The sequence below is a fragment of a genome, unplaced genomic scaffold (assembly GCF_019419815.1).
Source record: "Pyrus x bretschneideri cultivar Hongxiangsu unplaced genomic scaffold, Pyrus_bretschneideri_v1 Contig33, whole genome shotgun sequence".
Taxonomy (NCBI): domain Eukaryota; kingdom Viridiplantae; phylum Streptophyta; class Magnoliopsida; order Rosales; family Rosaceae; genus Pyrus; species Pyrus x bretschneideri.
This window is the reverse complement of record NW_025999646.1, coordinates 4,674,600-4,935,872: the sequence shown is the minus strand read 5'-3', so window position 1 is coordinate 4,935,872 and position 261,273 is coordinate 4,674,600. Positions and strand designations below refer to the sequence as shown.

The 261,273-nt window shown below is 36.6% G+C and overlaps 32 protein-coding genes and 5 long non-coding RNA genes across 90 annotated transcripts; 18 read left to right on the top strand and 19 right to left on the bottom strand.

Moving 5' to 3' along the window:
- Window positions 1–6,107: 6,107 nt before the first annotated feature.
- On the top strand, window positions 6,108–8,366 carry LOC103963757 (cytochrome b561 and DOMON domain-containing protein At4g17280-like). Its single transcript, XM_009376608.3, has 3 exons — window positions 6,108–6,923; window positions 7,445–7,699; window positions 7,795–8,366. Exons 1-3 carry the CDS (start codon window positions 6,288–6,290, stop codon window positions 8,086–8,088), a joined length of 1,185 nt encoding a protein of 394 aa, XP_009374883.2. The 5' UTR covers window positions 6,108–6,287; the 3' UTR covers window positions 8,089–8,366.
- Window positions 8,367–8,594: 228 nt separating this feature from the next.
- LOC103963758 (inositol-phosphate phosphatase) lies at window positions 8,595–11,715 on the bottom strand. Its single transcript, XM_009376609.3, has 12 exons — window positions 11,546–11,715; window positions 11,375–11,430; window positions 11,220–11,270; window positions 10,793–10,873; window positions 10,567–10,670; window positions 10,409–10,493; window positions 10,163–10,217; window positions 10,026–10,069; window positions 9,474–9,542; window positions 9,294–9,394; window positions 9,157–9,213; window positions 8,595–8,956 (listed from the first exon to the last, which is right to left on the bottom strand). The coding sequence occupies exons 1-12, from the start codon at window positions 11,556–11,558 to the stop codon at window positions 8,860–8,862; spliced, it is 813 nt and encodes a 270-aa protein (XP_009374884.1). The 5' UTR covers window positions 11,559–11,715; the 3' UTR covers window positions 8,595–8,859.
- A 4,221-nt stretch (window positions 11,716–15,936) lies between these two features.
- Window positions 15,937–20,057, bottom strand: LOC103936819 (putative MO25-like protein At5g47540). 2 transcript variants are annotated; one of them, XM_009346693.3, is made up of 11 exons: window positions 19,749–20,057; window positions 19,216–19,377; window positions 19,013–19,131; window positions 18,237–18,311; window positions 17,939–18,032; window positions 17,452–17,511; window positions 17,090–17,158; window positions 16,826–16,924; window positions 16,605–16,649; window positions 16,425–16,527; window positions 15,937–16,315 (listed from the first exon to the last, which is right to left on the bottom strand). In XM_009346693.3, the coding sequence occupies exons 1-11, from the start codon at window positions 19,866–19,868 to the stop codon at window positions 16,242–16,244; spliced, it is 1,020 nt and encodes a 339-aa protein (XP_009344968.1). In that variant the 5' UTR covers window positions 19,869–20,057; the 3' UTR covers window positions 15,937–16,241. The 2 variants fall into 2 exon arrangements, with proteins under 2 accessions (XP_009344968.1, XP_048447393.1); XM_048591436.1 differs by having other exon boundaries at window positions 16,871–16,924.
- A 9,287-nt stretch (window positions 20,058–29,344) lies between these two features.
- Window positions 29,345–36,249, bottom strand: LOC103936823 (probable LRR receptor-like serine/threonine-protein kinase At1g07650). Of its 3 annotated transcripts, none has more exons than XM_048591386.1 (26): window positions 36,061–36,249; window positions 35,761–35,911; window positions 35,570–35,641; window positions 35,295–35,366; window positions 35,077–35,148; window positions 34,895–34,966; window positions 34,714–34,785; window positions 34,484–34,555; window positions 34,268–34,342; window positions 34,098–34,172; window positions 33,925–34,020; window positions 33,545–33,622; window positions 33,385–33,459; window positions 32,806–32,871; window positions 32,634–32,702; window positions 32,457–32,516; window positions 32,220–32,267; window positions 32,089–32,141; window positions 31,640–32,007; window positions 31,350–31,548; window positions 31,124–31,258; window positions 30,844–30,974; window positions 30,509–30,713; window positions 30,151–30,391; window positions 29,922–30,072; window positions 29,345–29,807 (listed from the first exon to the last, which is right to left on the bottom strand). In XM_048591386.1, the coding sequence occupies exons 1-26, from the start codon at window positions 36,191–36,193 to the stop codon at window positions 29,505–29,507; spliced, it is 3,144 nt and encodes a 1,047-aa protein (XP_048447343.1). In that variant the 5' UTR covers window positions 36,194–36,249; the 3' UTR covers window positions 29,345–29,504. The 3 variants fall into 3 exon arrangements, with proteins under 3 accessions (XP_048447343.1, XP_048447344.1, XP_048447345.1); XM_048591387.1 differs by having other exon boundaries at window positions 35,845–35,911; XM_048591388.1 differs by lacking the exon at window positions 35,570–35,641 and having other exon boundaries at window positions 35,845–35,911.
- Window positions 36,250–62,947: 26,698 nt separating this feature from the next.
- Window positions 62,948–70,082, top strand: LOC103963765 (disease resistance RPP13-like protein 4). Of its 2 annotated transcripts, none has more exons than XM_009376620.3 (5): window positions 62,948–63,106; window positions 63,314–63,375; window positions 64,105–64,188; window positions 66,950–68,754; window positions 69,040–70,082. In XM_009376620.3, the coding sequence occupies exons 4-5, from the start codon at window positions 66,954–66,956 to the stop codon at window positions 69,849–69,851; spliced, it is 2,613 nt and encodes an 870-aa protein (XP_009374895.2). In that variant the 5' UTR covers window positions 62,948–63,106; window positions 63,314–63,375; window positions 64,105–64,188; window positions 66,950–66,953; the 3' UTR covers window positions 69,852–70,082. The 2 variants fall into 2 exon arrangements, with proteins under 2 accessions (XP_009374895.2, XP_009374896.2); XM_009376621.3 differs by having other exon boundaries at window positions 62,972–63,106; window positions 63,311–63,375.
- A 76-nt stretch (window positions 70,083–70,158) lies between these two features.
- Window positions 70,159–74,560, bottom strand: LOC103963762 (tonoplast dicarboxylate transporter-like). 3 transcript variants are annotated; one of them, XM_048591399.1, is made up of 6 exons: window positions 74,028–74,560; window positions 71,884–72,316; window positions 71,284–71,327; window positions 71,107–71,202; window positions 70,484–70,997; window positions 70,159–70,366 (listed from the first exon to the last, which is right to left on the bottom strand). In XM_048591399.1, the coding sequence occupies exons 1-6, from the start codon at window positions 74,448–74,450 to the stop codon at window positions 70,329–70,331; spliced, it is 1,548 nt and encodes a 515-aa protein (XP_048447356.1). In that variant the 5' UTR covers window positions 74,451–74,560; the 3' UTR covers window positions 70,159–70,328. The 3 variants fall into 3 exon arrangements, with proteins under 3 accessions (XP_048447356.1, XP_009374893.2, XP_009374894.2); XM_009376618.3 differs by having other exon boundaries at window positions 71,824–72,316; window positions 74,028–74,557; XM_009376619.3 differs by having other exon boundaries at window positions 71,824–72,301; window positions 74,028–74,555.
- Window positions 74,561–77,078: 2,518 nt separating this feature from the next.
- Window positions 77,079–80,552, bottom strand: LOC103936820. Of its 20 annotated transcripts, none has more exons than XR_007260844.1 (7): window positions 80,067–80,531; window positions 79,737–79,829; window positions 79,572–79,630; window positions 78,959–79,030; window positions 78,158–78,189; window positions 77,776–77,851; window positions 77,079–77,529 (listed from the first exon to the last, which is right to left on the bottom strand). XR_007260844.1 is itself a non-coding variant. In XM_048591401.1 (7 exons), the coding sequence occupies exons 3-7, from the start codon at window positions 78,962–78,964 to the stop codon at window positions 77,444–77,446; spliced, it is 375 nt and encodes a 124-aa protein (XP_048447358.1). In that variant the 5' UTR covers window positions 78,965–79,630; window positions 79,737–79,829; window positions 80,067–80,536; the 3' UTR covers window positions 77,079–77,443. The 20 variants fall into 20 exon arrangements, 1 of the variants encoding a protein (XP_048447358.1); XR_007260837.1 differs by having other exon boundaries at window positions 78,625–79,030; window positions 80,067–80,530; XR_007260829.1 differs by having other exon boundaries at window positions 78,158–78,213; window positions 78,625–79,030; window positions 80,067–80,528.
- A 3,216-nt stretch (window positions 80,553–83,768) lies between these two features.
- LOC103936827 (tonoplast dicarboxylate transporter-like) lies at window positions 83,769–84,636 on the bottom strand. The gene is made up of 4 exons (XM_048591363.1): window positions 84,616–84,636; window positions 84,421–84,516; window positions 84,263–84,311; window positions 83,769–84,199 (listed from the first exon to the last, which is right to left on the bottom strand). The coding sequence occupies exons 1-4, from the start codon at window positions 84,634–84,636 to the stop codon at window positions 83,769–83,771; spliced, it is 597 nt and encodes a 198-aa protein (XP_048447320.1).
- Window positions 84,637–84,938: 302 nt separating this feature from the next.
- Window positions 84,939–90,871, bottom strand: LOC103963784 (tonoplast dicarboxylate transporter-like; the record flags this gene model as incomplete). The annotated part of the gene is made up of 3 exons (XM_048591362.1): window positions 84,939–85,727; window positions 88,845–88,954; window positions 90,718–90,871. Coding segments are annotated over 3 exons (762 nt in total), but the record flags the coding sequence as incomplete, so codon positions are not given.
- A 2,300-nt stretch (window positions 90,872–93,171) lies between these two features.
- On the bottom strand, window positions 93,172–100,260 carry LOC103963785 (probable LRR receptor-like serine/threonine-protein kinase At1g53420). Of its 2 annotated transcripts, XM_048591384.1 has the most exons (26): window positions 100,089–100,260; window positions 99,802–99,943; window positions 99,598–99,669; window positions 99,317–99,388; window positions 99,082–99,153; window positions 98,900–98,971; window positions 98,720–98,791; window positions 98,500–98,571; window positions 98,297–98,368; window positions 98,127–98,201; window positions 97,954–98,049; window positions 97,583–97,660; window positions 97,422–97,496; window positions 96,647–96,712; window positions 96,453–96,521; window positions 96,276–96,335; window positions 96,019–96,066; window positions 95,888–95,940; window positions 95,434–95,801; window positions 95,144–95,342; window positions 94,924–95,052; window positions 94,647–94,777; window positions 94,359–94,569; window positions 94,006–94,237; window positions 93,770–93,920; window positions 93,172–93,652 (listed from the first exon to the last, which is right to left on the bottom strand). In XM_048591384.1, the coding sequence occupies exons 1-26, from the start codon at window positions 100,210–100,212 to the stop codon at window positions 93,365–93,367; spliced, it is 3,099 nt and encodes a 1,032-aa protein (XP_048447341.1). In that variant the 5' UTR covers window positions 100,213–100,260; the 3' UTR covers window positions 93,172–93,364. The 2 variants fall into 2 exon arrangements, with proteins under 2 accessions (XP_048447341.1, XP_048447342.1); XM_048591385.1 differs by lacking the exons at window positions 96,276–96,335; window positions 96,453–96,521 and having other exon boundaries at window positions 100,089–100,259.
- Window positions 100,261–100,390: 130 nt separating this feature from the next.
- LOC125480486 lies at window positions 100,391–102,386 on the top strand. Its single transcript, XR_007260846.1, has 2 exons — window positions 100,391–101,749; window positions 102,153–102,386. It is a non-coding gene; the product is annotated as an uncharacterized LOC125480486 (long non-coding RNA).
- Window positions 102,387–105,206: 2,820 nt separating this feature from the next.
- Window positions 105,207–106,811, bottom strand: LOC125480485 (probable LRR receptor-like serine/threonine-protein kinase At1g29720). Its single transcript, XM_048591400.1, has 5 exons — window positions 106,681–106,811; window positions 106,393–106,599; window positions 106,041–106,272; window positions 105,805–105,955; window positions 105,207–105,687 (listed from the first exon to the last, which is right to left on the bottom strand). The coding sequence occupies exons 2-5, from the start codon at window positions 106,424–106,426 to the stop codon at window positions 105,400–105,402; spliced, it is 705 nt and encodes a 234-aa protein (XP_048447357.1). The 5' UTR covers window positions 106,427–106,599; window positions 106,681–106,811; the 3' UTR covers window positions 105,207–105,399.
- A 144-nt stretch (window positions 106,812–106,955) lies between these two features.
- LOC125480483 (probable LRR receptor-like serine/threonine-protein kinase At1g53420) lies at window positions 106,956–112,294 on the bottom strand. Of its 9 annotated transcripts, none has more exons than XM_048591390.1 (21): window positions 112,084–112,289; window positions 111,797–111,938; window positions 111,598–111,669; window positions 111,317–111,388; window positions 111,082–111,153; window positions 110,900–110,971; window positions 110,721–110,792; window positions 110,520–110,591; window positions 110,318–110,389; window positions 110,148–110,222; window positions 109,975–110,070; window positions 109,610–109,687; window positions 109,449–109,520; window positions 108,668–108,733; window positions 108,470–108,538; window positions 108,293–108,352; window positions 108,051–108,098; window positions 107,920–107,972; window positions 107,466–107,833; window positions 107,176–107,373; window positions 106,956–107,084 (listed from the first exon to the last, which is right to left on the bottom strand). In XM_048591390.1, the coding sequence occupies exons 1-20, from the start codon at window positions 112,214–112,216 to the stop codon at window positions 107,200–107,202; spliced, it is 1,938 nt and encodes a 645-aa protein (XP_048447347.1). In that variant the 5' UTR covers window positions 112,217–112,289; the 3' UTR covers window positions 106,956–107,084; window positions 107,176–107,199. The 9 variants fall into 9 exon arrangements, with proteins under 9 accessions (XP_048447347.1, XP_048447346.1, XP_048447348.1 ...); XM_048591389.1 differs by having other exon boundaries at window positions 109,449–109,523; window positions 112,084–112,281; XM_048591391.1 differs by having other exon boundaries at window positions 109,449–109,523; window positions 109,975–110,046; window positions 112,084–112,276.
- A 562-nt stretch (window positions 112,295–112,856) lies between these two features.
- Window positions 112,857–114,523, top strand: LOC125480355. The gene is made up of 2 exons (XR_007260781.1): window positions 112,857–113,748; window positions 114,152–114,523. It is a non-coding gene; the product is annotated as an uncharacterized LOC125480355 (long non-coding RNA).
- Window positions 114,524–124,757: 10,234 nt separating this feature from the next.
- LOC125480356 lies at window positions 124,758–126,301 on the top strand. Its single transcript, XR_007260782.1, has 2 exons — window positions 124,758–125,664; window positions 126,068–126,301. It is a non-coding gene; the product is annotated as an uncharacterized LOC125480356 (long non-coding RNA).
- Window positions 126,302–141,488: 15,187 nt separating this feature from the next.
- On the top strand, window positions 141,489–159,968 carry LOC103936824 (disease resistance RPP13-like protein 4). Of its 2 annotated transcripts, XM_048591284.1 has the most exons (6): window positions 141,489–141,657; window positions 141,841–141,893; window positions 142,651–142,733; window positions 145,887–147,682; window positions 147,969–148,699; window positions 159,619–159,968. In XM_048591284.1, exons 4-6 carry the CDS (start codon window positions 145,891–145,893, stop codon window positions 159,697–159,699), a joined length of 2,604 nt encoding a protein of 867 aa, XP_048447241.1. In that variant the 5' UTR covers window positions 141,489–141,657; window positions 141,841–141,893; window positions 142,651–142,733; window positions 145,887–145,890; the 3' UTR covers window positions 159,700–159,968. The 2 variants fall into 2 exon arrangements, with proteins under 2 accessions (XP_048447241.1, XP_048447242.1); XM_048591285.1 differs by lacking the exon at window positions 159,619–159,968 and having other exon boundaries at window positions 141,491–141,657; window positions 141,838–141,893; window positions 147,969–149,011.
- Window positions 149,092–153,543, bottom strand: LOC108866937 (tonoplast dicarboxylate transporter-like). 5 transcript variants are annotated; one of them, XM_048591290.1, is made up of 7 exons: window positions 152,976–153,114; window positions 151,856–152,103; window positions 150,743–151,220; window positions 150,213–150,256; window positions 150,036–150,131; window positions 149,413–149,926; window positions 149,092–149,295 (listed from the first exon to the last, which is right to left on the bottom strand). In XM_048591290.1, exons 2-7 carry the CDS (start codon window positions 152,078–152,080, stop codon window positions 149,258–149,260), a joined length of 1,395 nt encoding a protein of 464 aa, XP_048447247.1. In that variant the 5' UTR covers window positions 152,081–152,103; window positions 152,976–153,114; the 3' UTR covers window positions 149,092–149,257. The 5 variants fall into 5 exon arrangements, with proteins under 5 accessions (XP_048447247.1, XP_048447246.1, XP_048447243.1 ...); XM_048591289.1 differs by lacking the exon at window positions 151,856–152,103 and having other exon boundaries at window positions 150,803–151,235; window positions 152,976–153,543; XM_048591286.1 differs by lacking the exon at window positions 151,856–152,103 and having other exon boundaries at window positions 150,743–151,235; window positions 152,976–153,539.
- LOC103942768 lies at window positions 156,581–159,153 on the bottom strand. Its single transcript, XR_007260822.1, has 2 exons — window positions 159,086–159,153; window positions 156,581–158,005 (listed from the first exon to the last, which is right to left on the bottom strand). It is a non-coding gene; the product is annotated as an uncharacterized LOC103942768 (long non-coding RNA).
- Window positions 159,969–160,007: 39 nt separating the features above from the next.
- LOC103942769 (tonoplast dicarboxylate transporter-like) lies at window positions 160,008–165,723 on the bottom strand. Of its 2 annotated transcripts, none has more exons than XM_048591292.1 (6): window positions 165,149–165,723; window positions 161,631–162,108; window positions 161,131–161,174; window positions 160,954–161,049; window positions 160,331–160,844; window positions 160,008–160,213 (listed from the first exon to the last, which is right to left on the bottom strand). In XM_048591292.1, exons 1-6 carry the CDS (start codon window positions 165,569–165,571, stop codon window positions 160,176–160,178), a joined length of 1,593 nt encoding a protein of 530 aa, XP_048447249.1. In that variant the 5' UTR covers window positions 165,572–165,723; the 3' UTR covers window positions 160,008–160,175. The 2 variants fall into 2 exon arrangements, with proteins under 2 accessions (XP_048447249.1, XP_048447248.1); XM_048591291.1 differs by having other exon boundaries at window positions 161,631–162,115; window positions 165,149–165,266.
- Window positions 165,724–171,124: 5,401 nt separating this feature from the next.
- Window positions 171,125–175,297, top strand: LOC125480366 (F-box protein CPR1-like). Of its 5 annotated transcripts, none has more exons than XM_048591120.1 (3): window positions 171,125–172,557; window positions 172,745–172,821; window positions 174,677–175,297. In XM_048591120.1, the coding sequence occupies exons 1-2, from the start codon at window positions 171,368–171,370 to the stop codon at window positions 172,782–172,784; spliced, it is 1,230 nt and encodes a 409-aa protein (XP_048447077.1). In that variant the 5' UTR covers window positions 171,125–171,367; the 3' UTR covers window positions 172,785–172,821; window positions 174,677–175,297. The 5 variants fall into 5 exon arrangements, with proteins under 5 accessions (XP_048447077.1, XP_048447078.1, XP_048447079.1 ...); XM_048591121.1 differs by having other exon boundaries at window positions 174,627–175,297; XM_048591122.1 differs by lacking the exon at window positions 174,677–175,297 and adding an exon at window positions 173,451–173,881.
- Window positions 175,298–176,355: 1,058 nt separating this feature from the next.
- LOC103944247 (E3 ubiquitin-protein ligase UPL5) lies at window positions 176,356–181,542 on the top strand. The gene is made up of 3 exons (XM_048591117.1): window positions 176,356–178,366; window positions 179,107–179,693; window positions 180,905–181,542. Exons 1-3 carry the CDS (start codon window positions 176,485–176,487, stop codon window positions 181,166–181,168), a joined length of 2,733 nt encoding a protein of 910 aa, XP_048447074.1. The 5' UTR covers window positions 176,356–176,484; the 3' UTR covers window positions 181,169–181,542.
- A 1,004-nt stretch (window positions 181,543–182,546) lies between these two features.
- Window positions 182,547–183,882, bottom strand: LOC125480367 (major latex allergen Hev b 5-like). The gene is made up of 2 exons (XM_048591123.1): window positions 183,722–183,882; window positions 182,547–183,343 (listed from the first exon to the last, which is right to left on the bottom strand). The coding sequence occupies exons 1-2, from the start codon at window positions 183,734–183,736 to the stop codon at window positions 182,858–182,860; spliced, it is 501 nt and encodes a 166-aa protein (XP_048447080.1). The 5' UTR covers window positions 183,737–183,882; the 3' UTR covers window positions 182,547–182,857.
- Window positions 183,883–189,612: 5,730 nt separating this feature from the next.
- On the bottom strand, window positions 189,613–192,613 carry LOC125480296 (ER membrane protein complex subunit 3-like). Its single transcript, XM_048590921.1, has 8 exons — window positions 192,447–192,613; window positions 192,227–192,320; window positions 191,445–191,564; window positions 191,297–191,345; window positions 190,992–191,091; window positions 190,817–190,878; window positions 190,620–190,678; window positions 189,613–190,023 (listed from the first exon to the last, which is right to left on the bottom strand). Exons 1-8 carry the CDS (start codon window positions 192,596–192,598, stop codon window positions 189,919–189,921), a joined length of 741 nt encoding a protein of 246 aa, XP_048446878.1. The 5' UTR covers window positions 192,599–192,613; the 3' UTR covers window positions 189,613–189,918.
- Window positions 192,614–195,428: 2,815 nt separating this feature from the next.
- Window positions 195,429–197,137, top strand: LOC108867386. Its single transcript, XR_001953343.2, has 4 exons — window positions 195,429–195,465; window positions 195,776–195,845; window positions 195,947–196,038; window positions 196,977–197,137. It is a non-coding gene; the product is annotated as an uncharacterized LOC108867386 (long non-coding RNA).
- Window positions 197,138–205,419: 8,282 nt separating this feature from the next.
- LOC103948267 lies at window positions 205,420–210,729 on the top strand. 9 transcript variants are annotated; one of them, XM_048591044.1, is made up of 8 exons: window positions 205,420–205,765; window positions 207,556–207,655; window positions 207,729–207,880; window positions 208,075–209,559; window positions 209,680–209,791; window positions 209,917–209,998; window positions 210,319–210,370; window positions 210,456–210,729. In XM_048591044.1, exons 4-8 carry the CDS (start codon window positions 209,188–209,190, stop codon window positions 210,600–210,602), a joined length of 765 nt encoding a protein of 254 aa, XP_048447001.1. In that variant the 5' UTR covers window positions 205,420–205,765; window positions 207,556–207,655; window positions 207,729–207,880; window positions 208,075–209,187; the 3' UTR covers window positions 210,603–210,729. The 9 variants fall into 9 exon arrangements, with proteins under 9 accessions (XP_048447001.1, XP_048447002.1, XP_048447000.1 ...); XM_048591043.1 differs by having other exon boundaries at window positions 205,423–205,743; XM_018647728.2 differs by lacking the exon at window positions 207,729–207,880 and adding an exon at window positions 207,907–207,963 and having other exon boundaries at window positions 205,426–205,765.
- A 322-nt stretch (window positions 210,730–211,051) lies between these two features.
- Window positions 211,052–214,119, bottom strand: LOC103948320 (alpha/beta-gliadin A-V). Its single transcript, XM_048591041.1, has 6 exons — window positions 213,486–214,119; window positions 212,563–212,677; window positions 212,254–212,425; window positions 211,956–212,173; window positions 211,582–211,726; window positions 211,052–211,436 (listed from the first exon to the last, which is right to left on the bottom strand). The coding sequence occupies exons 1-5, from the start codon at window positions 213,995–213,997 to the stop codon at window positions 211,601–211,603; spliced, it is 1,143 nt and encodes a 380-aa protein (XP_048446998.1). The 5' UTR covers window positions 213,998–214,119; the 3' UTR covers window positions 211,052–211,436; window positions 211,582–211,600.
- Window positions 214,120–218,222: 4,103 nt separating this feature from the next.
- Window positions 218,223–220,201, top strand: LOC103948266. The gene is made up of 3 exons (XM_009359279.3): window positions 218,223–218,459; window positions 219,418–219,639; window positions 219,740–220,201. Exons 1-3 carry the CDS (start codon window positions 218,274–218,276, stop codon window positions 219,947–219,949), a joined length of 618 nt encoding a protein of 205 aa, XP_009357554.2. The 5' UTR covers window positions 218,223–218,273; the 3' UTR covers window positions 219,950–220,201.
- Window positions 220,202–220,355: 154 nt separating this feature from the next.
- LOC103948264 (rho GDP-dissociation inhibitor 1) lies at window positions 220,356–223,175 on the top strand. Its single transcript, XM_009359278.3, has 5 exons — window positions 220,356–221,703; window positions 221,813–221,879; window positions 222,254–222,472; window positions 222,591–222,715; window positions 222,950–223,175. Exons 1-5 carry the CDS (start codon window positions 221,455–221,457, stop codon window positions 223,025–223,027), a joined length of 738 nt encoding a protein of 245 aa, XP_009357553.1. The 5' UTR covers window positions 220,356–221,454; the 3' UTR covers window positions 223,028–223,175.
- A 1,151-nt stretch (window positions 223,176–224,326) lies between these two features.
- Window positions 224,327–228,589, top strand: LOC103948263 (U4/U6.U5 tri-snRNP-associated protein 2). 2 transcript variants are annotated; one of them, XM_009359277.3, is made up of 11 exons: window positions 224,358–224,446; window positions 224,624–224,713; window positions 224,834–225,220; window positions 225,332–225,576; window positions 225,719–225,803; window positions 226,280–226,465; window positions 226,557–226,724; window positions 226,828–227,028; window positions 227,698–227,869; window positions 227,957–228,128; window positions 228,210–228,589. In XM_009359277.3, the coding sequence occupies exons 3-11, from the start codon at window positions 224,858–224,860 to the stop codon at window positions 228,301–228,303; spliced, it is 1,686 nt and encodes a 561-aa protein (XP_009357552.1). In that variant the 5' UTR covers window positions 224,358–224,446; window positions 224,624–224,713; window positions 224,834–224,857; the 3' UTR covers window positions 228,304–228,589. The 2 variants fall into 2 exon arrangements, with proteins under 2 accessions (XP_009357551.1, XP_009357552.1); XM_009359276.3 differs by lacking the exon at window positions 224,624–224,713 and having other exon boundaries at window positions 224,327–224,446.
- A 1,265-nt stretch (window positions 228,590–229,854) lies between these two features.
- LOC103948262 (acyl-CoA--sterol O-acyltransferase 1) lies at window positions 229,855–231,528 on the top strand. Its single transcript, XM_009359275.3, has one exon. The coding sequence runs from the start codon at window positions 230,210–230,212 to the stop codon at window positions 231,314–231,316; it is 1,107 nt and encodes a 368-aa protein (XP_009357550.1). The 5' UTR covers window positions 229,855–230,209; the 3' UTR covers window positions 231,317–231,528.
- Window positions 231,529–236,272: 4,744 nt separating this feature from the next.
- LOC103948261 (long-chain-alcohol O-fatty-acyltransferase-like) lies at window positions 236,273–236,839 on the top strand. Its single transcript, XM_018647682.2, has one exon. It carries the CDS (start codon window positions 236,273–236,275, stop codon window positions 236,837–236,839), a length of 567 nt encoding a protein of 188 aa, XP_018503198.2.
- Window positions 236,840–244,742: 7,903 nt separating this feature from the next.
- On the top strand, window positions 244,743–246,557 carry LOC103948260 (V-type proton ATPase subunit e1). The gene is made up of 4 exons (XM_009359274.3): window positions 244,743–244,905; window positions 245,060–245,215; window positions 246,073–246,120; window positions 246,248–246,557. Exons 2-4 carry the CDS (start codon window positions 245,118–245,120, stop codon window positions 246,312–246,314), a joined length of 213 nt encoding a protein of 70 aa, XP_009357549.1. The 5' UTR covers window positions 244,743–244,905; window positions 245,060–245,117; the 3' UTR covers window positions 246,315–246,557.
- Window positions 246,558–247,096: 539 nt separating this feature from the next.
- LOC103948259 lies at window positions 247,097–247,988 on the top strand. The gene has a single exon (XM_009359273.3). The coding sequence runs from the start codon at window positions 247,273–247,275 to the stop codon at window positions 247,609–247,611; it is 339 nt and encodes a 112-aa protein (XP_009357548.2). The 5' UTR covers window positions 247,097–247,272; the 3' UTR covers window positions 247,612–247,988.
- LOC108867310 (BAG family molecular chaperone regulator 5, mitochondrial) lies at window positions 247,908–248,755 on the bottom strand. Its single transcript, XM_018647725.2, has one exon. The coding sequence runs from the start codon at window positions 248,738–248,740 to the stop codon at window positions 248,105–248,107; it is 636 nt and encodes a 211-aa protein (XP_018503241.2). The 5' UTR covers window positions 248,741–248,755; the 3' UTR covers window positions 247,908–248,104.
- Window positions 248,756–249,711: 956 nt separating this feature from the next.
- LOC103948258 (fumarylacetoacetase) lies at window positions 249,712–253,337 on the bottom strand. The gene is made up of 14 exons (XM_018647724.2): window positions 253,012–253,337; window positions 252,840–252,918; window positions 252,673–252,731; window positions 252,466–252,590; window positions 252,297–252,371; window positions 251,907–251,982; window positions 251,693–251,792; window positions 251,548–251,607; window positions 251,366–251,436; window positions 251,203–251,265; window positions 250,973–251,037; window positions 250,513–250,609; window positions 250,267–250,392; window positions 249,712–249,994 (listed from the first exon to the last, which is right to left on the bottom strand). Exons 1-14 carry the CDS (start codon window positions 253,216–253,218, stop codon window positions 249,932–249,934), a joined length of 1,266 nt encoding a protein of 421 aa, XP_018503240.2. The 5' UTR covers window positions 253,219–253,337; the 3' UTR covers window positions 249,712–249,931.
- A 992-nt stretch (window positions 253,338–254,329) lies between these two features.
- On the top strand, window positions 254,330–258,425 carry LOC103948257 (transcription initiation factor IIF subunit alpha). Its single transcript, XM_048591316.1, has 10 exons — window positions 254,330–254,490; window positions 254,630–254,811; window positions 254,895–255,053; window positions 255,346–255,497; window positions 255,661–256,043; window positions 256,505–256,620; window positions 256,978–257,112; window positions 257,399–257,617; window positions 257,721–257,930; window positions 258,078–258,425. The coding sequence occupies exons 2-10, from the start codon at window positions 254,638–254,640 to the stop codon at window positions 258,168–258,170; spliced, it is 1,641 nt and encodes a 546-aa protein (XP_048447273.1). The 5' UTR covers window positions 254,330–254,490; window positions 254,630–254,637; the 3' UTR covers window positions 258,171–258,425.
- A 617-nt stretch (window positions 258,426–259,042) lies between these two features.
- LOC103948255 (uclacyanin 1) lies at window positions 259,043–260,301 on the bottom strand. The gene is made up of 2 exons (XM_048591269.1): window positions 259,954–260,301; window positions 259,043–259,511 (listed from the first exon to the last, which is right to left on the bottom strand). The coding sequence occupies exons 1-2, from the start codon at window positions 260,141–260,143 to the stop codon at window positions 259,126–259,128; spliced, it is 576 nt and encodes a 191-aa protein (XP_048447226.1). The 5' UTR covers window positions 260,144–260,301; the 3' UTR covers window positions 259,043–259,125.
- Between the last annotated feature and the right edge of the window lie 972 nt (window positions 260,302–261,273).

Genomic DNA, 261,273 nt, shown 5'->3' with positions numbered 1-261,273 from the left:
AATAATGCATGTCCAACTTCATCGATCAACTGTGTTTGATGTTAAATATAAACTTTTGAATATTACAGAATTGAAAGTTTAATGTACTATATACACACACACACACACACACACACATATATATACATATATATACATATATATATACATACACACACATATATATATACATACACGTATATATATATATACACATATATATATAGGATAATAGTAGGAAGACCAAAATTTTTAAACTAAATGATGTGGTGATTAATTATTGATTATTACTTAAGTATTGATTAACGAACTTATTTTTATTAGTAACACGTCATTTAGTTTAAAATTTTGATCTCTTTAACCTTATCCATTTAAAAATTCATATTTGATTGATGTTATTGAATGAAAACATTACCTAGCGGGGGATATCGCAGTTTTTAACTGCATTTATTGGTGTTATATTTATATATGTGTGTGTGTGTGTGTTCACTTACTGCTTTCCATTGCCAAAGTAATCGATGAGGTTGTAACATTTTGTTATCTTTAATGGCCTGCATGGCCCATGAGTCCTCACTTTTCTGCTTCAAATCTTTCTTCATATCTTTTGAAGATCACCTGAATCTGTAAAACCCTGTGGCTATATTTGTGTGATGTACTGGATGGCTGTATTTGGACTATCCAAGTTGCAAGGAATTGAGAATAATTAAGTTAGTAAGAAAAGAATTATAAAATGCCTTCATTGAAACGAGAGAAATTTGCAAAAATGACCACTGGCAAATATTAGATTTGCATTTATAGCCCCTCTATCTAACGTTTTGTGGTTTGTGTTTTTTCCTAATTTGGCCTTAACCGTTCGTATGAAGACTCGAAAGTCCCTCGCCCAAACATAGCTTAAATATTCTAGGTTACTCCCGTCAGCCCCTTCCTACTGAGTAAATTACTTTGGGTAAAGACATTGTATTAAAGCAACTCTCATACTAAATAAAAACGTCGAGTAAACCTCATATTTTTATAAAACGTGTGTCATGAATAAAGTAGTCGTTACCAAAGTTTTCCTCTTTTTCTACTCAAGAATATTTACCCAAGAATACTAAATAAATGGGTGTGTCCAACCATGTTTAGCCTGCAGCAGACAGCTCCTGAAAATTAACCCTACTACTACACATGACATGACTCACACAAAGGGATGTTTACCATATGCAATTCAAATCTTAGGTACACAGAGTGATATCATTGTGAAAGACTGTTAGAGACCTCAAATTTAATTAAGACAATCGTATCACTGTATAAAATGATCTTAATTTCTACTTAAATGATAATTAAGCTTACTGTTGTTGGCGTTAATTGAACGTACAGCGAATCGCACCAAACCTACAAACATGCTTTTATATAGGGTTTGGTTTTTCATACGTTTAAAAGTGCTTTTGGTAATTAGGTTTTGGTCATTTAATGGTGCATCATATTTCATGAGAATGGCAAAGCTGAAACTTGAAGGAAACTGAAAGATAAGTAGGCACGCACGTTTGTCTTTCATCATAATATGCCAATTAAGCTAGCTTAGTGGGCACAGTGACTACGACCATGACCAAAGCCCTATTCCTTGTTTTCAAAGATGTGTATATCATGGCTGTATGGGATGGGATATGGGACAACGACCTTCGATTCTAGGATAGGAGAAAAACTTGCCTACATTTTCGATGCCAAATTAGTGGCGAATATCACAAGTCATGAACTGTCAATTTATATGTTGTAATCTTTTTACGTGTTAATTTATGATTCACACGTTGTTGTATCGATAGAAAAAACACGCTGTTGATTTTCAAGTGCAAGAAAGTTCTTGGCAACGCATGATTCTTGGAATCTACGATCCCTGGTTGGCACCAAACCTTTTTGGCTTAGCAATTAGCATGCGCAATCACAAACATCATTCACCAAAAACAAACAGCTGTAGACACAGTCTCTTCTCTTGTGGCCTAAATCGAATCCCATTTTCTCAGACATTGGATTGATTGTTGGATTAAGACGTAAGAGATAACTAATTAACATCAAACATGAAAATGCACATCCTTTTCTTCTTTCTTTGGTCTAAATAATATGTATCCACACTTTTATTTATTGTGGTTGTGAATTTTATTTGATTTATTCAATTCAATCATAAAAAAATAAATAAAAATGTAAAAAAAAAAAAAAAAAAAAAAAAAAGAAAGTAATGCGTAGAAATTACCTCGTTTTCGGTTTGATTAATCTGTTCGTTGCAAATTCCAATCGTATTTATTAGGTTTCTTTGGCGATGGTTGCGTTGCCATAACTTTTGGCAGAAGCCACAATGATTCTCAATGCTGGCAAATGGTCCACCTTGTCTAATCAATCACCTTTTGGGTTTTACAGCACAGATCTGGAGCGTTCTTTGTTCACTTCGGATTCTGAATTTATATGGTCCAGGACTGGCCCGACTGGGTGCACTCGGGAGTGGTCGAGCTGGGGCCTATCTATGAACTGGGTTATAATTTCGGGAGGCCTGAAATTTGGCCCATCATGACATATCGTAATTCGATCAAGCCCAAGCTGAAGACTGCATTGCGTAACCCTAGGGCAGCACATGATGGGTCTTGGCGTAAGTTACAGTTCAACGGCTTTGTGTTCAAGCATTTTGCCACAAGTGTTGTTAGTACAAGCACATTGAAAGCTTCATGAAGAAGCAAAGTGTTCTATGAAATAATAGCACTTTCATAATTTTATGTCAAAAATGCAGTCAAAAGCGTTTTATGTTGTCAAAAAACGCTTGCAGCCACCTCAAAGCAAGCTTAAATATTCTTACTAGAACAACTTTTCGAAAAGACACTTGGAAGTGCTTCGGGAATAAAAACATGTATGGTTGCCTTATGATATATAAACGCTTTAAATTTTTTATGTCAAACACGGTTCAAAAACATTTTTGATTGTCTAAAAACACTTTGAACCACAAGTTCATGTTCTAAACCCTAATTTCACGGGATGGATGTGATATAGAGGCTTCCATATTCTGACGTGATGATGGCTTACAGGCTTCCAAAGAAAAGGCAGACCAATGTGGAAGCCATTCTTACCGACGTGTTGATGGCTTCAACTAGTTAGTAGGCTTGAGATAATTGAGAAAGAATGGTAACAGTGGGTGAGGGGTGTAAATCAGCTTTTAATTGGATGGATTAACATAATGGACAATTAATTAATTATTAATTATATATGCAAAAGAGTAACCCCTGTACGAAAACCCACGAAGATCTATAGTTTTGGGTCAAAATTGAGCGCTTACCAATACGCTCAAGTCATCCTCCTCACCGGCCAAGTCTTCTTACTATAGGAGAGAGTTGTTAATTTCAGCTTTAACTAAGATTAGGTCGTCTATTCACTAGTCTTAATCCCACCTACTCCACCAAGGAATAAAAGACTGATAGCTAGGATTATGCATGCATCACTAATATCTTCAGTCTTTCTTTTCAGAGTTCTTTAAAAAAATGTAATTCACCAAAATGGGTAAGATTCCACTTAAGAGAATAACAATTACATTCTCGTATTAAACTTACATAATTCAACTATCGTCTTTTTTCATTCTACAAACTCTTATTTACTTATAACATGTAGATTGAAAAAATCAAAAGAAAATCCATAAACAAAAATGAACAAAACTTGAATAAAGAGAAAATGAGTGCTGAAAACATATTCTCGTGTAAGTATTACATCTTGTTGTATATAAAATTTTGAAGGAAAAGCAACATCAAAGACTCTGGGTGACGCTGATAAATAGAATTTGATTAGTACATATGTATATTGGCCCGTTAAACTTAGGCTTAAAGTTCAACAAAGATTTGAAAACCACATTCCTGTTTAATTAATAGACAACAGAAAACGACAGGTGAGTCTTCCAAGAAATGAATCGTACATTTGTGATGGAAAAACATTCTTTTTGTTGGGCCATGCATTTTGTATAGTATGAAACTGTGATGTTTTTGTGATTCAATTCCTAATTGCTGTGTGTTTTGTAATTGAAATTTAGAACACGCACCAGACCAGGGTACATATGTACTTTCAATTTGTCAGCTTGAGAGAGGTCTGCAGGCCTTCAACTTTGTTATTAACTACCTGCAGGGGCTGTGACCGGATGAACTGGATCCTCTCCGAGACAAATCTTCGGGATCCTGCTGAGCGATAAACACATATCGTTAGATTTCGATTTAACGGTTACAATTATTATAATTTTAAAAGGAATTCTATGTTTGTAGTCGTTGGATCAAAATCCAACGACATGTGTTTGTCGCTCAACAGAATCTCGATGGTTTATCTCGGAGAAAATCCAGGTCCGTGACCGCACATAGATGCCGATTTCTTTCTTTTTAATATATCTTTTTTAAGACAATATTGTCGACGCAAATTTACAAATATCTACGCTTTGTGTTGTGATATTCCTCACTGTTTGAATGTTCACCGCCTTCGCCGTGTTCGAAAGACGACGAAGAAGAAACGACAAAAGACCAAAGCAATGCATGAGGACCTGGAACGGTGTGAACGGCGGCTGTTGTGGGCCGCTCTCCGGGCTTTTGTGGGTCCCAACGGGACGTTGTTTCATATCCTGTACGTCGTTGGGGTTGGTTTGGTTTGACCAGCTACAGCAGCCTGGCTTCAATTTGTGGAGACTTTCTGTTGACCTGCTCAGCTGTACGCCTAACCCCAACCTATCCCTTTGTTTCCTCCATATATGCCTCCGTGGTCCGTGGAAGTGGTAAACGAAACGTTCTGGGCGAGGCCGAGGCGGAGGAAGCTAGTACAAATGTACATATGTGATTTCATTCAACGTAATGTTAAAGAGATTAAATTTATAGATAAAATTTTAAAAATTAAAGAACAAGAAAGTTAATAATTGATTTATTACTTAAATATTTATAAATATAGTTATTCTTATTGGTGACACATCATTTAGTTTGTAAATTTAGTCTTCCTAATATTACCCTTTGATCAATTGACCTGGTTTTTTACATCAATTCGAACTAATCCACAAAATCAGAGAATACGTGCCGTTGAAATTTGATCCAACGGCTACAAACAGGGGCTCACTTTAAAAGTTACAATAACTTTAGCCGTTGGATTAAATTTCAACTGTACAGATTCCTTGATTTGATGGATTAAGACGAAAGGATCCGAAAAAATCCATTTCCCACCCATTCAACACGCACGTACTGTAGCTTCAGTGGTACTTTAACCCTGCATGTCGCTTTATTTTGACTTTGGTTAGTCTAAGTCTGTAGTGCACCACCCTATGAAATTGCTCCAATGAGGACAACTCGGATGGTGTTAATGGTCAAGTTTAGCTTACTTTGAACTAGTTCACACTTTGTAACATGGGTAGATGTTGAGTTTAAATTTAGGGTTAATATTAACATATTTAATTTTAGAGATTTGTTGTTGACACTTCAAAAATCTTATTTTACACTTCAAATTTTCTATAATTAGAAGAAGAAAAAAATACACTTGTGAGAAATGTAAAATGAAAATTTTGAAGTGCTAATAACAGTTTTCAAATTTTATTGTAACATATAAGTTGGTTATATCACTCGTCAATTTCAATTTATGTAAATTATTATTACCTTATCAGACTATTGCATTTCTGTCCTAAAATGGTGAAATGAAAATCCTATGAAAGAAATTATGAACTTAATAGTGATATCTTGATCAATTGATCAGTTTATGACTTAACAGGATTAATTAGAGATGAAGAGAACTTTCTGTTGAGTTACTTGCGGCTCAATTAAAAGTAAGAAAAAGGAAAATCATCAAATGCTTTGGTTTTCGATGTTTTAAACATACAAATGTACTGTTATTTTACAAGGCATGTGGGACGAAGAGTTTGAGAGACCTTGTTCTCAAAGCCGACCGACTATCTTGTTGAAACGTTGATTAAAATCGAAGAACAAAGTTGGGCAAGCAAGCAAAAAGGCAGGTGTGAAAAGATAGAAGAAAAATAAAGTATAATTTTTCTAAAGAAAGAAGTTTCAAACTACTAGTGGAAAAATGGAACCTTCCCCAACAGACTAGCCAACGACTTCAAAGACTCCACACGCCACCAACAACTCTTATATTTACACCCCATTTTTCCTTGCAACGCCCCAAACTTCCTCACACCCCCTTCGCTTATTTTAGCAAAAAGGTCCGATCTTGTTATAAAAGCTCTCAACTTTTTCCACATTCTCAATTCCCCTTCTCCAATTAAATAGAACCCAGTTGAGATTTTCCTTCAAAAGCACTTTTTTCAGAAGCATTTTTCAGATCTCACAGCCATGGCTTCCACGCTGAGGCTTGCAGTGGCCTTCTCTGTTCTGCTCTCTCTCTTCTCACAATCTTCCTACGCCCAAACGACAGCCTGCGGGAACTACAAATTCACCAGCAACAAGATCTTTACCTCCTGCAACGACTTGCCGCATCTCAACTCCTTCCTCCATTGGACCTTTGACCAGTCAACGGGAAAGCTCCAGATGGCCTACAGGCACACCGGCGTCTCCGCCTCCAGCTGGGTCGCGTGGGCCATCAATCCGGACCTCACCAGCACGTCGTCGGCCATGCCCGGCGCCCAATCTCTCGTCGCTTGGCCGCAGTCCAGTGGGACTCCGAAGGTGTACACGTCGCCGATCCAGGGCTACTCGACCAAGCTGGCGGAGGGCAAGCTGAAGTACGAGGTCACGGACTTGACGGCGCAGTATCTGAACAACGATGAGATGATCATATTTGCAACCTGGGCGCTCCCTACCAATTCCACCACCATTCTTCAGGTCTGGCAGGAGGGACCTGTTTCGAGTGGCGCTCCTGGCATTCACAGCACTGTCGCCGCCAATCTTAACGCCAAGGGGACTTTGAATTTGCTTTCCGGCGAGACAGCATCCACCGGCAGTGGCAGCTCAACCACTAGAAAGAAAAACGTAAGTGAATTGTGAATTGACTCAATTTTTCTGTGCTTTAATCTGATCCTTATACTGCTTGTTCTGAAATTTGTTTCCCTTAGCAATCTTTTCTTGTTTTCAATTAATTCACAATTTTTCGATGCTTTGTTCGGTTTTCTTGATAAAAGTCTTTGATATTTCAATGTTATCATATTCAAGAAATATAAATTAATTTTTTTTTTATATAAAAAGTATTTATTTTTTAATTGCATCTATGACATAGTCCTTTCAGCTATTGGAAAATATCAGTGTAAACTAATTTAAACTATGAGGAGATATTAGAACTCAAGTAGCGAAATCCGCTCTAGATAATGTGTTATGCACGCTTCTGGAAAATGTAAATTAATCTTTAATTATATTAGTTGATGAGGACCTGTTTGATTGTGTTAAGATTTCTTCGAATTGGTGGTCACTTGTTTGGTGTTTGTAATTTAGAGTTTTAATTAAGGTCTTGAGAAATAGTCAAACCCCCTAAATTTTTTTGGTCATACAAATTACAGATTCACGGAGTGCTGAATGTAGTGAGCTGGGGAATCTTGATGCCTCTTGGTGCCATGGTAGCAAGGTACTTGAGGGTTTTCAAGTCCGCAGACCCTGCATGGTTTTATCTTCATGCCGCTTGCCAGACCTCGGCATACGCCGTTGGGGTCGCAGGATGGGCCACTGGTCTTAAACTTGGTAGCGATTCTGCCGGCGTCCAATATGACACACACAGAAACATTGGGATCACCCTCTTCGCCCTCGGAACGCTTCAGGTAATTCAACCTTCTTCTCTAACTAACAGTGTTGTAATGTGTCTTTGATCTTTGCCCTAGCATGTACTAAGTGAAAGCTCTGAATCTCGACGCAGGTGTTCGCTTTGCTTCTGAGACCCAACAAGGATCACAAGTTCAGATTCTACTGGAACATGTACCACCATGCAACCGGGTACGCTGTTATCATCCTTAGCATCGTCAACATCTTCGAAGGATTGGACATCTTGAAGCCTAACAAGAACTGGAAGAATGCATACATCGGCTTGATCATTGCTTTCGCTGTCCAAGCTGCATTGTTGGAAGCTTACACATGGTATGTTGTATTGAAGAGGAAGAAGTCTGAAAAGCCAACGCATGCTGCGAACGGTGTCAACGGCTATGGTGCTTAGAGGTCGGAGAGACGAAAAGCAGAGTGGACGGAATGGTTTGTTAGACGGAGGAAATGGCTCCTTCGAGTTCTTCCTCCTCTTTCGCGGCCCTTCTGAATACATTTGTTGTTGCACCCTTTTGTATATTTATGGCATGAGTGTTTGTGTACGCGTGTGTGCGTTCGGGATTAGAGGTTATTCTTTGGTAAAAATTCGTTCTTGGGCAGTCCCTGCCTGAACTTTGTATTAGTCATGCTTTCCGAGATAGAGATTTAATATATTTGTTACTTACTCATTTATACCTGTATTTTCTCCTTTTATAATTGATTTAATTATTGAGAAATGATTTCGGTACTCTTTTTTTCACGCCTGCACTTCTCTATTTTCTAAGCCTTGGATTGAATGAATCGGAGAATCAAGGGTCAAAAACCAGAGAGAGGAGTGCAGAAGGAGAAAAACAGACGGAATTCATATCGCTTGGTTTTTCCATCTCATTATAAATTTGTTTCTATATCAACTTCCTGATGTGAGCTAAGCATGACTTTAATTTCACATACTCGAACCATCAAATTCATTTGTGAACCTATAAACATACAACAAATACAAACATTGCCAATGATATGTCATCAAAATAGGTTCGACAATTAATATGCCATTGCACATGCCCTAAATTACCATTTCAATGTTCCAATGGGTATTAACTTACACCCATGTAATCAAAAGAGGAATCCAATTTATTGCTCATGGAGAGGATGTGTAACTTGAAAGATTTGATAGAGTGAAGAAGCTGACTCATTCCGAATCTCGCAAAACCTCAACAAATGCATCCTTAAGCAGAGGGTTTGATGCTGCTACTCTTTGAGATGTGATGCCAAACTCCTTACCAGATCTGATGCAGAAAATTACATCCAATTCTCGACGTAAGTAGAAGTGTATATACACATGATGTTACATGCAAGTTTCAAGTTTTGTTAGCAAAAAGATAGACGTTATCGATCTGCCAGTAGTGTACGCTTCAAAGAGAAGTATTTCTATTGCCGACTCAAATTAATTCTTGAATGATCTTAAGCTGAAGATAAAGTTACTTACGGATCATACACACACCCTCCGGCTTCTGTAACAATCACAGCACCACCTGCAACATCCCTGAGGCACAAGAAAAACCAATGTCAATCACTTACCGGCTGACACTGATATTAACAAGCATAGTAGAAAGAAGATCATACCAAGGACCCCCAAAGCCGAGCTCATAAAATAGATCAATCCTCCCACATGCAATTCCACAGAGGTTCAGTGCACAGGAGCCGCTCATGCGAATAGATCTCACCTGCTCAAAAGAGAGATTAATATACAATTGGGATGCCAACACAACTCTGAAGATTAGCATTTGAAAGTTCTGGTTCTACCTTAAATAGTAACCGATTAATTCTCCCTGTGGTTGCATCCACTGTTAGGTTATCACGTTTTACTCCAACCTGCTCTTCCAGTACAACAACATACGAGGGCTTTTAATATAAAAAAGTTTTTAACATTTATCATGTTTGCCACTGTATAACTCTTCATTGAACTAACATATTTATGAAAAAAAAATATAATGCATATAAAGAGTCCAGCTTATCTATTTTCGTACAAATTCAGGTGCAATTATGCAGGAGCATATAATATACCAAAGCATCATCTACAGTGACATTAACTAGTCCTTGAAACAAGAAATTGTTAATCTATACCTAATTTCTACCTTTATCCCACCACAGAGTATTCAACACAACATGCATGGTTACGTGACTTACATTCTCATCCTATAACATCTTATCATTACCAATTTCTAGTCCCATTTTTTAACTAAAACGTTCGCGGTGGGCTTTATTTTACATGGGGATTGGCTAGAGAAACAACAAATCACCCCATTCATGTAAAACAATGACAAACCACCATCCATCAATCAGTCAACTCTATACCTCAGTTGCAAGGAGAGACTTCACAAGTTCGTTCTTAGATGATACTGCAGTCATTCAAAACATTATTAAGCACTAAATAGGAAATCTTTTAATCATTTAGAAACAACGAAGTTGATGCTTAAAAACAGAACAATCACCTTTTATGGGATTTCCATTGAGAAATGCACCTCCTCCGCGTATGCCAGTAAAGAGCTACGTATAATGAACCCCAAGTTAGCACACTTTCCTCAGCTAGTCTACTTAGAGAACAAGTTTTCATATTTAAGAAGAAGCTATTCACTGTAAAACTTATAATTCTGACCATTCATAATTGTATCATCTATTAGAACAAGAGTCATGGCTAACCACTGGAGTTTAACATTAGTGGAGATAAGAATCCTAACCTCGTCAATTATTGGATTGTAAACAACACCAACTGTAGGTATCTTTCCAATTGTAAGGCCGATTGACACACAGACAAAGGGGAACCTATAACAGCAATAAGAATCAATCAGCATAGCGAAAATAAACAAAAATCTACAACACAAGAATTGATTTTTACCCATGTACAAAGTTAGTGGTTCCGTCCAGGGGATCAACTATCCATGTGGGGTCATCAGTCAGCTCTGTTACACCATTAGCAGCAGTAGTCTCTTCCCCAATGAACTAAAATTAACACCGACTAAGAAAATTCAGAGCATGTAGAGAACAAACTAGTCTTAGGAGATACAATGCTATTCTAAGCACCAATGGTGAACTTTGCTGATACATTGGGATGAAGAGTTAACCTTATGAGTGGGGTAAAGCTGCTTGAGATGATTAAATATTAGATCTTCGCATGCCTTATCAGTTTCCGTGACCAAATCCACCTGCACTGCCCAACAGATTGGAAGATTAACAGAAAAGTAATGTTTTGATCATGAAATTTCTTTTTGCTATATCTTGCACCCAACAGTGAGCTATCTCAAACCACATAATATAACCTTCTCCATTCATATTCTAATTCAACGCAGCATTTGGCTGCCACAGGCGAAAACTTATTCGAAACTCTTTAACCAATATATCTTCGATGCTTGTTAAGTAATCAAATTTTAAATCTTTCACTTAAAACTATTACGCTAACATTGAATCAGCAATGATACTTCTAAAATCCAATTACCCAAACACCCATTTGATTAAACAACCAAAAAAAAGAAGAAAAACAAGTAAAAAGACCTGGCCTTTGTGCTCCACATGCTTGGTCTCGTAGAACCCTTTTCGAATTATCTGCAATGAAATCATACAGCACACAGATTGCACACTTTTTTTCAATTACTGCTGAGTAAAATTAGATGAAACAAAAATTGGTTAAAGGAGCGGAGGGGACTGACCTGGCCGGCTTTCTTGGCTGCATCAACGGCGGAGGAGAGGAACTGAGCAAGCGAATCTACAACCCACCACCAGAATTTGCAAAACAAATTGCAGATTAATTTATATAAAAAAGATGAAGGACAGAAATTGGAGAATTTTATTAGAGATTGAACGATATGAAGAGAATCTACCGTTTTCCGCCATTTTTACGGTCTGATGAGAGAAGGAAATGCAGATTGAGTGATCCTAGGAGTCTAGGAGATGTTAACGAGTGATGGAGGCGATGTGTTCCAGTGTTCGAGCTTTTCACGTAGCTCCTGAACGAAGCTACCAGGTGACTGAAACTGATTAAATAATTAAATTAAATATATGGGCTATTTGTTGATGGCATAAGGTATATGCCATGTTGCTTGCTGTAGCTATCCCAATGTTTTATTTCTTCATCATAAAATTAAATTAAATGCTATTTTTCTAGTTATTATTATTCTTAAAATAATCTCTAATAATATTTGAATATTTTTTAATTTTTTCAGAAAAATAAATATTAAAGTGTTGATAAGCCCAATCGAGTCTCTACTCACTGTCAAAGTCTCTCTTCCTGATTTTTATTCTAGTTAGAATTCCAGGATTCAATTAGTTTCCACATCTCGAGCCAATTGCAACTCTTATTCCTTCCTTCTCTCACTCCAGACCACAATGCAACCACTTCTCCCCTCCCAAATCCCACAACCAAACATCGCATTCCTAAATTTTCATCCTCATGCTTCCATTTCCAACATTTACGACAACCAATCCCACCCCTCCAGTCCAATTCTTTCTTCTGGTCTCCCATTTTATGTATGACTGTTTTACCTATAATTTGCCCTACATTAGTCACTAATAATATTTTTTTAGTATAATGATATATTTTATATTAGAAGGGGGAGTTCAGAAGTCACACAATAGACAACCTAATTTGGTATTAAATTTGTCATCCACATGATTTGAAACTAAGATCTTTCACTTACAAGTGAAGATGAATGTCACTAGACCTTAGTACTGAGTGAGCCAATTCTAAATGCGTAGTTTCATTTTGAGAAATATTAAATAGATTATCTGAAAAATGGGACTCTCCAAGGACCCTCACCCTCTGCCATCTTTTTTCTTTCTTTTTGGTATAACATTTCATAATATTAGTACAAATTAACGTTAAATTATGAGATAACAAAAAGTTCCACTTTTGAGAGCCTACTTAGCATTTATCTTTTCCCTTTGAATGAGGGTCTGGGAAGACCGTCCCTAAAGCTTGGGAAATTTCCGTTAATTTGTATATATAATGATCAAATGGGTCCAGATTCGAAAAGGAAGAAAACGGAAAAGTACATGAAACCAAAGAGACATCCTGCACCGCATAAAATACGGAGAAAGAATAGGAAACGGGTTGTGATTTCACACCTTTAACTACTTTTTCTACACCCTTTCATATTTTTTAATACTTAATTTGTATCATACTATTTAATCTTCCATATATGCCCCTCCCTATTTTATCTTTCATTAATTACCATAAAAAAGTAGGAAGGGTATATATGGAAGATTAAATAGTGGGATACCAATTAAGTATTAAAAAATAGGGATAGATATGGGAAGAGTAGTTAAGGGTGTGTGAAAATCACAACCCATAGGAAGCTACTACTTGGATTGTAGTACCAGATTCGCTTCAATTGTATATACTAGCCTTCGTGCAAGCACGTGCTCAAATGTAGATGGTATTTTTTAAATTACAGTGTACTACATGCAATTTATACATTTTAAATGTATTTATATGCGTAAATTGACAAAAGGGAAGTCAAATATTTGAAGTAAATGAATAATCTTAGATCATGTTAGAAGAAACCCCTCATAAACCAATTAAAGTAGCTGAATCTACATAAAAAAATCGATCTCTATAGAATTTACATTAATATTTAATAAACAACTGATTGAATCACATTATTGCTAGTCCATTGTGAGGCTTAGCCCACCTCCTCACTTTTAGTGTAGATAATATCATTTGTTAAAAAAAAAATAAAAAATCATTTGACAACTAATTTAATCATATTATTATCTGCGTGCGAAAGAACTTATTCGTGCTACATGCGATTTAAACGTTTTAAGTGTATTTATATGCGTAAATTGATAAAAAGAAAGTCAAATATTTGAAGTAAATGAATAATCTTAGGTCATGCTAAAAGAAACCTCTCATAAACCAATTAAAGCAGTTGAATCAACATAATAAAATCGGTCTCTATAGAATTTACATTAAGCATAGAGAAAATAATATTTAATAAACAATTAATTGAATCACATTATTATTAGCTCATTATGAGACTAAGCCCACTCCTCCCCTTTTATGTAGATAATATCGTTTGTTTAAAAAAATTCATTTGACAACTAATTTAATCACATTATTATCCACGTACGAATGACCCCTTTTATAACCGACATTACACGCATCTTAAAATATTTTGAACGTGGTTAAAAATAGAGAAAATAATATTGAATGAACAACTGATTGAATTACATTATTGCTAACCTATTGTACTAATTAAAAAAGTACAAAATAATTAATTATTAAAAATAAGTTGTCACATCCCAGGCTCGACTCTACCGTAGCACAATATTGTCTGCTTTGGGCCTCGACCATGCCCTCACAGTTTTGTTTTTGGGAACTCACACGAGAACTTCCTAGTGGGTCACCCATCTTGAGATTGCTCTCGCGCGAACTCGCTTAAGTTCAGAGTTCCGATGGAACCCGAAGCCAGTGAGCTCCCAAAAGGTCTTGTGCTAGGTAGAGATGAGAATATACATATAAGGCTTACAGAATCCACTCCCCTGGGAGATTGGGATGTTACAATCCACCCCCTTTAGGGGCCCGACGTCCTCATCGGCACACATCCAGCTAGGGATTTGCTTTGATACCAAATTGTCACATCCCGATCCAGGGTCCACCACATCTTGGGCCCACTCCACCACCGTAGCACGATATTATCCGCTTTGGGCCCCGATCATGCCCTCATGGCTTTGTTTCTGGGAACTCACACGAGAATTTCTCAGTAGGTCACCCATTCTGGGATTGATCTAGTGCAAACTCGCTTAAGTTCGGAGTTTCGATGGAACCCGAAGCCTGTGAGCTCCCAAAAGGCCTCGTGCTAGGTAGAGATGAGAATATACATATAAGGCTTGCAGAATCCACTTCCCTAGACCATGTGGGATGTTACATAAGTACTGTTAAAATGACGAAAATACCTCTGCATTATTTTGGGATGGCTTTGAATTTTTTTGTCTTGGGGGCCTTTTTACCTTTTTTTTTTTTTGGTTGAAACTTGGTGACACAAAAAATACTATTCACCCTTTGTGTTGGCTTTATATATAGATGTCATGTTGCTGTAGCTATTCCAATGTTTTATTTCGTCATCATAAAATAAAATAAAATGCTATTTTCCTAGTTACTATTATTCTTAAAGTAATCTCTAATAACAAATATTTTTTAGTTTTTGAGAAAAATAAATATTAAAATGCTGATAAGCCTAGCCGGGTCTCTGCTAACCACCAAGGCCTCTCTTCCCGATTTTTATTCTAGTTAGATTTCCAGATCTCGAGCCAATTGCAACTCTTATTCCTTACTTCCCTCCCTCCAGACCCCCAATACAACCACTTCTCCCTCCCAAATCCCACAATCAAACCTCGCATTCTTAAATTTTCATCCTCATGCCCCATTTCCAAAAGTTACGACAACCAATCCCACCCATCCAGTCCAATTCTTTCTTCTGGTCTCCCATTTTATTTTTCAGTTTTTTAAATAACTATTTCATTAGTAAAATGTTTGAACAACTATTATGAATGATTAAACTAGGTGAATAGGAAATGATCAAAATATTTATTTAAAGGAATTGAGATAGTTGCAGGGAGATGGTAAACAGAGAAGAATTTTTTTATTGAGTTGGTCCTTAGATATCATTTTATAAGAGTTAAATTAGTGTCAAAATTTTAGTGAAAAGTGTATGGAAAGATAAGACAGCGCGAGTAACTTTATTAGTAGATAAAAATATTAGGTTTAATTATACTAGTGCACACGAGATGCTCGTATGACATCAATTTAAGAAGACAAAGGCTCTCTCACGCATGCCACTTCAAAACGCGTTTGACAGATTTTTGAGAAACTTGAAGATTGAAGGCATCAAGGAGACAAGTAGATGAGACCCACTCGTCGGAATGAGTGAGACCAAATATAGGGTGTCGTATTCTTGTGAGTATACATATTAATTATGCCGAATATTATGATATCTAGTCATTTGATGGTAAATGCCATTGTGATGGGGGAGATAGATTCATAGAATATGCCAATATACTGCGTTCGTTATTCCTTGTTCGCCCGTGATTCATAATTTCACGTCTTGTAATAACAGCATATGATTGGAATCTGGATGAAGTGCCAGAAGATGATCGCTGTATTCTCAACGTGACAAAAAGATATGCTGCTTTGATCATGAGAAACTTCAACACATTCCTACGAATTTTAGATTAACTACGGAATCCGGACGCAATGTTTTATAAAAACTGCAAATACGAGTATCTTCTTCAAGTGTATTATACGCAAATAATACGACACTAGTCCCACAGTTGAGTGAATTTGAACACATTAAACGAACGCGTGCTCAACCGTATTAAACATTGGCATAACCTAGGTACAACATCGGACATTTTACCAATTTATTTATCTACCTTTTGCAAAAAACAAGTAGTAACTTGGCAACTGCACAGGAAGAAGCAAGGGGGATAGAAGATGAGGCTCATTCGAACGTTGAATAGACTCTAAAATTCACAAATAGAACAAGAAACTCAAGAATCCACATACATGACAAAGTTCCCTCATGAGTCTTTAGGTTCCATGGCAGCTATTTCTCTCACTACTTGAGCTTTGTCTGCCTCAAATTGTTCATCCTCTGCAACAAAACATTTGAAAAAATTGTAAACAAAGTGCCAAAATGACAAATGAAAGTCAGAATAAAAAAAAAAAAAAAAAAAAAAAAAAAAAAACACACTCCCATCTACCTTTATCTATCTTAAAATCGGCGAACAGTCGTAGAAGTTTGCTTCTATTGGCGACAAGTATGCTCACAATGTCGGCGGGTTTATTTTGATTAGCAGCAAATAGCTGTGAACACTAAAACATGTTAATGAAAAGAACTAAAGTAACCTCAACATTAACAAATCAAAATGTATGAACCAAACCTTGAAAACATGAAATGCTTCAATCTGAATGCTCTTGCTTGACTCCTGCAGATGAAACCCCCAAATTATGCATGTAAGAAATAGGTATACCAAATGCAACACGAATGGTATGTTCAAGGGCTTGCGTAACTTAAATTTTAATTCTATTCAATGGCCTGGAAGAGGGAGAGGGGAAAGTTCATGAAAATTAGCAAAAACCAATACAGTAGAGTATATCCTACTCTGAGAAGGTTCATAAGGATCCTCAAGTTGTCCCTTGAACTCACATATCGAGTCATCACAGCTGAGTTTGACCGATCCAACAAAATATCTCCTAACAACTGTAATTAATAGAGAAGCATCTTCAGCAACACCATAAGAAGCATGCAGCTTATTTCGAAAAAACATGATAAAACAAGAGAGTACAAGGTACTTCAATCAGGACCTCAAGGTCATGCATCATATTATGTAAGAGACAGCTATTTGTGGTCAAATATTTATCATACCTTAACAGCTTGTCGTCTGGTAATGTAATTGGGTGATTCCAGTAGCTTTGAGTTATACTCCGCAAAAAACTGTCATAAAGATTGAAATATCAAGTTTTGGTTAATTGGCAACCACGATAATATAAAAACCGAAGAAACAACAAAAAGTGTAAACGAATGTTTCACATTGACCATTAGCATGTAATAATTGTATGTTGTTTCCCAGTTTTTATTTGCTTTTCACTTGAAGTAATTCTAATGTAATTAATCAATAATTGTTGATGCACGTTTCTTATTACCCACATGCATGTGTTCTATGCAGATGAAAGGACATACATGAAAACAAGCATTTGTACACTCCAAAAAAATAAAAGCAGCCCTACCCAATCATAGTTCTTGGAAAGAAAATCCGCTACAGTAGATTTGTGCCTCGTCAAGAGCTCCTGCATTTAGATGTTACAAAAATCAGAATAATTCTAGTGCAACTGCAACAAGTACATGAGTTGAATAAATAGCTTTTAAAAAATGAAATATATCCTCAACTATTGAACAATGAAAAAGTAATAATAAAAAGTTGTTCTTCTATTTAGATCAGCAAACAGCACTAGACCTGCATCAGGCTCTCGTAAAAGTGCAGATAGGAATACTATGGACCAATAAATGTACTATTGGAAAATCTACCTATTGGACAGGGAAACAGATAGCATATTCAACATTCCCCACATGACAAAGCATTATTGGCTAAAACATAACTGAATCATTTTGAGCGTTCAGTTTATACCAAGGGGTGCAACAATGTTGAGTAAACTTTAAAAGTGTTACAACTTTTACGAAAATAAACACATGACAATATTGTGAGACTAACTTAACCTTAAAAGTTGCAGCAGCATCTGCCGCAATATCAAAATTGGGGAGTTGTATATAATCAAAGAACTTCTTCATGTGCTCTGATTCTAAAACATATCTGCAAACAAAAGAAAAAAAATTCAATAGACAATTACGCAAGAAAAAAGTTAAATGAGATACACTTGAGGTGGATAAAAGCTATGGGTCTTAGGTGCTAAACGATCCAAATGATAAACAATTTCATATCCCACCTCCTAAGTCCTAACAACATCTTTCATAGTCAAATTGAAAGTTAACCAATGAGCCAGTTCAATTTGCTCACCTTGCAACACTTTGGTGACGTATGCACTCCCTCAACATTGCACCATAATGCAGAGCCATGTCGGTGTTTCCATACCTACAAAATGTGGACTTTAACAATAAGATGCCAAATAATATAAATCAACTTAAGATGATATACGCAAGTGGGCCTTTACCACAAGTGGTGGAACGGTGTTGTGCTATTGCACAACGGCGTGGGTTCGACTTCGAAACCCTCCGGTGGCTAATCTAACATCTAATCTAACAAAATCTATCGTTTGACCAAAAAAAATAGAAAAACAGATGATATACTTTTTAAAACCCCATCTCCTACCCACCCTTTTTAATATAACACAAGAATACATACTTTTGAAAAGAAAAAAAAAAGAATAGGGATCATGCCCATTTTTCTAACTTGAAGAGCCATACACAAAGAACATAATAATTGCCGTGTTTTCAATCTAGTGAGCTGCAAAAAAATTATGAAAAAAAAAAATACCTGAAAACCCCAAAGCATTAAAAAATCTAATTAATCAGCATGTTTTTCAAAACATATTTTGTCAACCACTTAATCCCCAAACTAGATCTTTGACTGAGAAAAAATTGGAAAGGAACTCATAAATGCACTCGTTACATAAGAAGAGGATACTATGAGCACACTCGTGTATCTCTAAATTAAATTTTGAGAGTCCATGATTGAAATAGTTGGAAATGCTCAAAGCATCATTGCAAATAGAGTGTAATAACCAAAAAGAAACACTGCAACCAAGTATGCAAGTACATGGCATAGTGGCTTACCCTTGGATCAAAATATCCATCAAATCAATGTTCGCTTCCAAGTAATCAGATGCAATCAACTTGGACTGAACTTGTTGCCTTTGCAAATTTGCCACAACTTGAGTGGCATCTTTTCGAGCCTGTACAACGTAAACCCATAATGGATAATGGAGAATGTAGGCAAAACAATTTAAGTTAAAAGAACAAAAGCATTGAATGTTTACCTCCAAGTTCAATTTCGGAAGACATGTAATAAGAAGTCGAAGTGTGTTCTCTTTAAAAAACTCATGGGTCAACTGGGCACAAGCTTCTGAAACGGGTTCAGACTCACTATTGCCGTAGAGAATCGACTTCAGCTCCCTTATGTTTTTACATAGCTCTGACATCTGCTCATTCACAAAACCCATACACAAATAAGCTTCAATGCTCAACACATACACAAACAATATCGAAGAAGTAACTAGGATGAACAAAAAAATTTTGCATTTGAACAAATTAATTCAAACAGAAGAAATTCACAAACTAATTTTAACTATTTCGGAATTCAAAATCATCAATTTTCAATGAAATCCGAATGAATAAATTCCTTAACCTGGTTGCTGAAAAACAGAACCTTGATCATAAAAAAAATCATAAACAATCCCAAATTCCCAAGTTTTCTCAGAATAGAATATAGAAACAAGGGAGAACCGGATCAACATTTCAATTAGATCGTATTGAATTGGATCGATTTTTTGAATAGATGGAAAATAGATACCTTTTCCTCGCGTTTGCTTTCGCGAGAATCGGGAGCGCGCTGAGCATAGACGAGTAAATCCCGGGTCTGACGAACGATGTCGGCGGGGGTTCGGGGCTTGGACTTGAATAATCCCTTCATCTTGTTGCTGTTGGCGCTTTGGCTGCGATGGGGTCGTTTATCCTGATGCTGCTGCGGCTGTTGCGGCGGTGGCTGAGAGAAAGCCTCGGCGCCGTCAGAAGAAGGCTGGAGGAGGCTCTCCGCTGCTCTCCACCTTGGTTGGACGTACAGATTCCAATTGTTGTTTGTCTGTAGTGGACTCTTAATTGTGGATCCATGAATTCTATATATATATATATATATATATATATATATATGTGTGTATTTTGGAAACATCCATGAATTCTATTTATTACTGGAAATACATAGTTAAAATTATATAATAATTATTTTTAATACATAAAATAATTAAAATTATCTTATTTAATGAATTGTAAGAAAACTAATGAAAATGATTTAAAAACTTTGAGTTTGAAGGATAAAGATAAAATAAAAGGTAAAGTGAATAGTACCAAGATTGACTTTTTAGTGTAAAAATGTGATTTTTTGTTAAAATGAATAGTACCGTGAGCTTTTCGTTAAAATTCTCATGAATTATTGGTATTAAACAAGTTTTTTTGCATTTTTTTTCTTTTTAATTTTCAATATTTTTTTTAGTTATTTTGTTTTCAGAAAATATCTTGGAAGTTGAGCAATCCTTATCCCACTGACGGTTGATAGTTGCTCTCCGAAATCTGGATAAATAGATTGGTGGAGAGGCGTTGGGATATATTTTTATGTACGAGTATGGTCGTGTTTTTGAAACACTAACAAATTTTTTGACTAGGAGCATGTGCACAAAAAAGGAGAAATATATAATTAATCAAGGGTGCATTTTGCTCAGGAAGTGATGGTAATGTTTACCAGCCTACTTATTACTAATAAATGCATTTAAATTTTATGATTTGTATCTATTTATTATATAAATTTCGAAATTTAAACTCATACAATGGTAATAGATAAGATAATAAATAATATCATCATCACTTGAGAGTGATGAACAAAAATATTCTCATTTATCAAAGGGCACATCAGCAATTAAGTAGGCATCACTCATGCCAGTTAGACTATTAATAGATTTCTTAACGGATTTGATGGAAAATACAAAAGTGAAGCTAAAATCAAATTTCAAGTGCAAAGTTTCAAATTTTGAACTTTAAAAGATCAGGTGAAATTCCAATAGGCCTAGTAAAAATAAATATGCATCAAACACTTAATTGTTTTATTTTGCATATGATTATGATACAAGGATACGCTATCATAATAAAATATTTATCTACTTTTCATAATCAATATACAATTTAGAATTTATATATAAAACGGAGATAGCGTATGAAAGAATGATAAGTAAACCTTGGGTGTTAGGATTCTTCTCCTTACTTAGCCAAATTAGCAAGGTTTTCTATCTATATCCTGTAAGTACGATATGATGCTTAGGAATGTGAAGGTGGATGTGAGAGCGACGATGGACGATGTACTTTGGTTGGATATGGTTGTGTCGAACACCAAGCCAAGTTCCAACTATAAGTTTAATTTGGAAGTTGACTTGTTGAGGCTGATGAACAATATAGCATGGCTTACTATATGTAAAGTGTTACTGCAGCTTGGCAACGGCATTCACATGTCGTGCCTTCTCTCCCGCTCCAAGCTCCAACTTAACTCGTTCATGCTTTGCTACCTAAAGCCCGAACAACACCGCCTTTCACACCCATGTGCATGCATCAAGTTCAACTTCAGCCATAAATATATTCCTTATGTTTCACCTTAGTCACATAATAATTTAATGGGAATTTTGACGAAAAGCTCTCAGTACTGTTTACTTTAATAAAACACCATATGAAAATTTTGACGAAAAGCTCCCGGTATTGTTTACTTTAACAAAACACCATATTTTTACACTAAAAAGTCAATCTTGGTACTATTCACCTTACCCTTTAATTTGTCCTTATCGTTAAAACTCAAAATTTTCTAACCATTTTCATTAGTTTTCTTTAATTTAATTCAAATTCGTCAGCAATAAAAATATACTTTAAGATCATCACTCAATTGCAATGCATAATATCAAATAACAACTCCGGTCCTTCCTAATTTTAATATGGGCTAATATTGTGACAGCCCGTCCTGGACTTTTCGTACCGTAGGGGTGAAATGACGGTTTTGCCCCTAGTATGTTTGTTTCGTTGTGTGGTTGTTTTTGGGTTTTGATTGGTGGATTTTGGACCATACACACACCACACTCATTTCCCCTCTCTCTATACCCTATCCCGAGGCTCTCTCTCCCCTTTCCTATCATTTTCGTACGGACGACACCCAAAACCCTTGAAATCTTCACAGATCGAGGAAACAAATTACACAGTTGTGCTCGTGAGGTCCTTAGGAGTTTAACCATACCGATTTCAAGTAAGGATACCTTCGTTTTCACATCGAACTCGAGATCCCCGATTTTGGTCACTGTTCATGCACACGTTAATTCTTGTGTTTTTGAAACTTTCAAGCTTGTAGGAAGCTTGGTGAGGTTCTTAGGAGGTTCGGGGTGGTTCGTTTGAAGGTTTTGGACGTCGGGATCGTGAGTTACAGGTTTAGCCGGAGTTGGTGGTGTTTTCCCGGCGAGATTCCGTGGGTTTCAGTGCTTGAAAGTGGTATGGATTTGTTCCTCTTGTTGTAAGCTTCATTTGGGTACCAATTTTGTGAAATTTGGATGAAAAACGAGTGAGATACGAAGTTTTGAAATTTTCCCGATTTTTCGGCGGCGGAGGTTGATCGGAGAAGACGATGGAATATTCTGTCAATTTGAAGGGAATGTTCCTAACGGGGTTAATGGATTCCGTCAGAGTTAACGGAATATTCCTGACGGCATTAACTGACCCCGTCAGTGTGCCAGGCACGCGCCTGCGTGTGGGCGGCGCGTGTGGCCGTGCCTTGGTCGGCGCATGGGGGCGCCTGCGGCGTCGAAAAATTATTTTAAAAATATGAGAATGTTCGTGAGGTTGAGTAGATCACGTTGGTGTATTCATACACCCCATTTGAGCATTGTATGAAAAGTTAATTCGTAATGTTGGTTATGTGCTTTAAAATTAACGTATTTATAGTTGTTTCGCATATAGGTGAGACCTATCCCGAGGACGAGCACAGTCACTCGAGGCAAGGGGGTTACGACCCTTTTACATACCAGTGAGTGGGCTTTTGGTTTTCCGTATATACCTATATACTTATGTTTTCCCCAGAAAGTGAAATGAAACGTTTATACGTTTATATGCCATGCATTATGTTTGCCCATTTAATTATGCATTATTAGTTGCATATGTATATATATGTTTGGTGCTGCGGATGAACAGGTAAGTGCCAGATGAGTTATGGTTTATGTTTATGTTCAGTGGTGATTTGAGATGCATAGAGAGCTCATAACCTACACCCCCGGTGTTAGTGCTCCCGCCCAAAGTTGGGCACAGTCATTCACGTGATGTTCACCTCCCGCACCACATGCTCATCTTGGATCCAAGTTAGGTGCACAGTCCTGTCGTACAGACCGCTTTAGGTGGTTCCGACTCGTAGGTGACCCACGATTATTCGCCCAGTCTTCACGTGATCGTAGCACTTGAGCGTACTTATTATACACCCAATCTTGTCGTACAGACCACTTTAGGTGGTTCCGACTCACGTGCAGGTATAGTTAGTGAGTTGGAGATTGAGCTCTAGTTTCAGCCATACAGGTCACGTTAGGTGACTCCGACTGATAGATTACATAGCATTGATTTGACACTACCTGAGCACTTGCATTCTATTTAGAGGCATTTGACATGGCATATTTCTGAGCATGACTTATATATGTCTATATTCTATTTAGAACCTTGTTTATGAAATGGTTTTTGAAAAGTTTTTTTTTTTGCCCACTCACGCTTTCTGTTTTGCGCCCCTCCATGTTCTAGTTTGGCTAGCGCTTTTGGTGGCTCCCCAGAGGATGTTCCCCGCTTATCTGACAGATTATCACCCGTGTAGGACCACCTTTAGGTGTGTTTATTTAGTGTTGTTTCTCCCGGACTGCACTAGGTCTTTCGTGCTCTGAACTTTGCTTCTCACACTTTCGCTTGCACATGTATGTTAGTACCTTGTGTATAGCTAGTTTTTATTTATTCGTACTTCTATTATTATTATTTTATTAGTTTCCGCACTGTGCACATGGTTACGTCACTTCCACGTGACGACCAGCATGCCCTGATCTCGGTCGGGATGTATCAAATATATATATATTATTTATACATTAATCTTCCTCAATCTTGAAGAATTATCATAGTTAAATATACCAAAATCTTTCATTAATTTGGCATATATATATATATATATATATATATCCTATGTCTACAACTACAATTCTTAGAAAGATGATATTAATTATAATAACCAAACCCACAAAAGAAAATGAACAACTAAGAATTAGACATAAACTATTTCTTCGTTTTCTTTATTATATGGTGAAAGATGAAAAACTTCAAGCAATCCAGAGTTCACTAGTGCATAAAACAACGCATTAAAATACGAAATGATCATTGTCCTGAAAATTAGTTAAATTCTGCCAATTGATGCAAAAAAGAGCAATTGAATAAAATGCTCCCAAAACTTCTCCGACACAAAGGCCTGATAGTAACCGACGGCAGAGGTGGCGGCAGGATCAGCCACCGTCTCATTCTTGGCAGAAATGACAAGCAGATATTTGATGCCGTCCAACACTACGAACTCGCCCCCTTCGACGTTCACAAACACCAACTGTTCTGGTCTTTGGTTTCCAATTGCTTGTTATAGTCCGTCACTGCAAAGTCCCCGATCTCTTTCAAATGGGGTCGCTGATGTTTACGGCTCCCAATGGCACCAGAAGACCCCGTCGGTCCAAGGCAGCGACTACTAAAGGAAGGAGGACGAGGACGAAAAGGAGGAGGTGTTGAGGGCTCATCATGCCGTTGTTTTCTTTATTTTGTTGAAGATTTGTTACTGCACACTCCACAAAATGACAAGTGATGACCTTCACTGAAGCATGGCTGGATTATACATGTGACGCAGATGCATGTATGATGAAGGGCTCTTTATTTTTTCGGTACAAATTTAATAGATTTTAATTATATTTGTTGAACTCACCATATGCTTTGAACCTGCACTCCTTCGCATTAAGTTTCTATTAATTTTGTGATGTGATTTCTTCCCATATTTGTTTGCTACATTATTTGGTTTGTGATTCTCACATACGTCCCCAAGAAGAGAATACGAACTTTATGAAAGTTCAGTAATATCCTTAAGGAACGTTTCACATTCTCAATGACAAGGTCCTCATAACTTGTTGAAATCCAATCATTCATTTAAAGGTCAAATATGTTTTAGTGATATTTAACGATTATCTCTGACCATCAATGAATGGTTGTACTTACAGCGTTTAAGTATCATAGCTATTCTCCACTTTTGGGTAGCTAAAGTCATTTTGTGTTATAATAAGCATGTATATTATGATGGCTAACGATTTTGTTTTAAGTCTTTTAAGTGGACCGTCTCATGTAATTGAGAATACAGTTTTGGGAAGAAACTTGTAACTCAATGAAATCTAAAGTTTATTTATTTTTTTCTACTCTTTATTAAAGTTATTTGTGAGTTTTATCAATTGCAACGGAAAAGAACAAGTATTGTTTTATTCATGTTAAGATTCATGTTTTGTATGTCTTTGAGGGGAGTTGGGAGAGATGACTGTCTAGCTAGCTCCACCAACCAATGGAAGGTTCTTTAAGAGTTGTATTGTGCACCTCAAAGGAGTTCAGAATGGTAACTGTCTAGACTTCAACTCTTATGTGAAGGTAGTTACGCTTCTAACGGATGATGAATTAAGCCTTATATTGATGCTTATGATGGTCAACTGTGATTTTATTCAAGTTTTTCATTCGTTTAAGAATGAGTTTGTTTTTTTATTTTTTGGTAACGGTATTAGGGAGTTTAATTTAGTTTTCTTTTAATAAATCATTTCTAAATCTAGGTAAGTATAGCAATTCCAAATCCCTATTGAATTATTTGTTAAAAATAGCTATTTCCTACATTTGGTTTGTGATTCTCACATACATTCAGTAAGCAATTTGGCCACACTCGATAAAAAATAATAATTGAACCCACAAAAGATCAAGAAAATTAAGAATTCAACATCAATTATGCACTCAATTTTTTTTTATTATAATGAAAGTTGATGACAGCTTCAAGCAATCCAGAGTACATTAGAGCATATTTAAAGACAACGATTAAAATACGAAATTATCATAATCTCCATAAGATTAGTTTGTTTTTGACAATTGATGAAATGAGATCAATTGCCTGAAATGCCCTCAAGCCTTCTCCCACACAATGCCCTCATAATTGTCAGCAGCGGTGGCAGCAACGGGATCAACCACCAACTCGTTTTTTGCGGAAATGACAAGCCAGTAGATGATTCCCGCCACCACCTGGCTGTCACCCCGGACGACTCTCTCAAACACCAACTTGTTCTGGCCTTGGGCTTGCTTGTTGTACTCTGACACCGCAAACTCTGCGATCTCTTTCACATGGGGGTCGCTCATGTTCTTTATGGGCTGCCAACCGCCGGTTATAAGGCCCCGTCGGTCCAGCGGCGGCCACCAGAGGAAGGAGAACGAGGACGCATCGTGACCGTTGATTTCTTCAATTTGTTGAAGTTTCTTTTACTGGCTCCACTCCACAAATGACAAGCGATGACCGATGATCTGCATTGGGGGATGGCAAGATATATAGGCGGCGGTTGGACGTGCATAACGGGCAGGAAAGTAAAGGGTTTGGTGTACATGGAAGGTTAGATATTGACTTGTGTATTCTGGATATTACTGTCCATTATTGGGTCATTCGGTGATTTCCTTCATGATTAGGGGTGGGCACGGTGCGGTTCGGTGCGGTTCCACCCTTAAATTGGAAACGAAACCGAAATATATTAACGGTTCGATTCGGTGTGGTTCCACTTAAATTTATTACTAAAACATTACGGTTCGGTCTACACCGGTTCCGATTCGGTTCTTGCCGGTTTACGGTTCCTAATAATAAATTATTTGAACACCAAATCATTATGCATTCAAATACATCTTCTAAAATTGATTACATAAAGTTGCATACAACACATCTTTTTTAATGCAAATGTCTTTGTTAGTGGCACCAAGTCAACAAAAAGAGACAACTAAAATACATATGCACTGGTCAATCAGTCAACAAACAAAAAAATGATGAAGCAAATTGCAGGTTTTCAGACTTCAGAGAGTAAGCAAGAAGCAGCAGCTCCTATACACAATTTTTCAACGTATTTTTCAACCTATTATACCATGACATGTGTGTGTATATATAATTTATTTATTTATTATTAATAAAACGGTTCGGTTCGGTTCGGCCGGTTCTTGGTCATTCGAAATCGGAACCTGAACCGGTTTGAATGGTTCGGTTCGGTTTTTCACTCAAAGTTGACTTTTCCGGTCAACACGGTTTTTTTCGGTTTTTTTTCTTACGGTTCGATGCGGTTTTGCGGTTTTTATGCCCACCTCTATTCACGATTGCTTTCTTGATATATTTAGGGTATGGTGTTATCCTTAAGTAGACTACAGTTATCCGTATTTATAAAATGAGAGGGCAAAAATGGTGAAATATTCAGTATCCTACAATCCCCGCACTTTTATAGAAAAGTATAGTGAACAACTACCCCAAACAGAATGAGGATAAAATAATAATTTTCTACATAAATCTTCAAACCCAGGAGACCAATATAAAAGAAAATTAGATAAACTCAAGGGACAGACATGGTCAAAGGACAAACAAGGATGGATCATCGATCATGCATGTGAGACAGAGAGTAGTGAGATTCTCTCCCCTACAATTTTTCTCGTCTTTTCTTTTTTTCCTATTTGAAAGCATGTTGGCAATCGAGTTTTTACATTAAAATAAATTGATAACATAAGTAATCGGATTCTTTTTAAACTCATGCAAAGTTCCACGCATTCCTTAGAAATTCACTCTCTCAAATGATTGTCTCGAACTATTTATTTATTTCATCTCACTTTTAGATCAACAAAAACTATACATAGTTATGGATGACCAACCTGATAGATAAAATACAAATGCTTGTTATGTGGGTATGGTCATGGTTTGGAATTTTAATTTGCATCATGTCAATATTTTTTGGCAATTTACTAAAATGATCATTTTTTTTTTTGTCAAGCGATAGATTTGTTAAATTAGAGAATCAATGGAATTCAAACATACGCTGTGGTGCAAAGACATCACTCCTTTCCACCAATGCACTAGTGTGTCATTTGTTAAAATGGTCAAAAATCAAATTTTGATTGTCAAACTGATGGGACACTCTTATAAATCCATCATTTAAGGATTTAATATTGAAATGATAGCCCATTTTCTAAATTGGGAGATTACAATTAGGGGTGGGCATTAGAAATTGAAAACTAAAATCAAAACACGAACCAAATTGAATCGGACCGAACAATTTAGTTTTTTAATCTTCAAACGATTTCGGTTTAAAATCGAACCTATAGTATAAGAAAATGATTGGATTTTGATTTTAATTTTAAAAATTTTCAACCATGAGGCTGCAGTACATTTCAAAATTTTTTTTTTCCATCTCTCTCCTTTTCCTCACATTGCCAAACTTATGAATAAGTCAAGCAACATTGTACCTCGGTCACTGCATGAGTCAAATCAAGCAACCAAAACATTAAAAAAAAAAATATTGTCAACAGTCAAGTGTGTTCTGTGGGACTTCAAAAAAAGAAAAAAAAGAAAAAAAAAAAAAAAGGTGTGTTCTGAGGAGAAAAAGGGAAAGGCGGGTGGGCAGCCTTGAATCCGAGTCAAAAGGGCCAGAAGAGTGTTTAATTTTTATTATGACACTAGTCCTCCTCTAAAACATACAATTAATAAGGAAGAATAACAAAAAAATTATATTAATCATACTGAAGAGCTGAAACAGTGAAGTCACATTAACCTAGTTCATCACCTCTTCATCGGTCCATAATAAGATCAAATCGGAGGGTCCAATTTCCTTTAGGAACGGATCGTCCAAAGGCTCCACTTAAAAAGGAAATTTTTGGGCTGTGCCCAATAAAGTGAAACAACTGCTGTTTCTAATCTGACCCATTAAATATGGTGAAAAAGCAAAAACAAAATGAGATTGACCAGAAAACCAGTCGCCTACTGTGTAACAAGTTAGATCTTTAATGGTTTGTGCTCAGAATACGGAATGATACATTACATATTACATTACGTGTACCAAATAGCATGGTATTTAATGATTGAATGATTATCTAAGTATTGATTAATATGTATATTCTCTATTTGCTACACGTTATTTGGTTTGCAAATTTAGTTTAAAATTTTGATCTTCCTAGCATTGTACTTTGTATAATAATATGCAATGTACCACTCGATGTTCCGAACATAATAAAAAATATCTCACAATTAACATGATATACAATGACTACCAAAAAGGGCAAGAATTTCAAATCAAAACCAGAACCTCAATGTTGTGATATAACATTTTGCCGGAAGAAAGGGTTCAAAAGTTCATAAGGATGCGAAGAAACCACAAAAAAGATTAAACCACACCAGTAACGGTAGCAATTCAAGAACGCCTAATGCTAATCATATGAAACTTGTTCAATCTAGAAGTACTTTCCCGTGATCATTAGACGAAGTTGATGCTGCTGAAGTCTTCTCCGAAGAGGTGGAACCAGCAACATTGCCATCGCCAGTGAGCTTGGCGGGTGGAAAAACCTCGTCAAGGGTTTTTTCGCGAACAAGAACACTCACAACTTCAGACATTGTAGGTCTGACACTAGGACCTAGAGTGGTGCAATACACTGCTAATTTCATAATGACCAGGGCTTCTTTTTCATCATATTTAGACAAACTTTTATCAACCAAGCTCATCAAATTTCGTCCGGCAAGTGCTTGATAAGCCTGCACTTATGCAGGATGGGTTGTTAGCATCAAGCTCGAATGCGTACACCTAAAAGTGCATAATCAAATATGGAGAAGAAAACACTAAAGCACAACCCTGTCACTCTTGCTTACCCTATCTAAAAGAACCTGAGTTTCCTCGCTTGGTTTGCTCAATATGTTTCTCTTCCCACTAACAATTTCAAGTATGACCACCCCAAAGCTGTAAACATCCGCTTTGCTCGTTAAAACATTTGTTTGGAAATACTCTGGCGCCATGTAGCCTCTGTAGTTAGCATAAGCATTTAGTTTTATATAGACTTAAATTTGCCTCATAAAACTGATGAGTTACTAGTTTACTTACTGCGAAACTTCTCTTGTGATGACCTTAACTTTCTCTTCGTTGGTATAAAAACTTGCAAATCCAAAGTCTGATAACTTAGCCTCAAAATTTTCATTAAGAAGAATATTAGCGGATTTGATGTTCGTATGAAGGATCTTTACTCTCGGATGCTCATGTAGATGATCCAAACCCTTTGCTATTCCCAAGCAAATTTTAACCCTTGTATTCCAATCAAGCTTGACTGTGCTAGAACTACTCGAGTCTGCAGTTGCGTACACTTCAATACGTTATATGTTGTATTCGTCTTTCATGATAGTTTTTAAACCATTATATGCATCAAAACATCACAGTACAAGTAAACAAGAAGTAGATGCATTACCAAATAAGATGTCGGCAAGGGATTCCATATACTCGTAAACAAGAAGTTGGAGGTCTTTATCAATATAAACATCCAACAGTTCAAGGATATTGTTGTGTTGTAATGACCTTATGGTGCCAATTTCCTTGTTCAGGCCTTTGATATTTTCGTTAAATTGAGCGGGATCTAGTTTCTTCACGGCCACAGTGTGACCTTGCAGTTCTGCCTTCATCCACACAAAAATTATAGAATTGAACAAAATTACAAAAATTATAGAATTGAACAAAATTACAAAAATTATAGAATGTATACAAAATTACAAAAATTATAGAATGTATACAAGTACAGAAATTTACCTTATAAACTGTCCCAATACGCCCAATTTTTTTATTGTCGCTAAAATTTTCAGTAGCATTTATTAATTCTTTGACTGTAACAAGTTTGTCTTTAAGCTCGTCATCTTTTTTTTCTTGACCTATTTTGATTTCTGTACAGAGGAAAAAATGCAACAAGAACATATATCAATCAGACAACTTTAATTCTTTTTGTTTTGGTGTATCAAAGAGTTCATATTTTCGTATTGCCGTGCAGAGTGCAGTATATAATTGTAACTTAGCATGCAGCTTATTGACTTACTGGGCTCCTCTTTGAATGACAGCCAGCCCATCCTCCAAGCGAAAGCCAATAAGAGCAGCAGAGCAGCAATGAAGGATGCAATCGTAATCAATGCAATGCGTAGACGTTTATATTTATCGGGACTAATATCGAACTCTGAAATTAGTGGGAAGAGAGCAATAATACATGAGTGTTCATTTGAACAAAATAAATTAAAAAGGAATTAATTCACGAAATAAAATATTACCAGGATTCACAGAAATAGCTGATATTAGAGGTCCATTAAAATTAGGCTGGTAAGCAATAGATCCCTTTCCAGGCCAGTACAAGTGGATCTCTAACAGATCACTATCATGTACAACCTCAGTTGAATGACTTACACTTATTGGTTTTTCTCCAATTCCCTCCTTATCTCTAATGTCGAAATAATTTAGTGTCCTGTTACCCTGCCACAAAATTTACCTAAAATGAGATGATGCAATAAATAAAAGTAGAATGATGTGATTGTTAACATGACCAAAAAAAAAAAACTCTTACCTGAATATATACATCAAATGCGCGTTTCCTTAGACTAGTATAGTCTGCAACATCGGTGTATATAATTTCATGGAAATGAAGCGTCACATTATATGTGCCTTTACGTAGACAAAAAGCATAATACTTGAGGGATACCGGGGACAGACGAGCTTTTTCATACAACGGTGCTTCAGTAATGGAAACTCCACGTGTTGTGCTCTTGATGAAATCACTAGTATTACTTTTTGGTACACCAATGTCTCCGGAAAGGCTGTAAGCCCAGTTTTTCTTTGGGCTTGTGTAAGAGAGGGATGTGTCATTATCTTGATCATATACATTCCCAAGAACAGTTGTCTCTTCACCACCGCAATTAATAAACAAGGAATGGTCTGCAGGAAAAATTAACACATAATATATCCTGCAGCATTTAGTTTGTTTTCAGGATGCCGATTTCTGAAGAATAAACTTACACTTTGGTTTGTTTCGAGGACAGTATGTGTTTTTCATTCCAAATGTATCCATCCTAAAAGTAGTTACCAATATGTTATACAAGGTTCTGATGATCGAGTCTCTTACTAATACAAAAGGGAAAAAAACATACATATCTGGTAAAGAGGTTGAGGAGTTGGGGCAGCAGGCAAACAAGTTCCTGAAAAGAAAAAAAAAGTTAAGGCCATGAAACAAAAAATTTCATAATTGATATTGTCTCCAACTTAAGCGACGTGCTACAATAGTTGTGGTGTGGTTTAAACAAAAGGCCTTGATGAAATTAGTAGTGGAAGTGGAACCATTCAATTTCGTCAACAGAAACATTAAAGAAGAAAGAACATATCCTCACAGTTGTAGGTTGCTTGGAACTGCAGAGTCTATTGCTGAAAAATTGTTGAACGAAAGATCCCTAAAAAATAACATAGCATGCATCAATCTCATTAATTAATTTGTACATATGAGCAAAAAATTAAAGCTGTTGCAAATGAAAGTCCTTCCAATTTCAGTTCAGAATATGAAGACATACATCCTAGTTTGGGAGGCCCGAAATATCCAACGTGGGATTGGCCCGTTAAGCATATTTCCAGAAAAAGACCTGAATATAATTAAGCGTATATATTATATTAACGCATGTAATTAACAAGACTTAGATCTGTAGTTGATCTAAATTCTTCCAGTTAAGAATGTTATTCCTTTACATGTAAATCATATCTGATTTCATATATTTAGGGAGGCCACCGGTTAAATAATTGAAGCTCAAGTCTCTGCAAGACAAAACACAGAGGATTAACAGTTAAAGGAGTTTTGATCTACAATGATATTAAGAACATACTCAATTATGGTTCCATGTAATTGGCTATATATTGTGAAATAAAAAATACAACATAGAAAGATATATCAAACGATGCTTAATTAATTATCTAATGACGCAGTTGAAAATTTGTTGGAGAGCGCTTTGAGAATAGCTAAAAGTACTTTTTAATAATTAAATGCAATTACGATTGACACAAAAAGTAATAAATGATTTTGGATCCTAAAAGTGTGTTTTGGAAAAACCAGTGCACATCATATACTTTTTCAAAAAACACTTGTAAGTGCTTTTGCAAGAAATCACTTGAATTTTTAATAACAAAAAAATTGAAACGTTTCTAATGAAAACACTTCTAGCATAAGCGCTTATGATTATAAAATAAGCCCTAAAACTGAATCAATTTTCTTTCCAGCCAAATTAACAGGACAACTCCAAAAGCAAAATTACAGAAGTGAAGTGAAATTACAGGTATCTTAGAGATGTCATTTCTTCACCAATGTATTTGGGGATTGGGCCGGTGATTGAGCAGTTCCTCAGTGTTCTGTAGAAAACGAACGTGAAGAATGAAAAATGAAGCCTTTGGGCACAAACTGGGCTAGAAGCAATTATTACAACAAGGCACTCACAGAGAAAATAAATTAGTACTGTTGGCGATCTTTTGTGGTAATGGGAAACTGTGATTCGTTGCCAGGTCGCTTATCAACCTGTAGAGGAATAAATATATACACATTTTCAACCTCTAATAATATATATATATATATATATATATGTGTGTGTGTAATGCTAGAAAAATTAAATTTGTAAACAAAATTTTGTAAATAAAATGACATGGAAGCTCATTATTGGATATTACTTAAACATTGATAAACGTGCTCATAGCTACTGGTAACATATTATTTAGTTTGCAAATTTTGCCTACAAATGTAACCTCCCTAGCATTAACCTACACACACACACACATATTATAGAACCAGCAAAGTGAAAGAAAGAGGAAGATGTCTTATACAGATACTGAAGGTTTTGCAAACTGAATATTTCTTCAGTCACCCGTCCTTCGAAATTGTTTCCCATGAGCACCCTGCACGCCGTGTAAAAAAATTGTCTTTTTAAGAAACCTTAATGGTAAGGGGTAGAGGATAATATTGCTCCCTGCTGAGTGTAAAGATGAAAATTACTTACAGGGAATAGATATTAGTCCACTTGGCTATGGTTTCAACTGGTAAGGGACCAGAAATGTAATTCCCAGCTATTGAACTGTATGCATTCACCAGTCACCATCATATTCTCTTAATTATTTAATTAATGTGTGGCAAACCTCAAATTAATCATTGACAGGAGTGAACACTTACAACTTTTTCAGGCTTGTGAGGTTGCCATAAGAAGTATTTGGAAATTTCTCACTCAAATAATTGGCCGACACAAGGCTGCGACAATGAAAGAGACACTCCTATGTTAATTACTTTTGCATATTAACTCTTGATTGTTATCTATTTTATTTAGTTTATAAGCGACGAGTTTGGTTTTTTTTTTTTTTTTTTTTTTATTTATTTGTCATTTAAACTTACAAGGTTGTGAGTGATTTCAACTTTCCGAGGCTTTCTGGAAGAGGACCAGAGAGCTGATTCTCAGACAGATCCCTGTGGGAAAAAAAAATGACAAAAGACTTCTTAGAATTAATGTTTTAGAAGATTAATTTATATATATATATATATATATATTTATTATCTAAACATGCATACAAATAAAATCACAAGTCTATAAGTATAATTAAATGTGGTGTAAGCAAAGAACAAACATAGTTGTAAGAAGCGAAAGATCTCCAAAACCCTCAGGAATTGTGCCTGATAGCATATTAAACTGCAGATATCTGCAAAAGCCGGTGAAAGTAAAGCATGCATGAAATGAATTAATCCATCACAAATTAAAATCTGAGGTGGAGGAGATTAAGAAAAGAAATAATTAATTAATGTACTCACAATTCAGTAAGCTTCGTCAGTGAACCAAAATTTCGCGGTATACCTCCGCTAAGCAAGTTGTATTGCAGATATCTATATATATAGAGCGTGAAAATGACTTGATTAGAATTTTAACAAAAGAAATTAATGGAAATTAATCAAGATGACTCTCCACAATTAAATTGGCGACATCAAGCCCTTACAAATATCGAAGAGAAACCAAGTCCCCTAAGCTTGCTGGTATTGGACCACTGAGTTGATTTTGCGATAGATCCCTTGATACAGAGAACCCCAATTCAGGATTCTAATTTTCACAAGTACATATTGATTAACAATGAATTTTCATGTAAAACTATCCATATATTCATAATCATGCAAATTCTAGTGTGTGCGTGTAACCATCTAGGATATATTTACTTACAAGGTTCCGAGATACTTCAAATTCCCCAATGTATCAGGTATGCTGCCATGAAGTTTGTTGCTGGATAGAATGCTTTTGATATGATATTTGAAAGAAAGAAAAAAAAAATTAATTAGGTTGAACTTATGATTTCTTTACACTCTTGCTTGGTGAATATTTTTGTGAAGGTTAGTTCTTTTTACACCCCCAAGGTTGTCACTGGAGTCTGCAACATAACATAAACAACTGAAATTACATTAAAGATTGGTGGGCAGAGAAAGAGTCGGATTACGTACAGTCTCCGTAGATTACTAAGATAACCCACACCTTCATGAATAGTTCCAGTTAAATCTAAATTGCTTATTTCACTGCCACACAAAATGAGTGCACAAAAAAAGGGTTAATACCGTTCTATACATAATTTAAACAAGATTTTGATGATTTATTTGACCTAATGCGTATTTGTGAAATACTGTTTCATACATACATTTCAGAGATGCGGCATAGATTAGTTGCATTATTGCAATCACAATTGAATGTAAAACCATAAGCTGAGATTCCATCGACGCACATTGTGTTTGTAATGACTGGTTGTTGCTTGAACTCTAAGTCTCTCATAATGGCTCGGAGAGCAGACACTGCCAATATTTCGGTAAGTAATTAATAAATACGATGATCAGGCCTCTTAGCTGAAATTAATTAATTAGTTAAACATGTGTTTGAAGGCGATTTAATCAGAAAGTTAGCTGATGATTAAAAAAGATGGAGTGATATTGGTAATGAATACCTTCATCAACCGGCAGTCGAGGCACGGCGGCTCTACAGTGGAATTTGGATTGAGGCCAGCGTCCAAGTTGCCAAAGTAGAATATGGTAAAAAACAAGCTTTGTAAGCTGCAGTCTAAGAGAAGGCTTACTCATTTCTATTGCTAGGTCGTGACTCGTTGTAGAAGATAATTTGCTCCATCAATGTCGATTACCTATATATATTACGAAATCACCCGTGGAAATGAGACCCATTTATATTATAAAGGTGGTCAACATCGCAATCGGTAATGTGGTCATCAATATAAAATATGTACTTGCGAACAATTTCATTACAAAAATGATACTCTTATCATATTTTTTATACCGTAATTGTATCACCTCTATAATATAGATAAGACTCACGTATGCTTATGGACCTTACCTTTATTAGAAAAATGATAAAAATGTGGTAAGTATAGCCACACTCATTTCATTATTTGAGAGCTCTTTAATAAAGACGATACTCATTTCATTATTTTTCAGAAACATTTTTGCCCACCACCGCTAGTTTTGATGGATGCTCACCTCTCCCCCACGGATTAAATTTAATATTAAAATACTTTTGAAAAGAGTTAAAAATAAATAAATTAAACATAATAAAAATTTCCCACAGGACTCCTCCTCTTCCTCTCTTTTCGACCCAATAACCACCACCCCGGCAACGGCTACAAACACCCCCGCCCCGAGGCCACCACCCTCCATTCCTCCATATTTTACTTCAAATCGTCCGGGCCATGGACGCCAAGTCCACCTCCGAACCCTCCATTCCTTAATTACAGTGATACTGATGTCGTTTTGTGGTGTTCCCAATTGGGTTTCTCCAATATTTCTTCTCTTTTGATGATATTAAGCACTTGAAGAAATGGGTTTACTTGTGATGATTTTATCCATGTTTTCAGTACTTGACTTATTTACTTATAATTTATAAATTAAAGGGCTGGGTTTGTGATTGTCTTGTATTATATAATTTGTATTTTGTCTGTTGGCTAATTAGTTATGTATGGAACGCAGTAATCGCACAATTTTTGGCACGGCATCGTTTCGTCTTCCCGGAGTCTCTCACACTTTTTTATTATTTTCTGCAAATTCGCAATTGGAATCAATATTGTAATTTGGATCTTCTGTATGGACATAAGTTTCTGGATGAAATAACACTTCACCACTTTTTCAACCAAAAAAAAAAAAAAAAAAAGAATAGAAAAACACTTCACCACTTTGGGATTTTTGATTTGTGATGTTTGCCCAATAACAGAGAAGGGGAAAAAAACGAGAGAGGAAAGAGATGGGGATGAGACGCTTGAGAATCTGAGATACAAATGTTAAGATTGCGTTGTTGAGTTAACATTTATCTTTAAGGTGTTTACAATGGCAGCACTAGTGTATTAAAATTCATCATTTAACATTTAACATTAAGGTGTGTGATGAACATTTATCCTTAATGGAATGCAGTAAAAAAAGATAAATGATTTCCAACGGAAATTCAAAAGAGATGTTAACAAGTCTATATCAGCAATAACGTTAAAAAAAGGCAGTACTAGTGTTTCTCAACTGAAATTCCAATTCATATGTGGCATGACATAAAATGATAACAAAGAGAGTTGCTGACAGCTGCTTCAAATCTATTTTTAGTGGGTAATAAATGTTTTTTACAATTTTTGTTAGGGAATTGTTCTTAACACTCCAAAATTCTCAATCTACACTCCAAACTTTCTATATTTAGAAAGAAAAATACACTTGTGAGGAGTGTAGAATGAGATTTTTGGAGTGTCAATAACACTTCCCTTTTTGTTATTACCTTTTGTTTTAGAAATACTAATTACAACTAATATGTAATTAATAATAGTTTAAATCTGACGTATCAAGTGAAGAACAAAATTTACAAAAAGATTAATGTGCCACATAAGTGATGAATGGTTTAAGTGTATGATGAATCAAGAGGAAGGTTCTATTAAAAAATGGTGAGCATACGCTATAGTTATGATGATGAGCAAAAATGCTCCAAAAAAGTGATTAAATTACATAGACGCTGATGTGGATTTTATAAAATAGAACTAAAAAAGGGAAAGAAAAAAAAAACTGAAGAAAAAACCTGTAAAGGTGCAAACAAGAGGTCAAAACCTGCATGGGAGAGATACCTCCATTTGTTTCCTGCTTATCGACCTTCAATCTTGTCAAGTCTTTGCTCTATCATCCTTGAATAGAACCTTCCTCTTGATTTAGTTTCAAATCCCTGCTATGGTTTATTTGTCCATATTTAATTTGTTCTGTGGTTCTGCTGCTAATAAGTTTTGAATAAGATAACCCCCAACTATTACACCAAAATTTCATGGCTCTTGTAGCATGGCAATTGTGTTTAAATCAAAATAGATAGATTTTGTTACTGCAATTAATGACAGATTTTTCAATGAGCTGGGAATATAGGGTAGTACATCACATATCACTATACAAGTGGAGGAACACTTGAAAACTAAATTTTTCTCCATTCATACAATGGCATGGTGTACATACCACTCCAGCCACACTAATTTCAAACAAAAACCAAAACCTCAATAACATAAACCCCAAGTTTTCTTCTTCACGAATAAGGAAGATTGTTTATAACATGAATACCTCCCATCGTCTCATCCAATCGATTCTCTCATATCTATCTATGTTCGTCGGGATTGCCTATATCATCTCCCGCCCTAGCTAGGATTCGATTGATTATCACCATTTTTCACAGACTAGATCCAGGGTTCCCCTGCCAGTCAGCATCCACGTTCGTGCTATATATGTTGAACCGACCAAAACTAGAATTAGAGCGACGCCCCACCAAGCCTTCCGAGGCCGTCGCGGTTTAAGCATCATTATTTTTAATCAACTACGCTTGTTTTAGATTTATGACGTGGAAAAGGTGTTATTGAACTTGAACAATGGCGCATTTTATGCATCATAAAGCATATTTTGTATGGCACCCTCATTTATGTTATTAATGACGGAATATGTAGTAGTGTCTCCATTTCTTCTCTTCAAACTTTTCTCTAGTTTTATTCATACACGTTACTGTAGTTATCAGGCTACTTAGAAATATTGGTTAAGTACTTTATGTTCTTGCTCTCAAATTTTCAATATTTTATTTTCATTGCTTGTTATGTTTTTCTCATTCCCCTCCCTCATACACTAAATAACTCACGTCATCATCACTGCCCTTGTCGATGTGCTCTGCTAAATCCAGCTCGTTTCACACCTTCTGTGAGGCTGTGAGAAACAAATGAATCGTTGTCTAGAATGAGGATTTGGATTATTTTGGTGGTCCGTGTATATGGCCGATTATGATTTTCCATCTGAGGCTACTTCTAATTAAAAAGGGTATATATATTCGTTTTGATTTAGATTTGATGAATATACACACACACACACATATATATACATATATGATGAACTATACAGTAGATTGTTATATATAAAACATAGAAGCCAAATTATGGAATATGAAATTATTGCCTGATTAGTTTGACAGAACAAAAGAAAAAAAAATCTAGTACATTACTATCACAGATTCACAATGTAAAGTGATTGTGGGGTTGTTTGTAGAGATTAAGATGGTTGTTTAGAAGTCCAAAATAGCCACCAAATTTTGTGAAGAGATCCAAACACAAAACATTAGGTATTCGAGAAAAATAATACCCAAGATAGTTTATTGGATATGCAACGAGATGTACAAGAAACTCATCAAAAGAAAATAGAGCGGATTGACAAGAAAAAAAAGGGGGGTTTTGAACTTTGATCTTTGAAGAAGATTAAAATTTAATAAAAATCTAGTGTTAGATTGGATATTGATTTTAGTCCTACTTAATTCAAATTCATATTATATTTTTGTTTTTATATTTAATAGATATCTTATTTAATGTCATTACATTAAATTTAAATTTATTATTATACACATTTTAATTCATTAATTTTATTTAACTTCTTCTAATTAGTGTACCTAAACGTCTGTATCATAATATATTTTACTAAATTAGTGTACCGAAATGTCCGTACCTAAATATATTGTAATACCTAAATACATTGTAGTGAATTAGTGGCACATAAGAAAATATGCAAAAATATAAGTGTACCAAAAATTCCGTACCTAAATATATGATACTAAACTAGTGTACCGAAACGTATGTACTTAAATATGTTATACTAAACTTGTCATATCCCAATCCGGCTCCTCCGTAGCACAATATTGTCTGCTTTGAGCTTACCATTCCCTCACGGATTTGTTTCTGGGAACTCAGACGAGAACTTCCCAATGGGTCACCCATCATAGGATTGCTCTCACCCGAACTCGCTTAACTTTAGAGTTCCGATGGAATCCGAATCCAGTGAGTTCCCAAAAGGCCTCGTGCTATAGGGAGGGGAGCATATACATATAAGGTACATCACCCCCTATCCATTGGTCGATGTGGGATCTTACAAAGCTAGTGTACCGAAATGTCCGTACCTAAATATATTATACTAAACTAGTGTACTGAAATATTCGTACCTAAATATATTACAATGAATTAGTGGCGCATAAGACATATGCAAAAATATAAGCGTATCGAAAAATCTCTACGAAAATATTTTCTTATATAAGATACTTACCATAATGAGAAATAAAATTTATAATATAATCTTAAAATTTTATATATGAACACCATAAAATTATAAATAAAAAAAAGACATTAAATACATATACCGGCATTAAATAGAGTATAGGGACTAAAATCAATTTTTAATTTTGTATAAAACATTTTTCTAAACTTCATCTTATTTAATAATTAAAAGCTAGTTTTCTTTAAAAAATGAGGAGGAGAAAATTAGAAGCATGAGTGTTTGGGGAAGGGAGAAATAAATCACAGTTAATGATAGAGGAGAGTGAATCAAATTCATAAATAAAAGAGAGTTAATTGTGAATTAATTAAAACACAATCTCTTATTCCTCAAATTCTTTGATAGATGGTTAAGTGGAGATAATATTAGTGGCATTGGTAGTGGACTATGCTGGCCTGAAAGTTTATCACAACCGTAAATTGTGGATTAATTAAGAATAGAGGAGACCCTAAACCAAGAAGTTAAGGATTACATTTATGTAACCAACATCTTATTCAATTTTAAACATATTGCCTTTATCCCTCTTGCACCAACTAGACCTTTATTCCTCTTATCATCATCTATTTGCCCTGTTGCAGTTCATCAATTATTTATAAATTTGTCCTGAATGTTTTAGTCTGAGCCAGCAGGCACGTATAACTATTGGGTCCTGTATTTCTGTAAGAGAAGTGACGAGAAAAGTATCCCTGATTATTTGATTGGAAATCTTGTTTCATGCATTATCTGGCATTTTGCTTTTGCACCACATATTGTCTATAAAAGTTAAAGCTCCAAACAATCGGCTTTGTTTAAAGTTGTCGTCCTTTACACATGTCTATGAACAATTGGAATTTTTTTGAGTGGCGTACATGCAAATTTGATTGGAATCTTCATTCAAATAATTAGGCCATATCTATGAACAATTATTAGATCATATCTAAACCCTAAACAATTATTTTCCTATCTACCACTTTTTGATTCATTGCACAAAACTCGTGTTTCATGCATAATCTGTCATTTTGCTTTTAGCATCAATGTTTTCCACAAGATAGGCTTTGTTTAAAGCCTAATCGTACGAACGAAAACCATGATTACTAAAAGACAATAACAATAATAGATTAGTGCCAGCATTAAGGAGGAGTACCTTGTGCAATTGCACAGAGCCTCCACATTTAAAGGTCCCCATTAGTCAACTATAAGATTTGATTATTTTGTTTCTTGTTTGCCGAGGGAGTGGAGAGATATGTAGAGAGATCAAGGCTTTAATATCACTTGTTGCAGAAAATTAAAGACTACTTTTATTTATGTCTTACTATAACTGCTGTTTTGCAATTTGGATTAGTGTTTATCGTTTCTACTTTAATTTATTCATCATTTTGTTTTGTTTCTTGATTTCTTTTATACCCAAATGATTTTTTTTTATTTATCACATAATTTTAAATTTTTTAAGATTAGGCTCTAGAAAGACGCCTTTTTGTTGTTGATTGTTCTTCATTTTGTTTTGTTTCATGGTTTTTTTTTTTTTTATATGTTCACTAATGATTTTGTTGATTGATCACATGATATATTAAGGCTTTAATTTCATTTGTTGCGGGAAATTAAACTATCCTTAATTTAGGTCTTACTATAATTTTTGTTTTGCAATTTGAATAAGTGTTTCTAGTTTCTACTTAATTTATTCATTATTATTTTTGGTTTCATGGTTTCTTTTACATGTGTGCTAATGGTTTTGTTATCACATAATTTATTTTATTTTTGTATAAGGGTTGAGATTCGGGACACACATTTAGACATTTATTTTGTAGAGTCTACTTCGTAATGTATTTCAAAAATATAAATCGTCTATATTTTAGTACTTGATTCATTGATCATTCTTGCAAAAAATTAGACAAATCTAAAACTATTAAGATATTCATTTATAGGGAAGATAATGGTTGAATACAATTATACAAAGAAACATTAAATTTAATTCAACGGACATATAGTTTTGGATTGAGTGATTTTTGGTTGATATGATCTTAAGATAAACGATTTTGATCATTAAAATACATTATGAAGTGAGACCCTACAAAAGTGTGTGTTACAATGTGTATTAAAAGTGCGTGTCTCCGGATCCCTTAGAATACTAATAGATGATAATTTTTTTACTATTTTAATATACTTTGGTGAGATTATGTAAATAGGACTCATTCATTTTACCTGAATAAAAAGGCGTTTATCATTTTTGTACAATGCTTCTGAAATCTTATAGACGGAGATGAAGATCAACAACAAATTCGAGTCCTGTCTGCCACTTTTTGATTCATTGTACAAAACTCGTGTTTCATGCATAATCTGCCCTTTTTCTTTTGGCATCAACAGTAAAGCTTTTCAAAAAATGCTCCACTTGCTGTCAAAAAAGTTAAGCTTTAATCATGACAAAAAGAAAATGCCCCGAACGGTCAAAAAGCAACTTTCCAAGCAAATAATCCAAAAAGAAAATGCCCCGAACGGTCAAAAAGCAACTTTCCAAGCAAATAATCCAGAAAACAGAGGATAAGGAAGAGTTTGGGTTTAGTTTATCTGTTGGTGTTTGAAATTATGTGTGGATGGTTGGAAATTAATCAATTATTGGTGTACAAGTTTCCTGAAGAATTAAAGAAAATTATGAATAAGAAATATAGTTTTTCTATTTACACTCCTCATCCCATTTAAGTTCACCCCATAAATAATGTTCAGCCTCAAAATATCAATATCACCCTTCAATAAACAATTTAAAAACTGAAAAGAAAAAAGAAAAAAAAAATCAATATCACCCTTCAATAAACAATTTCAAAACTGAAAAGAAAAAAAATTAAAAAAAATTAAAAATTAAAAATAAAAACTTAAAAGCACCCGGCGAACACCATTCTCCACAGTGGCCGCATCCGCCACCACTTATCTTCTTCTCTTCTACCACCACATCCCAAACCAGTTTCGTTTTGTTTTCTCCCTCGCAATCCCAATATGCTAGACGAACGTATGGGTGCAGATATAAACCCTGATTGTCCTACTGCCACTCACCAATTTATTTTTGTGTCATTGAGCAATTTGATATTATGATCTGGAAAGTTTGGATTTGCTTAGAAAAGATAATGGATCTGTTTTGGGCAAAGATTTCTTTGGAGAATTCTCCTTGGACCTCAGCACAGCTCCCCAAGGGATTGGCATTTTGGATGTGTATATTTGCTAGTCGGGCTCTTGTTTGCCTTGTGTGCTGCAGTAAGAGCTTGAAGTTAGTTCTGAAATGTGCCTTTGTGGGGCCTTAAGTATAGGCATTGAGGCTCGCAATCGAAACTAACTAAGTGCTTAGGTGTGCCACTACTATATCAGTATAGTAGATGTAAAACAAGTGTGTTTTAAGTCGAGTACTTGCGCCCCAAGTTACTCAAACTTCTTGTTATCAAAAGATTGTCGTGGATGGGTTAAGTCCACCTTAGGTTCTTTTCTTGCCTTGTGACCAAGGACTTTTACTTGTAGTCCTATATGTCCATCTGAAGGGAGTCCAGAGCCCTTTTATTCATTTGATTAGTTCCAGTTTAATGTTTACAATAATAAAGTTAACCCTATTAACCAGATCTGAACATGAATGGGTCTTAACGTGAGAGACAATTGCAAAGAGAGTTAAAAACATAGTAGAATATGTATTAAACGACATATCTACAGGCTATAAATACAAACACAATGAAGTCAGGCAAGATTTCACCTTGTCGGCAAGGTTCAAACCTTTTGCAACTACTTCTCTTTGAGTTTGTCGAACTATTGTAAGTACTGGGGAAATAAGTGTAAGTAGGAAATACAAAGAGGGTTTCCTAAAGTGAATCGATACTACAAATCTGGGATCAGGTAGCAGAGCTTCTAATATTGCCAAAGAATGGCTATCTGCGGGGGATCTAAGTCTAAAAAGGGTAGAGTCTAGATGATGTATAGGCTTCTGGGTGTTTGCTTGTCTGAGGGGCAAGTTTGTATGTCTTTGAGTTTGATTGGTTGAGTGTCCTTGTCTCTAGGGCTTGTCTTCCCTTTTATAGGCAATTTGGCCTGGCCGCTGTAACTCTTGCTCTTGCCCGAAAGTACTGGGAGGGTAGTGAGTCATCATCTTTTTACTTGTAATGCCACTAGAAAGTGTTCTTTGGCTGATAATAGGTTAGTCTTCATCACTTGTTACTTCAGTTATAGACACGTGGCTTGTGTCTTGGTTGAGAAGGTTTCAGTTTGCTTCTGAGCTCGATGCTGGGCTTCGGGCAAGTCTTCCTTTAAATTGGCATCCTTGGGTTTTCCTTCATTTAAGCCCAATATTCAAATATTAACCCAAACAGAATCTAATTAGTTTTAATTTATTTGATATATTATTTATTTATTTTTGTTTAAATCACAATTTCATTTTGGGAGTAATATTTTGTCTTCATTTTTACTAGGTACTGGGTGTTACAGAGAGAAGAAGAGTGGTGATGGTGGAGTCTTGGAGAGGCAACGTAGGTATACCAAAGATGGAGTAAACAAGGTGCTGCTGGTTTATGACTCAAAGTTGCAGAGTAGAGAAGATGACTGGAAAAAAAAGGGAAACGTTTAATGAATTCGTCGCTATGATTAAACAAAGTCGGTTGAATATTTTTGGTTAAAAACATAGTTTGAGAGACTATTTTCATTAAAGGCTTATTATATTAACACTCCACATATTGATGAATATACATCACATACTTAATATACTCCATATTTACTTTTTTAATTAAAATTTATCTTATTACACCTCACGTTATTTCTCTTAATACTCTCACACGACACACTCTCAAAATGAACTTCACATTTTTTACGTGCACTTCACATTTTTGACATAAACTCAACACAATTTACATCGTAAGTGCAAATACATAAAGTCATCCAAAGCACCTTCAATGTGAAGTTGAAGGCCAATATGATGCCGGAATTTTTCTAACTTCTCCCAAGCACACATGAAGGACAACTCCACTTTGAACATGGGGGGATTTAGTTCAACAAATCCTAAACGACGTATTGGTGCGGGTGGAAAAGGAGGGAGAGTCGGTCCACTTTATTTGCATGTGTTTCTGTTCATATCTCAGTAAAGAGCTAGTTGCACTATTTGGACAGTTTTCTGTTGAGTATACATGATTCAAGAAAGCAAAAAGGATTACCGGGAAAAAAAAAATTAAACTCAAGGAATTATGCCTGGAAATATTTTATGGCGAATCATTGTATGCTATAAATAATCACATTCTTTTGCTTCCTCTGTAGAAAAAGGTATGTAGGCTAAAAATTATATTTGTTATTGATACATGAATGTGGAAAAATGGAAGAGAATGCTTATGGAAGAGAATGCTTATTTTTTCATTGTCTTTCTCTACAAGATTACAAGGATATATATACATGATACAAATGTGTAGGTAGGACAAGGTAGCCGTCCTAGTGTGTAGGTAGGACAAGGTAGGACGGCTATAGGACGGCTTGACGGCTGTAGGACGGCTAGTGTGTAGGTAGGACAAGGTAGGACGGCTGTAGGACGGCTTGACGGCTGTAGGACGGCTTGACGGCTGTAGGACGGCTTATTCTTCCAATAATAATATTATATACAATTACACAAGGACTCCAACCATATTCCTTATTTGTCTAACACTCCCCCTCAAGTTGGAGAGTGGATGTCAAGAACTCCCAACTTGCGTAACATACCCGAAAACTTTTCTTTCCCAAGAGGTTTGGTAAACAAGTCTGCCAACTGTTGTGCCGTACCCACATGCTTGGTCTCTATTGTGCCATCTACAATCTTATCTCGTATAAAGTGACAATCCATCTCAATGTGACGAGTTCGTTCATGAAAAACAGGATTGGCAGCTATATGTAACGCTGCTTGATTATCACAAAATAAAATGGAAGGACCATCCAAAGGAATGTTCAAATCCTTCAACAAAAAACGAAGCCAAACTATCTCGCAACAAGCACCTGCCATGGCCCTATATTCCGCCTCTGTTGAAGAGAGCGAAACGGTTTTCTGTCGTTTCATCCGCCAAGAAATCAAAGAACCGCCCAAGAATACACAATACCCAATAGTCGAACGGCGAGTGATAGGGCAACCTGCCCAATCAGAATCACAAAACGCAGTTAACTTGGTCTGGTTGTCAGAACGAAATAATAAACCTAGACCTGGAGTAGCCTTCAAATAACGAACAATACGAAGCGCAGCATCCATATGAGATATCCTTGGCTCGTGCATAAAACGGCTTAGAACATGCACAGAATAGGTGATATCCGGCCGAGTGATAGTGAGATATATTAACCGACCTACTAATCGTCGATACTTTTCAGGATCCTTGAGAAGTTCTCCTTTATCAGATAATTTTGTGTCATCCATAGGAAAAGCAATGGGTCGTGCTCCCAAAAAACCATAGTCCTTGAGAATCTCTAATGCATACTTGCGTTGAGAAATATAAATCCCTTGTTTGGAACGAGAAACCTCAATACCCAAAAAATATTTTAAATCACCAAGGTCTTTTATCCGAAAATGATCACGGAGAAAAGACTTCAGAGAATTAATGGCACTAGCATCATTGTCTGTAATCACAATATCATCCACATAAATGAGCAAAGCTGTGAAAGAAATACCAGACTTTTTAGTGAACAATGAATAGTCAGCTTTGGATTGTTGAAAACCGGCAGAAATGATGGCACTAGTGAATTTGGCAAACCATTGGTGAGAAGCCTACTTAAGACCATAAAGTGACTTGTGAAGGCGACACACAAGATTCTCCCCCTGTCGTCGAAGACCAGGAGGAGGAGACATATAGATTTCTTCATGTAAGTCACCATGTAAGAAAGCATTATTAACATCAAGCTGATGAAGAGACCAAGACTGACTAGCAGCAAGAGCAAGAAGACAACGCACCGTAATCATCTTAGCAGTAGGAGAAAAAGTGTCATGATAATCAATACCTTCAGCCTGAGTGAAGCCTTTAGCAACCAAACGAGCTTTGTAGCTGTCAATAGAGCCGTCAGAATTGTGCTTGAGTTTGTACACCCACTTACAACCAATGGGAATTTTGCCAGGGGGCAAGGAAGTTAAAGTCCAAGTACCATTAGCATGTAAAGCTTGAAGCTCCTCAGTCATAGCACGTTGCCAATTGGGGTCAGTGGCAGCCTCGGCAAAGGAGGAAGGCTCCACAGTCCGACTGACAGAGTTAATGTAAGAAAAATGCCTGGGAGAGTAACGGTGATAAGAGAGAAAATTACAAAGTGGATATCGCGTACCTTGTATAGAACCGGGTTGCGAAGTCGAAGATGGGTGGGATGGCAGAATCACCTGCGAGCAAACGTAGTCTTTTAAATAGGATGGAGATTTATGGGCACGGGAAGAGGTGCGGGGAAGGGGAGGATTGGTAGGTAGTGGGGGGGTAGGGATGTCCGTGGGTAAAAGCGTGAAAGGTAAGGAAGTAGCGGGGGGGGGGGGGGGGGGAAGGAGGGGATGCTGAGAGGGCAGGGGCATGGGGAGGAATGGGTAATGGGGCAGCAAGGGAATCTGTGGGAGGCGTGGAAGGGGAGGAAGGTGGAGGAGGGTGAGGCGTCGGGGCAGGAAGGGTGGGTTATATGTAAAGTCCAGAGGGGGTGGGATGGGTAGGGTAGGCGAAGAGGATGGGATAGGAGGGTGAGAAACGGCATAAGGGAAAGTACTTTCGTAAAGATGACGTCTCGACTAGTGAAAATGCGGTGATTGTCGAGATCGTAAAGGGTATAGGTCTTTTGTCCATGAGGATAACCGAGAAAAATGCAACGATGAGCCCGAGGGGAAAATTTGGTGGTGGGAGTGACAGAGGTGGCATATGCCAGACAACCAAAGACGCGGAAGTGGTCATAAGATGGGGTTTTCGAAAAGAGAACCTCAAATGGGGATTTATGATGGAGAAGACGGGTAGAGAGACGATTGATGAGATAAGCAGCGGTAAGAACACATTCCCCCCAAAACTTGATAGGAAGATGGGATTGAAAACGAAGGGCGCGAGCGGTTTCAAGAAGATGACGTTGTTTTCTTTCAACAACACCATTTTGTTGGGGGGTATAAACACAAGAAGTTTGTAAAAGCACCCCATGATCAGAGAAAAAACTACGAAGAGATAAAAATTCACCACCATTGTCAGTACAAATGCATTGGATGGTAGTGCGGAATTGGGTAGTGACATAAACAAAAAAATCCTTAATTAATTGTTGAGTGTCGGATTTATGTTTCATGAGGAAGACCCACGTAAAGCGAGAAAAATCATCCACAATGGTTAAGAAATAATTAGCACCAGAAAGAGAAGATTGACGATTCGGGCCCCAAATATCACAATGAATTAAAGCAAAAGGGAAAGTTGATGAAATTGAACTCAAAGGAAAAGGTTGACGAGTTTGTTTTGCCAACGGACAAACATCACAAATATGACTAGAATCAAAAGTGCAATTAAGAGAGCTAGATGCTAAAGCTTGCAAACGAGTGGAGGAGGGGTGACCAAGACGCCTATGCCAGAGGGAGGAGGGGATGGTAATGATGTTGCAGAGAGGTTGACGGGTGGGGAGAGAAGAGGTAAGGGCCACAAGGTAATACAGATCGCCACGTCGCTTACCCACACCAATCATCGCCTTCGAAACCAAGTCCTGCAAAACACACCAAGAAGGAAAGAAGGTTATGGAACACGATAATCCATCTGTAAGTTTACCAACCGATAAAAGGTCCACTCGGAAATTAGGGACACATAAAACATCCTTCAAAGTAACTGAGGAATTTAAAGGAAGAGTGCCGGTAAAAGTAATGGGAGCGGAAGCACCACTAGGCAAAGAAACAGGCGGCAAATGTGAAGGAGAACGATTAACCAAACCTGAAGCGGAAGAAGTAATATGATCCGTAGCACCACTGTCAAGAATCCATTGACCATGACGAGAGGTGACAGGTAACAAACCTTGGGCAAAATCAGTAGTGAGCACGGCATTGGCCTGAGGAGGGGTGGTGGTGTCACGTAGAGCAGCTAGAACACGGGAGTGCTGCTCGGCAGAGAGGTCATGCATGGCAAGCTGCAAGTCATGCAAAGTGGGCTGGGTCCCGTGCACTTAGTGGGTCGCTGGAGTAGAAGAGGAGGCTGGGGCCTGGGTGAAATTATGGGGCCGGGAAGCAGAAAACCGTGGCTGCTGGGGAGGACTGGAAGGTGCATGGCTGCGGGAAGACAGTGGCACGGTGCGGTGGTCGCCACGGTTGGCCATGGAGGGGATGGCCAACGGGATAGCCATGAAGTTTATGGCAGGTGTCTCGGGTATGATAATCAAAATTGCAGTAGGTGCAGTGGAGGGGAGGACGAGCAGAGGAGGGACGGGACGGGCCACGAACAGCCATGGGAACGGCAGAGAAAGCTGCCGAAAAAAAAAATTAGGGCTAGGGTTATAAACCTGCTCTGTATACCATGTAGAAAAAGGTATGTAGGCTAAAAATTATATTTGTTATTGATACATAATGTGGAAAAATGGAAGAGAATGCAAATGGAAGAGAATGCTTATGGAAGAGAATGCAAATGGAAGAGAATGCTTATTTTTTCATTGTCTTTCTCTACAAGATTACAAGGATATATATACATGATACAAATGTGTAGGTAGGACAAGGTAGCCGTCCTAGTGTGTAGGTAGGACAAGGTAGGACGGCTGTAGAGAACAAGGTAGCCGTCCTAGTGTGTAGGTAGGACAAGGTAGGACGGCTGTTGGACGGCTAGTGTGTAGGTAGGACAAAGTAGGACGGCTTGACGGCTGTAGGACGGCTTATTCTTCCAATAATAATATTATATACAATTACACAAGGACTCCAACCATATTCCTTATTTGTCTAACACTCCCCCTCAAGTTGGAGAGTGGATGTCAAGAACTCCCAACTTGCGTAACATACCCGAAAACTTTTCTTTCCCAAGAGGTTTAGTAAACAAGTCTGCCAACTGTTGTGCCGTACCCACATGCTTGGTCTCTATTGTGCCATCTACAATCTTATCTCGTATTTTAAATAAAAAGATTTTAAATCTTATCTTGTATATTATATGATCAATTTTTATCAAGTATTGTTTATATTCAATTTTAAATAAAAAGATTTACAATGATTTTTGACTGCACGATGTACGATAAACGAATGTGATTAGAGAATTTTCAAGATCCTCACATAAAGGATCTGGCGAGGATACTCCTGGATAATTGTGCTTCTCGTTCGTGCGATTACTCATAACATGTAATTAAAAAAAAAAAAGAGTTTTAACGAAACACTCCCGGTACTACTCACTTTTAACGAAAAATCATATTTTTACATTTCTCTGGTATTATTCACTACGCCTTTATTTGTCATTTTTCATTAAAACTAAAGTTTTTTTAGATTTTTCATTAGTCTTCCTTCAAAAAAGCAAATTATAGTTCTGTGAAACTCTTTTTATTAAAAGATGTATGATATCTACACATCTATTTGTATTTCTCACACTCTTCTTGTGACATCCCACATCGCCCAGGGGAATGATCCTTATATGTATATTCTCATCCCTACCTAGCACGAAGCCTTTTGAGAGCTCACTGGCTTCGGGTTCCATTGGAACTCCGAAGTTAAGCGAGAAGGGGGCTAGAGCAATCCCATGATGGGTGACCTACTAGGAAGTTGCTCGTGAGTTCCCCAAAACAAAACCGTGAGGAAATAGTAAGCCCAAAGCGGACAATATCGTGCTACGGTAGTGTAGCGGGCCGGGGAAGTGATCCGCCCCAGGTCGGGATGTGACACTTCTAATTTTCGACCGTCGGAGCAAATGAATCGAAGAATATCAAAGAACAAAAATTAATAAAGAAGGTGTGAGAAGTTTTTTTTTTTTTTTTTTTTTTTAATGTATCTTTCTTTTTTGTGTCCTATTTTGAATGCTCCTGCCATGGGGCACCTGCAACACATCTAAACAAAATAGTTACCTATCAAAACTAAAATAAGCAATATAAAATACCTTACCAAATCTACTTAGTATAAAGTTAACATGATACTCAAATTTATTTAGTAGGAGGTAAACACGATACTCAAATGTATCTACAATATAAAATACCTTACCAAATCTATTTAGTATAGAGTTAACACGATGCTCATCATACCTCCAATATAGGCAATGGAACTTCGAAAACTCAAACCTTATACAAACATGAATCTTACAATTGATTTCCTTATATTTATTGGCACTGTAGAATAAACATAGGAGTGTGATATCTACACACCTCTTTTTACTTCTCACATATTATTCTAATTTTTGGCCTTCAGATTTGATAAATAGAAAAATATCAAAATGCAGAAATTAACAAGAGGGGTATGAATAGTACACCCTTAAACATAAGAGGCAAAAGAAAAAAGAAAGTTGAAGAAGATTCATGGAGGTGGCAAGTGCCAAAATTCCAAATAAAATGTAGTTCAAATAATAACAAGGGGAATTTGTTAAGCAACTTTTAATCTTTCTTGGAATCGGGGCTGGATTTTGTAAAGCTCCTTCTATAGTTCCTATTTTTTGGCCTCTCCTACAGATGGCCTTGCTAAAGGTAAATTGGGTCTTGTGGCTTGTGGTGGGGTTTTTCGAGATTCTGCAGGGTTTTTTTCTTGGTGGTTTCTCACTGAGCTTGGGGTATTGCACTTCTTTCTATGCAGAGCTTTATGCTGTCATTCTTGTTGTGGAATTGGCTCATGTGCGGGGTTGGCAAAGTTTATGACTTGAAAGTGACTCTTCTAGCGTGGTATCTTGTTTTGCTTCTGGTTTTTTTTCTCCTCCTTCGTCACTCTAGACTCATTGGAAGAACAATATTTTCCGATTGCAGCACATGGTAGTTTGTTGATCTCATACATTTCGAGAAGGGAATGCAGCTACTGATAAATTGGTCAATTTAAGCTTCTCTCGTCTTCCCTTGTTTGACATGACATTCCTCTTATAGAGATTTTTCCTTTTTTGCAATTAGATTTCTTGGGTATGCCGATCTACATGTTTAAATTAGATTTCTTGGGTATGCCGATCTACATGTTTATCTCCCCTTCTTGATGTGTGGTTTTCTTTTTACCTAATTTTTTTGGATTTTCCTTTTTTGGTTTGCAGCTTGTTTCTTACCTTTTAGGTTTTATTTTAGAGAGTTTTGGTCCTATGTCCACCCTTTCCTTTTCTTGTATTTTCTATTTTCAAGAGGGTTAAGGTCTAGTCTCCCTTTTCTCTTGTATTTTATTTTTCAAGAGGAGTAATGTGTATGTCTCCCCTCTTTTCTTGTATTTTGTTTTTCTTTCTTTATGAGGGGTAATGTAGTATCCCACATCGCCCGTGAGGGCGTGGTCTTTGGGCCTTATATATCCATTGCCAGCATGTACCTTTCAGTGAGGCCTTTTGGAGCTGCGGCTTGCAAGGACAAAACCGTGCGGTAACCCTCTGCTGTGACCTAGTCCAGAGGGGAATGCCAAAGCGGACAATATCACTGCGAGGGAGGGCTGGGATGTGACAATTTGGTATCAGAGCCAGACTCACGATCGTGGTGTGCCGACGAGGACGTCGGGCTCCCTAAGGGGGGTGGATTGTAGTATCCCACATCGCCCGTGAGGTCGTGGTCTTTGGGCCTTATATATCCATTGCCAGCATGTACCTTTCAGTGAGGCCTTTTGGAGCTGCGGCTTGCAAGGACAAAACCGTGCGGTAGCCCTCTGCTGTGACCTAGTCCAGAGGGGGAATGCCAAAGCGGACAATATCACTGCGAGGGAGGGCTGGGATGTGACAGGTAAGGTTTTTGTCCTTTCTGATTAGGTATAACTTTTTTTTAATCAATAAATTTCTTTCGTATTATCAAGGTTTTCTAACAAAAAAAAAAAAAAACAATTTTGAATCATAACAATTAAAACCATGATCTGGGGAGTTTTAACAAAAAATTCGTGGTACTGTTCACTTTAACGAAAAACCACATTTTTACATTAAAAAGTCAATCATGTAACTATTCACTTTACCCTTTATTTTATTCTTATCGTTAAAACTTAAAGTTTTCTATTTCATTAGTTTTCCTTTAAATCTAAGTGTGGTCATAAAAATCATGTTTCTATTCATTTTTTTTAAGTTAACGGCATTTGTGACTGAAAGATAACAATTTATTAAGTCTGCACTGAAAAAAGAAGGTTATCCAACGGGTTTAAATAAGAAATTTAATTGTCTAATTATTAAAAGCCAATAACAATAATAGAGTTTGTCCTGACTTAAAGTTCAAAAAGATTGACTTCGTGTTGTCATCGATATAGTTATATACACGCCATGGCTATCATCCGTCACTCACAAGAACAACGAACGATGACATTTGAATACAAGATTTATTATTTGTATAGAATCATTAATTAAATATAAATGAAAGATAATAGTTATGAAATGTGGTTGTTAGTAGTGGTGGTGGTGTCAATAGTGATGATGGTTGGTGGTGATGGCGGCAGTGATGGTAGTGGGTGGAGGCGATGGCAGCAGCGGCGGCCACAACGGCATGTGGTGATGGTGGTAGCCGTGGTGGTGGTGGCAACATGTGGTGCGGGTAGGTGGTGGCCACTCATGGTCAAGTTTGTTTTTTTTTTTTTTTTTGAACTCTCACTTATAGAAATTTGAAAATGATACACATTTACATAGAATTTAAATTTGGGAATTGGAGGTCCCAAATTTCAAGGTTTTTTTTTTCATGCGGAAATTCTAAATTTCTATGTTTATGAATCCAAATAAGGAAATTGATACATGTCAAATTATAAATTCTTATTTTTGTCCAAAATTCAAGTTTATTTCACTCCTCCAAATATAATGTTAAAGTTGACTAAAGATACAACGTTTAATTTTCCAAGTTACCCTTCAAGTCAAGTAAATATACACATTAGGACTTTTAAGCTAGAGAATTGCTAAAAGAACTCTCATAAATTGGGACTCTTCATGAACTCTTTGTTACATTATAGTTTAACATCAATTTTTATGTCAATATTATAAAATATTATGCTAAAAATATGAGATGATAAAAAATTTATAAAGAATTCTACTTTTAAAAATATCTAACATTTAAGCTATAATTTGATTGGAAATCTTGTCTCATGCATTATGTGGCATTTTTCTTTTGGCATCAATGTTCAAGAGTTGAGCTTGTCTTTTCAAAAAGCTCCACGTATTGTCTAAGAGTTAAAGCTCCAAACATCGGCTTTGTTTAAAGTTGTCGTCCTTTACACATGTCTATGAACAATTGGATTTTTCTTGAGTGGCGTACATGCAAATTTGATTGGAATCTTGCTTGAAATAATTAGGTCATATCTATGGACAATTATTTTCGTATCTACCACTTTTTGAAACTCGTGTTTCATGCATAATTTGTCAGTTTGCTTTAGGAATTGTTATTGACCTTTCAAATTTTTCATTTTACACTTTAAATTTTTTATATTTAAAAAAAAAAATACATTTATAAAGAATATAGAATGAAATATTTAAAATGCCAATAACACTTCCCTTTACTTTTGGTATCAAAGGTTTCCTCAAGATAAGCTTTGTTTAAAGCTTAATCGTACGAACGAAAACCATGATTACTAAAAGACAATAACAATAATAGAGTACTTAGTGCCAGCAGTCAGGGGGAGTATCTTGTGCAATTGCACAGAGCCTCCACATCTAAAGGTCCCCATTAATCAACTATGAGATTTGATTATTTTGTTTCTTGTTTGAGGAGGGAGAGTGGAGATAAGTAGAGAGATCAAGGCTTTAATAACATTTGTTGCAGAAAATTAAAGACTACTTTTTGTCTTTCTATAACTGTTGTTTTGCAATTTGGACAAGTGTTTATAGTTTCTACTTTAATTTATTCATCATTTTGTTTTGTTTCTTCGTTTCTTTTATACCTTAATGATTTGTTGATTTATCACATAATTTTAAATTTTTTAAGAATAAGATCTAGCAAACGAGTTTTTGTTGTTGATTATTCATCATTTTGTTTTGTTTCATGGTTTTTTTTATTTTTTATTTTATATGTTCACTAATAATTTTGTTGATTGATCAGATGATATAAGGCTTTAGTTCAGCAAATCCTAAACGAGGTATTGATGCGGGTGGAATAGGAGAGTGAGTCGGTCCACTTTATTTGCATGTGTTTCTCTGCATAATCAGTAAAGAGCTAGTTGGACTATTTGGACAGGTTTCTGTTGAATTTACATGATTCAAGAAAGCCAAAAGGATTATAGGGATAAAATTAAACTCAAGGAATTATGCCTGGACATATATTTTATGGCGACTCATTCTATGCGATAGATAATCACATTCTTTTGCTTCCTCGGATCCCCATCATCGCATACTAAGAGATAATAATAACGAAATACTTCTAGGTACTATTTATTTGAAAAAAAAATATCATATTTTTACACTAAAAAGTCAATCATGGTACTATTCACTTATAACACATTTTTATCATTTTCGTTAAAACTCAAAGTTTTTAAGCTCTTTTCATTAGTTTTCCTTAATAATTATATGTTCAATCATTCATATTTTAAATAATAATTAGAAACAAAGTTGGATATCTGTCGAAAGCGGTAACCTCCTACTTTATTTGAGAGATATCATTCATAATGCAATTATAGGCATGCCCATTTAGTCTTACCTCATGTGAAGCTCTTTAAACATTGATCTCATATTCCATTTTTTTTCCTTAATGAACATATTTGTAGTTTTATAGGTTAGGATTGTGTTCCATAAAAGAGGGCAATAGTGGTTTTAAGAGGTGAAAAAGATAAATAATTTTGTGATACACGTTAAAAGTGATTGGGGTGTCTTTAAAAATATTTTTTTTGGGGTATTTGAACTTTAATCCTTGAAGAAGATTAAAATTCAATAAAAACCAGGTATTAGATTGAATATTGATTTTAGTCTTCTAATGTGTACTTAATTCAAATTTATATTATATTTTTGTTTTAATATTTAATAGATATCTTATTTAATGTAATTACATTAAAATTAAAATTATTTACTATTATACACATTTTAATTCTTTTATATTTATTTTACTCCTTTTAATTAGTGTACCTAAATGTCCATATCATAATATATTTTACTAAATTAGTGTACCAAAATGTCCATACCTAAATATATTGTAGTGAAATAGTGGCACATAAGAAAATATGCATAAACATAAGTGTACCGAAAAATTCCGTACCTAAATATATGATACTAAATTAGTGTACCGAAATGTCGGTGCATATATATTATAATAAACTAGTGTACCGAAATGTCCGTACCTAAACATATTATACTGACCTAGTGTACCGAAATATTCATATCTAAATATATTGTAATGAATTAGTGGCACATAAGAAAATATGCAAAAACATGTGTACCAAAAAATCTTTACGAAAATATTTTTCTATATAAGATACTTACCATAATGAGAATTAAAATTTATAATATTTTCATAAAATTTAATTTGTGAACACTGTGACATCCCACATCGCCCAGGGAAGTGATCCTTATATGTATATTCCCATCCCTACCTAGCACGATGCCTTTTGGGAGCTCACTGACTTTGAGTTCCGTAGGAACTCCGAAGTTAAGCGAGTAGTGCGTGAGAGCAATCCCATGATGGGTGACCCACTGTGAAGTTGCTCGTGAGTTCCAAAAAATAAAACCGTGAGGGCGTGGTCGGAGCCCAAAGCGGACAATATCGTGCTATGGTGGTGGAGCGGGCCCGGGAAGTGATCCGCCCCGGGCCGGGATGTGACAATTTGGTATCAGAGCCTAACCCTAGCCGTGTGTGTGCCGACGAGGACGTCGGGCCCCTAAGGGGGGTGGATTGTGACATCCCACATTGCCCAGGGGAGTGATCCTTATATGTATATTCCCATCCCTACCTAGCACAAGGCCTTTTGGGAGCTCACTGGCTTTGAGTTCCGTAGGAACTCCGAAGTTAAGCGAGTAGCGCGCGAGAGCATTCCCAGGATGGGTGACCCATCGGGAAGTTCTCGTGTGAGTTCCCAGAAACAAAACCGTGAGGGCGTGGTCGGGGCCCAAAGCAGACAATATCGTGCTACGGTGGTGGAGCGGGCCCGGGTTGTGGTGGGGGCCCGGGCCGGGATGTGACAAACACCATACAATTATAAATAAAAAAGAGAGACATTTAATTTGTTGGCATTAAATAGAGTCTAGGGACTAAAATCAATTTTTAATCTTGTATAAGACATTTTTCTAAACTTCATCTTATTTAAGGATTAAAATCTAATTTTCTATTTATTTTTTGGGGGGCTTTTATGTAACATCCCACATCGCCCAGGGGACTGATCCTTAAATGTATATTCCCATCCTACCTAGCACGAGGCCTTTTGGGAGCTCACTGGCTTTGGGTTCCGTAGGAACTCCAAAGTTAAGCGAGTAGCGCGCGAGAGCACTCCCAGGATGGGTGACCCATTGAGAAGTTCTCGTGTGAGTTCCCAGAAACAAAACCGTGAGGGCGTGGTCGGGGCCCAAAGCGGACAATATCGTGTTACGGTGGTGGATCGGGCCCGGGTTGTGGTGGGGGCCCGGGTCGGGATGCGACAAATTTGGTATCAGAGCCTATCCTTAGCCGGAAATGTGCCGACGAGGACGTCGGACCCCTAAGGGGGGTGGATTGTAACATCCCACATCACCCAGGGGACTGATCCTTAAATGTATATTCCCATCCTATCTAGCACGAGGCCTTTTGGGAGCTCACTGGCTTTGGGTTCCATAGGAACTCCAAAGTTAAGCGAGTAGCGCGCGAGAGCACTCCCAGGATGGGTGACCCATCGGGAAGTTCTCGTGTGAGTTCCCAGAAACAAAACCGTGAGGGCGTGGTCGGGGCCCAAAGGGGACAATATCGTGTTACGGTGGTGGATCGGGCCCGGGTTGTGGTGGGGGCCCGGGCCGGGATGTGACATTTTAGATCCAGGTCAAAAAACATAGTGTGTTTTTAGGAATGAGTCCAGTTATCTAATTATATGTTTTTACTTCTTTTATACTCATTTAATATTTTCTAAAAATATTAAAAATCAATTAAAATCTTTTAATATTATGCATTTTCCAACTCCAAAATATCTAATTAATATCTCATAACAAAAAAACTAGTATGCTAACATAGATATATCTGCAAAACATTATACCCTAACTCAAGTAGCAAATATATGAATATATATTATACCTATAAGTGAGATATAAAAACCTAACTAAAAGGTATAAAAGACATAATATACCTACAAGCAAGACACATCAATTTGTGACAGGTTAACTATGAAAAAAAATCTGTCATATAGGTAGATAAATACAATTAATCTGTGATATAGGTTGATTATGAAGAAATAATCAAAAAGATAATTATGAAGAAATTTGATTTTTACAATAAATTTTTTCATTGAAGAGATAATTATTGATAATAAAATATTTAAATTTAAGAAATTGTACTATTTCTATTATTGACTAAAAAAAATTGGACTTATATCAATTTTTTAAGACCTTATAAGGTCAAAATTATTATTGCATATTAGAGTATATAAATATTAATATGAATGTATTCAATATTATGTAGAGTGCTAATAAGAAATATTTCTTCAATTTTCAATAAAAAATAAAAATATTAAAAAAACTCTAAAAAAATGAGACTCTCTCTAAATTTTTTTTTTTTAAAACAAATATGAAATAAAACATGTTACCAAAAGAAAATTGCTTGCGAGACTCGCTTTGAGTGACTCCAACCATCCCCTCTAAGATTCCACGTGTTTTAGGTTTCAAAAGACGCAATGGGCTACTTTTATTTCCTGCTTATGCCCTCCATTAAGCCTTGGAAGCATTTGAGATCCTAACCTCCTCTAATTTTTAAAGATAAAATATAAATAAAAAACTTCTCTCCCTAATCCACTTCTTTTTTTCTCTCTTTCTCCTTCCCATTTTAAAATAAAAATAAAAATTATTCTCACACAGTAGGGCATATGCTAGTTATTAATAATGCAATGCATATAGTTACTAGTACGGACTTAATGCATGATTATTGATAACTATTCTCTATATAATAAATATTTATATTTTTTTATTAAAATGAAAATATTTCAGTTTGGGGCATGAGTTCGGGACGGATACCCCAATAACCTAACCAAACTCAAAATTGAAAAATTTATCCGATGATTATCCATAACCATAAAGTACCCGAAATCTAATTCAAAACCGAACCATTCAGATCGGTTATTTATGAGGATTGAGTTGGACATGTTAAATTGCCATCCTTAGAAAGCATTAACCCATGTTCTCCCAACGTGGGAAACAAAAATTTATCTAATGTCTGGTTTGTTTATAGTTTTGTTAAACTCTTTTTATTAAAACTCTCTATTTTTATTTCCATTCCGCCACTATGTTAAATTATGAGAATTAATTAAAATCCCTAATCTATGCATCTTTCTTTTTTGTTTCCTATTTTGAATGTTCTTGACATGGGGCCCCTGCAACACAACTATTTTTATTAATCCTCTCACTGAGCTTGGAGTATCGTACTTCTTTCTATGCAGAGTTTCATGCTGCCATTCTTGCTGTGAAATTGGCTCACACGCGAGGTTGGCAAAAATTATGACTTGAAAATGACTCTTCTAGCGTAATATCTTGTTTTGCTTTTGGTTCTTTTTCTCCTCCTTGGTCACTCTAGACTCATTGGAAGAATGGTATTTTTTGATTGCAGCACATGATATTCCGTTGATCTCATACATTTCGAGAAGGGAATGTAGTTGCTGATAAATTGACCAATTTAGGGCTTCTCTTGTAACATCCCACATCGCCCAGGGGAGTAATCCTTATATGTATATTCCCATCCCTACCTAGCACGAGGCCTTTTGGGAGCTCACTGGCTTCGGGTTCTATGGGAACTCTGAAGTTAAGCGAGTAGCACTCGAGAGCACTCCCATGATGGGTGACCCACTGGGAAGTTGCTCGTGAGTTCCCAAAAACAAAACCGTGAGGGAATAGTAAGCCTAAAGCGGACAATATCGTGCTACGGTAGTGGAGCAGGCCCGGGAAATGGTCCCCCCCCCAGCGGGATGTGACAAATTGGTATCATACCCAATCCCTGGCCGGAAGTGTGCCGACGAGGACATCAGGCCCTTAAGGGGGGTGGATTGTAACATCCCACATCGGCCAGGGGAGTGATCCTTATATGTATATTCCTATCCCTACCTAGCACGAGGCCTTTTGGGAGCTCACTGGCTTCGGGTTGAAATGGTAAGCCCAAAGCGGACAATATCGTGTTACGGTGGTGGAGCGGGCCCGGGAAGTGATTCATCCCGGGCCGGGATGTGACAATTTGGTATCAGAGCCAATCCCTGGTCGGAAGTGTGTCGACGAGGACGTTGGGCCCCTAAGGAGGGTGGATTGTAACATCTCACATCGCTCAGGGGAGTGATCCTTATATGTATATTCTCATCCCTACCTAGCAAGGGGCCTTTTGGGAGCTCATTGGCTTCGGGTTATATGGGAACTCCGAAGTTAAGAGAGTAGCGCTCGAGAGCACTCTCATGATGGGTGACCCACTGGGAAGTTGCTCGTGAGTTCCCAAAAACAAAATCGTGAGGGAGTGGTAAGCCCAAAGCAGACAATATTGTACTACGGTGGTGGAGCGGGTCAGGGAAGTGATCCGCCCCGGGCGGGGATGTGACATCTCTCGTCTTCACTTGTTTGGCATGCTACTCCTCCTATAGAGATTCTTCATTTTTTGCAATCATATTTCTTGTGTATGCCGGCCTATAGGTTTATCTCTCCTTCTTGATGCGTGGTTTTCTTGTTACCTAATTTTTTTGGATTTTCCTTTTTTTGTTTGCAGCTTGTCTTACAGGTTCTTACCTTGTAGGTTTTATTTTAGAGAGGTTTGGTCCTATATCCACCCACCCTCTCTTTTTCTTGTATTTTTTTTTTCAAGAGGGTTAAGGTCTTGTCCCTCTTTTTTTTTCTCGCATATTGTTTTTCAAGGGGGTAAGATGTATGTCATGTCACCTCTCTTTTCTTGTATTTTGTTTTTCTTGCTTTATGAGAAGTAAAGTTTTTGTCCATTCTGACTAGATATAACATTTTTTTTTCATATCATTAAATTTCTTTCGTATTGTCGAGATTTTCTTAAAAAAAAAAAATCAAATCATAACAATTAAAAACCATTAAATGTATTAAGTGTGGGCATAAAATCATGTTTTTATTCACTTTTTAAGTTAACGGCATATTGTGACTGAAACATAACAATTTATTAAGTTTGCACTGAAAAAAGAAGGTTACCCTACGGGTATAAATAAGAAATCTAATTGTCTAATTATTATGAGAGATTATATTCATTAAATTTCTTTCGTATTAGCGAGATTTTCTTAAAAAAAAAAATCAAATCATAACAATTAAAAACCATTAAATCTATTATGTGTGGGCATAAAATCATGTTTTTATTCACTTTTTAAGTTAACGGCATATTGTGACTGAAAGATAACAATTTATTAAGTTTGCACTGAAAAAACAAGGTTACCCTACAGGTATAAATAAGAAATCTAATTGTCTAATTATTATAAGAGATTATATTCACACATTTCAAATTACTTCTCTTACATTTTTTTAATTTTTTAATATTTTTTACACACCACTAATAAAAAAAATTAAAAATTAAAAAAATATGAAAAAAATAATTTAAAATGTGTGAATATAATCTTCTATTATTAAAAACCGATAACAATAGTAGAGTCTGTCCTGACTTAAAGTTCAAAAAGATTGACTTCGTGTTGTCATCCATTACATGTTACATACACGTCATGGCTATCATCCGTCACCCGCAAGAACCAATGATTACTAAAGTTCGACAACAATAATAGAGTATTGTGGACCGTCAAAAGATGAAAAAAAATTATTGTGTTCTCTGATATTTCAAATATTTTAATCTTTAGATTATAATTTTTTGTATTTTCTAACGATTAAAATGTTTGTATTTTCTAAATAAAAATCTATACTTTCAAAACCTCAAAATATGTCACTTAATACTACGGCCTAATAATATTTTTTTTTACTTGTAAGTGAGAGGTTTTAGATTCGATTCTCATCAAAGGTGAATTCGAACTACATTATTGCTAAATCCATTCCTTCATTTTTAGTATAAATAATATTATTTGTTAAAAAAAAAAATTAAAAAAAAACCTCAAAATATGAAACCGGGCTATTTTAGAAAGTCCCAAAAGATAATCACCGCCCCCTACTTGTGTGCTTATACCTCTATATATATATATTTGAACGAAATATCAAGCCCAAGGGTACAAGTTATAAGGTGTTTTTTTTTTTAATGTAGTCTTGCGGCATCAATCTCACTGATTACATAGTCAGATGCAGATGAAGTAGCTAGCTAGCTGTCACCAGAAAACAAAACAAGGTAGCATTCACCTTCTTCCCCATCTTTCCCAGCTAATTATACTATAGATTACAGAGTAAAAGCCATCAATTAATAATTTCTGGTTTCATATACTATACATATATACACACACACACACATATACATGCATATATCTCTCTCTCTCTCTCTCTCTCTCTCTCTCTCTCTCTCTCTCAAATGGATTAATTCTTTGTATCTGATCAGCAGGATTTGAAGTCCTCCGATAGTCAAGTCCAACTCGATCGATCTGCGCGCATACGTTAATTTGAGTATGTGCTTCTGAATGATGATAGATTAATTATTGTCAAAGTATTTGGTTGTGCCCTCGATCTATATGTTTCGAATGTCAAGAAAGGATGATGTTTTACGCCAAAAAATACTTTAAATGTTCTTAAAAACTTGATTTTTGTGAAACTAGATACACCAAAACCAGATCATACATGTGATGAATAGAGCAAAATATTAAGAATACAAATCGAGTCTGTTATGGATAGTATTTTATTAAATAAAGGCACAAGTTCTATAGGATCTAGAAGATTATTTCTCTGTCTGACTGTTTTTCTTGAGGTTAAGTGAAGGGCACTATGAATTAGTATGAATAAAGGAACAAGTTCAAGGTTAAAACACATATATCTCTTTCATGTTCCTTTTACTTTATAATTTATTTCTCAACACATTTATCAGTAAGACAAACATGCTTTTGACGTTGCATTATATAGTAAGAAATAATTCATCGTAAAAAGCGATCAATAGGTCCTTGCCTTAGACCATCTCCGAAGGATTTACCTCAATGAAAATCCTTTATGCGACTCATTTCCTGCTTTTATAGAGGAATTATCTTCTCGCTAAGGGGGTATTTTATATAGCATATGGAGTTTGCTGAATCAAATAGTCTTTGAAGGATTATCTCCCTATATTTCTTTATGAAAATTTTATAGTGATGATTATCATTTATTCACAATTATGTTTGTTCTAATTATATATGGCTTTCTTTGTAGATTCACCATTAGCAAGGGCAGCAGTGCTCTGTACTCGATTGGGGAGAGGTCACTTCAACTTCAAAGTTTGGCCACGTCAACCGGGTAATTCTAAACTCGAATTCATGTTTCAAAGCCTTGATTATATAAACAATGACTATGAAGCATGAACTCAATTTAATAATTTATAAAATTATATATCATATCGTGAATTTCTTGAATTATGGTGTTTGTGAGTTAAGTGAATGTGGAAATCAAATAAACAAACCCTAAACTCGAATTCTGCAAGAATTAAATCTCGAGTTGGGTATTGGACAAAGCCCAAACTATCAGCCTAACTTTTGGGCTGAGCCAACTTCTTTCTACACTCCAATTTATTTCCTAACCAAGAATTGGAGTAAGAAAGAATTAGAGTAAGCATGAAATGCATTACCCATAAATCGGAGTCAAGCATTTGTATTAGGAAAATTTGATTTGAACTCACAACTTCTTTCTATTGAGAATTTATGATTTATAGCGAAATTTTGACACCTAAATTCGTAATGTCAGTTTTTATTATAACTTTCAAATATAACAAAAATTCACATTAATCTATTTGAAAATCTTATCTATATATGATGCTCATTAAGTGATTTTCAGAAAATTTTCATGCTTTGATTTTGACCAATGTACCCTCAAAGTTAAAATCCAAAGACCATAATGCAGATGAGATTTTTTATGTTCTTTCTTTCTTTCACGTTCTTTTTCATTTTTGGGTTTTGATTATTCCCACATCCTAATCCAATAAGTTGAAAGAAAGAAAAGACATTCAGCCAAACAAATTGTCAATTCATTTATTGATTGACAAACACCTACAACTGAATTGCATATTCTTGCATAATAATTGATTGATATTCTGGAAATTTCATAACATACAACTTCTGCATACTTTCAAAATAGAAATTTTCCAGTCTTCATTTGGATGGAAATCTCCAGTACACGGTTTCATAGGATTTTGTGTGTGTGTGTGTGTGTGTGTGCGCGCGTATCATCTTAATTTGGGGCACACACTTATGGATCGATCTAATGGTTTTTCCATAGCTCCTATCAATTCTAATAATTTATACTTCAATTTTGATACTTAAAATGCATTTTCACTTTAACAATATTGCAGCCGACATATATTCATGGTGTTAGTCTTGTTTAACGCCTACAATTATGCCACTCCTCTCCTAATGAACAACGATGAATAAGATTATTGAGAGTTTTAACAAAAAAATCCATGGTACTGTTCACTTTAACGAAAAACCACATTTTTACATTAAAAAGTTAATCCTGGTACTATTCAGTTTACTCTTTATTTTGTCCTTATCGTTAAAATTCAAAGTTCTCAAGTCTTTTTCATTAGTTTTCCTAAGATTAAAAGGCTATTGGCTTTTTAGTTGTAATTAGGTTTTAATTTTGAGGCCAATGGAGACATTTAATTAAGTGAAATTTTGGATACATTTGAAATTTTCTATAAAAACTAATAATTATGAATTCAAGGCTTAAATTTTGGCTATTAATGATAAAAACTTCTTTCTACACTCAACTTATTCTCTATACTCTATTATTTTAATTAAACTATCAATATCTTTTTAAACCCAAATTTACTATCTAAATTATTCTTACAAACCTAATTTAATATGTAAATTTATCTCTACATCCATTTAAAAAATAAACAATCAAAATCAAATGTTCTCCAACTCATTCAAATAATAACCAAGGAATAAAAAGAAAATCGTAGGACACAATGAAATCCTTCCTACAAGAATGAAGAACCATGAAATTGCAAATAAAATGCTAAATGGACACAAGAAAATTATAGCATTAGTAGCATAGTACAAGCTGTGGCAAACAGAACCCCACGACCATTGTTCTATATACTAGCACTGATTGTATTCACGATTGACCCCCTCCGCCTAATTCCATATGAGACATGCCACTTTGGCTGAGGAAGGAACACGTCTTGGCTTTCAGGTTCTAAAGCCTGAAGACAAGGTTGCTAGTTATGCAAAGTTCAATATCAAATTCGGCTTTCAGTGTGCCGAATGTAGTAACCTTGTAACACCTCACTTCACCAAGAAGGCTGATGAGATGACCTCTACCAACAAGGACTCGGAAATCCTTATTGACTGAGACTTGGATAAATAATTAGTTGGTCTCAAAACAGTGCTGTTTATCCAAACTGAAGGTGTTCCTCGGTCGGCTGATTCTACAACTCTAGTACTGTTTATCCAAATTTAAGATGTCGCCAGTTACCTCTACAATGTTGTTTATCCAAATTGAAAATATGTTGGTGGGAAAAAAGAAAATAAAAAATCTCAACATGATTAAAAAGTTTGTACAAGGTAGTTGTGTGTTGAATTGGCCAGGCTTCTCGTTGCGCTACGTCTTGAATTAGCCACCATGAATTAGCTTTATAATAAAGGCGCAAGACTAGAGAGAAAGCACACATCACAAACCTTTGATCCCATCTTCTCTCTCTTTGCCATTCCCTCTCACTCACTCTATATTTTCTTTCGCAATTGGGTCTAACATTTTTATTTTTAAAAATTACTATTATTGAGGAGAGGGAAGAGTTTGTCATCTTATTTATGTATTTATTATTATTATTACAAGCTATGTTCTACACTTATATACATTAAGGAGAGAATAATAGTTTGAACTCGAGATGTATTGTGTTGGAGAGAAAGATTCCAACCACAATAACAATTCACCACTTGCAATTTTCCGACTTATTTTATGCTAAAATGTTCTAATATGGATTTTATCTATTTTTAATTGTCTTAAATAATAGTATCATAAATATAATATAACTAAGGCGAAATGTGTAAAAATGTAACAGATCGATGACGATGCTAGCAGAAGCTCTGGTTCAGGCCGTAACAGCACAAGTACTCAGTGCTGCAGTGCACGAAGCTCAGTTCTGTTTTAATTTCAAAAGTGAGCTTGAGAAGATGAAGATCTGGCTTGAAAAAATGAATTGCTTAGTGGTCGACGCAGACAAGAAACTGAAACTGTCGTCTGAACAGGAAACGGTCAAGAAATATTTGGGTGAGCTAAGGGAAGTGATTTATGAAGCCGACAACGCATTGACGGATTGCCTGATCAGAGAGGAAGAAAAGAAGAAAAAGACGTTCTTCTCATGCTTGTTGCCTCTGGAGCCGGTTTTCCCGTATCAGATGGGCAGGAGGTTGACGAACATTAATTCTGATATGAAGAAGGTGCACGACGAGTTGGTCAAGTATTTGAGTGCATCAGCTGCTGCACCAGATGGTATGAGCCAACATATCATCAGCAGCAGGCCATTTGTTGGTTCACTAAACCCACAAAAGACATATGGATTGGATGGGGACATAGAAGAGTTGAAAGGGTGGATACTTAAAGACGACGAGAAGGAACCAGCAATGAACTACATTGGCATTGTGGGGATGGGGGGCCTGGGCAAAACCACCCTTGCTCAACAACTCTTTAACGATTCACAAATCTTGGATCACTTTGAAAAGACAATGTGGGTGTGTGTTTCCGGAAATTTCTGCGAGCAGTGGATCCTGAAAAGGTTACTCAGCAAAGTTAATGAAGAAACGTCTTCCTTGGATAATGATGAAATTTTGCGCAGACTCATCACTGTCCTTAATGGTAAATCCTATCTCATTGTCCTGGATGATGTGTGGCCTTACAAAAACAAATCAGATTGGTTGAAAGACCTGTGCTCCAAGCTACCAACATCAGTTGGTAAATCCAGCTGCATCATTATTACCACCAGGAATGAACACGTTGCGCAAAAAATGGTTCTTAGAAACACACAAATTCATTACCATCAACCTCTGAAGAGCAAAGACAGCTGGGATTTATTCAGTGAATATGCATTTCGAAAAAGCAATGGACAATGCCCTGGTGATCATTATAAAGATGTCTCAGTGCATATCTTGAAGAAATGTGGTGGCCTTCCTTTGGCAATAAAGACTTTAGGAAGCTTATTGTCTGAGAAGGTTGATTCTCCTTTAGAATGGACAGACATTTCGAACAAATTCCATGCACTCACAACCGAAGGAAAAACTGTAGATGTCATCGACTCTCTGCAGTTAAGCTATGATGAACTTCCACATACCAGTCTCAAGCAATGCCTATTGTGTGTCTCCATTTATCCTGAAGACTTTGAGATAGATGCCAGACAGTTGATTCACTGGTGGGTTGGGGAGGGCCTCGTCCAGCAAAAGGATTCAAAAACAGCTATAGAATTGGGATATGAATATCTCGCAGAACTAGTGAACAGATGCCTGCTGGAAGTAGTGGATCGTCGATGGTATGATGGGAAAGTTTATAAGTGCAAGATACATGATATGGTGCGGGAGGTAATTATCAAGATTGCGGGAGAGGAGGCATTTTGCATCTTCAATGAGCAGGGAAAGCTAATGCAGAAACATGAGCAAAATGAGCAAAATGAGCAAAAGCCACGATGGTTCCGTATCAGCGAAGACATGGATGAAGACAAGAAGGAACTAGAAGATAATCCAAAGTTGAGGACATTTTTTCTCATGTCAAGCCCTCCGAGTAACTTTGGCAAGAATTTTGGGATCCTGGAGTCCCTCAGGGTGTTGGACTTGTCTTACTCTAAAGTTGTCGAATATAGCATCACCCAGTCTCCAGGTAGAACGTACTTTAAATTCTTCATCATGCTTTCTAATTTTGATCCATTGAGTGTGTGCACTTGTATATGTGATGTTTGTGCATAAAAAAATGAATATCACACGCCTCTTTTCTTCCTTTATGCACACCTACTTTATTTATGACCTTTGGATAGAATAAATCAAAGGAAAAAAATAAACATGAGTGTGTGTAAGAAGAAGAGACATGTAGAAATCATTTTCCACAAACAAAAACACAAAAATGAAACAAAACAAAATATTCCATCTCACATGTTTTATTTAACAGTGACAAGTGTTGAGGATCTCTTCAGCCATATCAGTTCTCTCAAACGCTTAGCATGTCTAAACTTGAGTGGAACTCAGATACGGGAAGTCCCATCTTCGATTCAGAAACTGCTTAACCTCCAGCTTTTGGTGTTGAACGGATGCAAAAAATTAGTCAAAATACACCCATCCATCAAATGTTTGAAGAGGCTCATTGTCTTGGACGTTGGAGATTGTCCCCTTGATTGCCTACCCAAGGGTCTAGGGAACCTCTGTCTTCTACAAGAACTTACCGGATTCAAGGTGGTGAATCCGGCCAAAACACAGGGTTGCGCCCTTCGTGAGCTCAGAGGACTAAAGAAGCTAAGAGTTCTTCGAATTGTGCTAAGTGCTGACACTGAAATCTCTCCAGATGAAATAGGCGTCCTATCAAGTCTCAGCAATCTCAAGGTCGTTACCATTGATGCTGATGAATGTAAAGAACAGGAAACTTTGGGAAAGTTAGACGGGCTTAAGATGCCTCCAAATCTCAGGGAGCTGTATGTAAGGAATTATCATTCCAAGACAATGCCCAACTGGTTTCATCCGAATGTGCTTTCTGGATTGCAGTATCTCTGTGTTGAGAATTGTGACATTGCGAAACTGACCAGTGATCAGTCCACTTGGAAACATGTTGAGGGTTTGTGTTTGAAGTTGCTGAACTATGAGGAAGATGGGGATAACTTGAGGAAAATTATGCCTGCACTCCGCTACATGGAGATTCGCCATTGTTCAAAGTTCAAAAATCTTCCCCGCGAGGTTGAAGAGCAAGGGGTTTGGAGAAAGAAAAATTGATCAGTGTATAGTGATCAATAACAGCCCAGAAAATCACCATCTCCATGGAAGCCTCCGATCATTGATTTATCTTGGTTACTCTAGCCTTAAACTTTGTGTGCGATATGTATTGTGGTGTGCTGTTAAAACTTAAATTTGCTTGGGATGTAATGTTATTTTATTAGAGATGATGTAATGGTGTGATCTTGTATAATAAGCAAAAATATATATGCATTAGTTGTACTTTATTTATTTGTTTGGTTTAAAGTTAATTTGATTTGATGTACATAATCACACATGTTTATAAGGTTGATCATCTCTAACATCATATATGAAATGTAAATTTAAAATCATGCTTCAAATTCATACAGGTATCTCACAATCACAGATAGACTCACAAATGAATGGAATCATAGGACTATCGCTAACAAAACATGTTCTGCTTTTTGTTATGCCTTGAGATTTTGTGAGACATCGTAACATTATTGAACTTTCAAGTCATTGAACTGGTTCACTTGTCCTAAATACATAAACTCCTGCAATAGCCAAAACTCAATAGTTACTTATGAACTACAACATCAAGTAGAACTAGTGAAGATGAAAATTGATCAAAATTTAAGTGAGCTAAATAATGAAGAGAAAAGGAATGTTACCAAGAGTGGGCATCAAAAGGGACAACACAGCAATCCCAACAATCTTCAATGGCAAGCCAATCTTGATCATATCTTGGATCTCAATTTGGCCAGTGGCGAATCCTACGGTATTTGAAGGAGTTGCCGTAGGAAGCAAGAAAGCAAATTGTGCCCCAATGCCACCCGGAATCATCAGAAGGAGAGGATACACATGCATACTTTTGGCAATTTGAATTAGGAGAGGAATAATAAGCGTGGCTGTCGCATTGTTTGATGTGATCAACTCAGTGAAGGAACTACTTATGAGACACACAGCAGGTGCAATGGCAACATATGGGACTGCCTCCAAAAAATCTAGGGTTTCAGATAATAAATTAGCAAGGCCACTGGATCGAACTCCGTCAGCTATGGCTAAACCAGCACCTAGTAACAATATGATAATCCAGGGTAGCTTCTTGCATTTTTCCCAGTCCATCAACTTCTCACCTTTTTGTTTTTTGCTTGGAATTATGAACAAAAAAGTTGCAATCATAACCTACAAACATTTCAAGTCACACTTGAAAATTTGATCCAACGAAAGGTCTGTGTATACGGCTATTTGGTGTTTAAAGTTAGAACACATAAGAAGAAATGTCAATACTCACACTGACAGTTCCATCTCCGGCACGTCCGTTGAAGAGGACTCCCCAGCCCGGAATATCCTTCGTTATGCTTCTTGTCATCCACAAAACAATCAGCATCTGCAGAAAATGCTAGTCATAATAACTGAAGGACACATCCATACTAAAAAACTATGCGAAACTGAGTACTTGGGGACGCACCGAAAACAAAGCCAGTACCATCTTCTCAGCAAAAGCCATTGGACCTGCCGGTTGCCGCATCAACACTTGTAAGTTGATTTGGAAATATAATTACATAGAAGGTGTTCTCTAGTGCCTAAGATTGGATACTGAACACTGGGCCAAAAGCCAAAAAGAGCAGTTTCCCAAAAAAAAAAAAAAAAAAAAAACCAAAAAGAACATGACCAATACGGTGATACCATGTGTTACCTATTTTATTATGGCATTTGGGGTATTCACAACAATTGCCATAAAAAAGAGTGGTTTTTTTCGAAATTGCTTTTGTAAGAAACATTTTTTCTCATCAACGCTTTAATATCAGTACTTTCATTAGAAACACGTTGATTTTTTTATTAAAAGTCCTACTCCCTCAAAAACACATTTGAACTTTTTTTGCCTAATTTAGTTAGAAACAGTTTTAGTTGTCAAAAAATTCACACACAACAATACATGATTGACTTAAGATACATCACAATTCGATGTTGATTGCATTTAAGTTGCTCTAAGTTTGAGGGCTCCTACCTAGCAATTCGAGCTCCTTCTTCAAATGGGCTTTGTCTAAATAAACAGAGAGGGCCTGGCCTGAACTCCTTGAGCAATACAAGCAGCAAAGCAAACCCCACAAAGCCAAGAACATCAACAATGCCGAAGGGAAGGCGAAACAGAACCAGGTGCTGAAGGTGATCGGAGCTGCTTGTGGGAAATAGCTCTTCCACATTCCAACCAATATGAGATTGACACCTGTCCCCGTCAGAGTGCTCATCCCTCCTATGGTTATGGAGTACAACACCCCTAGAATCACGGCTTTGCAAAAGTTGCTCACAACCACGGACTGGTTGGGACCCGTCGGAAACCGCCGGAGAATGCCGGTGGCTACGGGCATCATCATCACAGCAGTTGCCACGTTGTGCATCCACATGCTGATGAATGCTGCGGCCCCACATATTCCCAGCAGCAGCAATGGCGGATTCAAGGGATCTCCGCATATCACCAGGGTTATCTGTGTTCTGGAATACTAGGTAAATCAACTTGTCCAATTTGTAAATGAAAAAATAAATACGTTAATTAATATTTAAATAATAATTCAAACATCAAGAAAATTTTCAATGTGCCGTAAATACTGCCCGACTGATTAAGGGTAATAATACACTTTGTTGGAAACTTGAAAAAAGAAAATCCAATCAATTTTATTATGACACTTGGTGTACTGAGTCGTATTTTCAGCACATTAAAAAATTTCTCTCAATCATCAACAACCACATCATATAATTTCTCTAATTTAGTTTAAATAGATGATCTCTTTAGCATTACTATAAATTATTCTTATACCGGAAGTCCAAAGTTTGTTTCTCCTTCACTAGTATCGCTTGAATCCAAAAAAAGAAATTATTTTGAAAACCCTAAGCGGATAGTATACGACAGGGTTCGAGCACAATGTGGCTCTCACCTAGTAGGGTTCAGACACTAAGGCACTCAATTCTCAAGTTGTGACACATATTAATGTTGTCGAAAATATATTTATGTTTTCTTTGAGCGATGTATTTATGTTTGCTTTATTGATGCCAATAATATTCTGTGAGCGATGTATCACGTGAATGGGTTAATACGAGAAAACAACAATGAAAAGAGGACTCACATTCAAGGCCAATCTTTTGTGTATGTTATAATGCTCAACGGCGAGAGCCAAAATAAAGCTTCCAAGAACGAGGGCAATAACATCGTTCGTGTAAGAGTGGGCAACATCATCTGCAGAGGCAATTCCGAAGAGCGGGAAGAGGAAGAGAGGGGACATTGAGGTAACTGGCATCGGCACGGCCTGCGTGAGCCACCAAGCAAACACCCAGGCAAGCACTGCCAACATATTCCGGCTAGCGACGGTGCCATCTAAGTTGACACAGAGGCAAATAACGGTGCTCAAAAGAGGCCCCAGGAGGATGGACAAGTTCTTGGATGTTAGAATGGATTCCAGTGAAGAAGGGAAGCGGATTTGTGAGTTATGGTTTGGATTTGGATCATCAAGTGGGAGAAGTGGGATTTTGGGGTCATTGGAGGGAGGACTATCCATTTGATTCTTGTTGATTTTGGAATGAAATGTATGAGAATTCAAATTCACGTTTCCTTTCTAACGTAACATTTATCATGGATTAGTAAAGCGTTATTGGCGCTCCTCTCTTACATTTCCGTATTCTTGGACAAAAGTGCATTAATTTAGGAAGAAAAAATAGCCAAATATATTTTTTCAATATTTAAAATTTCGATAGGATATAGGAAAACTAATGAAAATGGTTTGAAAAATTTGAGTTTTAATGATAAGGACAAAATAAAGGGTAAAGTGAATAATATCAGGATTGACTTTTTAATGTAAAAATGTGGTTTTTCGTTAAAGTAAACAGTACCGAGAGCTTTTCATTAAAGTTCCCTATTATATATCTATGGGATTAGTTAGTGAACTAACTAGTAAATGACATATTTCTCAAATCTAATCCAATGAATTTCCAGGCAAACCAAATTTAAAATTATCATATGTAACAAGAAATGCAAAAATAACCGAGGGAAATTGTGAATGAATAGAGAAGTAAAATGTTTGCCATTTGGTCCCTTCCTTTGTTTTTCTCATGTATCTATACGCTTGTACTAAAATAACCATTAAGCATAATAATCACAGCATAAATAACCATTAAGGTGATCCATCTTAGCAGAGAAGCATGGTAGCTAGAGAAACTCACATTCAAGGCCAATCTTCTGTGGATGTTATAATGCTCAACAGCAAGAGCCAATATAAAGCTTCCAAGAAGAAGGGCAATAACATCGTCCATGTAAGATTGAGCAACATCATCAGCAGAGGATATTCCAAAGAAAGGGAAGAGAAAGAGTGGGGACATGGAGGTAATTGGCATGGGCACGGCCTCCGTGAGCCACCAAGCAAACACCCACACCAGCACTGCCAACATGTTCCAGCTGGCCACCGGGCCATCTAGCTTCACACAGAGGCATATGATGGTGCACAGAAGAGGTCCGAGGAGGACGAAGAAGTTCTTGAGTGTTAGAATGGATTTCAAGGATGAATGGAAGCTCTGCGACCGTTGGATTTGGTCGTGGAGAGGGAGAAGCGGGGTTTTGGGGTCTTCGGATATTGGATGATGATCCATGTTATTGATGTTGGATTGGATTACGGAAATCACTTGGTTATATAATGCGAGGAAATGGTGCTTTTATATTCGGTTTTGTATACAAAGAAGTAAGGCTATTTTATCTAGTTATGCATACAAGGAAGTAAGGTTAATTGGTTGGCCGGTGTAGTGTGTCCGTCTTTTTGTCTTTGAGTTTGAGGCTTTTTTTTTAATTTTTTTTTTATAGAGTAATGCCATTTGGACTTAGAAATTGTTCATGTTACTGATACACACTCTAATACAAATAAATTCTATAAATTAAAGTGTTTTAAAATATCGCTTATCAAAACATATAAAATAGTAGACAAATTTGTCTTTCTTTTTATATATATACATATATAATGTCACACGTGAGTATTGTAGATCATATTCGTACGAGCTTTGAGTAATATAACTTATGTGTAAGAAGTTTTTGACTCATTCATCACTAAAGTAGTAGTAAACAAGTTTGGCTTTCATTTTGGTATTGCTAATTAAATTGGACTTTGCTACTTATTGTCATTTATTCGCTTAAGAGTAAGCAAAATATATATCCAAGAACATGGCAAAGTGTGACATTTTCTAATAGATGACCTCTCATTCAAATTTAGCGCGGGCAAAGAGGCCACGAAACAGAGCCACGTGTGCAGAAAAGGACTACAAATTGCCACAACCATTGAACTTGATAATAATGCAAGGTCCAGCCAGGCTATCATCTGAATGATTGTGTTATATTGTTGTCTCGAAGAAATTTTTAATTGTGACGGGTATACGGATGATATATTACGTATTTTTTTTATGTAAATAGTAGAAAATTATATTTTTTAAGTTATTAACTTTTTGATACATATATCCCACTATTTATATAATGACATGTGGTGTATCATCCCGTGTGACGGTCACACTAAAAAATCTCTCATTTTTTTGACCTCGAAATGATTTGTCTGTATACATGGCAGACCCAAATTCATTTTTTCACTGATGATTAAACTTACAGGCAGTTTTGGAGCATGTTTTAGGATAATGTTAAAATGACTATCAATTTTAAATATTGAATTATTACTAATTAACGTAATTATTTTTTTATAAGTATAATCCAATCACGACACGTAAAAATAATACATATCAACCTCTAGAAGTTGGACTCTAAACTTCAGTGCAATCTACTACTCAAATAATAATCATAAGTTAAAGGTCGATTTAGCTGGAGCAATCCTAAATTTAGAAATTTAAATGATATTATAATTTGCAGTAAGTTTAATGTTTTCTGGTTTTAAAATCTCTATGGCGAGACAATCACAAAAAAATAAAAATAAAAACCCATAATTACCTTGTGGAACACACATTATAGCTATCCAACTTTGTGGTTTCTATCGATCAAGAGGACAAAATTGCCATTCTAAGAGCAATAATGCTCAATCAAACACAATCACTAAGGTAGGGGTATAATTATATGTGTGGTCCTCCTCTTCTTTTGGCTTTTTCCCTTCTTTTCCTTTAGTTTTCTTAAAAATGGTTGGTGGCTAGTATTGTCATGGCCCCAAGTTTGGTTTTGCCAAATCTTGTTACATGTTCAAGATCATATGATCAATTATTCTAGCTGCCCTCAATTTCGAATGATAACGTGTGGGACTGAAAATAAGACCATCAAAGCTCATATCACTTAGTGATACGTAATTTGTTGGTGAAAGTAACATAAAACACATATTGGGCAAGGCATTGATGATTCTTCTCCAAGTATCTCACACAAGGTCAGGAAATAATGTCAACATGTGTATAAGTAGGGCATCAATCCTTCATGTGAGGCCATGTACATTTGATTTTATTTTGGAATAACTGAAGAAAGTTGGAGTTACATCATAAAATTAATTGGCAATATGATGAATAGACCAACTTACTTAGAAGCTCATATGCAAGGTCCCTCATCCCTTCAATATGAGATTCATTCTCAACACGCCCCCCTCACGTGTGGTAAATTTCAAACCTAACACGTGAACAATCACAAACGGGATGACGTGAAACGTGTGTGACCGTTGGGCTTCACACGTGGGACAAGCTGCTCTGATATCATGAAAAAGTTAACGTTCCACAATAAAAATCTATGCAAAGTTCCTCCTCCCATCAATGTGAAATTCATTTTCAACAATAACAACTTAATTCCTTCATTTCTCTTCTTTCAAGTTTCAGCCTCACTTTCATTTCCTCTAGCCATGATCGCCACGCGTAAGTATATCTTTCGATTCATCTGTTCATTCACCGCGAGGGAAAGGTCGAGTAACACAAAAAGCTTGAAAATGAGAGTGACTAGGGAAGCTTCCTTCTCTGTTTTCTAGTATAAAGTCCCTAGCAGGTTCAGATGTTCATATTCTCATTAGTCGGACGAAGACTATTGTTGTCTGTTCTTTCGCACTTTGAGAGAGACAGTATTTGAGAAACATTTATATGCTGATCAATTATTCGTCTTTAGTTTTTGGTGGTAAGTCAACTACATATATTTATGATCATGTGAAAGTGGTTTTACAGGTTTTGGATTGCCAGAGATTATGTACTAGCAAATAAGAAAGTAAAATAGCAGTCAAAAGGACGTAGTGGTTGCAGCTTGTCAGAAAAAATTTGTTTGACAGTAAATGCACACGCCCGGAATAGTTCAGATGATATTTGTGTAAAAAAAATTTATTTACGTTAAAAAAGATGGGGCTTTACTTTTGCCCAACACACGAATTTAATCAGGCCCGTTTCACTACAAATTTGGAGGCCCATTATTCTGTTCATAGCTAAAACTTTACAATGTTTGACCAGTTGCGTCGAATTTGTGAATTTTTCGTCAATCTGAAAGTTATCATCTTCGGCTCCTCCCTCGTTTTCTCATGGGTACCAAAGTAGTCGCCACCGAACCTTCGCATTCCTTGAACTTACTTCCACCGTGCGAAGGCGAACAAGAGAGCCTAGCTTGTCCCTTCTTGACATCCTCTTGTGATGTCAATCGGCACATGCTAGGATCTCTCGCTGGTCCTGCCACGATGCAAGTAAAGGATTGCATAGGTATTTTGAGGACGATTGCCAGCGAGTACATTGGTACCTATGAGGAAATGAAGGAGTAGCTGATGATGGATATCTTGGAGTCAAAGAAATGAAGAAATGGACGTCATAAAATGGAGCCAAGGAAATGTATTTGATGTATAGAAGATACTAGAAAGAACTAACCGCGCGTTGCTGCGGGATTAGAAGATGCATGAAAGATCATGTTTAAAATATAAAAAAGTATGTGCTAATAGTAAATTGTTTCAATTTAGGTACAATGAACTGAAACTTATAACAATCGTACCCAATGTTGTGAGAATAAAGGTTTTGGCTGGAATAACACTGATTATATATGTGTTCCCCTTCTGCATTTGTTGTTCCTGCTATAATAAGAACAAATTTACAAAATAATTTGTGTATTTTGGTAACAGATTAACAAATCAGCTATAATTTACGAGAGTAAATGTAAGAATGGATAAAACACTTTAAATAACTATAAGTTTTATAGAAAAGCTTTTCAATCCAACATCATCCAAAACTATGAAATAGAATATATACCATGAGTTAAAAAATAAAAAAATAAATTCACAGATTCAACTTTCATAGCATATAAAACACAACTTTCACAATATTCAAATAAAAAAAATTTGTTGGAAGGCTGAAAGGAAAAATCCAAAATTGTTTACCTTGAGCATAAAGGGCTTCGAAAACTGCAGCCCTAAAAAATGAAGAGCAAAGTGTTCTGAAAGAAAAATAAAAGCAAATCATACAATCAAACGACTAACGATATACTCGCAAAACCATTAATAGCATCTTTCGAACCCTTCATTATGCTTATTCATGTCATTTTAGTATTGAACCTTTTAGGAATCTAAGCTCATCAAAGCATAACTTCGACAAAATACACATAGCAAATCAACACTTAATTTCGCATGATACAACTAAAAAAAGTATAAATACACCAAAGAAGCGACTTTTCATTCCCAATGGTCCTTTTTATGTGTCTTGCTTGCCTTTAGCAACCCAATAACAAATAATCATTTTGTGTCTTGAAGCTCATAAATGCAAAATATTGATAGTGAAAAACTCAGTTAACAAAGGAAGGAATCGATAACCCATTAAGGAAAAACAACAAAGAAATCCATTGGGTTACCATAGTCAAGCGCTCTCAATTGCCTTGAAATGGGGGTACTACCATAGACACATATCCAAACCAGACGCAACGGCTCATATTCTCTCAATGCATTGGTTTGACACAAAACACAGAGCCCTAAGATCTTGTAGTACGATTTGGATTTTTCCTGCGCATGCATATACTACAAAAGTAATATAGTTAATTGAAAAAAAGACTCTGGCTTATCACTTGAAGCCATGTTTCCAATTGCTTCTTGTGTTTTATTAATTTTTCTTCTCTAATTAAAAATAAATCATACATACTCCAAAAACCAAAAAGAAATTGTTGCAAAGGGGAAATTAGAAAATCATACCACCATCAAATGTTGCACGGAAGGTATCTGAAGAACCAAGCAGGAAAATTATGTGAGCATAGAACCGTCTATCTGCAATTGGTCAGTACACAATCAAAAATTTAAAGAGGTCCCTTATGTTAACAATACAATCACCCATGCTTATTGAATATTCTGTAATGTCAGCTAACATAGCATACGTAGGAAGAGCTTAAATAAAGATAAATGATTTAAACCTTCGACTAAGAGAATGACATCGGACAACATAGGATTGTCTACATACTGCTCCCCCAGATAGACCGGCATGAAGATTTATCAACCATCACAGGCAATTCATACCAAATAAATACTTTATTGCCTAAGATGACAGTAATTTTAAATGCAAAAAAGGAGCCGTAGAATAAGCATAGAATTCAATTTCTTTCCACAAAAACTATACTGAATCAAGCAAATGAAATAGACTTTAGTTTTGTTCGAGCAGAATTCAAAAATCTAAAACCTGATATTAGAAAAGCTTATTAACATCTCAACCAACAACCCTTAGCTCATGTTCAAACATTGTGGATTCAATTTCTACAATGAAACCCGCTACTGGAGAGAAATTTTTGACTCAAATGGGTGATATTACATCTACCTGAAGAAACTAAAACTAAAAGTCAAGCAACCAAGTTGTTCCTCCAACGACCCAAAATTCTGAAATAAAAAAAGAGAGGGTAAATCTATTAGCAATTCGGAGCCTTTAAAATGATCAAAAACTGGGATAAGAGCAAAGAAATTGGCAAAAAAAAACTGAACTTACCAATCATTGGTGACCCTCATATGATAAGAAACCTCCCATACTGCAGCCTCCAACGCCTATCCAAAAAAATATCTAATCGCGACGGGATTATTTCTTGCAGAAAAAGAAGAGGAACTTAGACCAAACAGGAAGCACACAGTGCTTTTGGTAGAAAGTGGCGAAAAAGAAGTGGAATCAGTGCAGGACACAAAAGATCAGTGGAAGCAAACAGAGAAGGTGAGGTCCTCGAGAGAAAGAAATGAAAACCGAAAGGAAATTCGCTATTTACATTTATATCAAAATTACGAACAGGAATTTAATCTTATTTGGAACATCCTTAAGCAATCTTACCTCAAAGCACATCACCCAGGTAGGTTGTATAGCATGTGTGGCCTGATCAGCCAACTGCGCGTGCCCCACCGTCGAGATCACCACGTCGACTTGCTCGATCGCCTTCACCAAACTCTCGTGATCGTATAGATCACCCTGTAAATTATAAATAAAAAGAAAATACAAATCAAGCAAAACCTAATTGGCTAATCGGATTAAAAAGCTACAAAATGCTGGTTTCGTCGTTTTTAGCAAGAATGTGAGAGAGAACTCAAGATCGGAGATCCAGAAAATGCGAGGTTTCAGAACAAAAAAAGCTAAAGGTGAGGTTTCAGAGCAAGAAAAGCTTTTGTGAGACACCTATCGTAAAGGAAGAAAGGGTGTAGAACTTCTGGAACCGGACCAACGCGCGGCTCGTGAACAGTGCTGGAGCACTGATGGACAAAAAAATGAAACCAGAAGTTGGAGCAATAGGGGACGCGTGGGCAATCAGGGCAGAAAGGTCTTTTTGCTGTGGAGAAAGAGCAAAAAGTAGCACGCAAATAAGCATTCGAACGGCGTTTTAGTCCGTTTACTGTTAATGAACAGTGATTTTGTGTTGGGTTTTAGTATATGAATAATATTGTGGGTAGGGATGAGCAAATACCTATTGGTTATGGGTAACCGCGGTTACCTGTCTATTTAAATTAAACGGTTACGATTATGGATAACCGTTTAGATAAATAAACGGTTATGAGTATAACCGTTTACCCGTGAAATTTAAATGGACGGTTATAGGTATTAACCGTAGTTATAAACGGGTAACCGTTTACCCATTTATTTTATATATGTAAAATTAACACAAACCATGTTCTCGATCCAATAATACTTAGCACCCAATAAATTAGCAAGGAATTCATCGGTCCTTCTCTCAATAACACTGCTACAGGAATGATGATTCTCATTATCAAGGAATTCACCAAATTAATTTAAATTCCTTGCGGGTAACTGTGAAATTGATAGAAATGCTTTGACAGAAATGTCTTCTAAACAATTTTTGTAACCCAATAATACTTAGCAAATATTATATTTACCTTCATTGGTAACAGTTAAAAATATCGTTCGTAAACTATTATTTCAATTATTGTAATGGTATAAGGACTTAAAAAATTAAAATACGAAAATATATGATGAATGTACCTATAATGGTGTTTAATTGTCAAAACATAGAAAATTATGACAATTTTTTTTTAATTTTCAAGTTGTTAAAAAACATGTAGACGGGTGAAAAATGAGTAATGGTAAAAAAAAAAAAAAATAAATAAAGATAAAGGGGTTAAAAAGGGTAAATGGGTAACGGGCATTAAATGGTTATGGTTAAATAAGTATGTGGTTATGGGTATGGTTAACCGTTTATAAATGGTTATGGGTATGAGTAGAACCGTTTAGGCAATTACCCAACGGGTAAACGGTTATGCGGGTATGAGTATAAACGGTTGTAGGTAAATAACCACAGTTACCCACCCGCCATAACCATTGCCCATCCCTAATTGTGGGTACTGTATGAATGAAAATTTTAAGTCAAAGAAATGTTATCTTAGAGATGGGGTTACGTCCGCATTGATGTAGAATCCGGTTTTCAATATGCGAGAGTAAGTTACATTATACAAGAAGACTTGTTATCTTAGAGAGCGCAAGACATTGATTCGAGAGACTCCTCTAAATGAGGGTGAGGGATACCTTTTATAGTTCTGGGATGTTCCTCTCCTTTTATGGTACTTAAATGAAACTCATAAATTTTTTCTGCATTATATAAAAGATAACGAATATAGTAGAAAGGAAACACATGCATGTTAAAAGCTTCGTAAGACTCCTAATCAAATTGCAAATTCATCATAAACAAGGTTATATTAAATTCAATAATTCATAGTATTTCTCAAAGTTTTGCTTTTGCTTCTTTTTATACATAGAACTGGATAAAAGACAACTTAAATGCCAGCGCAAAAATAGAAAGAGTCATGTCGTCCAAAATTGAATTCTTCTAAGATTCATTGCTTGATTTTGCATGCTCGGTCGATATGAACGTTCTGAAGTATCTTGTAATAAAACCGGTTATATTTGTTTAATGATGACATAATATATTTACTTTATCGTGACAAGATAAACTATTTGATCACACAAAACTAAAACTAAGATGCATTAAATAGTTTTTTTCTTCAATTAGTTCTATATGTCTAGATGATAATTTTTCATTTTTATTGTAAAACATGTGATTATGGACCTAAACAAATGAATTTTTTTATTTTTTCAATACAAGCTATTGAAAAAAAGGATTCAAACTTGATAATTTGGGTGAGAGAAAGTATAAACTCTTGTGAACTCTTAAGTTTAAAATGAGAAGATAAAAGAGAAAAATTTCGACTTTTGTTGCTATCCTATTAGATTAAAAATGTGATTGTATAAATCTTAACATATCTAGGATATCTTTATGAGATTCTACCATATCTCTTAAACTATATATTATCCTATTAGAGTTGTAATCCTATTGGAATAAAGAATTAACATTCCCCACTGCTATAAATAAAGGCACAATGGAGTAGAATAGAAAGCACCTCACAATTACACATCAATCTCTTCTCTCTCTATGCCGCACCCCCTCTCTCTGGCCTCCATAATTGTTCAGCAAATTATGCCTACAACACGTTATCAGCACGCTCTTGACTCTACGCTAAAGAGAGTTTGATCTTCAATCAGGGGATTATTACGTTTTAATCATTCTTTTATGATTAATTTATTATTTTATTGAATTGATCTACTTGCTATTAATTCAATTTAATTTTTCTGTGTTGAACGTGATACAACGCATTGGAGATGTAATTCCGGTTTTCCGAGATGAATCGTTTACAAATTCAAAGGCTTTTGCTGTTTTCTGCCAATCAGGTACGCTTAAAATAAAGTAAGATATTTGAAACGACCATAAAGCATGAAAACATTCCTCATGATGCATGAACCCCCTACATTTATATTTATCTCCCGATATATATATATATATATACACGTTTCATGCATTACGCAATTTTTGTTATGTGGAATTTGTGAGGAAAATTATGCCTGCACTCCGCTACGTGGAGATTAGCCATTGTTCAAAGTTCAAAAATCTTCCCTGCGAGGTTGAAGAGCAAGGAGTTTGGAGAAAGCAAAATTGATCATGAATAGTGATCAATAACAGCCCAGAAAATCACCATCTCCATGGAAGCCTCTGATCCTTGATTTATCTTGGTTACTCTAGCATTAAACTTTGTGTGCGATATATATTGTGGTGTGCTGTAAAAACTTAAATTTTCTTGGGATGTAATGTGAGTTTATTAGAGATGATGCAATGGTGTGATCTTGTATAATAAGCAAAAATATATATGCATTATTTGTATATAATCACACATATTTATAAGGTTGATCATCACGGACATCATATATGAAATGCAAATTTAAAATCGTGCTTTGAATTCATATAGGTATCTCATAATCACAGATAGACTCATAGTTGATTGGGATCATAAGACTATCACCAACGAAACATGTTCTGTTTTTTGTTATGCCCTAAGATTTTGTGAGACATCGTAACATTATTGAACTTTCAATCCTAAATACATAAGCTCCTGCAATAGCCAAAACTCAATAGTTACTTGTGAACTACATCATCACGTAGAACTAGTGAAGATGAAAATTGATCAAAATTTAAGTGAGCTAAATAATGAAGAGAAAAGGAATGTTACCAAGAGTGGGTATCAAAAGGGACAACACAGCAATCCCAACAATCTTCAATGGCAAGCCAATCTTGATCATATCTTGGATCTCAATGTGGCCAGTGGCGAATCCTACGGTATTTGAAGGAGTTGCCGTAGGAAGCAAGAAAGCAAATTGTGCCCCAATGCCACCCGGAATCATCAGAAGGAGAGGATGCACATGCATACGTTTGGCAATTTGAATTAGGAGAGGAATAATAAGCGTGGTTGTTGCGTTGTTTGATATGATCAACTCAGTGATGGAACTACTTATGAGGCACACAGCAGGTGCAATGGCAACATATGGGACTGCCCCCAAAAAATCTAGGGTTTCAGATAATATATTAGCCAGGCCACTGGATCGAACTCCGTCAGTTATGACTAAACCAGCACCTAGTAACAATATGATATTCCAGGGTAGCTTCTAGCATTTTCCCCAGTCCATCAACTTCTCACCCTTTTGCTTTTTGCTTGGAATTGTGAACAAAAAAGTTGCAATCATAACCTACAAACATTTCAAGTCACACTTGAAAATTTGATCCAACGAAAGGTCTGTTTATAAGGCCATTTTGTGTTTAAAGTTAGAACACATAAGAAGAAATGTCAACACTCACACTGACAGTTCCATCTCCGGCATACCCATTGAAGAGGACTCCCCAGCCCGGAATATCCTCTGTTATGCTTCTTATCATCCACAAAACAATTAGCATCTGCAGAAAATGCTAGTCATAATAACTGGAGGACACATCCATACTCAAAAACCATGCGAAACTGAGTACTTGGGGACGCACCGAAAACAAAGCCAGTACCATCTTCTTAGCAAAAGCCATTGGACCTGCCGGTTGCCGCATCAACAATTGTAAGTTGATTTGGAAATACAATTACACAGAAGGTGTTCTCTAGTGCCTTAGATTGGATACTGAACATTGGGCCGAAAGCAAAAAAGAACATGACCAATACGATGATACCATGTGTTAACTATTTTATTATGGCATTTGGGGTATCCACAACAATTGCTATAAAAAAGAGTGGTTCTTTCGGAATTGCTTTTGTAAGAAACACTTTTTCTCATCAACGTTTTAATATCAGTATTTTCATTATAAACAAGTTGATTTTTTATTAAAAGTCATACTCCCTCAAAGACACATTTGAACTTTTTTTGCCTAATTTATTTAGAAACAGTTTTAGTCGTCAAAAAATTCACATACGACAATACGTGATTGATTTAGGATACACCACAATTCGATGCTGATTGCATGTAAGTTGCTCTAAGTTTGAGAGATTCTACCTAGCAATTCGAGCTCCTCCTTCAAATGGACTTTGTCTAAATAAACAGAGAGAGCCTGGCCTGAACTCCTTGAGCAACAATACATGATTGACTTAAGATACATCACAATTCGATGTTGATTGCATGTAAGTTGCTCTAAGTTTGAGGGCTCCTACCTAGCAATTCGAGCTCCTTCTTCAAATGGACTTTGTCTAAATAAACAAAGAGAGCCTGGCCTGAACCCCTTGAGCAATACAAGCAGCAAAGCAAACCCCACAAAGCCAAGAACATCAACAATGCCGAAGGGAAGGTGAAACAGAACCAGGTGCTGAAGGTGATCGGAGCTGCTTGCGGGAAATAGGTCTTCCACATTCCAACCAATATGAGATTGACATCGGTCCCCGTCAGAGTGCTCATCCCTCCTATGGTTATGGAGTACAACACCCCCAGAATCACGGCTTTGCAAAAGTTGCTCACAACCACGGACTGGTTGGGACCCGTCGGAAACCGCTGGAGTATGCCGGTGGCTAAGGGCATCATCATCACCGCAGTTGCCACATTGTGCATCCACATGCTAATGAATGTTGCGGTCCCACATATTCCCAGCAGCAGCAATGGCAGATTCAAGGGATCTCCATAGAACACCAGGGTTACCTGTGTTCGGGAAAAAAAAAAGAAAAAAAAAGTGTTAACTCGTAATACTAAGTAAATCAACTTATCCAATTTGTAAATATGTAACCAATAAAAAATAAGTGTCATTAAGCTTTCCCAATATCTTATCTCTTCACCCACTTTGAAATAATACTTTTATTGACAAATTTGTCCTTGTATAAAATCACTTTACTTGAAAACCAATCAATCATATATTACCACAAACCCCTTCACCTGCACAATTAGGATAAATTATTGAGTAATGCTAAAGAGACTAAACTAGCAAACTAAATGATGTCTCACCAATATAAATGAGCACGTCTATCAACATTTAGGTAATAAATCAATCATAAACTTACATGTCATTTAGTTTTCAAAATTTAGTCTTCCTAGTATATTACTCTAAATTATTGAAAATGATCCTTGCTGGATGCTTTTCTTGGGTATCTAGTGATCGTGACCGTTTATCGTACATCGTGCGGTCAATTCTCGTTAAATACTATTTTATATTTAATTTTAAATTTCAAAATAATTTCTAACCGCATGATGTACGATGAATGATCACGATCACGAAATTCCCAAAAAAAAGATCCGCCAAGGATCCTTTTCCTAAATTATTAAAGAGAGGCGGTAATACAGTATTACCACATACATAACCTCCACCCAAAATTTAACACATACAATTATTATACAGCTGAACTTAAAGCTTATTTTAACATAAAAAAAAAAATGAAATGTAAGAAAAAAGATAAAACTTGAAGAACCTCATAACCACCACCCTCCCCGATAGGTATGGGCAACGGTTATGGCGGGCGGGTAACCGCGGTTATTTACCCATAACTATTTATGTTCATACCCGTATAACTGTTTACCCGTTGGATAATTGCACAAACGGTTATACATATACCCATAACCGTTTATAAACGGTTAACTATACTCATAACCGTGTACCTTTTTTATCATAACCGTTTACCCGTTTTTGAACTCGTTTATCCCTTTTTTACCCATTTACCTATTTTTCACCCGTCTACATGTGTTTTTTTAACAACTTGAAAATTACAAAATAACAATTTGTCATAATTTTCGTTTTTTAACAATTAAACACCGTTATAAGTACTTTTTAGCATGCATTTCCTTATTTTAATTATTTAAGCCCTCATACAATTTCAATAATTGAAATAATAGTTTAAAAACGATATTTTTCTGATACACCCAAGCAAGTCTTTAATTATAATCCATATGATTACAAAGTAAATTTTCTAAAAACAAGAAGTAGTTATTATCTTGAATACTAAATGATTCAAAACTCAAAAAATATTCCAAAACTAAATACTTTCGAACACTAATGCTTTCAGAAGAGGTTAATTAATTATGTGGCTTTGTACTTAGGTGTAATGTGTCCCTTAATTTACGTGACTTTATGGAGCAACTGCATGGGAAATGTGCATGCTGCTCCAAAAAAAAAAAAATGTGTATACTGATATCAAAATGGGATCTGCTTGCACGATGTGGTCACGTCATGGGTACATAATCTTCTTGCTATGATTTTGTTATCAGGTAAACTTTATGATGTAATTTAAAAATGTTGAATCGCATGAGTGTTCACACACAAAAGTATTCATCATTTATTAAATTAAATGGAGGGAGAGATGAGCAAGGACGGGACGTTTGAGACTTTGAGTTTGACGGAGAGATTGAAAATTTAGAGTTTTTAATTTTTTTTAATTTTACATATATTAAATTAAATAGATAAATGAATATCTATTATAACTGCGGATAATTCTCATAACCGATGGATACCCGTTACAACCAAGGTAATATCCATAATTGTCCATTTAAATTTCATGGTTAAACAATTATACCCATAACCGTTTGTTTGTCTAAACAGTTACCTATAATCATAACCGTGAATTTTAAATAGGCGGGTAACCACGGTTACCCACACTCATGGATAATTTGCACATCCCTACTCCCCGACCTCAGCCTCCACAACTTCACCCCATTTTAATTTCCTACCTCACTGCTTCAACCCCAAACACTCCTCCTTTTTCCTCCTCCCCTCTCTTTCTCCTCTCCCTTTCTCTTATGCACTGGCTTTCTCACTGATTGTCTCGCTCGCCATGGCTGAGACCTGTGCCAAACACGTCGAGGTTGTGCTCGGACAGAAAGCCCATCTTGTCCACCGATCTCCTCTGCGATCCTCCGACAACTCGATCAAATGGGGACTCGAGAACCATCTCCCGATTCCACAAATGCGCCGTTGAGGCCGACCAAGGATTTTGGGTAAGGAGGGGCACTAGGTGTGTTTTGGAGAGGGGGGCTGAGGATTTGGGTGTGTTGATAGTGATAGTTCTGGGAATTTTTTGGGAAGGGGCTGCCATGATATTTGGAGTTGGAGTTGTTGGGTATATTTGTTTAAAGCAAGGAAAATTGGAAGAAGAAATGTATAGGGTTATTTTGGGAATAATTGTGCGTGGGAAAAGAGTTTATGTGTGTTTTGTTTTTTTATGCTGGTTGTAAATATAAGGTGGGCGGAGAAATAAGACACTGAGGTGTGCATAACACCATTCTAGAAAATAAATACGTTAAGTAGTAATTCAATAGAGATTTTTTCAGTATGCCGCAAACACCGCCCATCAGATCAAGTGTAATAATACAATTTGTTAGAAATTTGAAAAAATAAACTCTAACAAATTTTATTATGACATTTAGTATACAGACCTGTATTTCCGGCACATTGAAAAACTTATCTCAATCATCAACAGCCATGCCATATAGTTTCCAAAATTTAGTTTAAATAGATGGTCTATTTAGCATTACCATAAATTATTCATGTACCTGAAGTCTAAATTTCGATTCTCCTTCACTAATATCGCTTGAATCCAAAAAATAAATTATTTTGAAAATCCTAAGCATATAGTATGAGCTAGGATTCGGGCATAATACAGCTCTCACCCTAGTAGGATTCGGAAACTAAAGCATCCAAATCTCAAGTTGTGACACGTACTAATATTATCAAAAATATATTTAAGTTTGCTTTGTTGGCAACAATATATTGTGTGAACGATATTTCACATGAACGAGGTAATATGAGAAAATTGCAACGAAAAGAGGACTCACATTCAAGGCGAATCTTTTGGGTACGTTATAATGCTCAACGGCGAGAGCCAAAATAAAGCTTCCAAGAACAAGGGCAATAACATCGTTCATGTAATAGTGGGCAACATCATCTGCATAGCCAAAATAAAGCTTATTGTGCATGGATTTTATGAACGAGCAGATGTTAGGGATGGACAAAATACTCATGGATTTAAGTAATCGTAGTTACCTGCTCATTTAAAGTTCACGGTTACGATTATGGGTAACCGTTTAGATAAATAAACGATTATGGGTATACCAGTTTATCCATGAAATTTAAATTGACGGTTATGGGTATTACCCGTTATTATAACGGGTATCCACCTGTTATGAGTATTACCCACAGTTATAATGGACATCTATTTACCCATTCAATTTAATATATGTAATATTTTAAAAAATAAAAAAGATTAAAAACCCTAAATTTTCAATTTCTCCACCAGACTCAGAGTCTCAAACGCCCCATCCTAGCTGATCTTTCCCTCCATTTAATTTAATAAAGGTTGAATACTTTTGCATGTGAACACTCATGTGATTCAATATTTTTAAATTACAGCATAAAGTTTGACCGATAACAAAATCACAGCAAGAAGATTATGCACCCATGTAATGACCACATCGTGCAAGCAGATCCCATTTTGATATCAGTATACATATTTCCCATTCAGTTGCTCCATAAAGTCACGTAAATTAAGGGGCACATTACACCTAAGCACAAAGCCACATAATTAATTAACCTCTCCTGAAAGCATTAGTGTTCGAAAGTGTCTAGTTTCGAAATATTTTGGAGATTTAAATCATCTAGTATTCAAGATAATGACTACTTTTTGTTTTTAGAAACTTTATTTTGTAATCATATGGATCATAATTAAAGATTTGCTTAGGTGTAGCAGAAAAATATCGTTCGTAAACTATTATTTCAATTATTGGAATTGTACGAGGACTTAAATGATTAAAATAGAAAAATGCATACTAAAATGTACTTATAACGGTGTTTAATTGTTAAAAAATGAAAATTATGACAAATTGTTCTTTTATAATTTTCAAGTTGTTAAAAAAAAAAAACATGTAGATAGGTGAAAAAATGGTAAATGAGTAAAAAATGATAAATGGGTTCAAAAAGGGTAAACGGGTAAATAATTATAGTTAAATAGGTACACGATTATGGGTATAGTTAACCGTTTATAAACGGTTATAAGTATCGATATAATCGTTTATGCAATTATCTAACGGGTAACCAGCTATATGAGTATAAACATAAATGGTTATGATTATGGGTAAATAACTGCGGTTACCCACCTGCTATAACCTTTGTCCATCCCTAGTCAGAGCTATGTAAAAACAAAAGGCAGCTGAAGTCCATTCTCTACGGCAATGGTGAGTCTGAACTCGTTTCAGAAGCTTGTGCCCAAGTTCACCCATGAGTTTTTTAAAGAGAACACACTTCCACTTCCTATTACATGTCTTCCGAAATTGAATACTGACTCACATAATAGCATATATAACAACATTGCAGCAAATTACCAATTAATCGAAATTTTGATACCCAAAACAATCACAACATGGATACTTTCAAACAGAAGAAATTCACAAACTAATTTTAACCATTTCAGAATTCACAATCGTCAAATTTTAATGAAATCCGAATGAATAAATTCCTTAACCTGGTTGCTAAAAAAAGAACTTTGATCATCAACCAATCCCAAATCAACTTTGGTCATAAAAAAAACACATGAACAATCCCAAATTCCAAAGTTTTCACAGAATAAATATAGGAAAAAGGGAGAACCGGATCAAAATTTCAATCAGATCGTATTGAATTGGATCGATTTTTTAAGGGATGGAAAATAGATACCTTTTCCTCGCGTTTGCTTTCGCCAGAATCGGGAGAGCGCTGGGCATAGACGAGTAAATCCCGGGTCTGACGAACGATGTCGGCGGGGCTTCGGGGCTTGGACTTGAATAATCCCTTCATCTTGTTGCTGTTGGCGCTTTGGCTGCGATGGGGTCGTTTATCCTGATGCTGCTGCGGCGGTGGCTGAGGAGAGAGCCTCGGCGCCGTCAGAAGGCCGGAGGAGGCTCTCCGCTGCTCTCCACCTTGGTTGTACGTACAGATTCCAATGGTTGTTTGACTGTCGTGGACTCCTATTTGTGTTCCCTAATTTCCTCCAACCCAATTTAGCCTTCACCTTTTCACCCGATGAATCCATTAATTCTATTTATTACTGGAAATACATAGTTAAAATTATATAATAATTATTTTTTATACATAAAATAATTAAAATTATCTTATTTAATGAATTGTTGGTATTAAATTTTTATTTTTATTTTTTTCATTTAAAAAAATTATTTTTTTTCTTTTTAACTTTCAATTTTATTTATTTATTTTGTTTTCAGAAAATATCCTGGAAGTTGAGTGATCCTTATCCCACTGACGGTTGATGGTTGCTCTCCGAAATCTGGATAAAATATTGGTGATAAATTTTTATGTACAAGTAGTTAAATTTTTTTTATTCAAGATCTAGCCACTAATAGTATGACACTTGTTATATAGGATCGTGGTTCGGCGTACTGAAAATTTTCTTGATTTGAAGCATGTGCACAAAAAAGGAGAAAAATATAATTTACCAAGGGTGGATTTTGCTCACGAAGTTGTGGTAATGCTCACCAGAGCCTACTTATTACCACTAAATGCATTTAAATTTTGAGATTTGTTTATATTCATTATACAAATCTCAAAATTTAAACTTATACAACGCTGATGGATAGGATAGTGAGCAATATCATCATCACTTGAGAGTGGTGAACAAAAATATTCTCATTTATCAAAGGGCACATCAGCAATTAAGTGGGCCTCACTCATGCCAGTTAGAGTATTAACATATTTCTTAACGGATTTGATGGAAAATGCAAAAGTGAAGCTAAAATCAAATTTCAAAGTACAAAGTTGCAAACTGTGAACTTAAGGAACGTTTCACATTCTCAGGTCCTCAAAACATCGTGTTGAAATCCAATCACTCATTTAACGATCAATATGTTTTAGTGAAATCTAACCATTATCTCTAACCATTATCTCTTACCGTCAATGAATGATTGTACTTGCAACGTGTAAGTATGGTAGCTATTCTCCACTTTTAGGTTGCTAATATCATTTTGTGCTATAATAAGCATGCATATTATTATGGCTAACGATTTTATTTAAGTATCTTAAGTGGATTGTCTAGTGTAATTGAGAATACAAAGTTTCGGGAAGAAACTTGTAACTCATTGAAATCTAAAGTTTATTTATTTATAGCTTTTTAGCCAAAATCGTCATTGAGATTTGCATAACTCTCCCTATGATTTAAAATCAATACAAGTGATCTCTGAGATGGTCCACCATCAATCATTCTTCTATAAATAGTTATGTTAAGTAAAGATTAAAATGACAAAAATACCCTCAATTTAATAAACAATAGGCCAAAATGATTTGACAAAAGTTGAGGGTATTTTGGTCATTTTATCCTTATTTAATGAAGATTTTTTCAATGAATGACCAAAATGATTGATGATGGATAAATTCAGGGACCAATTCTATTGATTTCAAATTTCAATGACCAAAATGAGGAGTTATGTCATTGTCCATATTAACACATGACGTCCAGTCATTGTCCAGTCATTCTTTTAATTTTTTTTAGTTTTTTAATTTTTAATCTTCATGTGGGCCCATATTAACACATGGCGTCCAGTCATTGTCCACGTGGGCGCCACGTGACCGCTTAACAGCTGATTTAATAGCAACCTTAACGGATGTATGAAATTGTCCCAAAATTACGATTTCAAGTATCACTATGGGATGAAAAAAACTTTATGTACCAAATGTTGAAAAAAAAAATAGTAAACTGAGATTAACCCTATAATGAAATATAATGTATCCCTTCGTGTTTCTAACACACTAAAGAATTTATCATAATTAACAAGTTATGAAGTGAATGAGTCATTCGCAAGGAGAAGGTGAATTATAATTGACTTAAAAAATGGGAAAATTTCAAACAAAAACCAAAACCTCAATGTTGACATGAATACCTTTTAAATAACAGAAACTCCGAGTTTTCTATTTCACGAATAAGGACTCTGTGCAAATGAACACGTACAAGATTGTAATTATATTTTTGTTGCTTTCGATTTATAACAGAAGATTGTTTATTCTTGTCAGAATAGGGAATCTGTGCAAAAGATGAAATTTGTACATTATGCACAAAACTGACTAGTAAAAGATTTAAACGGGAGAAGAAAAAGTAGTCAGAAGTTGCGAATAACGCTGCACATGTAACAAATTTCCAAGTTTTGATATGACATTCTGCTGGAAGAAAGGGTTCACAAAGTTCAAAAGGATGCGAAGTACAGAAACCGCGAAAAAGATTAAAGCACACCAGTAACAGTAGCAATTCAAGAACGTCTAATGCTATTCACATAAAACTTTTGATTAATCTAGAAATACTTTTCCGATGATCATGTACGCCTTAGGTTGAATAAGACGAAGTTGATGCTACTGAAGTCGACTTCCCCGAAGTGGTGGAACTAGCAACATTGACGTCGCCAGTGGGCTTGGCAAGTGGACAAACCTCGTCAATGCTTATTTCGCCAACAAGAACACCCACAACTTGAGACATTGTAGGTCTGACACTAGTACCTAGGGCGGTGCACTCCAGTGCTAATTTCAAGATGATGGCGGCTTTTCTTTGATCATACTTTCGCAAACTCTTATCAACCAAGCTCTCCAAATCTCCGACTTTATTTGCTTTATAAGCCTGCGCATATGCAGGATCGATAGTTAGCATCAAGCTTGAAACGTAATCATACGTAAAAATGCATGATCAAATATAGAGAAGAAAGCACAAAAGCACAACCCGGTCATTCTTGCTTACCCTATTTACAAGAAATTCAAGTTCCTTCTTTGATGAGCTAGCTACGTTTCTCTCCCCACTGACAATTTCAAGTACGACCACCCCAAAGCTGAAAACATCTACTGTGTCTGGTAAATCTTCCCTTTGCAAATACTCTGGGGCCGTGTAACCTCTGTAGGTAGTATAAGAAATTATCATGTAGTTTTACAAACTTAAATTTGCCTTGTAAAAAACTGGTGAATCACTAGTTTACTTACTTCTTTGTTTCTCTTGCGATGACCCTAACTTTTTCTTCTTCGGTATAAAGCTTTGCAAATCCGAAGTCTGATATCTTAGCCTCAAAATTCTTATTAAGAAGAATATTAGTGGATTTTATATTCGTATGAACAATCTTTACTCTGTCAAGGTCATGTAGATATTTCAAACCCTGTGCTATTCCCAAGCAAATGTTAAACCTTGTTTCCCAATCAAGCTTCACTCCGTTGGGGACTGCAGTTGCATACACTTCAATACGTTATATGTTGTATTCGTCTTCCATGATAGTTTTTAAAAACAAAAAACGTATCAAAACATCACATTACAAGTAAACAAGAAGTAGAAAACACGTTACCAAATAAGATGTCGGCAAGGGATTGCTTTTCCATATATTCGTAGACAAGAAATTGGAGGTCTTTTTCAATATGAACATCCAACAGTTGAAGGATATTGTTGTGTTGCAATGACTCGATGATGTGAATTTCCTTTTTCAATTCATCGATTTTTTCCTTAAAATGACGGGAATCTAGTCTCTTCACCGCCACTGTGTGACCTGGCAGTTCTGCCTTCATCCACGAAGAGGTTATAGAATTAAAAATAAATAAATACAAAAATTATAGAATGCATAAGTACAGAAGTTCACCTTAAAAACTGTCCTAGAACCGCTGATTTTTTTTCTTTCACTGAAATTTTCAGTAGCATTTATTAATTCTTTGACGGTGACAAATTTGTCTTGAAGATTGCCATCTATTTCTTCACGACCTATTTTGATTTCTGTTCAGAAAAAAAAAAATGCATCAGGAATATATATCAATCAGACTAATTTTTTTCCTTTTGGTGTATCAAAGGGGGCACATTCACGTACAGCAGTGCAGAGTGCAGTATATAATTGTAGCTTAGCATGCAACTTATAGACTTACTGGGCTCCTTTTTGATTGACAGCCAGCCCATCCTCCAAGCAAAAGCCAATAAGAGCAGCAGAGCAGCAATGACGGATGCAATCGTAATCAATGCAAGACGTATATATTTATCGGGACTAATTTCGAACTCTGTTTTTGGCGGGAAGAGAGTAATAATACATGAGTGTTAATTTGAACAAAATAAATTAAAAAGGAATCAATTCACGAAATAAAATATTACCAGGATTCACAGAAATAGCTGATATTAAAGGGCCATTAAAAGTAGGTGGGTCACTCTCTGTCCCCTTTCCAGACCAGTACAAGTGGATCTCTAACAGGCCACTATCATGTACAACCTCAGCTGAATGACTTACAGTTATTGGTTTTTCTGCACTTCCCTCCTTGTCTCTAATGTCGAAATCATTTAATGTCCTGTTTCTCTGCAACAAAATTTACTTAAAATGAGATGATACAATAAATAAAGTAGTAGAATGATGTATTGTTACCGTGACCAGTAAAAAGAACTGTTACCTGAATATATACATCAAATGAGCGTCTTCTTAGACTAGTATAGTCTACATCATCGATGTATATAATTTCATGAAAATGAAGCGTAACATTATATCTACCTTTACGTAGACAAAAAGCATAATATTTGAGAGATAGTGGGGACAGACGAGCTTTTTCATACAATGGTGCCTCAGTAATGGAAACTCCACGTGTTGTGCTCTTGATGTAATCACTAGCATTATCCTTTTTTACACCATAGTCTCCGGAAAGGCTGTAAGCCCAGTTTTTCTTTGGACTTGTGTAAAAGAGGGATGTGTCATTATCTTGATCATATATATTCCCACCAACAGTTGTCTCTTCACCACCACAATTAATAAACAAGGAATGGTCTGCAAGAAAAATTAACGTGTATCATAATATATCCTGCAGCATTTAGTTTGCGTTCACGATGCCGATTTCAGAAGAATAAACTTACACTTTGGTTTGTTTCGAGGACAGTATGTGTTCTTCATTTCAAACGGATCCATCCTAAAAGTAGTTACCAATCAGTTATACAAGGTTCTGATGATTGAGTCTCTTACTAACACAAGGGGGAAAAAAACATACATATATGGTAAAGAGGTTGGGGAGTTGCGGCAGCAGGCAAACAAGTTCCTGGAAAAAAAAAAAAAAAAAAAAAAAAAAAAAAACAGTTAAGGTCATGAAACAAAAAAATTCATAATTGATAATGTTCCCAACTTCAGCGATGTGCTGCAATAATTGAGGTGAGGTTTAAATAAAAGCCCTTAATGCAATTATTAGTAGAAGTGGAACCATTCAACTTTGTCAACGGAAACATTCAAGAAGAAAGAACATATCCTCACAGTTGTAGGTTGCTTGGTACTGCAGAGTCTACTGCTGAAAAATTGTTAAACGAAAGATCCCTAAAAAATAACATAGCATGTATAAATCTCGTTTATTAATTTGTACATATGAGCAAAAAATTGAAGCTGTTACAAATGAAAGTTCTTCCAACTTCAATTCAGAATATGAAGACATACATCCTAGTTTGGAAGGCCCGAAATATCCAACGTGGGATTGTCCCGTTAAGCATATTTCCAGAAAAAGACCTGAACATAATTAAGCGCATATATATATATATATATCTATATATATTATATTAACGCATGTAATTAACAAGACTTAGATCTGTAGTTAATCTAAATTCTTCCAGTTAAGAATGTTATTCCTTTACATGTAAATCATATCTGATTTCATATAATGAGGGAGGCCACCGGTTAAATTATTGAAGCTCAAGTCTCTGCAAGACAAAACACAGAGGATTAACAGTTAAAGGAGTTTTGATCTACAATGATATTAAGAACATACTCAATTCTAGTTCCGTGTAATTGGCTATATATTATGAAATAAAAAATACAATATACAAAGATATATCAGACGATGCTTAATTAAGTATCCAATGACATGGTTGAGGGTTTGTTGAAGAGTGCTTCGAGAATAGCTAAAAGTACTTTCTAATAATTAAATGAAATTATGACCAAATTTGTCACAAAAAGTAATAAATGATTTTGGGTCCTAAAAGTGTGTTTTGGAAAAATTATTACACGTCATATGCTTTTTAGAAAAGAGGAATATTCTCTATTCTTCTATTCTCATACATTTCCATCACCTCCTCTTATACATTGTTTTTTATCTTATTATCTTTATAAAAAAATCAATATAAGATGTTGACATGACTTAATTATAATCGTTCAAATAGGAAGGTATGGAAAGATAGAGAAATTAAGAGGGTAGAGAATCCTCCTACTTTTAGAAAACGCCTGTAATTGATTTTGCAAAAAACATCACTTAAATTTTAATAATAAAAAAATTGAATCGTTTTAAATGAAAACATTTCTAGCATAAGCATTTATGATTATAAAATAAACCCTAAAACTGATTCAATTTTCTTCCAGCCAAATTAACAGGACAACTCCAAAAGCAAAATTACAAAAGTGAAGTGAAATTACAGGTAGCTTAGAGATGTCATTTCTTCACTAATGTATTTGGGGATTGTGCCGGTGATTGAGCAGTTCCTCAGTCTTCTGTAGAAAACCAACGTGAAGAATAAAAAGTGAAGCCTTTTGGGCACAAACCGGGCTAGAAGCAATTATTACAACAAACTGCTCACAGAGAAATGAAATTAGCACTGTTGGCGATCTTTTGTGGTAATTTGAAGCTAGGATTTGGTGCCACATCGCTTATCCTCCTGTAGAGGAATAAATATATATACATTTTCAACCTCTAATTAATATATATATATATATATATATATAATGCTAAAGAAATTAAATTTATAAACAAAATTTTGTAAATAAAATAACTTGGAAGCTCATGATTGAATATTACTTCAGCATTGATAAACGTACTCATTTCTACTGATGACATATCATTTAGTTTGTAAATTTCATCTATAAATATAACCTCTCTAGCATTACCCTACACACACACATATATATTATAGAACCAGCAAAGCGAAAGAAAGGGGAAGATGTCTTGTACAGAGACTGAAGGTTTGGCAAACTGAATATTTCTTCCCTCACCGGTCCTTCGAAATAGTTTCCCATGAGCGACCTGCATGCCGTGTAAAAAAATTGTCTTTTTAAGAAACCTTAACAGTAAGAGGGAGAGAATAATATTGCTACCTGCTGAGTGTAAAGCTGAAAATTACTTACAGGTGATAGATATTAGTCCAGTTGGCTATGGCTTCAACTGGAAAGGGACCAGAAATGTAATTCCCGACTATTGAACTGTATGCATTCGCCAGTCACCATCATATCCTCTTAATTATTTAATTAATGTGTGGCAAACCTCAAATTAATCATTGATAGGAGTGAACACTTACAAGTCTTCCAGGCTTGTGAGCTGGCCATAACTTTTTGGAAATTTCTCACTCAAATAATTGCCACGCACAGCGCTGCAACAATGAAAGAGACACTCCTATGTTAATTACTTTTGCATATTAACTCGATTATTATTTCTATTTTATTTAGTTTTTAAGGGATGAGTTTCTTTTTTTTTTTTCTTTTTTTTTTCATTTAAACTTACAATAATGTGAGTGATGTCAAGTTTCCGAGGCTTTCTGGAAGAGGACCAGAGAGCTGATTCTCAGACAGATCCCTATGGGAAAAAATGACAAAAGACTTCTTAGAATTAATGTTTTAGAAGATTCATTATGTATATATATTTATTTATTATCTAAACATGCATGCAAATAAAATCACAAGTCTATAAGTATAATTAAATGTGGTGTAAGCAAAGTACAAACATATATGAAAGACTCGAAAGATATCCAAAATCCTCAGGAATTGAGCCTGATAGCATATTAAACTGCATATCCCTGCAAAAGCCGGTGAAAGTAAACCATGCATGAAATGAATTAATCCATCAAAAATTAAAATATGAGGTGGAGGAGATTAATAAAAGAATATATAATTTATGTACTCACATTTGAATCAGATTTGTCAATGAACCAAAATTTCGTGGTATACCTCCGCTAAGCAAGTTGTACTGCAGATATCTATATATATAGAGTGTGAAAATGACTTGATAAGAACTTTAACAAAAGAAATTAATGGAAATTAATCAAGATGACTCTCCACAATTAAATTGGCGACATCAAGCCCTTACAGTTTTTGAAGAGAAACCAAGTTCCCTAAGCTTGCTGGTATTAGACCACTGAGTTGATTGAACGATAAATCCCTTGACACAGAGAACCCCAATTTAGGATTCTAACTTTTACAAGTACACACTAAAGCATCTAGTTGATTGACTAACAATGAATTTTCAAGTAAAACTATCCATATATTCATAATCATGCAAATTCTAGTGCGTGCGTGTAACCATCTGGTATATATTTACTTACAGGTATTCGAGATCCATCAAATTCCCCAACGTATCAGGTATGCTGCCATGAAGTTTGTTGTTGGCTAGAGAGCTTTTGATATGATATTTAAAAAGAAAGAAAAAAAAAACAAAATTTAATTAGGTTGAACTTATAATTTCTTTACACACTTGCTTAGTGAATATTTTTGTGAAGGTTAGTTCTTTTTACACCCCAAAGTTGTCACTGGAGTCTGCATTATAATATAAACAACTGAAGTTACATTAAACATTGGTGGGCAGAGAAAGAGTCAGATTACGTACAGGGACGTTAGATTGCTAAGATAACCCACAGTTTCATGAATAGTTCCAGTTAAACCAAGGTTGTTTATTTCACTGCCACACAAAATGAGTGCACAAAAAAAAAAAAAAAAAAAAGGGTTAATACCATTCTATCTATAATTTAAACAATATTTTGATTATTTATTTGACCTAATGCGTATTTGTGAAATATTGTTTCATACATACATTTTAGAGATGCGGCATTGATTCTCGTCATTGCAATTGCAACTGATTGTAAAAGCATAAAATGTTCCATCGCATAAGTTGTTTGTAATGATTGGTTGTTGCTTGAATTCTAGGTCCCTCGTAATGGCTTGAAGAACAGACACTGCCAATATTTCGGTAAGTAATTAATAAATACGATGATCAGGCCTCTTAGCTGAAATTAATTAATTAAACATGTGTTTGAAGGCGATATAATTAGAAAGTTGGCTGATGATTAAAACAGATGGAGTGAAATTGGTAATGAATACCTTCATCTGGTGGCAGTGGAGCCATACAGTAGAATTTGGATTGAGGCCAGCGTCCAAGTTGCCAAAGTAGAATATGGTAAAAAACAAGCTTAGTAAGCTGCAGTCTTAGAGAAGGCCTACTCATTTCTCTTGCTAGGTCGTGACTCGTTGTAGAAGATAATTTGCTCCAGCAATGTCGATTGCCTATATATATTACGAAACCACCTGTGGAAATGAGACCCATGTATCGTATAAAGGTGGTCAACAACGCAATCGGTAATGTGGTCATCAATATAAAATATGTACTTGCGAACAATTTTATTACAAAAATAATATTCTTATCATATTTTTCATACTATAATTATATCATTTTTCTAATATAGATGAGATTCACATATGTTGTGGACTCTATCCTTATTCAAAAAATGATAAAAAAGTGATAAGTATAGTCATACTCGTTTCACTATTTGATATCTTTTTAATAAAGACGATACTCATTTCATTATTTTTAGAAGTTTTTTTGCTTACCACCGCTATCTTTTATGATGCTCCCCTCTCTCTTTTAACTTACCATGTGTCCCACCAACTAAGGGTTAAATTTAAGGATAAAGGTTGTCTGCCCTTCTATTTCCGATGTCCTTTCGTGCTCTTCTATTTGTGTGATCACGGTTAAACCACGTTAATATTTTATATTACTATTTATTTTTGTCTTATTATCTCTATAAAAAAAAATAATATAAAATATTAAAGTGGTTTAACCGTGACCACACAAAACAGAAGAACACGAGAGGGCACCGAAAGTGGGAGGACAGACAATCCTTGTTCTAAATTTAATATTAAAATACTTTTGAAAAGAGTTAAAATTAAATAAATTACGCATAATAAAAATTTCCAACAGAACCAACCCAGAAACACCCCGTCCTCCTCTTCCTCTCTTTTCGACCCAACAGCCACCACCACCACCAACCCGACAACGGCAACAAACACCCAAGCCCCGAGGCCACCACCCTCCGTTCCTCCATCTTTTACTTCAAATCGTCCGGGCCATGGACGCCGAGTCCACCTCCGAACCCTCCATTCCTTAATTACGGTGATACTGATGTCATTTTTGTGGTGTTCCCAATTGGGTTTCTCGAATATTTCTTTTCTTTTGATGATATTAAGCATTTGAAGAAATGGGTTTATTTGTGATGATTTTATTCATGTTTTCGGTACTTGACTTATTTACTTATAATTTATAAATTACAGGGCTGGGTTTGTGATTGTCTGTGTTATATAATTTGTATTTGGTCTGTTGGCTAATTAGTTATGTATGGAACGCGGTAATCGCACAATTTTTGGCACGGCATCGTTTCGTCTTCCCGGAGTCGCTCCGTACGGTCCACCCAATGTCTACTGTAGACGCGCTCCAATACCTCGAATCTGCTCTCCAATTCCTCATACTCGCCATTGCCTTCCACTCCAGCTTTGGGGGTTTTCATCTCATCTCGTATATGCTGCTTCCGGTCAGAGACAACTATATGTTGTCACCCCTACAAAGGCCTGTTATCACTTTAGAATGGTGTTTACACCACCTGACCTTTTTGGTTACAGCTTGGTTCTGGGCATTCGCTTGCGTTTGTTTTCGTCTGAGGATCGGATTTGTGGCGTTCAGGATGGGTTTGGTTCTTCTTGATCTGCAGGTTGGGCTTCTTTTCACCAGTTTTGAAGCATGTTTTTGTATTGCTCTATAAGAGCTAAAATTTATAATATAATCTTAAAATTTTATTTATGAACATCATAAAATTATAAATAAAAAAATAGACATTAAATATATATTACTGGCATTAAATAGAATCTAGGAATTAAAATCAATTTTTAATCTTGAATAAGACATTTTTCTAAACTTCATCTTATTTAAAAATTAAAATCTAGTTTTCTTAAAAAAAAGAAAGGAGACGAGAAAATTAGAAGTATGAGTGTTAGGGGAAGAGAGAATTAAATTACAGTTAATGATAACGGAGAGTGAATCAAAATCATAAATAAAAAAGAGTTAATTGTGAATTAATTAAAACACAATCTCTTATTTCTCAAATTCTTTGATAGGTGGGTAAGTGAGACAATATTAATGGCATTGGTAGCGGACTATACTGGCCTGAAAGTTTATCACAGCTGTCAATTATGGATTAGTTAAGAATAGAGGAGACCCTAAACGAAGAAGTGAAGCATTACATTTATGTAACCAACAACATCTTAATCATTTTTAAACATTTTGCCCTTATCCCTCTTGGACCAACTAAACATTTATTCCTCTCATCATCATCATCAATTATTTATAAATTTGTCCAGAATGTTTTAGTCTGAGCCAGCAAGCATGTATAACTATTGGGTCCTGTATTTCTGTAAGAGAAGTAATGAGAAAAATATCCCTGATTGTTTGATCCGAAATCTTGTTTCATGCATTATCTGGCATTTTGCTTTGGCATCAATTTTCAAGAGTTTAGTTTTTTTCAAAAAGCTCCACATATTGTCCAAAAGTTAAGCTTTAAAGCTCCAAACAACCGACTTTGTTTAAAGTTGTCATCCTTTACACATGTCTATGAACGATTGGATTTTTTTTTAGTGGTGTACATGAAAATTTCATTGGAAATCTTAGTGGCGTACATGAAAATTTGATTGGAAATCTTATTTCATGCATTATCTGGCATTTTTCTTTTGGCATCAATGTTCGAGAGTTGAGCTTTCTTCAAAAGGCTCGACATATTGTCTAAAAGTTAAAGCTCCAAACAATTGGCTTTGTTTAAAGTTCTCGTCCCTTACACATGTCTATGAACAATTGGAATCATTTTGAGAGGCGTACATGAAAATTTGATTGGAAATCTTAGTGGCGTATGTGCAAATTTGATTGGAAATCTTAGTGGCGTACATGAAAATTTGATTGGAAATCTTGTTTCATGCATTATCTGGCATTTTTCTTTTGGCATCAATGTTCGAGAGTTGAGCTTTCTTCAAAAGGCTCAACCTATTGTCTAAAAGTTAAAGCTCCAAACAATCGGCTTTGTTTAAAGTTGTCGTCCTTTACACATGTCTCTGAACAATTGAAATTTTTTTGAGTGGTGTACATGCAAATTTGATTGGAATCTTGCTTGAAATAATTTGGTCATATCTATGAACAATTATCAGGACATATCTAGGAACAATTATTTAGTCATATCTATGAACAATTATTTTCCTATCTACCACTTTTTGATTCATTGCACAAGACTCGTGTTTCATGCATAATCTGTCATTTTGCTTTTGGCATCAAAGTTTTCCACAAGATAGACTTTGTTTAAAGCTTAATCATATGAACGAAAACCATGATTACTAAAAGACAATAACGATAACAGAGTACTTAGTGCCAGCATTAAGGGGGAGTATCTTGTGCAATTGCACTGAGCCTCCACATCTAAAGGTCCCCATTAATCAACTATGAGATTTGATTATTTTGTTTCTTGTTTGCCGAGGGAGAGTAGAGAGATATGTAGAGAGATCAAGGCTTTAATATCATTTGTTGCAGAAAATTAAAGACTTGCTTTTATTTGTGTCTTACTATAACTGTTGTTTTGCAATTTGGATAAGTGTTTATAGTTTCTACTTTAATTTATGCATCATTTTGTTTTGTTTTTTGGTTTCTTATATACCCTAATGATTTTGTCGATTTATCACATAATTTTAAATTTTTTTAGATTAGGATCTAGAAAGACACGTTTTTGTTGTTGATTATTCATCATTTTGTTTTGTTTCATGGTTTTTTTTTTACATGTTCACTAATGATTTTGTTGATTGATCACATGATATATTAAGGCTTTAATTTCATATGTTGCGGGAAATTAAACTATCCTTAATTTAGGTCTTACCATAATTGCTGTTTTGCAATTTGATTAGGTGTTTCTAGTTTCTACTTAATTTATTCATCATTATTTTTGGTTTCATGGTTTCTTTTTCATGTGTGCTAATGGTTTTGTGATCACATTTTTTTTTTATTTTTTGTATTTGGGTATAAGGGTTGAGATTCAGGACACACATTTTTTACACACATTTAGACATTTATTTTGTAGTGTCTACTTCGTAATGTATTTTAAAAATCTAAATCTTCTATATTTTAGTACATGATTCATTGATCATCCTTGCAAAAAATTAGATAAATCTAAAACCATTAAGACATTCATTTATAGGGAAGATAATGGCCGAATACAATTCTGCAAAGAAACATTAAATTTAATTCAACGACATATGGTTTGGGATTGGGTGATTTTTGGTTGATATGATCTGACAAACGTTGAGGGTATTTTGGTCATTTTATCCTTATTTAATGAAGATTTTTTCAATGAATGACCAAAATGATTGATGGTGGACAAATTCAGGGACCAATTCTATTGATTTCAAATCTCAATGACCAAAATGAGGAGTTATGTCATTGTCCATATTAACACATGGCGTCCAGTCATTGTCCAGTCATTCTTTTAATTTTTTTTAGTTTTTTAATTTTTAATCTTCATGTGGGCCCATATTAACACATGGCGTCCAGTCATTGTCCACGTGGGCGCCACGTCATCACTTAACAGCTGATTTAACAGCAACCTTAACGGATGTATGAAATTGTCCCAAAATTACGATTTCAAGTATCACTATGGGATGAAAAAAACTTCATGTACCAAATGTTGAAAACAAAAAAAAATAGTAAACTGAGATTAACCCTATAATGAAATATAATGTATCTCTTCGTGTTTCTAACACACTAAAGAATTTATCATAATTAACAAGTTATGAAGTGAATGAGTCATTCGCAAGGAGAAGGTGAATTATAATTGACTTAAAAAATGGGAAAATTTCAAACAAAAACCAAAACCTCAATGTTGACATGAATACCTTTTAAATAACAGAAACTCCGAGTTTTCTATTTCACGAATAAGGACTCTGTGCAAATGAACACGTACAAGATTGTAATTATATTTTTGTTGCTTTCGATTTATAACAGAAGATTGTTTATTCTTGTCAGAATAGGGAATCTGTGCAAAAGATGATATTTGTACATTATGCACAAAACTGACTAGTAAAAGATTTAAACGGGAGAAGAAAAAGTAGTCTGAAGTTGCGAATGGAATAACGCTGCACATGTAACAAATTTCCAAGTTTTGATATGACATTCTGCTGGAAGAAAGGGTTCACAAAGTTCAAAAGGATGCGAAGTACAGAAACCGCGAAAAAGATTAAAGCACACCAGTAACAGTAGCAATTCAAGAACGTCTAATGCTATTCACATAAAACTTTTGATTAATCTAGAAATACTTTTCCGATGATCATGTACGCCTTAGGTTGAATAAGACGAAGTTGCTGCTACTGAAGTCGACTTCCCCGAAGTGGTGGAACTAGCAACATTGACGTCGCCAGTGGGCTTGGCAAGTGGACAAACCTCGTCAATGCTTATTTCGCCAACAAGAACACCCACAACTTGAGACATTGTAGGTCTGACACTAGTACCTAGGGCGGTGCACTCCAGTGCTAATTTCAAGATGATGGCGGCTTTTCTTTGATCATACTTTCGCAAACTCTTATCAACCAAGCTCTCCAAATCTCCGACTTTATTTGCTTTATAAGCCTGCGCATATGCAGGATCGATAGTTAGCATCAAGCTTGAAACGTAATCATACGTAAAAATGCATGATCAAATATAGAGAAGAAACCACAAAAGCACAACCCGGTCATTCTTGCTTACCCTATTTACAAGAAATTCAAGTTCCTTCTTTGATGAGCTAGCTACGTTTCTCTCCCCACTGACAATTTCAAGTACGACCACCCCAAAGCTGAAAACATCTACTGTGTCTGGTAAATCTTCCCTTTGCAAATACTCTGGCGCCGTGTAGCCTCTGTAGATAATATAAGAAATTATCATGTAGTTTTACAAACTTAAATTTGCCTTGTAAAAAACTGGTGAATTACTAGTTTACTTACTTCTTTGTTTCTCTTGCGATGACCCTAACTTTTTCTTCTTCGGTATAAAGCTTTGCAAATCCGAAGTCTGATATCTTAGCCTCAAAATTCTTATTAAGAAGAATATTAGTGGATTTTATATTCGTATGAACAATCTTTACTCTGTCAAGGTCATGTAGATATTTCAAACCCTGTGCTATTCCCAAGCAAATGTTAAACCTTGTTTCCCAATCAAGCTTCACTCCGTTGGGGACTGCAGTTGCATACACTTCAATACGTTATATGTTGTATTCGTCTTCCATGATAGTTTTAAAAACAAAAAACGTATCAAAACATCACATTACAAGTAAACAAGAAGTAGAAAACACGTTACCAAATAAGATGTCGGCAAGGGATTGCTTTTCCATATATTCGTAAACAAGAAATTGGAGGTCTTTTTCAATATGAACATCCAACAGTTGAAGGATATTGTTGTGTTGCAATGACTCGATGATGTGAATTTCCTTTTTCAATTCATCGATTTTTTCCTTAAAATGATGGGAATCTAGTCTCTTCACCGCCACTGTGTGACCTGGCAGTTCTGCCTTCATCCACGAAGAGGTTATAGAATTAAAAATAAATAAATACAAAAATTATAGAATGCATAAGTACAGAAGTTCACCTTAAAAACTGTCCTAGAACCGCTGATTTTTTTTCTTTCACTGAAATTTTCAGTAGCATTTATTAATTCTTTGACGGTGACAAATTTGTCTTGAAGATTGCCATCTATTTCTTCACGACCTATTTTGATTTCTGTTCAGAAAAAAAAATGCATCAGGAATATATATCAATCAGACTAATTTTTTTCCTTTTGGTGTATCAAAGGGGGCACATTCACGTACAGCAGTGCAGAGTGCAGTATATAATTGTAGCTTAGCATGCAACTTATAGACTTACTGGGCTCCTTTTTGATTGACAGCCAGCCCATCCTCCAAGCAAAAGCCAATAAGAGCAGCAGAGCAGCAATGACGGATGCAATCGTAATCAATGCAAGACGTATATATTTATCGGGACTAATTACGAACTCTGTTTTTGGCGGGAAGAGAGTAATAATACATGAGTGTTAATTTGAACAAGATAAATTAAAAAGGAATCAATTCACGAAATAAAATATTACCAGGATTCACAGAAATAGCTGATATTAAAGGTCCATTAAAAGTAGGTGCGTCACGCTCTGTCCCTTTCCAGACCAGTACAAGTGGATCTCTAACAGGCCACCATCATGTACAACCTCAGCTGAATGACTTACAGTTATTGGTTTTTCTCCACTTCCCTCCTTGTCTCTAATGTTGAAATCATTGAATGTCCTGTTTCTCTGCAACAAAATTTACTTAAAAATGAGATGATACAATAAATAAAGTAGTAGAATGATGTATTGTTACCGTGACCAGTAAAAAGAACTGTTACCTGAATATATACATCAAATGAGCGTCTTCTTAGACTAGTATAGTCTACATCATCGGTGTATATAATTTCATGAAAATGAAGCGTAACATTATATCTACCTTTACGTAGACAAAAAGCATAATACTTGAGAGATAATGGAGACAGACGAGCTTTTTCGTACAAAGGTGCCTCAGTAATGGAAACTCCACGTGTCGTGCTCTTGATGTAATCACTAGCATTACCTTTTTTTACACCATAGTCTCCGGAAAGGCTGTAAGCCCAGTTTTTCTTTGGACTTGTGTAAAAGAGGGATGTGTCATTATCTTGATCATATATATTCCCACCAACAGTTGTCCTTTCACCACCACAATTAATAAACAAGGAATGGTCTGCAAGAAGAATTAACATGTATCATAATATATCCTGCAGCATTTAGTTTGCGTTCACGATGCCGATTTCTGAAGAATAAACTTACACTTTGGTTTGTTTCGAGGACAGTATGTGTTCTTCATTTCAAACGGATCCATCCTAAAAGTAGTTACCAATACGTTATACAAGGTTCTGATGATTGAGTCTCTTACTAACACAAAAGGGAAATAAACATACATATATGGTAAAGAGGTCGGGGAGTTGCGGCAGCAGGCAAACAAGTTCCTGGAAAAAGAAAAAAAAACCAGTTAAGATCATGAAACAAAAAAATTCATAATTGATACTATCCCTAACTTCAGCGATGTGCTACAATAATTGTGGTGAGGTTTAAATAAAAGCCCTTGATGCAATTATTAGTAGAAGTGGAACCATTCAATTTTGTCAACGGAAACATTCAAGAAGAAAGAACATATCCTCACAGTTGTAGGTTGCTTGGTACTGCGGTGTCTACTGCTGAAAAATTGTTAAACGAAAGATCCCTAAAAAATAACATAGCATGTATAAATATCGTTTATTAATTTGTACATATGAGCAAAAAATTAAAGCTATTACAAATGAAAGTTCTTCCAACTTCAGTTCAGAATATGAAGACATACATCTTAGTTTGGAAGGCCCGAAATATCCAACGTGGGATTGTTCCGTTAAGCATATTTCCAGAAAAAGACCTGAACATAATTAAGCGTGTATGTATGTATATATATATATATATATATATTATATTAACGCATGTAATTAACAAGACTTAGATATGTAGTTAATCTAAATTCTTCCAGTTAAGAATGTTATTCCTTTACATGTAAATCATATCTGATTGCATATAATGAGGGAGGCCACCGGTTAAATAATTGAAGCTCAAGTCTCTGCAAGACAAAACACAGAGGATTAAATTAACAGTTAAAGGAGTTTTGATCTACAATGATATTAAGAACATACTCAATTCTGGTTCCGTGTAATTGGCTATATATTGTGAAATAAAAAATACAACATAAAAAGATATATCAGACGATGCTTAATTAATTGTCCAATGACATGGTTGAGGGTTTGTTGGAGAGTACTTCGAGAATAGCTAAAAGTACTTTCTAATAATTAAATGAAATTGTGACCATATTTGTCACAAAAAGTAATAAATGATTTTGGGTCCTAAAAGTGTGTTTTGGAAAAACAATTACACCTCATATGCCTTTTAGAAAAAAAGAAGATTCTCTATCCTTCTATTCTCATACATTTCTATCACCTCATCTTATACATTGTTTTTTATCTTATTATTTTTATAAAAAAATTAATATAAGATGTTGACGTGGCTTAACCATGATCGTTCAAATAGGATGGTATGGAAATGTAAAGAGATTAAGAGGGGTAGAGAATCCTTCTCCTTTCAAGAAACGCCTGTAATTAATTTTGCAAAAAATATCACTTAAATTTTAATAATAAAAAAATTGAATCGTTTTAAATGAAAACATTTCTAGCGTAAGCACTCATGATTATAAAATAAGCCCTAAAACTGATTCAATTTTCTTCCAGCCAAATTAACAGGACAGCTCCAAAAGCAAAATTACAAAAGTGAAGTGAAATTACAGGTAGCTTAGAGATGTCATTTCTTCACTAATGTATTTGGGGATTGTGCCGGTGATTGAGCAGTTCCTCAGTCTTCTGTAGAAAACCAACGTGAAGAATAAAAAGTGAAGCCTTTTGGGCACAAACCGGGCTAGAAGCAATTATTACAACAAACTGCTCACAGAGAAATGAAATTAGCACTGTTGGCGATCTTTTGTGGTAATTTGAAGCTAGGATTTGGTGCCACGTCGCTTATCCTCCTGTAGAGGAATAAATATATATACATTTTCAACCTCTAATAAATATATATATATATATAATGTTAGAAAAATTAAATTTGTAGATAAAATTTTGTAAATAAAATAAATTGGAAGCTCATGATTGAATATTACTTAAACATTGATAAACGTGCTCATTTCTATTGGTGACATATCATTTAGTTTGTAAATTTCATCTACAAATATAACCTCCTTAGCATTACCCTACACATTCACACATATATATTATAGAACCAGCAAAGCGAAAGAAAGGGGAAGATGGCTTATACAGATACTGAAGGTTTGGCAAACTGAATATTTCTTCCCTCACCGGTCCTTCGAAATAGTTTCCCATGAGAGACCTGCATGCCGTGTAAAAAAATTGTCTTTTTAAGAAACCTTAATAGTAAGAGGGAGAGAATAATATGGCTACCTGCTGAGTGTAAAGCTAAAAATTACTTACAGGAAATTGATATTAGTCCACTTGGCTATGGCTTCAGCTGGAAAGGGACCAGAAATGTAATTCCCGGCTATTGAACTGTATGCATTCACCAGTCACCATCATATCCTCTTAATTATTTAATTAATGTGCGGCAAACCTCAAATTAATCATTGATAGGAGTGAACACTTACAAGTATTCCAGGCTTGTGAGCTGGCCATAACTTTTTGGAAAGTTCTCACTGAAATAATTGCCACACACAGCGCTGCAACAATGAAAAAGACACTCCCATGTTAATTACTTTTGCATATTAACTCGATTATTATTTCTATTTTATTTAGTTTTTAAGGGATGAGTTTCTTTTTTTTTTTTCTTTTTTTTTCATTTAAACTTACAATACTGTGAGTGATGTCAAGCTTCCGAGGCTTTCTGGAAGAGGACCAGAGAGCTGATTCTCAGACAGATCCCTATGGGATAAAATGACAAAAGACTTCTTAGAATTAATGTTTTAGAAGATTCATTATATATATATATATATATTTATTTATTTATTAGTCTATAAGTATAATTAAATGTGGTGAAAGCAAAGTACAAACATATATGAAAGACTCGAAAGATAACCAAAATCCTCAGGAATTGAGCCTGAAAGCATATTAAACTGCATAGCCCTGCAAAAGCCGGTGAAAGTAAACCATGCATGAAATGAATTAATCCATCAAAATTAAAATACGAGGTGGAGGAGTTTAATAAAAGAATATATAATTTATGTACTCACATTTCAGTAAGATTTTTCAATAAACCAAATTTTCGTGGTATACCTCCGTTAAGCAAGTTGTCATTCAGATATCTATATATATAGAGCGTGAAAATGACTTGATAAGAAATTTAACAAAAGAAATTAATGGAAATTAATCAAGCTGACTCTCCACAATTAAATTGGCAACATCAAGTCCTTACAGTTGTTTAAGAGAAACCAAGTTCCCTAAGCTTGCTGGTATTAGACCACTGAGTTGATTGAACGATAGATCCCTTAACACAGAAAACCCCAATTCAAGAATCTAATTTTCACAAGTACACACTAAAGCATCTAGTTGATTGATTAACAATGATTTTTCAAGTGAAACTATCCATATATTCATAATCATGCAAATTCTAGTGTGCGCATGTAACCATCTAGTATATATTTACTTACAGGTATTTGAGATCCATCAAATTCCCCAATGTATCAGGTATGCTGCCATGAAGTTTGTTGTTGGCTAGAGAGCTTTTGATATGATATTTAAAAAGAAAGAAAAAAAAAACAAAATTTAATTAGGTTGAACTTATAATTTCTTTACACACTTGCTTAGTGAATATTTTTGTGAAGGTTAGTTCTTTTTACACCCCAAAGTTGTCACTGGAGTCTGCAATATAATATAAACAACTGAAGTTACATTAAAGATTGGTGGGCAGAGAAAGAGTCAGATTACGTACAGGGACGTTAGATGGCTAAGATAACCCACAGTTTCATGAATAGTTCCAGTTAAACCAAGGTTGTTTATTTCACTGCCCCACAAAATGAATGCACAAAAAAAAAAAAAAAGGGTTAATACCATTCTATATAAAATTTAAACAATATTTTGATGATTTATTAGACCTAATTCGTATTTGTGAAATATTGTTTCATACATACATTTTAGAGATGCGGCATTGATTCTCGTCATTGCAATTGCAACTGATTGTAAAAGCATAAAATGTTCCATCACATATGTTGTTTGTAATGGTTGATTGTTGCTTGAATTCTAAGTCCCTCGTAATGGCTTGAAGAACAGACACTGACAATATTTCGGTAAGTAATTAATAAATACGATGATCAGGCCTCTTAGCTGAAATTAATTAATTAAACATGTGTTTGAAGGCGATATAATTAGAAAGTTGGCTGATGATTAAAACAGATGGAGTGAAATTGGTAATGAATACCTTCATCTGGTGGCAGTGGAGCCACGTAGGCTCTACAGTAGAATTTGGATTGAGGCCAGTGTCCAAGTTGCCAAAGTAGAATATGGTAAAAAACAAGCTTAGTAAGCTGCAGTCTTACAGAAGGCCTACTCATTTCTCTTGCTAGGTCGTGACTCGTTGTAGAAGATAATTTGCTCCAGCAATGTCGATTGCCTATATATATTACGAAACCACCTGTGGAAATGAGACCCATGTATCGTATAAAGGTGGTCAACAACGCAATCGGTAATGTGGTCACCAATATAAAATATGTACTTGCGAACGATTTTATTACAAAAATGATATTCTTATCATATTTTTCATATTAGAATTATATTATTTTTCTAATATATATGAGATTCATATGTGTTGTGGACTCTATCCTTATTAGAAAAATGATAAAAATGTGATAAGTATAGTCATACTCATTTCACTATTTGATATCTCTTTAACAAAGACGATACTCATTTCATTATTTTTAAAAGTATTTTAGCTTACCACCGCTATCTTTGATGATGCTCCCCTCTCTCTTATAACTTACCATGTGTCCCACCAACTAAGGGTTAAATTTAAGGATAAAGGTTGTCTGCCTCCCACTTCCTATGTCCTTCCGTGCCCTCCTATTTGTGTGGTCACGGTTAAACCACGTTAACATTTTATATTACTATTCATTTTTGTCTTATTATCTCTATAAAAAAAATATAAAATATTAACATGGTTTAACTGTGATCACACAAAACAGGAGGGCACGAGATGGCACTGAAAGTGAGAGGACAGACAATCCTTGTCCTAAATTTAATATTAAAATACTTTTGAAAAGAGTTAAAAGTAAATAAATTACGCATAATAAAAATTTCCAACTGAACCAACCCAGAAACACCCCGTCCTCCTCTTCCTCTCTTTTCGACCCAACAGCCACCACCACCACCAACCCGACAACGGCAACAAACACCCAGGCCCCGAGGCCACCACCCTCCATTCCTCCATCTTTAACTTCAAATCGTCCGGGCCATGGACGCCGAGTCCACCTCCGAACCCTCCATTCCTTAATTACGGTGATACTGATGTCATTTTTGTGGTGTTCCCAATTGGGTTTCTCGAATATTTCTTTTCTTTTGATGATATTAAGCATTTGAAGAAATGGGTTTATTTGTGATGATTTTATTCATGTTTTCGGTACTTGACTTATTTACTTATAATTTATAAATTACAGGGCTGGGTTTGTGATTGTCTGTGTTATATAATTTGTATTTGGTCTGTTGGCTAATTAGTTATGTATGGAACGCGGTAATCGCACAATTTTTGGCACGGCATCGTTTCGTCTTCCCGGAGTCTCTCCGTACGGTCCACCCAATGTCTACTGTAGACGCGCTCCAATACCTCGAATCTGCTCTCCAATTCCTCATACTCGCCATTGCCTTCCACTCCAGCTTTGGGGGTTTTCATCTCATCTCGTATATGCTGCTTCCGGTCAGAGACAACTATATGTTGTCACCCCTACAAAGGCCTGTTATCACTTTAGAATGGTGTTTACACCACCTGACCTTTTTGGTTACAGCTTGGTTCTGGGCATTCGCTTGCGTTTGTTTTCGTCTGAGGATCGGATTTGTGGAGTTCAGGATGGGTTTGGTTCTTCTTGATCTGCAGGTTGGGCTTCTTTTCACCAGCTTTGAAGCATGTTTTTGTATTGCTCTATAAGAGCTAAAATTTACAATATAATCTTAAAATTTTATTTATGAACACCATAAAATTATAAATAAAAAAATAGACATTAAATATATATTACTGGTATTAAATAGAGTCTAGGAATTAAAATCAATTTTTAATCTTGAATAAGACATTTTTCTAAACTCCATCTTATTTAAAAATTAAAATCTAGTTTTCTTAAAAAAAAGAAAGGAGACGAGAAAATTAGAAGTATGAGTGTTAGGGGAAGAGAGAATTAAATTACAGTTAATGATAAAGGAGAGTGAATCAAAATCATAAATAAAAAAGAGTTAATTGTGAATTAATTAAAACACAATCTCTTATTTCTCAAATTCTTTGATAGGTGGGTAAGTGAGACAATATTAATGGCATTGGTAGTGGACTATACTGGCCTGAAAGTTTATCACAGCTGTCAATTATGGATTAGTTAAGAATAGAGGAGACCCTAAACCAAGAAGTGAAGGATTACATTTATGTAACCAACAACATCTTAATCATTTTTAAACATTTTGCCCTTATCCCTCTTGGACCAACTAAACCTTTATTCCTCTCATCATCATCTATTTGCCCTGTTGCAGTTCATCAATTATTTATAAATTTGTCCTGAATGTTTTAGTCTGAGCCAGCAAGCATGTATAACTATTGGGTCCTGTATTTCTGTAAGAGAAGTAATGAGAAAAATATCCCTGATTATTTGATCGGAAATCTTGTTTCATGCATTATCTGGCATTTTGCTTTGGCATCAATTTTCAAGAGTTTAGCTTTTTTCAAAAAGCTCCACATATTGTCCAAAAGTTAAGCTTTAAAGCTCCAAACAACCGACTTTGTTTAAAGTTGTCATCCTTTACACATGTCTATGAACGATTGGATTTTTTTTTTTTAGTGGTGTACATGAAAATTTGATTGGAAATCTTAGTGGCGTACATGAAAATTTGATTGGAAATCTTATTTCATGCATTATCTGGCATTTTTCTTTTGGCATCAATGTTCGAGAGTTGAGCTTTCTTCAAAAGGTTCGACATATTGTCTAAAAGTTAAAGCTCCAAACAATTGGCTTTGTATAAAGTTCTCGTCCTTTACACATGTCTATGAACAATTGGAACCTTTTTGAGTGGCGTACATGAAAATTTGATTGGAAATCTTAGTGGCGTATGTGCAAATTTGATTGGAAATCTTAGTGGCGTACATGAAAATTTGATTGGAAATCTTGTTTCATGCATTATCTGGCATTTTTCTTTTGGCATCAATGTTCGAGAGTTGAGCTTTCTTCAAAAGGCTCGATCTATTGTCTAAAAGTTAAAGCTCCAAACAATCGGCTTTGTTTAAAGTTGTTGTCCTTTACACATGTCTATGAACAATTGGAATTTTTTTGAGTGGTGTACATGCAAATTTGATTGGAATCTTGCTTGAAATAATTTGGTCATATCTATGAACAATTATCAGGACATATCTACGAACAATTATTTGGTCATATCTGTGAACAATTATTTTCCTATCTACCACTTTTTGATTCATTGCACAAGACTCGTGTTTCATGCATAATCTGTCATTTTGCTTTTGGCATCAAAGTTTTCCACAAGATAGACTTTGTTTAAAGCTTAATCATATGAACGAAAACCATGATTACTAAAAGACAATAACAATAACAGAGTACTTAGTGCCAGCATTAAGGGGGAGTATCTTGTGCAATTGCACAGAGCCTCCACATCTAAAGGTCCCCATTAATCAACTATGAGATTTGATTATTTTGTTTCTTGTTTGCCGAGGGAGAGTAGAGAGATATGTAGTGAGATCAAGGCTTTAATATCATTTGTTGCAGAAAATTAAAGACTTGCTTTTATTTGTGTCTTACTATAACTGTTGTTTTGCAATTTGGATAAGTGTTTATAGTTTCTACTTTAATTTATGCATCATTTTGTTTTGTTTTTTGGTTTCTTTTATACCCTAATGATTTTGTTGATTTATCACATAATTTTAATTTTTTTTAGATTAGGATCTAGAAAGACACGTTTTTGTTGTTGATTATTCATCATTTTGTTTTGTTTCATGGTTTTTTTTTTTTACATGTTCACTAATGATTTTGTTGATTGATCACATGATATATTAAGACTTTAATTTCATATGTTGCGGGAAATTAAACTATCCTTAATTTAGGTCTTACCATAATTGCTGTTTTGTAATTTGATTAGGTGTTTCTAGTTTCTACTTAATTTATTCATCATTATTTTTGGTTTCATGGTTTCTTTTTCATGTGTGCTAATGGTTTTGTGATCACATTTTTTTTTTTTTTTGGGTATAAGGGTTGAGATTCAGGACACACATTTTTTACACACATTTAGACATTTATTTTGTAGAGTCTACTTCGTAATGTATTTTAAAAATCTAAATCTTCTATATTTTAGTACATGATTCATTGATCATCCTTGCAAAAAATTAGACAAATCCAAAACCATTAAGACATTCATTTATAGGGAAGATAATGGCCGAATACAATTCTACAAAGAAACATTAAATTTAATTCAACGACATATGGTTTGGGATTGGGTGATTTTTGGTTGATATGATCTTAAGATGAACGGTTGTGATTGCTAAAATACATTATGGAATGAGGTTCTACAAAAATGTGTGTCAAAATGTGTATCAAAAGTGCATGTCTCCAGATCCTAACCTTTCTTTTAATTATGATACTAATAGATGATAATTTTTTTACTATTTTAGTATACTTTAGTGAGATTATGTAAATAGGACTCATGCATAGTAACGGAATGAAAAGGCGTTTATAATTTTTGTACATGGCTTCTGAAATCTTATAGACGGAGATGAAGATCAGCAACAAATTTGAGTCCTGTCTACCACTTTTAGATTCATTGCACAAAACTCGTGTTTCATGCATAATCTGTCATTTTTCTTTCGGCATCAACACTAAAGCTTCTCAAAAAATGCTCCACTTGCTGTCTAAAAAGTTAAGCTTTAATCATAAAGAAAAATGCCCCGAACGGTCAAAAAGCAACTTTTGAAGCAAATCTTCTATATATAAAGCAGGAGGTCAGTATTGATGTCACGACTTCGACAAAAATGTTAGGATAAAATTGCTGCTTAATCAAAAAAATTCTAAAGTAGCTTAATATAATATATCAAATAATGTAGGGGTAATTTGTTGGTCATCATAAAATATAATATAAATAAAAGTGAGATGAGAGAAAAGAATAAAAAAATGAAAGGATGAGCGAAAGTTGATGGTGCCCATGTGAAAAGGAAAGAAAAATATAAGAAAAAATAAGAAAAATCATGAATATTGTGTGCAAAATATTTTAAAAGCCGTATAGTGCAGATGATAAATTAGTAAAGTTTTTTTTTTGTTTTTTAATTAGTACCTCATAATGCGCTAGTAATAATATGATTCAATCAGTTGTTTATTGAATATTATTTTATTTATAAAAAAGTTTTTTGCACGCGGATAATAATGTGATTAAATTAATTGTTAAATGATTTTTTTTTAACAAACGATATTATCTACACTAGGGGGAGGGGGTGGGCTTAGCCTCATAATGGACTAGCAATAATGTGATTCAGTCAATTGTTTATTAAATATTATTTTCTCTATTCTTAATGTAAATTCTATAGAAACCGATTTTATTATGTAAATTCAGCTGCTTTAATTGGTTTATGAGGGGTTTCTTCTAGCATAATCTAAAATTATTCATTTATTTCAAATATTTGACGTTTCTTTTGTCAATTTACGCATATAAATACATTTAAAACGTGTAAGTCGCGTGTAGCACGCCGTGATTCAAAAAATGTCTTCTGCACACGTGTGAGCACGTGCATGAATGCTAGTGTATATATAAAGCCGGAGGCTAGTTTTGGTGTCACGGCTTCGAGAAAAATATTAGGACAAAATTGCCCCTCAACCAAAAAAATCCAAGTGGCCCAATATAATATATCAAATAATGCAAGGGTAATTTGGTCATCATAAAATATAATATAAATATAAGTGGGAAGAAAAGAATAAAAAAATGGAAGGATGAGTGAAAGTTGATGGTGCCCACGTGAAGGGGAAAGAAAAATATAATAAAAAAAAAAAGGAAAATCATGAATATTGTGTTCAAAACATCTTAAGAGGAAAGCAATGCCGTTGATAAATTAGTAAAGTTTTTTTTTAATTTTTTTAATAGTACCTCACAATGGGCTAGCAATAATGTGATTCAATCAGTTGTTTATTAAATATTATTTTCTTTATAAAAAAGGTCTTTCGCACACAGATAAGAATGTGATTAAATTAATTGTCAAATGATTGTGTTTTTTTTAACAAACAATATTATCTATACTAGGGGGTGGACTTAGCCTCACAATAGGCTAACAATAATGTGATTCAATCAATTGTTTATTAAATATTATTTTCTTTATTCTTAATGTTAATTCTATAGAAACCGATTTTATTATGTGAATTCAGCTGCTTTAATTGGTTTTTGAGAGTTTCTTCTAGCATAATCTAAAATTATTCATTTACTTCAAATATTTGACTTTCTTTTTGTCAAAAAACGCATATAAATACATTTAAAATGTGTAAGTCGACGTAACACGCCGTGATTCAAAAAATGCTTTTTGCACGCACGTGAGCGCTTGCATGAAGTCTAGTAATCCAGAAAACAGAGGATAATGAAGAGTTTGGGTTTAGTTGATCTGTTGGTGTTTGCAATCATCTGTTGATGGTTGGAAATTAATCAATTGTTGGCGTACAAGTTTCCTGAAGAATTAAAGAGAAATTGTGAATAAGGAATATAGTTTTTCTATTTACACTCCTCGTCCCATTTAAGTTGACCCCATAAATATATTCAGCCTCTAAATATCAATATCACCTTTCAATAAACAATTTAAAAACTGAAAAGAAAAAAAAAAAGCTTAAAAACACCCACCACGACGGCATACACCCTTCTCCACCGTGGTCGCATCCGCCACCACTTATCTTCTTCTCTTCTACCACCACATCCCAAACCAGTTTCGTGTTGTTTTCTCCTTCGCAATCCCAATATGCTAGACGAACTTATGGGTGCAGATATAAACCCTAAGTAATTGTCCTACTGCCACTCACCAATTTATTTTTGTGTCATTGAGCAATTTGATATTATGATTTGGAAACTTTGGATTTGCTTAGAAAAGATAATGGATCTAATCAGTTTTAATTTATATGATGTATAATTTATTTGTTTTTGTTTCAATCACAATTTTATTTTGGGAGAGGAACATTTTGTCTTCAGGTTTTCTAGGTACTGGGTAGTACAGAGAGAAGAAGAGTGGTGATGGTGGAGTCTTGGAGAGGCAACGTAGGTAGACCAAAGATGGAGTAAACAAGGTGCTGCTGGTTTATGACTCAAAGTTGCAGAGGAGAGAAGATGACTGAAAAAAAGGGAAACATTTAATGAATTCGTCGTTATGATTAAACAAAGTTGGTTAAATATTTTTGGTTAAGAACACAGTTTGAGAGACTATTTTCATTAAGGCTTATTATACTAACACTTCACATATTGATGAATACACATTATATACTTAATATACTCAATATTTATTTTTCAATTAAAATTTATCTTATTACATCTCATATTTTTTCTTATATTACCCTCACATGACACTCTCAAAATAAACTTCACATTTTTTACGTGCACTTCACATTTTTGACATAAACTCAACACTCTTTACATCTTAAGTGCAAATACATAAAATCATCCAAAGCACTTTCAATGTGAAGTTGAAGACCAGTGTGATGCCGGAATTGTTAGAATTGTTTAAAACTCTAGCCGTTATCTGATAAGGATTTACAGCTAGGGTTCCTAGTTTTTAGGTTTGTTTTATCTCTTAGAAACAATAATCCCTACACTTGAGGGACGTGTTGCATGTTTTCTGTTTTGACGTAGTCTCCACCACGATCGTAGGTCCGGTGATCGTGGAAGTAGTTGTTTCTTTTCATGTTCAAATGTAAAGGCTATTTAATAGCCATGCAGTTTGTTTTGCTTAATAAGAATTCTCCCGGTTTTATCTTGTAAGCTCTCGAACTTTGCATTACAGCAGTCCTTTGCAAGTTTCTGGTTCCAACATCTGGTATCAGAGCCCCACTCCGGGGCCTGATCGAGAGTCTGCAACCTAAGCGGAGAGATACAACCATGGCATCTGAGAATAGTTACGTACAACCAGCTATTCCCAAACTTGATGGACACTATGACCACTGGAGTATGCTTATGGAGAACTTCCTTCGTTCCAAAGAGTATTGGAACTTGGTGGAGATTGGGATCACTGCAGCAGCAGGAGGATCGGAAACTGGGGAAGCACAGAAGAAGATCTTAGATGAACTAAAGCTGAAAGACTTGAAGGCCAAGAACTATTTGTTCCAAGCTATAGATCGGTCCATTTTGGAGACCATTCTGAAGAAAGACACAGCAAAGGATATATGGGATTCTTTGAAACAAAAGTATCAAGGAACTGCACGTGTAAAACGTGCACAACTGCAGGCCCTTCGCAAGGAGTTCGAGGTGCTGCACATGAAGAATGGAGAAACAGTCAATAGTTATTTTGGTAGAACTCTTGCCATAGCTAACAAGATGCGGACTCACGGAGAAAAGATGGACGATGTGGTGATCATTGAAAAAATCCTGAGATCCATGACAACAAAGTTCGACTACGTTGTCTGTTCGATTGAAGAATCGAATGACCTAGATACCATGTCTATCGACGAACTCCAGAGCAGTCTTTTGGTGCATGAGCAAAGGATGAGTCGACACCAGGAGGATGAACATGCTCTTCAGGTTACATATGGAATCCAGCAAGGAGGACGGGGACGAGGAACCTATCGAGGAAGAGGAAGAGGACGGGGAAGGCTAGACAAGTCAACCCTAGAATGCTATCATTGCCATGAACTAGGGCATTTTCAGTGGGAGTGTCCAAAGAAACCTAAGGAGGAGAAAGCAAACTATGTGGAGACAAAAGAAGAGATTTTGTTGATGGCACTTGTGGAGTTCAATGAGGCAACAGCGGAGCACACATGGTTCCTTGATTCTGGATGCAGCAATCACATGTGTGGCAAGAGGGACCTATTTAGTGAGTTTGACAGCAGCTTCAAAGAATCAGTGAAGCTTGGAAATAATTCCAGCTTAACTGTCCAAGGCAAGGGAAATGTTCGAATGGAGGTAAATGGTATGATACACGTGATCACCAGTGTGTTCTATGTACCAGATTTGAAGAACAACCTGTTAAGCATCGGACAATTACAAGAGAAGGGACTCTCAGTACTTATCCAACATGGAAGATGCAAAATCTTTCACGAAGAGAAAGGTCTAATCATGGAGACTAAGATGAGTTCTAATCGAATGTTTGCAATATCAACTCGAGGACTACCAAAGGAACAAAGATGTTTCTCGTCTCAAACCGCTGATCAAGCACGACTTTGGCACTGTCGCTATGGGCATCTTAGCTGGAATGGGCTTAGAATACTTCAACAGAAGCATATGGTGGAAGGAATGCCTCAATTCACTGCCTCTCAAAGGGTATGCGAAGACTGCTTGGTGGGGAGACAACACAGAGACCCTTTTCCCAGAGAAAGCACATGGAGAGCTTCCGAGATACTACAACTAGTGCATGCGGACATATGTGGGCCAATCAATCCTGCATCAAACAGCAAAAAGAGGTATCTTATCACCTTTATAGATGATTTCAGCAGAAAAACATGGGTTTATTTTTTGGTAGAGAAATCCGAAGCATTTGGCACGTTCAAATCCTACAAAGCAAGGGTAGAGAAGGAAACTGGGACATCAATAAAAAGCCTAAGAACAGATCGAGGAGGGGAGTTTACTTCGCACGAATTCACAAATTTCTGCCAAGAGAATGGAGTTCACAGGCAATTAACCGCAGCATATACTCCCCAACAGAACGGTGTAGCAGAACGAAAGAATCGCACCATCATGAACATGGTGCGAAGTATGTTGTCAGCCAAGCAGGTTCCAAAAACTTTCTGGCCAGAAGGAGTTAACTGGGCAGTGCATGTGTTGAATCTATGCCCCACTCTTGCTGTGAAGAACAAGACACCCGAGGAGGCATGGAATGGACACAAACCATCCGTGGACCATTTCAGAATCTTTGGATGCATTGCTCATGCTCACATACCTGACAGTAAAAGAGTGAAGCTCGATGCCAAGAGTTGTAAATGTGTATTGCTTGGGGTGAGTGAAGAGTCTAAAGCTTATCGATTATTTGATCCTGTCTCACAGAAAATAATCATAAGTCGAGATGTAGTGTTCGAAGAAGACAAGCAGTGGGTTTGGGATGACAATCACAAGGAAGTCATTATGGCAGATCTCGAATGGGATATTGATGAAGAAAATGGCACTGAGATGACAAGTAATCCTGAGGCTGACAGTAATGAAGAAATTGAAACCGAATCTGATCATGGTGGACCAGTAGTTGAAGAAGACAGCCAAGTTGATGAAGTCTCACCTTTCACAAGACGAACTCGAAGACCACCAACCTGGATGAGGGACTACGAAACAGGTCAGGGCTTATCCGATGAGGAGAATGAGGGTATGGCTCAATTGGCACTATTTACTGATCAAGATCCCACAACTTTTGAAGAAGCAGTGACATCCGAAATATGGAGACAGGCCATGGATCAAGAAATACAGGCAATCGAGAAGAACAGTACGTGGGAATTAGTCGAGCTACCACCTGGAGGGAAAACTATCGGAGTAAAATGGGTATTCAAGACGAAACTTAACGAGAATGGAGAAGTGGATAAACATAAAGCTCGATTAGTTGCTAAAGGTTATTGCCAACAATATGGGATTGATTATGCAGAAGTCTTCGCACCAGTTGCTCGACTAGACACCATTCGCATAGTAATCTCGCTTGCTGCGAAAAAGAGCTGGGACATTTATCAGCTTGATGTCAAGTCCGCATTCATGCATGGGGAGTTAGATGAGGAAGTATTTGTAGATCAACCACCTGGGTATGAACAGAAGGGGCAGGAGACGAAAGTGTATCGACTGAAGAAGGCTCTATATGGACTCAAGCAGGCTCCTCGAGCCTGGTACAGTCGTATAGAGTCGTATTTCATCAAGGAAGGATTCAACAAATGTCCTTTTGAGCATACATTATTCATCAAAACTGCAGAACAAGGTAAGATCTTGATAGTATGTCTTTACGTCGATGATCTCATCTTTACTGGAAATGATAAGTTGATGTTTGAACAATTTAAGAAATCTATGATGGTAGAGTTCGACATGACCGATCTCGGAAAAATGAGATACTTTCTTGGTATTGAAGTAATACAAGGTTCTGGAGGAATCTTTATTAGTCAAAGAAAGTATGCTCAAGAGATATTGGAAAGGTTTAACATGCATCAATGCAACTCGGTACTAAATCCCATTGTTCCTGGTTTCAAACTTACAAAAGATGAAGGAGGAATAGAGGTTGATGGCACAGTTTACAAACAGATGGTGGGAAGTCTCATGTACTTAACAGCTACACGCCCTGACTTAATGTTTGTTGTAAGTTTGATTAGCCGTTACATGGAGCGTCCAACTGAAGTCCACATGCAGACGGCAAAAAGAGTTCTCAGATATGTTAAAGGAACTACTGATTTGGGGATATTCTACAAGAAGGGAGGAACTGAGGAGTTGATTGGGTACACCGATAGTGATTATGCGGGTGATCAAGATGATAGGAAAAGCACCTCAGGTTATGTATTTATGGTGAATATGGGCGCAGTCTCTTGGTCCTCAAAGAAACAGCCAGTTGTTACTTTATCCACTACTGAGGCAGAATTCATAGCAGCAGCATCAAGTGCATGCCAGGTGGTCTGGTTAAGAAGAATTTTGAAGAGTCTTAACAATGAGCAACGGAGTCCAACAGTGGTGTATTGTGATAATATTTCGACTATCAAACTATCAAGAAATCCTGTGTTACATGGTCGAAGCAAACATATTGATGTAAGGTTCCATTTTCTTCGAAATTTGGTCAAGGATGAAGTTTTAGAACTGGTGCACTGCTCATCTCTGGAACAAGTTGCAGATATTTTCACAAAGCCGTTGAAGGTCGACTTGTTTATGAAGTTGCGGGAATTACTGGGCGTTTGCAAGCTTCAGGAGTAAACTGAATAGCTGTGGTATTCAGTTTAAGGGAGGATGTTAGAATTGTTTAAAACTCTAGCCGTTATCTGATAAGGATTTACAGCTAGGGTTCCTAGTTTTTAGGTTTGTTTTATCTCTTAGAAACAATAATCCCTACACTTGAGGGACATGTTGCATGTTTTCTGTTTTGACGTAGTCTCCACCACGATCGTAGGTCCGGTGATCGTGGAAGTAGTTGTTTCTTTTCATGTTCAAATGTAAAGGCTATTTAATAGCCATGCAGTTTGTTTTGCTTAATAAGAATTCTCCCGGTTTTATCTTGTAAGCTCTCGAACTTTGCATTACAGCAGTCCTTTGCAAGTTTCTGGTTCCAACAGGAATTTCTCGTATTTCTCCCAACCACACATGAAGGACAACTCCACTTTGAACATGCGAGATTTAGTTCAACAAATCCTAAACGACGTATTGATGCGGGTGGAATAGGAGAGATTTAGTTCAAAATGTGATAAGTATAGTCATACTCATTTCACTATTTGATATCTCGTTAATAAAGACGATACTCATTTCATTATTTTTAAAAGTATTTTAGCTTACCACCGCTATCTTTGATGATGCTCCCCTCTCTCTTATAACTTACCATGTGTCCCACCAACTAAGGGTTAAATTTAAGGATAAAGGTTGTCTGCCTCCCACTTCCTATGTCCTTCCGTGCCCTCCTATTTGTGTGGTCACGGTTAAGCCACGTTAACATTTTATATTACTATTTATTTTTGTCTTATTATCTCTATAAAAAATAATATAAAATATTAACGTGGTTTAACCATGACCACACAAAACAGGAGGGCACGAGAGGACACCGGAAGTGGGAGGACAGACAATCCTTGTCCTAAATTTAATATTAAAATACTTTTGAAAAGAGTTAAAAGTAAATAAATTACGCATAATAAAAATTTCCAACTGAACCAACCCAGAAACACCCTGTCCTCCTCTTCCTCTCTTTTCGACCCAACAGCCACCACCACCACCAACCCGACAACGGCAACAAACACCCAGGCCCCGAGGCCACCACCCTCCATTCCTCCATCTTTTACTTCAAATCGTCCAGGCCATGGACGCCGAGTCCACCTCCGAACCCTCCATTCCTTAATTACGGTGATACTGATGTCATTTTTGTGGTGTTCCCAATTGGGTTTCTCGAATATTTCTTTTCTTTTGATGATATTAAGCATTTGAAGAAATGGGTTTATTTGTGATGATTTTATTCATGTTTTCGGTACTTGACTTATTTACTTATAATTTATAAATTACAGGGCTGGGTTTGTGATTGTCTGTGTTATATAATTTGTATTTGGTCTGTTGGCTAATTAGTTATGTATGGAACGCGGTAATCGCACAATTTTTGGCACGGCATCGTTTCGTCTTCCCGGAGTCTCTCCGTACGGTCCACCCAATGTCTACTGTAGACGCGCTCCAATACCTCGAATCTGCTCTCCAATTCCTCATACTCGCCATTGCCTTCCACTCCAGCTTTGGGGGTTTTCATCTCATCTCGTATATGCTGCTTCCGGTCAGAGACAACTATATGTTGTCACCCCTACAAAGGCCTGTTATCACTTTAGAATGGTGTTTACACCACCTGACCTTTTTGGTTACAGCTTGGTTCTGGGCATTCGCTTGCGTTTGTTTTCGTCTGAGGATCGGATTTGTGGCGTTCAGGATGGGTTTGGTTCTTCTTGATCTGCAGGTTGGGCTTCTTTTCACCAGCTTTGAAGCATGTTTTTGTATTGCTCTATAAGAGCTAAAATTTATAATATAATCTTAAAATTTTATTTATGAACACCATAAAATTATAAATAAAAAAATAGACATTAAATATATATTACTGGCATTAAATAGAATCTAGGAATTAAAATCAATTTTTAATCTTGAATAAGACATTTTTCTAAACTTCATCTTATTTAAAAATTAAAATCTAGTTTTCTTAAAAAAAAGAAAGGAGACGAGAAAATTAGAAGTATGAGTGTTAGGGGAAGAGAGAATTAAATTACAGTTAATGATAACGGAGAGTGAATCAAAATCATAAATAAAAAAGAGTTAATTGTGAATTAATTAAAACACAATCTCTTATTTCTCAAATTCTTTGATAGGTGGGTAAGTGAGACAATATTAATGGCATTGGTAGCGGACTATACTGGCCTGAAAGTTTATCACAGCTGTCAATTATGGATTAGTTAAGAATAGAGGAGACCCTAAACGAAGAAGTGAAGCATTACATTTATGTAACCAACAACATCTTAATCATTTTTAAACATTTTGCCCTTATCCCTCTTGGACCAACTAAACATTTATTCCTCTCATCATCATCATCAATTATTTATAAATTTGTCCAGAATGTTTTAGTCTGAGCCAGCAAGCATGTATAACTATTGGGTCCTGTATTTCTGTAAGAGAAGTAATGAGAAAAATATCCCTGATTGTTTGATCCGAAATCTTGTTTCATGCATTATCTGGCATTTTGCTTTGGCATCAATTTTCAAGAGTTTAGCTTTTTTCAAAAAGCTCCACATATTGTCCAAAAGTTAAAGCTTTAAAGCTCCAAACAACCGACTTTGTTTAAAGTTGTCATCCTTTACACATGTCTATGAACGATTGGATTTTTTTTTTTAGTGGTGTACATGAAAATTTGATTGGAAATCTTAGTGGCGTACATGAAAATTTGATTGGAAATCTTATTTCATGCATTATCTGGCATTTTTCTTTTGGCATCAATGTTCGAGAGTTGAGCTTTCTTCAAAAGGCTCGACATATTGTCTAAAAGTTAAAGCTCCAAACAATTGGTTTTTGTTTAAAGTTGTCGTCCTTTACACATGTCTATGAACAATTGGAATCTTTTTGAGTGGCGTACATGAAAATTTGATTGGAAATCTTAGTGGCATACGTGCAAATTTGATTGGAAATCTTAGTGGCGTGCATGAAAATTTGATTGGAAATCTTGTTTCATGCATTATCTGGCATTTTTCTTTTGGCATCAATGTTTGAGAGTTGAGCTTTCTTCAAAGGGCTCGACCTATTGTCTAAAAGTTAAAGCTCCAAACAATCGGCTTTGTTTAAAGTTGTCGTCCTTTACACATGTCTATGAACAATTGGAATTTTTTTGAGTGGTGTACATGCAAATTTGATTGGAATCTTGCTTGAAATAATTTGGTCATAGCTATGAACAATTATCAGGACATATCTAGGAACAATTATTTGGTCATATCTATGAACAATTATTTTCCTATCTACCACTTTTTGATTCATTGCACAAGACTCGTGTTTCATGCATAATCTGTCATTTTGCTTTTGGCATCAAAGTTTTCCACAAGATAGACTTTGTTTAAGGCTTAATCATATGAACGAAAACCATGATTACTAAAAGACAATAACAATAACAGGGTACTTAGTGCCAGCATTCAGGGGGAGTATCTTGTGCAATTGCACAGAGCCTCCACATCTAAAGGTCCCCATTAATCAACTATGAGATTTGATTATTTTGTTTCTTGTTTGCCGAGGGAGAGTAGAGAGATATGTAGTGAGATCAAGGCTTTAATATCATTTGTTGCAGAAAATTAAAGACTTGCTTTTATTTGTGTCTTACTATAACTGTTGTTTTGCAATTTGGATAAGTGTTTATAGTTTCTACTTTAATTTATGCATCATTTTGTTTTGTTTTTTGGTTTCTTTTATACCGTAATGATTTTGTTGATTTATCACATAATTTTAAATTTTTTTAGATTAGGATCTAGAAAAAGACACGTTTTTGTTGTTGATTATTCATCATTTTGTTTTGTTTCATGGTTTTTTTTTTACATGTTCACTAATGATTTTGTTGATTGATCACATGATATATTAAGACTTTAATTTCATATGTTGCGGGAAATTAAACTATCCTTAATTTAGGTCTTACCATAATTGCTGTTTTGTAATTTGATTAGGTGTTTCTAGTTTCTACTTAATTTATTCATCATTATTTTTGGTTTCATGGTTTCTTTTTCATGTGTGCTAATGGTTTTGTGATCACATTTTTTTTTTTTTTGGGTATAAGGGTTGAGATTCAGGACACACATTTTTTACACACATTTAGACATTTATTTTGTAGAGTCTACTTCGTAATGTATTTTAAAAATCTAAATCTTCTATATTTTAGTACATGATTCATTGATCATCCTTGCAAAAAATTAGACAAATCCAAAACCATTAAGACATTCATTTATAGGGAAGATAATGGCCGAATACAATTCTACAAAGAAACATTAAATTTAATTCAACGACATATGGTTTGGGATTGGGTGATTTTTGGTTGATATGATCTTAAGATGAACGGTTGTGATTGCTAAAATACATTATGGAATGAGGTTCTACAAAAATGTGTGTCAAAATGTGTATCAAAAGTGCATGTCTCCAGATCCTAACCTTTCTTTTAATTATGATACTAATAGATGATAATTTTTTTACTATTTTAGTATACTTTAGTGAGATTATGTAAATAGGACTCATGCATAGTAACGGAATGAAAAGGCGTTTATAATTTTTGTACATGGCTTCTGAAATCTTATAGACGGAGATGAAGATCAGCAACAAATTTGAGTCCTGTCTACCACTTTTAGATTCATTGCACAAAACTCGTGTTTCATGCATAATCTGTCATTTTTCTTTCGGCATCAACACTAAAGCTTCTCAAAAAATGCTCCACTTGCTGTCTAAAAAGTTAAGCTTTAATCATAAAGAAAAATGCCCCGAACGGTCAAAAAGCAACTTTTGAAGCAAATCTTCTATATATAAAGCAGGAGGTCAGTATTGATGTCACGACTTCGACAAAAATGTTAGGATAAAATTGCTGCTTAATCAAAAAAATTCTAAAGTAGCTTAATATAATATATCAAATAATGTAGGGGTAATTTGTTGGTCATCATAAAATATAATATAAATAAAAGTGAGATGAGAGAAAAGAATAAAAAAATGAAAGGATGAGCGAAAGTTGATGGTGCCCATGTGAAAAGGAAAGAAAAATATAAGAAAAAATAAGAAAAATCATGAATATTGTGTGCAAAATATTTTAAAAGCCGTATAGTGCAGATGATAAATTAGTAAAGTTTTTTTTTTTTTTTTTAATTAGTACCTCATAATGCGCTAGTAATAATATGATTCAATCAGTTGTTTATTGAATATTATTTTATTTATAAAAAAGTTTTTTGCACGCGGATAATAATGTGATTAAATTAATTGTTAAATGATTTTTTTTTAACAAACGATATTATCTACACTAGGGGGAGGGGGTGGGCTTAGCCTCATAATGGACTAGCAATAATGTGATTCAGTCAATTGTTTATTAAATATTATTTTCTCTATTCTTAATGTAAATTCTATAGAAATCGATTTTATTATGTAAATTCAGCTGCTTTAATTGGTTTATGAGGGGTTTCTTCTAGCATAATCTAAAATTATTCATTTATTTCAAATATTTGACGTTTCTTTTGTCAATTTACGCATATAAATACATTTAAAAAGTGTAAGTCCCGCGTAGCACGCCGTGATTCAAAAAATGTCTTCTGCACACGTGTGAGCACGTGCATGAATGCTAGTGTATATATAAAGCCGGAGGCTAGTTTTGGTGTCACGGCTTCGAGAAAAATATTAGGACAAAATTGCCCCTCAACCAAAAAAATCCAAAAGTGGCCCAATATAATATATCAAATAATACAAGGGTAATTTGGTCATCATAAAATATAATATAAATATAAGTGGGAAGAAAAGAATAAAAAAATGGAAGGATGAGTGAAAGTTGATGGTGCCCACGTGAAGGGGAAAGAAAAATATAATAAAAAAATAAGGAAAATCATGAATATTGTGTTCAAAACATCTTAAGAGGAGAGCAATGCCGTTGATAAATTAGTAAAGTTTTTTTTTTATTTTTTTAATAGTACCTCACAATGGGCTAGCAATAATGTGATTCAATCAGTTGTTTATTAAATATTATTTTCTTTATAAAAAAGGTCTTTCGCACACGGATAAGAATGTGATTAAATTAATTATCAAATGATTGTGTTTTTTTTTTAACAAACAATATTATCTATACTAGGGGGTGAACTTAGCCTCACAATAGGCTAACAATAATGTGATTCAATCAATTGTTTATTAAATATTATTTTCTTTATTCTTAATGTTAATTCTATAGAAACTGATTTTATTATGTGAATTCAGCAGCTTTAATTGGTTTTTGAGAGTTTCTTCTAGAATAATCTAAAATTATTCATTTACTTCAAATATTTGACTTTCTTTTTGTCAAAAAACGCATATAAATACATTTAAAATGTGTAAGTCGCACGTAACACGCCATGATTCAAAATATATTTTCTGCATGCACGTGAGCGCTTGCATGAAGTCTAGTAATCCAGAAAACAGAGGATAAAGAAGAGTTTGGGTTTAGTTGATCTGTTGGTGTTTGCAATCATCTGTTGATGGTTGGAAATTAATCAATTGTTGGTGTACAAGTTTCCTGAAGAATTAAAGAGAAATTGTGAATAAGGAATATAGTTTTTCTATTTACACTCCTCGTCCCATTTAAGTTGACCCCATAAATATGTTCAGCCTCTAAATATCAATATCACCTTTCAATAAACAATTTAAAAACTGAAAAGAAAAAAAAAAGCTTAAAAACACCCACCACGACGGCATACACCCTTCTCCACCGTGGTCGCATCCGCCACCACTGATCTTCTTCTCTTCTACCACCACATCCCAAACCAGTTTCGTGTTGTTTTCTCCTTCGCAATCCCAAAATGCTAGACGAACTTATGGGTGCAGATATAAACCCTAAGTAATTGTCCTACTGCCACTCACCAATTTTTTTGTGTCATTGAGCAATTTGATATTATGATTTGGAAAGTTTGGATTTGCTTAGAAAAGATAATGGATCTAATCAGTTTTAATTTATATGATATATAATTTATTTGTTTTTGTTTCAATCACAATTTCATTTTGGGAGGAACATTTTGTCTTCAGGTTTTCTAGGTACTGGGTAGTACAGAGAGAAGAAGAGTGGTGATGGTGGAGTCTTGGAGAGGCAACGTAGGTAGACCAAAGATGGAGTAAACAAGGTGCTGCTGGTTTATGACTCAAAGTTGCAGAGGAGAGAAGATGACTGAAAAAAAGGGAAACATTTAATGAATTCGTCGTTATGATTAAACAAAGTTGGTTAAATATTTTTGGTTAAGAACACAGTTTGAGAGACTATTTTCATTAAGGCTTATTATACTAACACTTCACATATTGATGAATACACATTATATACTTAATATACTCAATATTTATTTTTCAATTAAAATTTATCTTATTACATCTCATATTTTTTCATATATTACCCTCACATGACACTCTCAAAATAAACTTCACATTTTTTACGTGCACTTCACATTTTTGACATAAACTCAACACTCTTTACATCTTAAATGCAAATACATAAAATCATCCAAAGCACTTTCAATGTGAAGTTGAAGACCAGTGTGATGCCGGAATTGTTAGAAATCTCACATCGCCCAGGGAAGTGATCCTTATATGTATATTCTCATCTCTACCTAGCACGAGGCCTTTTGGGAGCTCACTGGCTTCAGGTTCTGTAGGAATTCCGAAGTTAAGCGAGAAGGGGGCTAGAGCAATCCCATGATGGGTGACCCACTGGGAAGTTGCTTGTGAGTTTCCAAAAACAAAACCGTGAGGGAATGGTAAGCCCAAAGCTGACAATATCGTGCTACGGTGGTGGAGCGGGCTCGGGAAGTGATCCACCCCGGGCCAGGATGTGACAATTTGGTATCAGAGCCTAACCCTGGCCGTGGTGTGCCGACGAGGACGTCGGGCCCCTAAGGGGGGTGGATTGTGACATCCCACATCGCCTAGGGAAGTGATCCTTATATGTATATTCTCATCTCTACCTAGCACGAGGCCTTTTGGGAGCTCACTGGCTTCGGGTTCTGTAAGAACTCCGAAGTTAAGCGAGAAGGGGGCTAGAGCAATCCCATGATGGGTGACCCACTGGGAAGTTGCTCGTGAGTTCCCAAAAACAAAACCGTGAGGGAATGGTAAGCCCAAAGCGGACAATATCGTGCTATGGTGGTGGAGCGGGCTCGGGAAGTAATCCGCCCCGGACCGGGATGTGACAGAATTTCTCAGGGGGGTGAATTGTGACATCCCACATCGTCCAAGGAAGTGATCCTTATATGTATATTCTCATCTCTACCTAGCACGAGGCCTTTTGGAAGCTCACTGGCTTCGGGTTCAGTAGGAACTCCGAAGTTAAGCGAGAAGGGGGCTAGAGCAATCCCATGATGGGTGACCCACTGGGAAGTTGCTCGTGAGTTCTCAAAAACAAAACCGTGAGGGAATGGTAAGCCCAAAGCGGACAATATCGTGCTACGGTGGTGGAGCGAGCTCGAGAAGTAATCCGCCCCGGACCGGGATGTGACAGAATTTCTCTTATTTCTCCCAACCACACATGAAGGACAACTCCACTTTGAACATGCGAGATATAGTTCAACAAATCCTAAACGACGTATTGATGCGGGTGGAATAGGAGAGAGAGTCGGTCCACTTTATTTGCATGTGTTTCTGTTCATATATCAGTAAAGAGCTAGTTGCACTATTTGGACAGGTTTCTGTTGAGTTTACATGATTCAAGAAAGCAAAAAGGATTATAGGGAAAAAATTAAACTCAAGGATTATGCCTGGAATTATTTTATGGCGAATCATCCTATGCTATAAATAATCACATTCTTTTACTTCTTCGAATCCTCGTCATCACATACTTAAGGGATAATAATTATCCGTTCAATCATTCATGTTTTAAATAATAACTAGAAACAAAGTTGGATATCATTCAAGCCTTAAAGTTGGATATCTGTCGGAAGCGGCAGCTATAGGCATAACGCAGTCTCCTACTTCATTTGAGAGATGTCATTCGTAACGCGATTATAGGCTTGCTCATGTTATTGAAATCACCTAAAACAATGAAATATATAAAGTTTTACTTCATGTGAAACTTCTGAAACGTCAATCCCAAATTTCATTCTTAAATTTTTTTTTTCTCCATTAACTGGTTTGTAGTTTTATTGGTTAGGGTTTTGTTTCACAATGAAGTGGGATAATGGTTTTAAGAGTTGAAGAAGATAAATAATTTTGTGATACACGTTAAAAGTGATTGGGGTGTATTCAAGATTGTGGGGATGCATTTGTTTCACCGGACTTTCTCGAACCGAACTAACTTCAGAGACTAAGCTAGACTGGCTTCGTTTAGACTAAGCAAGACAAAGATAGTGAAATGTATGGTATGGCGCCAGATGACATGAAAAGGTATTAATTTTTAGGGTAAATTACATAAAACTACCTCAACTATTGGGTCTTTAACAATTTCATAACTCGTCTTTAAAAAGTTTCAATGTCATACCTTATCTTCGAATTTGTTGCAATGTCATACCTTCTGTTAGTTACTTGTCAATTATTCTGTTAAATGCTAACGTAGCTTGAGACGGGACCCATTTTCTATTAAAAAAATTAATTAAATATTAAAAAAAATTAAAATACAATTATTTAAATATTTTTATGAAAAGAAGGTGGGACCCACCCACCTTTTTCCCTCCTACTCGTCTCCCCCTCGCACCCTTCCTCCCTTCACTCCAGAACCACACCGCCGCGCGCCCTCTCTTCCTCCATCTCCTCCTCCTTCCCATGGCACTCCTCATCTTTCTCTTCTTCCTCCTCTTGCTTCACTAACCTCCCCACACCTCTCCCTATTTCTCTCTCGGTCTCTCCCCCTTCTCTTCCATTCTTCTCTGTTCTCTTCGAATCTCCACACCTAGAGTAAAGAATGGAAGAGCGAGAGGCCAATGCGGACGCGACCAGGTGCCGATTTGAGGCCCACGTAGGAAAAACGCATACGGCCGAGACAGCGTTAGCGTTCCTCCTTTTCCTTCTCTTGTGGCTATAAGAGCGGTAGACGGCGTTGATGTTGACAACCCAGAACGCTATTTATTTTGTTGACAACCCAGAACGGCGACTGCTTGGGAATGTCGGATGCGATTTGATTCTTCATGGGTTTAGAGGTGATGAAATTTTGGTTTTGGATTTGATTTTGGATTGGCTTTGATTTTTTGTTTGAGGTCTGATGGGATTGGTGCCATCGAATAGCTGATGAATGAGAAGGAGATATGAAGAAGGTGGGGGGCAGTAGGGGAGATCGAGAGAGAAAGGGGGAGAGGTGTGAGGGAAGACGGGTGGGGGTGTGGGGGAAAACGGGTGAGAGGGAAGAAGGTGGGTGGGTCCCACCTTTTTTTTTAATAAAAATATTTAAATAATTGTATTAAATTTTTTTTAATATTTAATTAATTTTTTAATAGAGGAATTGGTGATAAGCTAATATCTATATATGTTTTATATCAAATTCACTTGTCTTTTCTTAGTTAGTTCTTTATATTTTTGAGCTATTTACCTTGTTTTTGTGTTTTGTTGGATTTGTCAGGCAAAGAAAAGAAAAATAGCACAAGTGGAATTTTAAGTAACAAATTCGTCAAAACTGCCTGTGCAAATCAGCTGACTTTGGAAGCAAGTTGCGGACAACTCAGAATGAATTAGAGAACGAGTCTTATACTCTTGGAAAGCTATGGATGTCTATTTTCTGGACCATTTCGCGGATTGTTAATATCATTTTTCTAGAAGAAGTTATGGCCGTTTTAACACTGAAAGGTTCCCAAGAGGCTGAACAGTTTGTAACTGACAAGAAAGCATTGAAAGCAATAAATCCAATAACTCTAGCAGCCAAAATTGATGCAGCCAAGAACAAGCCAGCTAACACCTATTCAAATATCAGAGGAAATGGAAAATTAAATGGAATAATGGGCATAAAGGCTACCTAAAGAGTTACAATTGTTTTACCATTTCCTCTCACTTATTGTCATCACTAAATGGCTGTTAGTGGGGTGAGTTATGAAAAAAAACAGGGGCAGCAAGCAAGAAGAAAAGGGAGAAAAAAAAAAAAGATAGAGAAAAGAGAAAAAAAAAAGAAAGAAAAAAAGAAGGCTGTGTTGGGGAAGGAAGGAAAGGAAAGAGGAAATCTTGGCATTCTCTTCTTTCAGTTTTATCTTCTCAAACTCATGTCTTTCTTTTGTTTTTATTTAAGGATTATGTGTAACTAAATTTTTAGTAGTTAGGGGCTGTTTTGAAGCCCCGAATATGATTGCAAGTTTGTTATGACATTTCGTTTGAATTACTTTTATGAATGGATGAAAATTGGTTCACTACTTGTCTCATTGATGAATTCTTTATATGTTTTCTACATATGCATACTTAGTAAGCATGTCTAGGATTCTAATGCTATGAATATGTGTGTGCCTGCCCTTGTCGAATGAGGACCTACATATGTTCTAGAGTAGTACTTGTTAATTGCGGTTAACATGTGAACCAATTTCTAGGATAAGTAAGACAACGCTAGTACTTATGATGCCTTGTGATGACTCAAACTCTTTTCGTTCTTAATGATTTCTACTTGTTAAATCTATGCAAACGCCATTCTAGGTTGCATGCTAGGGACTAAGTTAAGTTGAAAACGTCATTCTCTTAACATACTACATAAGAAAGAGTAATAGGTTGAGTTCTAACATTGAGCCAACTTGAGCATCTTCATCCAGAAATGAAAGGAATTTGAATGAAACATAACATGTTTGCATGATTATTTGGTAGTGGATAGCAATTCCCCTAACTCGTTTTTCTTAATTTGTGAACTACTTAAAATCTGTTTCTATCTTGTTTTTGTTCGATTTAATTTAAATAGCAAATCAACTCCAAAAATCCCAAAAATTTGTTTGAGTGTATCTCTGTGTGTCTAGTATCTGCATATAAAATTTTGTAGACTTTAAATAAGTGTAAGTCGGTCTAATAATTATTTTTTGGTGGCTGGTCAGTAGGGACAGTAGCCCAGTTTTTGTGACATTTTAAGTAGTTAGATAAAACAATCTTTTGCGGGAAATACCCTTATTTTCATATGCTACAATTGAAAAATCTTAGTGTTAATAAGGAAAATCAATAGGACATTTGTGTACTACTTTGTGGTGTGCTTTTAATCCTATCAATTGGCAAACAACTGACGGAAGGTATGACATTGCAACAAATTCGAAGATATGGTATGACATTGAAACTTTTTAAAGACGATGTATGAAACTGTTAATGACCAATAATTAAGGTAGTTCTGTGTAATTTATCCTAATTTTTATATCTAATGTATGGTGTGGCGCGCAAAATCTAATTTCTGAAATTGAACCGTTCAGATCGATTACCTACAGAGATCGAGTTTGATGGGTTAAATTGCCATTTCTAGGAAGCATAAACCAATGTTCTTCTTCCTCTCTTTTTCGTGAGAGGGTTAAAATGGGAAACAAGAATCTAATGTCTAGGTTTTTTCAAAGTGGGCCCCATTTTGAAATTTTCATCTAAATGCTAGTGGAAATCCACGTGGCTAGCGAGTCTATGTAGACTCGGGCCGGGCCTAATTTTGAAGGGACCGGATCGGACCCAAGTTTAAAAGAAACGGGTCGGTTCGGGCTAGGTCCACGGGTCCTTTTATTTTTTTATTTTTATTTTTATTTTTTCTTATGATGGTCGACTAGGCACTGAGGATGCTCGATGAGGGATTCGTGCTTCATGGAGAGGTTCATGACGTGCTTCAGGCGCTAGTTACGAATGTCCACAATCTTCCTTGACAAACGACTCAGAGCCTCCTTGATGTCCAAATCGTAGTAAGGATCGTACATATCGTCGTATTGAAGCCCTAAATTTTCATTACCAATTTAGCATAGTTCAAATCTAATACAATCAAATCAGTCTATACATGCATAGATACATATATAGAGAGACAAAAGTTACCAATTTGTGAAATAGGAGGTGTACCGTAATGGCGAAGGCGTTGGGAAACGACTTTCAAACCAGTTTTTCCTTAGATCCACCAAATATTTCAGCAATGATGCCATTTTTCCTTTTCTCTCTTGCTTTCTATCTATTTCTCTCTCTAGGCTGAGTTTCTGGACGAATTGTCGAGTTTCTGAAGGCAATGATGTTGTGGTGGCTATGGCTATGGTTGGATTGGTGGTGCTGTTGTGTTGGTCGCGAATCGCGACGGCGGTGATGGGCTGGGTGATTTTTGTGAGGTGAGGCTGGAGAAGACAATTGAGATTTAAGAGTTGGAGTTGAGGTTGAGCCGTCGAGGGAGGGATTGATTCCTAGACTCCGGATTTCTGATAATTTTGTGAGAATTGGGAGAAACGGGTCCAAACGGGGCCCTGTTTCCTAAGGCTTTTGCACCTGCCCTGGCCCGCCTCGCTTTGTCTTTACAAATTTTAGACCCGCCTCAAACTGCGTGGAACCGGCCCGCCCTACGGGCCTAGGGCCTGTTTGCCCACCCCTAATGCAGACTTGCTTTTGGGGCAAGTGAAGCACATAGAGAGGATTCTAATCGGATTCTCCTTATGAGGGTCTCGAGAATTCTCTAATCACATATGTTCATCGTACATCGTGCGATCAATTTTTGTCATGTGTTGTTTATATTCAATTTAAAAATAAAAAAATTTATAATGATTTTTGATCGCACGATATACGATGAACATATATGATTAGAAGATTTCTAGAATCCTCACAAAGAGGATCCGACGAGAATCCTCCTAGGTAATTGTTCTTCTCGTTCGTAGGATTGCCCATAAGATGTAATTAAAAAAAAAAATTATTTATAGCTTTGTGAAACTCTTTTTATTTAAAGAGGTATGATATCTACACATCTATTTTTACTTCTCAAACATTTTTTTAATTTTCAGCCATTGGATCGGATGAATTAAAATTAACAAAGAGTGTGTGAGAAGTAAAAAAAAGTATGTGAATAACACACCCCTTATTAAAACTCTCTATTTTTATGTCCATTCCGCCAATATGTTAAATTATGAGAATTAATTCAGGGGTGTGCTATCCACACACCCCTTTTTACTTCTCACATTCCCTTATTAATTTATGTCCATTGATCTTCTTCAATTTATCTGATCCGACGACCAAAAACTTAAAAGGTATGGGATAAGTAAAAAGGGGTGTGTGGATATCACACCCCTTAATTAAAATCCCTAATTTATGCATCTTTCTTTTTTGTTTCCTATTTTGATTGTTCTTGCCATGGGGCATCTGCAACACATCTAAACAAAATTGTTACGTAATCAAAACTAAAATAACCAATATAAAATACCTTGCCAAATCTATTTAGTATAAAGTTAACACGATACTCAAATTTATTTAGTAGGAGGTTAACTTCCCAAATTTATTTAGTAGAAAGTTAGAAGGGAATGAATAAAAAAAAAACATATACTCTATCTACCTAATAGATAGGTAACTACACAAACAGAATACGTAGAATAAACCAATTTCTTTATATAAAAACATAGAATGTATCTACAACATAAAAAAACAAATTGATATTACTATTCTAAATATCTCCGCCTAGCACCGCCTAGGTGCTAGGTGGTTAGCTACCACCACGATTAATACCTAGGCGTTTGAAAATTAAGAAGGGATGCCTAGACCTAGTGAGACGCCCGCCTAAAACCACGCCTAGACACTCGCCTAGCCCGACCAGACTTGCCTAGGTTGCAATTCACTTAGACAGAAAATATCTAACTTTCATTTTGCATTTTATTTTTTCAATAAATTGTAAGAGATTTGTTGAATACTTAAAGGAATACACATTATATACTTATTCCCAATGTTTTCATTATGTTCCAATAGCTCATAATATATATGTCATTTCATTTTGTAGTTTATGATGAAATCATATATATTTTAAGTATAAACAAACACTTATTTACACGAAATATAATAGATTTAATTGAATCCGCCTAGTCCGCCTAGACCCCGCCTAGCCGTCTAGGAGTTAGATCCCAACCCGCCGACCAACTAGCGCCTAGTGTCTTTTAGAATCACATATTGAAAAACACAAATTCCCAAACTCATCATACCTCCAATATAGGCAATGGAACTTCGAAAACACAAGCCTTATACAAATATGAATGTAACATCCCACATCGACCAGGGGAGTGGATCCTGTAAACCTTATATGTATATTCCCATCTTTACCTAGCACGAGGCCTTTTGGGAGTTCACTAACTTCGGGTTCCGTCGGAACTCCGAAGTTAAGCGAGTTCGAACGAGAGCAATCCCAGGATGGGTGACTTACTGGGGAAGTTCTCATGTGAGTTCGCAGAAACAAAACCGTGAGGGTGTGGTAGGGGTCTAAAGCGGACAATATTGTGCTACGGTGAAGTCGTGCCCGAGATGTAGTGGAGGCCCGGACTTGGATGTGACAATTTGCTATCAGAGCCAATCCTTGCCCGGAAATGTGCCGACGAGGATGTCGGGCCCCTAAGGGGGGTGGATTGTAACATCCCGAAGTTCTCGTGTGAGTTCCCAGAAACAAAACCGTGAGGGCGTGGTAGGGGCCCAGAGCAAACAATATTGTGCTACGGTGGAATCGAGTCCGGATGTGGTGGGGGCTTGGGCGGGGATGTGACAATGAACCTTACAATTGCTTTCCTTATATTTACTGGCATTGTAGAATAAACATAGGAGTGTGATATCTACATATCCTTTTTTATTTCTCACACATCCTTCTAATTTTTGGCCTTCGAATCGGATGAATAGAAGAAGATCAAAAGACAAAAATTAATAGGGGGTGTGGATAATACACCCTTAAACATAAGAGGAAAAAGAAAAAAGAAAGTTGAAGAAGATTAATGGAGGTGGCAAGTGAAAAAATTCCAAATAAAATGTAGTTCAAATATTAACAATGGGAATTTGTTTAAGCAACTTTTAATCCTTCTTGGAATCGGGGCTGAATTCTGTAAAGCTCTTTCTATAGTTCCTTTTTTTTGCATCTACTATAGATGGCTTTGCTAAAGATAACCTGGGTCTTGTGATGGGGTTTTCCGAGATTCTACAAGTTATTTTCTTGGTGGTTTCTCACTGAGCTTGGGGTATCGTACTTCTTTATATGCAGAGCTTCATGTTGTCATTCTTGCTGTGGAATTGGCTCATGAGCGGGGTTGGCAAAATTTATGGCTTGAAAGTGACTCTTCTAGCGTGATATCTTTTTTTGCTTCTGGTTTTTTTCTCCTCCTTGGTCACTCCAGACTCATTGGAAGAACGATATTTTTCGATTGCAGCACATGGTGTTCTGTTGATCTCATACATTTCGAGAAGGGAATGCAGTTGCTGATAAATTGGCCAATTTAGGCATTCTCTCGTCTTCACTTGTTTGACATGCCACTCCTCCTATAAAGATTCTTCCTTTTTTGCAATCAGATTTCTTGGGTATGTCGGTCTACAGGTTTATCTCCCATTCTTGATGTGTGGTTTTCTTTTTACCTAAATTTTTTTTGGATTTTCCTTTTTTGGTTTGCAATTTGTCTTACAAGTTCTTACTTTTTAGGATTTATTTTAGAGAGTTTTGGTCTTATGTCCACCCTTTACTTTTCTTGTATCTTCTATTTTCAAGAGGGTTAACGTCTGGTCCCTTTTTTTCTTGTATTTTATTTTTCAAGAGGAGTAATGTGTATGTCTCTTATCTTTTCTTGTATTATGTTTTTCTTGCTTTATAAGGGATAAGTTTTTTGTCCATTCTGACTAGGTATAACTTTTTTTTAATCAATAAATTCCTCTCAAACTGCCGATGTTCCAATTTCAAATCATAACAATTAAAAACCAATAAATCTAAGTCTGGACATAAAATCATGTTTCTATTCACTTTTTAAAGTTAACGGCATATGGTGACTGAAAGATAATGATTTATTAAGTCTCTACTGAATAAAGAAGGTTACCATACGGGTTTAAATAATAAATCGAATTGTCTAATAATTAAAGGGCAATAACAATAACAATAATAGAGTTTGTCCTGACTTAAAGTTCATGAAGATATTATTGTTTGTCCTGACTTAAAGTTCATGAAGATGGACTTCGTTTAATGTTGTCATCCATTACATGTTATATACACGTCATGGCTATCATCCGTCACCCACAAGAACCATGATTAACAGCAGTCGACAACAATAATAGAGTTTTGTGGACCGTCAAAAGATAAAAAAGTTCTTGTGTTCACTAATATTTCAAATAATTTAATCTTTAAATTATAAACTTTTGTATTTTCTAACTATTAAAATGTCTGTATTTTCTAAATAAAAATCTAACTTTTAAAATCTTAAAATATATGACTTAGTACTATGATCTAATAATATTTCTTTTTACTTGTAAGTGAGGAGTTTTACGTTCGATTCTCATCAAAAGCTAATTCAAATCACATTATTACTAACTCATTTGCAAGGCTTAAACTTATTCCCTCTATCTTAGTATAAATAATATTGTTTGTTTTTTTTTAAATCAAAATATAAAACCGGACTATCTTAGAAAGTCCCAAAAGATAATCAGTGCCCCCTACTTGTGTGCGTATCTCTCTCTCTCTCTCTCTCTCTCTCTCTCTCTCTATATATATATATATATATTGTTGCAATGAAATATCAAACCCAAGAGTACAAGTTATAAGGCGTTTTTCATGTAGTCTTGGTGCATCAATCTCACTGATTACACAGTCAGATGCAGATGAAGCAGCTAGCTAGCTTTCACCAGGAAACAAAACAAGGTATTCATCTTCTTCTCCATCTTTCCTGCTAATTATACTATAGATTACAGAGTAAAAGCCATCAATTAATAATTTCTGGTTTCATATACATACATACATATACATACATACATACATACATACATATATATATATATATATATATTATCACAAATGGATTAATTCTTTGTATCTGATCAGCAGGATTTGAAGTCCTCCGATAGTCAAGTCCAACTCGATCGATTACGTTAATTTGAGTATGTGCTCCTGAATGATGATAGATTCATTATTGTCAAGTTCTTAGTTGATTCGGTCGTGCCCTCGATCTATATGTTTTGGACGTCAAGAAAGGATGATGTTTTATGCCAAAAAAATACTTTAAATGTTCTTAAAAACTTGATTTTTGTGAAACTACCAAAACCAGATCATATATGTGATGAATAGAGCAAAATATTAAGAAAACAAATTGAGTTTGTTATGAATAATATTTTATATTAAATAAAGGCACAAGATCTATATGATCTAGAAGTTTATTTCTCTGTCTGACTCTATTTCTTGGGGTTAAGTAAAGGGCACTGTGAATTAGTATGAATAAAGGCACAAGTTTAAGGGTAAAACACACATGTATCTCTTTCATGTTCCTTCTCACTTTATAATTTATTTCTCAACACATTTATCAGTAAGACATGCATGCTTTTGACGCTGCACTATATAGTGAGAAATAATTCATCGTAAAAAGACGATCACTACTTCCTCGCCTTAGACCATCTCCTAGAGGATTACCTCGATGAAAATCCTTTATGCGACTCAATTCTTGCTTTTATAGAGGAATTATCTTCTTGCTAAGAGGGTATTTTATTGTAGTATATGGAGTTCGATGAATCAAATAGTCTTTGAAGGATCATCTCCCTATATTTCTTTATGAAACTTTTATAGTGATGATTATCATTTATTCACAATTACTTTTACCGTTGACGTTTTGTTAAAACTCCCTTTATATGGCTCTCTTTGTAGATTCACCATTAGCAAGGGCAGCAGGTGCTCTGTACTCGACTGGGGAGGTCACTTCAAGTTCGAAGTTTGGCCACGTCAACCGGGTAATTCTAAACTCGAATTCGTGTTTCAAAGCCTTGATTATATAAACAATCACTATGGAGCATGAACCCAATTTAATAATTTATAAAATTATATATCATATCGTGAATTTCTTGAATTATGTTGTTTGTGAGTTATGCGGAGTTACTGACCAAAAATCTGGAAATCAATTAAACATACAAAAGGAAAACTAATGAAAATGACTTGAAAACTTTGAGTTTTAATGATAAGGACAAAATAAAGGGTAAAGTGAATAGTACCAGAATTGACTTTTTAGTGTAAAAATGTAATTTTTCATTAAAATAAACAGTACCATGAGTTTTTCGTTAAAATTTCCTTAAACAAACCCTAAACTCGAATTCTGCAAGAATTAAATCTCGAGTCGTATTTGACAAAGCCCAAACTATCAGCCCAACGCTTGAGCTGAACTAACTAGTGCTCGCGACTGAGCCGAACAGACAGCGAGGTCAAGACATCGTCCTTAACGAACGGACACGCGAGATTCCGGTTGAATCTCGCCGGATTATGGAAATCCAGTGCTCACGATGTTTTTCCTGCGCCGTTAGCCGCATTCTCCCCATGCGACTAACATCATAGTCCCCTCCCTCCTCGACGGAAGTCGAGGATTGGGCAGTGATGGTACCCTCAAGCCACCTGTTTTCTGCATCTGAGTAAGTAACGATGTTGATGTCGAGCCGGTTGCTCCATCCCGCGTCACCCACCAACTACCGTTGGGCTTAGGGCATCTTTTCCAACCAAGAATCGAAGTAAGAAAGAATTAGAGTAAGCATGAAACGCATTACCCATAAATCGGAGTCAAGCATTTGTATTAGGAAAATTTGATTTGAACTCACTTCTTTCTACCGAGAATTTATGATTTATAGCGAAATTTTGACACCTAAATTCGTAAATGTCAGTTTTTATTAAAACTTTCAAATATAACAAAAATTCACATTCTGGAAATCTTATCTGTATATGATGCTCATTAAGTAATTTTCAGGAAATTTTCATGCTTCAATTTTGACCAATGTACCCCCGAAGTTAAAAAACCAAACACCATATGCAGATGAGATTTTTTATGTTCTTTCTTTCTTTCACCAACGGAGGCTGGGATGGAGGTGGAGGCCGACCCCGCCCCCCTGTCATCCTAATGTTTTTGGAAAAACAGATTAATAAACCTTAGTTCCCCGTTGTCTTCTTCCACAAGCTCCTTGCTCCGTGAAACTCCTTTCTCATCCCCAATTCTTTTTTCTTTTCTTTTCTCCATCTTTTTCCCCGTCATCATTGCTCCCTGATACTCTTCTTCCCATCCCCCAGTTCTTTCGACTTCCCCATCTCTTTTCTCCATCTACTTCTCATCTCTCTCTCCAACAACATAGCCACCGTAATATATCCCACAGCCACCATAGCAGTAGATCCGGAGTGTGTATTCAATGCCAAATGTGCACCAAGCGAGTTCCAAATCCGATCTTCGCCAACGACAACCTATTCTTCACCAACTGCAGCTTCGAAACCCATCCTGAAAAAATCATCCTGAACCCGTGCAGCTTGAGGCCCATCATCGCCGATTGACGAGATTGAGCTGGTGAACGTTCAAGGGAGTCGGTAGACTCGGCTGAAAGGTAGAAGGAACAGGAGTGGTGTGTAGAAAAGTTGGATTTCTTCTGGCGGAGGCTTATCCCAGAATACAAATACCCTCTCTATGGAAATATTGATAATCGCTTGAATGCTTCGAAAAAAAGTGCAATTCCGTTTCTTCGTATTTCACTACGGTTTTGTAAACATACCCTTACAATATGTTTAGATAGAGAAATAAACTTCAAGTTTTTATAGAAATCAGAATTTATAAATTAACATGCATGGATTCTCTCGCTTGGATTCATATATATATAAATTTATAATGTCTAGATATAAACAAAATTTGTAATTCTTAAGTTTAAACTCCAAGTAAATATGTGTTAATTTTAGATTTCTATGAGTAATAGTTTAAAAATAATAAATTCCATATTTCAAATTTTTTTGTTGTTTTAGGTTAAGTAAATAAGAAAACTCAAAAACATAAAAAAATAAAATTTCATTATTTTAAAATCCTTTAGTAATATTAAATTTATTCATCCAAATAAAATGCTAGAGCAAACTAGCCAATAGCCATATTTGAGCTCTGCTCTCCAGTGAAGTCTCGGCTTTGGGCATCGCTGCCCAAATTCGTTTCAAACTTGGGTTCCTTATTGGGCCAGAAGCCCAACCCGTTTTCCAAGTTTTTGTCGGGCTATATTTTTTCCACCTTAGCCCAGCATGCATACGTCGAGTCAACAATGGCAAAACTAAACTCAACGGGATATAAAATGAGAAGCTCCACTTAACTATTAAGAAGTTAGAAAACTAGCGAAGCCAACAATAGCGAGGAAGAAGCTGAATGAGCCATCACTCTAATCTTTATTCAAAGACATGTGCATGAAGCATTACAAACATGGTACCTTGCTAAAGAGGGTCCTATGGCTCTCTGACTTGCTCTTACAGATCATTCCAATCATGAAACAATAATCTACTTGCTTGAAGCAAGACATAAGTGGAAACAAAGGAATGTAATTTTATTATTAAGCTATTTTTTATGTATATAAAATTTACGCTAGTTAACCATGATTAATCTCGTGTTGCACTCTAAGGAACTGGGGCAACGCTCAGGACCTAGTTGAGGGTGATGAGCAAATCCATATCCTATATTAGGTGTGATTGGCGAAACTAGTTGGGGGTCAAGACAAAGAGAGAAAACACATATCACAAACCTTTGATCCCATCTCACTCTCTGCCATTCCCTCTCACTCACTCTATAATTTCTTTCACGATTGGGCATAACATTTTTTTTTTAATTACTATTATTAAGGAGAGGGAAGAATTTGTCATCTTATTTATTTATTTTTTTTATTATAAGCAATGCTCTACACTGATTTACATTAAGGAGAAAATAATAGTTTGAATCCGAGATGCATTGTGTAAAAGAGAGACTCTAACCACCATGGCAATTCCACTTGCTATTTTTCAACTTATTCTATGCTAAAATGTTCTAATATGGATTTTATCTATTTTTAATTGTCTTAAATAATAGTATCATAACTATAATATAACTAAGAGCGAAATGTGTAAAACTGTAACAGATCGATGACGATGCTAGTTGAAGCTCTGGTTCAGGCCGTAACAACACAAGTAGTCAGTGCTGCAGCGCACGAAGCTCAGTTCTGTTTTAATTTCAAAAGTGAGCTTGAGAAGATGAAGAAATGGCTCGGAAAAATGAGATGCTTAGTTGTCGACGCAGATAAGAAACTGAAACTGTCGTCTGATCAGGAAATGATCAAGAAAAATTTGAGTGAGCTAAGGGAAGTGATTTATGAAGCCGACAACGCATTGACGGATTGCCTCATTAGGGAGGAAGAAAAGAAGAAAAAGAGGTTCTTCTCATGCTTGTTGCCTCTGGATCCGGTTTTCCCGCATGAGATGGGCAGGAGGTTGACGAAGATTAATTCTGATATGAAGGACGTGCACGATGAGTTGGTCAAGTATTTGAGTGCATCAGCTACTGCCGATAGTAGTTTGAGCGAACACATCAGCAGCAGCAGGCGATTTGTTGGTTCACTAAACCCACATAAGACATATGGATTGGATGGGGACATAGAAAAGTTGAAAGGGTGGATACTTTACGACGACGAGAAGGAACCAGCAATGAACTACATTGGCATTGTGGGGATGGGGGGCTTGGGCAAAACCACCCTTGCTCAACAACTCTTTAACGATTCTCAAATCTTGGATCACTTTGAAAAGACAATGTGGGTATGTGTTTCAGGAAATTTCTGCGAGCAGTGGATCCTGAAGAAGTTACTCAACAAAGTTAATGAAGAAACGTCTTCCTCGGAGAGTGATGAAATTTTGCGCAGACTCATCAATGTCCTTAACGGTAAATCCTATCTCATTGTCCTGGATGATGTGTGGCCTTACAGAAACAAGTCAGATTGGTTGAAAGACCTGTGCTCCAAGCTGCCAACATCAGTTGGTAAATCCAGCTGCATCATTATTACAACCAGGATAGAAGACGTTGCGCAAACAATGGTTCTTAGAAACACACAAATTCATTACCATAAACGTCTGAAGGACGAAGACGGCTGGGATTTATTCAGTGAATATGCATTTCGAAAAAGCAATGGAGAATGCCCTGGTGATGATTATAAAGATGTTTCACTGCGTATCCTGAAGAAATGTGGTGGCCTTCCTCTGGCAATAAAGACTTTAGGAAGCTTATTAGCTGCGAAGGTTGATTCTCTTTTAAAATGGACAGACATTTCGAAAAAATTCCATGCACTCACAACCGAAGGAGAAAATGTAGATGTCATCAACTCTCTGCAGTTAAGTTATGATGAACTTCCACATACCAGTCTCAAGCAATGCCTATTGTGCGTCTCCATTTATCCCGAAGACTTCGAGATAGATGCCGAACAGTTGATTCACTGGTGGGTTGGGGAGGGCCTCGTCCAGCAAAAGGATTCAAAAACAGCTATAGAATTGGGATATGAATATCTCGCAGAACTAGTGAACAGATGCCTGCTGGAAGTAGTGGATCGGCGATGGTATGATGGGAAAGTTTATAAGTGCAAGATACACGATATGGTGCGGGAGCTAATTATCAAGATTGCGGGAGAGGAGGCATTTTGCATCTTCAATGAGCAAGGAAAGCTAATGCAGAAACATGAGCAAAATGAGCAAAAGCCACGATGGTTCGGTATCAGCGAAGATATGGATGATGACCAGAAGGAATTAGAAGTTAATCCAAAGTTGAGGACTTTTTTTCTCATGTCAAGCCCACCTAATAACTTTGGCAAGAATCTTGGGTTACTGGAGTCCCTCAGGGTGTTGGACCTGTCTTACTCTAAAGTTGTCAAAGATAGCAGTACCACATCTCCAGGTAGAACGTACTTTAAATTCTTCATCATGCTTTCTAATTTCGATCTATTGAGTGCATGCGCTTGTATATGTAATGTTTGTGCATTAAAAAAAATGATTATCACGCTCCTCTTTTCTTCCTTTATGCACACCTACTTTATTTATGACCTTTGGATATAATAAATCAAAGGAATAAAATAAACATGAGTGTGTATAAGAAGAAGAGACATGTAGAAATCATTTTCCACAAACAAAAACAAAAAACGAAACAAAACAAAATATTCCATCTCACATGTTTTATTTAACAGTGTTGTGTGCTGAGGATCTCTTCAACTATATCAGTTCTCTAAAACGCTTAGCATGTCTAAACTTGAGTGGAACTCAGATACGGGAAGTCCCATCTTCGATTCAGAAACTGCTTAACCTCCAGCTTTTGGTGTTGAACGGATGCAAAAAATTAGTCAAAATACACCCGTCCATCAAATGTTTGAAGAGGCTCATTGTCTTGGACGTTGGAGATTGTCCCCTTGATTGCCTACCCAAGGGTTTGGGGAGCCTCTGTCTTCTACAAGAACTCACCGGGTTCAAGGTGGTGAATCCGGCCAAAACACAACGTTGCGCCCTTCGTGAGCTCAGCAAACTAAAGAAGCTAAGAGTTCTTCGAATTGTCCTAAGTGCTGACACTGAAATCTCCCAAGATGAAATGGGCATCCTATCAAGTCTCAGCAATCTCAAAGTCCTTACCATTGATGCTGAAGAATGTAAAGAACGGGAAACTTTGGTAAAGTTAGACGGGCTTAAGATGCCTCCAAATCTCAGGGAGCTGTATGTAAGGAATTATCATTCCAACACAATGCCCAACTGGTTTCATCCGAATGTGCTTTCTGAATTGCAGTATCTCTGTGTTGAGAATTGTGACATTAAGAAACTGACCAGTGATCAGTCCACTTGGAAACATGTTGAGGGTTTGTGTTTGAAGTTGCTGAACTATGAGGAAGATGGGGAGAACTTGATGAAAATTATGCCTGCACTCCGCTACATGGAGATTAGCCATTGTTCAAGGTTCAAAAATCTTCCCCGCGAGGTTAAAGAGCAAGGAGTTTGGAGAAAGCAAAATTGATCAGTGTATAGTGATCAATAACAGCCCAGAAAATCACCATCTCCATGGAAGCCTCCGATCATTGATTTATCTTGGTTACTCTAGCCTTAAACTTTGTGTGCGATATATGTTGTGGTGTGCTGTTAAAACTTAAATTTGCTTGGGATGTAATGTTAGTTTATTAGAGATGATGTAATGGTGTGATCTTGTATAATAAGCAAAAATATATATGCATTAGTTGTACTTTATTTATTTGTTTGGTTTAAAGTTAATTTGATTTGAAGTACATAATCACACATGTTTATAAGGTTGATCATCATGGACATCATATATGAAATGTAAATTTAAAATCATGCTTTGAATTCATATAAGTATCTCAGAATCACAAATAGACTCACAGATGAATGGAATCATAGGACTATCGCTAACAAAACATGTTCTGCTTTTTGTTATGCCTTGAGATTTTGTGAGACATCATAACATTATTGAACTTTCAAGTCATTGAACTGGTTCACTTGTCCTAAATACATAAACTCCTGCAATAGCCAAAACTCAATAGTTACTTATGAACTACAACATCAAGTAGAACTAATGAAGATGAAAATTGATCAAAATTTAAGTGAGCTAAATAATGAAGAGAAAAGGAATGTTACCAAGAGTGGGCATCAAAAGGGACAACACAGCAATCCCAACAATCTTCAATGGCAAGCCAATCTTGATCATATCTTGGATCTCAATGTGGCCAGTGGCGAATCCTACGGTATTTGAAGGAGTTGCCGTAGGAAGCAAGAAAGCAAATTGTGTCCCAATGCCACCCGGAATCATCAGAAGGAGAGGATGGACATGCATACTTTTGGCAATTTGAATTAGGAGAGGAATAATAAGCGTGGCTGTCGCATTGTTTGATGTGATCAACTCAGTGATGGAACTACTTATGAGACACACAGCAGGAGCAATGGCAACATATGGGACTGCCTCCAAAAAATCTAGGGTTTCAGATAATAAATTAGCAAGGCCACTGGATCGAACTCCGTCAGCTATGGCTAAACCAGCACCTAGTAACAATATGATATTCCAGGGTAGCTTCTTGCATTTTTCCCAGTCCATCAACTTCTCACCTTTTTGTTTTTTGCTTGGAATTATGAACAAAAAAATTGCAATCATAACCTACAAACATTTCAAGTCACACTTGAAAATTTGATCCAACGAAAGGTCTGTGTATATGGCTATTTCGTGTTTAAAGTTAGAACACCTAAGAAGAAATGTCAATACTCACACTGACAGTTCCATCTCCGGCACGTCCGTTGAAGAGGACTCCCCAGCCCGGAATATCCTCCGTTATGCTTCTTGTCATCCACAAAACAATCAGCATCTGCAGAAAATGCTAGTCATAATAACTGAAGGACACATCCATACTAAAAAACTATGCGAAACTGAGTACTTGGGGACGCACCGAAAACAAAGCCAGTACCAACTTCTCAGCAAAAGCCATTGGACCTGCCGGTTGCCGCATCAACACTTGTAAGTTGATTTGGAAATATAATTACACAGAAGGTGTTCTCTAGTGCCTAAGATTGGATACCGAACACTGGGCCAAAAGCCAAAAAGAACAGTTTCTAAAAATAAAAAAAAACCAAAAAGAACATGACCAATACGGTGATACCATGTGTTACCTATTTTATTATGGCATTTGGGGTATTCACAACAATTGCCGTAAAAAAGAGTGGTTTTTTCGAAATTGCATTTGTAAGAAACATTTTTTCTCATCAACGCTTTAATATCAGTACTTTCATTAGAAACACGTTGATTTTTTATTAAAAGTCCTACTCCCTCAAAAACACATTTAAATGTTTTTTGCCTAATTTAGTTAGAAGCAGTTTTTGTTGTCAAAAAATTCACAGACAACAATGCATGATTGACTTAAGATACACCACAATTTGATGTTGATTGCATGTAAGTTGCTCTAAGTTTGAGGGCTCCTACCTAGCAATTCGAGTTCCTTCTTCAAATGGGCTTTGTCTAAATAAACAGAGAGAGCCTGGCCTGAACCCCTTGGGCAATACAAGGAGCAAAGCAAACCCCACAAAGCCAAGAACATCAACAATGCCGAAGGGAAGGCGAAACAGAACCAGGTGCTGAAGGTGATTGGAGCTGCTTGTGGGAAATAGCTCTTCCACATTCCAACCAATATGAGATTGACACCTGTCCCCGTCAGAGTGCTCATCCCTCCTATGGTTATGGAGTACAACACCCCCAGAATCACGGCTTTGCAAAAGTTGCTCACAACCACGGACTGGTCGGGACCCGTCGGAAACCGCCGGAGAATGCCGGTGGCTACGGGCATCATCATCACCGCAGTTGCCACGTTGTGCATCCACATGCTGATGAATGCTGCGGTCCCACATATTCCCAGCAGCAGCAATGGCGGATTCAAGGGATCTCCGCAGAACACCAGGGTTATCTGTGTTCTGGAATACTAGGTAAATCAACTTGTCCAATTTGTAAATGTAAAAATAAATACGTTAATCAATATTTAAATAATAATTCAAACATCAAGAAATTTTTCAATGTGCCGTAAATACTGCCCGACTGATCAAGGGTAATAATATATTTTGTTGGAAACTGAAAAAAGAAAATCCAACCAATTTTATTATGACACTTGCTGTACCGAGTCGTATTTTCGGCACATTAAATTTTTTTTCTCAATCATCAACAACCACATCATATAGTTTCCAAAATTTAGTTTAAATAGATGGTCTCTTTAGCATTACCATAAATTATTCTTGTACATGAAGTCCAAAGTTTGTTTCTCCTTCACTAGTATCGCTTGAATCCAAAAAAGAAATTATTTTGAAAACCCTAAGCGGATAGTATACGACAGGGTTCGAGCACAATGTGGTTGTCACCCTAGTAGGGTTCAGACACTAAGGCACTCAATTCTCAAGTTGTGACACATATTAATGTTGTCGAAAATATATTTATGTTTTCTTTAAACAATGTATTTATGTTTGCTTTATTGATGCCAATAATATTATGTGAGCGATGTATCACATGAATGGGTTAATACGAGAAAACAACAATGAAAAGAGGACTCACATTCAAGGCCAATCTTTTGTGTATGTTATAATGCTCAACGGCGAGAGCCAAAATAAAGCTTCCAAGAACGAGGGCAATAACATCGTTCGTGTAAGAGTGGGCAACATCATCTGCAGAGGCAATTCCGAAGAGCGGGAAGAGGAAGAGAGGGGACATTGAGGTAACTGGCATCGGCACGGCCTCCGTGAGCCACCAAGCAAACACCCAGGCAAGCACGGCCAACATATTCCGGCTAGCGATGGCGCCATCTAAGTTGACACAGAGGCAAATAACGGTGCTCAAAAGAGGCCCCAGGAGGATGGACAAGTTCTTGGATGGTAGAATGGATTCCAGTGAAGAAGGGTAGCGGATTTGTGAGTTATGGTTTGGATTTGGATCATCAAGTGGGAGAAGTGGGATTTTGGGGTCATTGGAGGGAGGACTATCCATTTGATTCTTGTTGATTTTGGAATGAAATGTATGAGAATTCAAATTCACGTTTCCTTTCTAACGTAACATTTACCATGGATTAGTAAAGCGTTATTGACGCTCCTCTCTTGCATTTCCGTATTCTTGGACAAAAGTGCATTAATTTAGGAAGAAAAAATAGCTAAATATATTTTTTCAATATTTAAAATTTCGATAGGATATAGAAAAACTAATAAAAATGATTCGAAAACTTTGAGTTTTAACGATAAGGATAAAATAAAGGATAAAGTGAATGATACATGATTGACTTCTTAATATAAAAATATGATTTTTCGTTAAAATGAACAGTACCGGAAGCTTTTCATTAAAGTTCCCTATTATATATCAATGGGATTAGTCAGTGAACTAACTAGTAAATGACAGATTTCTCAAATCTAATCCAATGAATTTCCGGGCAAACCAAATTTAAAATTATCGTATGTAATATAATATGGCTGCAATAGCTTTCTACCAAACAAGAAATGCAAAAATAACCGAGGGAAATTGTGAACGAATAGAGAAGTAAAATGTTTGCCATTTGGTCCCTTCCTTTGTTTTTCTCATGTATCTGTACGCTTGTACTAAAATAACCATTAAGCATAATAATCACAGCATAAATAACCATTAAGATGATCCATCTTAGCAGAGAAGCATGGTAGCCAGAGAAACTCACATTCAAGGCCAATCTTCTGTGGATGTTATAATGCTCAACAGCAAGAGCCAATATAAAGCTTCCAAGAAGAAGGGCAATAACATCGTCCATGTAAGATTGAGCAACATCATCAGCAGAGGATATTCCAAAGAAAGGGAAGAGAAAGAGTGGGGACATAGAGGTAATTGGCATGGGCACGGCCTCCGTGATCCACCAAGCAAACACCCACACTAGCACTGCCAACATGTTCCGGCTGGCCACCGGGCCATCTAGCTTCACACAGAGGCATATGATGGTGCAAAGAAGAGGTCCGAGGAGGATGAAGAAGTTCTTGAGTGTTATAATGGATTTCAAGGATGAATGGAAGCTCTGCGACCGTTGGATTTGATCGTGGAGAGGGAGAAGCGGGGTTTTGGGGTCTTCGGATATTGGATGATGATCCATGTTATTGATGTTGGATTGGATTACGGAAACCACTTGGTTATATAATGCGAGGAAATGGTGCTTTTATATTCGGTTTTGTATACAAAGAAGTAAGGCTTTTCTATCTAGTTATGCATACAAGGAAGTAAGGTTAATTGGTTGGCCGGTGTAGTGTGTCCGTCTTTTTGTCTTTGAGTTTGAGGCTTTTTTATTTATTTATAGATTAATGCCATTTAGGCTGACAAATTGTTCATGTTACTGATACACACTCTAATACAAATAAATTCTATAAATTAAAGTGTTTTAAAATATCGCTTATCAAAACATATACAATAGTAGACAAATTTGTCTTTCTTTTTATACATATAATGTCACACGTAGGTATTGTAGATCATATTCATGCGAGTTTTGAATAATATAACTTATGTGTAAGAAGTTTTTGACTCATTCATCACTAAAGTAGTAGTAAACAAGTTTGGCTTTCATTTTGGTATTGCTAATTAAATTGGACTTTGCTACTTATTGTCATTTATTCGCTAAGAGTTCGCAAAATTTATATCCAAGAACATGGCAAAGTGTGACATTTTCTAATAGATTACCTCTCATTCAAATTTAGTGCGGGCAAAGAGGCCACGAAACAGAGCCACGTGTGCAGAAAAGGACTACAAATTGCCACAACCATTGAACTTGATAATAATGCAAGGTCCAGTCCGGCTATCATCTGAATGATTGTGCTATATTGTTTTCTTGAAAAAATTTTTAATTGTGACGGGAACAAATGTGGTACATTACGTGTTTTTATGTAAGTTGTAGAAAATTATATTTTTTAAATTATTAACATTTTGACACACATATTTTATTATTTATATAATGACACGTGGTGTATCATCCTTTGTGACGGTCACACTAAAAAAATCTCTCATTTTCTTGGCCTTGAAATGATTTGTCAGTATACATGGCAGACCCAAATTCATTTTTTCACTGATGATTCAGCTTACAGGTAGTTTTGGAGCATTTTTTTAGGATAATGTTAATATGACTATCAATTTTAAATATTGAATTATTACTAATTAACGTACTTATTTTTCTATATGTATAATCCGATCATGTAAAAATAATACATATCAACCAATAGAAGTTGGACTCTAAACTTCAGTGTAATCTACTGCTCAAATAATAATCACAACTTAGAGGTCGATTTAGCTGGAGCAATCCTAAATTTAGTAATTTAAATGATATTATAATTTGCAGTAAGTTTAATATTTTTTGGTTTTAAAATCTCTACGTCGAGACAATCACAAAAAATAGAAATAAAAACCCATAACTGCCTTGTGGAACACACATTATAGCTATCCAACTTTGTGGTTTCTATCGATCGAGAGGACAAAATTGCCATTATAAGAGCAATAATGCCCAATCAAACACAATCACTAAGGTAGGGGTATAATTATATGTGTGGTCCTCCTCTTCTTTTGGCCTTTTTCCTTCTTTTCCTTTAGTTTTCTTAAAAATGGTTGGTGGCTAGTATTGTCATGGCCCCAAGTTTGGTTTTGCCAAATCTTGTTACATGTTCAAAGTCACATGATCAATTATTCTAGCTGCAATCAATTTCGAAAGATAACGTGTGGGATTGAAAATAAGACCATCAAAACTCATATCACTTAGTAATACGTAATTTGTTGGTGAAAATGACATAAAACACGTATTGGGCAAGGCATTGATGATTCTTCTCCAAGTATCTCACACGAGATCAGGAAATAATGTCAACATGTGTATAAGTAGGGCATCAATCCTTCATGTGAGGCCATGTACATTTGATTTTATTTTGGAATAACTGAAGAAAGTTGGAGTTACATCATAAAATTAATTGGCAATATGATGAATAGACCAACTTACTTATAAGCTCATATGCAAGGTCCCTCATCCCTTCAATATGGGATTCATTCTCAACACGCCCCCCCTCATGCGTGGTAAATTTCAAACCTAACACATGAACAAACACAAACAGGATGACATGAAACGCGTGTGGCCGTTGGGCTTCACACGTGGGACAACCTTCTCTAATATCATGAAAAGTTAAGATTCTACCATAAAAGTCTATGCAAAGTCCCTCCTCCCATCAATGTGAAATTTATTTTCAACAATAACTACTTAATTCTTTCATTTCTCTTCTTTCAAGTTTCAGCCTCACTTTCATTTCCTCTAGCCATGATCTCCACGCGTGAGTATATCTTTCGATTCATCTGTTCATTCACCGCGAGGGAAAGGTCGAGTAACACAAAAAGCTTGAAAATGAGAGTGACTAGGGAAGCTTCCTTCTCTGTTTTCTAGTATGCAGTCCCTAGTAGGTTCAGATGTTCATATTCTCATCAGTCGGACGAAGACTATTGTTGTCTGTTCTTTCGCACTTTGAGAGAGACAGTATTTGAGAAACATTTATATGCTGATCAATTATTCGTCTTTAGTTTTTGGTGGTAAGTCAACTGCATATATTTATGATCATGTGAAAGTGGTTTTATGGGTTTTGGATTGCCAGAGATAATGTGCTAGCAAATAAGAAAGTAAAATAGCACTCAAAAGGAAGTATTGGTTGCAGCTTCTCAGAAAAAATTTTGTTTGATAGTAAATGCACACCCCCGGAATAGTTCAGATGATATTTGTGTAAAAAAAATTTATTTAGGTTAAAAAAGATGGGGCTTTACTTTTGTACGCCCAACACACGAATTTAATCAGGCCCGTTTCACTACAAATTTGGAGGCCCATTATTCGGTTCATAGCTAAAACTTTACAAAGTTTGACCCGTTGCGCTGAATTTGTGAATTTTTCGTCAATCTGAAAGTTATCATCATCAACTCCTCCCTCGTTTTCTCATAGGTACCAAAGTAGTCGCCACCGAACCTTTGCATTCCTTGAACTTACTTGCACCGTGCGAAGGGGAACAAGAGAACCTAGCATGTCCCTTCCTGACATCCTCTTGTGATACCATCAGACCAACCATCGATTAGTTGACATCGTTAGAGAATGTTAGGTCGATCGGCACATGCTAGGGTCTCTTGCTGGTCCCGCCATGATGCAAGTAAAGGAATGCATAGGTATTTTGAGGACAATTGCCGGCGAGTACATTGGTACCTATGAGGAAACGAGGGAGTAGCTGATGATGGATATCTTGGAGTCAAAGAAATGAAGAAATGGACGTCATAAAATGGAGCCAAGGAAATGTATTTGATGTATAGAAGATATTAGAAAGTACTACCCGCACGTTGCTGCAGGATTAGAAAATGCATGAAATATCATGTTTAAAATATAAAAAAGTTTGTGCTAATAGTAAATTGTTTCAATTTAGGTACAATGAATTGAAACTTATAACAATCGTACCCAATGTTGTGAGAATAAAGGTTTTGGCTAGAATAACACTGATTATATATGTGTTCCCCTTCTGCATTTGTTGTTCCTGCTAGAATAAGAACAAATTTACAAAATAATTTGCGTATTTTGGTAAGAGATTAACAAATCAGCTATAATTTATGAGAGTAAATGTAAGAATGGATAAAACACTTTAAATAACTATAAGTTCTATAGAAAAGCTTTTCAATCCAACATCATCCAAAACTATGAAATAGAATATATACCATGAATTAAAAAAAAAAAAATTCACAGATTCAACTTTCATAGCATATAAAACACAACTTTCACAATATTCAAATAAATAAAAAAATTGTTGGAAGGCTGAAATCCAAAATTGTTTACCTTGAGCATAAAGGGCTTCGAAAGCTGCAGCCCCAAAAAATTAAGAGCAAAGTGCTTTGAAAGAAAAAACAAAAACAAATCATACAACCAAACGACTAACGATATACTCGCAAAACCATTAATAGCATCTTTCAAACCATTCATTATGCTTATTCATGTCATTTTAGTATCAAACGTTTCAGGAATCCAAGCTCATCAAAACATAACTTCAACAAAATACACATAGCAAATCGATACTTAATTTCGCATGATACAACTAAAAAAAGTATAAATACACCGAAGAAGCGACTTTTCGTTCCCAATGGTCATTTTTATGTGTCTTGCTTGCCTTTAGCAACCCATCTACCCAATAACAAATAATCATTTTGTGCCTTTAAGCTCAGAAATGCAAAATATTGATAGTCAAAAACTCAGTTAAAAAAGTAAGGAATCGATAACCTCTTAAGGAAAAACAACAAAGAAAGCCATTGGGTTACCATAGTCAAGCGCTCTCAGTTGCCTTGAAATAGGGGTACCACCATAGACACATATCCAAACCAGACGCAATAGTTCATATTCTCTCAATGCATTGGTTTGACACAAAATACAGAGCCCTAAGATCTTGTAGTACGATTTGGATTTTTCCTGCGCATGCATATACTACAAAAGTAATATAGTTAATTGAAAAAAAAGACTCTGGCTTATCACTTGCAGCCATGTTTCCAATTGCTTCTTGTGTTTTATTAATTTTTCTTCTCTAATTAAAAATAAATCATACATACTCCAAAAACCAAAAAGAAATTGTTGCAAAGGGGAAATTGGAAAACCATACCACATCAAATGTTGCACGGAAGGTATCTGAAGAACCAAGCAGAAAATTATGTGAGCATAGAACCGTCTATCTGCAATTAGTCAGTACACAATCAAAAATTTAAAGAGGTCCTTTATGTTAACAATACAATCACCCATGCTAATTGAATATTCTGTAATGTCAGCTAACACAGCATACGTAGGAAGAGCTTAAATAAAGATAAATGATTTAAACCTTCGACTAAGAAAATGACATCGTACAACATAGGATTGTCTACATACTGCTCCCCCAGATAGACCGGCATGAAGATTTATCCACCATCACAGGCAATTCATACCAAATAAATACTTTATTGCAAAATGACAGTAATTTTAAATGCAAAAAAGCAGCCATAGAATTCAATTTCTTTCCACAAAAACTATATTGAATCAAGCAAATGAATAGACTTTAGTTTTGTTCGAGCAGAATTCAAAAATCTAAAACCTGATGTTAGAAAAGCTTATTAACATCCCAACCAACAACCTTTAGCTCATATTCAAACATTGTGGAATCAGTTTCTACAATGAAACCCGCTACATGAGAGAAAATTTTGACTCATATGGATGATATTACATCTAATTGAAGAAACTAAAGCTAAAGTATAGCAAACTATACTTGTAATAAAGCCAGTTATATTTGTTTAATGATGACATAATATATTTACTTTATCGTGACAAGATAAACTATGTGATCACACAAAACTAAAACTAAGATGCGTTAAATAGTTTTTTTCTTCAATTAGTTCTATATGTCTAAATGGTAATTTTTCATTTTTATTGTAAAACATGTGATTATGGACCTAAACAAATGAATTTTTTATTTTCTCAATACAAGCTATTGAAAGAAAGGATTCAAACTTGATAATTTTGGTGAGAGAAAGTATAAACTCTTGTGAACTCTTAAGTTTAAAATGAGAAGATAAAAGAGAAAAGATTTCGATTTTTGTTGCAGTCCTATTTGATTAGGAATGTAATTGTGTAAATCTTAACATATTTGTGATATCCTTATGGGATTCTACCATATCTTTTAGACTGTATATTATCCTATTAGAGTTGTAATCATATTGTGATAAGAAATTAACCTTCCCTACTGCTATAAATAAAGACACAATGGAGTAGAATAGAACGCGCACCTCACAATTACACATTTATCTCTTCTCTCTCTATGCCGCACCCCCTCTCTCTCTGGCCTCCATAATTGTTCAGCAAATTATGTCTACAACACAACACGTTATCAACACAAGAGTTATGCCTACAACACTTATCAGCACAAGAGAGTTTGATCTTTAATCAGGGGAGCATTACATTTTAATTATTCTTTTATGATTAATTTATTATTTATTGAATTGATTTACATGCTATTAATTCAATTTAATTTTTATGTGTTGAACGTGATACAACGCATTGGAGATGCAATTCCGGTTTTCCGAGATGAATCTTTTACAAATTCAAAGGCTTTTGTTGTTTTCTATCAATTAGATACGTTTAAAATAAAGTAAAATATTTGAAATGACCGTGAAGTATGAAAGCATTCCCCATGATGCATGAACCTCCTACATTTATATCTACCTTCTGATATATATACACACACACACACACGTTTCATGCATTACGCAATTTTTGCTATGTGGAATTTGTGAGGAAAATTATGCCCGCACTCTGCTACATGGAGATTAGCCATTGTTCAAAGTTCAAAAATCTTCCCCGCGAGGTTGAAGAGCAAGGAGTTTGGAGAAAGCAAAATTGATCATGAATAGTGATCAATAACAGCCCAGAAAATCACCATCTCCGTGGAAGCCTCTGATCATTGATTTATCTTGGTTACTGTAGCCTTAAACTTTGTGTGCGATATATATTGTGGTGTGCTGTTAAAACTTAAATTTTCTTGGGATGTAATGTTAGTTTATTAGAGATGATGTAATGGTGTGATCTTGTATAATAAGCAAAAATATATATGCATTAGTTGTACTTTATTTATTTGTTTGGTTTAAAGTTAATTTGATTTGATGTACATAATCACACATATTTATAAGGTTGATCATCATGGACATCATATATGAAATGTAAATTTAAAATCGTGTTTCGAATTCATATAGGTATCTCACAATCACATATAGCCTCACAAATGAATGGGATCATAAGACTATCGCTAACGAAACATGTTCTACTTTTTGTTATGCACTGAGATTTTGTGAGACATTGTAACAGTATTGAACTTTCAAGTCACTGAACTGGTTCACTTGTCCTAAATACATAAGCTCCTGCAATAGCCAAAACTCAATAGTTACTTATGAACTTCAACATCACGTAGAACTAGTGAAGATGAAAACTGATCAAAATTTAAGTGAGCTAAATAATGAAGAGAAAAGGAATGATACCAAGAGTGGGCATCAAAAGGGACAACACAGCAATCCCAACAATCTTCAATGGCAAGCCAATCTTGATCATATCTTGGATCTCAATGTGGCCAGTGGCGAATCCTACGGTATTTGAAGGAGTTGCCGTAGGAAGCAAGAAAGCAAATTGTGCCCCAATGCCACCCGGAATCATCAGAAGGAGAGGATGCACATGCATACGTTTGGCAATTTGAATTAGGAGAGGAATAATAAGCGTGGTTGTTGCATTGTTTGATATGATCAACTCAGTGATGGAACAACTTATGAGACACACAGCAGGTGCAATTGCAACATATGGGACTGCCTCCAAAAAAGCTAGGGTTTCGGATAATATATTAGCAAGGCCACTGGATCGAACTCCGTCAGTTATGGCTAAACCAGCACCTAGTAACAATATGATATTCCAGGGTAGCTCCTTGCATTTTTCCCAGTCCATCAACTTCTCACCTTTTTGTTTTTGGCTTGGAATTGTGAACAAAAAAGTTGCAATCATAACCTACAAACATTTCAAGTCACACTTGAAAATTTGATCCAATGAAAGGTCTGTTTATAAGGCTATTTCGTGCTTAAAGTTAGAACACATAAGAAGAAATGTCAATACTCACACTGACAGTTCCATCTCCGGCATGCCCGTTGAAGAGGACTCCCCAGCCCGGAATATCCTCCGTTATGCTTCTTGTCATCCACAAAACAATCAGCATCTGCAGAAAATGCTAGTCATAATAACTGGAGGACACATCCATACTCAAAAACTATGCGAAACTGAGTACTTGGGGACGCACCGAAAACAAAGCCAGTACCATCTTCTTAGCAAAAGCCATTGGACCTGCCGGTTGCCGCATCAACAATTGTAAGTTGATTTGGAAATACAATTACACAGAAGGTGTTCTCTAGTGCCTAAGATTGGATACTGAACATTGGACCAAAAGCAAACAAGAACATGATCAATACGGTGATACCATGTGTTAGCTATTTTATTATGGCATTTGGGGTATCCACAACAATTGCTATAAAAAAAGAGTGGTTTTTTTCGAAATTGCTTTTGTAAGAAACATTTTTTCTCATCAACGCTTTAATATCAGTACTTTCATTATAAACAAGTTGATTTTTTTATTAAAAGTCCTACTCCCTCAAAGACACATTTGAATTTTTTTTGCCTAATTTATTTAGAAGCAATTTTAATCATCAAAAAATTCACACACGACAATGCGTGATTGATTTTGGATACACCACAATTTGATGCTGATTGCACGTAAGTTGCTCTAAGTTTGAGAGATCCTACCTAGCAATTCGAGCTCCTCCTTCAAATGGGCTTTGTCTAAATAAACAAAGAGAGCCTGGCCTGAACTCCTTGAGCAATACAAGCAGCAAAGCAAACCCCACAAAGCCAAGAACATCAACAATGCCGAAAGGAAGACGAAACAGAACCAGGTGCTGAAGGTGATCGGAGCTGCTTGTGGGAAATAGGTCTTCCACATTCCAACCAATATGAGATTGACATCGGTCCCCATCAGAGTGCTCATCCCTCCTATGGTTATGGAGTATAACACCCCCAGAATCACCGCTTTGCAAAAGTTGCTCACAACCACGGACTGGTCGGGACCCGTCAGAAATCGCCAGAGAATGCCGGTGGCTACGGGCATCATCATCACGGCAGTTATCACGTTGTGCATCCACATGCTGATGAATGCTGCGGTCCCACATATTCCCAGCAGCAGCAATGGCGGATTCAAGGGGTCTCCATAGAACACGTCAGAGTGCTCATCCCTCCACAATTAGGATAAATTATTGAGTAATGCAAGGAGATTAAATTAGCAAACTAAATTATATGTCACCAATAGAAATGAGCACGTCTATCAACGCTTAAGTAATAAATCAATCATGAACTTACATGTCATTTAGTTTTCAAAATTTAGTCTCCCTATCATTACTCTAAATTATTGGAAAATGATCCTCGTCGGATCCTTTTCTTGGGGATCCCATGATCATGACCGTTTATCATACATCGTGTGGTCAATTTTTGTTAAGTACTATTTTATATTTCATTTAAATTTTAAATTTTAAAATAATTTCTAACAGCACGATGTACGATGAATGATTATGATCACGGAATTCCTAGGATCCCCAAGGAAAAGTGTCATATCCCGGGCTCGACTCCACCGTAACACGATATTGTCCGCTTTGGGCTCTGACCACGCCCTCACGGTTTTGTTTTTGGGAACTCACATGAGAACTTCCCGATGGGTCACCCATCCTGGGAATACTCTTGCGCGCTACTCGCTTAACTTTGGAGTTCCTTCAGAACCCGAAACCAGTAAGCTCTCAAAAAGCCTCGTGCTAGGTAGAGATGAGAATATACATATAAGGATCACTCATCTGGGTGATGTGGGATGTCACAATCCACCCCCCTTAGGGGCCCGACGTCCTCGTCGGCACACCACGGCCAGGGTTAGGCTTTGATACCAAATTGTCACATCCCAGTCCGGGCCCCCCCACATCCCGGGCTCGACTTCACCATAGAACGATATTGTCTGCTTCGGGCCTCGATCACGCTCTCACAGTTTTGTTTTTGGGAATTCACACGAGAACTTCGAGATGGGTCACCCATCCTGAGAATGCTATTCCGCATTACTCGCTTAACTTCAGAGTTCCTACGGAACCCGAAACCAGTGAGCTCTCAAAATGTCTTGTGCTAGGTAGAGATGAGAATATACATATAAGGATCACTCCTTTGGGCGATGTGGGATGTCACAAAAAGGATCTAGGTGGTAATACAGTATTACCACATACATAACTTCCACCCAAAATTTAACACATACACAATTATTATACAGCTAGACTTAAAGCTTATTTTAACATTAAAAAAAATAAAAATAAAAAAAAACTTATAGAACCTCATAACCACCACCCTCCCCAACCTCATCCTCCACAAAAAATGAAATGTAAGAAAAAAAATTTCGCACAGGGCTATCTCTGAGATTTTGGGGGCCCTGTGCGAAATTTATAAAAGTGCCCCTTCTTAACATAAGTCTTAAAAAATGTAAGACAATGTCTGGAAGCTAGAAAACAATCACTTAAATCAAAACAAAGTTTATCACTCACTAATTGCAAAGTTTTAAAATGTCATTAATAATAAGTAAAAGGAGTTACAAACATAACATTCACTAAATAATCAAAAGCAGTTCAATCTTAAACAACCAAAGAAGAAAACGAACTTAAAAAACTCTAACTTTAAAGTTTCACTTGAATATGTAACATTATTATATAATAATATTGAAAAAATATCGTCTTTTATGGTGTATTATTGACACTCTAAATTTTTGTATTTAGAAAGAAAAAAAAATTACTCTTATAAGGAGTGTAAGATGAGATTTTTAAGTGCTAACAAAATCAATTTTTGAATATAGAACATTATTTTATTAAAAAAAAAAAGCAATTTTAAGTATAGAATATTATTACATATAAATATTATGTGACAAAAATTTTGGGGGTCCTGTGCAACTGCACCTTTCGCACCTTCTCAACCACCCTTCTGGATATTTGGAGTTGGAGTTATAGGGTATATTTGTTTAAAGCAAGGAAAATTGGAAGAAGCAATATATAGGGTTATTTTGGGAATAATGGTAGGTGGGAAAAGAGTTTATGTGTGTTTTGTTTTTTTTATGATGAGTGTAAATATAAGGTGGGTAGAGAAATAAGACATTGAGGTGAGCATAATACTATTCTAGAAAATAAAAACGTTAATCAATATTTAAGAAGTAATTCAATCATCGAGAGATTTTTTTAATATGCCGCAAACACCGCCCGTCAAATCAAGTGTAATAATACAATTTGTTAGAAACTTGAAAAAAGAAACTCTAACAAATTTTATTATGACATTTAGCGGGGTGTATTCAATTAGGATTTTAAGAGAATTTAATTATTTTAATGAATCTAGGGGTATCCAATCAGGATTTTCAGTGATTCTCTAAAATTTAAGGTGTCTTCAATTAAAATTTTAAGATAGTTTATTAAAATCCTTAGAAATCTGAGTGTATTCAATTAGGATTTTAAAGAAGTTTATAACATTCCAAGTGTATTCAATTAGAAATTGATTTTAAAGAATTTGAGAAAGTTGAGGAATTAGAGGGAATTGGAGAGATTTCGTAGTGTATTTTAAGCATCCACAAATCTCATATCTTCTGTCACATCCCGGCCCGAGCGGAACCACTTTCCGAACCCGACTTCATCGTGCCAATCCTTAGGCGGGGTGTGTCATCTTCCCATGAGATTTTGAGGGAATTGAATCAAAATTTAATATGAAATCTCTACAAATCAATTAAACTCCATAAAAATCCATGAATTTATAAATCCATTAGTCTCTCAAATTCTCAATTGATACACCCCCCTTAGTGTACCGAACTGAATTTCCGGCACATTAAAAAATTTATCTCAATTATCAACAGCCACGTCATATAGTTTCCAAAATTTAGTTTAAATAAATGATCTATTTATCATTACCATAAATTATTCATGTACCTGAAGTTCAAATTTTGATTCTCCTTCCCTAATTTCGCTTGAATCCAAAAATTAAATTATTTTGAAAACCCTAAGCAGATAGTATGAGCTAGGATTCGGGCACAATGCAGCTCTCACCCTAGTAGGATTCGGAAACTAAAGCATCCAAATCTCAAGTTGTGACACGTATCAATATTATTGAAAATATATTTATGTTTGCTTTGTTGGTGACAATAATATTTTGTGAATATATATCGCATGAATGAGGTAACATGAGAAAACTGCAACGAAAAGAGGACTCACATTCAAGGCGAATCTTTTGGGTATGTTATAATGCTCAACGGCGAGAGCCAAAATAAAGCTTCCAAGGACAAGGGCAATAACATCGTTCATGTAAGAGTGGGCAACATCATCTGCAGAGGCAATTCCGAAGAGCGGGAAGAGGAAGAGAGGGGACATTGAGGTAACTGGCATCGGCACGGCCTCCGTGAGCCACCAAGCAAACACCCATACCAGCACCGCCAACATGTTCTGGCTGGCCACCGGGCCATCTAGCTTCACACAGAGGCATATGATGGTGCACAGAAGAGGTCCGAGGAGGATGAAGAAGTTCTCGAGTGTTAGAATGGATTTCAAGGATGAATGGAAGCTCTGCGACCGTTGGATTTGATCGTGGAGATGGAGAAGCGGGGTTTTGGGGTCTTCGGATATTGGATGATGGTCCATGTTATTGATGTTGGATTGGATTACGGAAATCACTTGACTATATATTATAATGCGAGGAAATGGTGCTTTTATATTCGGTTTTGTATACAAAGAAGTAAGGCTTTTCTATCTAGTTAGGCGTCCGAGGAAGTAAGGTTAATTGGTTGGCCGTTATAGTGTGTCCGTGGTTTTGTCTTTTGAGTTTGAGTCTTTTTATTTTTATAGAGTAATGCCATTTCTATTTACAAATTGTCCATATTACTGGTACATACTCTAATATAAACAAATTCTATAAATTAAAATGTTTTAAAATATCGCATCTCAAAGCATATAAAGTAATAGACAAATTTGTTTTTTTTTTAATATGTGATATCACATGTAGGTATTGCAGATCATTCGTGCGAGCTTTGAATAATATAACTTAGGTGTAAGAAGTTTTTGACTCATCACTAAAGCTGTAAACAAGTTTGGCTTTCATTTTGATATTGCTAATTAAATTGGATTTTGCTACTAATTGTCATATCTTCTATATATAAAGCGAGATGCATTGAACAGTGGGACTTGGTGTCACCGCCTTCGACAAAAGTAACTGAATCAAAATGCCCTTGAGCCAAAAAAATTCAAAATCAGCCCAAAATGATATATCAAATCATGCAAGGGTAATTTGATAATTTGATTATCATAAAATATAATATAAATACAAGTGGGAAGAGAGAAAAGAATAAAAAAAATGAAAGGGTAGAGAGAAAATAATAAACAAATGACAAAATTGATGGTGCCCACGTGATGGGTGAAGAAAAATATAATAAAAAATAAGAAAAATTATGAATGTTGTGTTCAAAACGTCTTAAGAGATGCATAGCGTTGTTGATAAAAAAAATAAAAATATTGAAGCAATTCACGCATATAAATAAATTTAAAATGTATAAGTCACGCGTAGCACGTTGTGATTAAAAAAATATCTTTTGCACGCGGTTGTTTATTAAATATTATTTCTCAGTTTTTAAACACTTAAGAGGTGCATTGTGCCGGTTATAAAAAAAGTCTCTCGTACTCGCATAATAATGTGATTCAATTAGTTGTCAAATGATCATTTTTTTTTTAACAAACGATGTTATCTACATTAAAGGGAGTGAGTGACTTTAGCCTCACAATGGACTAGCAATCAATTATTTATTAAATATTATTTTTCCAATCTTAGTGTAAATTCAATAAAATGTAGATAGAAATTGAAAGACCGCTTTTATTAATATGGATTCATCTATTTTGATTAGTTAAAAGACTGCTTTTATTAAATGTATATATTATTCATTAATATTTTATTATTCATTTCTAGCTACATTAATAAATATATTTAAAACATGTACATCGCGCGTAGCACATCGTAATTCAAAAAATGTCTTCTACATGTTCGTGATCACTTGCATGGAGGCTAGTTATATATAAAACCAACGGTGAGATGAACAGTGGCTTGGATCAAGCATGGGACAAAATTTTGGCGTCACCCCCTTTGACAGAAATAATTGGACCAAACTGCCCCTCAGCCAAAAAATTTCAAAACCTACCCAAAAGAATATATCAAATCATGTAAAGGTAATTTGGTAATTTGGTCGTAATAAAATAAAAATAAATATATATGGGGAGAGAGAAAAGAATAAAAAAATAAAATGAGAGAGAGGAAAGAATAAACAAATGACAAGTTTATGGTGTCTAAGTGATGGGGAAGAATAATATAATAAAAAATAAGAAAAATCATGAATGTTATATTTAGAACATGTTAATAGGCATGTAGCACTAGTAATAAAAAAAGAAAATAAAAAAATAAAAAAATATTGAAGCAATTCATGCATACAAATACATTTAAAATGTCTAAGTCGCGTGTAGTGCGCTGTGATTTAAAAAATACCTTTTGCATGCGGTTGTATATTAAATATTATTTCTCAATTTTTAAACACTTAAGAGGTGTGTAGTATCAGTTAAAAAAAAATATCTCGCACATGCATAATAATGTGATTCAATTGGTTGTCAAATGATCTTTTTTTTTTTAACAAACGATGTTATATACACTAAAGGGAGGGAATGGACTTAGTTTCACAATGGGCTAACAATCAGTTGTTTATTAAATATTATTTTTTCTAATCTTATTGTAAATTCAATAATATGTAGATGGAAATTGAAAGACCGTTTTTATTAATATATATCTGTTTTGAATAGTTAAAAGACTGCTTTTATTAAATGTATTTACTATTCATTTTTATCTATATTAATAAATACATTTAAAACATGTAAATCACGTGTAACATGTCGTGATTCAAAAAATATCTTCTGCACGTGTGTGAGCACGTGCATAAAGGCTAGTTGTCATTTATTCGCTTAAAAGTTAGTAAAATTTATATCCAAGAACATGGCAAATTGTGATATTTTCTAACAGATGACCTCTCATTCAAATTTAGTGTGGTCATGCGCGTGCATGAACGCTAATTGTCATTTATTCGCTTAAGAGTTAGCAAAATTTATATCCAAGAACATGGCAATGTGTGACATTTTCTAATAGGTGACCTCTCATTCAAATTTAGTGCGAGCAAAGAGGCCACGAAACAGAGCCACGTGTGCAGAAAGGGACTACAAATTGCCACAACCATTGAACGTGATAATAATGCAAGGTCCAGCCAGGCTATCATCTGAATGATCGTACTATAAACCATGTAGCATGAAATATATCAACGGATCTCTTTCCATCAATATTATGGGATCAAGCGATTCGAATCTTTGAAATTTTATCCAGCGACTTACTTGTTTTAATTCTTTAAAAGTTATAATAATTTTTTACTATTGGATGAAATTTAAAATTTTGAATTACTTAATCCAATAATCTTGATGAAAGATATTCGGAGATAACCTCTTTCCTATGTCAATGTCAAAAAACAATGAAGAAACTGTGGAATGGTTCGGTGGAGGGATAGAGAAGCTTGTTCACAATTAGTTTGATTTTTATATCGTTTTCTTGACCTCGAAATGATGTGTATGTACACGTGGCAGACCCAAATACATTTTATCACTGAAGATTAAGCTTACAAGTGATATTAGATAATTTTTTAAGATAATGATAAAAAGATTATCAATTAAAATCATATGAAGTAATCGTTGATAATTACATTATTATTATTATTAACGTGCTTATTTTTTTATTAGTATAATCCAATCGCGACATGTAAAAATAATTCATATCAATCTCTAACTATCCTCAATTTCGAAATAAAACATGTGAGACTGAAAATAAGACCTTCAAAAATCATCTCTTAGTGATATGTATTTTGTTAATGAAAGTGACGTAAAACACATACTGGGCAAGGCCTTGATGATTCTTCTCCAAGTATCTCACACGGGATCAGGAAATGTTAACGTGTGTACAAGTAGGGCACCACTCCATGTGAGGCATTGTACATTTGGTTTTATTTTGAAATAATTAAACAAAGTTGGAGTTCTACCATAAAACTAATTGACAATATGAGGAGTAGTCCAACTTAATTCTATGCAAAGTCCCTTCTCTTATCAATATGAGATTCATTCTCAACACTCCTCCACATATGTGTCAAATTTTCAAACCTAATACGTGAACAACACAAACGGGATGACGTGAAACACGTATGACAATAACAACTTAATTCTTTCATTTCTCTTCTTCAAGTTTCAGTCTCACTTTCATTTCTTGCAGCCATGATCTCCACACGTAAGTATATCTTTCGATTCAGATGATCATGCTATCATCAGTCGGACAAAGACTGCTGTTCGTTTCTTTCAGACTTTGAGAGAGACAGAGTTTGAGAAACATTTATATGCTGATCATATATAATATGATCATGTGGAAGTGGTTCTGTAGGTTTTGGATTGCCAGAGATCATGTGCGAGCAAATAAGAAAGTAAAATAGCACTCAAAAGGGAGTATTCGTGGCAACTTGTGAGAAAATTTTTTGTTTGATATTAAATGCACGGGTAACCCTAAGCCGTAAATATTATGCGTAAACAGAAAACCCTAGCTCCTTCCTTCTCTTAAAGTTAAACAAAACTTAGAGCGAGAAATCAACATTAGGTGCTATGTTAAAACTAAAACCAAGACACTAATAAGATTGATTAAAGAAGAATTAATAATCCAAGTACCTCGCAAGGGATGATTTCTTTGCAGGCATTGAAGTTGGTGCCTTCGTCCATGAATATTCTACACCTATCGCATTTGATGTCGATGGAAAGCCTCAACTCAGAAATTGGAAAGGGTAATGCTATTCTCACCCTATTTTTAGGTTTCACATTCTCTCTCAATTTTAAGCTTTAGGACGAATAAAATAAAATAAATCAATCGTCAAATATTAACAAGAATGTGAGGATAAAAATAAATGTATGAATAACATTATGTATTGTAAATATCCGACGATTCTTATGTTGGTACGCAATCATAAAATTTTATATAAAAGATAATGAATATAGTAGAAAGAAAACACATACATGTTAAAAGCTTCGTAAGACTCGTAATCAAATTGAAAATTCATCATACACAAGGTTATATTAAATTCACTAATTCATAGTATTTCTCAAAGTTTTGCTTTTGTTTCTTTTTATACCTAGAACCAGATCAAAGACAACTCAAATGCCGGCACAAAAATAGAAAGAGTCATGCCATCTAAAATTGAATTCTTCTAAGATTTATTGCTTGATTTTGCATGCCTTGTCGTATTGTATAAGGTCTATCGAATGCTAGATGCAGATGCACAAATTAAATCGATATGAACATCATGAGGTATCTCGTAATAAAATCGGTTGTATTTGTTTAATGATGACATAATATATTTACTGTATCGTGACAAGATAAAGTATTTGATCACACAAACCTAAGACTAAGATGCGTTAAATAGTTTTTTTTTTTTTCCTTTTTCTTTGCAGTTAGTCTTATATGTCTAAATGATAATTTTTCATTTTTATTGCAAAACATTTGATTATGGACCTAAATAAATGAATTTTTCATTTTTTTATGCAAGCTATTGAAAAAAAAGGATTCAAACTTGACATTTGGGTGAGAGAAAAGATACTCTTGTGAACTCTCAAACTTAAATGAGAAGATAAAAGAGAGATGATTTCTTCACTAATAAATGAAAAATCTTAGGTTTGATTTTTGCTAAAGGCAAGTTTGACAAATTTCTTTTTTATCGCTTATCCATTATGTGATTCCTTTCGTGTGGATAATATCGTTTGTTAAAAAAAAAAAAAAATATTCGACGTCATTAAGTTAAGTCCCCCCCACCCTCTCAAAAAATATATATATATATAAAAGAGGTGGTAGATTTAAGGTAATTCTATAATAAGAAAATAAGAAAATCATAATAATTTAGTTCAAACTTCTCCTTATTGATAAATTTTTTAATATATTTGAAACGTAATTGGTACGTTATATGTTATTATAAAATAAAAAAAAAGTCATCCGACTTGTACATTAGCAAATGATGTATGTGCCGTGTATCACTAAAACATCTCTCTTCGACCACCATCGAAACTTTTAAAAATATTTTATTGAATTCGGTGGGAGAGAAAGAATAGGCTTCGAACGTGGTGCTCATTCGCGAGTTCCACGTTGACCTTTAAGCTGAAAAATCATCTTTTTCAGTACATCACGTGGCTCACGAGAAATCTTGTAAGGAACCCCGCGCTCACATGACTCATCTCACATTTCTCCAAACCGCCACTTGAATTCCTTCCCCCAACTGCAAAGAACACTCTGAAAGAAAGTGAAAGTGAAAAAACCCTAGACCCTGCAAGCAAATTCCAGAAATGAAGACTCCAAAATCCACCCTCGATACGACGCAGCTTCAAATCCAAGCATCCATGGCCATGGCCGAACTCCCGCCGGAGGTAATCGTCGACATACTCTCTCGTCTGCCCGTCGCCCGCCTCCTCCGCTTCCGGTCGATTGCAAAACCATGGCGGTCGCTCATCGACAGCTCATACTTCGTCCATCTCCACCTCACGCAATCGGCAGAGTCCAAATCGCATCTCAGTTTGATTCTCAGAAAGGAATCTGACCTCTACTGCATCAGTTTCGACTCCTTAAACGACGCCGTCGAGCTCAATCATCCACTCATGTGCTACAGCAATCGAATTCGCGTTTTGGGATCCTGCAACGGCCTTCTGTGCCTCTGTAACGTGGCCGAAGACATCGCTCTCTGGAACCCGTCGACGAAGAAGTACAGAATCTTGCCGTCTCTGCCATCGGATCGAAAGCGCGATTCGAACATGTGCTTATGTGGCGCGAGGGTATATGGTCTTGGATACGACGCTATTCAGGATGACTATAAATTGGTGAGGATTTCTCAGTTTATCGGATTGGATTACCTGTCGTTTCAGTCCGAGGTGAGGGTTTATAGCCTGAGAAGCAACGAGTGGAAGCGACTCGAAGACATGCCTTATGTACTCTGTTACACACGAAAAATGGGGATTCTTGTGAGCGGTTGTGTGCATTGGGTGGTGACTCGGAACCTCGAATTGGATCAATCAGCAACCGAATTGGTCATTGCATTTGACGTTGCGAATGAGACTTTTCGTGAGGTGCCTATGCCGCAGAACATGGACAGTAAGTGTCAGATTGATGTGGGATGCTTGGGAGGGTGTCTTTGCATTGTAGCTAAATATGAAGATAAGGATGTTGATGTGTGGACATTGAAGGATTATGGGGTTAAAGAGTCTTGGAGTAAATTGTTTACCGTTGCGCAAACTCGAAGAATCAAGAGCGTTAGGCCTTTGGTGTATTCAAAGAATGACCGCGAAGTTTTGTTCGAACAGGACCACGAATGTCTTGTTTGGTTTGACCTGAAAAGCCAGAGGGTTAAGCATGTCAAGGTTCGCGGCTTGCCAGATTTGTTTGAGGCTGTAGTTTGTATGGAAAGCCTTGTTTCGGTTCATCCTCGTAGACAAGACGATCGTAAGCAGCAGGAAGCAGCAGGGGACAAGAAGAATAAGAAGAGGTAAATGACATGCTTCTTCACATATCATTGCCCATTTGGTTGTATCTGCAAAAGTATCTATGTTGTGATTGTTTTGGGTATCAAAATTTCGATTAATTGGTAATTTGCTGCAATATTGTTATATATGCTATTATGTGAGTCAGTATTCAGTGATTTGATTTGTTGAGTTGGTTCTTGTATTTGTCAGGGATGATTTTCTGGCCCAAGGCTTCAAATTGGTGCTGTAGGCAATCAGAACAAAAGACGAGGACATAGAGCAGAGAGGTAATTATCTGACTTATACTTGGTACTCTAGTTTAGATATAAAGTAGGAACCCGAGTTACTCGAGTAGGATCAACGCAGAATGCATGGATGTCTCATTCACCCACTTTTACTTTGGTCTTTCGAAACAATTGTTTCTCTCAGGGCTGAATATGAAGTAGCCAGGTTGTGTACTTGAGCTGAGCACATTAGCGTGTGCCGAATGATTAGAGCATAGTTACCTTAGAATGCTTTAACTTCCATTATACGAACATACTTGAGTCAGGTTTGGGCTGATTGTTAACCATATCAGGTGCACATTTCTTCATCCACAGCTGCTAACCAAAAATAAGGACGTGCTTTCTCTATGATATCTTTTTCCATTTAAGAACTTGAACTTCTGGACGATATTCTGAATTCGATAGCCACTCTACTGTCTGATACGGTCACTGCACTGTTGAATGTAATAGTCACTACGTTTTTCAAAGTAGTATTTTCTGTTTCTTCTAGTTCTGTATATATATTATATAAGAAATGACTATGTAAGAACTTTTAACCTTTGAAACCTACAGTTGTAGATTTTCATTTCAATTACTTGTATCACATTAGGATTTGACTTTTGTGTTTCACATTGAAAACACGTACAGCACAGCTCACAAGTCATATCTTACTGGGTTCCTCAATGAAGGATCGTGAGTGTTCTTTAGTGGATGGCCGATACGGTCACTATGCCGCATTGTTTGACAGCAATGCTAATCTCTAGATTATGACGGAAAGCACTTCTCATATACTCTGAAATTATTCACAGGCTCGGTTTCACATTTTGTCCCATCTTCGAAATAGTTTGGTGGAGGAAACGGCAACAGTCTAGATCTAGGGTGGGATTATCATTTGAGGTGGGCTTTGGTATTCTCCATAGAATTATAAGTAAGGTTCTAAAAAATGCTAGGCGCTAGTCGGGCGGCGGGCTAGCGCCTAGCGCCTAGGTAGCTAGGCGGCGGCTAGGTGGATTTAGGTAAATTTCTTGTATATCTTGTAAATAAATGCATATTGATACTTACAAAAAATTATACTTGTATGAAATCCATGGATACGATAATAAAAGAATGATAAAATGCAAAAAGAGTATCCAACAAGTCCAAAATTTAAGAACACATTAAGCATATAAGTCATATAACCATAGTGAGAAGTATTGTAGGATGACACATGTACAACAAGTTCACAATTTAAAACAACATAAAATGGAAAATAGGAGGAAAATAAGGAAAATTAGTAATGTAAGATACTTATCTTTAGCATCCCGGAATTTAAGTTGATACACAACACACTTATTCTATAAAATTAACAAAATTTCAAGGTATAATTAGAACTTAGACTTTAAACAAATTTCTCAAAAAAAAAAAAAAAAAAAAAAATACCACCCAGCTGCCTAGCCCGCCTAGAGCCACCTTGATTTTTCCAGCTGTTTTGCACAAAATCGTCTCGGTTCCAAGGTGTCTAGGGCGTTTTTTAGAACACTGATTATAAGTGAAATTCTTGGGAAGTCATCCGTAGGGGTGCTCTCACAATCAAGCGGGGGACCTCTGCAATTGGGGTGGGACTGTCATTTGGAGCTGGATCCACTTGATTGTTAGACATATCCTGCGGATGATGTAATCAGGCCGTTAGGCACACTCATTAAGATGTTCTACAGTATTAGATGATATTCATGATATTGTTTCTTCATACTTTGTATACCATATCTGTTTCTTGTGAGGGGCTGGTTAAAAAGCTTTTGTGTTGAAAATGCTCGTTGCTGAAATGGATTCAACTGATCAACGGCTCACAGTTCTTCACCGAAGTGCGCCACCAATGTTTCATTGTGGAACTTATCTGCAGGTGAAGAAGGTTTCGTTCACAACCTCACACTTTTGAGGTGCCAATCCGAGTTCTGTTTTTAGGGCTATGACCTTCAGATTTGAATCACGCGGGAGTTTTTGATTGGAATGCTGCCGTCACCGGGACGTCATTCATTCCAACCCTTGAGATCTCATGAAATGGTATTCTTGGAGCAACATGTGGTCTATGTTTTGCAGTGTTTTGTTAAGTGACTTTGATTGGCATCCTTGAGATGGTATTGTAAGAAACGCAAATTATATTATGTTCAAGGGTAGGTATCCTATATTACGGAGTTTTTAGCTGTTGGATATTGATCGTTGTATCGTTGACCAACAATCTAACGGTCAAAAACCGCAGAGCATAGGTTACCCGAAGCATACTAGAAAATCTTTGTAAGAAAAAGCCTATGTTTATTCACTAGGAAGACTTGGTATAGAAAATGCGGTTGGGGAAAGAACGCGTGGAAATTAGAGGGCAGAAGTGCATTGAATGTACGCCGACTCGGCTAATAAGTGCTGAGTAGAAAAGGAAGCGGCGACTTTACACCGACATCATACCATCCAAATTCGTTTGTATTACTCTCAATTGTGATCGCAAGAAAAAGCAATTTGTTTCATCAGATATTTTTTTGGCCAGAATTTCATCTATACGTTTTAATACGCCTATTCACCATAGTTGCGGTACTATTTTCCTCAACTCTTAACATTTAAGCTGAGATCAGATGATTTAACAAACAATTTTAGTGAGAATTCTGATTCAGACTCCTCATCGATCGAATTTTTCTTTAGCCCAAGTCTTCGTCACTCAATTATAGACTAATAAGCACTCAAGAGGTTATAGCTTCAAGCCTGCAAGCTATGCACGCTCACTTGGCCATGGCCATGGCAAATCTAAAGTAAATTTAACAAACAACTTAGTTCGAACTTAATACTTTTTTCAAACATTGAAAACAGAAGTATCACTTTCTCTTTTTTTCTTTTTTTTATTGGGCACCACCTTGCATTTTTTCCACTTGTCCATGAGTCTATCATAAGTCAAAAACTGGTGACTGGCAAAATGACAAATTACCCAGTAATTAACTATTTCATTAAATTATTGGGTTGGAAAGTGTGGATCATGATCCTCTCCTGATCCTTGTATGGGGATCTTCATGACCAAGGAGTGTGGGCCGTTAGATGAAAATCCAACGGCTATAATTATTATAACTTTAAAGAGATCCCCTTGTTTGTAGCTATTAAATAAAAATTCAATGGTCCACACTTTTTGATCATGAGAATTCCCATACAAGGATCAGGAGAGGAGAGGATCCTGATCCGAAAAGTGTAAGCTAACAATATAAAACTAGTGGCATCAGAGCCGTTAATTATCAGTAACGCCCTTGGTACTAATCCTAGTAGAGACCAGAGAGTCGATAATAACAAGAGGGCATTTTTGTAATCCAAAGCAATTGAAACAAAAACATTAAATTAATCGAAAAATTATAAATAAATCCAATTATATAAATTAAAAATATATAATAGCGTAGGATTACAGTCTTTGTAGATGACGGCTGTGAATGTGAAGCCCAGACGTGAGAGAACGAGAGAGACAGACGACCCCTGCCCCCGATCGTTGGCTTCCCCCAACTTCGACCATCGCCGGTAATTTTATTCTCCGTTTTAATTTAATTTAATTTATAGAATTTTGGTTTCCCGGGAGGACCGGCTGCGATTTCATGCACCCACGGCCACCGTGCGCGTGAATTTTCTCTCGAGAGGTAAAACCGTAAAGGGAAGGAACCGGCTGGCGGGGTGGGCCCCACCCTGTAAATGTCCATCACCGGGAGCCCCACCACCAGCAGCACCGTCGATTGCGCTGCTACTGCCGTCCTCGCCGCGGTGGATCAGTTCCACCACCGATTGTCGTCCAAGCGCAAACTCGACGACTATGGCGGGCCCACCTTCTCCGACGAAGAGGACGACGCCCTTCTCTCTGACCTAGTCCACGTCAGGATGAGGAAGGACGAACCCAACGCCATCGATTCGTCGTCCAACGGCGTCGCCAACCTCCCTCACTCCTCCGCCAACAGCGACGCCCTCAATCCCCGTGTTCCCAATGCCCGATCGGCCTCTCACGGAGAGTCCGCGCACTCCGAGTCGACTCGGTCCCGTACCATGCTCCAATTCTTCATCAGAACCATGTCCGGTGGCAATAATCTGGTAATCCAGGCCTACGCTCACGACAAGGTGAAATCGCTACACAATCGCATACAGACGATCACTGGCATTCCGGTTTTTGAGCAAAGGCTTATATATAGAGGTAAACAGCTGCAGCCGGACCAGTCGCTCGCCGAGTGCGCCATCCAAAACGACGCCAGTTTGCAACTGGTCGGCCGCTTGCGGAGCACCGACCACCCTCAGGCCTGGCAACTCCTGGAGGACATAGTCTCCGCCGCATTTCGGATGTGCCGAGGTGAAGAACTTCACGAGCCGTCCAAATACATCAAGAGCAGGATGAGCCAGTACTTAACCATGGCTCAGAAGGAGATGACAGCAGGATATGGGGTTAGCCATATCCGGGTGTTCCTTCCGTCCTCTGCCCCCTTGGCGCTGCTGATGCTCTATGTTTCTCCCCTGCCAGCTAACAGAACAGTTGCTGAAAATTCAATCAAGTATTTCCTGAATTCGTACCCTACATTGTTGCCAAAACACTTGCATAATTACTGTGCGCCGATTGTGTTAGAGTTTTGTAAGTTTCTTAGGAGATTAGGGGAGGAGGACCCTCTGTACCTCCTGTGCCGAGGTTCACTTGGTTCCTTGTTAGAAAGTGATGGAAATTCGCAGGACTCGGAGCCAGTGGAGGGATTGATTGGTGGGTTAAAAGAGATTTCTCCATTTGTTAGGGAGCTGTCACGTATTTTGTCTAGGGACTTGGTAGTGAGTATGGACCTTCCTGCGAGTGGCAGGCCGTTGTCGGATGATGTACGTGATTTTAGAGCGTTCTTGCTCCCTTTGCGCACTGCAGTTGCCAGTCAAGTGTGTTTCAAGAGTTCTAATCCTGCATCCTTGAAAGGGGGTACTTTTAGGCATCCACTATATGGAGAGGAGATTGAGCTTCTTCACTTTATATATGCTGATTTGCTGAAAAAAATGAAAAAATGCCTTGGAAAAATGGAAGAGTCTTTGGCTGGGAAAGGAAAGGTGGAAGGTGATGTTGCTCATTCTGGATGGTCTCAGTATCTTGCTGTTTTAAAGGAACTGAGTGGAATTTCTATGCTTTATCAGAGCTGGGAAGAACAATTTAAGACGATTTTGAGGCTTAGAAGGGCTGCATTATGTGCTTTAGTTGTCAAGTATGCAATGCGAAGTGATGATCATCAGTGGCTTATTAAGCACAAAGATGTGCTAGATTTTGAGTCTCGGAGGCATTTGGCTATGATGATGTTCCCTGATGTTAAAGAAGACTATGAGGAGCTGCATGAGATGCTCATTGATAGGTCGCAAATATTGGCAGAATCGTTTGAGTACATAGGGCGTGCGGAACCTGAGTTACTTCATGGCGGTTTATTTATGGAATTCAAAAATGAGGAAGCTACAGGTCCAGGTGTACTGCGGGAGTGGTTCTTTTTGGTATGCCAGGCCATATTTAATCCGCAAAATGCACTTTTTGTTGCATGCCCAAACGACTGTAGAAGGTTCTATCCTAATCCAGGTGTGCTTCCTTCAGCCTTTAATGCATGGTGTTCTTAGACAACATTTACATTTTGTTTTTCATTTTGCGTGTCTTGATATATTAATTCCAGCCTGCGATGATAATTGGTTGACTAAATCCTATATAGCATTCATACATAGATAGGTGTTGAAATATGATTGGGTATTGACCAGAGATTTGAACTTTAAATTGCAGACAGACAGAACAGTGTTGGTTACTCGATAGATATGGTCAAGCACCAAATGTATAATGGAATATTTTAGTACATAATGATGCTCTATTCTTTTGTTGCTGTGTGTGATCACATGTGCATGCTTCACTTTGTTGGATCTCTCTAATTGATGCCGGCGAACATTAGATGTCCTTTACAGAATGTTCAGGTTTAGACTTTGACTAGTAGAAACATTGGACACCAGGGTAAGGTCAAATTCTTTAGTATATTGTGCCTAGATTTGTAGAAATGTTGAAATTACGAAACGACAAACAGAAAAGGATTGTCAGTTTATTAGTGTTGTTGTTGGTTGTTCTGTAGGCAGACAAAAGGAGGCCATAATTCTGCTAAAATTGTTAATCTCTAATCAATTGCATGAAGTTGTCACTTCTGTTAGCATTACTCACATTTCTGAAACATTTGTATCCTATCATATATCATGTAGCATTTTTCTTGCGTGAACTTTTTTTATATATGCTTGAAAGTTCCTACAAATTTTTAGTAAGTCACGGGTCTTTTATTTTTGCAGCATCTAAAGTTGATCCTCTGCACCTTGAGTATTTCACCTTTGCTGGCCGAGTGATTGCATTAGCTTTGATGCATAAAGTGCAGGTGGGCATAGTCTTTGATCGTGTGTTTTTCCAGCAACTGGCTGGAGATATATATTTATCTTTGGAAGACATAAGAGATGCAGATCCAGTCTTCTATAATAGTTGCAAGAAGATACTAGAAATGGATGCCAAGTCTATTGATAATTTAGGGTTAACATTTGTTAGAGAAGTGGAGGAGTTAGGATTACGGAAAACTGTGGAGCTTTGCCCTGCTGGGGAAAGCATTGTTGTGAACAGCGAGAACAAGGGGGAATACGTTAATCTTCTAATTCAGCATCGTTTTGTCACATCTATATCTGAACAGGTGTCCCACTTTGCACAAGGTTTTGCTGATATACTTTGTGGCTCAAGGCTCCAGAGCATCTTTTTCCGAAGTTTAGAGCTAGAAGATCTTGATTGGATGCTTCACGGAAGTGAAAGTGCTATTAGTGTTGAAGACTGGAAGGCGCATACTGATTACAATGGCTATAAAGAGACCGATCCTCAAATACTCTGGTTCTGGAAGGTAAACTTGCTCGTTTCTGCTTTTATTAGCTCTTAATGTGCTTTGCTTGCCTTATATTTTGCTTCTCTCATGATGCAGGGCAGCAGTGATAAGCTGCTGTCCAGTGGGTAAAATAGGGCCAAATTGCACTAGGAGCAGATTCCAGTGATAACATAAAAAAGAGAGATAATGGCAATAAAATCAAAGATGGAGCAAAGATAACTAAGTTCTAGGGCAATAAACCCAAGAGAAACTCTTAAATCTGAATTCTGGAATTATAATTGATAAAAGTTTAGTAATAGCCTAGCCTAGCAACCCCTAATCCTTGTTCATTAAGCTATCCAAATCCAACTAGGACTTACCCAATTAATCCCTTTCGTATTAATACTGCTTAGTTGAGTACAATTATTATATTATTAGCATCAGATTTCAGATTCAGGATTCCACGGGATACCATACTGTTCTGGGTTTGGCTTTTTTAATTACTCCTGATTTGTGAAATATGAAATAGAGTAGAGTATTGAATCAACCAATAATTATTGAAAGTAGAAATTGGACTTGCGACTTGTTTCTTTTGGTCAAATATGTAATTATATTTTTGTTACATGTCTACTTTTCCTCAGCTGTCTAGTATTTTTCAATATAGCATATCAATTGACAAGCAGCTTTATTCATAGAAAAGTCTTTGGTGAACTAGTTTGGCTTATCGCACACGGAAGCTATTGCATTACTTTTCAAATTAATGAAAGCATGCATTGTGATGGTTTTGAAATAATGGAGTGACAAATAAATCAGCGTTGCAATTGGGCTCACTAATTAGTTATTTAGCACGGGGTTTTTTTAGATATTAATAGTATCAGACACTCAAAATTTAATTTGTTTCAAATTTGAGGTTGAACAAAGTAAAACTGCAGATAGAACAGGGAGTGTAGTGTTGTATGCTCAGATGAAGTTGTAAGGTTTTCGTTAAATTTTCGAGTCAAGCAGTGTGTGGCCAGATTTGTATAAAGCTTTGTGGGAAGGTTCACAGTTTATGAGAAAGCACAACCCAAACCTACACACTCCACATCAGGGTTCAACATCTTTTTGCAGTTGTGATCGTTTTATATTATGATGTTAGTATAAACATGATCGAAAGACAAGGAAAGCAGCTAAAAGTTGCTTTGTATTGGTAGGCTATGAGCATAGAAGTACAATGTGGCTAAATTTTTTTTTCCTTGAAAATTATGCAGATTGTTGGGGAAATGTCTGCGGAGCAGAAAAAGGTTCTTCTCTTCTTTTGGACCTCGGTGAAGTATCTTCCAGTAGAGGGGTTCCGAGGTTTGGCTTCTCGGCTTTACATTTACAAGTCCTCAGAGGCTTACAGTCGCCTGCCTTCGTCTCATACTTGCTTTTACCGGCTGTGTTTCCCGCCTTATCCATCGGAGGCAGAGATGAAAAGCCGCCTTGACATCATCACCCAAGACCATGTCGGCAGTAGCTTCGGCACATGGTAGTAATATATTAGTTGCATCTACATTTTGAGGTAAAATGGGGGGACTTGACTGCACATAAAAAAAAAAAAAAAAAAGACTCGGAACTCAGATTGTACAGAGTATAGGATACTGTCGTCTTCGATGTCATCGTCTCTTGTCGTTTGACTAATGTTAGAAGAAGGTACTGTGGATGGTAGTGTTTTTGTTTGTTGAAGGTTTGCAGTGTCATTGCTATTTTGTCAAGTGTTTATATAGGGTGGTTATAGTATAAATAAATTTGGAAGCAAGAGTTTAGAAAATTTGTCTGCTTAACGGACGTTACTTTTCTTGACATGTTAAGTACAAACGGATCCTGCAATGATACATATGCAAATTCTATACAAATGATTTTCCCATCTTGTCCGGCCATCGCACGTGCTATGACATATGTGCTTTTGGAGGATAATGTTCGAGATACTAAATACACGTTTTAAATTCGAAATGTACATGACCCAGATGCATAATATACATATAGAAAGTAAGTACGAGATCATTCCCAAAAGGATTGTGCTAATCTAGATTCATATCTAGATTATGATTCTTAACAACTTAAACTAATTTATTCACAAAAGATATCAAATATGCACAGGATATAACGGATTAGATTGAAGACGGCATGGGAATATAATTAAATGCAAACATATTTGGAATAAGATTTGAAGAAAATGAGGAGACGGATTAGGGTTTTAGAATCCACCACCAATTGCCTTTCTAGAGTAACGATATACACAATGTTATAAAACAGATTAAGATGCTCATGTTTGTCAACTTAAAGGCATTGTTTCTACTCGCTAGGTTATTGATTCCCCTCAGCAACAAATTAGACATGGTATAGACTGTAACTCTTTTCATTCTCAAAGTATTTAGCATGATATCTACTAAGTTGCACTTCGAGTAAGCATAATACAATAGAAATTGTCAAAACATAGAAGCTATAGGTGAGCTAGCAAGTAAGCTTCCCGACTCCTAAAGGCAACTAATTTATAATCGTTCATACGATCAGGACTCATTCATTCATTGAAACGCAAAGCCTACAATATGGTATCTATTATGGTCTTTCATGTTGATTAATCCCAAGAACTTCGCAAAAGTTCTTTTGTCACTTGGCATAAGCACTAGACTCGGTCGTCTAAATTTACTTATGTAACAAACTAAATACAAGGCATGATTATCGTGATCAAACATAACAAACATATGTGAAGAGTAAAATAGAAAGAAAAATGAGCTCTCTGCGATTGCCATTGACTTCTCAACTTTCTTCTTGTTTTCAACTCCATGCATTTTAATGCGATGCGAAGTCATTGATATCAACATCAGCTCAAGTCCACAGATCCGTCAAATTATTACAACAGAGGATGAATATTACAAAAAACAAAAATATTATTCAAAACTAAAGCAAATCATATATTTTCACACCATACTAATCACCAATGCATTACATTCTTCAGTATAATCTCAGATATATCAAACCATAAAGCAGGATGCTTACATTAAGTGGAGATCATAATCCAAATGCCAAACCCCATTAATTTAATTTTAAAGCCTTACCTCAATTACAACATAAACTAACAAACAAATAGAAATGTGGATGAAAAGATGACCAACTCGAACATGCAAACCTAGAAAAAGGACTCCTTAAACTTCTCTCTCATCTTGTCATATGTTCATCTTCTATTCTTCAGTCTTCTCGACTGGAACTTCTGTGGTAGCTTCCTCTGCTGCTGCTGCTTCAACTGTTTTCTCTTCCTCAACTGGAGCAGCTGCTGGTGCCTCAGTTTCAATGGTCTCTTCTTTGGTCTTCTCTTCCACGGCAACAGGCTCTGCTGTTACGACCTCTTTAGGCTCTTCTGCTTCTGTTGTCTCCGTTTCTACTGTTGGCTCCTCCACCTCAGCTGCCTCGGCCGCCTTTGGTTCTTCTGCCACCTCCTCCTTGGTCTTAACTTCAACCGGAACTGGAGCCTCGGCTTCGGGAGCAGCTGGTTTCTCGATTTCTGCTTCTACGGGTGGTGTTGTTTCCTTTGGCTCTTCGGTGGTTGTAGCCTCAGACTCGGTTGAAGGTGGTGCTGCAGCCACGGGCTCTTCCACGATTGCCTCCTCAGTCTTGGTCACCTCGATTGTCTTTGGCTCATTCTCTTGCAACGCTGCTGCTGGTGCAACCTTGAGTACCAATTTTGTTGAAAATCAGTCATATTTTAATTGTAAAATTAAGAAGATAAACAAGTTTTAAGATGATCTAATATACATAATACTTCGTCTAAAGAACGGAGGTCATGCGCATAGAACTTTTGATATACACGATATCGCATATCTTACGTTTCTCAAACGGATCAATTAACTTCAAGCTTGTATTTGTATACAAATAAGCGAAGGTATTTCTTAGAGCAAATAAAAAATATATGAAAACTAATTGCATGAAGGTGTGTGTGTGTGTGTGTGTGTGTGTGTATAGAGCAAATAAAAAATATATGAAAACTAATTGCATGAACGTGTGTGTGTGTGTGTGTGTGTGTGTGTGTAGTCTGTAGTGTGCATTACCTCAACACTGGCCATTGCTAGAGCAAATGAAAACTGAACAAAACAATACTTGGAAAGATGGGAGGAATGAAGGGTGCTTAATCGCTAGTGAGTGAAAGAGATGATCAAATGTGAGAGCTATATATAGATGTGAGAGTACCTCACTCTAATAAAAAACTGAAATTGGAGAAAGAGAGTCTGGAGAGATCTTTCAGTGTACCGGGAACAAAAGCCGTACACTAAGTATCATAATACAAGTGATTAGATTCCTGAATTTCTCGAGAGTTTGAGCACTTGAAGAATCTTTTTTCCAATTTGACACCTCATGTCACTGATACAAATTAAAAGGACATTAACTTGTCTAGTTGTAAATGTTTTTTGTTATTTTTATATATTCAGATAACACTTTTGCAAATTGCAATGAAAATAAATATTAGCTTTGTGGACAATGAATTGGAATGGCAAATGGTGGAGGCCATTTCTCATATATATCAGCATCATCATATCTTTTCTTTTGAGTGGGTTTTTCTGTGTTTTGTGCAGTAGGGCATGTAGGTGTCTAACCATCATGCACTCATGTTCTTGTGTTGTGCCTTCGTTTCTTTTTCCATTAATCTTTTGTGTTGGTAGGCCCTAACCTTTCACTAAATAAGCTTAGCCTAGTTTAGATAAACGTCTTTCTTTTCTTTTTTTGGATGCAAAATTTAGGCAAAATGTTTGATAACTCAATTTAGTTCACAAAATGCAAGTTAAACATGACAAACGTGAGTTAGATCAGTCATTATTTAAGCACTTCAATTGTCAACCTTATAAAGGTCTAGGGTCTCTTTGACTTGGTGTTTACACCGCCTGACTTTTTTTGTTTATGCTTAGATCAAGGCATTTAGATGCTTATTGTGTGTTTGTTTTTGGTTGAGGAATGGAACTATGGCAACTAGAATGGGCAAGGTTTATCTTGATCTGCTGGTTTAGCTCCTTTTCACTTGCGTTGAGATGAAGATGAGCTTGAGTTTAGCTTTCTAGGGAGGTTTTTTTTTGGATTTTCTGTTTGCTAGTCGTCTCCACCAATTATGTGGCGGAGGAGGGGCGGGGGAATCTCCCTTAAGGGTTTTTAGGTTTTTTTGTGCGGTCACTTTGGGTTTTGTGTGGATCTTAGCTTTTGAGCTAAGACGCATTCTATGTAATTTTATGTTTTGAGTATAGATGAGAACCTTTACTCATGCATTGAATGCATAAGTAGTGTCCCGTTTGTACCTATTTTATTTACGAGACGGTTATTATTTTCTCACCTTAATTTGCGGAGTTTTTGTATGTTGTCCTTTTGGAATTTGTTGTAAAAGTTCCCATTGAACAAAAAAAAAAAAAAAGCTCCTCATCAACTATAATAAGAATCTTTAGGTTGGCATAGTAATGGAAAACCCTTATAACTTTTAGGTATCTCTTTTTATTTTTAATCACCATCATAATTCAATTGCATTACTATAAATCATGAATGACTGAAATACCTCTGTGAATCTTCTCAATTAAAAAAAATAGACTGACAAAACAAAATCACTAATTGGCCTCTTTCAAAAAAAAAAAAAAAAAATTCAAAATAAGCATGGGGCCTTGGAATCTGAAGAAATTCAAAATAAGCATGCATGGGGCCATGGAATATGAAAATAATTCAATTCCTTTTTTATTTTTAAAATCAAAATCAAAGGATTATTTGTACAAACATGATGGCATTGTTGAATTCAAAAGCATTGGCGGACAGCTTTTACTGTTTATAGTCAAAAATTTTACCATTTTTAAGGTTTCAGTTCATCTTCTTAATCACCCTTCGATTGAACCGAAACCATAAAAAAACAACTCCATCGATACGATCAAATCCTTCAAATGGACGTCAGCCAAACAAAAGAAAACAACCAATGCCTGAGGGGTGGGACCCGACAGCACCACCCTGCGATCATCACCGTCCCATGCCCCATGTGGGATCCACATGTAAACAAATCAAACGCTGCCGTGGCTTGCTTTTCCTTTCCTTTCAGCCCATTGCTCTTGGCTTTCGCAACCGCCCTTTCTAAAGATGGGGGACTGCGTGGGCCCCGGCGGGCCATGTTCTTGATGCTTTCCAGGTCGGATGCTCGTGACAGGGGACCCCACTAGCTGCCCGTCTGAGGCGCCCTGCTGGATTACGGAATCTCTGATTGAAAAATAAACTAAACATTGTTCTAATAGTAATGCTATTTATACCACATTTTTGTACCATATTTTCATATCATTAGCATTTGATGTGGACAGCCACATCATTTGAATTAATCAAATTTTTAAATTTAGTTCATTATTTAATAAACTAATAATTAAGAAAAACTAGTTAATTAAATTATGATTGTAGTATACAAAGAGTCTTTCTCCTTCATTTCCTTGGGTTTTGCAAATTTTTCAAATAATGTGACTGTCCACATCAGATGTCACCTACGGTGGTATAGAAATATGGTATAAAAATATGTTATGAATAACATTACTCTTATTCTAATGACTAAGGTTACATGATAAGTTGTCTACTCAATTGTTTTAAAGAAAAAGTCTATTCCTCCAGTGTAATAGGCAAACGAAGTAGACAAATTTAATTCTATTATTTATTTTCATCATTATCATCTTTTTTCACTTCCTTCACATAAAATACTTTATTATAAATAGAGACGTGAGATCTCGTTCGCCTATAATGTTAAAACTTAAAAGTAGGTAATATTGTCTATTTTGTAAATGTAGGTAAAATTTGCCTACCCAATTAACTACGTCATTGAAATACATATTCGTCTGCTAGCTCATAAAAATGGATTTTAATTTTTAACATTCTATTTGCCTGCTCCATTGAAGATGCTATTACACTCGTAGTTCTGATTATACCCTCGAGGGCCTCGACTGCACACGTAATAATCTGCCCTCTTCGAATCATGCATGTGCCATGCACAGTAATATAGTATTAGCAAAGGACGAATTCGACAATGAATTTGATCGAAAAATAAATTTACTATGCTATTGTGGATCTCCACAATGACAATAATTGTAATACGTACATGCGTAATTCTACAGATTAACTCGGATTTTGGACACAAGTAACAAGAACAAACGATGCCCTCGATTTGGGTGTCGTCGCTCACCAAATTCATTCCTACTCTGCTCTTAAAATGCTTTAGTCATGTGATTTAGTTCAGTGACATTCAATCTTTGATATTGTTGTCTTGATATTAATATTTAATATATTTTTCTTGTGAGTTGGATTAGTTTAGCAACATTCAGTCTTTAATTTATTACTTTCTAATATGTATCGATCTCAAGATAAAGATTGTCCGATATAGGTTGAATTAGGATGATGGTGTCCAACCTCTTACTTCATTGCTTGGTTACTGACTTCTAATATATGTATTTAGGGTAGAGATTGTTTGATATAGATCAGATTATGCTCCAAGTATTAATCATTACGAAAAATATATATTATTTACGAGTAAGAGAATGAGCTCAGAAAATACAAATGCAAGTAGTATCCTTGTATCAATTATGCATCTGTGGTCAAATTTGTCCAACATTTGGTTGGACTCCGAAAGGATTCATCATCTTTTCTAAATTTCTAATTATATATGTGTACTGTAAAGTGTGATTGGGGAGGAAAAGCTAAATGTGGGGACGGTGGGGAGTGTCCCACCAATTGGCTCCCGCGAGAATTAGCATTACAAGTGGACCAATCAATAAACATAGATGGCTTACAAATTGCTTTAATCTATATATACTAACATACAGACACACATTAAGTATGTGAGAAATTTTTTTTTTTTTGTTTTTGAAATAGAAGGAGAGGAAAAAGTGATAGAGAACGTGGAAGTGAGAAGTTTTTATTTTTAAAAAAAATTTAGGTAGAGATATACTAGGATTACACATAGGTGATGGTTTGGAAAAAGAAAAAAACAGCAAAATTTGGTTGTGTAAAATTACATTTATATCCATATTTCTTATTCATGTTATTTTTTAATTAGAAAGTTAAACTGGTATTTTCGTAAAATTTTGATTGACAATGAATGTTTTATTAATTAGTAGAGATAAGAACTCTGACTATCTCTAAGCTAATAATTTAGTGCTATGCAAAAGCTTTTTCAGCTTTCTTATGTAGTAATGTGTTTAACTTGAGCTGCATTGTGACATGCCTATGCCAATAAATTCTTCTCCTCTAAATCATAAAGAAAACTTCGTATGAGAGTCTGATCAGTTAAATGTTCAAACTCTCCCGCAAAAGGAGGAGCTTTGCCGTGTTTAAGTATCATCAGGTCCAATGCAAGCGTAACTTTTAATAACGCTACTCTCGCCCTTTGCGAAAGTGGACAAGCTAATCAAATTGCGCTACTAAAGTTTTATCCTGTGACAATGTTACACATGTTCGGAATTACCGAATCATTTAGTACGTCAAAGCTTCCCAAAGAAGTGGGGCTTACGAGTCAAGAAATCCTCTCCGGATCCCTTCCACCAAATCCATCAAGTCAAGAAATCCGGACTATTAAAATTTGATCCAACGACTAAAAACAAGGATCCCCTTTAAAAGTTATAATAATTTTACCCCGTTGGATCAAATTTCAAGAATCCAAATTTCTTGACTTAGTAAATTTGATGAAAGGAATCCGGAGAGGATACCTTTTCCCCATCCCATGACTCCAAGTTGAGTCTAGGTGTGTACACGTAAGCCTGAGTTTGGCCATGCTGGAAATGGTAAAGTATTGAATGATTCCCTTTTGCCCATACGCTTCTCCAAATTTCTTTCTTTATTAGCTGGTAGATCATAACACAAGATTTTACATTTATATCTTGTGAAAGGCAAGTTTCAACATGGAAGGGCAAACCTTGAGTATGTACTTGATCTGTTCTGAATCATTGTGAAAATTGGAATGCGATGTGTTTTGCTTAAAATGTAAAAATGAAGGGAAATACCTATCAAATCATTTCGGATCATTGTAGCTAATTTTTACAAAAAAAAAAAAAAAAAGAAAAACATAACACAATTATCAAATTTGTGATGAGCGACGTAGAGATACTGCTTGATTACATATAAAATTGTTGTCTACTGAAAGGTGGTGAGTTTTATACGTAACTACAAAGTTTTTAATTTGTCCATCTAGCTCAATCACCAAAAACGTTACAATCACAAGGTTAATCAGAAACTATATAGCTTTTGCCACATATATTTTCACTTCTATCAGTTCTATGTATTGGAAAATTTGGGATTGCAACAGTTGGGCAGACATCTCTTTCTTCCTTTTAATTTTTTCCACACTTGTTTTGGTAGGCACTCTGCTCTTTTCTTTTGAGTAATGCTAAGGAGATTAAATTTGGAGAAATTTATAATGGTAACCGAATCATGGGTTGGTACACCACGTGCTTTTATATAATTGGTGGAAACTTTATTTTTTAAGTTATTTAACTTTTTAACACATATATCCCACCATTTGTATAGTGACACGTGGTGTACCACCCCGTGCTCTGGTCACATTGAAAAATCTCTCCAAAATTTGTAAACAAAATGATATGTCACCAATAGGAATAAACATGTTTATCAATGCTCAAGTAAAACCAATCGTCAACTTCTATGTCTTTTAGTTTTCAAAATTTTATTTACAAATTTAATCTCTCTAACATTATTCTTTTCTTCTTTTTCGTGCATATTTGTCGATTCAGCTGGTCTACCACAGAAAATGGCGGGCCTTCTTTGAGCGACAAGGATTTATTTGTCAATCAAAAACTTCCGAAGTTTCGGGCACTCGGGAAGGAAAGGAAAGGCTGCAGATTCAATTGAATCTTTAAAGTGCAGACCATACTCAACGCTAATCATGTTAATTAAAGTACAGCAAGCCACTTTTGTTTGGCAGCCACTTACTTGCACCATCTTTTTCAGGGAACTTTGAAAATAAATCATTTCAACAGTTAGTTTCAGACCAAAAAGAAAAGGAATTACGAGTTACAACCAGCAGTGGGTTCGATCTGCTAAAAAAACAGTGCCTTGTTTAATGATCAGAACTTAAATTTAAGCTGCTAAAGACTACGACGACTACGTTTTTTGTAAGTTCTTATGTTTTTCTTGGGTCTCTCTAAAGTCTGACTGACTTTGCTGCCTGGGTGGAAGAAACCCAGGAGGGGAGCATGTGAACAGAAACGATGCTTCTGTCGGGCAGCCAACTTCACGATTTCAGCTTTCATCTGGCAAGTTCTCTCAATACTGCTTCGGCGCGATGCTCAAATTTTGGTAAGGCCCAGTCATGCTGGACTATATCAAGACTGTCCTTCTCAGCTCCCAAGCTCTGATAAATCCAAAAAGGCAAAAGCAAAACCCCTTTAGATTAGAACTCGTGATGCAGAATAAAAGTACTTTTTAGTTAATCATATTTCCAATTATTTTCATCCAAAATAAGTAAATGCGAACATGATTCAGACGAACATCCAGAAGAGGAATGGTTGGAACTTCATTTGAATGCTTCTTAACAGATATATCAAACTACCACAGCACAAGTCTATTAAAAGCTACAGAAAAAAAAAAAAAAATAGCCATTCTATTACAAACTTTACCGTTCAAAGTGATGGGTGCTTCCCAAATAATTAAATGATTAGTTTAATGAAGGATAAGGCATCCATTGTCAAGTGAGTAAGTTGATTGGACAAGCATATAAGCCCCAACAAATTTGCCCCAAAAGGAAAAAGGCCCTGACCTTAACGTTCACATGACTTGACAATAAATGTACTTAAAGAACAATGGCGATGCATGCACTCAGGGTCTAAAACAGATACTTTCATGAAATTTAGTTGCGTATCTGTGTTTTTCATTCGTCAAATTGAACAGGCCAACAGTGCATAAATAGATTTGTCCAAAAAAAAACATAAAAATTACTTAAGTTCGTACCTTTGATGGATCAAATCCAAAGCCACTCATTTGCATCATTTTCTGAGTATCGTCCATGGCTGCATAACAAAAGTTAATAGTTTTCAACCTCATAGATCATATAAACTTGCGATGCGCATGTGTGAAAAGACAAAAAATATGCATTTCTGAGGAAGAAAAATTATCGTGAGGTAATAATCATATAAGGAGATACCAACCATTTTCTTCTCCCAGAATGAGACTAAACAAACCCCTTAATCCAAACAGATTAAGAAAGTACCTGAGAGAACAAATTTGAATAATTAGAGACAATCAGTTAAGAAAAAACACCCAATAGAAAAAAAAAAAAGATGAATTTTATACAACGGGATTGCTCAAAACATAAACATGTACCATGAGCGGCTACTGACGTAGCTAACATCAACAGTGCTCAAGTCAATCCCATTCTGAAGCATAGACCTGAACCTTTGAGTAAGAGGAAAGGGAATTTTGGCTGTGGAAAAGAAAATAAAGACACTCATAAACATGACATCTTGAGCATATTATGAAGATTTATATTACTAAAAATGACTATTGTATATCTAATGAATGACAACCTATTATACAGGTCAATCATCAAGGACGTGAAAAAGAAGGATGACAAAAATTTATGCAAGCACAGGAACCGAAAAATCAGTTTGAGAGGCATTGAAAGATACCTGCTACAAATCCAGAGAAGAAAAAGTTGACCCATGCAAAAGTAAGAGTCTGGCCAACACAAAGGTAATCATGAAAAATCAGTTACAATATCTGAGAAAATGAAGCCAAATTACAGTAAAAACTAAAAACTCAAGCAATCTGAAATACCTGGGGTATTATCATGGACAGATTTTTCTTCATCATATCCATGGCCATGTTGGGATCAGAGAACATTTGCGCTTGTGGATTCTGTGCCTGACCCTTAGGAACAATTAACAACCCATTTTCCTGCCATAGTGAAAAATGTTTGACATCAGTATCAACAGACAAGAAATAGCAGACGACAACCTAGTTTCAGTGCATCTTCTAGACCTCCATACATGAATCAAAGTTTTGACGCTCCTAACCATAGAGAAAGCATTGAAAGTTTAGTAAATTCGAGAACACTGAAAATTAGTAAAATAGAGAGCATTGAAATTTTATACAAAAACGCTTCAAGAGCTCAATTGGAGAAAATACAATGAGAATCTTATCCAACCACATGTTATGCTCTAATTGGTTCGTAGTTGTGAGATTTCTTAAAGCTTCCCTTCTTCCATTACAAAGTCAGCTGGGTTTGTTTAAAGAATTGGGTTTGAAGTGTTTCTAAGTGTAATGCTATCAAAGGGTTTCTATGTGAAAAGCCTTGAAATTTCTCGTATTCATCGGCTCCTTACCATAAACCATGCTGTAAGTTTTCAACAACAAAATGAGACGAAGAATTCTCGCTATCCGTTACAACAAATTTCCAATCCAAATTACATAAGCCCAATGCTAAACTCTAACTCATCAACAACACCAACAAATAAAATTCCTTTCAGCTTACGATAACAAAAGCATGTCAATTTAGTGCTCTTAGAAAAAAAAATTAAACGACTAATTAGCAAATACAACAAGAATTATTGGCAAACCTCGTTGTTGTAATACAATCGGCGAGCACGAAACGACTTTGGAGGTATGAAATTAGCAGCAGCACGTAAGTTCCGAGCCCTGATAATCAATTGCCTGAATTCACAACCAAAAGCTATTTCATAAAGTCAGACGCAGTAATAGATCACAAACACATACAAATATAGACATACAAACGCATGTAGTATAATAAGCATGTGTAATTAGGGTTAAGAGGGAGACCCTTCTTTGACAATTTTGGCATCGGGGACTTGGTTGGATCGCATGAGCTTGGAGACGAAGTATCGGAGGACGCCGATGAGAACCATGACCACCGAGAGAGGGATGAGAACCCAGTCTCTGATGGCTGTGTCAAGCACCAGATCTGCCGCCATTGTTGGAGCTTCGCGGGCAGTCAAAGAATGAGAGCTAAACGACAGTCTTTGGTTGCGCTTTGGGTATATCTCTCTCTGTTCTGCTCTGCCTCGCCTCGTTATCGATTGGATTTTCACTACACGGTGTTTGTCTTTCAGTCGGTCCAGGAATGCGAATGTGAAAAGACCAAACGCAGAGGGGATATCCGTGTCCTACTCGAAAAGGTCAAGGGTGTTTTAGTACTTAAGGAGTTGAACTTCATGAACTCACTGACCCAATGAAGACAGAGTAAAAGGCCCATGCCAATCATTCTCAAACCCAAAATCGTACCAGCCCAAATATTTTTCTAAGACTCAACAATGCGAAGATATTACTGGTGGAAAGGTGTTGAGTCTTTGCATGACGATGTGGGTTCGAATCCGCGGGTGGCTTAAAAAGAAAATGCGAAGATATTATCTTATTGTTTGTGAAGAAAAACAAATAAACAAATGTACCAAACTTCAAATCACATTTATGAGCACCGGAAATACAAATTACGCTAGTATACCATTTTACGTGTTGTAGATACTAGATAATTCATTGAGGAACTTACAGAAAAAGATTAACTAGCTACTATGCAACACCTAAAAAAAGTACAACTAACGAAATATTACACCTTTGAAAGGTAACATTGTGCTACTGCTAGTGCTACATCATGAGGTAAACTAAATTCCTGCCTTCTGCAGACGTGATACTTGCAGTAGTCGGTTGTCCTTGAACCAAACTCCCGTAATTTCTTAGAGAAATCAAGGACGGGGTATAACTCAAGATGCTGGTGCACACGCTATTGGATGGGAATAATTTTGCTTTCTTCGTGGAACCGCTTCTTAGATCCAAAAAATATGTACTACAAGTGGCACCTCCGTGTTGATTGAAAAATATGCCGTGCGCCTATTGGTAGCAATACAAAGGAAACCGCGCATGGTAGAAAGGAGTATCCCTCCCGTAAATTATTGTGGTTTCTACCTTGTACTCAAGACTCCGCTCTTGATTCTTGTCATGGTAATTCTTTAACACCCATATCTCAATATGATCCCATGACGAAGCATCTACCAAGGCCATATATCCTCTCAAATTTACCAAGTGGAGGTGGAAAAGGTGGTTTTTGCGAGCACCTTCCAACTCCGCTGGCGGTCTATCCCCACAGGCAAGATACTTGTAGCTGTCTCCAAAGTATTTGGGAGGAGGAATTCTTTGGTGGAACTCCTCTTTGCTGAAGTCGAAGGAAACTATGCTTATAGCCCATTTTATTGGATCACCATCATCATAATCATAATAATCATCAGCATCATCATCATAATACTCACCATCATCATCACCATTATCATCATTAATGGGATACTCATACTCTGACCATACCAGCCAATGCATGTCCCCGTATGCATATAACTTTGTCACGCTTAAAGGAGGAACTGAGTCTACCTCCCGCCACGAGTTTGTTCCCAATACATGAACTTGGGCCACCAGCTGGCTGCTGTAGTCTTTATTTCCAGAGACACGTACGATCTTGAGATGATTGGTAACATTATCCAATCCCATAGCTAACCAATCTAAGACGCTATCTTTTGGACATGATGCTGGAAGTTAAGCGTTGGTTGTTGTTGGGAGCACTAGGACTTCTCTCCTAAGAGGATTAACTAAGATGCATGGTTCTTCAAATCTTATGGTATCAGATTCCGGATTCCCAAAAAACCTATAACAAAGCAAGTTGCAGAATACAAATTCAAATTTGTCGTACCAACCATCTTGCCGCAGAGGTGGGGGACCAAACTTGGGCGGCGCGGTTGCATCATCTTCCTTGTGTGTGAAGGCATTCTTACTGTCGTCGTATTCCACTGATTGGAAGGCACAATATCCAGCTGTGGTGGTACTATGATCTATATGCATAAGTTTAGGTACTTGATCATGATTAACATCATCAAAATTATTCTGGGTAGCTTGTACTGTAAGTAAACGTTGCGTGTGAAGGGCAACAAAAGATGGACAGTCGACTATGTTTAACACGGTCTTCGAGACGCATCGGATGCAAAACAGTGAGCTTACGGGTAGCCTTAAGAAGATGTCGATAAGAATTTCGGTGGGTAGGCTCGTTAACGAAGAACAACTAGTGTTGTTGTTGATGCAACAGTCCTTCATCTTCCTGTTCTTTCTCTGCTGCTCGATCCCAGCCAGTATCTCCATGTATTTTCTCGATATAAAAAAAGCAGTAGTTATTTCTCCCTCTCTCTCTATCAATTGTTTTCGGGCCTGTTTGGGATTGAGGTGCTTAAAAAAAAAGCTACTATGAAAAAAAGCTATGAAAATTTTTGGTGTTTGGTAAACTTTGAAAATCAGCTTTTTTTCAAAGTTGAGGGTGAAAAAAAGCCCAAAACCAAGAGATGACAAGAAGCTGCAATTTGCAGCTTCCAAAAGCAGCTTATTTTCACCACACACGGGTGAACAGTGTCCAGGTTTAATGAAATATACCATAACCCAAAACTGCCCTCGGCTTTTCCCTTCACCGACGCTCTCGCCTTTCTCCAAAACGCTCTCGCCTTCCCTTCACCAAAACGCTCTCGCTCTTCACCTCAGAGCTCTCTCGCATAACCCGAACCTCAAGCTCTCTCTCGTTCTCTCGTTCTCTCGTTCCGTCGTTCCAAAAACTACCGATCTCGTTCTCCAGGTTTCTCCAGGTAAGCTTCTCATTTATTTGTTTGGATTTTTCAAATTAGGGATGGGGAGATTAGGGAAAGAGGGGTGGGAAGAGCAAAGGGATGAGGGTATGGGTGTCGGGAAAAACAATTGGGGATGGAGGGTGGGGAAAAATTAATTGGGGAACGGCTATGGCGTCCCCAGAGATGACCACATGGTAATTGCCTTTCTGGGTTTGGTTTCATTTGTGGGTTTTTTGGGGGTTTTTTATTTGGGTTTTGGGTTTTAGGGTTCAAGTTCTGATCTTTTTGTTTATGATCTTGTTTTCGTGTTCTAATCCTAACTAGTTTAGATTAAGTGGCTAAACTTGTTTTTGATCAATTTTATTAGCTAAAGTTGCAAGCTTTGTGTTTGGCACTGCAAATTGTAGATTAAATGTTAGGATTAGTACATAATTAGAGCTCTGGTTGTGATTGTGTTATGATTCTTGCTTGTGCTAATGCTTTTCGGTTTTCGGGATTTTACAGGGAAGAGTATGGATTACAAGAGCGTCGAGGACGCGATCTTCGGTTTGGAAAGTTAGTGATAAGCAGCCAGGTTGACTTCTGTCTTTAAAATTCATGTAATCATTGTCATTGTGCTAATCATCCTCACCATAACTAAATGTGCCACTGTTTGGTTTTGTGGACCTGTGGCAGGTTATAATGCAAGTGACTCAGATTCAGATGAACTGAAGGGTGATTCTTAGCACGACGAAGTTGGCCTTCGTGTCCGATCAAATTTTGAGCTGGTATCGCTATTGTTCTTGGCCTTCTTGTGCTTGTTCTTCTACATCCTGCAATGTTTAGAATAACATAGCATGCAAAATGAGTGAACAATGAATATGTTATCCATTCTCAAAAGTTTATGATCATATGAAATCTGAAGAAGTTGGATTTGTGTTCTTTAACTGGTTATTAATTTACATGGTTTCTTTGTTTTTGTTTGGTGGGGTAACTGCATTTTTTGTGTGCGTGTACTTGATCCACAATTGACTGACATTGACATGCTTTCGTTTTTGTTTATCTTCCTTTATACTGTTGATGCAAACAAATTTACAGAATATTGCTTGTTTCTCCTTGATTTTCAAGCTTAGAATTTGCTCCCTCCTCCCCAATTTCCTTCCCTTCTACCAAGACAAGAGGACGGAGCAACAGTATGTAACATATTTCCTTCCCATTATCATTTGTGATTCCTTCCACTTCTCCATCCTTATCTTTTGTTAAGATTTTCATTAGACATGTCTAGTAAAAGAATATTGAGGTAATATGGTCAAATTGAAATCTGAAGAGAAAAAAGTTAAAACTATTCCTTAAGCTTGATCTTTCAAGCTCTGTGTGCTAGTATCTGTTTGTGTGGATTGCTGTGTCTGCCATATCCCAGAGGATTTCAACTCGTCTTTCGTTGTGCCTTTTTACTGATGAATAGTTTAGCACACGTCGCTGCATAGAAAAAACATAAAATAGATTCAGCATTGTGCATATTTTTGTTCCTTATGGCTATTCATTTTTCTCTGGTACGAGACTGGGTATATGAAACTGAACAGTAAGCAATATTGTGATACCTAATGGTGGCAGGCAAGTAGTGATCAACAAATAACTTTATCCTCCGCCAGATAATTGATGTTTTCCTTCTTCAATTGTGCATATCCCGCTAAATTGATCTCTAATGTCTTGTTTCTTGTGGTAGGATGTCGTAGGCTGTGCTTGGAATCGTGCTGACCCTCGCCCGTCATGGATGTGCCTGTAACAAGATTTATACTTTCTTCAGTTAATTTTGTTTATTTTCTGGACGTATCACTGTACCTAAGCCTTTATTTTCATGGGAAGACAATCATTTGTTAATTGCAATTTCATCTCTAAAATTTCGTTTGAGTTATTGTGAAAGTTAACCATGCTTAAGTGAAAGAACACGTGGCAGATGATAAGAGTTTATGATGGTGAGCAATAATGCTCCCAATAGTTTCAATAGTCTGATTTCAAATAAAAAAAAACTACTTGAATGTAAAACGCATTGAAGGCCCTAAAAACTTAAGACCTAGTTTTCAATGGCTCGTAGAGTCTCAGAGCAATTCCACGCCTAAAAAAATGAGCTGGTTCAAATTTCATTTAATCCACCCAAAATGAAATTTTCAATGGCTCGATAGTAGTGATGATGATGATGATGAATATCAAAATTATCAAGTTGAAGGATCACATGAGATAGAGGCATTAAGAAATAGAATAGCAACAAGTTTGATGAATGCATCTAATTAGACTACTTTCAAGTACATTAACAATATTGTACTAATGAATCCTAGCTATTCACTCTAAAATATTTCTATTAAAGTAGTTTGTCATACTAATTAATATTTAAGATAAAGTTTATAAATATTTTTCTTCTAAAAATAAAATATATTTAGTAATTCACTTTTATTTGTTAAGAAAATTAAATTAATAGCATATCTAGTAATATACCCTTTTTGGTCATTTCACACAGTCACAGCTGTTTTACAAAAAAGTTTACCAAACACTATTATATTGCTTTTTGTTTCCAAAAGCACTTTTACAAAAAAGTTTACCAAACACTTTGCTGGCTTTATTTCACAGCCGCTTATTCTCACAGCACAGCCACTTATTCTCACAGCAGTTTTTTTTCAAAGCACAGCAATACCAAACCAGCCCTTCGTGACTTCAGCAGTTGAGGTTCTTGAGGCTAGGTCTTGTATATTTATAAGGCTTTGAACTTCTCCATGTGCCGGAAGGATTCTCTCTCTCAATTTCCAAGTTTTCCACTACAAAACGAAGTCATGTTCCTATTGCAAAACGGGAAACCAAGACCAGTTAGGAAACTAACACTTACTAGGCATGTTTTCTTAACTGAAATCGGAAAGTTACACTGCTACAGAAAGATCACATTGATTTGGTCCTAGATGATGCAAAAAATGGACGAAAAGACAAAAGAGTCAAAGGCAGATGGGAAAATAAGAAAGACTTAATTAATTAAACACTAGAGTTCATAGATATGATCGTCTTTCATCACTGTGATAAATTGACGTCAGCATTAGTACTAGTGGATTTGAAAATTAAAAACTTGTTTACTAACTTTTTTTCATTTTCAGTTTTTTAAAACATGAAATTATATTTATATATATTAAAACCCAAACTAGAAAGAGATTTTTTGATGTGACCAATACATGAATTGGTACACCACATGTTACTATACAAATGATGGGATTTGTGTGTTAAAAAGTTAACAACTTAAAAAATAAAATTTTTCACCACTCATATAAAAACAGGTGGTGTACTACAATGAAAATTTTCTCCCAACCCGAAAACACTGTTCATTAACAATGATCTGACGAAATTACCCTTCATTTGCTAAACGTTCTATGCTTTTTTTTTTTTTTCTGTATTTTGCACAGCAGATTTACTAATCTATCCCTCCTTTACTCAACATTATTCTTGCCATATTTTAATAAATAAATAAAACCTATTTATATATGCTTATATATATGAATTTTATTATATAAATTTAATTAATTAGTATGAAAATAATTTATTTATGTAAGGGCAATATAGTAATCAACCTAATTTTCGTTCCGATTGAAGTGAATTAGTAAACAACTTATATGGACTCAACATCATTCATACTCCGATTTCAGACAGTTTTAGTAAATATGTTTAACAGGAATCTGATTCTAATTCCATCTCATTTCAATTCCTTCTTAATCCAATTCATCTCAATTTGATTACGGATTAATAAACGCGCCACTAGTATAATAAGCATGCGTAATTAGAGTTAAGAGGGAGACCCTTCTTTGATGATTTTTGGCATCAGGGACTTGGTTGGATCGCATGAGCTTAGAGACGAAATATCGAAGGACGCCGATGAGAACCATGACCACCGAGAGAGGGATGAGAAACCCAATCTCTGATGGCTGTGTCAAGCACCAGATCTGCAGCCATTGTTCGAGCTTCGCGGGCAATCAGAGGAATCAGAACTAAACGACGGTCTTTGGTTGCGTTTTGGCTATATCTCTCTCTGTTCTGCTCTGCCTCTGGATCGATTGGATTTTCACTACACGGCGTTTGTCTTTCACTCCGTCCAGGAATGCGAAAATGACTGACCCAAGGGGACGTCCGTGTCCTTCTTGAAAAGGTCAAGGGTATTTTAGTATTTAAATGGTTGGATTTCATGAACTGACTAACCCAATGAAGACAGAGTAAAAGGCCCAGCCAATCATACTCAAACCCTAAATCATTTCGAGTACAGTACAACCCAATTATTTTAAAAAATCAATCTCTGCACATTGAAAATTTTCTCAAAAACAAAACGTCACACAAATCAGATTAAAATAGTATAGTGATGTTTACACAATTTTTATCTTTCACACATCTTTATTAATTTTTATATATTAATCTTCTACGATTAAATGGTTTCTGCAGTCAAAAATAAAAAAAAAGTGTTTGCCGAAATAATGTTTGTGTGACCTTAAAACATGCGAAAACGTGGCACTCTCACAGACTATAAATAATACAAGAAACGGATAAAAAATCAGATCATTTGTGGCTGTAGTTGAAGATGCTGGATCTGGGAAAAGCGGAGGGTTTGCGATTCGGCCGAGGAAGTGGCGGCCAACGCGCTTACGAAGGCGCGAAGCTGGCGGAGTGATCAGAGGAAGGCCGGGCCGAGTGATCGGAGAAGAACTCGGGGAGAAGTACCTCGTGTGAGATGTTCAGAGATACTCTGCTAAAACGCCATGCTCCGGCGCCGCCGTCACGCTTAAGCGGTACAAAGTCTAGGCCCTTCTGGTAAACTGTCGGTTGAGACTTATATGTGTTTTCTTTGAGTTTCTCTTATTATCTTACAATGATGATTATATTAGATAAATGCTTTTTTTGTTGGCCAGTTCATTTTATTATTGCCCGAATTAGTCTGTGCTACGAACCATTTTCTTTCCACAACAAAATTATAAACAAACTTCTAAATCTAAACAGATCACTTAGTATCCTAATTTTCTTAAAAGAACGGATCCTTCAAAGCATTTTCGACTTCATCTTTTTATCAGGATCATACGCAAGTAAACCTTCCATGTGAAACGAAATATCATAAAAACAAACAGATTAATCCAGAAACTAGGAGCCTAGCATACATACATGGGAAAGATCGCAACCATGAACACACAGAAACAACCATGTTAAATCAACCTCTAGATGCTGCGGTAGACAAGCCGGCCATAAAGGTAGCTGGTTCACTCTTGGCTATTTGTTTGGGGTGATTGTTCCTAAAACCCTGTATATCCATCCATATAGCTTAATGTTGTTGAAATATAATTAATTAACCACAAATCAAACCATTTTACTTGATAATGCAAAGCAAGTTTCGATCAATATCATGTTTCTATCTGAGATCATTATCAAGTAAAATGATTTGACAACAATAAGCCATTCATATACTTTTTCATGGACAATGTGATGGTAAAGTTCGAAAACTAACATTTCATGTCGATCACAATAGAACTAGAACAATCTATAAAGCTGAATTTGGTTACGAGTTACGAGCGCCGAGATGGAGATACATCCCCAACGATGCAAAATTAACATTTCTTCTACATACTAGAACGATTATGGTTTTCAAAAGTTGCTATATTTTTCATAGGCCTCTCTAACACCAACTGACCTTAATACTGCTGAAGTGGGAAAACACAGGACTGGAGCACGGAAGCAAAAAATGAAGCTTCAGTCAAGCAGCCAACTGCGTGAATACGGATTTCATTCTGGCAAGTTTTCTTCTAGTCTCTCCTTCTCAGCTCCCAAACTCTGATCAATTCAAAAGGGGAAAAAAGGAAAACCCATCTGCATCATGAATTCTGATCTAATGGGTTTTCCTTTTTTCCCCTTTTGAATTGATCAGAGTTTGGGAGCTGAGAAGGAGAGACTAGAAGAAAACTTGCCATAATGAAATCCGTATTCACGCAGTTGGCTGCTTGACTGAAGCTTCATTTTTTGCTTCCGTGCTCCAGTCCTGTGTTTTCCCACTTCAGCAGTATTAAGGTCAGTTGGTGTTAGAGAGGCCTATGAAAAATATAGCAACTTTTGAAAACCATAATCGTTCTAGTATGTAGAAGAAATGTTAGTTTTGCATCGTTGGGGATGTATCTCCATCTCGGCGCTCGTATCTCGTAACCAAATTCAGCTTTATAGATTGTTCTAGTTCTATTGTGATCGACATGAAATGTTAGTTTTCGAACTTTACCATCACATTGTCCATGAAAAAGTATATGAATGGCTTATTGTTGTCGATCTTTGAGCGCTCTTATTGTTGGCTATATGAAATTGTTTGTTACTACTTACTGGTCGTGAAAAATACCTTATCTCCACTCGATCGATTTTTCATTAGTCTCCATCAGTTCCGTATATGGTGTTGGACCAATTGATCTGAATTCTCAAGGCAGCGAACAAATCATGGGTATGTTAAAATTAGACGGGTTGCGGTCCACCACTAATAGTATCAAGAGTGTCCTCACTCAATCACCCTTGTAATCAGTACGTGCATGATTTTTATGCAAAATGCCTTGATGCAGTTAGAAGTGGAACTATTTGTTTTAAGTTGTGATTTGTTGTAAGATTTGTTAGTCAACCTAATAATTTAGGCCTGTATCAAAAAGTTATTGCTGCTTAATCACCAGTGCAATGAATACGTAGAGTTTTTAAACAAAAACTCTCGACGCAATAAAAGTGGAATCATACACTAATACTACATTTGTTTTTAAGATGCCTGCGTACATGCTTCGCGATGGGATGGTATAACACCGCGCCACTCGTAACACGAGTTTGTCTTTCGGTGAGTCCGGGAATGCGAAAGTGAAAAGACCAAAGGCGGAGGGGAGGATATCCGTGTCCTGCTCGAAAAGGTCAAGGGTGTTTTAGTACTTAAAGGACTTGGACTTCATGAACTCACTGACCCAATAATGACAGAGTAAAAGGCCCAAGCCGATCATTCTCAAACCCAAAATCGTACCAGCCCAAATATTTTTGTAAGACTCAACAATGAGAAGTATTATCGCCGTGCTTGAAAGGTGTTGAGCCATTGCATGATGACATGGGTTTGAACCCTGTCGGTGACTAAAAAAAACAAGGCGAAGATATTATCTTATTGTTTGTGAATAAAATTAAATAAATAAATAAATGTACCATACTTCAAATCACATTTATGAGCACCGGAAATACAAATTACGCTGGTATACCATTTTACGTGTTGTAGATACTAGATAATTCATTGAGGAACTTACAGAAAAAGATTAACTAGCTACTATGCAACACCTAAGAAAAGTACAATTAACAAAATATTACACCTTTGATTTCTTCCTCGAGGCTGAGAAAGGTAACATTGTGCTACTGCTAGTGCTACATCATGAGGTAAACTAAATTCTTGCCTTCTGCAGACGTGATACTTGCAGTAGTCGGTTGTCCTTGAACCAAACTCCCGTAATTTCTTAGAGAAATCAAGGAGGGGGTATAACTCAAGATGCTGGTGCACAGGGTCTTGGATGGGAATAATTCTGCTTTCGTCGTGGAACCGCTTCTTAGATCCAAAAAATATGTACTACGAGTGGCACCTCCGTGTTCATTGAAAAATATGCCGTGCGCCCATTGGTAGCATTTCAAAGGAACCCACGCTTGGTAGAAAGGAGTCCATTTTATTCGATCATCATCATCATCATAATCATAATAATCATCAGCATCATCATAATACTCGCCATCATCAACACCATTATCATCATTAACGGGATACTCGTACTCTGACCATACCAGCCAATGCATGTCCCCGTATGCGTATAACTTCGTCGCACTTAAATTACAAGGAGGAACTGAGTCTACCTCCCGCCACGAGTTTGTTCCCAATACATGAACTTGGGCCACCAGCTGGCTGCTGTAGTCTTTATTTCCAGAGACACGGACGATCTTGAGATGATTGGTAACATTATCCAATCCCATAGCTAACCAATCTAAGACGCTATCTTTGGGACATGACGCTGGAAGTTGAGCGTTGGTTGTTGTTGGGAGCACTAGGGCTTCTCTCCTAAGAGGATTAACTAAGATGCATGGTTCTTCAAATCTTATGGAATCAGATTCCGGATCCCCAAAAAACCTAAAACAAAGCAAGTTGCAGAATACAAATTCAAATTTTTCGTACCAACCATCTGGCCGCGCCGGTGGGGGACCAAACTCGGCCGGCGCGGTTGCATCATCTTCCTTGTGTGTGAAGGCATTCTTATCATCGTCGTATTCCACTGATTGGAAGGCACAATATCCATCTGTGGTGATACTATGATCCATATGCATAAGTTTAGGTACTTGATTAACATCATCAAAATTATTCTGGGTAGCCTGTACGGTAAGTAAACGTTGCGTGTGAAGGGTAACAAAAGATGGACAGTCGCCTATGCTTAACACTGTCTTTGAGACGCATCGGATGCAAAACAGTGATCTTACGGGTAGCCTTAAGAGAATGTCGATGAGAATTTCGGTGGGTAGGCTCGTTAACGAAGAACAACTAGTGTTGTTGTTGATGCAACAGTCCTGCAGCTTCCTATTCTTTCTGTGCTGCTCGATCCCAGCCAACATCTCCATGTATTTTCTCGATATCAAAAAGGCAGTAGTTATTTCTCTCTCTCTCTCTCAATTGTTTTCGTGACTTCAGTAGTTGAGGTTCCTGAGGCTAGGTCTTGTATATTTATAAGGCTTTGAACTTCTCCATGTGCCGGAAGGATTCTCTCTCTCAATTTCCAAGTTTTCCACTACAAAACGAAGTCATATTCCTATTGCAAAACGGGAAACCAAGACCAGTTCGGAAACTTACACTTAGTAGGCATGTTTTCTTAACTGGAATCGGAAAGTTTCACTGCTACAGAAAAATCACATTGATTCGGTCCTGGATGATGCAAAAAATGGACGAAAAGACAAAAGAGTCAAAGGCGGATGAGAAAATAAGGAAGACTGAATTAGTTAAATACCAGAGTTCCTAAATATGATCGTTTTTCACTACTGTGATAAATTGCCATCAGCATTAGTACTAGTGGATTTAAAAATTAAAAACTTGTTTACTAACTTTTTTTCATTTTCAGTTTTTTAAAACATGAAATTATATTTATATATACTATAACCCAAATTGAAGAGAGATTTTTCGATATGACTGGTACATGGGGTGGTATACCACGTGTTGCTATACAAATGGTGTGATATATGTATTAAAAAGTTAATAACTTAAAAAATAAAATTTCCCACCATTCATATGAAAATACGTGGTGTAACTTCCATGTTCCGTTTAGATGAGCTTGGAGACGTAGTACCGGAGGACACCGATGAGAACCATGACCAACGAAAGAGGGATGAGAACCCCAGTCTCCGATGGCTGTGTCAAGCACCAGATCTGCCGTCATTGTTGGAGCTTCGCGGGCAGTCAGAGGAATCAGAGCTAAACGACGGTCTTTGGTTGCGTTTTGGTTATGTCTCTCTATGTTCTGCTCTGCCTTTGGATCGATTGGATTTTCACCACATGGCATTTGTCTTTCACTCCGTCCAGGAAGGAGGCAGATTGTCTACCTTCCTGTATGAGTGTCTTTCACATCCCCTCTTATTTATGCGATCACAGTTAAGTCACGTCAACATTTTATATTCCTATTGCATTTTGTCTTATTATCTCTATAAAAAAAATTGATATAAAATATTGATATGACTTAACCATGACCGCACAAAATAGGAAAGAATAAGAAGGGCACCCAAACAAGCAGACAATTTGCCTCCGTGTCCAGGAATGCGAAAGTGACCAACCCAAGGGGACGTCCGTGTCCTTCTTGAAAAGGTCAAGGGTATTTCAATATTTAAATGGTTGGATTTCATGAACTGGCTGACCCAATGAAGACAGAGTAAAAGGCCCAGCCCAATCATACTCAAACCCTAAATCATTTCAAATACGGTACAGCCCAAGTATTTAAAAAAATAATTCTCGACACATTGAAAATTTTTTCAAAAACAAAACGCCGCACAGATGTTTACATATTTTTATCTTTCACACATATTTATCAACTTTTACCTATTAACCTTATTCGATTAAATCGTTTCTGCTGTCAAAAATAAAAAAAATGTGTTTGCGGAAATAATGTTTGCGTGACCTTAAAATATGCGAAAACGTGGCACTCTCACAGACTATAATAACACAAGAAACGGATAAAATATCAGATCATTTGTGGCTGTAGTTGAATCTGCTGGATCTGGGAAGAGCGGAAGGGTTGCGATTCGGCCGAGGAAGTGGCGGCCAACGCGCTTACGAAGCCGCGAAGCCGGCGGAGTGATCAGATGAAGGCCGGGCCGAGTGATCAGAGAAGAACCCGGGGAGAAGGACCTCGTGTGACGTGTTCAGAGAGCCTACTCTGCCAAAACGCCGTCTCCGCCGCCGCCGTCACGCTTAAGCGGTACAAAGTCTAGGCCCTTATGGTAAACTGTCGGTTGAGACTTATATATGTGTTTTCTTTGAGTTTCTCTTATTATCTTACAATGATAATATTAGATACATGTTTTTTTGTTGGCCAGTTCATTTTATTATTGCCCGAATTAATCTGTGCTACCAACCATTTTCTTCTTCCACAACAAAATTATAAACAAACTTCTAAATCTAAACAGATCACTTAGCATCCTAATTTTCTTAAAAGAACGGATCCGTCAAAGCATTTTCGACCTTCATATTTTTATCAGGGTCATAAACCCTCCACGACATGTTAAACGAAATATTATAAAAACAAACAGATTAATCAAGAAACTAGGAGCCTAGCATACATGTAGAAGATCACGATCATGAACACCTATCACCAGAAACAACCAAGTTAAGTCAACCTCGAGATGGTGCGCTGGATAAGCTGACCATAAAGGCAGCTGGTTCACCGTTGCCTATTTCTCTGTGGTGATTCTTTCTAAAACCCTGTATATCCATCCATATAGCTTAATGTTGTTGGAATATAATTAATTAAAACCACAAATCAAATCATTTTACTTGATAATACCAAGCAAGTTTCGATCAACATCATGTTTCTATAGCTTATTAAACAATCTCCTGTTTGTGCAAATCTCGGCTACACAAACAGAAATCAATTAGATAAAAATTTAGAAATTTAGAAATCAAATCAATAATCTCAAAATTTTAAATTAAATTATAGAAATCAAGTCAATTAGCCAAAATGTATTCAATACCAATTATACAACTGCAAGCCCACGAGTTAACGGTGTCGGTGTAGTGGCATGGAGCATAAGCTTTGGTTCTAAGTAAGCCTTCTACAAAGTGATGCGCTCAGGTTTCGTTCTTAAACATCGTCAATTCCCCCAAATAACGAGCATTACGAAGTTTGATTTGGCTATCCGCAAGGAGTAGTATGTTTGTTGGGATAGGGAACTGTGAATCACCATATTCCGGTGGCAATGCGCAAAGCCCAGCAGAATTGCCGGTGGTAGTTCCTTGTTGTGTCCTCTTAAAGCCGTCGGGTAAGGACTATACTCGGTAGATTTAGCTAAGCTTGGCACTGCCACCACAATATGGTAATTCACCTTTTCCTAACGCCAAGGAACATATTGCTCATTGCCGGCGACCTAATCAAACTTTGTAACTTTCATGGTGGTTGTTGTTTGGGGAATTGATGTTTGATGCTGAAGGAGAACGAAATATGTGCCCCATCACTTTGCAGAAGGCTTACTTGGCACCGGAGCTGATGCTCGATGTCTTGAACTACGCCTAAACCGCTGATTCGTGAGCTCGTGGCTATATAATTGGTATTGAATAATTGTTGGCAATTATCTTGATTTCTGTAATTTGATTTAAAATTTTGATATAATTGATTTGATTCTAAATTTCATAATTTTTATCTAATTGATTTCTCTTTGTGTAGCTGAGATGTGCACAGACAAGAGATTGTTAAATGAGCGATAGAAACATGATGTTGATCGAAACTTGCTTTATCAAGTAAAATGGTTTGATTTGTGGTTTTAATTAATTATATTTCAACAACATTAAGCTATATGAATAGATATGCAGGGTTTTAGGAACAATCACCGCGGACAAATAGGCAGCAGTGAACCAGCTACCCTTATGGCCAGCTTGTCCACCGCAACATCTCAAGGTTGACTTAACATGGTTGTTTATGGTGATAGGTGTTCATGACCGCGATCTTCTCCATGTGTGTATGCTAGGCTTCTTGATTCCTTTGTTTGTTTTTAATGATATTTAACATTTCGTGCAGGGTTTACTTGCATATGACCCCGATAAAAGGTGGAGGTTGCTTTGAAGAATCCTTTCTTTGACAAAAAAATAGAATGTGTGTGATGTTTTTGCATTTAGAGGTTAGTTTTGTTATCCATGAATAAAATGGTTAGTGATTCCTTGGATGATTAATCACATCACTGTATTTTTCAGGCAATAATAAAGTGAATTGGTCAGCAATATTTACCTAATTATATAATCATTGAACTATTTCCAACGGTAGTTGATGATAAGAGAAAACAAGTATAACTATGGAAAGACGATACACTTGGATTCTATAACACTCTGCTACCTTACCTTACCAGGTAAACTAAATTTTTCCCTCTTGCAGACAATACTACTTTTTTATGCTTCAACCAAATTCCCATAATTTTTAATGGAGATCAAGGTACTAGTATAACCCAAGATACATGTGTACTCCATCGTCCATTCTTTCTTATCGTAATTTTCAACACGCACATCTCAGTATAATCACTTGATGATGCATGCGGCTTTGCAGCTTAAATTACAAGGAGGCACTGAGGGTATCTCTCGCCACGAGCTTGTTCCCAATACGTAAACTTGGGCCACGAAGTTGCCGTTCTCTGCATTTCTGGAGACACGAAAAATCTTGAGAGCGTTGGTTATACTATGAAATCCCATCGCTAACCAATCTAACAAGAGATCCTTGCATTTTGGGAGTTGAGCGTTGGTGGTTGTTGGGAGCATTATGACCTCTCCCTTAAAGACGGTTAAATAAGAAGCATGGATCATCATACTGTGTACGATCATCTTCTCGCTCATGAGATTCAAATTGCGGAAAACAAAATCCGGGTCATAATGATAACCATCCCGTAGCTGTGGGAGCTGAATCAAGGAGACGATTCCATCTTCTCTCTTTGTGAATCCGTTGCCATCGTATTTCAATGGCTGAAAGGCAAAACGATCGAAACCGGAGAGGTAGTCAGGATGCATAAGTTGAGATGCTTGTAAGTAATAGGTTTAATTCTTGCTAAAGGCGAATTGAACTACATTTTTGCTAGCATATTGTTAGGTTAAGTTTATCTCCTAGTGTAAATAATATCGTTTGTTTAATAAAAAAAAAAAAAGGAGTTACAAAACCCTACATCAACTACAAAACAGCTTGTTCAAAAAGTAAATCTGAGATAAGGCCTGGAGGTTCCTCAAACTAGTTACACGACGAACTCTAAGTAAGGGCAAACCATGCAAGGCAATGAGCAATGGGCTTGGCGACGAACATGTGTAGAATAAGCTCCAGCGAATGAAGATAAAATCTCACGCGAATCCTTAAAAGTCCAACGTCGGACAAAAAATTGGAAGAATCATGAACAGTCGTCACAATCTGGAGTAAATCACTCTCAAGAATAACATTTTGAAAACCCCTTTACGTTTTAAGCAAACAAAGGTGGCAGAGATCTAGGCAAATACCATTGCCAAGGAACAAACTTAGCTTGTGGTTGTGGGCAAGATAATTAGCTTCCTTTGCCGTATGTAGCCACTTAGGTTAGGAATCTTGTAAAAAATATATATTCATCTGCTGCATTATGTCTGTCTGTCTCTGTGTCATATGGTTTCGAACTTTCGATTCTTACAATATTGATTCAGTGTTCAAATGACTTTGGTTATTTGCCCTACCGGGGCCTTTTTTCACAAAAATTTGAAGAAAACAGCGTCTTCTCGTAATGTTTTTGGCAATTTTCATCCACCAAGTTGTGATCATCGACAACCTACTATTCAGGAGAGCATCTTTCCAAAATCAAAGAAGAGAGACTTCTTGTTAGTGCCAGTCAATTCTGCTAGAAACTCAGGAGGATTACCAGGGGATCATCAGGGAGCCGAGGATCCACGAGCTCTGGAAACAGTCCTCAAACTCTACACCGCTATCAAGAACAAAAACATTCGCGAGTTGTCTGAGATTATAGGAGATGAATGCCAATGTGTATGCAATTTATTCTCAGTCATCCAACCCCTCCAAGGAAAGAAGGTATACATTTTACATATATATATATATATATATATGTATGTATGTATTATATATGATCCGCATATAGCATCATAAAACTATATAACGTATAGGCAAGTGCTACTTTGATTTCTGTTGCAGGAAGTGCTGGATTTTTTCTCATATCTAATCCGAAGCTTGGGAAGTAACATCGAATTTGTTGTAACGCCGACGTTGCACCATGGAATGAACGTCGGTGTTCAGTGGAGCTTAGGTATATGAACTGATACGCCTGCAATTATTTTTTCTGCAGATTAATTAAGATTGTGTAACTATTTATGGAAGGAACCCCGTTTCTCTTTCTTTTTTGCAATAAGGGATTTATAATTTGATATGCAGAGTGGAAAAAAACGCATGCGCCTCTGGGAAAGGGCTTTAGCTTCCATATATGCCATATCTACAAAGGGAAGGTCACCATAAGGTGCTTGTTTGCTTCATATAAATTGCATACCCTCTTCTCACACAGTTCCCCAAGAAAAAAATACGTAGGAGACCATCATTTTTAACCTCATCCATGTACTATCTGATGTGGCAAGTGATGTGAATGTGGTAAAAAAATGTGATCTCCGTAGCATTATTCATTTTCCCAACGTAAGTGCACAAGCGAAGCTCAAGTATTGTTGGGAAGCCACTTTGGCTGTATCTCAAACCATTCATTCATGGTTGTGTTTGATTGACTTAAAATATTGACTGCGACATCATTAAACTACTCGTTCATAATTCCCGTTATCTTCTTTACAGAAATGTGGAGATGTTTATGGAACCACTCCTCCATATTGAACCCCTCAGACTGGTAAGTTAGGTTCTAATGACTTCTTAATTTCACTAATTTTCTTTATGTTCATATTTTCTCTGTGCTTATTATATCACTTTTGCAGAAAATAATGGGAATTATGGCGGATTTAATGGACAAGATGGGTTCCAATTCAATGTTCAAGGGTAAAGCAAACAGAATTCTGTGGGTTTTACTCTTTCTGTTCATCAAGGCTGCCTTTTTAATCTTATTCAAACTTATCTTGGATTAAGCCATACCCACGAGAGAAACTAACCTACAACCGGGGTGTCTTGCTCTTATATCTCAAGTCAATCGCACTGTCGTACCTTTCATAGAATTGTTTTGAAATTGCAAAACTTCGGCGTCTTTTGATTTCACGTACCACTTTTAAGTAATTTCAGAATTTGCAATAGCAGAAATTGGTTATACGTCCAAGTCTTTCTTCAAGAATGGGACGCACTGTACTGGCAGTGAAACTAAAATCTCAAACTTTTGCAGTTACACTTCAGTCCACCCCGTGGCGAGGACGGATTGATCCAAAACACGGGGTGGCCGGCCTTGGGCAGCCATTGACGGCTGACATTGCGCGTGATGAAACACAACATTTTCTTTCCGACTGATCAGTAGTTTCCAAGTATTATCCAATTTGAATTTTCTGAAATATATGTATCACCACGAAAGCCAGAATGCTAAAAAAAATCGAAGTTAAAATAAGAATTTACTGCGATGTAAGAAGATACACAAGTTGCAGTTAAAACTAACATTTACCGCCATCTATGAAATACAAAGGTCCTTCCACGCTGTACAGAGCATTTTATCATTCTGTCACAGTTTCAAGGTTAGGAGAAGACGATTAAAAACGAACTAACCTAGGCAATGGCGTAATCTAAGAAACTTGTTACCATTAACCCACAGCACATAGCAATTCTAAATCCAAATAACCACGACAAGTAAGACGGCGTAGCACCTAACCACGTCAATGCACAAATGAGACGACGAAAAAGAAAAACAACGGATATAAAGAACTGTTCTTTCCTATGTTTTCTAGGATCAGAAAAGACCAGATGGCAAAGGTCCCGAGCACCTGCAAAAGAATAAAACAGACCATTTCAGTGATTGTCAATAACACATCGAGTGAGAGGCAAGCAAACTAAGCTAAATAGTTTATATGCATACAATTTTGTTAAGAAAGAAATGAGACGAATTAAACAAATGGAACTTATACTAACCAGTCAACACTACCAGAAATCATAATTGTTTGAATAAATGATACCGATCTAACATCTCGTGCAACCCCGCAGCAGAAATGCTTTCGCATCCAAGAAGCTCGTGGAGCTTTGCGTCACATAATATCACTGTAGAATTTAGAGGATCCTATGGAAATACAAGCAAGGCGCCATCATAAGTCTTATTTCCACATGCACATGATGTGAAAGGTCCAAACCAAGCAAGGTAGCAGTTAAGCAAGTAGAAAGGTAAGGAGAATTACATCACCTCACTAGCTAAAATCAATCCAGCTTGTGATTGATAATGGAATAACGGAGATAAATTCAACGTACCCAATAAAATAATCATCTACAGAATTCTGCACCTGGATACTTACCTCCAAACGGTTAACCTTTACATACTCCCAAACAAGTCTTGTTGCCTCAGATGGGAGCATCTCCCTTCCTCCAAAGCCCAAAAACTTAGCTAGTGCTTCAGATATTCCTACAGTAAGGGACCCCAGTTGCGGTTGCGGTTGTGGTTGTGGTTGAGGTTCAGTACTCTCAGTTGTAGACTTGGCCTCTACCTTCAATCGTTTAGCTTGACTTGACTCCTCTGTATATACACAGGAGAAAGATATAAATTAATCTAGCTTTATGGAACAATATCTGAAACAATACTCAGTGTTTACGTACTGTTAGGTCCAAGGGGTATAATATGTTTGGATAGCAGCTTATTCATCTTGAACATGTCAGTACAGTCTGTCTCGAATACCACACGTAAGGCATCATCACAAATAATCTTTCTCTTATTACTTGGATCTTGGAGGTTGTTTTTCCTTATGTATGCCCAGAGCTGCTTCACAATCTGAAATAAGCAAAAATAAAATCTTAATACATACCCACAAACCTACATTAAGATCTACCGAGAAAAATCTGAGACACATCATTGAACATAACAAGTTAGCATAAAAAGAGAATCCGGGTTTATTTGGGAGTAATAACCTCAGTCCTCGCCAAGGCCGGTTCACCAACAACAGCCTGAAGCTCAGGTGTGACACCACAGACTTTGTTAAGACCCCCTGGCCCTCCTCTTCTCTTGGTTCCAGAAGATGGAGCACTGCAGTAACATTACGGAACACAAGCAAGTCAGGTCATCCGTTGCAGCATGAAATAAACTGAACCATAATAGATTACTTGCAAGTACAAAACAACAAGATAATATTTGAGCTACGGTGAACGAAGGGATGATGCTGCTTTTCCAAATAGTTTATTCCCAAACCCTGTTAACAGGACGAAACTTCAACCCACAAAACCTCCAAATTTACGTAAAAATATTAACGGCCAACCAAACTGACAAGCGAACTCGTTTAATTAGCACGACCATTAAGCCAGCTCTTTCAATAATTGAGGAGTGAGACTCTTACAGTCTTACTATATAATTAGAGTAAGAGTCTTCCTAATTGACCACCTGCTGGTTCCTATTTCATGTTTTATGCAACGAGACAAACAACAGCATTTTTGAGTCTGACTTTTATCCGAACGACAATTCGTCCGCGAAAAAGGTTAAAACTTTCCTATCACAATACTAAGAAGGGTTTGAAGGCCAATTTCCATATGTTTGTTCCCTAATTTATTATAAAAATTTACACAGTAGGCTCTATTTACCCAAAAGAGAAAACGATTAGTGAGAAATAGCAATTAAGATAGGCAAATTAGCGAAATTTGGTAGAAGCAAACAGGAAAAAGCAGAAATTTCAAAAGTTTTAAACGGACACTTACGAAATGTTGCTGATTGGAACCTCTGGAAACATGGGAACCAATTGAATTTCATAAACATGCAACCTTCGAAATGTACAGGAAAGAAAAGCGGGAGCCTAAAATCCACATATTCTTTAATTTCAAAATTTGAAACATGAAATCCGAACCTCTCTTTGGGCGTTTCCGGGGCGGCTGTGGGGGCATTTTGGGGGAAAGCCTCGGTCTTCACAGACGGAGGCGGAGGCGGAGGCGGAGGCTGAGGCTGTGACTGAGGCTGAGGGCGTAGTTGCTGATGCGGCGGCGGCGGCGGCGGGGGGTGGAAGTTGTGGGGTTCGGGGGCGCGGTGGTGGGGGTGGAGAGCAAAATGGGGAGGGAATTGTTGGGGGAGGAATTGAGGATGGCGGTTGTGGGGGAGGTTGTGAGGGTGGTTGTGGTGGTGGGGGTTGAGGTTGTAATGTATGGCAAAATGGTCTTTGGGGGGTTGGGGTTGCGGCGGTTGGGCGAAGGGGCGGAGGAGGAAGTTGATCTGGTCGCGAATGAAGGCGGCCTTGTGGGAGAGGTCCAACCCTAGCTTGGCCTCGAGCTGCTGAACGACGGCGTTTACGGAGGCGACATCGTTAGGGCCTGATTGACGGAGCACAGTCTCCACAGCTTCGGCTATCTCTTGGTCCGACACCATGGCGTTAGCGATGGCACCTACATATAGTAACTGAATAAACGGAAAATCAAACGCTCTTCACTCTCTCAGGCTGCTCTCTCTCTGTCTCTCTCTTCCTCTCTCTATCTCTCTCTACTCTCAACCTCTCTCTCTCTTTATAATTCTGCAATGACGAAAATATCCCTTTGTGTTTGTTTTGTTGGTAAAATGTCGGTAATATGCCCATCGTTCTAGCCACTTGAGATAGAATTTGCTGAAAAAGGAAAATGATTTTAGGCTATTTTTTCCTTTGTGTACATTATATTTATTTTTTCTCTAAATTTTTTTATAAATTCAAAAGGTCATAAACAATTAAGAGTGTGTAAATTCAGAAAATAAATGCCAGAAGTCACTTCTTTTAAAATAAATACAAAAACTCATACTAGAAAAATGTTGTCGAAGTATTCAAAACCAATAATGCAGCTTGAATTACTTCTTTTAAAATAAATAAAAAAGAGTTTTTATTACAAATTATCTTTGAAATTGATCCACACTTTCGAAATGGTTTTTGAAGTTGAAAAGTAATCAATGTAGCATCTGAAAATAGGTGTCACAAATAAATATGGTCATTCCGTCACAATTCTATCAAAAATTATGTTATATGTTGATGTAGCATACAAATGAATTTCATTTTTATCAAAACGTTCTTGTAACGATATTCAAAATTAATCATTGTTACGCATTTAAACTTTCTCTCACAGCAGCCCAACAGTATATAACACCAAAGTTGTTCTCCTCCTCTCTCTCTCTCTCTCCTGTTCTAATTTTTTAAAGACTAAAGTACCCTTCGTTATGGGTAAAAGATTGGGGGTAAACACGTCATCTGCGAAAGTTAAAGCTGATTTTCTTTTCTTTTTCCCTTTTTTGTTTTCGCTTTATAAATTAAAGATAAAGAGATAGCGTGGTAGAAAATGAAACTCGTTTTGTCTACAGCTACATAAACCAAAGTTGACGATTGAATTACTGTAATACCCTCACCAGAAACGGTGGATCTCTCTCTCTCTGCATCGTGGATTGAGAGTGCAAATTAGATGAGGAAAATATGATTTGTGGTTTTGACTATGGACCGTTTGATAGGGATTGGTGGGGTTTGGTCAACCACTGTTGAACGATGTCGCTTGATCCGAAGGTCGAGAATGTACTTGCAGTTATCTATCAGCAGACAACCCATGCTTCTTTCTTTTACCTACCACCTACTTCATGTGGGACAGTGGGATCGCTTCGAATGTACAACAACAATTAAGTCTCATGGTACTTGAGTGTCTTGTTTGCCACGTTTGCCACACGGTGAATAAAGGAACTCGAGAAAACAGTGGTATTCTGAGTTTATCGCACGTTAACACGGTCTCAAATTAATAAGGTTTTTCATTTTATGAAAATCAGAGAAACAACTGTCGTACGTAGCTTTTGTAAATAAATTGTTTTCATAACTCAAATTTGTGATTTTCCGATCTCAAAAAAGTAATATTTTTGTTGCGTCAAAACTCACCCTCGTAAATTAAATCGTATGTTATTAATTTTAGTTTTATAACATTATATGATTAATTTAAAATACAATCGTAATCGTAAGATAAGAGTATCTTTCGTTGTATTAAATTAAAGTTGTTTTTGTTTACCAAAAAAAAAAAATTAAAGTTGTTATCTGCAATGTTGCAAATGAAAGCCACAGATTATGTGAAGTTGGTGAAGCCACATGGAAAATGGAACTCCACCCAAAACGCAAAGCATATGGGTTTTCATCGTATTTCGTATACAAGGAGAAGCAAGTGAAGTCTCATACACATGGGTCGATTTTGATGCATGTTGCTCTAAAAAATATTGGTGAAATATGTTGCTTTTCTAATGATCACCCTCGAATAGTTTTGAATTTGAGTATTTTTTTTTTTGTAGAGATGATATTTAAGAAAATACTTAAATAATATATAGTTGGATTGTTAGAATACGATGTAGAGTGAAATCTACAAAAGTATCCCTCAATTATTTGAGAAATCTTTCAACCAATAGTGATTATAAATATATGTATTTGAAATTTGGACAATCGTCGTATGCTACTAAAACTCAATGAATTTTTTTATAGGACGTTAATAAGGCCATTGATGCCTTATAACTCATAATGTTAGGTGGTTAAAAAATAACACGTGCAAAGAATGTCATTAATCTTATAACACATAATGTTAGGCGGTTAAAAAGTAGCATGTGCAAAGAATGAGTGTAGAGGGGATGAGAATGCTTCGTTGGATGTGTGAGCACACGAGAAAGGGTAGGATTTAGAACGAAGATATTTGAGGTAAAGTAGGAGTGGTTGCAATTGAAGATAAGATGAGAGAAAATAGTTTAAGATAGTTGGATAAGTGAACTAATGACCTACATATGCTCTGGTTAAAAAAAATTCGACTATGAAACGAAAGATTAGAACAAAATGAGTAGATGGCATAGAATGACTTGGAATGAGACTATAAGCTATCGAGTACTTGAAACTAACATAAGACTTAACGCAAAACTAAGCACAATTGCGTTTTAAGATTCATACTAATCTCACTTAATGGAACAAGACTTATTTGTTGGTGTATAGATTGCGTTTTTAGGTGATACCATGCAAGACAAACACGTGTCGTAATAATACCATTTACATATTTCAAAAATTTAGAAAATTAGAAGTCTAATTTTGATGTTTGAAGTGGCTAATCAAATTAGACTTATGTGTTTGCAATGAATTTAATATTGTGGCCCTTTAGAAAAAGGTTCGTAATTGTTGGCCCAACGTTGATACCGATCCAACTTGAACGTAAAATAGTCTTTTATTCACGCACCGACCCAAAGTGTTATGTTGACTAAAAGGAAAGTTTGAAATGTTTATGTTGACTAAAAAGAAAGTTTGAATTGTTACGTTAATCCATCGATGATGTTTTATGGCAATAACGGTAAATAAGTGTGTATATCCATTTGGTCACGGGTTTAATCTTTATCGATTTACCTTCTTTCTTAAGCTGTAAGTTATAATTATTTTATTCATTAATACTAGCAAATGTCTTCACATATTGTGTGTGAACAATTTCATTTCATTTTGTTTTTTATTATAAAGTGGGATAAATTTTTTCAAAAGAAAAACTAATGAAAAGGGTTTGAAGACTTTGAGTTTTAATGATAAGGACAAAATAAATGGTAAAGTAAATAGTATCAGGATTGACTTTTTAATGTAAGATGTGGTTTTTCATTAAAGTGAACAGTACCGCGGGCTTTTCGTTGAAACTCCCTTTTTAAAATTTAAAAAAAAAAAATCAGTTATGAAATTTGAGATAACGATGAGCAGCTTCTTCTAATGTGAGAATATTTTATTTTTATTTTTATTTTTTAAATAGGGTATGTTATATTAACCTGACTATTAAATTATTGTAAAAAGCAGCAAAATTTATGTTCATATAATTACTAAATTTTTATTTGAGTTTAGTTTTGATGAGATGATTAAAATGGTAATTTCCCAGTGTGTTGGTTGACAACCAGAATTTTATTAATATGTAGGTTAAACTATCATTTGTCAAACAAAAAGTTATGTTAAATGTAGGTATCTTTAAGAGCAAGTCTAGCGTTGTGCATTGCCTTGGGGACTGACTGCTCAAAAACCCAAATTGCCAGCCTTCCTTGCTCCAGCCCATGCTGGCAATTGGGCTAGAGGCAGACCTATGGGAGAGGGGAGGCAGGAATCCACGCCCCAAGCGCCTGAGGCGCACTAATGCAAGATTGATGTCAACCACGTTATAAATTAATAAAATTTTTAAAAAGTGTAACAAATCTGAAAACAAAAATAAATAAAAAAAAAGATTTAATTTTGCTATAAATATCTTATTATTATGTTCAAACTTACACCACAATTTTGTATTTTCTCAAATACTTTGGGTTGTAATTTCTTATTTAATGAAATGTGGTACAACGAGACCGATTTAAAATCATATCCGAAATTACAAATAAAATTATTTTTTATTATTTTATAAAATAAAAAATACTAATATTTTATTGTCTATTGCCATGACTATTCAGTTTAAAGATGAAGATGTAAAAGATAATTACTATTCATTAAAAATAATTACTATTCACTGAAGGGGATTCAATAGGCAGTTGCCCTAAGGGCCTTCCAGGAAGTGCTCTAAAAAATATATATATGAATCAACGCAAAAAAAATAAAATATATATCAAACGCAGCGTTTAACTGTAATGTTCTAACGTTTAACACCGGAGAAAACTTAGGGTGGGAAATACGAAGATGGCGCTCGTTCTTAACCTAATCCCGCCATCCCAAACCCTCTTTCAGTCGTCGTCCTCCTCCACTCGCCCACTTCCGACTTTCGTTTCCCGCCCAAATGAAGCAACTCAGGACTGGAATTCTCTTCTGTTCAAGCTCAAGTGCCGCGGCAGGTTCTCTTGCCTTTTCTCAGACAATAGCAAACAGGTCCCAACATCCCAAATTTCAATTCAATTTCCCCTTTTGTTTTCTAATTTCCCTCTTCTAATTTGTCAAAAGAGATGATAAAATACCAATTTTCAGAATTTTGACAGCTGACAATGTGGATTTTGAACAATTTTAGGCAAATTGAGCAAACAGATTCAGTTGGGTTTGTATTTTGTTTGGCAATGATGCATTCCTTCTTGTTAGTTTCTCAGTGGAGTATTATGTGTTTTCTCGTGGTATCCTTCTCTGCTTGGCCATTTGCCCTGTGCGGTTTGAGCCTTTGGGAAACTGTATGCTCAGTTAAATTGTGCTTGGAGATTTACATTTGAACATTCAATTATGTCCGAAAAACACTGCGTTCTTTTAGTGCCCGAGCAAAGTGAATTAGCTTTATGCATTGATTTGAGTTTTGAATAAAAGTCGAGTATTTGGTAGTTTGAGCATTCAAGTTGTTGGAGAATTGTAAAGAATCATCGAGTGTTGAGTTAATGGTGCACACCATCTGAGCCTACTGACCACACAATCCGAGCCCTTGAAATTTGATCCAACGGTTAAAAACAGAGGGTCCCATTAAAAGTTATAATAACTTTAGCCGTCGAATCAAATTTCAAAGGCCCGGATTGTGTGGTCAGTAGGCTCAGATGGAGAGGATCCCTTTCCCACACAAAAGGTTGTTCCACTCAGCTTGCAGAAAGCCTATTTTTCCCTGACAATGTTCTTATGATTTAGTTGTCTCGAACACCATCTGTTGCTCTAGGTATAGGGGCTGCTGACAAGGTCTAACCATGACACTGCACATTGTCATTCGGACAAATAACAATTTTATCAGATGTAACTTGCTGAAAAGAGGAGTTGATTGATCTCTTGGTCCCTCTTTTCATCTGGTTTAATGGGCCATAATTTAAATGCGGGTTTATCTTTCATGTATGAATTTAACTTAACCATTTTACGGTTCCAGGACCAAGCTAGGAAAGCTTTAGATGGTGCACTTGGTGGAAAGAAAGATGAATTCGAGAAATGGGACAGAGAAATTAAGAGAAGAGAGGAGGTGAGTGGAGGCGGCAGCACTGGTGGAGGGGGATGGTTTGGGTGGGGTAGATGGTTTGGATGGTCGAATGATGGCAATTTCTGGCAAGAAGCACAACAAGCAAGTCTTGCTGTGATAGGTATCGTCGTGATGGTAAGTAACTTCTTGCCCCATTTCTAAATTCAACTCAATGCCGTTGCCTGGAATATATACAGACCTCTCTACATCTCTTATTCTTATTCTTGATTTTCAGTACCTCATAATTGCTAAGGGAGAACTGATGCTTGCTGTCATCTTCAATCCGTTGCTATACGCCTTGCGAGGGACAAGAAGTGGGTTTGCTTTCTTAACTTCGAGAATCTTAAGGAAGGCAGCACCAGATGGCCATAATATCTCGATGAAGGAAGCCTACAGCACTGTCTCCGCTAAAGAGAGTGTTCTAAGAAAATGGGGAAGTGACTAGTGAGTGATGATTTTGTTTCAGTTTGAGATCACTCCTAACATGCATTGAGAATGTGACCACTATTTTTTGTACCTCAATTCCAGAACGCGTTTAATTTGCTGCAATGCTGAACTTGTGATCAGGCCCCTTGAATGAACAACTTGTGGATTCAACTTTAAAATCACGAAAATACTATCTAATGGTATTTTCATTCAATTATATACTGTTATATGAAAAAGTTAACGTAAATAATACTATGTGATTGACTTTGTATATCGTCGGAGATGCATTTTCCATCCTCAGTTTTTCTGAGAATTGGCCTTGTATAAAGGTAAATGATTGACCAATTCCTACAATAGGGGGCAATCATAATCCCATCATTGCCTTGATTCCTCCGCTTTGGATCCTTTAATTATTTAGTAGTTGCAATTTCATAATCCCCTACCAAGAAATTTAAATCAATATAAAAGCTAATCACCCAAATTATTAGAAAAACACATGTCATGCTGTTCATGCACATGTGTTATCTGGAAAATGATCTGCCTATGAATTTTATATAGCATTGTGGAGCTTTATAGTGCCACGTTATTAGTCACAACTCTGACGTATCAATTAACAAATAAAATTATTCCATCTTGTAGTAGTTTCGAACACATCATTCATATTGGGGAATTAGACTAGTTATCAGGACAGCTTCTTGACCGGTCTCTTTTATCCCTTTTATTTTCAGGTAATGTTAGAGATATTAAATTTATAGATAAAGTTTTGGAAACTAACCTTTTATTTTCATGTTTTACCAGGAGCTACAATTTTGGAAGGTACTAGGTGAGTGAGCATGATCTAATCTAAACATAGCGAATGCTCGTGTATAAAGAAATCACATATGCTCTAACTAATATAATTATGTTATCCGCTCTAACAAAGATGATTGCACATGTAAATTATAAAGCTAAAAGTAAAGATAAAAAGCGGAAAATAAGAAGGGGTCAAAAGTTGCTATCTTTGGTCCACCCAATCCACAGGCTTTAAGCCTGTCTCATCCGATGTGTTTGTTTCTGTGTTTCAAAAATTGAAAATCCCTCCTCGAGTCCTGGTCTTCGTGGAAGCTAGTGCCGCAGCAAGTGACCCTCACGATCTCTCCACCCTTCTCTCTTTCCTCTCTATCTCTCTAAAAGTTTCGGATCACCACACGACCATTTCCTCTCGGCTTGAAAACTCCTCCTAAACACTCCCTTCTCTCCCGCCCCGCCAACTTTTTTTTCTTGATGCAAGGTTTATCCTTGATGGGTTTTTCTTAATTTTCTGTTTACTTTTCTGGGTTTTACTGAAACTCCCTCATATTTTATTGGGTTTCTGTCTCCCAATTTTCTTCTTGTTTTCCCACAGAGATTCTCCAACTGGGTGTTTTGTCTTGTTCTTTTTGTTTATTTTGTTCTGTTTTTTCATTTTTTACTTGTAATACTTTGGTCATTGGGTCTACATTCTCTGTGCCCTTGATCTTTTTGTTGGGGGTTGGTGACCTGTTGATGTCTCTGGCCGTTGGACTTGTTTCGAGTTCCAAAAACATGGGGTTGGATGATGATAACGCCGCCAAGGTTTCCGACAAGACGGCGAAAACCGGTGAGGCAAGTGCGGATCAACTATCCACAGGGATGGTTAGATCACCCAGTGAGGGTTCTCTCTGTCAGACCGAGGACGAAGACGACGATGACGAAGTAAAGAAGATTGAGTTGGGGCCTCAGTTCACTCTCAAAGAACAAATTGAGAAGGATGCGGTTTGTGTTTTTGGTTTGTTGTCTCTATTTTGAAGAATGTGGCATTCGGCTTTTTGTATCTGGCTAATGTTGTTGCTGTTTGTCTGTGGTGATAATTTTGAGGTTTTAGGACGATGAGAGCTTGAGGAGGTGGAAGGAACAGCTTCTTGGGAGTGTGGATGTTAATTCTGTCGGTGGTAATCTTTCTTTTCCTTCGAAATTTCGAATTCGTTTTTGTCAAATGAAAAAATGGAGCCTGAAAGTGTGTAAATTTTGATTTTTCCCTTTCAATTTCCAGCTGAAGTTCAAAACTGTAGGCCCGTTTGATCACCTTTAGTTCTAGAAAAACAAATGTAAAACTGAAAACGAAATGGTTACACCGGTGTTTAGCTTCGTCACATGATTTTGTTTGCACGCTTTTGCTTTATATCTTCAGCCGTCGATATATCTTCAACTGTCAGTAAAATATATGTTTGTTTTGGTGTATAAATATGCTGCTGATTTCAGCTTGCGGTATGCGATTTTTACGATCTCTGATGGAACAACTTTGTTTCTGTCTGTTTTTGTGCAGAAACTCTAGAGCCAGAAGTTAAGATCATGAGCCTGGCAATTAAATCCCCTGGCAGATCTGATATAATTCTTCCGATTCCCGTCGACGGAAATCCCAAAGGGTTGTGGTTTACTTTGAAAGAAGGTAGCCGTTACAGCCTCAAATTCACTTTTCAGGTCAGCAATAACATCGTTTCAGGTCTCAAATACACCAACACAGTCTGGAAAACTGCTGTGAAAGGTACTCTCTCTCTCTCTCTCTCTCTCTCTCTCTCACGCATATATTCATATTATGTAACAGCATTGATAAGCCTTAGGGAGTTTCGATGTTTCATTCTCGCGGATCATTTTCTTCGCAGTTGATAGCACGAAAGAGATGCTTGGAACATTTAGTCCACAGTCAGAGCCTTACACACATGTGTTGCCCGAGGACACAACCCCATCTGGCATATTTGCTAGGGGATCTTATTCAGCTCGAAGCAAGGTAAGTTTAACCGGCGCTTGATGTTTCCATAACCTCAGATCTTTCAAATTAGATTCATAAAACCGGACCCTTTTGGGAAAAGAATGAACTGGTAGATTTGGTACTTACACAACCACCATGTAGAAGAACGATATATGTTAGCCTGTTAGGATTGTGCTTCCAGTACTGAAAGCCCTCTTTGACATGAACTCCACTCACCGTCTCACATTATTCGCTTTTGGTTTTGTGGTACAGTTTGCTGACGATGACAACAAGTGCTACTTGGAGATTAATTACACCTTTGATATCCGAAAAGACTGGCAATCGTCGTAAAAATTCGATCTGTTTTATCGATTTGTAGTCCATTGTTTTGTTTTCTCAAGCTGAGACGATCTGCAATTCATTGTAAACATGTGAAAAATATTCCGCTGCTGCCTTTGTTTATTTTTCAATCCAATCTGAGACTGGTGACTTCATACAATGACGAGAGGATCGATCCCTTGAAACGAAGAGGGAAGGGTAAACAGATAATGGTTAATTCTCGTTAGCCAACGAGGGATGGCTCAATTGGTAAGGTCCCTTTCTTGTGTGACCGATTTGAAAATACCTATATAAATCCGTACTAGTAGCAACTGGTAGTTAAGTGTTACGCATAAATCTTTCTGACTTGAGGTTGTGGGTATACTTTGATGCTGATGGTGATAGTTGTTTGAGAAGTTTAATTATTCTTATGATGAAATAATTAATCTTATCCGGTGAAATAAATAATTCCTCGTTGTTGCTCAAATTTAATCCACATTTTCAATGAAATAAATGATTATTGATAAACAATCCCAAACTGAAATATAGGCTAATGGCTAGTAAGATATCTTTTTGAGATATCCGTCAATATATACGTAAATTAGACCATCGATACTTCCGTAACAACCAATATTTAAACCCTTGGGCTGAATGCATGCCTAATGCTGTAGCATGAAACAAGTAACGCAAGATATGATTAATATATGTGGGAAGTTGGGAAAAGGGTTGGGGAAGCCTCAAGTCAAACTTTAGTGAAATGGGCCACGAGCGCTTGATTTTCATTATGGCACTAGCCATCCTCCAATTCTTGATTTGATTCTCATGATAGTTTGTGTTTTGAGCGACCAACTTCTCGGTTAGATGGACTTTTAAAATGACTAAAAGTATTTTTAGTGAAAATGTTATTAGAACCAATCTTTAGTAAAAATGAAAATATCTTGAAAAAGCACTTAAAGTACTTCCCAGAGGAAGCACATAATTGGTGCTTCTTACAGAAAACACTTCAAGTGTTATTGGAACCCAAAAAGATTTTTTCTAAAAATATTTTCAATCATTTTAAAAGCACATCCAAATGAACCTTAAATTTTGAAACGTGAGCCTCGGACCATCAGGTGTTCTGACTAAGTTATTCTTTTAATATTGCCTATACAGGTTGATGATGTTACCAATCAACTTATATTATAACTCGTATTTATCAACGATGTCGATATAGGGAAAATGAACCCGTAGCAGACTTACCATCACAGTTAAAAAAACGGGCCTAGAACGTCTCCTTGGACCTATTAAGTATTAAGCCCATATTACGCCGAAGGTTCCGGAAGGCCCAAATTATTAGACTCCCTCTCTCTCTCTCTCTCAACTGAGCATCTTACCTTCCATTTTTGCTTCGAAACAAAATCGAAAGGCTCTCTCCCTCTCGCTTCTCCGACTGCAAACAGCACACTGATCCAGGTAATAGTTTTGCAATCTTCACAAAGCTAATTTCATCTGTATTTTATCTAATCACATGTAATTTCCGATATATTTTCAAATTCAAATCGGACGAGAAAGCAAAGAAATATCCTAACGCACATAACTCAACACTCTGATTTTCTTTCACTTTCCCTCGTTTTCTCGGCAACCAAACAGAGCATTTGCTATTTTATTGGTGTTAAAACTCGGAATGTTGCTATTGAGCTTTCAGTCGACTATTTTTTGGCGTGTATTAGCTTTTTACAGGTTTGTACTTTAGAACTGCCTTATATTTTTCTGTTCATGGCTGCGTTATATGCTTCTAGGGTTTCAGAAAAATCAAAGTTTGAATTTTTCCCTAATTTGTTTCTGTTAGTGTTGAAACAGGGAGATTTCAATTGGGTTAAGAGAATGAGCTCTAAGAGGGAACATGAAGGTAATGCTAGTGTGAACACGGAAGGGTTTGAATTGCATCCGAAGAGGCAAAAACTGAATGAGCATTCATCGCCGTCACCTGCCTCTGAAGGCACTCTACTTCCGGGTTTTAATTACGGAGACGTGGACGACGAGGACAACCACAGAAGGCCACCTGTGAGTGGCTTTAACGGGGATGGCGGCGATAATCAAAAGGGTGTACAGAATGGGGGTCAAGTAGGAGAACTAGAGGATGATGATGATGATGATGACGACCTTGAACAAGGACTTTACCAAAGGCGGGGACGTGAAATCGAGGTCAGGAGGGATTGCCCATATCTTGACACTGTCAATCGCCAGGTATATTTCTATTCTGAGTTGTTACAGTGTGGTATTCCAGCTTGTTTATATATTATCCATACAAAAGTATTCGGTGTATTGATACTGATTGCTTGCTTATTCTTTGTCCAGGTTTTGGATTTCGATTTTGAGAAGTTCTGCTCTCTGTCACTGTCAAATTTGAATGTGTATGCATGCTTGGTTTGTGGGAAGTATTACCAAGGCAGAGGGAAGAAGTCCCATGCATATACTCATAGCCTTGAAGCTGGGCACCATGTTTATATCAATCTCCGAACAGAGAAAGTTTATTGCCTTCCCGATGGATATGAAATAAGTGACCCATCATTGGACGATATTCGACATGTCCTAAACCCAAGGTTTGATGATTATATTTTCTTATTTTTCTAGTCTTCCTTGGGTATCCTTTTAAGTATGCATGAGTAAACGAATAACTTTGAATTCCTTGTAAGTATGCATAATTAAACAAATAAATTTGAATCCATTTGTTCTTATGTGTAGGTTTACTGAAGAACAAGTTGAGCAGATTGACAAGAACAAGCAATGGTCTAGAACACTTGATGGTTCTGATTACCTTCCTGGAATGGTATTGATTTTAGTTCTTGCACAAAATTCCACATATGTTTCTATTTCTGCTGTTGTCAATTCTGATGCTTGGTGCTATGTTTCAACTTCCTAATTCGCTTGGTCAATTCTGTAGAGTTTCCTTTCTATTAACTAACTCAGGGAAGAAGGATCTTTAATCCTTGCCAAATATGGAATTAGTTATGATAAATCTATTACATGCGTAGCCAACAATTAGAGCTATGATATAGCTGTTCAGAGTTTTGATATACTTGTATGGTATCAAGAAAGCACCAGCCAGTTCTCTCTCATCCATAAGGTTAGACTAGATTGTTTTGAACCGCATAAGTACTGTGTTTTCATGCGTGTGGGAACTATTAGGGATGAATCTGTCTGATGGGTGCACTTCATTACAATGTGTCTTAAAAATATCTAGCAAGGTGTTATTTTGGCTCCTAAATGTTGCTACCTTTGTTTTCTTGATTTTGCAAAAAACAGGTGGGGCTCAATAACATCAAGGAGACTGATTTTGTGAATGTCACGATTCAGTCTTTAATGAGAGTCACTCCTCTAAGAAACTTTTTCCTTATCCCTAAGAATTATCAACATTGCAAGTCTCCGCTTGTTCATCGATTTGGGGAGCTAACGAGAAAGATATGGCATGCACGAAATTTCAAAGGACAGGTTTGATCTTGATTCTTGTAGATTTCATATTTATGCGACTAGGTATTGTTATTAAACATTTTCATATGTCTTATATCTGTAATGTCTACAGGTCAGCCCACACGAGTTCCTACAGGCAGTTATGAAAGCCAGTAAGAAAAGGTTTCGAATTGGAGCACAGTCTGACCCAGTCGAATTCATGTCATGGCTGCTTAATACGCTGCATGCGAATCTTAGAACTTCAAAGAAAAATAGCAGCATCATATATGAGTGCTTTCAGGTTTTCTTTCTTATTCTTATTTTCCTTTGTTGTTGTATTGTTGTTGCTTCAATTTAACCTGCACTTTTCTTTAGAGTGTAATATGTTTTATTTCTGTGAATAGGGGGAACTGGAGGTTGTGAAGGAGATTCCTAATAAAGGTATTGAGAAGATAGAAAATGGTGATGACCAGAATTCAGGTGCTGCGACTGAAAATAAGGGCATTGTCAAGGAAACTTACAAAATGCCTTTCTTGATGCTTGGATTGGATTTGCCCCCACCACCGCTTTTCAAAGATGTGATGGAGAAAAATATAATACCCCAGGTACTGGGAACACTATTTTGTGCATATGACGACCTTTGTAGTCTCTATATATGTACTGCATCTTCTGGCGAGTGTGAAGGTCATTCTTTAGTTGCCTTTTTAAGGGTTTTAATGTCTTTCTAATAATTTCAGTGCCTTAGTAACTTTTTTCCTAGCTTGTCAGGGGATTCCCATGGCTACATAAAACATGTCTGAATTTACTGGAGTTACGTACATTGACTTTAGTGGTGCTATTACCCAACTTGTACACTAGTTGTCTAAGATTGCTCTGAGTCGGATTCTGTAATTATAATCTTAGGTATTTACAACTTTGCTGGTCATTAAGATGGGTAGTTGGGCTATTCCTCAATTTTGTTGGTCTGAATGGAGGATAGTTGATTGCCTTGAATTAAGCGGTTTAGTCTTTCTTTCTGCTCCTGTTCAATACCATATAGTTACTTAAGATTTGATTGCAAATTAGGGACAAAGCAACTGGTCTTTCTTCTAAGCATTTTGGTTTTCCATTTTCCTTGAATATTGAATCGAGCCCAGGAAGATGCCCGTCATGTATGTCTCATTAGTCTTACATCATACATCATGCTCTGTTTAAACGATTATAGCACACCTATGTTATTTTGAGTTTTGCTTTCAAAATGTATTTATTTCTCATTTCTGTCTGGTATGGTTTAGGTCCCACTCTTCAACATTTTGAAGAAATTTGATGGGGAGACTGTCACTGAAGTGGTCCGACCTCGCATATCAAGGATGAGGTATCGAGTCACCAGATTACCTCAGTATCTTATTCTCCACATGCAACGTTTTACAAAGAACAATTTCTTTGTGGAGAAGAATCCCACACTAGGTGAGAATATATGTCTATGGAAATATTTTGTACTGGATGAATCAATCAGTAATGCTCATATTTTGTATTGGAATAATCATTTTGCAGTGAACTTTCCTGTGAAGAACCTCGAATTGAAAGATTACATCCCGTTGTCAACCACCAAAGAGAATGAGAGGCTGCGCTCAAAGTATGATCTCATTGCCAACATTGTCCATGACGGAAAACCTGGTGAAGGTTCCTACAGGGTGTTTGTACAAAGAAAATCCGAAGAGCTATGGTAAACTTTATTCTTTGTTTATTGGCCTAATGTAAATTTGAAGAAAATTCAAATGCATGGGCTCACTTCTGTTCTTTTCAGGTATGAGATGCAGGACCTTCATGTTTCCGAAACCCTTCCTCAAATGGTTGCGCTGTCAGAGACATATATGCAGATATATGAACAGCAGCAGTAACACGGGACAATTTGAGGACTGTGGCGTTACAGTTCTGTGGATTTGACGTTTTGTATGTGGAGATGTACGAGCAGCAGCAGCAGTAACATGAAATTCGTAATGGTATGGTTCTGTGGATTCTACGTTTTGTAGTTTTGGCCAAATTTTGACAGTAAAGCAATCGATGTTAGAGTAGATAGCTTCGCGTCTAAAATTGTGTCTTGTAATCGAGGTGTAAAGTGCCGAAAGGAATGTAACGAACTGTTTGATAATTATCTGTTCATCAGAAAAAATTGTTTCCCTTTCTTTTCTTCTGAGTGGATGCTTTCTAGTTTCTGGTATCACTGGTGAAATTGAATTGCATTAGGATGTGTTTGGAAGTGCTTTTAGAATACGTAAAAGCGTTTTTGTTGAAATATTTTTAAAATAAATCCTAGTAAAATGCAAGTGAATCTTGAAAAGGCAGTTGAAAGTGCTTTGTGCTTGCACGTTATTGATGCTTCATCCAAAATGCATTTTAAGTGCTCTTGCAATTTAAAAATGCTTATCAAAGTGTTTTTAGTCATTTTAAAAATACTTTCAAACGAGTTTTTACTCTTTATGTTGTGGGCTGTTTACCAGAATTTTGTGGACATTTCGGAATACTTGCTGCTAGAAGTCGGTGGCAGGTTTTGAAAATTGCTAGCGGGTACTTTTCAATTATTCAATTGTTCGTTGCAACGTTATTCCTTTGGAAGCAGATGGTGATCCCTCAGTGTTGACACACAAATTGAACTCTGGAGTTGGTCAGGATTGACCCTTGCTGAAACACCAGTGGAAATAGTCGCAGTATCTGCCAAAGATTCAAACTTGGAAGGCGATCGCGGGTGACAAATTTGGAAAATTTCGCCCCTTTATTTATTCACTTGAAGAAAATAATAAATTAACACTTTTATAGTTCTCGTTGTAAGGGTTATTAATTTATTACACGACTCGTTAAAATGATACGAAATGACGCAAAAATACTTTGGATCAACTGCTTAAGAATTCATTAACGAGTCGAGTTGTTATTGAGTTATTTGTTAAGTACCAATAAGATTTAGACATACGCATGACAATGGCCAGCATGACCTATTAACACGACACGAATTATTAACGAATTGAGTCCTTATCTCTCACCTATCAAGGACCAATTAAGATAATAGATTTAATACGACTTGTCAAGATAATCTATATGACACAAAAGTGACATAAACACGACTCATTTTTCAGGCCTGTAGTTTGCACAAATTTTCACTTTTGTACATGCAGTTTCGATTCGTAGTCATTTGTTGTTAATTTTTTACAGCTACCTCTCTCTCTCTCTCTCTCTCTCTCTTTCAAGCCAAGGACATTGACCAAAACAAAATGCCTAACTCCATTGAATGGAAATAGTCCGTGGAATAGTACGTCAAACCCTTTCCCCTGATTACCTAACTTTCCTTGGACTGCTGTGATTGTAGTTTTAAGCCCGTCACTCATGAGGCACGGCACCATTTAACTTTTCTACCTAGCAGTCAATGATTGCGTCGAGACACCAGCACAATGACATCCCGCTTTCTCCGTTGCTGGACGACGATGGATTTGGTTTTTTCCTTTTTATTTTATTTTATGAAAATGTCGTTTCGTCGGTGAGAGAATTAAGTTTTTTCCACATTACATACCTCCCTCTTCAGCTACACAAGTCAAAAATATAATCTCCGTCTGATTGGATCCCATTGGTCATGTGATCAAATATTATCTTTTCTGTTCCATTTGCAGCTAGCCGCAGAATCATTCATGTCAACACATCAACAGTCCTGAGAGCTGATAGGTTCGTAGCTTCTTGAAGTGGTTAAGAGAGTTTATATTTGCTCTGATATCGTATAAGAAAAAGAATTCAAAGAAGCATCATTTCTTCGGGAAGAAGATGGAGGGTGAGATTGGAAACTTCATCAAGGTATGGCTCTCAGTTTACCTATCTCTATGCTACTGCTATGCAATTGCTAAGTTTGTGCCAAAGGGAGTTCCAAGACTTTTGCTCATAATTCCAATCGTGTCCCTCTTCCTATACCTCCCTCTCCACCTCTCCTCCCTCCATCTCGGCGGCACCACCGCTTTCTTCATTTCTTGGCTTGCAAACTTCAAGCTCTTGCTTCTCGCTTTCGGCAAAGGCCCTCTCTGCTCCGACCCTTCGATATCTCTTCTCCGTTTCGTGGCGGTTGCTTGCTTACCCATCAAAATCCAGCAAAACCCGTATTCAAAAACCCAAAACAAAGAAAACCCAGCCCCGAAAATAACCAAAAATGGAACAAAATCCCCATTAAACTACGCAGTTAAAGTCCTACTCTTTGCCTTGTTGGTTAAGCTATATGACTACAAGGAGCACATTCATCCAAAGCTCTTATGGATCATGTATTGCTTCCACATATACTTCGCCTTGGAAATAATCCTAGTCATCGCCGCCACGTTGGCTCGAGCGCTTCTGGGGCTGGAGCTTGAGCCCCAATTCAACGAGCCTTACCTCTCGTCCTCGCTCCAGGACTTCTGGGGTAGGCGATGGAACATCATGGTCACCAGCATCCTGCGCCCAACCGTGTATGAGCCTATCCTCGCGCTAGCAACTCGTGTGGTCGGGCGCAGGTGGGCTTCTCTCGCCGGCGTGATGGGGACGTTTGTGGTGTCCGCAATCATGCACGAGCTCATATTCTACTACCTGGGCAGGACGCGGCCCACTTGGGAGATCACGTGGTTCTTCCTCCTCCACGGGGCGTGCTTGATGGCTGAGATCGGCGTCAAGAAGGCGGTCGGGAAACGGAAGAAGCTGCAGCTGCCGAGGTCAGTGTCCGGGCCGTTGACCGTCGCGTTTGTGACGGCCACCGTGTTTTGGCTCTTCTTTCCTCCTCTGCTGCGGTGTAAGGCAGACGTGAGGGCATTGGAGGAGTACGCGGCTGTTGGTGCGTTTGTGAAGCATATCGGCCATGCTTTCGCTTCTACAGCGGTGAACGCAACAGCGACAATAACAAGAACCTCGTAATAAAAGCAGACTTGTGGTGGAGAAATTTTTAAATGTCATCGGTAGACGGGTTGGTATAATATGTATTACCATACAAATAGGAAGATATTTGTTTTAAAATATTAATAACTTAAAAAATAAAATTTTTTTAATGATAGTTTTAGTAGTTGACATTGTATTAACGAAAGCTACAACTTTAATAATTTTTAAATAGATTATTTCCCATTCGATCAGTCGGCTTCATTCTTGTCCTGGTAATAACTTCTCATGTTATGTAAAGACCAATTTTTTTTTTTTTTTTTATTGAGAAAAAGATGATGTCTTGATTATTTCGTTTAAATAATATGTTAATTTTTTGTTTAATATAATTTAAATATAAGACATATTGTATCCATACATGTAGTAAGTAAATAATTTTAAAAAAAAATAAAATGATGGACAATAATAACAACAACAACATAAGATTGACACATAGGTGAATTTTACATTGGGGAATTGAAAAAATTAAGAAATAATACATGTGTGTAATAATATATAAGTGTATAGTTTTATTCTTAATAGTACTGATAAAACTTAACACTTAATAATATAATTTTTTTTAGTACATCGATATTTTTACACTAAGGGAAGAAGGACTTCGGCAAAGTCACATAATGAATAACCTAATTTGGTATCGAATTCGTCATCCACGAGATTCGAATTTAAGACCTTTCACTTCCAAATAAAAGAAAATAACATCAAACCGTAGTACTGAGTAATAATAATATAGTTGAATTAGAACAGTATCGGTGTAAATATCTGACAATAGGGCTTGCCGGTTTTCTTGTGGGATATGATGGTATGTAATGTGGCAGGATTGTATTTGCCACCGTCCAGAAAAACATGTAAGCGAGAAAATATAACCACACAGAACAATACTTGGGTACTCACTGGAGAGTACCCAGTATTCTGACTTGGAGACGTGGAACAACTAGATAACAACACTTGTTTATCTCAAATCTGCCCAAACATAACCAAACAGCCTTTATTCTGTTTGCCAAACATATGCTATCGTGCTATCCAAACACACGGCTTCTCCCTCACCGAAATACTACCAGCCCCCTATCCCATTATCGCAAGCCACCATCCTCTCCCACCACCACTAAGCGCATCCCGCCCATATTCAGCGCACCCAACCCTCCTTCAGTCGGTGACTCCACCCCCGCAGCGAGACCGCCTCGACGAAATCTGGGAGGATTACAAATTGGGGTTTCTCAGTTAAAAACTCGATGTTGGCTTGGCGAGTGAGCTTGAAGCTTGCATGCCGGAGCCGACGAGGCCACGAGATGGGGTTGATAGAGGTAGGAGGAGGATAGGACTTGTCCAGATCCACCATGACAAGGGTAATGGGAGGAAGAAGGGGGCTGTTTGGTTCTTAGCATATCAAAAATTTAATAAAGAATTAAAGAGACAGCTGTGCTGATTTTATTGGCCCATATCATTTGATCAGTAAATTGGGTGCTTTTCCGTGAATATCTAAGTATTATCCGTTTACAAATACGTGTAAGCATTATATTTCATGATTTTGACATATGTATTCGCCCGAATTAGTTTTAAGGAATTTTAACGAAATTCGTCCGATATTGTTAACTTTAATGAAAAATCATATTTGTACTCTAAAAAGTCAATCATGGTACAATTTATTTACAACACTTTTTTGTCATTTTCGTTAAAATCCAAAATTTTCAAACCTTTTCTATTAGTTTTTCTTAGCTTTTATTAGTATATAATCCAGCAAGAATTTTGCTTTCATATTTGACATTATTTGCTTCGTGGGAAAAGTGTTGAAAATCAAACTATATCAACCCCCTCTTTCTCTAAAGATCAAATGAGGACAAAGAAAATTATTAATGTGACGGAGATCCATAATTCATATATAAACTCTTTAAGTAACGGGGCAATCGCCTTCACATTAAGCATGATATATTTTGCTGATAGCCATGAAATGAAGAATGATTGCATAAAACGAACTCATTGTAATTATGACATTTCGATCTAATAATATAATATTATGTGTAAATTTTTTATTTTATAATAATGCATTAATGAATTAAAGCACCAGGTATCGAAGAATCCGTTTTAATAAATTCGGATGGTCTAGTATATTCTTTTCAGCACTCGAGAAAGTTGAAAAAAAGTAATATAGAAAGAACACAACCACCGTAGAAACAATGATGAATCTTAAATAAATGGAAAAATCATGAATTGGTAAATTATAATATGAATTAGAGATGATCAGTGACCTAATTATAACTGATTTCGACTACTTAATTAGTTCCAACACTATTTTTTTTTGTCGAAACTTTTTTGTTTTAATTTGTTAGAAGAGTGGGAAGTCCTTGGTCCTAGGAGACGTCTACGTAATACAGTTTACAAACAATATCTTTTTGTTACATCATTTTTTTCATCGTTTTTTGTACATATAAAAGTTTGAATTTATTTAAATTTTAACACATATTTATTTAAATCTTTAAACTAGTCTACCTAATAAAAATTTTCTAGCTCTGCCATTTCAAGCTACTGCATATGCCACATGCAACGCTATCAAACCACACATCTAGAAAATGATTGCAACATATAAAAAATAAAAAAATAAAAAAAAAAAAAAAACTAAAGCAACATCCATCTACCATTGTTTTGTTTCCTTGGCATATTATTGCCCTGCAAATTTTAAATTTGCCGGCGTGTCAATTCGCCTTTAAAGAGGACACGAGGTGGCCTCCTGGTTCACGACTTGTGTTATTACTTTATTTTCTTTGTTCGGCCACCGACTATTTCTGATATTTTTCTGTGAATCTTTTCGATTATCGAAGAAGTGAATTATCGTAACAAAATTATTTACTGATTTTCTTATTAAAAAAATCACTAAATCTCTATATTTAATCTTTATGCATGTACCTCGCTTCTCGTTTAATCTCTACTATTTTAATAATTCAACAGTTAATTACAAGTAAATACACAAAAACTGAATCTACAAACTCGAGATTTATTAAGTAAAAACAAAGTTACTGTGAACACGAAAAATTCCTGAAACAAGAAACAAGAATACGTGTACAAAATAATATTTTTTGTGTTTAATGATTTTGGGGTTACGATCTCTTTGTAATTTGATCTTTTGATTCTATCTCCGTAAGATGTAGATTTGTTGATCCAAGGGCCGTCGAGGCTTGATCTTGGATGAACAGTTGTAAGTTTCTTCAAGGGCCTTCGTGGCTTTGATCTTGAAGGTTGATGGAAGTTTCCTCAAGGGCCTTCGGGGCTTGATCTTGAAGGTTGATGGATGAGCGGATCTTCAAGGGCTTTTGGGCTTGATTTTGAAGAACGGTTGGTTTTCTTCAAGGGCTTTTGGGCTTGATCTTGAAGAATAGATGTGTGGATTTGTTTGTTGATCCAAGGGGCCGTCGGGGCTTGATTTAGGATGAACGGATGATGAACAATGAACACTTTCTTCAAGGGCCGTCGGGGCTTGATCTTGAGTTGGTGGAAGTTCTTCAAGGGCCGTTGGGGCTTGATCTTGAAGAAGGATTTGACGAAGAACGAAGAGTGCTTTCTTGATCCTTCGAGATTTTCTTGAGAGCTTTAGAACTTTAAGGCTTCAAGGTTTTGGTGTGTCTATTCCTCTTGATGGAGAAGCCTATTTATAGGCTTTGAGAGTGAATCACCACCACAAAATTTTCCCAACCAAGCACTATTACCTAATTTTCCCACTTAATGCAATATTGAAATTGAAGTGGTCTTATTTATGGCCTAATTTCCCACTTAATACAATTTTAAACTTGAAATGTGCTTGCTTTGTCATTGCCCAAATGAGAAAAACTTGCTTTGATCCGTAATGGATTGAAATGTACTTACCTTGTCATTGCCCAAATTGAGAAGAAAAACTTGTTTAATCATCCAAGGGTATTTCTTTCTATTTTGTTGAGTCACATGCCATGTGTACAATTTGTACGACACGTGGCGTATGCCATGTATGCCCTGACACGTCAAAACTTTAATACGTTGGTGAACATTTGTTTCACTGAAATTTCGATGTCTACAGTTACATCTAGACGAAAGGCGGGCCGCTCTATATTAAAATTTGTTTGAACTTTTAGTTGTTGAATCCAACTAATGTGTCACTTTAAAGTCCTTCACGTGAATAAACAATTGGTCTCAAATCAAAGGTAATATTTGTTGGATTGCATTGCAATATAATAAAAAGAGCCATCATTTATTCCACTACATTTTTTTTAACTAATAATATTATCTACATTAAGAGGGGGATGAACTTAGCCTCACAATTTGTTAGTGATATTGTGGTTCGAATTCGCTTTTAGCGAAAATCGAACTTTAAGACCTCTCACTTACAAGTGGAGAAGAATACCACTAGACTGTAACATTAAGTAACTATTTCACTAGACTTTGATTTATTAAAAGTTTATTTAATTACACTATCCTCGAGTGACATGTATTTATAACTGACTTTTAGAAAATTATAACAAAAATTTGTTAGGAAGATCATATTCGTAATCATATGATGGGACATTTAATAATTGAATTTCATAATGTTTTAAAAAGAAATCTAACTATCAAATACCACAACATCTCTGATTTTCAAATTTCAGTCTATATTCTTGTTTACAAAAGGCTAATGCTAGAGAGATTGAATTTGTGTACTAAATTTTGTATACTAATAACATGAAAGTTGATATTTGAATTATTACTTTAAGTGTTGATTAACGTGCTTATTTCTTATTAGTGAGTTATCATTTTGTTTTCAATTTTAACCTACTTAGCATTATCCTTTTGTAAACAATAATATAGGCTTCGAATAAATAAATAAAAAACTACAATACAGGGACCAGCGTGTTCCGTCACAACCATTACGCTATATAAATACGATAGGACGATCTTTCTCCATCTAAAAAATTAGTACTCTCATAAGAATTGTTCACAGAAATGAAGAAATTGGAAGGAGAAATCCCAATCTTTTTCATGGTTTGGATTTTGGTTGTGGCATCACTATCTTACTGTCACACCGTCGGTAAGGTCACTTCTCCGGGCACTACCAGACTCCTCGCCATCCTACCCGTCGTATTCTTCTTCTTCTACCTCCCTCTCAATCTGACCACCATTTTTCTCGGCGGCCCGTCGTCTTTCTTCCTCGCTTGGCTTGCCAACTTCAAGCTCCTCCTCTTTGCCCTTAACAAAGGTCCCCTCGCCACCACCCCTCCCACTTCCATATCTCATTTCATCCCCTTAGCTTGCCTTCCAATCAAATTCCGAAACGACCCCAAAAACCATGAAAAAAAAGAACGTCCTGCGCGGAGAATTTCTGCTTCAAAATCTCTCCCAAAAGGCCAGAAATCGACTCTCAACTATGTGACCAAGGCTTTGATTTTTTCCACGTCATTACATGTATATCACAACAAACAGTTTATTCACCGTAAAATCTTACTCTTCCTCTACTCCATTTACATGTACACCGGCCTTGAGCTTGTAAGATGTGAGTGTCAAGGAGAATGACTTCTAGTTCTCGTTAAACTTGTACCTTAGTTTAAGTTATCAAGTTGAGAAGATTTCGGACTTAATTGGCTGGGATTGAGAGTCCTAACAAACATGCAAATTAATCAGATAACCTTATCATGCTTTGACAGGAGTTCATAATGGAATAGGACTGTATTGAACCCTATCCGTGTAGCAATCCAGGTATCAGTTGATAGGCCTGATACCTAGGATAGTTGGCTATATATTGGGACGTCCCTGCACTCACAGCATCATCCTTTTCCTGAGCAAACCCTATTCTAGCTGGATATAGCTGCTGAGTGTAGAAGACTCCCGATATCCCTTGCGTTGATGTCGAGCACTTCTCCAGGTAAGTCATTCATTATATTTACGTATGCATGTCATCGTGTATATGTGGTTCTATGCATGCAGTGTTTTAAACTCCAACATGTGGTATCAGAGCACACACTGTCGTGTTTAGAATCCTTTCAAGCACGTATAAACATTGATTTACTGCACGATCCTGACATAAGACTTCCGCACATAAAGCCAATACAGTTATCAACTATTATATAACAGACATCACGTTTAGGATTATATATATAGATATGTGTACATGTTTTGCAAATTCTTCTCCAGGAGCACAAGCTGTGTCCTCAGATTTCGAAGAATCAAACTACTGTCAATACATGATATGACAGTCGCATTTTGGATCATGACCAATTTCAACTCAAAAGTGTTTGCATCATGATTCAAATTATCAATTCAAGATTGAACAGATCGATTAAACTGATGATGAATATGTTTTAAGATAATTCCAAAGAATTCTAATATTCAGTCATGTTTAATTGGTGTATAAGTGAGATACAAAATTAAAATTGATGCAATTTTATCTGCTCAAAAGTGTTAGAATTGCATCGCTGAAGAGATTTTTTTTTTTTTTTGTATTTTGGTTATGCAAAATCTAATATAATCAGTTTTGCGATCCAAAGATGCGACTGGTATTATATGTTGTGGATGCCATTAATTGTTCATATCGTGAACTCTTAATGAAGAACTTATAAGAACAAATACTAAAGCCTATGTTACTTCTCCAGCTATGACTTCTCTTAACTTCTCCAATATTGAAACGCTAACTGGATCCAACTACAAAAGATGGAAGGATGATATGGAGATAGCCCTTGGTATGATGGATTTCGATTTGGCCTTAAGGGAAGACAAACCTGCAGCAATAACAGCTACAAGTACAGCAGATGAAAAACTGAAGTTTGCACAATGGGAGAAGGCAAACAGAATGGCCCTTATGATCATGAGGAGGGCTATGACAAGCAGTGTGAAAGGTGGCATACCAAAGAGTGATAATGCAAAACAATTTTTTGAAGCAGTGGGCAACAAATTTAAGGAGTCCGAGAAAGCTGAAACGGGGAATTTCCTCACAAAACTGACATCCATGAAGTTTGATGGTGTTGGTAACGTGAGAGAACATATACTGAAGATGTCAGACATCGCACAAAAGCTGAAGGAGCTTGAGCATCCAATTACAGATCAGTTTCTAGTGCATATGGCATTGAACTCATTACCTGCGCAGTATGGTCAGCTGAAAGTGTCATATAATACTCAGAAAGCAACCTGGGACATTGATGATCTGATTTCTATGTGCGCTCAAGAGGAGTTGAGATTATCAACTGACAAGGTGGAGACTGTGAATCTTGTTCACACTGCTGCAAAGGGCAAACGTGTTGCTGATCAGTCATCTATGCCTGCTGGTAAGCAGAAGAAAATGTTACATTTTTCTTCTTTTAAAAATACTAACCCCCTTAATCGATCTCAAAAGTTTAAAGCTAATTCTGAAGAACCAAAGCCTTGTTATTTCTGCAAAGAAGTTGGTCATCTAAGGAAAGATTGCACTGGTTTTAAAAATTGGCTTGTTAAGAAAGGTAATGAATTCAATGTTTATGTTTGTTTCGAGTCAAATTTGATTTATGTTCCTCCTTTTAGTTGGTGGTTTGATACTGGTTGCTCAATTCATATTACAAATACCTTGCAGGGATTCACAAACCTAAGGGAGAGAAAAAATGAAGTTTACAATGTTTTTGTTGGGAATGGGAGCAAGGTTGCAGTCGAGTCTGTTGGCAGTGTCTCTTTAAAGCTTTCTTCTGGTTTTATTTTGTTTCTTAGTCCAGTACTCTATGTACCTTCTATGAGAAGGAATTTGATTTCAGCTTCTAAGTTAGTTAAATCTGGTTATACTTTTATTGGAGACAATGAGAGTGTAAAACTTTTTCATTCGAATAAATTAGACACCTTGCTTGGTTATGCTTTAATTCACAGTGATATGTGGCAACTGCAGTGTGACTATTTACATGAATGTTTCACAGTTTGTCACATTGGTTCCAAAAGATTGTCTTCAACTGAAAATTCTCCTATACTATGGCACAAAAGGCTTGGACATATATCCAAAGAAAGACTTATGGTTTTAACTAAACAAAATCTCATTCCAAATCTCGATTTTTTAAGTCTGCCAAACTGTATTGATTGTTTTAAGGGTAAAATGACCAACACCAGAAAATTAGGATCAACAAGAAGCAACCAGCTCTTAGAAATAATTCATACAGATGTGTGTGGCCCTTTTCCAAATAAAACAATCTGTGGGAACTCCTATTTTGTTACATTCATTGACGACTTCTCCAGATATTGCTATGTCTATCTAATATCTGAAAAATCTTCAGTTCTTGATTGTTTTAAAACATATAAAACTGAGGTAGAAAATCAACTAGAGAAAAATATTAAAATAGTGAGATCGGATAGGGGTGGTGAGTATTTTGGCAGGTTCACAGAGACTGGACAACACAAGGGAGCTTTTGCATATTATCTTGAAAGCTCGGGGATCATTGCTCAGTACACCACTCCAGGGACTCCACATCAAAATGGAGTGGCAGAAAGAAAGAATAGAACTCTAAAAGACATGATTCGATCCATGTTTTCAAGGTCTTCACTTCCCATTTTCCTGTGGGGAGAAGCACTTAGAACAGCCAATTACACCCTCAATAGGGTTCCAAGTAAGTCTGTCAAATCTATACCTTTTGAAGCTTGGACAGGAAGGAAGCCAAGCTTTAACCATTTCCATGTATGGGGTTGTAGAGCTGAAGCACGGTTTTATAATCCACACGAAAGAAAGTTGGACCCGAGAACTGTTACTTGCAGGTTCATTGGGTATGCAGACAAGTCCAAGGGTTTTAAGTTCTACTGTCCCGATTCCCAAACTAGAATTCAGGAGACAAACAATGCCAAGTTCATTGAAGACTTGGAAGAAGAGACAGTACATCACAGTACTTCTGAATTCGAAGAAATGGGAAATGAAGATGGTCAGCTCCCTACAACATCTGATGCAACATTACTTGGCACAAAATTAAACTTGATCTCCTTCCCAATTGTTTTACCAACTCCTTCATCAGTTAACACTATGTCCTTTTCTGAACCTGTGCATGCTTATGGTCCTGAACCTCAAGTCACCGAAAGCCAAATTTCTGAGCCAGAAGCTCCACCATTGCAACAAGTGCAATTGCCTCTTAGGCATTCAAACAGGCAAAGAAAACCGGTGATTCGACCTGATTTTGTGTATTTACAAGAGACTGAATATGACATAGGAGATGATGATGATCCTTTAACATTCAATCAAGCTATCAATAGCTCACAAGCAGATCTATGGCATGCAGCTATGGTTGAAGAACTTGCAGCTATGGAGAAAAACCAGGTTTGGACCTTGTTGCCGTTTTCAGGCAATGCTAAGCCCATTGGTTGTAAATGGGTGTTCAAAACCAAAAGAAATGCAAGGGGAGAGGTTGAAAGACATAAAGCTAGACTCGTAGCTAAGGGTTTCACACAAAGGGAAGGAATCGATTATAATGAAACCTTCTCACCTGTATCATCCAAAGACTCCTTGAGGGTGATCATGGCATTAACAGCACATTTCAACTTGGAATTACATCAAATGGATGTAAAGTCGGCTTTTCTTAATGGTGTCTTAGATGAAGAAATCCTGATGGCTCAACCACCAGGTTTTGAGGAGAAAGGGAAAGAGACTATGGTTTGTAAACTCAACAAATCCATCTATGGTTTAAAGCAATCATCCAGGCAATGGTACATCAAATTCGATCAAGTGGTTTCTGCTTTTGGTTTTGAAGAAAACAAGATTGATGACTGCATATATCTCAAGGTCAGTGGCACGAAATTCATATTCTTGGTCTTGTATGTAGATGATATTCTCTTAGCAAGCTCAGATTTAAGTCTTTTGCACACCACCAAGACCATGTTAACCAAGAGCTTTGAAATGAAAGATCTTGGTGAGGCGCATTTCGTTCTTGGTATTGAAATTGAGAGAGACAGATCCAAAAGGATGCTGAGGCTGTCTCAAAAATCTTATATTGACAGAATCATGAAGAGGTTTAACATGGAAAAGTGCGCAGGTGGTGAGCTTCCCATAGCAAAGGGTGATAAACTTAGTATGGATCAATGCCCTAAAAATGATCTCGAGAAAAATGGAATGAACGACAAGCCTTACGCATCACTTGTTGGCAGCATCATGTATGCTCAAGTATGCACAAGGCCTGATCTAGGGTTTGCAGTTAGTGTTCTAGGTCGTTACCAGTCTAATCCTGGTACTCCTCACTGGACTGCAGCAAAGAAAGTACTAAGGTACTTAAAAAGAACAAGGAACCTTGCACTGGTGTATCAAGAGGTTGAGAAGCTGGAAATGGTGGCTTACTCCGACTCAGACCTGGCAGGCTGCATTGATGACAGAAAGTCTACGAGTGGATACGTTTTTCTCCTTGCTGATGGTGCAATTTCGTGGAAAAGCTCCAAGCAAAAGGTTATTGCCTCTTCAACTATGGAGGCTGAGTTTATTGGTTGCTACACTGCCACCAAACAAGCAATCTGGTTGAAAAACCTCATTATTGGACTGAAGGTGGTAGACTCAGTTGAAAAACCGATAACCATTTATTGTGATAACAAGGCTGCAGTTTTCTTCTCTAAAAACAACAAGAGGTCAATTGCATGCAGGTTAATGGATATCAAGTACTTGCGAGTAAGGGATGAAGTCAGAAAAGGGCTGATCAACATAGTACATATTGGAACGGATCTTATGGTAGCTGATCCAATGACTAAGGGCTTACCAGTGGGAGTGTTCAAGAAGCATGTTCACAACATGGGAATGCGAGAGGATTTTGATTCTGTTAATGAGTGGGAGTAGTAAACCCACTGTATTATGCATGTTTTCCCTTCTGTTTAAAACTGGATGCTTCCATAATGTTTTCATAATATGTTATAATAATGATATGAGCCATACTTTTGTATGAGGCTCAGTTCAGGAGTTGAATTTTGGTTATCAACCTGAAAATTTCGAATTCTGTCAACAACACAGTGCTTATGGTTTAAGTGTTGGTAATTATAACGCGCACATGTAGAAGAAATTACGTACTGCGTTTATAATTCTATACTCGAAGCCATAAGTGACAGGTTGTTAAAGGTGTAATTGCAGCTTTCGGGGACTTGTGATCACCTCAATCTTGGCCATGTAATATCATTCTTCTTGGACACTCAAGTGGGAGAATGTAAGATGTGAGTGTCAAGGAGAATGACTTCTAGTTCTCGTTAAACTTGTACCTTAGTTTAAGTTATCAAGTTGAGAAGATTTCGGACTTAATTGGCTGGGATTGAGAGTCCTAACAAACATGCAAATTAATCAGATAACCTTATCATGCTTTGACAGGAGTTCATAATGGAATAGGACTGTATTGAACCCTATCCGTGTAGCAATCCAGGTATCAGTTGATAGGCCTGATACCTAGGATAGTTGGCTATATATTGGGACGTCCCTGCACTCACAGCATCATCCTTTTCCTGAGCAAACCCTATTCTAGCTGGATATAGCTGCTGAGTGTAGAAGACTCCCGATATCCCTTGCGTTGATGTCGAGCACTTCTCCAGGTAAGTCATTCATTATATTTACGTATGCATGTCATCGTGTATATGTGGTTCTATGCATGCAGTGTTTTAAACTCCAACAGAGCTTACCCTCGCCTTGGTCGCATCACTGGCCCGAGTCTTCCTCGGCGTCGATTTCGAGCCGCAGTTTGACGAACCCTACCTCGCCACCTCACTCCAGGACTTCTGGGGAAGCAGGTGGAACATCATGGTGAGCAGAATTCTACACCCTACCGTATACGAACCCGTCCGGGAAATCTCCACCGGTGCCCTCGGGACAAAGTGGGCCCATATTCCGGCTGTAGCTACTTTTGACATATAATTTCTAATGGAACTGCCGTCTATTGTATAGGGCTACTATATTCATTTGTACTCGCCTACTAATGCCGGTCGGATTAGCTACATCGGATTGACTACTACCCTAGGATTATAGGACCAGTTGGAACGGCTTCTTCTCTTTCTACCTACACATCTCAGAGCTCATACACCTGCGCATCTCACTAGCGTATCGTCTTCAGAGAAATTCCCAAGCCAGACGCCGCATTCCCGGCTGAAACAGCATAACTGGCTGCATCTTTTGTTTCAAACATGAAAAACCCCTTCCTTTTCGTTTCCTGCCACAACATAATATCACATGTACTTTCAAACGCAACAAACGATGCAAGAATCGTATCAAACTAAATATAAGACATCCTCGGTGACCTGAAGGACTGGGGTAAAAGATTGCACTATCCCAAAGGTCGAAAACCTTTGTTTGACATCTTCTTTATTGAAGTCAGACGGAAGATTGCTTATGAAGATTGTTCTATCCAGATCATCTCCTTCTTCTATCTCATCAGTAGCATTGGATTCTTTTGCAGTAATGTCTTCTTAAGCTCATGAACCAATTTATCAACAGGCGGCTTCTTCTTCCTTTTGGGCAATGCAGAACCTACGACTCCATTAGTACTACTCCAAAGTAAAGCGCGATTAAAAAATGTACATTTTCTGCATCCTGTTTGCGTGTGAATTGTACAAATGCAAAACCGTTCGATAACCTGCAAATAGGAATAAAAGTAAGAACGAAGGGAAGGAGAAGAGTTTATTTCTTTGAGCAAGAAACGATACTGGATGATGGTAAGAACAAAATTTCATACGACAATACAGTAAGCAAAGAACCTCAAAAGGAAGATTTCTAACGATCAGCTTCCACTTCCGAACCCTGAAACCCTGTCTCATAAAAACAATCGAGCGGATCAGAAGCAATACAATTACACAGACAATAACGTGAATGACAGGCTAGAGCGATTCAACATTTAGTAAACCTGCCACTTTTCTTGCTGGTGTAACAAAATACATGCTTTTTTAACACTTTATAATAATGTAATTAACTTCCAACATTTAGTAATTCTGCCCAGTAACCTTTTGAGAATGTAACTTCAACTAGGAAATTAAGCATAACCATATACCAAATATAAGAAAAAACAATAAATTGCGCGTACGAAAAAGTTGAGAATATTTGAAAACTTAAAAAGTATATGAATTTTCGATTTATCTTTCGAAATTTTTGAGATTACTCCAATTCTGAAATTTTCAAACTTGTAAAAAATTCCGAATTTGAAAATTGTGGTCCAATTCTAAAATTTATGACGGAAATTGGGAACGTTGTTTCCGATCAGATGCTTTAGAACACGGCCCTAGGCCCCTAGTGAATTCGGATTCTCTTTGTGAGGATCCCAATGATCCATGAATCATGCTCGTTCATTGTATATCGTACGGTCAGAAATTATTTTAAATATTTTTATTTAAAATTAAATAAAAACAGTACCTAATAAAAACTGATCACACGATATACGATCAGATACAATTTACGAATTTCTATAATCCTCACCAAAAGATCCGGAGAGGATGCTGTTGGGCCCCTAAGAACTTGCTATAGTAGATGGAAGACATTTCGGTTAAAGTACCAAAACGACCTTTTAATTTATTTGATCTTTCTAAGCAAAAAAAATCCCAATCTTCGTCATCCCCTTCCCATCACAGCCCAAAATCAGAGGTTGGAGGCTTGGAGCCTCAGGCAACGTACAAATTGTTTTTGAAGACAATCATATCATTCATTCGCGGTAACCACTAAGCTTTAAGCTCTCCCTCTTGCATAATTGCATTTCTGCCTCTCATTTATTTAATTTGAAGGTCGAATTGGATTTAAGTACGATAAATCGAACTGGGTTCTGATCTGTGACCAGATTTATAGATAAAGGATTGTGCTTTTTGCAGATCAACTGTTTGTGGATTTGACTGTTCGAAGAAGGGGTCGGAATTGGAGAAGATCGAAATGGGTTTTGTAGTTACAACTCTGATCTTTGCAATGGTGGGCGTAATTGCTTCCCTCATGGTCAGAATCTGCTGTGGCAGAGGCGCATCGGCCAATTTGTATGTCTTATTTGCTCTACTAGTTTTCTCTTTTAATTTCTGAATCCAAAGATTTTAGCTTTCTAACTTGTTTTCCAATTGTTGATCCAATATTTTGAAGTTGGTAGGATGTTAAATTGGATTTTAGTGATGTTTAGAGTTTAGGGCTGGTCAGATTGAAACCCTTATAGTATGCTGATTATGCTATTGGAACCGATTTTCGGTGATGGTATTCGAATCTTTTAAGGGTTTAGAAACATTTGCATTGCATTTTAGCGAATCGTAGCTCCATTCTTGTTGGATGACATTGTAGGGAAAATCTACCACATAGATTGTCGGGAAAGAAGAGGAGAGTTTTGGTCAGAAGATGCTTTGATATGGGAAGCCTGAAATATGCTAATCGGGTTCGATAATTTGATTTATATTGCATGATTTTCTAAATGTTTCTTGGTATTTATATAATGAATATTGTCAATGAGTTATTGTGAAACTTTTGTCTATCGTTTCCTAAGGAAGGAATCTGTGGAATGTGTGGGAAAGGAAGACTGTGATAATGTTGTTCTTCACCATCTTAAATCCTAGGAGATATGTGAGGGTTTTAGTTAGACACATCAAGGAGATCCCGTTGAATTTATGTTGGATGAGTTAGATTTATTGGTTACATTCTTGAAATATATATAGATTTATCCTCAACATTTCTGTCTGCATCAAATGAGATGAGGCGGCGTTGATTTTGATGTTTACTCCATGTCTACATCTAGACTTACTGCACAATGTTGTTTGCATGATTAAGATTCAAACACTTTTGGACCTTTCCGGTGTTGGGGGCATCTTTCAAATCCTCTTAAAGCTAAACTTATTGTTTTTTTCATGTGCAGGCTTCACCTTACACTTGTTATCACAGCGGTAGTGTGCTGTTGGATGATGTATGTCATCGACTCTTACCCTTGATTTTTTTTCGGTTAACTTTTTTTCGGTGAACTTTTAATGTTACTCCTTTACAAACTTTCCCACCTGGATATTGACTTAGCATGCTCCTTTCGTACTTGGTAGGTGGGCAATCGTGTACCTTGCACAGATGAAACCACTCATTGTTCCGATCCTCACTGAAGGAGAGTGAAGTGTGTATGGAAGAATTTGTTCGTGCAGAACTGGGTCACGCATTATTGTTTCAGACTTTCCATTCGGGATTTGGTTGTATAATTTTCGAAGAGAGTTAGTTTGCTACGTAGGTTTATTGTACCGATATATTTGTTTGCTTCATCCTCCGTAAACAGGGTGATAGACCAGTCTTTTTTTGGCAATTTCGGTTTGTATGTACCTCTGTTTTATTGATGTGAAATAAAATTTCGATCCCTTGCCATGTTCTATGTGCATGAAACTCGGATTGCCTGAGGGTCGTGTAAGAAAAGAATTGGGTTCTTTCTGTTTTTCCGGTTCGTCTCATTTTGTTATTCGCGTATTATAATGTCGTTCGTAGTACACTGTTATACTATAATACATAGATTTTCAAACTATATCGTGAAATAGTAATAGCATGTGACAATACGATACATATGTAAATTGATTTTTAAACAGTAACACATGAAATAGTAACGTCATGTGACAATACGATACAGATCAACCATTTATGCCAATTTTATCTATATCGAGAAATTTTTTCAGTATGCCTGAAATACGAAATGGTACACCACATGTCATTCTACAAAGTGATTTGAGTTGCATCATATGACATGTGGTGTACCACACGTCTTACAAGCAAATTGAAAAATCTCTCATCTATATCCTACAGCATGGACTTACCGTCTCTGATGTGAAGACATAGATGTACGCGAAGATATTATAACATTGTGCAAACCAATACATAGCAATTAATGGCACTAAATGATCAAGTTGAACTGCGGGGCAGCAAGCAATGCGGCAGATTTGTTTTATATTTATTTGATCCAGTGAATGATTCACATAACAAACAATAATATAAGGTCGTGATTTCATTTTCTCCTAGAAAAAGAGCGTGCGAAAATCATTCTTTAATATATAGTCGAGCAAGCAAAGATCAAACATTTCAGAAGCAGATAATGGAGAAGAGGCCGCCTGCACTAGCTCTTAGGCCGCTGAAGCTGACGCTGCTGCTGTTGCTGTGGTTGATTGCGTTTCCGGCAGCTAAGGCTTGCCCATCAGGCGGCAGCCGATGCAGAAGTTGCCCACCGGATGGCAGTCAATGCAGAAGTTGCATAGTAAATCAGATGAAGTTCGGCTGCCCAGAATGCACGCCGGTTCTGCGCTGTATGGCTCGATGCTTGTGGGGCGGCAGCTCGAGGGCCAACTGCATCAAGAACTGTGATTGTGGCACCCCGAAGCTCTCCGACTGCAAGAGGTGCATGTCACGCTGCAAGTGCAGCTGCGTGTTGTGGTAGATGAGCGTTCTCAAGAAGAACAACAAAGCCTGTATGTTTCTGTTTGACGTATGAAGTTTATGATTTATGAATTCTGAAATCTGTCTTTCTCATGTTCATTTCATTGTTAACGTATGGATATTCTAAATTGCTCTAATTTAATTTATCAAAATCTGAGTTATGGGCGCAAGAGAATGAGCGCACTACTCTAACCCGCTAGGTTTAATACACATCTACTTAAGCTACACCTTTTAGTTTTTGTAACGTGAAATATTATCTTTTATATTTTTCCCATCTAACCGATGAACTCATTTTTCTACTTGCAAATAACGGGTCTTTACGATATTTCATAATTAAAACCGTTGAATTTAAGTGCATGGAGAATAAAACTATAAAAATAAAAAAAGGGTCCAAACTAAGTACAAAATTACAATTTGCGGTCTGTAGTTTGTAGACTGTGTCACTCCACAGATAACAGAGTAGGCAAGCAAAGCAGTGCCGGCGATAAACCAGATCACGGCTCCTGCAAAAATCGCTGCAAGCACCGAAACCCCAGATACTGAGCGCAAAACCTCTCCATCTCCTCCCCTCCTTTATCCCTGCACACCTCCTCCATCTCCGCAAGGATGTCGTCCCAGTTCCTCCCAAATCCACCGTCTCTGCCACCCCAGAAGCCATCCACGTCTTCCGATACGATCGCGTCCACGATCTCCTGCAGCCCCACGATCCGACGGCTCACCTTTCTCCTCGCTTCCCTCACCGCGGGGTCCACCCCGGGCACCGAGTCCAGCTTCAGCAGCAGCCGCATCAGGGACTCGTTCATCCTCAGCTTCTCGCGCTCGCTTGTCCTGATGGCGTCGACAGTTTCCTGCCGTTGGATCCGGCGCTGGTACTGGTTGGCCTCGGAGTGGACGGCTGCGATTGTTTTGAAGTGGGTGCGGATGAGGTGGGCCCGGTAGGCCGATTGAATTTTGATGGCTGCGGTGGATTGCGGTAAGTGAAAGGTGATGGGAATTGGGGTGTCCGAGGTCTGGATGGGAATTTCGGTGGTGGCGGGAAGGGCAGGTTGGTCATCGTGGAGGGTGTAGGTGACGGTGGTGGAGGCGGAGGAGGAGAAGCTGAGTCTGCGGCTGCGAGAGGGTTTCATCATCTTTGGCTAAGCCCTGGTGAATTTGAGTGAAAAATGAAAATCATTCTTGAATTTAAAACGACTTTTTTGAAAAGAAAAAAAAAAGGTATTTTTGAAACAGTAGAAGGTTCTTGAATACTCTTGGCGCGTAACAGCATCAGCAGTTCAGCACTATCGCTCCCGTCCGTTAATTTACGGGACCCACACGCCCCCTCATTTTTGGATAGAAAGCTTTTTGGCACACGAAAGCGAAAATGATCATCGCCGGATCATTGTTACTAAATTCTTCTCATTAATTAATCTGAATTTTTAAAATTTGATCAAACGATTATAAATAGGAACATACTTTAAAAGTTATAATAAATTTAATCGATAGATTAAATTTCAAGAGTTTAAATTGTTTGATGAGAATGATTTGATAGAAGCGATACGGAGATGATCCATTTCCTACGAAAGCACCTTTAATCTCACAGTTAAGGGAAGAAGTTATATGCGCAGCTACATATGCTACGGTGTCGAGCTAATAATATAGCTCATTTTTCAATCAAGCTATTGATCAATGCAATTGGTGACATCAAATGGCAGACTCAAGATTCGAATCTTAGAGAATTCTAGTATTAAATACAAGATTTAGATAAAAACACACCACTGCCAAAATTTTAGTTTATTCACAAAGATTTCGTCGAACAATTAATAAGCTTATTGTTGTCAACCAAATCAGATCATGCATATGTCAACATATATCAACATATGCCAAAGTCATCAGAATGATATGGAAAGAATTTGTCGAGTGTTGTCAACATAACCTGTGGAGATATGCCTAACAAACATTATATGAAACACTTTGTAAGCACAAAAGGACCCGTATCAAATATTCAAATGGTCCTAGAAAGACCTATACACGTATATTTCTTGAACGTCGAGTGGTCCTAGAGACCAAGCCCCCGGTGACATCCACATTTGAATGTATAGAAAGAGAGAACACTAAACCGTAAACAGTAAATAGTAGGGGATTATCATAAAGCAGAACAACGCCGTCTTATTCCACTAAGGGTGGCCAGGTGAATTGCGCATGGTTTAGAATTACAAAACAACAAAGGCCAAGTGAATTACAGAGTAAATGGTACACAGCTCCAACAACATATGAAATTGAGGTTTGCTAATGGAATACAAGAACTCTGACTGATTACTTGAAGGCCAAGAAGAAAGCCTTCAAAGAGGTGAGGGAACAATCTTTCCGGAGCAAGTCCCAAAGCCAACGTTGTAACCATTTCCCTGCAATCAAAACATCAAACGTAAAAATCAGACTGATAATCCTGCTGCATAACAAGTTCACAGGACCGATGGCAGTATGAAGTACATGTTATGCACGGTAGCGTGGATATTGTTTCATTCCAAAATTCTGGCAAACTTCATATCGAGGTATTGAATCAGAACAACAATAGGAGGAAAGAACAACAATAAACAGCATGACGAGACCGCAAGCAATATGTACAAGAGATTGTAAATGTAATTAAACATGTAAAAAGACTTGTATCAACAGTAACCTTGCTAAACCCAGAAATGATGACTTCATCACCATCTTCTAAGAATTTGCGGGGTGTCCCATTTAATGACAGCTGCTTTTGTCCATTCCATGTCAACTCTAACAAGCATCCAAGAGAATCGGGCTCCTGTTGTGATACATAAGTAAATGAAATTCACTCTAGCAATAAAAGAAAACTCCACGAATTTATAGTCAAGCATAACTTAATATGAATGTACGAATTAGTAAAAAGAAACTGAAACCGTACAGGCCCACTGATAGTCCCTGTTCCAAGGAGATCGCCTGGCCTTAAGTTGCAGCCGTTGATAGTGTGGTGGGCTACCTGTTGAGTCAATGTCCAGTATCTGTAAATGAGGTGCACAAGTTAAGACACCTTATAAATGAAGCACGCAAGAACAAAATAAAAAGTACAAAACCATGGATTTTCCTTCATCTGATTACTTAGGCATCCTGATTAGCTCAACAAAAGCTAAAAGGCACTTATTATGATGCCCCCAAGAAGCGTAGAACTACAGAAAGCTTGGTAACGAATATAAAGTCTGTTATCCTAACCAAAAGGAAACTACTACGGAAAAGTTATCTCAACGCTAGGCAGTATGATTATGACCATCTTCTAGGTTACTTTTCCAATAGTTGTCAACAGGGTAAGACTTATCTCAGCTAAAGATTAAAGACTCTTGAGAAAGTAATTGGGGAGAAATCCTTACAAATTATTGAAGTTGCTCTTTGTGACCACATGCGACTCATCTTGTCCAGCAGGTTTGATTTGAACCTAGCAATAAAATGGCAGTTCCATTGTCATCCCAAGAACACAAGAGCACATGACTATTTACAATATAATCACTAAAAGAAAATTCCGTAAGGCCTTAAGGGTAAAAGAAACCATAAACTTTGTTAATTAACTAAAAGAAACAAATTGCAATGAGCTGGTAAATACCTCCAATGAAATATCATAATTTTGGGAGATTTTTTCAGCCAGATAGGGCAACGGATGGGGGTCCTACAAGTCAGAGTGAACATAATATAAATATTCTATGACTTATAATTGCAAAGAAAGATTGAATTATGTGGGTATGCATTATGCAAATATGAGTAACCACCTGCTTGGGAGCATCACAAAGAAAAGGTTCTAGAGCTTCCAGCGTCACTATCCAAGGGGATATTGTAGTCCCTGATATTCACATTTTACACAAAGTTAATGTCAGTTTCGCAGTCATTACACGTTTTACACACTTATAAAACACTAAATGAAGAATTCAGCATCATAGTTTCCGCTTCTTACCAAAGCTTTTCCCAAGGAAAGGCCCAAGGGGAACATATTCCCATGCCTGAATATCTCTAGCTGTCAAAACCCAAACTTATTATCAAGCAGCTCCAAACATTAAACATGAAGGATTAAAACCTATTAAGGCAAGAGGCAAGCATACCACTCCAGTCATTCATCAACACAAGTCCAAAGATGTGATCTGCTGCTTCATTAACATCGACCGGCTTTCCTAACTCATTTCCAGGGCCAACTATAGCAGCCTACAATCAAAATGAGAACCCACATGACATAGTAAATAAAAATGGGATAAGCATAACTGTAATTATGAGTTCTACTTCTACACTAAAATGCTATACTATAGCATAAGTGACTACCATTTCGAGCTCAAAGTCTAGTTTCAACGAAGGACCAAAAGGTGGTGGAGAGTTTCCAGTAGGAGCGGCTTGACCTCTGTGATAAGACGAATAAAAAATGTAAACTTTAAGATTGAAATCCAATAAGTATAATATACCATCAGAAATCAGAATTGGATGGACAACTTTCACCAATTCAATAAAGAACGTGACTTAAGACCAAAATCACCTTACTCATAAATCAAATATATAAGCAGGCAATCGACAAAACATCAACGGAAAAGTTTGGCCTTGAAATCAATTCTTGGAAATTGAAGTACTATTACTACTAATAGACAAGTTCAACAATTTTTAGTCATCCTGCATATTCAATGAATCTAAAAGCAACAAAAATAAATGATAAGTTCTCACCTTGGTCGAATAATGTCCGTTCCCGAGATAACAATCGAAGAAGCTCGACCATGATATGCAATTGGAAGGTGGAACCTGAACATCAAATAAGACTCCGCTAACTTGGAAAAAACAATACTAAAACTAAAATAAGAAATTATGTTCAATGAGTTATTCAAAATCCACACACCAGTTTGGTGGAATCGGGTTCTGTGGCCCGCGAAATATGGTCCCGCAATTCTTCGCGTGATGCATTGACGAAAAGAAATCCGTATAGTCCCCTATTGTAATCGGAAGAACCATTTCTACCTTGCTCTACACATCAATCCACATAAAACATGAATGATTTGAATAAAATATATTGAAAATCTAAGCAGGATTATAAAATTTCAGGTACCAATGGAAGAAGTGATTTCTGCCTTAAACTTTCATTGTCACGCAAGGTCGGCTCAGTAGCTGCACCAGTAATAACCAAATGAATCTTAATTACCAACTTCATTAAGTGTAAACTAAGCCTAATTACTTCAATAAACACATTAATTAATAAGCATACTGCATACATACATGACAACAGCTTCTGAATGGTGGCGCGCGCTTCCTTCCACGCAGGTCGTCCAAGCGCCAAGAACTTGTTTAAATCAGGCTAATCAACCAAACAGAGCATTTAATAATTAATCACTGCATTTATCATCATCTTAGTCAACTAAAAGTAATCTGCGATTAATGATCAACGGACCTGATGAAAGCAATCGGAGTTGACGAGGATCGGCCCGTTGAATAACCTGGCGGCGGCGATTTCGGAGAGGTCCAAGACGTAGTCGCCGATGGCCACGCCCGGTCGAGCTGACGAACCCGGTTGGGGCTTGAAGACGCCGTACGGGAGGTTCTGGATGGGGAAGTGAGAGCACGGGTGGACTTCGATGAAGGACGTCAGAAGAGCCATGCTGTAAGACGGCGTCGTTGAGCGGAAGGGCGAGCTTAGCTTTGCAGTGAGGAAGATGGAGAGTGAGGTTGCTGACTTTACATAGGAGCAGCCCGAAGAAGTAGATTTGGCTTTTCTTTCCGTTTATTATTTTAATATGATTTTTGGGATATTTTAATGGATAAAAAGGTAATATTATATTTGGTGATGTCGAATTTTGTGCTGTAACGGAGTTGGTTGGGGGACTTGGGTTTCATCGGTCCTCCTAATCGCGAATCATGTGGTAGATGGCTTACCAATCTTTCAATGAATGCTCTTCATCTAACCGTCCGATTTTAACTTGCCAAACCAATATTTGGTTTACGGGGCGTTATGGTATGATAATTAGTCGTTACGTGTTTAACACATGCTTTAATAGTTTAATAAATAATTGTCACGTAATAAAACAAAGATATATATACAAAGAATCTCTCTTAATCTTTATATGTAAATTAGGCTTTAGTTTTCCAATCTCGCGAGCGTTTGTGTGGCACTATGTGGCATAAAATGAAAGAGGTCATGTAGGAAGCACGTCATCCGCTAAACAAGTTCACTGCCCACTTTAGTGTCATTTTCCATGTGAAGAAAAACTCACGCTTAAACTACGTTATCAAACCAAAACACCGAGTGACGACAAACCTGTTAACCTTTTCCATTGCCTAGGAGACGTGAGATAGTGGTTTTTTTTAATAATATGGCCAGATGTGACGTGGCCCGCTAGTTGGGCCGAACTAATTCTTCCACCACTATGGGCTGGGCTTGGACATGCAAATTGGGTTTCATTTTCCATTTTAGACACTGGCACGAGGAATGTTATTCATTACTTTTGGGGATATCTGATGTGAACAGTCATATTATTTGAAAAAATTTTAAAATCCAAAGAAAGGAAGAAAAAAGATTCCTCGTATACCATAATCATCATTTAATTAACTAATTTTTTTTAATTTTTAGTTTATTAAATAATGAACTAAATTTAAAAATCTGATTAATTCAAATGATATGTTATCCACGTCAAATATCATTTAAGATGGTATGAAAATATGGTTAAAAAAACATAATATGAACGTTACTCTTGGCGCACCAAGCACGTGGAATTGCCGCAGATCTGATGACAATATATGCGTTTTTATTCTCTTCCGGACTAGGAAATTTCAATCGACCCCAAAACGAAAAATAAAGAAAATTCTGTCCCGGCAAAAGAACAAGAAAACCCAAATTCACAACCGATACGCGATCTCTGTTATAAATCAAAAGGTAATCATCGAATTGTTGAATGAATTGGTAAATTGTTGAATTGTTAGGTTTCAGAATCAAAACCCTAGCTTTCGTTTGGGAATAGGATTTTCTCTCTGAATCGGTGTTTGTTTCTCGGAAAAATTGCGTGGTTCTGCAGGTGGGAAAATGTCGACGACCGATTTAATACTGAGACCTGAGTGTGGCGGATGTAAAACGACCAAGGATTTATACGGAAGCAATTGCAAGCACTTGACTCTGTGCGACGACTGTGGCAAAAAAATGGCTCTCAACCGCGCCAAGTGCAACGAGTGCGGCGCCGTCGTCACTCGCTTAATTCGAGTTCGCCCTCTCTCTCTATATATATGTATGGTGTATGTGTATATGTATGTAAGGATTGATTGATGTATTTGTTTCTGATATAGGAGTATAATGTTCGAGCGAGTACTGCCAACGATAAGAACTACTTCATTGGGAGATTTGTGACGGGGTTGCCGTGTTTTTCGAAGAACAAGAATTTTGAAAATAAATGGTCTCTCCACAAGGATGGACTACAAGGACGCCAACTTAGTGATGCCATGCGGGTAATTTCGATTTGATTTTGCCCATTGGCTATTACTTGCTTGGTTTTTACTGTTTCGCGAGTATCATTTGGAGATCGTGTTGCTATAGCTAATAACCATTATAAATTTGTGAGTATTCTGTGACCCGATTGTAGCAGTGTTTTAAAGTGTGAGTTGCGTTTCAAATGTTTTTGGTTATTGTAATTTTCTTTTGTTATGTTCCGCTCGGACTTAGTAAGTTGTGAGATGTTTCATGAACTGACATCGAGATGGTTTGCACTCCTTCGTATTTACATTAAGTTTCATTATATAGGAGAAGTACAAGAACAAACCATGGGTTTTGGAGGACGAAAGTGGCCGGTCTCAGTACCAGGGTCATCTTGAAGGTGCACAGACTGCAACTTACTACTTACTAATAAAACATCCCTCTGGAAAGGAGTTTTCTGCTATTCCTGCTGGTTCTTGGTATGCATGCCTTACCTATTTTTGCTACTGATGTTTTTATTTTACGGTTCATCACTTTTAGTCTTGGCATGAATATGGGGAAAAGCTTTTCATGAGTACCAATTATGGCTACAATCAGTATATTTACTTATCAAAACAAGGTTGTTTGGAGAATGTTTACTAGGTTCAATTTCAACAAGGTTGCGCAATACAAGCAACTTACATTGGAGGAAGCTGAAGAGAAGATTAGTAATAGGAAAAAGACTGCAGATGGGTATGAAAGATGGATGATGAAAGCTGCAAATAATGGAGCTGCTTTATTTGGTGAAGTAGAGAGGCTTGACAAGGATAATGGTGGGGCTGGTGGGAAGGGACGAAGAAAGACAGCTGGTGGTGATGATGATGAAGAAGGAAATGGCTCAGATAGAGGGGATGAGGATGATGATGAAGAGTTGGAAAGGAAAAAAAGATTGAATAAAAGAGGTGGTGATGGTGGTGATGGTGATGATGATAATGAAGGTGTAGGGGGAGGTGATGTGGACATGGATGATGATGATATCGAGAAGGGTAAGCATCTATCCTTTTTCTATTTTGCCTTATAAACAAAATATCATGAGCACTATCTTTTCTCCTTGCTATCCTAAATAATTGCTACCCAATACCATTATTAATCATCACGAATTCTTAGAAGAGTGAAGTTCAGCTTGGTTCTGCTTGCCGTGGAGAGATGCTACATATACAGACATCGTATCAGCCTCTTTTTTACTTTTTTTTTTTTTTGTCTCGTGAAAAGTAAAGGTGGTTTTAATCCATCTTTTTCTGTAAAGTATTTGATTACTTCATTAGTAAGGCTTTCATGTTAGTTCCATGTCTTGTCATCCATTTGGGAAGCCATATCAATTAAGTCTTGTCCAGATGTCTTCTTTTTGTGAACATAACAGGGGTGCCTGATGATGTCCATGATAACCATGTCTGGATTATGTTAGTTCCGTGTCTTCTTTTTATAATCAAGTCTCCATTTATTGTAGGTGATGACTGGGAGCACGAAGAAATTTTCACTGATGATGATGAAGCTGTTGGAAACAATCCTGAGGAAAGGGAAGATTTGGAACCAGAGATTCCAGCTCCTCCAGAAATTAAGCAGGTTTGTTGCACAAATGTCCCGCAACCACTATTCTTTAAGCATTCAGTTAGAAGCTAATACTGATCAAGAGAATAGGTAGACTTTATTTTGATATTTGTAAACAAATTGATTTGAACTTCTTTTTTACCTTTGAAAATTATGTTAGGGAATATATTAAGTACAGCACTTGAGACCTTCCGTTATCTTGCATGTTCAGTTTGGGGGGTCTCGGGTTTTTCTCTTTGCACCACTGTATCTGGTGCTACCTTGGAAGTTCATGCACTTGTATATCAGTTTTATCCATGGTGCAATTGCTGTGTTAGTTATAGCTCTTTGTACAATTTAAAGATGGCCTTTTTGTATGCTTCTTCCTCATAGGATGATGAGGACGAGGATGAAGATGACAAAGAGGGTGGACTGAGCAAATCAGGAAAAGAGTTGAAGAAGCTACTTGGGCGAAGTGGTGGACTGAATGATTCAGATGTAGAGGATGACGACGATGACGATGATGATGTAGGTTTTTTATTTTATTTTTTTGGCACACTTAATCTGACTAGATTTCCCATTTCCCATAATAAACATCTCAAATGCTTTATTTGGCACTTTTGTCAGAACTGCATCTGTTAGATGATTTTATTTTTTGTCCCTGTACCACGTGCATTTTGAATAGCAATGGACATTTTTGTTGAAGATACCATTTTATTAATAGACACGGGATTTTTGAAAATTTGATTTGTCCTGTAAAAGTGGATCACAGCTCTTTTCCCGCTAATCGGCCTGTTCTTTCTGATGTGTCCAGCTGGATGATGATATTGGCTTTCCTCCAGCGCTGGCTCCAAAGCAGAAGGATGCACCCAAAGAGGAACCATCTGACAACAGTCCCTCAAAACCAACACCTTCTGCGTCCAGTCGAGGAACTACACCAACCTCCAAACCCTCAAAGGGAAAGAGAAAATCAAGTGGCGATGATTCTAAGGCAACGAACAGTGCACCTCCCAAGAAGGTCAAGACTGAAAATGTATGTTTTGCTACTTTGTTTTTATCAGCTTTATTTTTAGAAGCTTTGAAACTCCCCATGCTCGCTAGTTATATGGTATTCATTTACATTGTATCTATATTAGGAACAAAAATCCATCAAAGAGGAGCCTGTGTCTGTGTCTGCTTCTAAAAGTAGTGCGCCTCCAAAAGTTACTCCACCCGTGAAAACGGAGCCATCGTCATCTGGTGGACGCGTCACCGAGGAAGAAATCAGGGCTGTATTGATGCAGAGAACACCACTCACCACAAATGATCTTGTATCTAAATTTAAGGGAAGACTCAAATCTTCAGAGGTACATTATCATGTTTTCTACCATTGTCTTGACTCTGACTTTGCTCTCATCTGTTTGAACTTGAAGGAACGTAGGCTGAATAATTTGAATTGTGATAGTTTGTTCCTATTTTCTTCACTCTGTCTTATGGTGTGTCTTATGGTGCAGGAAAAGACCGCTTTTTCGAATATTCTAAGGAGAATTTCAAAGATAAAGAAGGGGAACGGAACTAGCAGCTATATAGTACTGAAAGAGCGATGATTGGATGATCTAATTTGGATCTCCCAATGTATCCGAGGTGCCCAAACTGAGAATTTATGATTCTTCTGTTTAGTGTATTGCATACTTCGTGTATAATTGCGGTTGGACGATGCTTGCATCAGTCACTCGTCGGTACATGACTTGAATGGTAGCCATTGATCCTTGTGGGCTCTCCAGGGATCAATGGCTAGCACAACTCTGTGTGTTTATAGTCTTATTGTGCTCCTAGTTATACGAAATCGTCATAATTTGGAACTTGGTTGCAATATCAGAAAGGAAGTACGTAAACTTTGGGGCGTAATGCAATCCCCAGTTGAGTGCACAGGTTATTATTGCGGTTGATGAAGGTATATGATTTGTTTAAATCTCATTCATTCATTTCCCGTAACATAATCTAGATGGAGGAGTGCAACTTTCGTAATGAAAGTTTCGTACCGGCGCTTCAACTTGAAATGAATTGATTGCATATTTTAAACTTTCATTTTCTTATGAGGTTGTAAATAAGAACAATGCTTGGCTATTTAAGATCAAGAGCAACTTCTCTTCAAAATTCTTCATATTCGGATAAGAGTTTTGTGTTTATGATCAGGACTGTGTAAAAATAATTTCTGCAAAAAATGAATTAAATATAAGGTTGTTTAGTCAATCTATTATAGTAAATAAATTGACAGTTAATAATACTTTTCTAATTTTGTCCATTTGTTTTATACAATTCGATGACTAAATGACTTTAGTTTTAATAGACTCTTTAAAGAGACGATCTTTATAGAGTGATTTATAATATGAACAGTTCGAATTATAAACACAAATTTTTATAAATAAAAAACGAACAATTTTGATAGGAATTATTACTCATCCAGAGTAGCTGAGTATTATTCTACAAATAATAAAACCAAAATCCAATTCTTCATACCAATCCTCACTCTCTTACTAAATTATAATTAACACACATCAATTAATTACTACTTACTCTAAAACCCAATACATAACAAAGCAACCCAACGGACAACACCATGAAGCTTGCAGTGAGATGGGCCGAACCAGAAGGGGTTGTGGGCCCATTAGCTGCAACCAACGCAGGGCCCTCTGATTCCGCCACGTTGGTGTTGTGCATTTCAGGAGCTTGATATGACTGAGGCATAACTTCCACGTGTAGTTTAAGGCCATTCTTGCAGCTCTCGACGTTACTACTTGCGAAGTAGCGGAGTCCTTCCTTGTCCATTGAGATGGTATCCAGGCCGTCCGTGAACATCCTGATTGGGTTTGTTACATCGCACGACTCGAATTCCTCCTTGCTCTTCACTTCAGCTATGTACCCATGCGCCGTGGAGTAGGCTAGCCCTAAAAGTGCACACACAAAAGAGTCTTGTAATTTAAAGAATTCGAATAACGAACCAGACACATGAAAGTATCTTTACTTTCTTTCCACTTTATTCTCCTTTATTCGGAAACCAAACAAATGGCTTGGCTAGTGGTGCCAAGAAAACAAAACCAAAATTTGAGATAAGTTTAGGGTTGGTTTGCGATTGCTTTTATATTGAAAGTGTTTTCTAACTCACAGAAACTCAAGACCTTTTAACGTAACTATTTTTAGTAAGTACTTTTAAGTGTTTTTATCAAATGATGTCAAAACATGATTTGTAAAACGCGATTATTTTTATAATGCGTAATCAGTTTTAATGAAGACATCCTAAGCGTTTTAACCATTTTAGAAGCAATTACATGAGTAAAACTAAACAAACCCTAATTAAGCTTTACAGAGAGGAGGAGAGAGAAGACTCACACATCTTATCTCCGGCCCTAAATGTTTTGTCCGAGGACCAAGAAGCAAGGTCCGAGGATGGATCCCAGCCGCGGTCTGCTCCGACAACGTGGTACACTTGTGCTCCAACCAAGCTCCCTCCGAGGCTCACAGCAGCGACACCGACGAACAAAACAGCGATCGCCACCTTCAATATCCCATCTCGAGCCATTACCTCACAAGCTAGAGTATCTCAGCAGTCAGCACCACCCAAAGTGCTTCCTTTTATCGCTCTTATTCTTGAACAAAATATAAATGCTACGTAACCTCGAAAGAGAGTGATAATGTGAGGGAGAAGTAAAGGCGCTCCCCTCTTTCGGTTTTTAGCAATGATATACTTTCCAAGCAATTTCCCACTTGTTTTAACCAAAACAAGGGAATACTGGTGGTTGATGCTGCTACGTGTGTCTGTTGGCTCCCTCTATGTGTACGACTACCACTGATCCACTGCCCTACTCTTTTTTTACGAGAATGCCCCTCTCTGTTGTTTTGGAGGCCAATGTACGATCGTCACTCAAAGAAGAGCAATTTACATCAAACAGATTTATCGTCATGTGATATTCCGTTCTAGTAAAACATTGTCACGTGGAGAAAAACTTACGCATGACAATGCATTATTGAACAATCTAATGTTACATAATGGTGAATTCGTTCTATGTAAGTCTTTCTCCTTCTTGGGGTGGTTAAATGCCTTCAAAGCCGTAGAAAGGCCGTTAGGCCCTAGGGTTCCATGTAGCATAGCAGGCACTAAACCTTGACTTCGTTCATGGCCTAGACAGAAACACTTGCATGAAAGATTTCAGTGCTGTCGTTGGTGTCCTAAATCACTAATATAAAGTTATATAAAAAGAGTAATGCAGTCTTGTATTAATAGCTCGAAATGCCACGAAAAAAATATGTAATCATTTTCATGTTGTGCATTCATTTCATATAAGTCGTTCTTCATTACTCTTATCACCAACAATCTCATGCGAATATAAAACATATGCCCTATTATGATCTTAAGCATCAAGCAGGTTGTCCTATTCTTGTATTTTCTCCGAAGTTGTAAGTTCTTTTGTTGATTTAATTATAAAGCTAAGAATTCCACAATTAATTATTTAATCATGAATCGCATATAAAAGGAGTGTAGAAGCGTTGAAAATTGAAGTTATGAGAGATTTTTAAGTATGACCGAAATACATCACATGTCATGAACAATTGGGGAGAGAAGTTTTTTTTTTTTTTTTTCTTCAGATGTCTCTCTAATTGTATAATGACATATGATATATTCTCTCGTATTTCGATCACACTAAAAAATAT

Coding starts and splice junctions, on each gene's coding strand:
- LOC103963757 (XM_009376608.3), top strand. CDS start 6,288: ATGGCTTCCACGCTGAGGCTTGCAGTGGCCTTCTCTGTTCTGCTCTCT. Junction 6,924..7,444: donor CAACCACTAGAAAGAAAAAC/GTAAGTGAATTG, acceptor TACAAATTACAG/ATTCACGGAGTGCTGAATGT. Junction 7,700..7,794: donor TCGCCCTCGGAACGCTTCAG/GTAATTCAACCT, acceptor ATCTCGACGCAG/GTGTTCGCTTTGCTTCTGAG.
- LOC103963758 (XM_009376609.3), bottom strand. Junction 10,494..10,566: donor ACCACTAACTTTGTACATGG/GTAAAAATCAAT, acceptor TTGCTGTTATAG/GTTCCCCTTTGTCTGTGTGT. Junction 8,957..9,156: donor GGAGGGTGTGTGTATGATCC/GTAAGTAACTTT, acceptor TTTCTGCATCAG/ATCTGGTAAGGAGTTTGGCA.
- LOC103936819 (XM_009346693.3), bottom strand. CDS start 19,868: ATGAAGGGATTATTCAAGTCCAAGCCCCGAACCCCCGCCGACATCGTT. Junction 18,033..18,236: donor CGTCACCAAAGTGTTGCAAG/GTGAGCAAATTG, acceptor TTTTGTTTGCAG/ATATGTTTTAGAATCAGAGC. Junction 17,512..17,938: donor ATGCTGCTGCAACTTTTAAG/GTTAAGTTAGTC, acceptor ATCTAAATGCAG/GAGCTCTTGACGAGGCACAA.
- LOC103936823 (XM_048591386.1), bottom strand. CDS start 36,193: ATGAGTAAGCCTTCTCTTAGACTGCAGCTTACAAAGCTTGTTTTTTAC. Junction 35,367..35,569: donor CTTAGTAATCTACGGAGACT/GTACGTAATCCG, acceptor TCATATCAAAAG/CATTCTATCCAGCAACAAAC. Junction 32,703..32,805: donor AAATCAGATATGATTTACAT/GTAAAGGAATAA, acceptor AATTATATTCAG/GTCTTTTTCTGGAAATATGC.
- LOC103963765 (XM_009376620.3), top strand. CDS start 66,954: ATGACGATGCTAGCAGAAGCTCTGGTTCAGGCCGTAACAGCACAAGTA. Junction 68,755..69,039: donor TAGCATCACCCAGTCTCCAG/GTAGAACGTACT, acceptor TTTATTTAACAG/TGACAAGTGTTGAGGATCTC.
- LOC103963762 (XM_009376618.3), bottom strand. CDS start 74,450: ATGGATCATCATCCAATATCCGAAGACCCCAAAACCCCGCTTCTCCCT. Junction 72,317..74,027: donor ACAGAAGATTGGCCTTGAAT/GTGAGTTTCTCT, acceptor TGATTTACCTAG/TATTCCAGAACACAGATAAC. Junction 71,328..71,823: donor GAAGGAGCTCGAATTGCTAG/GTAGGAGCCCTC, acceptor GGCAACCGGCAG/GTCCAATGGCTTTTGCTGAG.
- LOC103936820 (XM_048591401.1), bottom strand. Junction 78,214..78,624: donor ATTGAGAGCGCTTGACTATG/GTAACCCAATGG, acceptor TTTTTCTTTCAG/AACACTTTGCTCTTCATTTT. Junction 77,855..78,157: donor CGAAGCCCTTTATGCTCAAG/GTAAACAATTTT, acceptor TTCTTATTATAG/CAGGAACAACAAATGCAGAA.
- LOC103936827 (XM_048591363.1), bottom strand. CDS start 84,636: ATGGCTTTTGCTAAGAAGATG. Junction 84,517..84,615: donor TGGCTTTTGCTAAGAAGATG/GTACTGGCTTTG, acceptor CATTTTCTGCAG/ATGCTAATTGTTTTGTGGAT. Junction 84,200..84,262: donor TCCAAGCAAAAAGCAAAAGG/GTGAGAAGTTGA, acceptor TATTGTTACTAG/GTGCTGGTTTAGTCATAACT.
- LOC103963785 (XM_048591384.1), bottom strand. CDS start 100,212: ATGAGTAGGCCTTCTCTAAGACTGCAGCTTACTAAGCTTGTTTTTTAC. Junction 99,389..99,597: donor CTTAGCAATCTAACGTCCCT/GTACGTAATCTG, acceptor TCATATCAAAAG/CTCTCTAGCCAACAACAAAC. Junction 97,497..97,582: donor AGTGCTAATTTCATTTCTCT/GTGAGCAGTTTG, acceptor GGTTTTCTACAG/AAGACTGAGGAACTGCTCAA.
- LOC125480485 (XM_048591400.1), bottom strand. CDS start 106,426: ATGGAAAAGCAATCCCTTGCCGACATCTTATTTG. Junction 106,273..106,392: donor CCTTGCCGACATCTTATTTG/GTAACGTGTTTT, acceptor ATGCAACTGCAG/TCCCCAACGGAGTGAAGCTT. Junction 105,688..105,804: donor TTGAATTTCTTGTAAATAGG/GTAAGCAAGAAT, acceptor GCATATGCGCAG/GCTTATAAAGCAAATAAAGT.
- LOC125480483 (XM_048591389.1), bottom strand. CDS start 112,216: ATGAGTAGGCCTTCTGTAAGACTGCAGCTTACTAAGCTTGTTTTTTAC. Junction 111,389..111,597: donor CTTAGCCATCTAACGTCCCT/GTACGTAATCTG, acceptor TCATATCAAAAG/CTCTCTAGCCAACAACAAAC. Junction 107,973..108,050: donor CCGACCTCTTTACCATATAT/GTATGTTTATTT, acceptor AACTACTTTTAG/GATGGATCCGTTTGAAATGA.
- LOC103936824 (XM_048591284.1), top strand. CDS start 145,891: ATGACGATGCTAGTTGAAGCTCTGGTTCAGGCCGTAACAACACAAGTA. Junction 147,683..147,968: donor TAGCAGTACCACATCTCCAG/GTAGAACGTACT, acceptor TTTATTTAACAG/TGTTGTGTGCTGAGGATCTC. Junction 148,700..159,618: donor TTATGCCTGCACTCCGCTAC/ATGGAGATTAGC, acceptor GCACTCTGCTAC/ATGGAGATTAGCCATTGTTC.
- LOC108866937 (XM_048591286.1), bottom strand. CDS start 153,398: ATGGATCATCATCCAATATCCGAAGACCCCAAAACCCCGCTTCTCCCT. Junction 150,257..150,742: donor GAAGGAACTCGAATTGCTAG/GTAGGAGCCCTC, acceptor GGCAACCGGCAG/GTCCAATGGCTTTTGCTGAG. Junction 149,927..150,035: donor CCGGAGATGGAACTGTCAGT/GTGAGTATTGAC, acceptor AAATGTTTGTAG/GTTATGATTGCAATTTTTTT.
- LOC103942769 (XM_048591292.1), bottom strand. CDS start 165,571: ATGGACCATCATCCAATATCCGAAGACCCCAAAACCCCGCTTCTCCAT. Junction 161,175..161,630: donor GGAGGAGCTCGAATTGCTAG/GTAGGATCTCTC, acceptor GGCAACCGGCAG/GTCCAATGGCTTTTGCTAAG. Junction 160,214..160,330: donor CCTTTTGATGCCCACTCTTG/GTATCATTCCTT, acceptor TGGCTATTGCAG/GAGCTTATGTATTTAGGACA.
- LOC125480366 (XM_048591120.1), top strand. CDS start 171,368: ATGAAGACTCCAAAATCCACCCTCGATACGACGCAGCTTCAAATCCAA. Junction 172,558..172,744: donor GACAAGAAGAATAAGAAGAG/GTAAATGACATG, acceptor TGTATTTGTCAG/GGATGATTTTCTGGCCCAAG.
- LOC103944247 (XM_048591117.1), top strand. CDS start 176,485: ATGTCCATCACCGGGAGCCCCACCACCAGCAGCACCGTCGATTGCGCT. Junction 178,367..179,106: donor AAGGTTCTATCCTAATCCAG/GTGTGCTTCCTT, acceptor TTATTTTTGCAG/CATCTAAAGTTGATCCTCTG. Junction 179,694..180,904: donor AAATACTCTGGTTCTGGAAG/GTAAACTTGCTC, acceptor AAAATTATGCAG/ATTGTTGGGGAAATGTCTGC.
- LOC125480296 (XM_048590921.1), bottom strand. CDS start 192,598: ATGGCGGCAGATCTGGTGCTTGACACAGCCATCAGAGACTGGGTTCTC. Junction 190,679..190,816: donor CATTCTGGGAGAAGAAAATG/GTTGGTATCTCC, acceptor TTTGTTATGCAG/CCATGGACGATACTCAGAAA. Junction 190,024..190,619: donor TTGGATTTGATCCATCAAAG/GTACGAACTTAA, acceptor TGGATTTATCAG/AGCTTGGGAGCTGAGAAGGA.
- LOC103948267 (XM_048591044.1), top strand. CDS start 209,188: ATGACTTTGGTTATTTGCCCTACCGGGGCCTTTTTTCACAAAAATTTG. Junction 209,560..209,679: donor AACCCCTCCAAGGAAAGAAG/GTATACATTTTA, acceptor TTTCTGTTGCAG/GAAGTGCTGGATTTTTTCTC. Junction 209,792..209,916: donor CGGTGTTCAGTGGAGCTTAG/GTATATGAACTG, acceptor TTTGATATGCAG/AGTGGAAAAAAACGCATGCG.
- LOC103948320 (XM_048591041.1), bottom strand. CDS start 213,997: ATGGTGTCGGACCAAGAGATAGCCGAAGCTGTGGAGACTGTGCTCCGT. Junction 212,678..213,485: donor CCGGAAACGCCCAAAGAGAG/GTTCGGATTTCA, acceptor ATGTTACTGCAG/TGCTCCATCTTCTGGAACCA. Junction 212,174..212,253: donor TATACCCCTTGGACCTAACA/GTACGTAAACAC, acceptor GTGTATATACAG/AGGAGTCAAGTCAAGCTAAA.
- LOC103948266 (XM_009359279.3), top strand. CDS start 218,274: ATGGCGCTCGTTCTTAACCTAATCCCGCCATCCCAAACCCTCTTTCAG. Junction 218,460..219,417: donor TCTCAGACAATAGCAAACAG/GTCCCAACATCC, acceptor TTACGGTTCCAG/GACCAAGCTAGGAAAGCTTT. Junction 219,640..219,739: donor TGATAGGTATCGTCGTGATG/GTAAGTAACTTC, acceptor CTTGATTTTCAG/TACCTCATAATTGCTAAGGG.
- LOC103948264 (XM_009359278.3), top strand. CDS start 221,455: ATGTCTCTGGCCGTTGGACTTGTTTCGAGTTCCAAAAACATGGGGTTG. Junction 221,880..222,253: donor GGATGTTAATTCTGTCGGTG/GTAATCTTTCTT, acceptor GTTTTTGTGCAG/AAACTCTAGAGCCAGAAGTT. Junction 222,473..222,590: donor CTGGAAAACTGCTGTGAAAG/GTACTCTCTCTC, acceptor TTTTCTTCGCAG/TTGATAGCACGAAAGAGATG.
- LOC103948263 (XM_009359276.3), top strand. CDS start 224,858: ATGAGCTCTAAGAGGGAACATGAAGGTAATGCTAGTGTGAACACGGAA. Junction 225,804..226,279: donor CTGATTACCTTCCTGGAATG/GTATTGATTTTA, acceptor TGCAAAAAACAG/GTGGGGCTCAATAACATCAA. Junction 226,466..226,556: donor CACGAAATTTCAAAGGACAG/GTTTGATCTTGA, acceptor TAATGTCTACAG/GTCAGCCCACACGAGTTCCT.
- LOC103948262 (XM_009359275.3), top strand. CDS start 230,210: ATGGAGGGTGAGATTGGAAACTTCATCAAGGTATGGCTCTCAGTTTAC.
- LOC103948261 (XM_018647682.2), top strand. CDS start 236,273: ATGAAGAAATTGGAAGGAGAAATCCCAATCTTTTTCATGGTTTGGATT.
- LOC103948260 (XM_009359274.3), top strand. CDS start 245,118: ATGGGTTTTGTAGTTACAACTCTGATCTTTGCAATGGTGGGCGTAATT. Junction 245,216..246,072: donor AGAGGCGCATCGGCCAATTT/GTATGTCTTATT, acceptor TTTCATGTGCAG/GCTTCACCTTACACTTGTTA. Junction 246,121..246,247: donor GTAGTGTGCTGTTGGATGAT/GTATGTCATCGA, acceptor CGTACTTGGTAG/GTGGGCAATCGTGTACCTTG.
- LOC103948259 (XM_009359273.3), top strand. CDS start 247,273: ATGGAGAAGAGGCCGCCTGCACTAGCTCTTAGGCCGCTGAAGCTGACG.
- LOC108867310 (XM_018647725.2), bottom strand. CDS start 248,740: ATGATGAAACCCTCTCGCAGCCGCAGACTCAGCTTCTCCTCCTCCGCC.
- LOC103948258 (XM_018647724.2), bottom strand. CDS start 253,218: ATGGCTCTTCTGACGTCCTTCATCGAAGTCCACCCGTGCTCTCACTTC. Junction 251,793..251,906: donor TAGACTTTGAGCTCGAAATG/GTAGTCACTTAT, acceptor TTTTGATTGTAG/GCTGCTATAGTTGGCCCTGG. Junction 251,437..251,547: donor TTTCCTTGGGAAAAGCTTTG/GTAAGAAGCGGA, acceptor TGTGAATATCAG/GGACTACAATATCCCCTTGG.
- LOC103948257 (XM_048591316.1), top strand. CDS start 254,638: ATGTCGACGACCGATTTAATACTGAGACCTGAGTGTGGCGGATGTAAA. Junction 255,054..255,345: donor AACTTAGTGATGCCATGCGG/GTAATTTCGATT, acceptor TTCATTATATAG/GAGAAGTACAAGAACAAACC. Junction 257,931..258,077: donor GAAGACTCAAATCTTCAGAG/GTACATTATCAT, acceptor CTTATGGTGCAG/GAAAAGACCGCTTTTTCGAA.
- LOC103948255 (XM_048591269.1), bottom strand. CDS start 260,143: ATGGCTCGAGATGGGATATTGAAGGTGGCGATCGCTGTTTTGTTCGTC. Junction 259,512..259,953: donor TAGGGCCGGAGATAAGATGT/GTGAGTCTTCTC, acceptor GTGCACTTTTAG/GGCTAGCCTACTCCACGGCG.